The sequence below is a fragment of the Malaclemys terrapin genome, chromosome 1, assembly GCF_027887155.1.
Source record: "Malaclemys terrapin pileata isolate rMalTer1 chromosome 1, rMalTer1.hap1, whole genome shotgun sequence".
Classification (NCBI taxonomy): Eukaryota; Metazoa; Chordata; order Testudines; family Emydidae; genus Malaclemys; species Malaclemys terrapin.
In genome coordinates this window covers 218,562,542-218,847,482 of record NC_071505.1, presented here as the reverse complement: position 1 = coordinate 218,847,482, position 284,941 = coordinate 218,562,542, and the positions used below count along the sequence as shown (strand labels likewise).

Below are 284,941 nucleotides of genomic sequence, written 5' to 3'. Positions count from 1 at the left end.
AACAATTGATATGAGGGAATCATTGGGCAAGGTTATGAAATGTTTGTCCTGCTTTTGTAAACATGATCTTAATTTTTTCAATGATTTCCTGTGAAGTATTATGGGACTGTGAGCAGGGCAAGCCTCCCTGCCTAGCAGTGAGAGTCTGTGATGGCAGCCCCACTGAGTGGTATGGGGATGGGGGGAACCCGAGTCCTCCCACTCCACGGGCTTCTGACTTGTGAGCAGCAGCATATTATCGCCTAGGCCTAGGGCGGCAAATTTGCAGGAGCAGCAAATTTATAATAGCAGCATTTTTGTAATCATGGCATCAGTGACAACGTGATTCTACCAATCATAGCGCGTATTGAAACCACCAATGACGGCACGACACCATTTAGTAAACATACTCGCGAGAATCCTAAATGTTAATAATATGATCGGAAGGAAGAAATTAAGCGGTTTTCAGTTTTGGATCCATGCGTGGTCCCACGCTATAAGTGAAATCGCGCTATACAAACGCGCATTCAAGCGAGGGTCTGCTGTACTTGTAATTTTATTTATAATAAATCTTGTAAATGTTCAACTATTTTAATGATATTTAGATTCATTTTAGTTCATACAAATTTGTAAAAAAAACTAAAGTTCATATGGGGCTGTGGCAGCAATTATTTCAGGTGCTACGAGAGGCAAAATCATTAATCCACCGCTGCTTGTGAGCACCACAAGGCAGGTGTCCACTACCTGCAGTGTGGGTAATCCTGTCCCCTGGGTCTCTTCCTACCGCTCTGTCCCCCCTTGGAGCATGTCATGGCTTGTGTTGTCCCTGACAATCTGGTCCATGGGTCTCAATAGGCTAGGGAGTTCCAGCTCCATGCAGCAGACATCCCCTCCCCTTCCATGAATGCCCTCCCACTGTAGAACCTCTGTAACAATGAGCATAGATCTTCCTCTCTCCACCCACCACGCTGCTGTGCTAAAGAGGCCACCTTTTAATTCCCTCCTCCAACTGGAGCATGCCCAGCAGACCTGTCAGGATGGGTCTTCCCAGGGCAAGTTGTTCCTGTGCCCTTATCTCCAGTGTGGGTTTATCCATCCCATCCCACCCTTTTTAGCATCAACCAACTGAAATCAAACACTGTTTTAAAAGGGCTTATTGGAGTTATTTTGTGTATCCGGATACACACACTGCTGGTTCATTTTCTCTTCCCAAAGTTAACAAGCTTTAAGAACACTCAGCTTACTCAATGGTGCATTTTCCCTTGTCCTCAAGTCAATGTTCTGTGGATACCTAATAATGGACATAAATATAGGAGGAAAACATAAGATCTAGCAAAGTGGAGAGATTAGTCATTCTAGAAGCTTTTAAAATGTTGATGACATTTAAATAAACCTACGAATGAGTTTGTCTATGCAGCAATATAGGGGATCCACTGACAGCAAGGGAAAGGTTAGTGTTAGAACCTCGACGGCTTCCAAAAATGGATTGCAATTTTCCATCCACTGAAGAATCATGAGTTCCAATGTACAGTATCTGATAAACATATACTTCTGAAGTTGCCCCTGAATCGCTGATCCCATGATTCCATTCAGGAGCAAGAACAGGAATAGAAGATGATGCCGATATTCCATAGAAATATTTCTTCTGTGAATAAAACCATTTGGAATGTCCAAAGCTGCGTGAGTCATTGCTGAGTGCATATAACTGCTCTAGAATCTGCTGACGCTGTTGCTACCCTAACCATTTCCAACAGATTTGTAGAGCACTTTCTGGTGCCCTGTGTATGGGGAAGATGTTGTGCTGTGAAAGAGGCTGTGGAAAACCAAATTCTATTCTAATCTATAACGAGATGCCTCAAAATTAAAAGTAGCTGTGAAGGCTCACACAAATCAAATAGCTGCTGAGCCGTTCTTTTTATTTCCTTTCTCTTGATTGTGAAGTAAGAACACACACAGCCAACACCTTAGCACTGTTGCAGCAAGCTCAAGGCTCTGCTTTCCACACTTGTGATACATAATTTGTAGGTTTCTCTTACCTAGGGCTTTACTGATCAGATTGCCAGTGCAGAGTTTTCAATTCTGTGAAATTAATAACCTTGGTTGGAATTCTTTTAACCAGGCATCTGATATACTCAACCTCATAGATCCTGAACTATTAAAGAAAGGATTAGAGCTACTTTTAACATTAGATACATTTTAATATTTTCTTGTATAGGTAGTTGATTTGTCTGTCATGTTCTGGGTTTCCCAGTTATTTGCCATTCCCGTTATTTGCCATTTGTAGCTAAAGCAGGAAGGTGTGTGTGTGAGAGAGAGAGAGACCAACCAGGAGACTCTGTGCAAGTAGTAACAGTTCAATATCCCTATTTAAGTGGATATAGTACTTATGAAAGGTCACTTTTTAACAGCCTTGGAGACTGAAATTATTAATCTAGTCACAGAACAGATACAAAATGTGCAGGCAGTGGACGGGCAGTTCAGCATCGTAGTTAAATTGGTTTCAAAAGCAGTGTTGGGATCTAAATTTAATATGTCTCACTAGCCACAGAAAGTCAGAGACTGAGAGTAAAAGCACATTAATCCAGGTAATTAATGACTACATTGTTACCATATGATTTATTTAGACTGTAAGCTCTTTGGGGCAAAGACTGTCTTTTTTGTTTTGTGCTAGGTGCTATGCAAACACACTGGAGGCCCTGGTCCATGATTAGGGATCCTACATGCTATGGTAATATAATTCAGTGAACTCTGTGGAATGAGTCTGGGGATTTTAGTTTCATCATTTGTCTGCATCACAAAAACCACCATTATAACTGACATTAATTGGTAAGTTTGTTACCAATATCAGGGGAGAGACCATCAACTGAATGAGCATGGAGAATAAACGACCTCCTGAAAGAACCACTTCTAGCTCGGAGAACAGGATAGAAGCAAAATGGCAGAGCACTGTCATGCTCTAGAAGCAAAACTGAGTAGGTGTAACTACCTTTTTAATTGTTATTTATCATAAATGCCCTCCCTAAAGATGTGCTAGGCCCCCTGCCAAACAAAGATGTGATCTTTGACTTGAGCTGCTTACAAATTAATTTTTTACATGACACAACGAGCAGGAGCACTGCCAGCTTTTTTGCCGCCCTAGGCGGCAGAAGGTACCGCCCCCGAAATGCCACCCCTGACAGAGGCAGCGGAAGGTCCCACCCCCGAAATGCTGCCCCTGACCGGGGAGGCTGAAGATCTGGCCGCCGCAGTCACCACCTCCAAATGTTAGTGCTCTAGGCGACCGCCTAGGTCGCCTAATGGGTTATGCCGGCTCTGACAAGGGTGAATAAGAAGACAGCAAGGGAAAGAGGACAGGAGCAACATCAGTATGATTGTGTGGTTGCTCAGCAGCATCTAGAGCACAGAAAGATAGAGCAAGGAATTTGTAAGATAAACATAAAGAATAAGTAGAAAACTTATTCCTAACCTATGTATTACAGATCCAGAAACAAAGCCCAAATCCATTTAAAAAATCCTATTTATCTATCACGCTATAGGAAGTCTTCTCCAAATGAGCTAAAGCCCTTAGCCCAAATTTCCAGAGTACTGTAAATCTAGGGTAAGTCTATTGAAATCAACTAAAATTAGGCTGACTCTACATATCAATCAGTTACATCCAGACTTTTGGAGGAGTTCTGTTTTCTTGTGGTCCAAAAAGTTTTGGGTTTTTTTGTAAAATAGAATAAATGAGATGAGAGAAAATACATAGATGAGAAAGGAAAACTGTTACTGGTATATGTGTTACATAAATGTATACAGCTGAAATGTTGTGCTATATGCAACAACTATGCTGTGGTCACTTAGTCATTTCAATTAATTGTTCTCTGACCGACAGATGCTAAGAAAATATTCCAATTTGTAAATTACTGATACTACATTGAATTTTAACCTAGATTTGAAATACACAGTTGAAATTCCATTTTAATAACTTTTTAGCTGCCATTGAGGCTCTCCTTAACTTTACTTACAGAAATGGGTCCAAACCATGAAATTACAACCAAAGCAAAGGTTCACGTCCTGTATTTTGGTTCAGACCCATTTATTTATTTTATACCCCTGTTTTATCAGCTGTTCTTCATATATCCATGGGGCACTCGCAGAGTTTAAAGTGATAATAGGATCAGTAACTAGTGCCCTATCAAATTCACAGTCCATTTTTGGTAAATTTCACGGTCATAGGATTTTAAAAATCATAAATTTCATTATTTCAGCTATTTAAATCTGAAATTTCATGCTGTTGTAATTGTAGGGGTCCTGACGAAAAAGGAGTTAGGAGGGTCACAAGGTTATTGTAGGGGGGGTTGCGATACTGCTAACGTTACTTCTGCTCTGCTGCTGGTGGTGGCAGCGCTGCCTTCAGAACTGGGAAGCTGGAGAGTGGCGGCTGCTGGCCAGGAGCCCAGCTCTGAAGGCAGAGCCGCCGCCAACACTAGTGCAGAAGGAAGGATGGTACGGTATAGTTGTGACAGGTTGGACCCTTTAGGATGCCACCTGGTGTGCTGAGAGATCACTGAGCCCATCTGTTATGTCAGCCTGGGACTCTTTCTACCTGCCTTGCTGAGCCAGGCTACTAAGCCTCCTCCAGCAAACACGCAGGCAGGACCCCACCCAACTGCAACATGAAACAGACACTGAGATCAATCCTGGGAAGGTTCAGCTTAAGGGACTTGCCCCAGCACTCAGGTGTCCACCTCTCTTGGAGTGCAGACCCAAAGTATATTACGAAATCCGCCTCCTCCCTCAATATGGAGAAAGGTATGCACAACTGCTCGTCCCCCCCCCCCCCAGTTAGAAATTGCATAAACTGGGTTTTATTATAAACAAGAAATAAGTTTATTAGCTACCAAAGGTGGATTTTAAGTGAATATAAGAGACAGAACAAAGCAGATTACTAAGCAAATGAAACCAAACACACAAACTAAGCTAGTTTCACTAAAGAAATTGGTTACAAATAGTATTTCTCACCCTAGATATTGTTACAGGCAGATTACAGAAAGTCTTGAAAGGCAGCTGCACTGATCTCCCTCTTGAGACCTCAGGTATTATAACTTACAAGCTAGACACCCTTCCAGCTTGGGTTCAACCCTTCTCCCCTCAGTTCAGTTTTTTATTAGTGTCTCTTAGGGTTGGGAGGCAGAGGAGAGCACCATGATGATGTCACTCCCCTGCCTTATATAGCTCTTGTGTAAGGCTCTTTGACAAAAGCTCTTTGTCTTCTAGTGGAAAACCACTGGCATTCCAAAAGGAGAGGAGGGGTATCCAGTCCCAGGTGACTTGGACCCATGTCTCTGCAGGGCTGTAGCAGCCATTGCTCCTAGGCTGTCTCCATGGTCCACAGGAAGACTAAGCCTTTTCACAGTCCATTGTCTCTGCTAATGGGCCATTAGCCCTGTCTGGCTTTTCCATTGTTGTACCTGAAGGGCTGGTTGGGGTTGACACCCAAAGTAACACATTTGAAATACAGGCACATAGTTAATATTCCTAACTTCAGATACAGAAATGATACAGGCATGCAAATTGGATAATCACATTCAGGAAATCATAACCTTTCCAATATCTCACATGAGCCATCTTGCATAAAAGTATATCTCAGTTAGGTCATTTATATCATAAGGATATTTTCATAAGGAATATGGAGAGAAACGTCACAATGGTATTGCACCCATACTTCTGCGCTGTTGCCTGCAGAGCTGGGCCTTCAGTCAGCAGCCACCACACTCTGGCCACCCAGCTCTGAAGGTAGCAGAGCAGAAGTAAGGGTGGCATGGTATGGTATTGCCACCCTTACTTCTGTACTGCTGCTGACTGAGCTCTGCCTTCAGACCTGGGCACCTAGCTAACAGCCGCCACTTTGGCCTTGGCTACACTTGCAGATGTACAGCGCTGTGAGTTAAACCTGACTTCGTGCAGCTGAGTAGGGAAAGTGCTGCAGTCTGTCCACACTGACAGCTGCCCAGCGCACTGTCGTGGCCACATTTGCAGCAATTGCAGCGCTATTGGGAGCAGTGCATTATGGGCAGCTATCCCACAGAGCACCTTTTCCCATTCTGGCACCATGGGTTGTGGGAAGGGGGTGTGGGTGCGGGGGATTCTGGGTCCTGTCCCAATGCCCCGTGATGCATCGCTTCGCATCCCAGAAATCCCTTTGTTTCCGTCCACCTTTGGCGCCATCTTTCAATGGTTTCTGTGCAGCACGATCTGTCTGCGGGAAATGGAGTCCGAACTACTGAGGCGTATGCTGACGACTCTCGCCAGCACGTCACATTTGGCTGTCGAACTATTCCTTAAGATCCAAAGTGAGTGTGAGGGTGAGGAGTCTGACGATGCTATCGAGCTGCGTAATGCGTAAAACACGAAATTGCGTGTGTCATTCACGGACATGCTCAGCACCGTGGAACGCTGCTTTTGGGCTCGGGAAACAAGCACCGAGTGGTGGGATCACATCATCATGGAAGTCTGGGATGACGAGCAGTGGCTGCAGAACTTTCGGATGAGAAAAGCCACTTTCATGGGACTGTGTGAGGAGCTCGCCCCCACCCTGCGGCGCAAGGACATAAGATTGAGAGCTGCCCTGCTAGTGGAGAAGCGGGTGGCTATTGCAATCTGGAAGCTGGCAACTCCAGACAGCTACCGGTCAGTCGCAAACCAGTTTGGAGTGGGAAAGTCGACCATTGGAATCGTGTTGATGCAAATTTGCAAGGCCATTAATCGCATCCTCCTCAGAAGAACCATGACTCTGGGTAACATGCAGGAAATAGTGGACGGCTTTGCACAAATGGGGTTCCCTAACTGTGGAGGGGCGATAGATGGGACGCACATTCCTATTCTGGCACCACCCCACCTAGGATCCGAGTACGTTAATCGGAAGGGGTATTTCTCTATGGTTCTCCAGGCGCTTGTGGATCACCGTGGGCGTTTCATTGACATTAACACAGGCTGGCCCAGAAAGGTGCATGACGCACGCATCTTTCGGAACACTTGGCTGTTCAGGAAGATGCAGGCCAGGACTTTTTTCCCAGAGAAAAGGAAAAGGCTGTTCGGAAGATCACGGTAGGGGAAGTTGAAATGCCCATTGTGATCCTTGGAGATCCCGCTTACCCGTTAATGCTATGGCTCATGAAACCCTACATAGGGAGCCTTGACAGCGGCAAGGAACGGTTCAACTACAGGCTGAGCCGGTGCCGAATGACTGTGGCGTGTGCCTTTGGCCATTTAAAGGGCCGCTAGCGATCTCTGTATGGGAAGCTGGACTTGGCCGAAAACAGCATCCCCGTGGTTATATCCGCGTGCTGTGCCCTCCATAATATTTGTGAAGGGAAGGGTGAAAGCTTCACTCAGGCATGGACCTCCGAGGTTCAACACCTGGAGGATGAATTTGCACAGCCAGAGAGCAGGGCTATTACAGGGGCCCAGCACGGGGCTGCAAGGATTAGGGATGCCTTGAGGGAGCAATTTGAGGCTGAAAACCAGCAGTGATATCTCGTGCCCTGCACGGGAGTGAAGTGCAGTAGTTCCAATCTTTAGGAATCAGTGTCTGCTAAGCAGACAAGCAGACTTGCAGTGCCTGTTTATTTCCTGGGCTAAGGAGTCTTTTATTTTATGCAATAATAAAGAATGTTTTGAAAGCCAAAGAATCCATTTATTGAAAAGAAAAAAAAAGTATTTATTGAAAAGAAACAAGGGAGTGGAGTGGGGAACAAGTGGGGAACAGTACAATCACAGATTCAATGCACTATTCCGCATCTAGGCATGCATGCCTAACCCTCCTCTCCCAAAGAGCCCGCACCGAAAAAATTTCTTCCTGAAAAAAAAAACCGCTTACCAGGAACCTGTTCTTCTGTTTGTCCTCCACCAAGTACCGGCCGCTGCAACTGGCTACCTTCCTCCTGGCTTGAGAAGAGCTCCTGGCTGCATGGCTCCAGGGATTCCGGGGTGTCTCCATCCGGCCCACCACCATCACTCCTGTTTTCTTCCTCCTCCTCCTCCACACTGGCTCTGAAGTGTCCATGGTGATGCTCGGAGTGGAGATGGGGTTAACCCCAGTATCGCATCCATCTCTTTGTAGAATCGGCAGGTCGCGGGGGGAGCACCCGAGCGGCCGTTTGCGTCGCGGGCTTTGCGGTAGGCACTCCGCAGCTCCTTCACTTTAATCCTGCACTGCAGGGCGTCCCAGTCATGGCCCCTTTCCATCATGTCCTTTGATACCTTCCCGAAGGTATCGTAATTCCTACGGCTGGAGCGCAGCTGGGACTGTACAGCTTCCTCCCCGCAAACACTGATGAGGTCCAGCAATTCGCCATTGCTCCATGCTGGGGCTCGCTTGGCACATGGAGGCATGGTCACCTGGAAAGATTCACTGATAGCACTCCACGCCACGCTGGGCTGAGTAAACAGGAAGTGGATTTTTAAAATTCCCGGGGAATGTAAAGGGTGGGTCACATGGTTGGTTACCTGAGGCCAGGGCAGTAGAGTTTGAACTCATGACCAGAGTGGCTAGAACAGGCATTGTGGGATACTGCCGAATAATTCTGGAGGCCATTCACAGCGCATTGGGCGGCCACACTGGCGCCGCAGCGCTGCAGCGGCAGTGCAATACTCGCTATTCCTCTCGGAGAGGTGGAGTACATGCAGCGCTGCAACCACGGAGATACAGCGCTGCAAATGCCTTGCCAGTGTGGATGGGGAGTGAGTTACAGCACTGGGGGAGCCTTTACAGCGCTGTAACTCGCAAGTGTAGCCAAGGCCATACTCTAGCTGCCCAGCTCTGAAGGCAGCGCAGAAGTAAGGGGGGCAACCCCCCAAAAAAACCTTGCAGCCGCCCCTACAACTCCCTTTTGGGTCAGGACCCCCAATTTGAGAAACGCTGGTCTCCTCCATGAAATCTGTATTGTATAGGGTAAAAGAACACAAAAGACCAGATTTTCATGGCCATGAATTTAGTAGATCCCTACTTATAATCCTTAAAATTGTATTCATGTTAATCCTATCTCAGGCCCTTGTTCAACCTTCTAGTAACTATAGACTGGAGATTTTTCTCTCGCAAAGTACCAAATATGCCAATCAAGAAAATTATTTTTAAAAATAACCAGTCTGAACAAGACTAAAAGCGTAATTACTTTCATATGGAGGCACACTAATCAAATCTGAGCCTTACTCATATCTGCCACAGGGGAAAGTGGTAAATAAGTTCACACCTGGGTCAGACAGTTTAGAAGAGGTTCCTTTGTTCTCCTACAGCAAGGGATAACGAACTGGATTTCTAAAGCTAAAATTGAGTCTGGCTACAGCACTACCTCAAACAGATGATACATATAGCAGTAAATAGTCTAAATGTGTAGGAATGTCAGTGATCAGGTCATATTGCATGTTAAAAGTTTTTTATTTGATCACACATATAGTTGTAATTCACAGTGACACTAGGGAAAGTCAGAGCTTTATCCAACTCCCAAAGTAGTTGTATCGAATTCAATGAATGCTCAATCAGGACCTAAAGCATAAAACTTATTCTTGAAGGGAACAGCTGTTCAGTAACCATTTGTCTAAAATAACATGCCTTCAATGGAAGTGCTTTTGCCAGGCAAAATCCTTATGAGTATGAAGGGGTGGCCTAATCCTTGGATTGTCACAGTCTATGAAAATGATGTTTGTGTCTGATGCTGTTACACATATCATTAAGGGAGAATGATTAAGCAGAGAGAAGTCTCTGATACACTTTGGTCCTCTTTTAATGTCATCATAAATCACTGGTGCTAGGAATATGTCACTTTCTCCTAATTTGCTAGCAGTAATATAGTGAGTCTTCTAATGAACATCTGGATCATGGGCAGATTTTGTTTCTGCAGGGAACCATACAAGCAATATGAATTTAAGACCATTTTGACAGAACAGAAACCCCAAATTGTAAGTACAATACCAGACACCACTTCAGAAAGAATTGAATAAGATATTGGGCTAGAAATCAAATGTCACCATATGGATACCTTTTCCTCTGGCCATTTTTCATTTCTTTTCATAGCTTGCTAGTTCCTCTCTTAAGAGTCTCCACTCACCTAGTTTAAAATAAATCTACTGCCCATGAATCTGACTTCTTCTATGCAGTTAACAAACATGAAAAACAGGAGTAGCCCTTTGTACTATTTTATTCTTTTGAAACCAAGGTTTGAGATCAGCTAATTAGGAAAAAACCTGTGGGAAAATATATATAAAGTGGAGAGACTGACAAGTAACAATACTAGCAAAGAGGAAGCAGCACTGTGATAACACTGGTCTACAATTTTTGTTTACGTCCCATGACTTGTCCATGACTTTCACTAAAAATATCCATGACTAAAATGTAGTGTTGTCTGTTTCATGTTGCAGTTACTTACATTGGCATATCCTCTTACTGCTGGATTTGGTGAATTAATAAATAAGAATCAAAAGATAATCAACCTATATTTAAAGCATCATCCTATATTTTTGCATCTTCTGGTTTCTCAGCTGTCTCCCTGGAGAAGATGGATGTGAATTTGAGATTTGTTGGGTTTGTGCTTGTATGTGTAGCATTGTGCACTTGCATTCAAGCTTGTAAGCAGAGCTGAAGTGTTAGTAAGGAATCACTGTACCTTCTTATTATTGATTTACACTCTTCCTAACTGTCAGGAGAACAGATGTCTCATCTGGCTAGTGTCTGATGGATTTGGGAAACAGATACAATTGTAAAGTAAGAAATTACCTCCTCTGCATCTCCTGCCAATGATGGCTTAAGGCACAAACGTACTGGCCAATCGAGACCTCATGTTTCAAAGAGGAATTCAAACATTTGGAAAGGGGTCTTCAAAATCACTTAAAAAAATGTCCCTAGCAGCCTCTCTCACCTCCAACCTCCAGAGATTTCTAGCAGTACCTGCTTCATGTTGATTTTACTCCAGCAGTATATCTTCCCTATTAGTGAATGGTTTGGAGGCCCTGTTTTTTTAATCAATCTCTACTATTGTTTAGTTTTAACCACTCTAACCTCTTGAGATTTTTCAAGTGTTCCTTCTCCAAGTGGCATAGAAGCCACAAGGAATGAGTAAAAATCCTGCATATAAGTTGGTACTATTTACAGAAACCAACCATGATTCTGAAATGCTATTTTTTTCCAGTCAGGATAATGCAGTATTCCTGGACTATTGTTGCCTATTATTTCATCTGTATAAATGATGTTATTTAATTAAATAGGTCCTAGTCCAAATTCAGTGCTGACTTCCACCCTGTACAAACTCATTCAGAGTGGTTGCATGGGGTGTACATCCACAGAGAATTTGCTCCGTAACTCAGATCCACAGCATTTTTAAGAATGACATTTTATAGTTCAGATTCTGCTCTCAGTTATATTGGTGTAAACCTGAAGTAACTCCATTGGGTTCATTGGAGATAGCCCAGATTTAGACTTGTATTCAGAGCAGAACTTGACTTTCTGTCACCTGATCTACGGTGTTCTAGGAAGTGATCATCAGTCAACACCTCTTAGTGTGTTCAGGAAGGATGCAATTTCTCTGATCTCATTCCATGGAAAACAGCTGCTATCATTACTTGTGCAGTAGAGCACAGGATTTTGAAAAGTTCAGAGTCATACATCTCGTCTATGTGTCTAAGGAATTTGTAGGAAATGACTGTCAATAGGCCCTTCCCAACAGAATGAAATGTTCTTGAGCTGTTGCGCAGAGGTAGCTCTAATAGGATTTCAAAAGTTGGGAGTTGGAAGGATAGACAAAGGCTACTTCCAATCCTCTCCTAAAGCAACCATTATGAAAGAGAGCTTGCGGGGGAATTTCCCACAGATTTTGTTTTACATAATTTAATGTTTAAAATGTTTTGCAAATAGCAGCAAACTATCTGTGCTACTTCAGGGCTTACTCAAAATCCAAGATGCAACATCTCAAAACTGGTTAGTGGCTCAGCTCTAGTACAACTCTGCCTCTCACTTCATTAGCACAAAATACAACCAACCTGTCAATGGCACCTTCCAGCTTCAGTGATGGCTTTCGTTTTCTATTACAAAAACAGAAGTAAAAAAAGGTGACTCTCTCCTCCCTTATTGCCATTTTACATTTGAATTACAACTGAATCCATTGATCAGAATGACACCTTCTGGCAGCTGTGACACTCTGAATGTGCACTCTGAATATGTTTCCCAGACCTGAAGAAGAGCTCTGTGTAAACTCAAAAGCTTGTCTCTCTCACCAACAGAAGTTGGTCCAATAAAAGATATGACCTCACCCACCGTGTCTCTCTAATTTCCTGGGACCAACATGGCTACAACAACACTGCATACAAGCTTTTCTCTCCTCCTTCTGCCATTACACTGCTAGTACATGCCTTTTCACTTCTGCCATAGATCATTTATGATTCTTGATTGCTTGACTTTATTTAGATGTTGAATTTTTTTTCAGTCAAAATATCTAAATCAAAATGCTACAGCCCAATCAAAATGCATGACCATATAGTTAATATCCTTCAATTAGGTATTTTTAATCCACCATACAAGATCCTTCACTAACTAACTAATTATAATCCATTATATCTAGACCAGTGGTCTCCAAAGTGGGGTGCGCGCAAGAGGATCCTTGGGGGTGCAGGGCAGAAGGAGCGCTTTTTCCCCCCCCTTCATCTGTGTGTTTTTTGGGGGGGGGGTTGGTTTTTTTTTGCTTTGGCAAAAATGGTAGAGTCGGCGTTGCAGGAAGTGCATGCTCAAAAAATTTTTAGGATAGGGGTGTGCGATCAAAAAAGTTTGGAGATCACTGAGCTAGAGGATCTCTTCCTCCAATTACCATATATGAGTCAGATTTAGAAACTCATACACAGAAACATTGGCCAGCACGTCTCTGTGTACCTTGTTTGCATGCACAACTCAGAATTTGCACAAATATATATCTATATTCATGTACAAATCCCAATTTGCACATACAGATTTGAAAATCCAGGTCTATACTTCTAGGGTGCAGAACTGTCCCACTCCAAAAAACAAACTGAAGATGGCAAGTAAATGTCAGAGACCTTGTTGACTTTGCAATAGATTTGCCTATGACATTACAACAACCATGTGCCCTCTGCCTCTATGTTTCCATACAAGCTAAAGTCTGGACTATTTATCCCAAACATTTTAATTGACATAAATGAGCTCTATAATTAATTTATTTTACTTCTTGCACAGTGATTAAAACATCATTTGAAGCACTCTGTAAATGCAATCTGAATATGTACAGCACCTTAAATAAATTTTCAGTAAATGGACAGGAAAACACAAGAGGAAAACCAAGTATTCAGCTGTTAACAGGGCATCAGGAAAATATGCACTTCACTACTTGCCACGAATTACATCTGTTGACATTAAACTTTTATTTTAAAAGATAAAAGCAAAATTTTGTAACACATCCTGCACTTGATGGAATGCCAGACCTGCTCACATGTGTGTGTGACTGTGTTACCTTCTTGTAGATGGTACACAGATGATATAAAACTTAGTACTACAAAAGCTGGTGGTGTTTCTCCTTTAGCTCAAGGAGTAGAAGCCTGCTTTGTTTATTTATTTATTTATTTTGGTCAGAGATGATACCCTACTGTATAGGCAATAGCTCAAGTCTTGTGTAGTCAAGGAATTGTTAGAGCAGGGGTCGGCAACCTTTCAGAAGTGGTGTGCCGAGTCTTCATTTATTCACTCTGATTTAAGGTTTCGCATGCCAGTAATACATGTTAACGTTTTTAGAAGGTCTTTTTCTATAAGTCTATAATATATAATTAAACTATTGTTGTATGTAAAGTAAATAAGGTTTTTAAAATGTTTAAGAAGCTTAATTTAAAATTAAATTAAAATGCATAGCCCCCGGACCGGTGGCTAGGACCCGGGCAGTGTGAGTGCCACTGAAAATCAGCTCACGTGCCACCTTCGGCACACGTGCCATAGGTTGCCTACCCCTGTGTTAGAGCAACACTGATCCAATTCTGAAGAACTATACATATATGAATGCAAACAGGCATAAAACTTGTTAGCTTTGTTTTTAGTTTTGTTTTGTTTTGTTGTGTGACTTGTGTTTATAGGGAACAATGTTAAAAATCATATGAAATGTAATAAGAACATGAAACAAATGAACAAGAACAAGTCCTGTAACAGGCAGGAGAATGGCAGAGAGCTCCCTAAAAAATGGCAGAGAGCTCCAAACAGAGGGAGTGTGATAGGGGAGGAGTCCCAGACAGGCAGGCACCATGCGAGAAGGTGACTCTTATTTTATATATTTATGTAGCACCAATGTATTATATATTCATAAGTGCTGGAACTAGGGGTGTAGGGGTGCTGCAGCCCCCTAACTTGAAGTGGTTTCCATCATATACAGGGTTTAGAGTTTGGTTCAATAACTCTCAGCACCCCCACTATAAAAATTGTTCCAGCACTCCTTATATATTTAGGCCAGGGGTCTCAAACTCAAATGACCACAAGGGCCACATGAGGACTAGTACATTGGCCCGAGGGCCACATTTACTGACCACCACCCCCCGGCCGCCCTCGGCCCCGCCCCCACTCCACCCCTTCCATGAAGCCCCACCCCTGCCCCGCCTCTTCCCACCCCTTCCCTGCCCCCATTCCAACCCCTTCCCTGAAATCTCCACCCCAACTCTGCCCCCTCCCTGCCCCCAGGGGTGTGGCGGGGGCTCAGGGAAGGGAGTTGGGGTGTGGGGTGCAGGAGGGGTGAGGGGTGCATCAGGGGGTCAGGGTGCAGGGTGCAGCAGGGGGCTCAGGGCAGGGGGTTGGGGTGCAGAAGGGGTGCAGGGTGCAGCGGGGGGTTCAGGGCAGGGGGTCAGGGTGCAGGGTGCGGCAGGGGGCTCAGGGCAGTGGGTTTGGGTGCAGGAGGGGTTCGGGGTGGAGCGGGGGTCGGGGTGCAGGGTGCAGCAGGGGCCTCAGGGCAGGGAGTCGGGGTGCAGCAAGGGGATCAGGGCAGGGGGTCAAGGTGCAGGAGGGGTGCAGCAGGGGGCTCAGGGCAGTGGGTTGGGGTGCAGGAGGGGTACAGGGTGCAGCAGGGGATCGGGGTGCAGGAGGGGTGTGGCAGGGGGCTCAGGGCAGGGGCTTTGGCTGCAGGAGGGGCTCGGGGGGTGGGCTCCGGCCCAACGCGCACCGGGGGCAGGGCAGGTTCCCTGCCTGCCTACCCTGCCCCCGAGCTGCTCCGGGAAGCCGACGGAACCTGGGGAAGGAGGTGCGCAGGGGTGTGTGTGGCTGTTGCTTCAGGCACCGCCCCCAGCAGCTCCCATTGGCCACGAATGGGGAAGTCAGGGGGCTGCAGCACCCCTACACCCCTAGTTCCAGCACCTATGAATATATAATACATTGGTGCTACATAAATCTATAAAATAAGAGTCCCCTTCTCGCATGGTGCCTTCCTGTCTGGGACTCCACCCCTACCACACTCCCTCTGTTTGGGGCTCTCTGCCCCTTGTCCACACCTGCCATTCCCCTAACCATGCCCCACCTCCCCTGTCTGTGATCCCACCTCCCCTATGCATGTTCCCCACTTTCTCTATTGGTGATCCCCCACCCCAAGCATGCTCCCCCTTCCTACTCTGTGATCCTCATCCCCAATAATGCCCTCCATTCTGAGACACCCTCCCCTAGCCAAGCCCCACCTCTCCCCAATGTGATCCCCTACCCCTATGCATGCTCCCCCTATTTGTGATTCCCCACTCCCATATGTATCCGCCCCCTTTCCCTGTCTGTGATTCCCCACCCTTATGCACACTCCTCCTCCTCACTCTCCCCATATGCTCCCTCCTCCACGTTTGTTGTTATTTCTATGCCCCCAACCCTTCCCTCATACTCAATACGCCACCCTTATTTCTTTGCTGCTGCTGCTGCTGCTGGCAGTGGTGCTCTGTTCAGAGCTGGGAGCCCAACCAGCAGCCGCCACTCTCTCTGCTCTGTCTTCAGAGCTGGGCACCTGGAGAGCATCAGCTGCTGGACAGACACCCAGCTCTGAAGTCAGTGCCGCAACCAGAAGCAGCAGAGAAGTAAGTGTGACAATGTCATACCATGCCACCCTTACAGTACTTCAGTGTAACAGTTGACCTTTGCGCAGGGAGGGGTAGCTCCGGGGGGAGGGGCTAATGCACATTTTGGGGTGGCTATAGCCCTGCAAGCCCCCACTAGCACTGTTCCTGATTGGGCAAGTCAATTCACATCTGTTGCACATCCTTTGTCTCTCTTGCCTAATTCAACTGCAAGCTCTTTGAGGGGGCAGGGACTCTTTTATTTGGTGTTTGTACAACGCCAGGCACAACTGGGCTTTAACCTTATTTGGGGTTTCCAGGTGCTACTGTAATACATATTAAAATAGAACAATGCTAGCCAACACACTGCAGGTTCAATCAGTGTTGTATATGTTAGTTTAGAAAGAATAGTGTTCTAAAAATAAAATATTGCGTTAAAAGCTATGGGCAGCTAAGATTTCACAATTCACAGCACTTACCGTGGCAGCACAGCCACTTGGAATGTCATAGCAATATGATTAATCTCCAAACTCCAAAAACACAGCCCCCTAGCACTTGAGTTAAAGTGACAGTTGAGCTGTCCTGATTCCATCTAGTAAAGGACACTGGTTTGTTACAATGTCTTGATAAACCATTTATTCTTATGTCAGCTTTTCAGTGCACCAGAAACGGTGCAAAAGGTCTTTTTTTACATTGCCTTTAATCTAAAAAAAAAAGTGATGTTTAATTTTGCAAAGAAATAAAGACATTTCATACCATGGTGCATCAGCCATAGTGTAACATTTGAAAAGGAAAGCTCAGCAATAATTAAAAAAAAAAAGAATCAGAATTCAGGCACCTGTAGTGTTACAAAGGAGTAACATTCACATTACTGTAAACATAGCAAGAAAAACAAAAGTGCTGTTAAGAATTAAATGGATTTGTCACTGAAAACTTAAAAGGGAGAGAAACTCCTTCACACACTATTGTATGTGTGTTACAAATCAGTATTGATCTTTTACACAATCAGCTCTGATACCCTATGTAAAATAGTCAGAAAAACATGAAAGAATAGCAAAAATATCAAGTTTACATATTTTTGTGCTTATTTATTGATTTACAAGAAACAGATCAATTTTAAATCATCACCATTGATTAAATAAAAACCTATACTCAGTATGTTGACTATACCCAGAATTCCTCTCATGCTGTCAGGTATATTTTTATAATAAATGTTTTAAAAATACTGATTAGTGTCATTTATACTAAGTTAGATTTGTCATCTGCCTGATTAGTTGCAGGGTCACAGAAGCAGAGTTTTTTCAAAAAAACCCTTCTGATTATTGTAAACTGCCCTGAAAGAGAGTTTCTCTTCATTGCTCTGTGCTTTGGATTCAATCATATTTATTTTTAAGCAATTTGACAGGAATAGTATAAGTGATGTAGCACAAAGCTGAATGCTGGAATGTTTCTGATATTCTTGTCCTTCTCCACTAGCTTTATACCTGCCATTCATTTTAAATTATTATTGCTTTCTAACCCTACTCTACACTTGACATCTATTGCCTCCAGTCTCACTTATTTGGTAGGGATGGGAGAAGAGACACTCCATCACTGGAAATAAATTTTAAACTTGAGTTTGTATGTCAAATCCTCTCCTTCTGGAGATATGCGCAAGGGTGCAAAGGGGGAAGGTTCAAAGGGGGAGCAGGGCTCTCCCACCTCTCCTAAATACACAGTGAGGGGTACCCCCTCCTGTTTCAGTATACCAGTGAACAGGGGAGCATGATGGGTGAAGCTTCTGATGTTTGTGTCAGCCTCTGTCTGCAACACATTACAGTACAGTTATAAATATGCTAAGAGATCCATTTACAACAGTCACTCCTGACCCACGAACACCAAGACTTTAGGTGGGTTAATGAAGCACAGCAGAAGCCAAAATGGAATTACTATTGTACTTGAGTCAGGAGACAACTGTGTTGGAAACAGTTTTATTCGTATTGTAGATGTGACCTTAAAACACAGGTCCAGTCATGGGGTGAAGGTGATATTGACAAACCCCCCCTCCACTGTTTATTCTTTTTATGATCTCAAACAGCATGCTTGTAGGACTGAAACCTTTCCATCAATCTCACCGCAGCTTAAGGTGTCTGCACACTGCCTCGGTCTCTCTCCTTCGGGGGGAATTTGGGACTCGGGAAGGGTGATTTTGCTTATATTTGACAGCTCCCCTGTGGAGGCGGGGTGGAGGGAGAGATTTTCGCACGTGTTGGAGATAGTCACAGGTGAATGGTGTGTTTGTAGTGGAGGCGATTTTGCTGCCTGACAGTGTTTCCCCTTCTCTGCAGATTTGAAGGGAGGGACGTTGGTTCATCAGGAAGCTGCGATCTAATCACCTATAGAGCTGGTCCCGAGAAATACCAGCACAGAAACCATTGGGGCCATTTTAGCCCTGCAGCTGGCTCCCCCCAGCTTTCCGTTATTGAAACTGCTTATACATGTCTGGCCACCAAGTAGGAATGGCATTTCACTCAGCTCTCCCGCAACAGCGTCTCCCCGCTCTAGGGGCGGGAAACTGCTGCGGGCCCGGGAACAGCGGGGACGGGATTGTGTGGTACAGTCACTCTCGCCCCTGGCGAGGGGGGCGGGCAGGCAAGAGACAGCGCGGCTCGGTGACCCGCTCTCTCGCTGCCGTTCCCACCGGCCCAGCAAACGCCGCCCAGCCTGGCGCGCCGCGGCCACACACGCGCCCCCGAGCCGACCGCAGCAGCACCGGCGGCAGATTAGGAGGAGCAGTAAGGGCACAGCGAAGGTTACTGGGCAGGCTCAGTTCGGGTGAGCATGCGCAGTGCACCCAAAGAAGAGCATTGGGCGAGGCCGTTGTTTGTGTCGTCACACCGGTCCCGCCTCCGCCTCCGCCTCCCCCGGCGCTGCGCTGCGCTGCAGGCGGGGCCCGCCCTGCACGTCACCGGCAAGATGGCGGCGCCCGGCGAGGCGGACGGGCCCTCTGCCCCAACTCGGAGGTAACAGTCGCTGCCCCGCTCCAGTGATACCGGGGAGAGACCCCCTGCCCAAGTGATAATGGGGGTGGGGACTGGGAGTCTGACGTCACGTCTCCCCACCCCCGCCGCTAATGGCTGGGGGGGACCCCTGCGTCCCCCCAGTGATAACGGGAGCTAGATTTAGGGGCACCCTGCACCAAGGGGCGGGAGGCGCCGTCTTCCCTAAACCCCGTGCCTGCGCTCTAGAGCTGGGGCTCCCCGCGCCGGGCATTTCCCTGGGGGAAACAGCAAAATTTCAATTCATCTGGGTTCTACACGGTTTGCTTTGTGTTAACCTGAACTATGGAGGTGAAATTCAGCCAAACCCCTCTTCTTGTAACAAGGAGGGAGGGGTTACAGTGTCTCCCACCCCCAGGAGGGGGGTAAGCAGTTTGGGCCCCACTTCATTCCAAAGTTTTGCAAACTGAATCCACTTTGTATGAAAACTTAGACCCAGGCAGGTTTCACCTCCCTTTGGATTTTGTTGCTAATGATCAACACACTCTAGTCTTTAGAGTGGTAGCCGTATTTTTCTGTATCAGCAAAAACAATGAGGAGTCCTTGTGGCACCTTATAGACTAACAAATTTATTTGGGCATAAGCTTTTGTGGGCTAGAACCCACTTCATCAGATGTATGCATGGATACCTGCCACTGTATTTTCCACTCCATGCATCTGATGAAGTGGGTTCTAGCTCATGAAAGCTTATGCCCAAATAAATTTGTTTGTCTCTAAGGTGCTACAAGGACTCCTTGTTGTTTTTACACCCCAGTCTTGGTGCTGTAATAAGCCATGAGGTGGAATGAAGTGTAGAGGATCTCTTGACTTCTGTAGTCAGCTGTTTACACTATTAACTCCTTCTCATTCTAAGGTAATAGTCACAGACATACACAGTACACGTTTTTATTTATGATAGACCCAGTTCACAGATAGTTTGCAGTCCTTTTGCACCAGCTATGCTTGAACAATGGCATACAGATCATATTTATATTACCATGTCACCTAGGCACCCAAGTCATGGAGCAGAACCCTGTTGTGCTAGGCTCTGGTACAAACACAGAACAGAAAGACAGTCCCTGCTCCAAAGAGCTTACAATCTAAGGGCACGTCTTCACTGGCAATGTTAAAGCGCTGCCACGGCAGAGTCTTAATGTGGCTTGTGTAGTCACGCACAGCGCTGGGAGAGAACTCTTAAAAAACCCACCTCCACGAGGGGCGCGGCTCCCAGCACTGGTGCACTGTCTATACTGGCACGTTACAGCGCTGAAACTTTCAGTGTACGGGGTGTGTTTTTTCACACCCCAGGGCAAGAAAGTTGCAGCACTGTAAAGTGTCAGTGTAGACAAGCGCTAAGCAACAGTATGGTTCCACCAGCAAAAGGGGCCTTCTAGGATGCGCTTGCTTCGCATCTATTTCCTGGCATCTACAGGGGCCTTGGGAAACGATGTGCAAGCTAGTAGGCTGAGCTATCCTCCTTCCAAGAGCCCAAGAATTGAGAAAGCATAAGTTGTCCCAACCTTTCTCCCTGGGCCAGGTTGTGCAAGAGCACGGGTTAATTTAGCTTATGGTGCCTATAATAAGATAGGTGCTTTACGAGTCAAGGTTCCTGTTTCCAGGAGTTTAGAATATAAACATCAGTAGAAAAGATAAAAATGGCATTCAGCAAAAACAAGTGACTGAGCAAGTAACTATATTCAGCATTTGTCTTGTAGCTCTATGTTAAACTTTGTCTTCTCTCTTTCCATCGTGTTAAAGGGATGATAAGGAGTTTGGGAAGAGAGAACAAGATGTACTCAGATAATACAGTGATGAGAAGCAGTATATAACCTCAGATGGAAGGATAATAGCCTTGTGGGAGAAATGAGTTTTAAAGAAAGATTTGAAAGGCACATTTTAGACCATAGTGAAAATATGCCGCTTTCTACAGTAACAATCTACTATGGGATTGATTGCCTAAGTAATTTTCATGGTGAGTTTCCTATCTAGGTTCTTATCTTGGTATCTGACACCTTGTCTGCACTGGAGTTTGCCTTTGTTACAGCCATTGATGGCCAGTCATTGGTGTAGCTACACTAGTGCAAAAGTTATGTCTACACTACAGAAGAAGTTTTGCTGCCAATGTATGTCAGGGCCAGGGAATAGTTAGCCTGGCCTAGCATCAGGCACAGGCCAAGGGAGCCAGATACCAGGAATCAGGTTGGGCTGGAACACCCAGAGATCAGAATCAAAGAAAAACCAGAGGGCAGAAACCAGGAGATACTTACCAACAGTCAGGCCAAATCAGGATACCAGGTCAGGATCAGAAGGCTGGAACAGGTAAACACTAAACTAGCAGTCCTGAATAGGGTAAAGCTCCCTTGGTCAAACAACTTCCTGTTTCCTTCCCTGACTTACATAGGGACTGTGGCCCAGTCAGGAGCTTTGGAGATCTCCAAATCAGAGTGTAGGAGCAGGGCTTGTGCTTCACTTGGGCTTTATGGACCCTGGTCCCAGGTGCTGTCTCTAAGCTGCTAGGTGGAGGATTGGAGTAGGATGAGTCCCAAGATACTGAGAGACCCAGGTTTGAGATCCATGGGGCCTGACGTAGGAACACCATGTCCCTGAACTACATTACCTGTGTTGACAGAAGCACTCTTCTGTTGACGTAGCTGCATCTCCACTGAGGATTTTGTCAGCATAGCTATGTTGGTCAGGGGTGTTTTTTCATACCCCTGACCAATGGAGCTAAGCTAATAGTACTTTTAAGTATAGGCGAAGCCCTGGTGTAGATAGACAAAGGTGGTATAAAGCAACTGTTTCCCCCAGCTTAAAGGAGAGGTAAGCTGCACTGGTACAAATAGGTATCAGTGCAACTGGTAGTTTTGCTAGTCTACAGCAGCATTTCTCAAATGCAGCCACTGTGGCCACATGCAACCTCCAAGGGCTTTTTTTACGGCCACAGCTTCCTGGCAGGGGCAAAAGCAGGGGCCTTCCCCCAGGGCTGCCAGCAGGGGTTCGGCCCTATCTCCCTCTGGAGCCACAAATGAAGACCAGTGGTGGGGCTTGGGCTTCAGACCTGGGGTGGCGGGTAGCAGGCTCCAGCTGTGTGGCAGCGGGCTCCATCCCCTGGGCTTTGAGCCCTGACCCCGGCCCTGGCCCCAGGCTCACCCCCCATCTGCTGTGTCCTCTGGCCCCAGGCTCTGGCGGTGCGGGAGTGGGCTCTGATTTCCAGCCGCAGGGTTTCGGACTCCAGCCATCATACCACGTGATCCAGCCCTGCCCCCCAGCCGTGCGGCAGTGATTGCCAGCCCCAAGCTCACCCCCCCCATATCACTCCTGGCCCCCACTGCATCCTCCGGCCCCAGTCCCCGGCTGCACAGCTGCATGGCTCCAGTCCCTGGACTCATCCCCCCATCACCCCTGGCCCCCAGCTGCCTCCCTACTCACCTCCCCATCCAGGGCTTAATTTGTCCCCCAGATTGCCAGGGCTGAGTAAGTCTGTTGAGAAAACTGTTATTGATAGGTTTGTTAATATCACTTTTCACTGTCTCCCTGCTTGCTAGCAAGTCTGCTCCTGTGAAAAGTGATATTAACAAATACAAATATTACTTTTCACAGAAACAGACTAAGTAGCAGGTCTTAAAAAAATAAGCAACCAAAAAAGCAAAAGAAACAACAACAAAAAGGGACAAGAGCATGCAAAACACATTATTTGTTTCTATTTTGTTTAGGTCCAGTAAAGAAAAGAGAAAATAGTACATAATTTTTATTGAGTCTGCAAAAAAACCCTACACACATAAATTGCAATGATTTGGACATGTATATATGCATATTTATTTGTTTTGGCTAATGTAATTGAGTATTTTAGGAAAAATTGTCAGAGCGGCCACCTCTCAAAATCTCACAAATCTCACAAAAATGTCTTGTGAGAACCCCTGGTCTACAGTAAGAGTTTTTATCAGTACAGTTACACCAGTGACTGACCACCACTGTCTGAAATTCCCACTATAGACAAGGCTTGACTACCTGGAAATCAAAACAGTTACGGGGGACACAGTCTGGTGGTAGCATTGTGGGAACTTCCATGATTTACAAAATTAATTGTTTTTTACATTGTGTTAGTCTCTATGATGGTGATTTCTTGAGAGATTCAGCTGCTTCTGGCATTGATTCAGACCTGATTTATGGAATTATTCAAAGAATGTGTCACTCTTCTATTTGCATTACATTGTTGTTTTTATTTATGTAAAAATACCACTTTGTTTTATTTCAGCTGCGTCTCAAGTCTTCTTATTTTAAATTAGTCAACTAAATACTGGCCAAGTGACTTTCCTAATTCCCATATGGAATATGTTTGTAATTTTTATGCGTTTTAAATTTTTACTTTTCGTATTTGATATAGCTGTTTTAATATTAATAATTTCTTTACTATAGTACAGTATTTCATATATCTCTAATATAGCTTGACTGTAAAAGTATGAGGAAAATGAGAATGGTCTTCTGTGAATTGTAACTGTCTCTTTTAAAAGGCAAAATACACAAATTTTCAGTGAAAGATTTATAATAAGTAGGGGTATAGGAAATATCTAATCTTAGTATTTGACAATAACCCAAGGACTAGAACTGGTATTCTGCTGAAGCTGAACTAGAAGCTAATATAAGAGCAGTAAATACATCTCCTATATGTTGTTTATTGCAGCTGGATTTTAGTAGCAAAAAAAGTCACCTTCATAAGATCACAAAACAGACTATAATACTTACACATTCCTTTTTCTATTACATCTTATTAATTGCTGTTTTCACAACAATTTACTGTGAAGAACACACTGCAGATAGAACATCTACTTTTGATTAAACTGGTGTACTGGAATTCAAGCCCATTCTTAATCATAATGAAAGGTTATTTCCAAATTCTGTAAAGATATATTGGCCAGGCAATCTTTTCTGAAGTAAGAATGACTTGTTCTGAATGTTTGTTTCTGAAATATTTAGTGAACCTAATGTGCTTTGGAAAGGTTACCGCTTATTTTGAATGCACTTTTGCTTATTGACCCAGTTCCTGCAAGCTGTTCCATGTGGGGAGACTCCTGCACCCATGTGGAAGCCCACTGATTTCTGAGACTCCATGTGGATAGGGTCTGTGAAGGAAGCTTCATTCAGGATTGGGGCCTTACTGGGTTAAAATAAGTAAACCTACATTATGATATAAACAAAATTTGTGGGAAGTTGCAAAATAACTGGAAAATGCAAAATCTAAGAATGTGGGATGAGACTCTAGAAGCTATAGGCCAACTTTAAACCTGCAGCATACACCAGGGTGACAAAGGCAGGAAAAAATCTGATAGTAGGTAGTGGGGAGGATGGAAGAGAAGTAACAGCGAGAGAAAGTCGGAGGAGAGTGGAGAATTGCTTTGCTGCTGGGGAGGAAACACTTGTGGTGAACAGGTGCATTTTGCCAACTCTTGCAATTTTATTGTGAGTCTGACAAAATTTTATGATTTTTCTTAAAACTCCAGCTCCTCGAGTCAGGTGATTGAAAGTGGAGATTTGGATGTATTTTTTTTAAAAGTAAGTTTCTAGACCAGGGGTCGGCAACCTATGGCACGCGTGCCAAAGATGGCACGCGAGCTGATTTTTAATGGCACCCCATGCCAGAGTCCAAGCAGGCAGCAGCGTGCCATTAAAAATCCTGCCTGGCCCGGCCCGCTCTTCTCCGCCCTCCGCTCACCCCGTCTCCTCCCGCGGGGGCAGAGGGCAGAAGCTTGGTCCTGCCGGCTCCCCTGCCTCTTCCTGCAGTGTGCTGGATTCCTGCCCGTCCCTCCCTCCCTGCCAGCCGATCAGCTGATGGCCTTTGGGAGGGAGGGGGTCCGGGAGGAGTGGAGTCAGCGTGCTCGCTGCTCCCGGCGGAGGCAGAGAAGAAGAGGGGGCAGGGCCTTGGGGTGGAGGGGTGTGAAATAGGGGCATATCCCTCCAGCCCCCTGCCATGAGCACCCCATGAACCCAGCCCACACCCCCAGCCCTCTGCCCTGATCCCCCTCACACACACCCAGCCCTCTGCCCTGAGCCCTGCAGCCCCGCACACCCCCCAGGCCCCTGTCCTGAGCCCTGATCCCCCTCACACACACCCAGCCCTCTGCCCTGAGCCCTGCAGCCCTGCACACACCCCAGGCCCGTGCCCTGAGCCCCGCAACCTCTCAAGCCCCTGCCCTGAGCCCTGTACCCTCCTCTCACGTACCCAGCCCTCTGCTTGACTCCTTCACCCCCCCATGACCCCAGCCCTGACTCTGGAACCCCCACACATACCCAGGCCCCCCACACCCCATGCCCTGACACCTGCACCCCCTCACATGCCCACAGCCCTCTGCCCTGACTCTTGCACCCCCCACATACTCAGCCTCCCCACACCCCATGCACCCCCCACATCCTGACTCTTGCACCCCTCACATCTCCATCCCCACCCTGAGCACTAAATGGGAGCTCCTGCACACACACCCCCACATTCCCACCTGCACCCCTTGCACCAAATGGGAACTGCCCAGGTAAGGGTTCCACACCCAAACTTCCTGCCCCAACCCTGAACCCCCTCCCCCATTCTAGCTCCTGGCCAGACCCTACACCCTAACCCCCAGCCTGCTCCTTCACCCCCAGCCCTCTGCTCAGTGCACTCCCACCCTCAGCTCAGTGCAGAGAGAGAGGAAGAGAATGGGCCAGAACCAGGGAGAAGGTAGGTACCCACTGTATGTGGGCAGGACCAGGACCCCAGACCAGCAACATGCTGAGCGGGTCCGACAGCCGCGATCCCGGCTGGTAGGAGCCGGCGGATGGAACCCCTGAGCAGCAGCGGGCTGAGCTGCTCAGCCCACTGCCGGTCTGGGGTCCTGGCCGCCAGCCCCGCACAGCCTGCTGCCGGTCTGGGGTCCTGGCTGCCGGCCCCTTGCCAGCCAGGGTCCCGGCCGCAGGCCCCGCTCAGCCCGCTGCTGGCCTAGTTGAACAGAACCGCAGACCGGCAGCGGGCTGAGCGGGCTGGCAGCATAAGATCAACATTTTAATTTAATTTTAAATGAAGCTTCTTAAACATTTTGAAAACCTTGTTTATTTTACAATACAACAATAGTTTAGTTATATAATATATAGACTTACAGAGAGAGACCTTCTAAAAAACATTAAAATGTATTACTGGCATGCGAAACCTTAAATTAAAGTGAATAAATGAAGACTCGGCACACCGCTTCTGAAAGGTTGCCGACCCCTGTTCTAGACCATATGGTGATGGAGAAAAGCTTGAAGATGTGAGCATTGAAGGATTAAAACCCAGAAGGCAAATATAAAAATTAATTATTAAAAAAATAGTGATTTTTAAATGAGCCTGACTCATGTTTTTTGAAAGGTTGGGTTTGACAATGCTGTGGATTTTAACGCTGTGGATTCTATTGCACATAGAAAGTGAATCCAGGGAAGTACTAGTCTAAAAACATGCTATGAATACTCAATGGGTTTGGGAGACATCATTTTGAATTGAAATTGTGCACAGTCCCTATTATTGAGTAACACAGTTACATATTGTGAAGAATCTGATTTCTTCTTGGAAGATTCCTGTAGTGTTAAGCAGTTTTACTATATTGGCTATCTGTGCTAAGTGACTGTCGGTATGAATGTAATGGTTTTCCTCCATCTAGCATGAATCCATCTATCTGAGCAATTTAGAAAACTTAACTGGATTTAATTAAATTAGTTTATTTATAAACTGCAGCAGTTCCTGTAATTGTATTAGAGTCTCCTGGCATGTTCTTAGAATGAGAGAATTGGATATACATCCTCTGGCTATAAGGGAACAGTGAAGCATTGCCAATTCAATATTGTCTTTTTCAGATTTTACAATAATAAATTGTAGGTCTTTTAAAATTCACTCCCTCTGCAAAATGTGAGATGGCGTTTACTTTTCATATCATGGGTGGGAACTAATAAAATAAAAGATTTTCTCACATACCCAAAAATTTTTGTTTGGGTAAATGGTTTTGATTGGATAAATGTATTGTGAGAACTTAAATGGTATAGTGTCAATGGCATCAGCACTTACTATTTGACTATTATAGAGTTCAGTATTCCAGGTAAGCCCTGCCCTCTGTTATGCAAGGTTTGGGGGGAAGGTTCTGGAAGACTCTTCCATAACCCTACCTCTGGTGCAAGCAGTAGGGTATCCCTTCTCCATAGTTCTCAAGAGACATTCCCAATGTAAATTAAAATTATGGTAATTTGCAGATCTCTTTTGTCAAAAGTTGCTTAACGCATAGCAAAAATACTACTGTCTTATTCTGACTGGTCTGTTTTTTTAAATATTGTAAATCAAACATAACTCGCCACCTGTTACTAATTTACAATACTTGAATCTTCCATTAAGATCTTGAATTTTATTAACCTGCTTTCCCCCAAGGACTAGTCATTTTTGTGTCCTAAAATAATAGGATGCATGTTTTGAAAACAAATCCCTTGTGACAAAAGCTTGACCTGTTTTGAGCTCCCAGAAGGAAAGAGATTCAACATTCTTATCCAGTGGTCACAGATATTACCTGTTACTGACAAGTATTGAAAGTAGCTGAATGAGAGAAGGGATATTTTCCTGCCAGTTCTTGTTCAGTTTTGTCATAAAGATATGTAGAAGGTGAAGGGTTGGGGGGAGAAGAAATATGTATGAAGGAATATATCTTCTTACTCTCAAGTAATGCAGCGTTGCATCAAAACTTGAAAACGCAAGGCTAAATAATTCTTAAGACTGACAGAAATATGATTTGGCCATAGAGCAGAGATATCATGGAAGTATTTTTCTACCTAAAACAGCTGCAGATTTCAAGAAACCATAATAAAGTCTATTACTAATGTGTAAATATAATTTCTTAAGCTCATTAATGAAATTCCATCTAAACAATAGGAAAGTAATGAAATTAATGCAATTATGGTGGGATAAAATATAAGCAGAATTGCATACCATCATTTTGCCACCAAAGAAATTGAAAATAAAAAAGAAGTGGAAATTCTGTCTGTATTTGTTAAAAGCTCGTTTTAAAAAAATTAAAAATATGATATAGAGTTATCACAAACTGACATGAAGCTAAACAAAGGGAAAAATGCTGTTATGGAAATTGTAATATTTACAGCCCATGAAAATATCAAGCTATAAGTTAGTCCTTAATAAAAGGCAAAATCTTTTTTGCCTCACTCAGGTTAATAATCCCATTAAATTCAACAGAACAACTCATATGAGTAAGGCAAGTGAGATTTGGGATACAATATGTAAACTAATAACCATTCTTCAAAGAAACCATCATCACACATCATGTTGGGAGGGACTCATGCCTCCACCATCAGATCAAGTGGAACTCCTAAGTTAATGATAAAATTCATGCAGTGTAAGTGGTTCAGCTCACAAATTCTCCAGTGCTGAAGGCTTGATGCCCAAGAATAAGACCCTGTGAAACTGTATCTTTGAAGTAGCAGAATTACAAGCTAAATAACTGTTCCTTACAAGTGATCAGTTTAATGATAAGAATGTTTGTGTGTGTCTATTAGTATTATCATTTGCATACACCAGGGGTAGGCAACCTATGGCATGCGTGCCGAAGGCGGCACGCGAGCTGATTTTCAGTGGCACTCACACTGCCCGGGTCCTGGTCACCGATCTGGGGGGGGCTCTGCAATTTAATTTAATTTTAAATGAAGCTTCTTAAACATTTTAAAAACCTTATTTACTTTACATACAACAATAGTTTAGTTATATATTATAGACTTATAGAAAGAGACCTTCTAAAAACGTTAAAATGTATTACTGGCATGTGAAACCTTAAATCAGAGTGAATAAATGAAGACTCGGCACACCACTGCTGAAAGGTTGCCGACCCCTGGCATACACTCTTAAATATTTCAATAACCAATGTTGCTGTTCTAGTTCTAAAAATAAAAAAAAACAAGGTAGACATAATAATCCTCCAATATAAACATTTCAAATTGTGTAACAAGAGAGATAATCAGTAAAAAGTTTTCAAAGAAAGAAATATTCTTATCCCTTGTGACATAATATTTTTTCAAATAGAAATAAATGTGACATTTCAATTGTCTAATGACTAATTTTGGATGCTCTGTCAGATTTCTGTAGAAAAGTAATTTCATGTGTGACCATCAATAATACCATATGAACCCATTTCTATGTAATCATATAAAACCTTAGCATATTTACATGTGCAAAATATAAAAACTTAGTGTCAGCTTATAATGAAAAGGAGGCAGTATTACCACTGGAATAACTATTGTAATGGTATTTACTATATCCCATCAAATTTTGTTTCCAAAATAGAAAGGATCACAATCTATTTTAAGGTTTTAGACTGCTGCCTATCACCATAGTATCTTAACACCTTCCATGTAAGATCAATAGGGATTGTGAAGTCATAATGGACTTCTTGGAGTCTCTGGCACTTCTCCCTTTTCAGGGTGAAAACTCCGCTTGGGGTAGGGTTTTTGGTTTTGGTTTCTTTTAGATTTTGTTGGTAGCACTGTAGGTGTGGAAGTCACTTTTGTCAGTGTCATTTTGAAGGTAGAAAGGGCTGCATAATGATTCTGCAGCGTTTCCTAATGACTTTGGATTCACTTGATGATCTCTGGTAGTTTGCTCCATAGCTGATCTTTAATGTAGCTGAGTCATAAATAAGGCTACGATTTTGTCACAGAGGCCGTAGAAGTCATGGAATCTGTGACTTCCAAAGACCTCAGCTCCTGTGGCTGGGAGCTTCCGGGTCCTGCCACCTTCCGCAGCGGCAGGGAACTGAGAGGTACCACCGCCGCCTGAGGCAGCGGGCCCCCAAGCTTCCAGCCGCCATGGGCAGCAGGGGTACCCTGCAGCTCCTGGCTGCTGCTGGGGCATGGGGATCCCTGCAGCTCCCCAGCTACCACGGCAGGGCAGGGGGACCCCCATAGATCCCCACCATGGCAGCAGCAGGGGGACTCCCATAGCCTCTGGCTGCCGCAGTGGGGACCCCCGCAGGGGGACCCCCGCAGCCTCAGGCCACTGCGGGAGGTCAGGGGGACCCCCGCAGCTCCTTGCTGCCACTGCGGGGCTGGGGGACACCAGAAGCTCCCTAGCCTCCAGGAAGCTCCCCGCCACCACCGCGGGGCAGGGGGACCCCCAAAGCTCCCATTCCTGCTGCGGTGGGGCAAGGGCAGCTCCACGTTGCTGCGGCAGGGCTGGGAGACCCCGGTAGCTCCCTGGCCTCCGTGGGGGGCCAGCTGGACCCCGGCAGCTCCCTGCCGCCACCACAGGGCAGGGGGACCCCCGCAGTGCCCCATCTCTGCTGTATGTATCTCTTCACCCTTGCAACCAATACCTGTAATCCCTCATAAATCAAGCCTGACCCCCAGATGCACAGTACCTTCCCTCTTAACTTGTGTATATTTAATTTTAAACATTAACTTTAATAAAATTTATTTATTTAAAAACATTTTTGCTATTAACAAGCATGTTATCTCTGGAGACACAAATCCACAGTTTGAGAACTACAAAACTAAGCATCTCTGATGGTATCTTCTAGACTAAGCACTGAGTCCCATTGAGTAGATAGAAAGATTAACCTAAATAATCTATACAGAAGTCCCTGGAACTCCATAAATTTGGGTCCCTGATCCATGAACTATGGGAATTCATTTACAAAACTTTTCTTAAACATTACATGAATATATTGTCTTATACTATAGACTTAGAATTTATAATCCCTATTCCATGATGAGATATCTTTGAGCTATAATGTATCTTAATTAAAACTATCTTCAGAAAGGTTTTTTCCTCAAAAAGCATTTTATAAAAAAAATCCGATTTAAATAAAAATCCGATTTTTTTTTTAAATCATTGATTTTTATCCACCCTGCCCAGGAGCCACAAGTGGCTCTTTAATGTGTCTCCTGCAGCTCTTTGAAGCACATGATATTAAAACACCGTGGTTAATAATTAAATCACAATCAGGGTGCTTTTACTATGTTATTAACCAATTGTAGAATACTTGGTCAGTCATTTTGCTGTGAAAATTCTCTATATATAGTAAAAGAAACAATGAATTCACACACTGTGGTTCTTCTGGGTATGGGTGTAGTTTGGGGAAGGTCGGGGGTGGGGGGGGCATTGCCTCCCGAGCAGGTGCGGAATTTGCCCCCACACACGTTGGCTCCATTGGCTTGACTGGAACTGTCCACCCCAAATGTAAATGTCAAATTATGCCTATGCTTTTGGGTAATGTCGGTCTCTAATTTGGCTCCTGAACCACTGAGGTCTGAGTATCACTGATCTAGAGCCTGTGTATTGACTTCACATTCATCTTTTGATATAGTGAATTACAGTAATCTAACCTGGGGATAACAAATGCCTGGATCATTGTGGTCAGGTCTTGGTCCAAGAAGAATGGACAAACTTTCCTAGCAAAATGGAAGTGAAAGAAGGTATTTTAGATACTTTTAACTACCTGGTTAGCCACGCTTAGTGAGGAGTTAAACAAGACTCTTATACTTCCTACCACTTAACTGAATGGAGGCTGTATGGCTTCAATGGAAGGTAGAGACCGCATCTTAGCTGGTTCTTCAAAATATTTCCACTTTCTGAACAACATCACATCATTCTTGCCTAGGTTCAGCTTGATCCAGCTGCTTTTCATCCAAGAACTGATTTCTTGTAGGCATTCTGACATGTTAGAAGTGATGGTGGGGGTTGTATCTGTTGAGAATGAGATATATAGTTCAGTGTCATCAGCTGAAGTGGTTGGCAGCTGAATCCATGGCATCTCACTATCTTTCCCAGTGGTCTCATTTAGGTATTGAAGAGGGGATGGCAGATGAGAGCCTTTGGAGAGGAGGAATAGCTATCCATCACCACTCTCTGAGTTCTTGTTGGAGAGGAACAACTGGAGCCACTGTAGTGCTGGGCCATCTACTCCTCCAGTATCTTGTATGTGGTTTAGCAGACTCATGTGGTCTATTGTTCCATTGTAGCTGAATCATGTGGTCCATTGTTTCCAAGTGTGCAGAGAGGACCAGCAGTATGAGCATAGAGATTTTACCAGTGTTCATGGCTGTAAATAGGATAGTTTACTAGAGCTGCCTCTGCTGTGCCCTGGTCTGAATCCTGACTGTGAGGCCTCAGGGGTGTTGTCCCATGTCACATGTTGCTGGAGCTTGTTATTACTACTTTCTCAGTCACTTTGCCCAGGAATGGGAGGTTGGAGACGGAATGATAGTTGGAGAGGTCTTCAGGGTCAAGTGATGGCTTTTTGAGGATTGGGTGTTGTGTTTTTCAAGGAGTTTGGCAGGTGTGCTTCTCTGGAGGAGGCATTGACCATTTCCATTAGTAGTAGCCATACTTGTTCTGCTGGCTTTTACCAGCCAGGAGGGGCATGGATCTGGTTCACATGTTGTGGCTGTAATATTTTTCAGGCCTTCTTGAGCTTCAGCTTGTGTGATAGGGCCAAATTCAGTCGGGGTGGAATTTTCTTTCCCAATTAGTTCCATGCATATTTGGTTGTTCTTACCAGAAAAGTATGCTGACAGTTCTTTACAGTGGTTGATCCTTGGGTCTGATGCCTATTCTATGCAGTCTGGGTTGATTAGGCAGTTCACTATGCAAACTAGCTCTGCTGGCCACAGTTCTTCTGCACTGATTGTGAAGGAGTAGAAGAGTCATTTTCCGTCCTTTACTGTAGTGGCATAGTCCCATAAGACTTGTTTGTGATGCTGGTGGGTGGATTCATCATGTTTTTTGTGTTACTGGCATTCTGACTTTGCATTTTTTCCCTGTAGTTTGTCTGTGAAGCCTGGGTGTAATCTCGGTTGGTGTGGGGGGAATGGGCAGCTTGTGGCCAGGTGTCAGTGCTGGTGCACATCAGGTGGTTGTACTGTTGTACTAATTTATCAGTGCCTTGGTCTTGTATTTGTGTGATTTGTGTGAGATGAAACCCTACGAAGCTCAGGAGTTTTCAGGGGTGGATCAGCTTTGATTGTTCACTGTCCTAGTGGGAAGAAGGAAAGGCTCTATTCTTTGCCTACATGAGGTGGTGGTTAGACCAGAAGAGTGGCATGTTAGTGCCTCTGAGGATAGGACAAGAAGCAATGGGCTTAAATTGCAGCAAGGGCAGTTTAGGTGAACATTAGGAAAAGCTTCCTAACTGCGGGGGTGGGATGGAGGGGGTGATTAAGTACTGGTATAAATTGCCTGTGGAGGTTGTAGAAGTTCTGTCATTGGAGATTTTTAAGAGCAGGTTAAAAAAACACCTGCCAAGCTCTGAAGGCAGCACAGAAGTAAGGATGTCAATACTCCTAAAATAACCTTGCAACTCCCCCGCAACTCCCTTTTGAATCAGGACCCCCAATTTGAGAAATGCTGGTCTCCCCCATAAAAGCTGTATAGTATAGGGTAAAAGCACACAAAAGACCAGATTTCATGGGGGGGAGACGAGATTTCACAGTCCATGGTGCATTTTTCATGGCTGTTAATTTGGTAGGGCCCTAGCCATGAGATCGGGTACTATATTTGCAATGTCTACGTGGTGATTGGTGTCACAGAGGACAAGAAATTTGGGGGATTCCAGTATTATACAGGGCAGCATTTCTGTAAATTCATAAAGGAAGTCAACTGGGTTTTCATCTGAAAGTGTGCACTCTCCTATGAGGAATCCTAGGTTTCTCTTGTCCAGTGTCCCACAGATCATATAGATGCATTCAAATGTTTTAGTTTCTGGGGTGGAACATCTTCTACAATAGAAGTAGGAGGGGAACAGGACTATAACTCTGCCTCTTCTCTTCTTGTTTCTGGTGCATTCTGGGGTTTATCTGTTTATCTGTTATATGAGAATCGGAGAAGGAGCGCTAATAACATATGACATCAAGAAGGTTGATATGTTTAATAGCTATTTTGCTTCAGTCTTCATTAAAAAGACTAATTGTGATCAGATACTTACCAAATTAATATTAACAAGGGAGAAAGAATACAAACCAAAATAGGGAAAGAACAGATTAAAGAATAGTTAGATAAGTTAGATATATTAAAGTTGGAAGGGCGAAAGCCATCCTAGGGTATACTTAAGGAATTAGCAGATTCAATCTAAGAACTATTAATGATTGTCTTTGAGAACTCGTGGAGGATAGGTGAGGCCCCAGATGACTGGAAAAGGGCAAACATAGTTCCTATCTTTAAAAACAGGATCAAAGAGTACCCAGAGAATTATAGACCAGTCAGCCTAGCTTTGATACCTCAGAAGATACTGGAACAAATTATAAAGCAATCAGTTTGTAAGCACATAGAGGATAATAGGGTTATAAGTAAGAACCAACAAGAACTTGTCAAGAACAGATCATACTAAACCAACCTAATTTCCTTTTTTGACAGGCTTACTGGCCTCATGGACTGGGGGGGGAGGGAAGCAGTAGACATGATATATGTTGATTTTAGTAAGGGTTTTGACATGGTCCCACATGGCATTCTCATAAGCAAAATAGGGAAATACTGTCTAGATGAAATTACTATAAGGTGGGTGCACAACTGGTTGAAAAATTGTACTCCGAGAGTGCTTGTCAATGGTTCGCTGTCAACTGGGAGGACATATCTAGTGGGGTCCCCCACCAGGGTCGGTCCTTGGTCTGATACTATTCAGTATTTCATTAATGATTTGAATAATGGACAGCATGCTTAAGGGCTGTTATAAAGAAGCCACAATCAATTGTTCTCCATGTCCACTGAAGGTAGGACAAGAAGTAATCGACTTAATCTGCAGCAAGGGAGATTTAGGTTAGATATTAAGAAAAACTTTCTAACTATAAGGGTATTAAGCACTGGAATAGGTTTAAAGGGAGTGTGTGAAATTCCCATCACTGGAGGTTTTAAAGAACAGGTTAGACCAGGGATCGGCAACCTTTGGCACGCGGCCTGCCAGGGTAAGAACCCTGGCGGGCCAGCCCGGTTTGTTTACCTGCCGCGTCCGCAGGTTTGGCCGATCATGGCTCCCACTGGCCGCGGTTCACCGCTCCAGGCCAATGGGGGCAGCGGGAAGCGCCAGCCAGCACATCCCTCGGCCTGCGCCGCTTCCCACAGCCCCCATTGGCCTGGAGCAGCAAACCACGGCCAGTGGGAGCCATGATCGGCCGAACCTGCGGACGCGGCAGGTAAACAGATTGGCCCGGCCTGCCAGGGTACTTACCTGGGTACTTACCACGTGCCAAAGGTTGCCGATCCCTGGGTTAGACAAACATATGTGAGGGATGGTATAGGTCAGGGGTCGGCAACCTATGGCACGTGTGCCGAAGGCGGCATGCGACCTGATTTTCAGTGGCACTCACACTGCCTGGGTCCTGGCCACTGGTCCAGAGGGCTGTGAATTTTATTTTAATTTTAAATGAAGCTTCTTAAACATTTTAAAAACCTTATTTACTTTACATACAACAATAGTTTAATTATATATTATAGACTTTTAGAAAGAGACCTTCTAAAAACGTTAACATGTATTACTGGTGCTTGAAACCTTAAATCAGAGTGAATAAATGAAGATCGGCACACCACTTGTGAAAGGTTGCCGACCCCTGGTATAGGTATACTTGATCCTACTTCAGCACAGGGGGCTAGATTAGATCTCGAGATCCCTTGCAGCCCTGCATTTCTATTATTCTGTGATTTTACTGATCAAGCAATTGGCTCAGTTTATATTGTTACACAGTGAGTGTCATCATTTTACATCGGTGACAACCTGCCCCCTTTTTTATAGGTGGATTGATTTATAGTTTTTGTTTGTTTGTTTAATTTCAGATATTGTGGGTCTGATTCTCATTTACACCATTGCTCTGGCAATGTAAAAAGGCCATGGAGTGAGTTTGTTTATTTATTTCATGAGGGCAGTGGAAAGGGACCTTAATGTATGTGAGAATCAAGCCCTGTGTTTTAACATAATTGGTAAATGTACTTGGAGATTGATATAGTCACTATATAAATTAAAATAAATGTGGATGTGGTCAATGTCAGCTTTTTGAAATGGCTCATGACTGTGACTGCCAACCTCAAAGTAGACTGTTAAGAAACAGGATACAAACCCCAAACTGGTTCTGAGTTCTTTACTTAGATTTCACCAATCAAGTATCAGATGTGAACTCCTCAAGCACTACAACAGCTTTAACATTGAGTCACAGACAGTCCCCTCTGATACTCCAGTCTGTCTTGCCACCTAGGGAAGTTTTCCTCTGTGATAGAGATCCCTTACACCAAACATCACAGTAATATTCAGATTATTCCTAGTCCCAAAGGACCAGTCACTTACCCCAGATCAATTGTACATCAGATCTCAAACCAAAGACAATGCTTGTAGCCAATCCTATAATACTAACTAAAGATTTATTAACTAAGAAAAAGAAATGAGAGTTAGTTACAAGGCTAAAGAAGGTAAACACACACACACAAATGATCCAAAAACTGATAGCTGCTGTATATGCAATCTCTATATGTCCTTTAGGGCTAACCCAAACTAAGCAGCTTGGGGATCCCTTGCTTATGCTTAGAAATATTGCCCTCTGTGAATTCCAAGCAGCATAGAGATACAGTTGTTTATTGTCAGGCATTTTTATTCCCTTTCCCCAGAGCTCAAGTTTATGGGATGAGTTCAGTCACAGGTCCCCTCTTATGGGAGTTGGGGGTGGGTGGGACTCAACAAAGTCTTTGTCCTTTGTTTCACAATGGCTCGTTTGGTTTCAGTGGGGTTTTTGTGTGCATAACTAGCACTTTACACCAATTCATGTTTCTTTCCTGTTTTGTGAGTGCATTGTAAACCTCTGTAATTGTGTAAAATAGTATAACCTTATACTGTAGGCTACAGATATTATAAGTGAGATCAATATATAAAGCATCCTGCAAGCATTTCATTAACTCTAAACATTACACACATTTTTATTAACTTAACATCTGTTTTAACAGTGCTAACATCACAGGGGAGCCAGTCTGGTTTCCAGCTATGAATTTGTCAGTGTTCAGTGAGGCCTCAGGGCCTTGGTATGAGCTGGCACCTGGTCAGTCAGTGTCACAGTCAGGGCTTGAGAAATTTACTTGATGCCTACTCATACCATGGCACTCCTAGAATTCCTGTGAGCATATCATTTTTCTTATCAGCTTTGGGCAAGTACGCCTCTACCCTGATATAATGCTGTCCTCGGGAGCCAAAAAATCTTACCGCGTTATAGGTGAAACTGCGTTATATCGAATTTGCTTTGATCCGCCGGAGCATGCAGCCCCTCCCTCCCCCCCCGGAGCACTGCTTTATCGCATTATATCCGAATTTGTGTTATATCGGGTCTCATTATATCGGGGTAGAGGTGTAGGTGTCTGATTAAATTGGAAGTACCATTGTCCCTCTATGGCTGTTGGAAAGGAGGAACATTTTCTCTCTCTGTCTCAGGATCTGGACTGCCTTGAGAATGTTTCTTTAGGTCCTTTTCCCCGAACCTTCTGACTATTGCACGCACATTCATCTGATCTCCACTACTCTCCCCCTCGCTCGATGTTGTGAAGGGTTGTTTTTGCTGTTCTTCCTCCCACCCAGCCTCTGTTTTTATTGGTGGTCCTACCAGTAAATAGTTTCAGTGCTTTCCTTGACAAAGTTCATAGTTTTTCCAAATAGTAGAGTGAAGTTGTCCTTATTTTTGTCAGTTTTTTGCTTCCCAGAAAATTCTGAATAGTAGCAGTGAAGACTGACATGACACTGACTACTGCACACGTTGCTGCAGCAGAGGCATTGGAGCTGTTTGCCTGCAGACCTAAGAAGGCAGTATTATATCAGTGTACACTCTGTTCAGGATTGGAAGTGCTAGAAGCTACCCTCTCACCACTTAAGGTGTGGCTCATTCAGGTTAGAGTGTACTCCTCCAGGCCTAAATGTTCTCAGTCCATTAGATCATGCTGCCTCTTGTCTAACAAAAGTTGACATTAAAATGCTGTGCATACAGCCTGACTTTCTTTGCTCCAAATTTACTATTTGTTTCCCTGACCTGAAAATAGAATTATAAGTACTTGAATAAATGGATTGAAATGTTGTCTAGTTTCACTGTAGCTTCTGTAATGATTACTACATTTTTTTCCTGAAAGACTGTTTGTTTGTTGGTGTTTTTAACTATACTTAAAATTTCAAAACAGACGATCAACAGCAAACAGTGGATTCTGCTACTTTTCTTTTTACTTGCAGCAGAATAATGTCAGTATTACAAAATTATGCTGAATTAAGCCATGCATCCTCTGCACACTTTAGGGACTATGATTTTGCTTGGCTCATCTGTTGCTTGGGCTTTTAAAAAACTGACCCTTTAAGGTAGAGACCCACCAAAGGAAAAAAGCAGTAATATTGTGTGCTGGTACAGTTATAATAATCCAGAGGGAGTACACTCTGTGTCATGGAATGCACCCATAGTAAATATAGGGTGACCAGATGTCCCGATTTTATAGGGACAGTCCCGATATTTGGGGCTTTTTCTTATATAGGTGCCAATTACCCCCCACCCCTTGTCCCGATTTTTCACACTTGCTATCTGGTCACCCTAAGTAAATACAGTGTACACTTAAGCGGGAAAAAAAAATCAAGATGTCTTGGGTTAGTTGTACTACAGCCCCCTCTGGTGGTAAAAAAAATTAAATCCTGCATTTTAAAATTGCTGATCGCATTCTGTAAAGCAGTGGTTCTCAACCAGAGGTATGCGTACCACAGGGGGCATGCAGAGGTCTTTCAGGAAGTACATCAACTCATCTAAATATTTGCCTAGTTTTACAACAGGCTATGTAAAAAGCACTAGCAATGTCAGTACAAACTAAAATTTCATAGAGACAATGACTTGTTTGTATGGCTCTTTATACTATACACTGAAATGTAAGTACAATATTTATATTCCAATTGATTTATTTTATAATTATATGGTAAAAATGAGAAAGTAAGCAGTTTTTCAGTAATAGTCTGCTGTGACACTTTTATATTTTTATGTCTGATTTTGTAAGCAAGTAGTTTGTAAGTGAGGTGAAACATGGGGTACTCAAGACAAATCAGACTCTTGGTCGACGGCGCAGCGTGGCTGCCAATAAAGCAGGCTCCCTGCCTACCTCGGCCCCATGCCACTCCTGGAAAGCACCAACGCGCCCCTGCAGTCCCTGGGCAGGGAGCGGGCGATGTATGGCTCTGCATGCTGCCCCTCTCTGCAAGCACCACCCCCGCAGGTCCCATTGGCCACAGCTTCCCATTCCTGGTCAATGGGAGCTGTGGGGGTGGTGCTTACAGGCAGGAGCAGCATGTGGAGGAAGACCCCTGCCCCCCCACCCACCGGGCTGTGCTGGCCACTTCCAGGAGCAGCGTAGGGCCAGGACAGGCAGGGAGCCTGTCTTAGCAGTAGCCCCGCTGCACAGCTGGAGATTGCGATTGACTGGGAGATCCTCCAGGATCGACCAGTTGATCATGATCGACCAGTTGGTGACCACTGCCTTAGACTCTGGGTATCCCAAGATTGGAAGGTTCGGGGCAGAATCCCCTGACTGTTCTTTTGAAGAACAACTCTACCTCCCACCCCTCCAAATACACAAAAATAACCTTTTTGGACAAAACCTCCAGTAGTAACTTTGAGTTTTATAGCTACCATGAGTGTGTCTTACATTGGTTAGCACACAGCTCTCTGTTTGCTATTGTGTGAGCTGGGACAAAGGATTTGATGTTATAACTCTCTTCTATCCACCCCAGAGTTTGAACTCCAGAGTCTTGGCTTGGTTTATAGAGCAGTAATTGTGCTAATGCCTCTCATGTTCTTTTCACGTTGCCTTTTATTTTAATAAAACACTGACTCAAAAATTAGAGTAAGATTTTTGTGTTTTATATATGTATATTACTTTTAATCCTGAAGGATCTTAAAGCCCTTCACAAACTAAATACATACATACAGCACTGCTGAAATGCTTCCAACTCTGGGACAGAGAGCAGCAGACATGCACATCTCTGCATGCTAATGGCTGGGAAGTGAATTTGGTCAAAATACTACAGTAAACCCCAACTGTTTTTAAAAGTGCTGTGGACCCCTAATGACTTTGAACGACAATACACCCATTTTTAAGTTTTTATATGAAAAAAATACACAATTCTTCTGGAATAGCTCGAGGTGTCATGGTCTTCATCACGCTTGATCTTTTGTTTATGCTGGGATGGAAGATAGGGCATTTAGAAATATACCTACATCATAGACCACTCATTACCTCCTATGATCCAAGGTGGGGGTGCACTTCTTTTGAGTGGGAGATTGGTTTAGACATTCACTCTTGGAGGCCAGCATAACCACTGTTTCCAGAGGGCTCTGAGGGAGTATAGTGCTGCTTCATCAGCTAACTCTGTTAATGTGAGGATAGGACTTTATCCTGTCTTCTGTCCTCATTATTGATAACATAGTCCCTAGGCTTTCTCTTCCCCATCTTTGTTTTCACAGGTCACCATGGTTTACAGATGACCTGTAACAGCCAAAGTGAAAGCGAACTTTGGAATTCATTCCACCTTGTTGGCCTGAAACACCCAGTTTTGTTGACCTTCAGGACATGCTGTAGGGCCCCTCTCTTTTTTTGAGTGGAAGGGACACAATAAGGCTGGTATTGTGCATGGTCGAGCATTTTGGGGTTATTGTTTTGATATCTCCCATTGATTTTCTGATATTTGGGGAGCTTTTGGTCTTTTAAAAATATTTTGTCATAAATGCCTATAGTGGTAGGATATTACTGTTTACTTGCAGATGTAATTTAAAACATTGTTTAATTCTGAGTGATGAACATTTTAAAATTTACCAAAACTCAGTGTACAGCATGTTAAACCAAAAACAGTTGGCCTTTAACAACATTAGTTTAATTGGCAAACCAGACATAGTGATATAAGAAATTAACAATCAAAATGACTAAAGGTGTGTGTGTGTGTGTGTGTGTGTGTGTGTGAGAGAGAGAGAGAGAGAGAGAGATATACACTGATTGTCCTTTGTCATTTACACAAAGTGGCTGTTTTCATTTTAGGGATTTTTTGCTGGAATATATCTAGGGCCCTACCAAATTCACGACCATGAAAAACGCATCACGGACCGTGAAATCTGGTCTTTTGTGTGCTTTTACTCTATACTATACAGATTTTATGGGGGAGACCAGCATTTCTCAAGTTGGGGGTCCTGACCCAAAAGGGGGTTGCGGCGGGGAGGGGGAGGGTTGCAAGATTATTTTAGGAAGGTTGCAGTATTGCCACCCTTACTTCTGCGCCGCCTTCAGAGTTGGGCAGCCAGAGAGTGGCGACTGTTGGCCAGGTGCACAGCTTTGAAGGTGGTGCCCCGCCAGCAGCAGGACAGAAGTAAGGGTGGCAATACCATACCATGCCATCCTTTCTTCTGTGCTGCTGCTGGTGGCAGCTCTGCCTTCAGAGCTGGGCTCCCGGCCAGCAGCCACCAATCTCCGGCTGCGCAGTTCTGAAGTCAGCACCAGCAGCAGTGCAGAAGTAAGGGTAGCGGTACCACAACCCCCCTACAATAACCTTGCGACCCCCCCCCACACACACACACACACCTCCTTTTTGGTTTAGGAGCCCTACAATTACAACACCATGAAATTTCAGATTTAAATAGCTGAAATCATGAAATTTACAATTTTTAAAATTCTATGACCGTGAAATTGACAAAAAAGGACCATGAATTTGGTAGGGCCCTAAATATATCTTAATTAGGGTGACCAGATGTCCTGATTTTATAGGGACAGTCCTGATTTTGGGGTCTTTTTATATAGGCTCCTATTACCCCCACCCCCACCCAAGGTCCCGATTTTTCACATTTACTGTCTGGTCACCCTAATCTTAATAACTTGATTAAGAGCCCAGATAAATTGTTTGCTGATGATGACTGAGCAACTTTAGACATTAATTCTTCTGGGGCCATGATAGAGTCTATTAACATCTTTGTGCACATATTTTGATAACTGCTGTAACTGTTGTGGTTTTTCTTATCTAGCTTTGGTGCATAGATCCTGTGTGAACTGCTCAGTTTGGAGTCTTTACTATTCATTGAATGCATACATCAACCTCTGAGGAAAGAATTCCTGTAAACACATCTATTTTGCTTTAAGTGTAAGTAGCCTATCTCTTGAGCTGTACATTTTCTAAGATTATAATAAATGCTCATTTAGTTGTTCAACACACTTATTTTACTTGTAGGTCATATTATATTTAATCTTTTGCTATGGCATATTCATTCATACATAGGCTGTATCTGTTGTTTAAATCGTGTGTGGTTTTAGTCATTTAGAGCGAAATCCTGAAAAAGTTAATGCATGCCTGGGAGATTCAGAAAACTCATAAGTAACTTAACCACTGCATGTGTGTGTAAAAGGTATGGATATAGAATTTATATGTGGCATGGAACAGTGCACACACATTTTGTAACCATTGTAAAAGGGCTGGAAAAGATTTCGTTTGGAGGTGAGGGTATTAGCCAAACCAGTGCCTTATCCCGAAGTGCAGTATAATGCATACTGGATGAGCACATGACACCATAGGCGTGCGCAGCCCATTTCATTAGGGTGTGCACCCAGGGAGCCCCGCCCTAGCCCTGCCCCTGCCCTAGTCCCACCCCCATCCACTCCCTCCTACTTCCCGCCCCCTGACTTCCCCCCTCAGAACCCCCAGCCCCCCCTGCTTCTTGTCCCCTGAGTTGACTACCTCCTCCTGGGACCCCTGTCCCTAACTGCCCCCCAGGACTCCACCCCCTATCTAAGCCTCCCTGCTCCTTGTCCCCTGACTGCCCCCCTAGGACCCTACCCCCTACCTGTCCCCGGACTGCCCCTACCCTTATCCACACTCCCACCCCCAGACAGACCCCTGGGACTCCCACGCCTATCCAACTGCTCCCCACCCACTGACAGGACCCCCAGAACTCCCAACCCATACAATCCCCCCCGCTCCCTGCCTCCCCCAACCCCTCTCCACACCCCTGCCTCCTGACAGCCCCCCCCAGAACTCCTGACTCATCCAACCCACCCCCAGCTCCTTGTCCCCTGATCACCCCCACCAGAGGACCCCCCCACTAACTGCCCCCCCAGGACCCTCCTTGCTCCCTGTCCCCTGACTGCCCCCACCCCCACCCCTTATCCTGGCCCCGGACCCCTTACCATGAGATGAGGCTCCTAGCCTCCCCTTGGAGCCAAACACTGCCCTGCGGGAGTGCGCAGCCCCAGCCCCCAAAGCGCTGTGCGCACGGCGGCATGGTTCATGGGGAGGGGGGGAGCGTGTCTGACTCCCCGCTGAGCCCCAGGTCCCCAGAGCGCTGCGCATGGCAGCAAGGCTCCAGGGGAGGGGGTAGCATGTCTGCCTCACCGCGGAGCCAAACGCTGCCCGCGGGAGCGCGCAGCCCTGGCCCCCAGAGCGCTGCGCGTGGTGGCAGGGCTCCGGGGGAAGGCAGGGGAGGGACCGGCGGCTTGCTGCGTTCGGCCGGGCGCTCCGGCCTGGGAGTGCGGACCCCGCGGCTTGCCGCGCTGGGAGAGTGGAACCATTTGCCCACCCCTGCATTAGGGTGTGCCTGGGCACACCCGGCACACCCTGTGTGCACGCCTATGCATGACCCTGTAGCTAATTTCACCCTGTGTCTCATGACCAACCATAACAACCAGCAGATTTTCTTCCTATTTCAACACCAAATATTGATCTTTGGAAGACAGGAAGCTAATCAAGGGTAGGTTTATACATCTGCTTTCTCATTGTGTAACTTTTAGTTAGGCAATCTAGTACTTGCTGGATTGGATCTGTATTTGTCGTTATTCAGGATGTAGGATATTTTTGGAAATGAATACTGTTATTTTTTCCATCCCTTTAGTTTTTCAGAATTAAACAAACCTTCTCGTTGTACTAGACCAGGGGTCTGAAGCTCAGTTTACCTTAGGGCCAGTGCCAGTCCTCAAATCCTCCCTGCGGGCCAATAATGTCACTGAAGATGGTGTTCATACCACCTCCCAGCCTGTTTTCCACCCTTTTCCCTTGCTCTCTTGGCCTCATGCCCTGGCTGACTCTGCCCAGCGACTAGTGATACTGCCTCCATGGCTGACTCTGCCTGGCAACTAATGATGCTGCCTCCATGGCTGACTCTGCCCAGCAACTAGTTATGGTACCTCTATCCCTCTCCCCCAGCCAAGGGGAGCTGGAGGGGGGCGGTACCTGCAGCAGACAGCCGGCAGCTTGGCTGCATAGGTCTCAGCTCCGCCTGCAACAGCAGGGATAGGGAACCGCTTGCCGTGAGCTGAGCTCCCCGAGGTGGATGACACGTTGCCGAGTGCAACCCCTGGGAGGGTCCCAGGAGCAGCAGGATGGAGCAACGTTGGGGGAAGGGGCATGTGAATCTCTTCTGCACGCTCCTCTCCCGCCTCCCCCACCACCCTCAGCCAGCAGCCATGAGGGCCGGATGACGGAACTTTTTAAAAAGTTTCCATGGGCTGCAGTGGGGAGGTTCTTGGGCCACAGATGGCCTGCAGGCTGGGACTTTGAGACCCCTGTACTAGACTGTGTGTATTTCTAAACTAAACAATGAGACTGAGGATGTTGTTATGCATACAATTCAACAGATGTAACTGAAAAATGTATCCTGTCAATCTCGCTTCTTTCTAAATATTTTAAAACTTTACTTAAGTAGCATTTTTCATTTTTAATACCAATCATCCAAGATTTACAAAGCTCTTTAAACCCATTCATGCTTGACATTTTGGAGGCAGGTTAGGATGCCAGTAGAGTGTGTCAATCAGCTTGGAAGAAGGTCAGGCTGGGCTGTGGTTCACACTTAGGGAAACATGGCAGACCCCGTAATAAATAATTGATATTAATTTCACTGTAGGCATTGATGTCTGCAAATTCAAAAAGATAACATTGCATTGTTTTCCATTCAGTTCACATTTGGAAGATTTACATCAAGTTCACATGCAGAAAGTGTATCTTTGCATCCATAATGTATCAAAACATTTAGTTTAGTGAAATCTTAAATTCTGCAAAAATAGATAGCTTAAATAGCCCCCTTTCTTTCTTACATCGAGTTCCCTGTGGGTGATTGTCTGGACTTTTAAAACTGTATATTCAATACAGTAAACATCCCCCTTGTGCTGTCTTCTCTCTAATTTCTGTCTGTAACCACTCTTCTGTGTATGTATATTCTGGATGTGTACCAACAGTTTTCCCTGACTTTGAAAATTGTCATGAGTTAAGATCACAAGAGCCTTCAAAGTGGATTCAGCCTGTTATGCTGAGCAGATTTTCAAAGTGAAAACATGGGACTGGCAGTCTGGGAATGTTTATGGATTGTTTTTGGAGGCAGTCAGGGAGGTGTGAAGCAAGGGTTTTGGCAGCTGGGGGATAAAGGACAAAAAGGGCTGCCCACTCCACCTCTTCCTCATATTTTCTATGCTTTTGTTTTCTATTTTTCTCTTTCCTCATTTTTCCTGTGGTCATTTCGCCTCTTTTTCAGCATCCTTCAGTTTTCTCCCCTTTTAACCTTCCCTCACTCTCTCTACCATAATTATTCATTTTAGTAGTAGTATTTGAAATACTGTAGCACCTAGGAGCCTTGGTCATGGACTGGGACCACATTGTGTTAGATGCTGTGCAAAGACAGAACAAAAAATGGTCCCTGCCCCAAAGAGCTTACAATCTAAGTACAAGACAAGAGACAACAAATAGATACAGACAAACAGGGGAGGACAAGGAAGCAATGAGACAGTATTGGTTAGCATGTAGGCAGGTGTCTCAGCGCACCAGCAGCCCTATCTCCCTTTTATTCTTAGTCCTTTATTCTACCCCAGTTCCAGAGGCCCTACCTTAATCCTCTGCTCACCTGTGGTGCAAGGAAGCTGGTCAGACGCATGAATCATACTAGGCAAGCTTAGTAATTACCTGCATATGGCTGCGCAGATCATGTGATCTGCCTGTCAGCTCATCATTCACTGCACTGCCCAGACTTCTGCTCGGAACCTTCATGACTAAGGCAAAGCTGGGTGACATGTGACAGGCCTGGTGATGCTGTATTCCTTAATATGTGAGCACTTAGCCAACCCGTTATCAGTCTCACCTTCTCAGCTGGCCGATGACTTCTTTAGCTGGTCAGAGTCAGAAGGGATATACAAAAACTGTGACAAAACACTATTACTGGTTTAAAAAAAAAATTGACTGGGACAAGCCCTGAAAACAGTGACACAATCACACTAGTTTACAAGGCCAAGTATTCACTTCAGTGAACACTTCATCCAGTCTTAATTTATGCTTATCAAAGTGGAATAATGGAGAAAAGTATTAGGACTGCTGATCTTTTGTACAAATTTGTATATTGTTTCTGTCCCGAGGGCTTTGATTTTTGTCATGGGCATAATGAGAAGGGCATAAGGAAAATCTAAAAACAGTCAAATCACAACAATCTACATCCTGAATGCCCTTTACGTTTTCATTAGGCCATATAACGGCATATGCTGTGAAAACATTATTTGTATAGCACAGTCAGTGTGCCAGGTACTTTATGAAAAATACACAAAAAGGCCTTTGCCCTAAAGAGCTTGTAAAAAGAACAGATAACAGTTTCTAACATAAGAGTTGCTATTCTGAAACCTACTTTACCTTTGTAAAATAAATAAAATATTTACTTGCTATGGGATGTAGAATGTTGGAACTAGTAGGGGAAAGGGCAGAGGAGATGACCTCAGTGGGAGTTTACTGGTCTGGTCCCATTTCTCTCTATTAGCCTCCCAGGATTTAACGTAGCAGCTCCCAATTAAATTTGTTCATCTGTTTACTATTAACAGCTACCCAAAAAAAAACCCAAATGTCAAAAATTATAATCATATATATATATAAAAAATTGTTGGATCCACAACAGCTGCCTGAAAAATCCATTCTGAATTATATACTGGATTAATTCATTTTCCCAGGGCAAATGTGATTTGGTCACACACTCCACACATGTTAGCCACGTGATTTTATCTTTCTGCATAGTCAAGGCCTAAGAGAAGCTTAATATGAAGAAGCAATCAATGCGTATTTCAGTTTTCTGCTGCAAAACACTTTTAATATAAACACTGCAAGCTAGTTTCATACGGGGAGAATGTGAATGCACAGGTTTCCTAAAGCCTTTGTACATTTTATGGTTTTCTCTTGGATGTGCATATGTAATCCCCATTTATGTCAATAACATTTAGACATCCACTGACAGAAAAATGGGCTCCTGGGGTTTTTGTTTTGTTTGCGGGGGGGTGGGGGGGGGCAGGGAGAGGGAAGTGAGATGCAGAACCTGATTTGTTATAATGTAATGGCAAACAGAAATGGGGAAATCATGGCTTTGTCATGGTAAACAAATGCAATAAACAAAAAGGCAACATTCTGGCACTGTTTAATTAAGTGATTTGTTATGATAAATTATATGAAAGATGATATATTTTATAATAAAAATTATTAAAGCTAGTTAAAAGATTTTATATTAGATATTAAGACACCCAAACATTTGGGAATTTATTAAGCCAAATTTGTAAACATTCATGGAAGACTCGTGCTAAGAAAAGGACTGGCTGGGATGACAAAGATTGATTTTAACAAATAAAAATAAGCCACAAATCAAAATCTTCTAAGATGGTCATTGACTTTTGGGTGCCCACCTTCCACTTGTTTGTCTAGATATGCTGACCATCTGCAGCTTCCATTGAGTTCAGTTGGAACTGAGTGCTCAGCAGTTATGAAAAACAGGTCCAAGAGGTCTCAAATGAGGAACCCAAAAGTTGAGGCGTACAAAATCAGTGACGAAACATATAAACTGGATAATAATACACCAGTTCTCTGAAGACTGCATTGACTTCCTATTTGCTTCTTGGTGAAATTCAAGTGGTTGACTTTGATATATAAAGCCCTCAACAGTGTGTGTCCTGGCTGCATGAGAAAAAAGAGTTTTCAATTTGTGTCATTGTAACAATTTTCTCAGCCCGAGCCCTCTTTCTAACAGTATCTAGATTTTAAACACCGGAGGACTCGTGGCTGGGCATTCTCCATAGTGAACACTGAGCTTTGGACCTTGTTTTTCCCAATTGACTAATAGAACCAGAGTCTATTAACATTTAGGATACAGTGCAAAGCCCCTCTGTTGTCTCAAAACTTTGACTGAGCATGTAACTGGCTACATATTCAGCTTATTTTAGTGTCTACTTCTATAATGTATATGCAAATAAGGACATCGGTGGCGCAAGTGAGGTTTTTTGCTCATTTAAGAATAAATTAAATTGTACAATAACAAAGCTTATGAAAGTTTGCAGAACATTAATAAAAATATATGATATAATCATCGTGACCATAGAGAAAGCTATCATTATTACTTTTCTTTCAGGTTTAAAAATGTCTGATAAGAAAATAATTATGAACAGAGCCCATTATATTGAGAAGCTACTCTCTGAAAACAATTTCCAAGATATTGGAAATCACCTTGCAGAACTTGAAGCTGTTGATATGACTATAGAATATCTTCAGGAGACTGATGTTGCCAAAGCTGTGTACAGAGTCCTCCAGAACTGTCCTGCAATAACATTGAAAAAGAAAGCAAAGCATTTATTATCAAAGTGGAAGACACTTTACAAGAATAACTATCTTTCATCGATACAAGGTAAAAAGTCAGTTTCTGAGAGTGTGAAAGAGCACAATGAATATTTCAGTGTGGCTCCACAAGAACAAACTGAGTTTTCTGATGAATTGAATCAGCATGAAATGTTAGATGCTGCTGGCTCTAACAGTTTGCTAACATCACAAAACGTTCCAAAAGATGAAGTGTATAATAAGCCAAAAAGCAGTGTGAATCAACTGGGTCTTTTAGAAGAACAGTGCACTGATAATGAAGACACTAAACCTGCTGGCAGTGAAACAAGCCCACAGCAAGAACATGTGAAGGCCATGAGGTTGAAATGCACAGAACTTATTTATAAAGCCTTGACTGATTCTGCCACAAGCAAAGAGGAAGCCAATAAGCGGCAAGAATTATCCAAAGAAATTGAAGAGCGTATTTTTGCTCTTCATGCTAGAAATGACAAAAAGTACAAAAATTGTATCAGAAGCAAAGTCTCTAACTTGAAGAATCCTAAAAATTTCCACTTAAAACATAACCTATTTTCAGGGACTATGAGTCCAAAGACTTTTGCTGAGATGACAGTGATGGAAATGGCCAATGATGAACTGAAACAACTCAGGGCTTTGTACACAGAATCATCTGTTCAGGAACATCAGCTTCCCCAAGTTATTGATGGCACACAGACCAACAAAATAAAATGTAGGCGCTGTGAAAAATTTGATTGCAGTGTCACTATGATTGCCAGGGGAACTCTCTTCCTTCCCAGTTGGGTGCGAAATGCAAATCCAGATGAACAAATGATGACTTATGTTATTTGTAACGAATGTGGAGAGCAGTGGTACCACAGCAGATGGGTTTGTTTGTGATTATTAATCCTTTAATGAATATCACTTAAAAGTGAAAAACATAAAATAGATATCAGAAGAAAAATGTGTTGGGATTATTTTTAAATTTGTGTTAGATGTTTATAAATCCGTGCTATTGTGCAGACACAGCAAATAATAATTCGTAGGATAATAGCTAAAAGATAATGGTCATAAAATCATTTTGGAAGTTGTTTTGAAATCATTATTTGGCTTTTAAATTTTTAAATTTTATTTTCTGTAAGTATGTAAAATATGCATTGTGTGGTAACATAATTTAGTGGCAAACATATTTGCGTGTTTGTTACAAAGATTTCTTGGTATTTCAAAACAGTTAAGGACTTATTTTCAAAGGTATTGAACACTGTAGTTCTTATTAAAAAAAAAACAAAGAGGAGTCCTTGTGGCACCTTAGAGACTAACAAATTTATTTGGGCATAAGCTTTCGTGGGATATAACCCACTTCATCAGATGCATGGAGTGGAAAATACAGGAGCAGGTATAAATGCATGAAAAGATGGGAGTTGCCTTACCAAGTGTGAGGTCAGTCTAACGAGACAATTCAATTAACAGTAGGATACCAAGGGAGGAAAAATAACTTTTGTAGCGGTAATGAGAGTGGCCCATTTCAAACAGTTGACAAGAAGGTGTGAGTAACAGGAGGGGGAAATTAGTATGGGAGACATTAGGTTTAGGTTTTGTAATGAGCCAATCACTCCCCATCTTTATTCAGGCCTAATGTGATTGTCTTCAGTGAGATTTGTGGATGCTCAACATTTATGAAAATCAGGCCATTAGTACAGTTTAAGCAAATTAATTGCAATGCTGTAATTAACACGTTTTTTCCAGGATGATCACTGAAGAATGTCCGACACAGACCTGCTCTGTAATTAAATGAGAAATCACTTGCAAAAAGAGTCAGATTATTTCTCTAACCAACTTAATCACGTTTAAGTAGAATGATAAGCTACCAAATATAAAAGATACAGGGGAGAATGGTAGCAAATTAAAGCAAAAATGGTCTTGGATGTAAACTGTTTGATAGCTAAGCAAAAAAATGCTTCTTTAAAAGAGATCCCAGATCAGACATAAGTATGACATAGAGCAGTGGTTCTCAAAGCCGGTCCGCCACTTGTTCAGGGAAAGCCCCTGGTGGGCCGGGCCGGTTTGTTTACCTGCCACGTCCGCAGGTTCGGCTCCCACTGGCCGCGGTTCGCCGCTCCAGGCCAATGGGGGCTGCAGGAAAGGCAGCCAGCACATCCCTCGGCCCGCACCGCTTCCCGGAGCCCCTATTGGCCTGGAGCGGCCAACCGCAGCCAGTGGGAGCTGCGATCGGCCGAACCTGCGGATGCGGCAGGTAAACAAACCGGCCCGGCCCGCCAGGGGCTTTCCCTGAACAAGCGGCGGACCGGCTTTGAGAACCACTGCTATAGAGTATTATATCAATTTGAGGTCCAAACTTGCATTTTAACATGGTACGCATTACACCTGGTAGTAAGCGTTTGCAGAATTAGAACCCCGAGGGCCTGATTCAGGAAATCACTTATGCACATTATTAAATCATCCTTATTCAACAAATTAAGGGATGAAGTTAATGAGACTTAAGCATATGTTTAAGTGCTTTCCTGAATAGACATGTTTTCCTGAATTGGGGCCTTAGTTACTAATTACAATATGTTACATTTTTCCTCATTCAGGTGGTAATTACATGAGGGAAAAAACCTTCCTGTTTTTACTCCAAGAATTGGTGAAATATTGTGCTCTATGGTTGTTGCTTTGTCCAATAGTGAAGCATCTGTCCTATTTCTAAGTTCATATTTCAGGTGTATATCCTGTGTGGCACTAGCACAAGCTAGGATTAATTCCCGTATCCTGCTATCATCCATTTATTTTTCTTCTCTGCCTTCATTTACTTTTATTTATATTTTCTCTTTATGCATTTATACAACATCATGCCAGTTCTCTTCCAGTCACTATGGGCTATGGTTCAAAAAGCCCCAATGTTCCCATTTTTTGTTTGTTTAACAGATAAAATGATTCCACTAGCCCTGGTTAGCTGTGTAGGTAGGTGTTATCTGGAAATGAAATTAGCTTGGGTTTACTATTCTTTGGTAGTCAACATTTCTAGTAACTTGAATGATGCACATAGCAGATGAAGAAGGCATTCTTTTTCTGGATTATATGAGTGGGAGGAGCATCCAATACAACATGGTAGGAAGGAAATGAGACAAACTCACTTGCTCTCCAAATGAATAATTTCATGCCTTACGTTCCTATATACTTCCTCTGTTATTTATAACTCATTATCAGCACTTAAATCCTAGAGGAAATTGCCCTTTTATTCAGTCCCAGTTTTCTCAGCCTAGGATTCCTTCAACTCTGTGTGATGCAGAAAGAATACAGTGAAAAATAATGCTGTCTTGATTGAGAGATGTGGGGCTATGTAACAGCAAAACTGGATTATTGCTAGAAAACATCGAATTCATAATAACTTGGCTGGATGGTGCAGTTTTTGTTAATGCAATAGATGATGATGATTTTTGCAAGCATGCTTTACACACCAGGGGAATTGTTTGTTTCCTATTGTGTAAACACAGTAAAACACTTACACACTTGGCATAACTGCCAGGCTGTACTTGGGACTTATAACATGTGTTTTGCAGACCAAGGCAAAGAAACTTGCGAAGAACCTGCCTGTCTCAGACCTTGTCTGCGCTACAGGGGAAATTTGATCTAAGCTGCGCAATTTGAGTTATGTGAATAGTGTAACTCAAATTGACGTTGCTTAGATCTACTCACCAGGGGCTCCATGCAATGCGATGTTGACGGGAGACATTCCAATTCCCCCTACTCTTCTCGATCCAGTGGAGTACAGGAGTCAGGAGAGCGATCTGCGGTTGATTTAGTTTTAGCAGGTCTTCACTAGACCCGCTAAATCGACCACCGATGCATCGATCGCCACTTTTCTATCCCCCGGTAAGTATAGACAAGCCCTTAGCCAGCTCCAAAGGAGTTTAGAATGGTTGCTCCACTTATATATCCGGCACAAATGAGGCATGGTGCCTTTCTCTGCTAATGCACTATCCTGAGACCACTCCAGACAAATAGAAGCTTTCACAGAGAGCCATTACAGAGATGAGACAAGAAACTGGTCATTGGTGAATTACAAGCTAACTAAAGGGAAACTGTCAACTAAAAAAAATCACATATCTGTCTGGAAATTGTGTATCTACTGTTGTTAAAGTAATATTTTATACTGTGGTAACTGAAAATATGTGAAGAATTCTTTCTTTTTTCTGTTTTCTTAGTGCAATTGATAGTACTTTGTATTCACTCAGTTCCCACTGCTGCCTCTGTATAATTAATCAGTTAAGCCCTGATCCTGCAAACACTTAAACATATGCCTAACGTTGTGTATGAGTAATCCCATTGATTTCAATTGAACTATTCATGCTAAGGGTGGAAGAGTTAGTAATCTTTTAGATTGCAGGAAAAAGGTAAAAATACTTTAATGGTGCTCATTATACATAAAATTCTGCATGCTATAATTTTGGAGGTCATCCTGCTATTGAAGACAGCAGTACACAAATACAACATATTAAAACATTGTGTAGCAGGCAGTGTTTATTTTGAGCTATGAACAATCAACACTTATAAATAATTTATTCTGCCTGCATAAAGATTTTGAAGCAGCTCCAGTGATGCAGTGCAGCCAAGTTCTAAGGGGAAAGGGAAACACACACAAAATTTGAACACTTCAATAGTAGAATTTGTAGCCATAATGCTGAGCAGGTTGTGAAATGTTTTGAGACAGCATAAGATGGAGTACTTTCCTAAGATTGTTAACCAAATACCTGGTTATTGACAACTATAGTGGTGGATTGTTATGATAACTGCCATTAATTGCATGGTAAAAAAATTAGATTACTTCAAGTGATTGTACATGTTCATTCCACTGAAGGTGTGTGTGTGCATCTCGTGCACAGTTGTTGGAGATTGTTCCTTCAGCAGTGCCCATTGGAGCAGCAGGAGTGCCCTCTGCTTTCTCGCACCACTGTATGTAGGTATAAAGGGCAGAGCTGTCCCCGACTCCCCTCAGTTCCTTCCTACTGCCATTCACTGTTGTTGAAGCTGCTGTCCTTGCATTTACAAGTTCTGTCCTCTTTAGTGTAAATGGTACTTGTTCTGTAGTTTTAGGCTAGTTTAGCCTTTTTTACATTGTTTTAGATATAAGAATATGTTTAGGTTAGTACTTAGTAGCTTGGATTTGCCAGTTCCTGTTTTGGTACCGGTACTGGACTTATGCCTTGTTCCCCAGGCTTCATGTCCTGTCACTCATATAACAAGTCCATGCCAGTGAGTGACCCACACCCAGCAGCCTTAAATGTCTAGGGGAGGCGCCATGTGAGTGACAAATGTCACATTTGTGAAGGGATCAAACCCCTGTCAGAGAAAGAGAGGGCGGCCATACTAAAGTATTTATTGATGGAGTCTGCACTCCCCCCACCATCGGTGCCTTCCTGTATGGAGTAGATAACAAGCACATCCACATCCACATCTGTTAGGAGTGCTCCTCCTGATCTGAGTTGAGAGGCAGATCTTGTTGCTGGTACTGAAGAAGAGACAACATAAATCTCCTAAGGACTGGAGTCTTCAAAATCTTCAGTGCTGGCACCGAGTGGAGGCAAGGACACAGAGGTGCACTCAAAGAAGCAGCATTCAGGGACAGTCCTCAAGCCAAGGGGGTTTGTGGACTGTGGAGCCTAGGATGGGCCTATTGAGACCAATCCCTGAAGTACCAAGTTAAACACTTCATGAGCTGCATCATATGCGTCAGGTGTAGATTAAACCAGAAAAAGCTCTTGGCTATGTGGTACTGAGAGCTGCACTAATGGCAACGTGGCCGGTGGTTAGAATTGAAAAGCAGCAGGTCAGTATGATTTTAGTCTGTGGGATAATATCTTAAAATTTAATGACAGGCTTCCGGACAAGGTAAAACAGGAGTTCACAGCTGTGGTGGAGGAGGGCAAGTTAGTTGCCAGAACAACCTTGAAGGCAAAAATAGATGCAGGGGACTCTTTGGCTCAAGCTATGGTTCCACCATCACTATGCTATGCTCTTCAGGGCTGTGGTCATCAGGTCTTCCCCTGAAGGTTCAACAAACCATCCAGGACCTCCCATTCAAAGGCCCCTTGCTTTTTTCCAAAAAGACTGACAAGAGGCTACAAGCCTTAAGGATTCAGGGGCATCCCTTAAGTCTCTGGGAATTTATACAGCAGCAACAAAAATAAAGCCGTTCCAGCTGCAGCAGTCCCAACAGTTTCCACGTTTCATGCCTCATACTCAGGACCAGTCCAGAAAGAGGAGGAGGAGGAGAAGTTACAAGAGGCGTACTCCACCTCCCTTCTCTTCTGCAGCTGCTGGTTCATCTCAGCAAGCTGGGCCCTCTAAACAAACATTTTGACCGTGTAATAGTGGTAACAATAATGATATAAATGGTCACCTTTCTTATACACACCATCACACCTGCTAGTTCCGTCATAGTCCCCCTAGTAGCTATCTCAGTTTCCACCCTTCCATGGATAACTGCTTGCTTTTTTTCAATTCTATGTCTATCAGGTTTCTGAAGGGTATGGACAGGTTATATTTACAGGCACACAGCCCTGTCCCTGGTGGAACTTGCATTTATTTCTAGCGAAGTTCCTGGGTCCCTGCTTTGAACTATTGGTGATCTGTTCTCTGTTACACCTTTCCGTGAAGGTGGCTTTTTTGGTTGCTATTACCTTGACCAGGAGAGTGGGGGAATTGCAAGCCTCAATATCAGAACCTCCCTATACAATTTTCTTTAGAGGCAAAGTATACCTTTGACTTCACCTGAAGTTCCTGACTTAAGTGGCTTCCAATTTTCACATTAACCAAGCAATTTATTTACTGACTTTCTGTCCAAAGCCTCATTCGAATAAAAGAGCTTTGACTTTTTACCTGGGTTGGATTAGGCCATTTAGGTCTCTATCACAATTGTTCCTTGTGTTTACAGACAGAGAGAAGGGCCATCCTGTGTCATTCTGAAGGATTTCTGCTTGGATTTCCAGTTGTATTCATTTATGTTACCAACTGGTGACCTTGCACTCCAGAGTAGAGTGCTGGCCTATTCAACCAGGTTGCAGGCAGCTTCTGCAGCCTATGTGACTTGTGTGCCCATCTTGGACATTTGTAAGTTGGCAACCTGGTCATCAGTCCATACATTTGTCTCTCACTACACCAGCTCTCATCAATCCAGAGATGATGCCAGTTTTGGATAGGCAGTCCTGCAATCCTTGTTCAAGTCGATTCCAAAACCACTTCCAGTTCACACTGCTTGTTAGTCACTTATGGTGGAATGGACATGTCCCATCATTGGAAGAAGAAGAAACAGTTACTAACCTTTTTCTGTAACTGTTGTTCCACAGCCTTTCCCCTCTCTGTTTGAGTCTATCCAGTAGGAAAGAGGGGTTGGGGGCAGCTCTGACCTTTATACCTGTGCACAGTGGTGCAGTGCAGCAGAGCGTGCTTCCACCAACCCCGTGGGTACTGCTGAGGGAAGAATCTCCAACAGCTGTGCACGAGGTGCGCACACACCTATAGTGGAATGGATATGTGCAACACATCTCGAAGAACTACAGTTACAGCAAAAGATTAGTAACTTTCTTTTCTGGTGAATGAGGGAAAAGAATTAAATATAACACCATCTCCTTCACAGACCCTTTTTGTACTTTCTTTCATTGTCCAATTATATATATAAATTTAGAGTTCATGGGAAAAGTAGTCATATAGTAGATCTTCAATGGCCTTGCAGCTGTAGACTCACATTTTTCTAGGTTCAATTTCATTTTTTCCTCCCCATATCATCTACAAATGTTTACTCTGCCTTTCAGATGACTAGTTAAATTGTTATTTAAAACTAGCAATTATTACATTACCTATTGGTCACCTCCCTACAACTCTGTTCACAATCCTTCAGACATCTTCCATTCCACATATTCATATCCAGTCCTGTTTGAATTAAGAAATAAGATTTTGTGAGAAATTGTAACAAACACTTCACTCACTTGTGAACATGGAGATGCTGCTGCTTATGGTTCATTTAACTTTTCCTTTGGTTTTTAATTTGACAGGAGCTTTAGCAAAAAAAGGAAAGCGATACAGGTGTGCATATCCCAAATGTGTGTGGTACAGAAAAGGCGTGGTCTTAGTTTCACTAGGCAATATTTTTCTCTAAGTGCAGTCTCTCAATAAGGGGCAAGGCCAGAGCACATTGTTCATGCATAAGTGATGTAACAGAGCCAGTTATAATCTTAGACTGGATAAGACTGTATGCTTTGTCTCTAAAATGAGCACCTGGATATGAGCAGCTTTCAATCTGCAGCTATGGGTTGGGTGCTGTTTTGTTCCTTTCACTAGCTTATGGTACAGAAAGCCTATGTACCTTTCATATGGTGAATAAAAATATAGAAGCAAATTTCTTAAGGTCCAGAATCTACTTTCAGATGTATGTGCAGAACACGGAATGATTTCAGTGCATACATTTAAGGACACAAGCCGTAAATCTTCATCTGCTCCTAAGTGTGTTCTAATTATATTTCCCATGAGCAGTCATTATCCTCCTGTTTATAACACCATAACTATTTCTACTGCAACTATTTGTGTTGTTATAAACATGAATAACTATGGGTGTGGAATTGCTGAGCAAATGAGCTCTATGGCTGTGATCCTTATTCATATGCTTTACTTTAAGTATATATGTATGTAGTTCCAGTCACACAACTATTTGCAAGATCATGGCTATTAGAGGCCATGATCATGATTTATGTATTTGTTAGTTTATTTATTGCCAATATCCTTTGCTATACAGGTCAAGAGAACAAAATACAGAAGATATATAGTATAAGACACAGTTTATAAAAGGAATTTTATTTTTAAATACAATATTTAATATTTCCCAGCAGGTTTCCAAATCTCTTTCAGGCACAATAACTATTATTTAAATTAATGTCTCAAAAAGAAAAAAGTGGCAGTTTCCAAACATACAAATGTTGTTGTTATGTTATATAACTTACAATTCAAGTTTCATTCTGAAAGATCCCAAACAAATCACAGGAATCATTTCCTTCATCATTGAAACGCAGCCTTTGCAAATAGTGGTCAAGACCTACGTTTTACATTTTATCCAATATGGCAATTCCGCAGCACACATCTTCATATTGTGCTGTAGTATTGGGTAAGCACTGACTCCAAGGGAAGAGTGGCAATTCAAAATCATTAAGACCTTATTTTTCCAGCTACTGGAGTTCACAAATTTTAAAATCCACTTCAGCAAGTGGTTGTGAACATCTTAGGGTTTTAAATGGCAACTACAATACTATTAAATTCCTAATTCAACAAATTATTACGTTATTTATTTTTGTATTACTGTAGGGCCTATGAGCTCTGGTCATGGACCATGATCTCATTTGTGCTAATTTTTGTTTGTGGGCTTAAGACCATCCTTGTTTAGCAAAGGACTTAAGCATGTGCTTAACTTCCAGTGAATTCAATGGGGCTTACGTATCTGCTCAAAGTTAAGCATGTGCTAAATAGAGATGGGCCTAGGCTCATCACATTCACCTGTACTTTCTATCTGGACTATGTTAATGATCTTGCAACATTTACTTCTGCCACTAGCAGACGTCTATTCCTTTAGATAATTATAAAACCTGGAATGGTTCTTTTGTTAGGCCTTGACATAAATTGGATCCAAAATATTTTTGGAGATGGCTGTAAAAGTGGAAAATCCAGTCACTAAAGTAAGTGAAGTTTGTTTTATATAGCATGTGTTTCAAACACACTGTCTTTCAACCTGTAATCATGGCCCTCAGTTGATGACTTTGGGGACCTCTGTAAATATGTTCAAAAATTTTCAGGTTTCTGTTCTTGATTTAATTATTCACATTAGACCTGATTCTGTATTCCCATAAAAGGCCCACTGAGGCATTGCAGGAGAAGGCCCATTATGAAAAGATTATTCTATAACTAATATGCTCAGATTTTTTCTGGCTATATAATTTATTACTTAAAGAGACACTGTCAACTGTGTTTAAAATGACGAAATTAAAAAAAAATCCAGTTTATGAAAGAGCACTCTTTAAATAGAATGTATTGAAATTTGTTTGTGCCCTTCATTGGCATTTTCTGTAAAGCCAAAATGCCCTGCAGCCATGCACCTGCTTATAAAGGCCTAAGATGGAGAGAAAAATACAACTAATAATTAAAAGAAAAAAACCTCTAAAAATGCCCCCAGATAGCTCTTCTGTATATTAAAGTTTTATGATTTCGAAGTTTGATAGCTGAGGGCAATCCAGGGCTAGAAGCAAACACTGTGTATCCTTTTGGAAAGGGGAGATTTTAATCTTTCCAGTGCTATAAAACATCCCTTTACAGCTCGGAAGAGTTGACATATATCGAGAATTCTTCCACCTGTTTGATAACCGTACCCCACTTTGCTTTTCCCTTGCCCTGGGGGACACTCACTGTGATCTACTTATCCTAAAACTGGGACTCCTATGCTGAATACCTTTCATGAAGAAGAGCCATCACCACTTTACAGGGTCTGTTCTCAAGAAATGTTATAAAATGTGTAGTTAGATAATAAAATTAATCAAAAACCCTCACCATGTTTCTTCATCTCATGAAATACTGTTTTGTTGTACTTGATGTATCTGTCCTATCCTGGCCTCCCACATTCCTAATCAATTCTTTCCTGAGTATGATTAGAGAGAATAGCATATATATACACCAATAATTCTGCCAGCACCTCCTGCCCTCATCTTTGAGGCTCCTTATAGATGAATATTTGATGGTTTTAAAGTGAAAACAGACACCCCTCTTCCCCGCTAAAGGCATTTCTATAAGTATTTCCCTGGTAGTTTTAGCATTTTCAGCTCTCTAATGCAGTGACAGCAAAAAAATTAAAATCCCATCTATAGCTGGGCAACCCAACAATAATTCCGGAGCACTGGATAGATAAGTTGTGATGATAGAGACACACAGTTGTCACTCAGTCATCCTACTCTTCCTGCCAATTCAGTTCTTATAAACATGCAAGGATACTAAAATTTACAATATGCCTACTCTCTGAGCTCATATTCCTGTCTGTCTGAATATACTGCCTGCTTACAGGACTGTTACTGGCAGGAAGAGCAGAAAGGTAAAGATGTGCACACAGATGTCTTTAATTACTACAAACCTACTGAATCAAACAGTGTCACTTTTTCTGCCTTCTGAGGTGTTATTTGAGATTCCCCCACTTCCTACACCTCCTTTTTAGTTCCCTCCACCATCCCCCAAATCCCAATGGTGTAGCCACCTCTTTCTGACCAAGAAGGGTGAATGTGTCTCCTTTTTGTGTCCACGATTGCTGCTCCAGCTAGTGGCCATGGGATTTCTCAACAGAGACAAAAGGTTCTCTTACCTTCCATAGGCTGAGCAGGTTGCCTCTGGATTGCTTTCTAATTCTGTCAACCTCACAAACCAGGGGCCAAGCTTTTGATTCAAACTGTGATGACTGCAGCAGTTCAGTGTACTACCATCGGATTATTAAATGAGTTAGTCCAGGGGTCGGCAACCTAAGGCATGCGTGCCAAAGACGGCACGCAAGCCGATTTTGAGTGGCACGCTGCTGCCTTCCGTGGTCCTGGCCCTGAGCCCCACCGCTCTCCCCTGCGGGGACTGGAGGCAGAAGCTTGGTCCTGCGGCAGCCAAGTTTCCCCTCCCCCCCCCGCTTCTTCCCCCAGCGTGGTGCTTCCCTCCCCCTCCTCCTCTCCTTCCCTGTGTTGATCAGCTGATGGCCCTTGCGAAGGGGAAGGGGAGAAGTGGCAGCGTGCTCGCTACTCTGTAGAGGAGGCAGAGAAGAGGTAGGGATGGGGTCTTGGGGAAGGGGGTGGAACAGGGCATATCCATTCCAGCCCCCTCCCATGAGCTGCTCAGGGCAGGGGTCTGGAAGCACTCCCATGAGCCAAGTACCCCAGCCCTCTGCCCTGACTCCTGAACCCCCGACCCAGCCTTCTGCCCTGCACACCCCCAAGCCCTCTGCCCTGACCCCTGAACTCCCCCCCCACCCAGCCTTCTGCCCTGCACCCCCACACACCCCCAGCCCTCTGCCCTGAACCCCCCACACCCCAAGCCCTCTGCCCTGAGCCCCCACACACACCCAGCCTTCTGTCCTACACCCCCCAGACACCTCAGCCCTCTGCCCTGACCCCTGAACCCCCCCCACAGCCCTCTGCCCTGACCCCTGAACCACCCCCAGCCTTCTGCCCTGCACCCCCACACACCCCCAGCCCTCTGCCCTGAACCCTCCCACACACCCAGCCTTCTGCCCTGCACCCCCAGCCCTCTGCCCTGACCTCTGAACCCCCCCCACACCCAGCCTTCTGCCCTACACACCCCACACACCCCCAGCCCTCTGCGCTGACCCCTGAATCCCCACACACACCCAGCCTTCTGCCCTATACCACCCACACACCTTGGCCCTCTGCCCTGACCCCTGAACCCCCGCAGACTCCCAGCCCTCTGCCCTGACCCCTGAACTGCCCCCCCCCCCAGGTCTAGGGTCCCGGCTGCCAGCCCCTTGCCAGCCGGTGTTCCAGGCCCCGCTCAGTCCACTGCTGGCCTAGGTGAACAGAATCTGAGGCTGGCAGCAGGCTGAGCAGGCTGGCGGCGTAAGTTCAGCATTTTAATTTAATTTTAAATGAAGCTTCTTAAACATTTTGAAAACCTTGTTTACTTTACATACAACAATAGTTTAGTAATATAATATCGACTTATAGAGAGAGACCTTCTAAAAAACATTAAAATGTATTACTGGCATGTGAAACCTTAAATTAAAGTGAATAAATGAAGACTCGGCACACCACTTCTGAAAGGTTGCCTACCCCTGAGTTAGTCCATGATCTTTAGTTTTTACACTCTGCGGGAGTTGATTGGTAACTTGTGGGCAGGTCTGTCAGAGTATCTTATTTTTTGAAAAAGTTAGTAAGGAAATGTTAAGCAGGGATATGGTTTGTGAGATACAAGTGCTTAAAACAAGAATATGGTATTCAGCCTTTGTGGCAACTCAGAATGTTTAGCAACCCGATTTACTGTAGCCCAAAAAAATTCTGAATTGCCTTTATAAAATTCCTGACCAGCCCTCTAACAATGGCCCTGTTCACCTTTGAGTACAAAATCATGCTGGCTACAACTGTTTGCATGGGAGTTGTGCATGACAACTATATTGCATGGTAAACCCAGTTGTTATATCTTGCCTAAAATTAGACTACAGGATCTTTGGGACAGGAGTCTCCCCCCCCCCCCTTTTTTTTTTTTCTCCAGCACAATGCAGCCCTAATGGTCTAACGTTTTTGAAGGTAGATGTGTAACATATTAAAAGTCTGACCTCTCATTAGCATCATGGGGGGGGGGGGGGAGGAGGGTGTCATGCTATGGAAAGTGCTGCTGTTAGAGGCCAAACAGGTCAATACCTTTTGTGTGATACAAATAACAGTCCCTGTCCTAAAGCGATTACAGTCTAAAACAAGACACTGGGTGGATGAGACAAGCTGAGCACAGTGGGGTGTGAGGAAGACAGGATAACAAAATAAGAAGCTGGGGAAAGACCTGTGGCCTGAAACCCTGATGATACAATTCTGGGGTGCCCACACAGCCAGACTTCAAGACTAGAGTGAAGGTGAGCCCATTTCATCCTGAATTAGCAATTGAGCACAGGGGAAATAAGAATTTTAATCTGAGTGCCAGGCTGCTGCGTTTGGGTTGCTGATGACTCAATGTTTTTTTCCTCAACAAAGATAAAAGTCTGCAAACCTTTTTTTATTTTAGAAAAAACATTTATTGAAGTGATTCAAGTATAGCAAATGATCTGACAACAGACACAGAGCAAAAGACATAGCATAAAAGCGCTGTATCATCCTCACAAAAAGATCAGGGCTATTGGGAGAACAAGAGTCTGCACAAAGGCAAACAGTTATAAAAGTAAAGCAATCGGGACAGTGTGACTGGGATGCCTCCCCATTACTCGTGACCCATGTGGTCCAGTAGTCAGGATAGGATCTTCCCCTCCTTCAGTGGCCTGCATGACTGCTTCTCATGGACTGATCTGGAGGCTCCATGCAGCTGCTGCGCTCTGCTATAGCCTTAGCCTTGCTTAGGGTGACCAGACAGCAAGTGTGAAAAATCGGGATGGGGTGGGCGCTAATAGGAGCCTATATAAGAAAAAGACCCCAAAATCGGGACATCTGGTCCCCCTAGTCTTGCTGGTGCTGCAGCCTCCAAAAGCAGGGAACAAGACCTTGGAAAATGGAGCAGTTCTGGCATCCTCCAAGGACAGCCTGAATTGCAGTGAGAGTGCAGAGGCTGCTGTGCGAGTGTGGGGGGGTAGGAGTGTGTGCATGGGGGTGAAGGGACACAGTGCCCATCAGGGGAGGGGGCAGCTCGGGCTGGTGTGGGGAAGAGGAGCTAGTAGCGAGCGGTGTGCAGGGGGGGAACAAGCGCTTCCTTTCCCGGGGGCATCACACGGGACATGGCTGGGAACCTGCCGGGCCCGGCGGACTGAGGCTGCGGTGGATCTGGGGCAGTGGGGCGCCGTTAGGAGGGCACCAATTACCGCAGTTTGGGGGCGGGGCCTCCTGCCAGAGTGGCGCGCGGGCCCCTCCCACAGCAGCGCCCCAGCCCCGGCGGGCGGGGAGTGAGCGGGGGGGCGGGGTCTGCGGCCGGCCCGGGTCACATGACCTAGAGGCACCGCCTCCCCCGCCGCCATGTTGTTTCTATCTCCCCTACCAGCTGGTGGCTGCAGCGGCGGGACGGGAGCTGCGCAGCCCCGGCTCCGACAGCAGCGGCGCCTCCCCCGGCAGGTAGCAGCGCGCGGAGCCTCGTCTCGAGCCGGGGCCGGGAGGTGACCGCGCGGGGCGGCCCGGCAGGCGCAGGCAGCCGCCCCCCCCCCCCCCCGTGGGGTTCGCTCGTGGCCCCGGGCGCTGAGGGCCGGGGGTGCCTGCGCCAGTCGCTGCCTCCCTGCGCCGCGGGGCTGGCGGGCGGCGGGGCGGTGTCTGCGCTCGCGGCCTGCCTGGGGGGCTGGGCTGGGAGGAGGGAGTCGCCCCCCCCCCCCATATCTCACTTGCTCTCCCCGGGTTTCCGGGTCTGGCTTGTGGCCGCGGCCCCGCGCGCGGTTTCGCCGGGCCCGGGCTGAAGGGCCCTGCGGGGGGTCCGGGGGGCGCTGGCTGTGCGCACAGGTCGTGGAAACAAATTCAAGATGGGGACCGAGAGTCAAGCTGCTGCTCAAACTACTTCTGAGCTGTAATGAAATGTGGCGTGATCAGAGATCGCGTGACTGTGGGACAGATCCCTTTATCTCCAGGGCGCTTGGTTGAAATCATCAGCCTGTCACAGGCTCGCTCGGTTTCTGCGGGGTGTGTTCCTTGACTCTTAGCACCTTTCGAAGGGATATTCCTGTCGTCTGGCTGAGAAAGAAGACAGGCTTTGGTCCCTAAGCAGTATGGTTTGAAAAGCTACTTTCCCCCAAGTAACTGTAAGGGCAAGTCTAATAAGGCTGATCTTAAAGTAGGTAATTACTGAGATAGGAAATTCCAGTAGCTTACCTGCTACAGGCAAGCGTGATGCTCCCTAGCTAGACTGGGACATACAGCTTCAATTTTTGGTGAATTATAAGCTTTCATTTAAAAAATCCCTTTCCAAATGTAAGAATGTAGTGTCATCTTTCTGACTCTGCATACACTTAAAACCCCAATAACAATTTCACTGCTGTTCAAAATCCAGTGTCAAGTACTAAATCTGCCAGCATCCACTTTGGTTTCATATTTAAATGATGTCACTTTCATACTATTGCTGATTCAGAAACCTCTGAGCAGCTGTAGAGGCAAGCACTGGAGAGGGAGTTGCTCACAATTCATATAGCACCCATCACTGTAGCATCTAACTGTATAATAGGTAAAGTAGATTTACATTTAATTATCTATGTTGGCTTCACAGATAAATTGGTCTTCACCTTTCCCAGTTCCTATGGAGTTCTGTTTGCTTCTTAAAATACTTTTTTTTTTTTTTTTTTGTATAAAAGGAAAGCTTTAGCTAATAGGTAGGTCTTGCAATAAGTACTAAAAGTGGTTAGGATATGTGTATGGTTGAGCAAATAACTTTCACTTTGACCTGTGAACCCTCATCTTCACAGTTGATGTGCAGAATGTAGTCATGACCAGTGCAAACTCTGCATTTATTGTAATTTAGGTCCATCAGGTGATCCCATAAATGCTGTTTGTTGCCACTAGAGAGAGACAGGATGTTTAGTATACCAAAAGTTGCTATATGCATCAGTTTCTACTGAAGTTCAGTTTGCTCTAGAGTTTCATTAACTAAACACTGTAGTAAGCTACCATTGGCTTGTTATTGGGTAAACCGTTCACTCAACTATGATCAGGATTGGTCTACAGGTCATAACTGCTCTGCATCCTTGCTCCTCCCACTATCTAGTGCAGCGGTTCTCAAACTGTAGATCCCGACTCCAAAGTGGGTCATGAGTTTGTCTTAATGCGGTTGCCAGGGCCGATGTTAGACGCACTGTGTTCCGGGGCTGAAGCAGAAGCCTGAGAAACTTAGTGTCGTGAGGCCCTGGGTAATTGCCCTGCTTGCCACCTCTTAACACCAGCCCTGATTCTAGAGCAACACAGTGCATGGGGGTGTGTAGTAATTTTGTTGTCAGAAGGGGGTCACAGTGCAATTAAATTTGAGAAATGCCAATCTAGCTGACAGAGAGCACTGTGTTAGCCAGAGTTACTAGGAAAAGGAAATGACATCCCAGGGCAAGAAATTATCAGGCACAGAGAGAATCAGGTGGTGTGTGGGTGGCAGCAACGGCAGGGTGGAGGCAGCTGCTGAGAAGTGGACTGCAAAGGGACCACTAGGTAGCAGGTCTCATTGATGGCTGTAGATAGAGCTTGGGAGATCTGGGGTCAGATGAAGCTGTCCTAGAAAAAACTGTTGTATGGTAGGGCTGAAGAAGGTAAAACATCCCAGTCAGGAGGTTATGCACATCCACATGGAATGGGAGATGCCCAGGTGAGCCCTGAAAAGTAATTGTAACCAACAGAGCTAGTGCTGTAGGAACGAGTGGGCTGGGTAGCTGGGTCATAATCATCTAAGAGCAGGGAACAATACAGAGAAAAAAATCACAGTAGAGTTGCCATAGGAGAGGCTCAGGTAGCGTGTCACATGTGATAAACTGTCCAGCAGATGTGAACTATCAGTACAGCAAAGCAACAGGGAAACAATGCAGAAGGGCAACCTGACTAGTGAATTGCACCCAGGGATGCAGCTAGATTAAATTTGAGACCAAGGGCCTATATCATTGTCTGCAAACTATCTTGCACTGCTTTAATTAAATCAAGTTAGTTAAAAAATCTACGTGAATGCTGTTGTTTGTTACCTTAAACCTGTTCCTAATTGATATAAGAAACTGCATTAAGCCTGATTTAAACTGAAATAAGGGCTTACCTACACATGGAGTTATTTGGGAATAGTTATTCCTGAACAATTCTGTGAGGACGCTCTTAATCTGGAATGTGTACCCACACAAGGAGTCATTCTAGTAGGGTGTGGATTTAAATAGCTTTTAAGTGTAGACAAGCCCTAAGTGTCCACAAAGTCTTTTGTACAAGTTTTAACTAAATCGGTTTAAAGTAATACCTTTAGTTAAACTTGTGCAACTTTGTAGACTAGTCCTAAAACTGTATCTTCTTTAAAGAGAGGAGTGGACATACAGGGGACTGGGAGTCCTGAAGGATAAGCTTTGTATCAACTTTTTGCAGTATTCATAAGGGAGCATTTGGAAATTTTCTTTTGTAACTAACCTCTCAGGGTATGTGTACACAATGGGGACTGTACAGGCATAACTACGGCACTGCAGCTATGCCGGCATAACCCCGTAGCATAGATGCAGTTCACACCAACTGAAGTAATTTTTTGTAGGAACACAGTCTACCTGATTGACAGTAAACTAGACTGCTGGAAGCACTCTTTTGTCAACATAGTGCATCTATATTAAGGCCTTGGCTACACTCAGGAATTCCCAGCGTGGCCACGGCAGCGCTGTGAAGCGCAAGTGTAGTCACGCTGCCAGCGCTGCGAGAGCTCTTTTGCAGCGCTGTAAGTACTCCACCTCTCCGAGGGGAATAGCTTGCAGCGCTGCAGGCTCTGATCACACTGGCGCTCTACAGCGCTGCACTCGCTGCGCTGGGGGGGGGCGTTTTCACACTCCTGAGCGCAGCAAGTTGCAGCGCTGTACAGCGCCAGTGTAGCCAAGGCCTGAGTGTTAGGATGGCATAGCCATGTTGGTCGGGGTTTCGATTTTTCACACTTCTGACCGACATAGCTAGGTTGACCTAAATTTTAAGTGTAGACCAGCCTAAGGCTTGAGCCTAGTATATTTGCAGAACTTACTTGCTACCTGCGTGTTAGGAATACTCCTTTACTTACTGGAATTGTGTGTGTTTATTTGGAATCTACTGGTATCTAGAGTCCATAGAACCTAGTGGTTGAAGAGCCTTCAGGCTTGTGGTATGCAGAGGACTGCTAAATTCCGAAAGGGATTTGATGTACCACAACTCTCAGAGATAAACGGCAGAAGAATCTATTATATTATGCCATGCTACAGTTCTTCAGTGAGGATCATTTATTGAGGGAAAGGACAGTCTTGAGGTTAAAACGAAAAACAGGAGTACTTGTGGCACCTTAGAGACTAACAAATTTATTTGAGCATAAGCTTTCGTGGGCTACAGCCCACTTCTTCGGATGCATAGAATGGAATATATATTGAGGAGATATATATACACATACAGAGAGCATGAAAAGGTGGGAGTTGTCTTACCAACTCTGAGAGGTCAATTAAGTAAGAGAAAAAAACTTTTGAAGTGATAATCAAGATAGCCCAGTACAGACAGTTTGATAAGAAGTGTGAGAATACTTACATGGGGAGATAGATTCAATGTTTGTAATGGCTCAGCCATTCCCAGGCTTTATTCAAGCCTAAGTTGATTGTATCTAGTTTGCATATCAATTCCAGCTCAACAGTTTCTCATTGGAGTCTGTTTTTGAAGCTTAAACACTGCACCAAGGCTACTATAGACCTTACAGAGGCACAGCTGTAAAATCTCCCGTGTAGCCGCTCTATGCCAGTGAGAGAGAGCTTTCCTGCCAGCATATTAAACCACCCCCAACAAGTGGCAGTAGCCATGTCTGCAGGAGAGTCTCTCCTGCTGACATAATGCTGTCTGCACCAGCACTTTTGTGGGTGAAACTTACGTTGGTCGGGGGAGGGAGGTTCACACTCCTGACCAACAAAAGTTTTACGAACAAAAGTGCTATTGTAGACATAGCCTAAGAGTGAAGATAGCTAGTTTCTATTGGCATTTGTGATGTGGACTTCCTATTGAACCTCAAACAAGTTGCTAAACCTTTCTGTGCTTCAGTTTCCTTTAAACATACTTGAAAATTGTGAGACGAAATGGCTCTTAGCTCAGCCACTTTAAATGCATGTAAAGTTAACTATTTAACATTTCAACTTTTCCTTGCAGATTTTTCTTGGTGTGCCTCTTTACCTCTGAGCTTCTTGCAATCTTTTGCTTTGAAATGCAAACTGACTTTTAGAGTAGCCATTTAAACAGTGCAGTACTTACTTTGCTTAAAATTATAAGCACGTAATTGGCTGAAGTGTAAGACAGTTACTTCTAAAAGCATAAAACTTGGATTGAGCTCAGTAAGATAATGGGTTAAATCATTCCTTCACCTCTCCTCCATCTGATGGGAACATACAGATCTGCCACATTAAGGACATATAAGTGCAGTAATACTTCAAGAGCTATGCAAATAAACTAAATGCTAAGTGTTCAGTGCTAAAGGATCATTAATTTAATACAGAGAAAGGCAAGGTGGGTGAGTAATATCTTTTGTTGGACCAACTTCTGTTAGTGAGAGAAACAAGCTTTTGCGCTTACTCAAAAACAAAACAAAAACCTGAAAGGAGTTCCAGATACCTACTGATCGGGGAGGGGGGGGGGGCGGCGGCTTAGGCAATTTTTGTGGTTTCAGAGTTACTTTTGTATTTTTTTTTTTTTAATGTCTTTTCTCTCTTCTGTTGCTGTCTGAATGTAACCCTGTCTCCCAAATACAGGAAATATACTTTGATTTAACATGGAAATAGACTAGACAAAGTGTTGTCAAAGGCATTTCCCATCCTCAAATTTAAGTTTTATGTGGTATAACAGTAGTAGGTAATTTTTTTCAGACAAAATTATTTTAAGTTGTCAGTGTCTCTTTAAACTATTGACTATCTTACCATGTATGAAGCTTTACACAATAGATCATGAATAACATGTTTCAAACTAATATTGTAATAACATGTACGGATATATTAAAAATTTACATATGCATGAATTCTGAAGTTCCATTTAAATGAGATTTGGCAGAAAAACATGAACGCTTCAGGAAGAATGCTCTTTGAGTGTTTGCCATTTGGAAAGGTTTTATAATTTTGAAAATAAACTAAATTTTTTTTAAAATGTTTAATGGGACTTGGTAAAGACAATCGTCGGATGCAGTCTTGAATATGATAGCTCTAAATAACTGTTTGACTTAACCTGGATACTATACCATTACCTGTAATTAGAACATATTTGCTGTCCAGCTTGTTATAAATGAAAAGCAAAACCAAACACTTCTCTAAAAAGCTGTTTTAGCCACCCAAATCTTTTAATTCTTCAACACCTGCATACCATCTTTATTTTTCTGTAGTATAACTTCCATGCATATTTTAAGGAGAACTTGTGGCTTTAATTTTTCCTGTTCATGTTTTTGTATAGCTGACTTGCTAAAAGGGGCAGACAGAGGTTTTATTTAATCAAATGTAATTATGTTCTAGTTCTGTATATAGATTTCTTGCCTATTTCTACAGGAAGATCATGATTGCTTAAAAAAAAATCTTACTGTAGTACTGCTTCATTTGTAAAGCCCTTTAAAAAGCATTCTAGTTTGTGCCATAGTTGCTTGGGAAATATAGAGGGACTTGTGGACTGAGAACATTTGGAATTGTATTGATGCTCTTTCACTGACATTATTAAAACCTGTCTTACTGGAATTTTGAATTGCTTCAGGTCCACTATATTAGCTTTATGGAGTTACTCAGACATATTAAATCATTGTTTTTCCGTTCATTTGAAAATTCTATTCTTCATATAACATTGTCATTGCAGTGTATTAGTAGACTATAGGTGCATGTCTCTAATGTATTCTGCAGCAAGGCTTGAAAAATGTACCTGGTACCTACTATCTATATCATGATATGAAAGATGGAGTTTGGGGAAATTGTGTCCGTTTTCCAACTTCATTCATCACTAATATGCAGGAGGATATTTTAAAGTCTTGGTTGAGAGGCATGAAGCTGAAAGTACTCTTAGTATACCAATAGCCAAGAATCTATTCCTGGGATAGCTTATTGCTGTTGGGCTGTGCCTATAAGCATCATGGCTTATGGTTATAAGTATCATTTATTTAAAATAAAAATAAAGGGGGCTGGGGAGGCTAATAAGGTATTTCCAATTAGAAAAATAGTTCATAGTAGAAGGGTTAGAGAACATAATAGGAGAAAGGGTTATAATAATTAGAGCTGCCCAAAATTTGGAATTCCAGGTTCCTGGGAAATGTCAACATTTTGAAGTTTCTTGTGACCTGGAGATTCTGGGGGAAAAAAAAAAAATCATTGAGAAGATTAAAACTGTTGCCATATGGGCTGCCCCAGGACCTAGGGGGCCTGGGATTCCAGAGCTTCTAAACTCCCAGGCTAGCTGGCTCCCAGCGCTGTCTGACTCCTGCAGCCTGGGGAGCCTGCTGGCATGGGAGTCCAGCTCAGTGGCAGGGAGTCTGGAAGCCCTGAGAGCAGCAGCGTGGGTTGGGGCTTTCGGGCCTTCTTGATCTATGCTGCAGTGCTGGGAGCCTAGACCCTGAGAGCCATGGCTTGACCCAGTCTCCCAGTTCTGGCAGGAGGGAGCCTAGAAGCCCCAGGAGCCACAGTGGAGCTGTTGCTTAGGAATCCCAGCTGCAAGATGGGGAGCCTGGAAAGCCTGAGACACCTGCTCACGTTGCCATTTTCAGGGCTTCCAGGCACCCTTGTGCCGAGCTGAGAGCCAAGCCCCAATTCAAGCCAGGGCTTCCAGGCTCTGCTGCAGGGACTCTAGAAGCCTGACCATGGAGCAGATTGCATGGTGGGGCTGCTCCGGACTGCAAACTCTTGATACCCACATGAGCCAGCTGGGAATCAGGCATGGTTCCATCAAAACCCTGCCTGCGATTCAAAGAAAACTTATTGAATCTCAAATGTTTTTCCATTAAATATGTCAGGTTCCATGAATCAGCATTTTGCAGTGAAACTTTCACCTGAAAATTTCAGACCTGCTCTAGTTACAGACACGTTTTCTAGTCTATTCTTGTATTCTGAATATGTTTAAAAATGTAACTAAAGGGGCCCCATCACCCTCCTTTCAGTAATAGTGGGTTCCAATTATAACTCTCACCCTAGTTCAGGGCCCTGAACTAGTCTGTTGCAAATAAATACATAAATTGGGGGCCACAAGCTGCCATGTTTTTTCCCTAGAGCCCCACCTCCTGCTACCCCTTTTATTTGGAAAGTCCAAATTTAAATTGGTCCAGACACCTGTGAAGCTTGGTGGTTTCCTTGGCTCTACTCACATTACAACTTTTAACTGAAATTGTAATCCGTTAATGGCATAGTAGACTATAAACACAGTTGCCTTTACATACCACATTATTATTATTATTATTATTATTATAGTTAGTGTTTTGCTCCAGCTAAAGGCTCAGCAAGGCACACAGTTGTCTTCCTGCAGGATAAAAATTGATGATTTAAACAAATTATAAAATTTAAAAAAAGTATTTACTTTTTAAAAAATAAACCTATTTAAAATGACAAGCTGTGTAAGGGCTAAATTTACAACAATCTATTAAAATAATTAAATATGAGGCACAGATATGTACTGCTCAGTTTTAAAGATCTCAGACCATTGAAGTGGTGGAAGTCACTGACTAAGCACCTGGAACCAAGGCTTGTTGATGTGCTAAATCAGCTTTTGAAGTAGTAGTCTCCCCTGTGACTGCGGAGAGAATTTTTTTCTTCACTTCAGTTTATTCAACTAGTTCAGTTAATTGGTTAGTTCATTCAGAATTAAGAAATTGAGTGAGAATTGAAAAAGCAGGAAATTTTTCTTCCAAAATCTATGAATAAAAACGAGGTGTGAGGATAAGAACTACTAATTTAATAGCTGAAGGACATGATGACCAGAAACAGTCAGTTCAATTCGCTACCTACAGATAATGCTTCCTTTGTTTAATAAATCAATTAGTTTTAAAGGCAAAGCATGTTTTCATAATTTTTTCTTATGTATCCAGTACATTTAAGGTAGTTTAATTTAATACAAAAAATAAAATCCTTTTTTGCACACTTTTTTAATTGTACTCCAATTTCCATCCAAATAGAACTTGACTCAAATATTAGCAAAAAATTAATCTAGTAAATAAGAAATGCATCATTCAGCATTTTCTAATATAAAAATGTAAACATTAAGAATCTAACTGACAGGTTTCAGAGTAGCAGCCGTGTTAGTCTGTATCCACAAAAAGAACAGGAGTACTTGTGGCACCTTAGAGACTAACAAATTTATTTGGGCATAAGCTTTTGTGGGCTAAAACCCAGTTCATCGGATGCATGAAGTGGAAAATACAGTAGGAAGATATATACACACAGAGAACATGAAAAAATGGGTGTTTGCATACCAACTACAATGAGACTAATCAATTAAGGCTATTAGCAGCAGGAGGGAAAAAAAAAACTTTTGTAGCGATAATCAGGATGGCCCATTTCCAACAGTTGACCAGAAGGTGTGAGTAACAGTAGGGGGAAAAATTAGCATGGGGAAATAGTCTCTGATGGTGTGGCTGATCTGATTAGGTCCTATGATGGTATCCCTTGAATAGATATGTGGACAGAGTTGGCAATGGGCTTTGTTGCAAGGATAGGTTCCTGAAGGACGATCCCTCACTCTCTCAGATCTTGACAGGCCAGTCCTCGCTTACAGACAGCCCACCAACCTGAAGCAAATACTCACCAGCAACCACACAACAAAAACACTAATCCAGGAACCCACAAGTACTCCTCGGTTTTTTTTTTTTTTTTGCTGATACAGACTAACATGGCTACCACTCTGAAACCAACAATTACTTAAATGTGTACAGATAGTGTATTGTCCTGGTTATCAAAAAGTACCTGTTTTAGTGTAAAGGATATATTTAGCTGCAAATCAACATGTTTTAATGGTTACCAGCTAATGAGAATCAACCTTTTCTTTAGGAAAGAAAACCCTAAAAAGTACAATTGAAAACAAGATTAAAATCTGTTTAAATTGTTTTCCTGCTTGCCAATTTAAATAATGATTAAAATCAGTGATTTAAATTGATCCACCCTGTCTTCCTGCAGCCTTATTTTCTGGCCACATGATTAGAGGACCTATGTAATCAGCTGTGTGGTTGGACATCTCATAGTGCATTGTTTCATGTGCTGATGGTGCTCTATATACACACCCTCCCTGAATTCTATTCTCTGCAGGGACGGTATGGGATAGCTGCTCTCTTTTTCAGTTAGAATGCACTGATATGAACATGATTAGGCAGCATGGTAGGTGTGGAGACAAATATTATTTATCTGTATTGTAGCCATATCTGTAGTCCCCAAACAAAATTTGATGAACTATTATGCTAGATGCTGTACAAAAATGCATACTTATCAGCCATAATTTGATGAAAAGTGGGCACCAGCTCTCATGTGTACCAAGAGAAGAAGTAGAGAAAGGTCATAAACTGGCCACAAAGACACTTTTACTTTTGTGTGGATTAGGTTTCATATATTCAACTACTAGAACAGGGGTGGCCAACCTATGACTCCAGAGCCACATGCAGCTCTTCAGAAGTTAATATGCGGCTCCTTGTATAGGCACCGACTCCGGGGCTGGAGCTACAGGCGCCAACTATCCAGTGTGCTGGGGGTTGCTCACTGCTGAACCCCTGGCTCTGCCACAGGCCCCTACTCCACCCCTGAGCCTGCTATGCCTTCTCCCCCAGAGCCTCCTGCACCCTCAAAACAGCTGAGGGGGAGGCAGAGGCGCTGATTTAGGGTGACCAGCCAGCAAGTGTGAAAAATCGGGACGGGGCTGGGAGGTAATAGGAACCTATATAAGAAAAATTGGGACTGTCCCTATAAAATCGGGACATCTGGTCACCCTAAGCTGATTGGTGGGGCTGCTGGTGGGCAGGAGGCACTGGGGGCGGGGGGAGCTGATGGAGGGCTGTTGACATATTACTGTGGCTCTTTGGCAATGTACATTGGTAAATTTTGGCTCATTCTCAGGCTCAGGTTGGCCACCCCTGTACTAGAATTTCTCAAGCAGTGAATTTTATTAGATATCTTTCATCCTGGCTTCAGTATCTATAAAGCAGCTGGGCTGCTTCTCAAGTTCATTTGCACTTAAAAAGGAAAGCTAATTGGTGGTTTTCCTGGCTCCCTATTTTTTTTGTTTGTTTATTAATAAACTTTAGAAAAGCCCAGCTACCTTCAATGGTGCAGTAGCCAGACTAAAGAAGGGCCTGGGAACTACAGGATTTGGCATATACTGTGTATTTTCTATAGTGCTTTTGCTATGATGTTGCATTCTCCAGTCTGCCAGCAAATGAAAATGTTTGACTAATTTGTAAATAAATAACTAAATGTAAAACCCGTAATTCAGTATCAAGACTGTGAATTTAAATGTTCAAGCCAAGACACTTTAAATGAAGAGCTCCTGAGGTACTGTACATATGTATATATTAAAGCATCCACTTAACAACATAAAGATGAAATTTATCACAATCTAAAGATTCAGTTGTTGCACAGATGTTACATTTTTATTAAAAATACAGACAAGGTTTCCCCCAAGATTTTAAGTATCAGAGGGGTAGCTGTGTTAGTCTGGATCTGTAAAAAGCAACAGAGTCCTGTGGCACGTTATAGATGTATTGGATGCACAAGCTTTTGTGGGTGAATACGCACTTCGTCAGATGCATCACCAACGAAAGCTCATGCTCCAATACATCTGTTAGTCTATAAGGTGTCACAGGACTTCGTCGCTTTTCCCAAGATTTTAGTGATGGTTGAGGACAAACCTAGAAAAACGGTTTGAGAGTCACAAAACTGTGTGTTTGGGGTGGGGGACATTTTAAATGACTTTTTTTGGTTTTGTAGTCCAAATCAAATGTGGTATAAATTCAGTATTTGATGACGTTTTTCTGGGGACTATTCTGCAGGGGTTTGGAATTCAATGATCTAATCTTTTCCCACGTCATTCCTGTTATTTACTCTAGATTAATTTTAAAGGTGGAGAAGAGGCTTGAGAAAAGAGTCTTGAGATAGATTATGAAAGCGTAGTAGTGGGGTTGCTGTTTCTTGTGTGTATGGCTTTTCATGGTAGGTTTTCTTGTTTGGGGGCTGCCTTTTTGAGAGGGGAATGACAATGAATCTTGTATTATATATTTACAAAACTGTTATAGAAAAACTGATTTGTATATCTTTCTCTATCTATCCATCCTTAAACCAATTGGTATGCTGTGTGTTGGTGATGGTATATGAACCATCAGAGTAAATGTGCATTTACAATCTCTTGATATATTACGAGTTACTGTTATATGCTTAGCTACTCTTAAAGCAAAATTGGCTAAAACAAATTGATTACACATGTTGCAAATTAATGTCTCCTCATTTGCAGATGCTGAATGATGATTTAAACTGAACAATCAAGGTAAATGCTTTTAGATGTAATACTGCAGTGTTGTTGTTGTTGCTGTATTGGTCCCAGGATATTAGAGACACAAGATGGGTTAAAGAGACCAGCTTTCAAGCTACACAGACCTAGTTAGTTGATAAAGTGACTTGTAATTAACAAAGGGGGAAGAGAGAGATGGAACTATGGTACAAGCTGTAGCTAAGGTGGTTTATAACTAGAAAACATAGACATGATCCTACAAAGACTTTTCATGAAGTCACGTGCAGGGCCGGATTAACACTCCTGTGGGCCCGGAGCTGTTAGATTTTGTGGGAGCCCTGCATACAAGTCTTTTTCCTAATTTAAAACAAAATGATCACAATTATGGCATCAAGGCTATTAATGCTATACTAAACTTGCCTTTTAATTAACATAAAGCTGTTTTGTGGTTACATTTCAGCCTTAAAACATGTAGAATATAGTTAATTCAAAATAGTCTACTTCTTACTTAGAACAGCTGTTATATTAGTTTCTTTGTGGGAGGGAGTTTGGGTGCAGGAGGGGGTGCGAGGTGCAGTCTCCGGCAGGCCAGGGCGGATTTGATTTAAATCACTAGTCAGGAAGACTCGATTTAATCATGGATTTCTACATGAGTGCATTTTTGTTGGTTGTTATAACCTTAATACATATTTTTCACAACTCAGAGATAGATGTAGGTTTCATTTTTAGAAGGTACACACTATACATTTAAGTGATTTATTCTGAAAACGTTTCAGATTAGTTTTACAGCTGTATCAGAAAATGAATGATTGTTTGGTTATTTCATTTACCAAAGGTAACTGAAGCAGATATTTATGAAGTCATTGGCTGGGGAACTATCTCCAATTCAACAGGTTAATTATTATTTGGAGGATTTTCTTGCCATGCTGTATTAGGAGGAGAATATCACCAGACAAACAGTTCAATTCTTTTATTTAACTAATACAACAATGTTATGTATTCTGGATTTTTTCTTCAACAGCAAACATAAAATATTTTAACAAAACAAGCATACGAATTTTTAAATTTAGTTAAACATTCAAGTTTTTTAAAATCAGTTTTGTTTTTGTTAATGGTTTTAAACTAAAATAGTTAAATGAAATATTTAAAAAAAAAATTAAATTGACTGTCAGCCAGGTCAACATGAGAAACTTAAAATATTGGCTTCTGCAGCTAACTCAGTTGTCTTCACCTTCATTTTCCTGTTTGTTCATAATCTGGAAAAGAAAAACAAGCTTTCCTGCTTTTTCAGGTCCCAAACAATTTCTCAATTTGGAATGAATTAGAATATTTTCTCTCTTTGGACTTTCTACACCCGCAGAAGAAGCTACTGCTGTTAAAAGTGAGATTATCACTTCAGCAGTCCAAGTGCTTAAGTGACTTCCACCAGTCCACTGGTGTGACTTTTTTTAAAACCTCATCAACAAACATATATTTCTTGAATGGTTCTTATTCCCAAACTTGGGTCTCTTTTACAGGCTGCTGCCATTATAGGTTTTCCCTTCTAGTGAAAGAATGGTATGGTAGATCTCAAATCAATGAAGGCTACACTCAAAAAGACCTCAAGACTTCTGGAATATGCTGCTCAAAAAGTTTCACTTTTGTTTCTACTGCCTCTCCCTCCCTTCTCACATTTATCTCCAGACTTGTAGATCTCCTTGTCCAGATCTATTCCACCCCCAACAATCTTCTATTCATTGAATTTTTTGAAACTTTGCACTTTTAGAGAGGGGTAAGGGATTGACTCTCTGTACACAAATTTGCAGAGGGACAATAGGGTTGAGGTCTGTTATTTCTCACTTCTAAATATATATTTACTTAAACATTTTTTGCTGTTAACAAGATTATCTCTGAAGACACAAATCCACAGTTTGAGAACTGCAAAACTAAGCATCTCTGATGGTATCTTCTAGACTGAGCACTGAGTCCCATTGAGTAGATAGAAAGATTAACCTAAATAATCTATACAGAAGACCCTGGAACCCCATAAAATTGGGTCCCTAATCCATGAACTATTGGAATTCATTTACAAAACTTTTCTTAAACATTACATGAATATATTCTCATACTATAGACTTAGAATTTATAATCCCTATTCCATGATGAGATCTTTGAGCTATAATGTATCTTAATTAAAACTATCTTTAGATAGGTTTTATCCTCAAAAAGCAAATTATTAAAAAAAATCCAAATTTTTTTTTTTTAAATCATTGATTTTTATCCCCCCTGCCACAAGCGGCTCCTGGCCAGCAGCGCAGCAGGGCTCAGGCAGGCTGACTGGCTGGTTGCCTGCCAGAGCCCCACGCCACTCCTGGAAGCGGCCTTCTGCTGGCATGTCTCTGCGTGTCTCTGGCGGGAGGGGGTCAGCATGTCCCCGTGCGCTGCCCGCAAGCGCTGCCCCTGTCCAGAAGCGCCACCACGGCAGCTCCCATTGGCCAGTTCCCAGCCAATGGGAGCTGCGGGGACGGTGCTGGGGGCAGGGGCAGCGCACAGAGCTGCCGCGCCCACCATCTCCCAGGGGCCGCAGAGATGTGCCAGCAGACGGCTGCTTCCGGGAGCAGCGTGGGGTCACGGTAAGAAGGCAGCCTGCTTGAGCGCTGCTGCGCTGCTGGACTTTTAGCAGCCCGGAGATTGCGATCAACTCACAGAGGCGCCAGGATCGACCAGTCCATCACGATTGATGGGTTGGTGACCACTGAATTGTATATAATTATGGATTTATTTTTGTGGGACCCTCCTTAGCTCGAAGCCCTGGGCTGCAGCCCCTAAAGCCTCTGCATTAATCCAGTCCCGGTCACATGTGAGTAGTTTCATAAACTTCAATAGACTTCTTGTGTAGTTATGCATTGCTTAACATCTTTGCAGCTCCCCGCCCAAGCTCCCCTCTGCTCTGCCTCCTCCCCAAGCACGCCGTTGCTGCTCCACTTCTCCCGCCTCCCAGGCTTGCGGCGCCAATCAGCTGTTTGGTGCTGCAAGCCTGGGAGCGAGAGAAGCAGAGTGGGGCAGTGTGCTCAGGGGAGGAGGTGGAGCAGAGCTGAGCTGAGGCGGGGAGTTCCCCTGCATGCCGCCCCCCCACTTACTTGCTGCAGGCGGCCCTCCCTGTGCCCCCCTGCCCCAGCTCCCTCCGTCTAAATGCCAATGATGACTGGGGCGGCTGAAGATCCGGTCACCGTCCAAATGCTAGCGCCCTAGGCGACTGCCTAGGTCACCTAATATGTTGCACCGGCCCTGCCGACATGGCTACAACTACACTGCATACTTCATGTCCTTAGTAATTTTTAGGGAGGAAGAAAGAAAGGCCAAGTGGGCCGTATAAAGGGAAAAACCTCCAGCGATTGAGTGGAGAATATCCTAATGCCTTTCCAACTCTGACCTTGTAGACAGGTGTTTATTTTGCTGAACTAGTTTGACCTTTCCTAATTGTCATACATTTATGGGGATAGTGGGTAGGCTGGTATAGGAACCTTAGGCCATGTCTACACTATGGGGACTAAAATGGCATAGCCATGGTGGGGTAGGTATGCTGGCATAACCCCATATTGTAGATAGTCTACAGCAATGGAAGTGGCTTTTCTGTTGCTGTAGGATCCCAGCCTTCCCAAGCACTACATCTTTGCTGGTATCTAGGTTGATGGAAGCATTCTTCCATTAATTTAGCTGAATCTATGCTGGATTAAGTCCGCATGGCTATTGTGCTCAGAGGTGGGAATTTTTCACGCTTGAGTTCTGTAGCTATGTCGAATTAAAACTCAAGTGTGGAGTGGGCTTTTAGAAATATTTCTATGACTTCTTTTGTGTTTAAATTGATAATTATAACACTTCTGGAAGCTTTTTTACAAGTCTGGATGACACTGAGGAAAACATCCTGGCAGCCAATCTATACCAGCACTCCGATTCTTGTTAGCACCAGTGCTGAGCCAGCAGCGCAGGATCTCGCTAAAATTCTGAATGTAGACGTGGCCTCAATACTTTGAATCCAGTTAAATATGTTGAGTACAAGAAGTGTAAGACAAACATTGTAAATGGTTCCAGCAAGGTTTTGTAGTGGGCAGAATAAGGTCTGGTAGAGCTCACACATTTGCAGCTGTTGTGGCTAAAGATGTTTCTGCAGCAGGGTGAATTGGCTCAGATAGAAAAAGGTAGACCCATAACTGTTTTTAATGAACTTCTACTCCTGAGAGCATTCTGTGCCAAAAATTAAAAATTCTGTGCACAGTATTTTAATATTCTGCAAAATCTGCAAATTTTATTTGTCAAATAAATTTGGAGGCTCCAGCTGGACATTGGGGAGCACAGGCCACTGGCTGGACATAGATGGGGGACCACTCTGCAGCTCCGTCCCAGGACACGGACTCAGCAGTGAGGCTGCACCCAACCCTGACACAGTGCAAGAACCGGGCCTGCCCCAGAAACACCCCAGGGCCCTGTCCCTCCCTGTGGGTAGGCAGGCTCAACAAGGCAGGATCTGAGTGTGCAGAGGCTTAGTGTGGGGGGATTCAGGTGTGGTTTGAGAGGGTTCTATGTGGGGCAATCTGGGCATGAGTGGCTCAGTGAGGGATCCGGGAATGGAGGGGATCTGGATGCACAGAGGATTGTTGTGGGGGTTCTGAGTGCAATGGTAATGGGACTCTGCGGGGGTCCAGGAGAAGATGGTTGGGGCTCAGTGGGAGGGGTCCAGATGCTGGGGGAGTGGGCCTGGGATCCAGGTGCTGCTGTTTGGGGATTGGTGGGATGGGGATCTGGGTGTGAGTGGCTTGTTGGGGTGGTGCAGGGGGAGTGGGGCTCAGGGGGGTTCTGAGTGCAGGGGGGTTTGGCTTGGCAGGAGGGTCTGGGTATGAGTGGGTCTGGATGCATGGGGGTTGGGCAGATGGGGGAGCAGCTCCCTGTAAAGAGATCCCTCCCCCTGCAGCTAAGGATTGATGAGGGCAGGAAGGCGAGTGGGGAGAGGAGTTTGCAGAGCTTCCTGCAGCTGGGGGAGAAATCTGGGGGTAGGTCTGACCAAGCCCCAGATGCCATGCAGGGGAAGAGGAAGTCCTGTCTTGCCAAGCCAGGACTAGCAGCTGAGTTCAGCACACGGTAGGAGCTACCAGCCAGGTCTTCTCCAGACCTGCCTCCTGCCCCACAGTGATTTACCTCTCTGCCAGCTGCCCTGGGCACCCGAAACATACTGCTGTGGAGGGTTGCATGACCACTCGCCTTTGCTTCCTTGTCAGAAAATAATTTTTTGTGCACATAAATTCAGTCATAAATTCTGCACATGTGCAGTGGTGCAGATTTCCCTGAGGAGTAAACTTCAGTCTCTACACAAAGTGCAAACACTGAGGGTAAAGTATTGAATGAGAATGATCTAAGAAAACTGTTCTGGTGGTTCACATTTTGCTGCAGTTTAAAATAATAAAATAGATATGTTTGGTATTTATATTCCTTGTTTCTACAAGGAAGCTTCCACTGTTCTTGCCAAATTAATGTAAGATAAATGAATTTTGGTGCTAACTGGAATGAGGGACTAAAAGTGGCTAGATAATAATTAAGGCAGGAACTCTCCAAATGCCTGGCTTTACCTCTATCTTGCCCCTCAGGGTTTTCAATGAATGTAAATTGACTTATTGTGTATTATGGTCTTTATCTAGACCAACTTGACACCTGTCTTGCAGACTAAGTGTGGTGGTTTTGTAAAGTGGACAGGCTTCCACTATTTCCTGGGAAAAGATGTTCAAAAATATCCAGTAAGTGAAACAAGGCGTTCAAACCCAGTCTCTAGAAGTGACTAATCAGTGTGTTAATTCATACAACTACACAGACTATAGTTTGAAGAAGAAACACTTTATAACCTTGTCAAAGTTCAGAGTAATGGCACCTATATTCTCTCTCTATGGTCCAGTGAGGGCACCCACTCTTAGACTTCTGGCTCCCTAGCCATCATCTTTCTTGAGTGTAGACATGCATCTCTCTCTCCCTCCTTACAAGGGTATTTCCAGGCTGCACAGTTCCCTATCTAAACTGTGAATTCCTCAGCAAAGGCAGAATGTGTAAGTAGGCCTGCCTTTTTTTCCTCCTCAGAGATGGTAAACCGTGCAGTTGTCACAGTTAAGTTACCTGTGGCAAGCCCATGCCCACTTATTCTGAAAGTAAAAGCATTACAGAGAAAACATATCAAAACAATAAAAGAACCTAAACGTGCTAATAACCTTACTGGAGATCACCCCAACTCCAACAAGGGCTCAGCCAGGTGAACAGTCCTTCAAGCCCCACATGTGTTCAAGTTCATAACTCCTTTTGCTCAGAACAAGAACACCATGAATCTGAGTTACTTCTTTATGCTGTTTGGCCCTTTTGATCCTGGCAATAGGTAATTTGCAGACAACGGTCCTCTCCCTAGGGCAAGCCTCCTATAAAGATCCGGTCCAAAGGTGGGTGGGTGGGCATTTGCATTTCCCTTCTCCCAAATATTTCCTAGGGAAGCTACTCAACAGTTTATTCTTACCTTGTTGTTTACAAGAGTCAGTTGAAATTCATAACACTTCCCAAGGTTTACATTAGTCATGTCTCCTAGACAAGTTACATACAGTCCCACAATAACACACATTTGCATTTCTAATATAATGAGCTCCTAAAATATTTTAATTTAATTCAGTAAGGTTTAACTTTATTGAACTAAGTTTGTCCAGGAAATTGCCCCATCTGTCACAAACCCCATTTGAGATTTAAAAAAAAGAACTAGATACGTTCATGGAGGATAAATCCATCAATAGCTATTAGCCAGTATGATCAGGGATGGTATCCCTAACCTGTGTTTGCTAGAAGCTGTGAATGGGTGAAAGGGTGGATCATTTGATTATCTGTTCCGTTCATTCCCTCTGGGGCACCTAGCATTGGGCACTGTCGGAAGACAGGATACGGGGCTTGATGGACCTTTGGTCTGACCCAGATTGGCCATTCTTATGTTCTTATCCAGTGGGAAGTGTGCTTTTAGATACTTTTAAAAATTACAAACATATTTAGTCAATTCCTTTTTTTTTTTTTTTTGCATGTAAGGTTTAGTGAGCAGTGACTTGGGCTTAATACTTTATGGGTAGTGCATGAGTATGTAAACAATTCAATATTTAACAAAATAATAAGTTGTCTTTATCACAAGGGGAAAATGTTTGTTCTTAACAGGGTCTCTCTTATGTTACAGGACTCAGAAATCAGGAGGATCTATTTCCATAACAATGGCAACAAAATCATCTCTACTTAAAGTAATACTCTTAGGTGATGGTGGAGTCGGGAAGAGTTCACTTATGAACAGATATGTCACTAACAAGTTTGATACACAATTGTTCCACACAATAGGCGTGGAGTTCTTAAATAAAGATTTGGAAGTGGATGGACACTTTGTTACAATGCAGATATGGGACACGGCAGGTCAAGAACGGTTCAGGAGCTTACGGACTCCTTTCTATAGAGGTTCTGACTGTTGCCTTCTAACTTTCAGTGTAGATGACTCTCAAAGCTTCCAAAACTTGGGTAACTGGAAAAAAGAATTCATTTACTATGCAGATGTGAAAGAGCCTGAAAGTTTTCCTTTTGTGATATTGGGTAACAAAATTGACATAAATGAAAGGCAAGTGTCTACAGAAGAAGCCCAGGCCTGGTGCAGGAACAACGGCAACCATCCCTATTTCGAGACTAGTGCAAAAGATGCCACTAATGTTGCAGCAGCCTTTGAGGAAGCCGTTCGAAGAGTTCTTGCTACTGAAGATAGATCAGATCACTTGATTCAGACAGATACAATAAATCTTCACCGGAAGCCCAAACCCAGTTCATCTTGCTGTTGACTGTTAGATTTTTTTTTTTTTGCCAATAAAGTTCTGACAAACTTACTCTAAAAATAAGAAAAGGAGTAATAGCTCAAATATAAGTGGGTTCCACTCTAATATTATTAAAATGTAACATTCTGCTGCTTTACTGGGGAGTGGGGGAGGCTTCCATTCAGTGAGTGACTTGTTTCTGAATTAGTGGCATCTTCTGTTTAGAAAGATGTCAGCTAAAAATGTTCATTTAATATAAATGTGTAATTTGCAAAGTTAACAAATCAAATGATAAATACTTTAAATGTAATTCAGAGAAACTTGAAAGTTCTAGAAGCACTACTTCTGGGTTTTTTTCTGTAATTCAAATGCAAGGAACAAATTTTATATGTATGTGTATATTTTTATGAAATTAGCATTCCATTTTTGGTTCACTAAAACCCATTTCATAACATAATTCTAACTATTAAAGAACTTCAGTCTCCTTACATTCCTTTTGATCTGAGTGGTACTTCATCTGATTTTTTTTTTTTAATTCTATATAAACCTTTAGATTTTCTGCTATTAAGTACCTAATGTCACTAGAACTACTGTAGATTTTAAGGTAGGAAATAAACCTCCTGCATACTTAATGTCTGTGTGTTTTCCCTTCATCTGCTCTTCTAAAGCCTTGCTGAATTTTGCCAACAGGTTACTTAAAGCAGCATTTGCGCCATAGAGCTAATGAGACACATGTCGTTGCTAGGAACTTGATGTATGGCTGAAAACTGACTTGTATGCAACTGAAGCATCCCCTCAGTTCACAGAGCTGCTCCTTGTGCAGAAGCAGGGCTTCATCTGCTTAAATAAGCAACAAATAAGTTTTTACTCCTGTTATCCTTGTAGAGCTAATGAATCCTGCTTTCTCTTTTAGGTCGACATGGGCAATAACAGAACTTCTTACTTAAATTTCAGTCAGTTACATCCCCAAACACAGGGACATCTGTTCCTGAGAGCATAGCTTGCAGTGTAGAACCTTTTATTAACGGTGACCCTGCTTGACTGCCAAATCCCAGGATAAACTTCCAGTGCTGGTAGTTACAAAATCATCTATAGTAAAAAACGGAACCCGCTTGTTATAGATGTTAGTTCAATACAGTAGAATAGAACCTCATGCTGTCAGTAAGTCACTTTCTAAAAAGAATTGTACCTTTACATTCCTTACTATTAAATATACGCCTTTTCTTAACTTCCTGGGGCAGTGATGTAGAAGAAATGTTACCATGTAAGTGGCTCTACTTAGGCTGGAAAGTATCTCAGTGAGAGAGTTGGAGTGACTTATGGGACTTTTCCTGGATCACAGGTTGATGTCCTAGGATTAAAAGGTCTTGGAATGTTCTTTAACAGTCTTATGACAGTGTTGGGGTTCCTATTGCTGCCTCATCTGGCAAAGATGACTCTCTCAGTGGGGAAAGGGATTGCCAGGTTCCTCTGGTGCCACTTTGGCCTGTTCTGAGACTGCTACCTGCTTCTAGGTCTGATTAAAACTGCAAACAGTGAGTGAGATTTAGGCTGAAAAAGTCAGAAGGTTGCTAATCAGAAGAGGAGTGAGGTTTTGGAACAGCCATTCAATAGAAGTAGCAGGGCAAAAAAACCTTAAAACTAGTGAGGTTAATCTTAATAAATTTATAAATGGGATTATATGATAGGGCTGCCTGTAACAGCAGGGGACTGGACTCTGTCCCAGGATGTCCCTTCAAGCCCTATGTTATTACCTCTTTTGTGATGGGTGAGGGGAAACTGCTTTGAGAAACATGAAGGTATAGTGCTGGCAATGGTAAAGGCCACATGTATGGGCACTGATTGTGTTGAGGTTAACTAATCTGCTTCCACTCATGTTTTGCTTGTGATGGATCTTTGAAAAAGGATCCTCTCCCAATGGCAGGGGAAATGGGTCCCTGGACCCTGATCAATCCTGGCAAGAACAACTCAGTGAAGGTGAGTAGGAGTATTTTGTCAAATGCTGATGTCGTAGCACAGTGTGACCTCCGTGCAAAGGGAACTGGTGCTGACAGTGGTCTTGATGTGGATGAGGTATTAGGTGGGACATCAGTATGTAGCTCAGGACAGTGATGGGTTCAATCCTCTGCACTGCTGCTTGTAAGGCAGATGGCATTGTTGGCACTGCCCAGTCCTTCCTTATGCAAGCTTGATCACTAGCATAGCATGCCCTTGAAGCAATAGGCTTGTAGGTTTTTTTGTGGAGGATTTATTTTGGACCCTCCTTGTGAGAAGCCCAAGTGATTTTTAGAGCTGCACTTCTGCTCCATCTGGTCTAGCCTCAATATGATGAATTTCAGAGTTGGGGGCAGGAGCTCCAGGTCTGTCAGTACCAGGGTCAATGAAAAGGTTACTGCTATTTTTGTTTTCACTATCCTTTTTTATGCCTTTCCTCTTGCCAGAGTGGTGTGGATTGTCTGCTTGAGAGGCTCTAGCAAAGGATGACCTTTTTTTGGCTCCTGTTCGGCAGTTACTGCTTCCTCAAGAACAGAGCAATCCTCAGACTGTGCTAATTGATGCAGTTTGAGATAAGTGTCCCTGGAATTCTGTATTCTAGAGGAAAAGGAATGACCAATCATCTGTTTGGGAAGGGGCTTTCCCTCAGTCAGATCAGGCAGTGACCATGGCCATTTGTGAGCAGGATGGACAGGGTCTGAATCTGGACATGGTGTTTGGTGCAAGATATGTGATCCTGAAGTACAAGGGAGTTGTTGAACTAGTTTAGTTTCTGACAGTCTAATTTGACTGTCGGTTTTAATGACAATCTTCAAACAGATCATTGAAAAACAAAGGTTAGCAAACACTAGCAGGTCCGACGCCTCTGGGTTCCACTTCACTGCCATGGATGGTCAGAGAAAAGTGGAGGAGGAAGGCAGGCACTCTATCTTTCATGCCTTTGTGTGGAAGCATGAAGTGGTACAGGACACGTGACCACACCTGACACTACTATTCAATGGATTCCATCCAGTTTTAAGCCCATGAGCACCTCGTGTGATACATGCTGACCGATTTGAACTATGCACTTTTGTTAACATTCAAAGATGTACTCAGTAAGTATGTTAATGCACTAAAACAGTGGTTCTCAAACTTTTGTACTGGTGACCCCTTTCACATAGCAAGCCTATGAGTGCGACCCTCCCTTATAAATTAAAAACACCTTTTTATATATTTAACACCATTGTAAATGCTGGAGGAAAAGCAGGGTGTGGGGTGGAGGCTGACAGCTTGTGCCCCCCCCATGTAATAACCTTGTGACCCTCTGAGGGGTCCCAACCCCTAGTTTGAGAACCCCTGCACTAAAAGGAAGGGTTTGTGTGTTTGACAAGGTAACAAATATTTAACTACGGTGGAACCTCAGGTGTTACAGACACTGTGGGAATGGAGGTTGTCTGTAACTCTGGAATGTTCATAATGCTGATCCAGCAGCTGACACTCCAGGCCAAGTTTCGGCAGCAGCTGAGCTCCCTACTCAGCCTAGTATAAGTTTGCAAGCTTGTCCTCTTGCTGGCGGGTGGGGGAGGAGAGAAAACAGCTTATCCACTGGGGGAAGAGAGAGGAGGATCTAGGGGTAAAATAGTGTGTCCCCTTCCTGGCAGGGGCAGCAGTGAAAGCAATGCAGACCCCACTGCTACACCACTGCCTCAGGCTGGTAGCCTAGTTGTGCCTATCTTGAAGATGCAATACAGACACAGAGTATTTACTTTTTTTTTTTTTTTTGCTCTGCTGCTTCCTGATTGGTTACTTCTGGTTTCACATGGTGTCCAGTAGCCTGGTGAGTCTGTAAATCTGGTGTTTGTATCTTTGAGGTTCTACTGTATACCACAAGAAAAACCCTATAGCCCCATACATGCATTCTCAGCAAACAAAGGAATGCTTTGGGCCGAGAAGGCCTCATTCAAACAATGTCGGGGTATTTTATTTTTTAACAAAGCACTGGGAAATTTTAAATCTGAAACAATACATATACAAACTAGCCGTACTGTAGCTGTACACTAAAATACTATGACAAATTGAATTTGTCAGCTCATACAGTTGATCACTTCCCCATCTGCTATGTACAGAAGTTAAAGTAAAATAATAGTGAAAAGAATAGGTTCAACAAACCAACAGCTTATCTTAGTTATAAAGTCATGTTAAACAATGTGCTAAGAAGTTTGATTTCTCATTTGAAATATATTTGAAAAACTGTCTCCTACTATCAAAACAAGACCAGTTTTCCACTTATACTGATTTTTTTCAAAAGTTTAAGATTAAATTGTCTTCAGAATCTTTACCTGTTGGTTTCAGATTTTACCTTTTACATCTACTGTGATACAGCAGCCTGTCAAAACCACAGAGCTTTATTATACAAATCTATAAGCACCAATGGAGCAAGGATGTCCTCATCGGGGGGGGGGGGGGGGGGGGGGGGGGGGGGGGAACATCTTTTATCACATCATAAAATGATCTCCTTTCAACTCATTTGTAGTATATGTGCAGTTGGAGTGTTCACACCATGCCATGTCAAATAAAATTATTTGAAAGAAATAGCACGACCTCTTGATATCATCTTCCATTTTTCCTGGGACATTTTAGAAATAAGCAGCTCTTAAAATGAGGCTTGGATAAATATACAGCTAAAACAATTTAAATGGACAATGCAAAATGTTTCTGAAACAACCAGGTCTTCAGTCACTTATGAGGTCTTTCACATATTTAATAAGCCAATGCTAAGAGAAATCAGTTTATATAATGTGCAAAATAATGGACATGTACTGTAAACTGAACCAAAGTATCTTAGCATTATTTAGCTGTGTATCTGCTTTCTGTATTATGCTATTCATTTTAAAATTATACAATATTTTGGAATGACAGTATAAAAACATACCTGCTTGCAAAAGTTACTATATTTTGTAGTGCTGAATAGTAAACAGAATGGTCCAAACTCTGCCTTGCACCCTAGACAACCTCAAAAAATAGTTCAAGTTCCCTATTCAGGAGGGCGCTTCAACACTCAACTTCTATTTACTTCAATAGAACTTAGATATATGATTAAGCACTGTCCTGAAAAGAAACAGCTTAAGTTAGGGAAGAATGTCTGTAAATCTTTTGATATATTTTCTTTATTCCTTCATTGGCCCAATGTGCAGGTATAGGTTCCTTGCATCAACCATGCAGTACATTGTTCAGCAGTTTTGATCTTATTAAAAAAAAAGCAGATTGAGAGTTGCTGACTTACTGGAAAATAGTATTGCAAGGTCTTAAGTACTAGCCCCAGATGTTTCTTTAACCACAGCATTCTGGGATGCAGCTCTGTGGCTCACATGACAGGGGGAGGGGGGAATTAGTCTGGTATTGTGCTTTGCAAGAGTTTCCTATTTAAGGACTGTGACAAACATAGCAAGCTTTAATCTTCCTAAATTAACCAATATTTCTCCCTTTAGATCTAACAATTAAGAACTTCCCTCTTCTTTGTGCTAAGTCATATAATTGTGAAATATACCCCCCACCCCCACAAGCTTTTTTGCATTTAGATCGGATTTCTTTCCAACAGGCTACATAAACAGAAGAGATCTGCTTTTCATCTCTGAAGTGATAAGGCAACCATGATATACTGATGCCTCTAACTTTGGAATACAGCAATTGATTTACTACCACTGTTTATACTGACTTGTTTGTTTAAACACTTTAACACATGGCACCTGGAAGGATTTTTATAGTATTTCTCATAACCCCAAAAGCTCAACTGGTTTTTAGTTGTCACTGGAAAAAAATTATGGGGCATCTGATTTGTCTTAAGTCTCCAAAAAGATGTCAAACATGCTGAAAACTTACCAGGTTATTTAAGTTAATTACAGTTCAGATATTCATGAAGGTACAATAAAGTCTATTTAAAAGTATTCAGCTTAAAAGATGTTTTTTCCCAAGAAATTGCACTTTTCTGTCAAATGCACTCGATCGAACAGGAGAATTGGGTTCATAGAATGGATTCATTGCAAACTGAGGAAAAAGGAGAGAGACTCATCAATAAACAGAATGTTTTGAACTACAAAGAAACAAATAATTAGTATTTTTCAGCTCTTGGAAAACAAATTACTAAAAGCTCTGCATTGAACCTTAGCACCCGTTTTTAAGCAGAAATCCCTAGTGATATTACGGGAGATTTCTGTTTAAACTGGCGTTGCTCTGAGGCTCAGGTGACTTTCTTCCCCTCGGTGTACCATGGCAGCTGCTGGAACCATTTTAATAAGATATGGTATTATTTGTTTAAATAAAGACAGTTATCAGACCACAAATATTAGTTCTTTCTCCATACCTTAATACTAATTTAACCAAGCTGAGAGGCAAAAATCTAAGATGCTGTAATTTACATCTGATGCCTCCCACCCCTATGTGTATATTATAAGAGTTTAGACAAACTGGGGTGCAATCCAGCCCAGTGAGGGGCTGTGAACACCTGCCCCACAACTGTGGGTGCCTCACAATGCCTTCTATGGTAGCTCCCAAGCTGGGCCGCTCACAAACAACATGCAGGTCACACCCTGAGTGTCTGTGTATAGCTACAGCCTTAGTCCAGCAACTCTGACCCCAGCAGCCTGCCAAGAACACTCCAGTAACACACTGGCTGCCAGCAGCCTCAGTTACTACCTGCAGGGTGACTGACCCCCAACACACACCCAGTCCTGAATTTTCCCCCAAAATGTGTGTTCTGAACTGTCCAGCCCTCTTCAGGGCAGTTCAGATATTAGAGGCCTCTTGCCCTTGTAAGGGGGTCAATATGCAACTGTTTGCTACTTTAACTGGAGTTACCTAAACAGTTCAGTTTAAACACTGGATTAGTTTTGATTAAAAATAAAAAGTTAAAATGTATCTCTTTAAGTGAGTAGAAATATAAGATGTTGAAGTCACAAATGGTTACAAGAAAAATAAAGATAAAATGATTCCTAGTACCTAAATTTAACAGAGTAGACTTGGCTCAAGGTAAAATCCTTACCGCATGCTCCCAGTAATATCGCTCACTAAAATCCCACGCCAGGATCCTCCCCCTGCCTAGGATAACCAGGTGTCTGGTTATCGACTGGAAAGTCCGGTCAAAAAGGGGATCTGGCAGTGTGTGGTCAGATGTACTGATGAGACACAAAGTCCAGTTACTGCAGGTAGGAGGGAAGCGGCAGCAACACACATGCACCTTGGGCAGCCCCACTGAGGAGCATGGTTTGCAGGGCTGCAGCAGAGGACAGAGTGTGGGGGCCCATGGTGAGGGGGGTAAGGCTGCCAGGAGGTACAGAATGAATGTGAGCTGCCCCGCCACCAGTGCTTCCCCCGGCTACGTTCTCAGGCAGCTCTGGGGCAGGGAGGACTTGAATGGGCAGGGAAGAGCACTACTGGGCAGGCAACACAGAGGGAGGCAGAGGCTGCCCTACCAGAGGGCGATGTCCTAGCTCGCCAGTGGGGCTGCCTGGCTGCAGAGCTCTTCTGATCTGCACTTCCAAGTTGCCTGTTGAAGCTGGGGTTTGCAAGTCCCTTGGGGCTGTTCATACTGGAGTTGAGGGCAACGAGCGAAGGGCGGAGAGGGGGAGCAGGATTGGAGCCTCAGGGAGATCCAGTTTTCAGCCCTTAGAAAGTTGGCCACCCTACCCCCACCCAAAGTTAAAGTGCCACTTCCTTTCTCATCTTAAGTGAAAAAGTATGTGCGAAAGAGAGAGAGATCAGGGGGATGTTTTTCCCCCCCACATTTTTGTAGTCTAGTCCCCCTTTGTTAAAAGAGTCTCTACAGTTTGCTTGCTAACATGCAGATTGATCTGTTCCTGCCCCTCTTCATTGCCAATGAATGGCCACCTGACAAGTGGCTTCTCATCAACTTTGATGAAACCTGGGTAGAGGGTGTCAGCTTTTCCTTTGAGGAACAAATTTACTCTCTCCCCAGACTTGTCTGGTAAACACACAGAGCCATAATTTCATCTTATGTTCATAACTCTTAATACACATTGTATACATACATTTTATTATATTATTGACCAATGAGTTATTAGTTTTAAAATGATACCTCACAAGGCATATTTTGTACAAAGATTATTACAACAGCATGTAAGGGGTGAATACAGGATGTATTCAGTCACACAAACTCCCTTAGACTTTCAACCTCTAATGTATCATCACTAAATTTACCCACAGGAGTTGAGAAGATGCAATTTACACCATTTTAGGCTCACCCCTAAATTTGGCTCTTAGTGATAATACCTTCACTCAGAAATGAAGGCCTCCCCATGGCCAGAACTGCTTATAATGCTGTGTGAATTAAACCTGCTAAGATCAAATCTAATAGACACAGTGTTAACTGCTTTGGCTACAGGGCTTGGTCTAGATAGGGCTTCCAATGTGATTAACTCTAGTACAGCTGCACCTGTGGCAATGGTGGGAAATTTTGGAAAGTTTCCCTAATGTAGACATTGCTTAAGTGTGTATGGTAGAACACACTGTAAAATTTTACACAAAATTATAAGAAGATAATTCTTACCTTTATATACAAGTCATAGACATCACTAAAGAAGTTTTTAATTCCATCTTCTTGTCTTACATCATGAAGCATAATAAATCTCATATGTGGAACAATTAAGGAAGCAATTTTCCTTCCAAAAATTTAAGATTAACTATTAGTGACTCTCTGCTCTTCCTTCCCTCTAAGTAGTTTTATAACCAACACTAAATTTGCAAAACTAATGAAAAATCTGACATGGTATTTGATTGAGGCAAGCACTCACAGCTCAATGCAGCAAATGCTTACACCTGAATTTTATATATGCAAGACAGTGTTCTTTGGAAGCTAGAATTTAAAGAGGGATCTCCAGGCACATTAACTGTAGGAAGCATTAAATTTCAATCTATTAATTAAACTTCCCATGCTTTTGGGAGCAAAAAGTGTTACTCCCTCATTCAAGTCTTTATTTTGTAAAGAATATCCAGATTTTGAAGAGAATTTAAAAATAAATAAATACAAAGTAATGTTTCCATGTACCTGAAATTAGAACAGATTGTCAAACAAATACAATCACTATATTTACAACATACGTGGCAATTAACATCTGGTTTCTAATATTCAAATCAAGTCTGTACATCTAAATGACCTGAAAAAAATATCCATTTTTACTGGATGTGTAGAGACCACCAACAACAGGCATGTATAGTTATATCCAAGCCTCTTATTTGCAGCTTTCAAAAAGGGGTTGGAATTAGAGAAAACTGTATGGGCAGGAACAGACCTCTATATTGTTCCTCTCCTGGTAGTATCTTTATAAAACTTATTTATCTGCTCAGGGCAATCCCCCTTAGGGCATTTCTTCTGCCCTCCCCATCCCCTCACCAGATTAAGATCCATTGCTGTCCCTCCCACTTAGTCCCATCTTTTTAGAAGTGATCTGCCTCTGACAAACTTCATCCAGATGTTGGGTACTATCTCTAACCTACCTTCCAGTAAAAACAGCAGAATTAGTTCTGCTCTAGAATTGTTTCATTTAACTTATCACTTGCTGGCAAAAGTGAATAAATACAGAGAAAGGATATGTCCTGCAGTGACAAAAGCAGAAACAAACCATTCATTAAATTTGTCCACTGTCTTCAGGTACATGTTGTTAGACAGCCACATGTTCTCGTCTACTAGGTCAAGAGCAGCATGAGCTATGAACTGGTTGAGATGACGATGATCATCCTGATATCGTGGAAAACAGAAGGAGCCATTTCATACAAGTAAAACCTAAATAAGAATTATCTACCAGCTGCTGTAATGGCTGTACTTTTTCTTACAGTTTGTATCCTCAACCTTTCTTCTGCAACATATAACATGGTCTTTAATGAAATACAAATAGAATAAGATATATTCCCAATACGTTGGTGTCAGAAGTGAAAGACAACAGGGCATCAGAAAACAGAGAAGAACTAGGGTTTTGTTTTTAATACAGTCCATTTTCCTGAAAGTATTGTGCAATAGATCCTAGGATTAGATATCACAGGTGTAAATAAGTGCGACTCCCTCTATGATAAATAGGAATGGCATTCACTTAATGCCACAGCTGAATTCGTCCCCAACAGTGCAGTGACTATGTAAGTAAATGCAATTATGTGCTTAGCAGTTCTCTCATCCTAGAATATTAAAAAATGGTTTGCTGAAAAGAAGAGCTGGCCAAGACCATTCCCTATGTGTCCAACAGTTTAGAAACTGTGGCTGTCTTTCCAGCATACCCTAGAGTGAGGGAATACTGCTCACATGCTGCTCTCGCACCCACAGGTCTGCTCCATTCTTGGTGGTTTTCTCCATTTTCTGATCTGCTCACATATTAAAGGAAGAATAAAATTTGGAAGGGAAATAGATTCATTGGAAGCAAAGAGTATCATCCTTCCTTCCTTACCAGCCAGTGGGAGGAGGAAAGGGGAAAAAAACAGAAGGGAGAAAGTGCCCTACTTTACAACACAGACTATGGCCAATATATGGGGCTTATCTCTTGTTTTTTGAAAGTGTGCCGTGTCTTTAGCAACCACTAGAGACAGGCAGTAGGGTCCTTGGCTTAATGTCTTATCTGCAGGTCTGCACTTAACAGCAGTCCACCTATCTACAACTATACTTACTTGTCATTACTGAGTAACAGAGAAAATCAAGGAATTTACAAACCCAAATTCTGTGCTGATGTACAATACACTCCATGCAAACCATTTAGCTCAATGAGATTTTACAGGCTGCAAGTCTGTACAGAATTTGTTGGTCTATGCAAAGTGTTGTTATCCAGAAGCAGAGGCTATTTGCCAAGAGGTACCAATATCATTGGCTCTCTCTAATTTAGTGCAATTATATTCTCAAGAAGTTTATAACTTATTATTAAAATGTGACCCGAGATTATGCTTGCCTGCTTCAAACCATTTTAATTTTAGAGTGCAAAAAATGAAGTTTACTCAATTGTTAGATGCATTTCAGCATGACTATACATCTAAAAAGCTCTATTTAAGGATATATTGAAGATACTAATCAATAATGCAAATTAAACTCATTATTAAAACCCCCTTTTCATTTCAGCTCTGTACTCTATGCTTTTTTTTTCCTTTATGCACCCATCATCATGGTACGTGTGTTCTATCCTCATTGGAGCCATTATATTATACATTTTCTAACCTGTATTTATTTATAAAACTACTCAATCAGGTCAATTAACACATACTTTGGAAACCTTAGTCAGACCTTACCCAGTTTAAAAAAAAAATAACAAGGATCATCATTTAAATAGAAACTAAAGCCAGTGGTATTAACTTTGTGCTGCAATATTTAAAAATAAAAAAAATTAGAGTACAACTCTAAACTTAATCCTCTGCACTATCCTCTAGAACAGTGAGTGACATCACATAGCTGCACTATGGAGGTGGTGAAATAAATCAAGAATAGCATGTAACATACATCAAGCAGCAACTATTAGTAGTACATACTCGATTCAAAACAGAATCTCTGAAGAAACAGAAATGTATGCGTTCTGGAGAGACAGAATGGTCTGGTGTTTAATGCATAGAAAGAGTCGGGAGCTATGGGTTCTATCTCCTGCTCTGCCAAAAGTTTTCTGTACAAGCAGTAACAATACTAGTTACCTCAAAGGGTTGTGGTGAGACTATAGTAATTCAAGTTTGTAATGAATGTTCAACAAATAGAAACAGCTATAGATATACAAAGTATTATCAAAATCCACAAACCTTGGACTCCACTTTTCCAGAAGGTAGAAATTCCATTTCAAATACTGGATTATCATGATGACCAACTATTACAAAGTAGAAACTTCCAGACATGGTCTTTAAAATAATGTCCTTTCCAAGAAAGAAAAGACATGCTTTACAAATGCTTCCAGACACATGAAATGTAAATGCATTCAGAAAAGTCCTAAAAAAGAGTCAGCTAATACAAAATTATATTGTATATTAAGAAGAAACCATGTCAAATAGTTTAGGTAAACAAGATTTTGTAAGAATTTTACAAACTTAAGACATTTGTATATATTTAAACATTCCATTGCAATCTAATTCTTAGAAAATTTTGCTAGCATACCACACCCTGAAGGTGTAGTTGGCTAGTAACGACAACCAAAAGTGAAAGTAAATATGGACCTGCTCCTGCAGTGACTAATTATTTGCTTCGTTTTAGTGTAATAGTTCCACTAACTTCTATCCAATAACAGTATATTAAGTTAAGCACTCAGTGAGTTGTTACAAGATTGGGGCCTAATCTATCTTTTGTCCAAAAGTGTGAAATTCTAGTATGGTAATAAACAAGACAATAGAGCAGGGGTGGCCAACCTGAGCCTGAGAAGGAGCCAGAATTTATCAATGAGCCACAGTAATACGTCACAGCCCCCCACGAGCTCCCTCACCCTGCTCCCAGTGCCTCCCACCCACCGGCAGCTCTGCAGATCAGCACCTCCCCATCCCTCCTGATAAGCGGTTTTCTGGCATACAGGAGGCTCTGGGAAGGAGTGAGGGCCTGGCAGGCTGAGGGGAGAGGGTGGGTAGGAATTGGGGGCAGGGCCTGTGCCCGAGCCAGGGGTTGAGCAGTGAGCCCCTCCCGCCAATTGGAAAGTTGGTGCCTGTAGCTCCAGCCCCGGCACTGGTGCCCATACAAGGAGCCGCATATTAACTTCTGAAGCGCTGCATGTGGCTCCGGAGCCATAGGTTGGCCACCCCTGCAATAGCGCAAAGCAAAAGGGGCACTGTGTGCTTGAAATCTTTTCCAGTTTCAGAGGTGGAAGTTGCTTCGTGCTCTACCTTCCCCGCCCATGCCAATTTCCATCCAGCCACGTGTGCCTGTTCCTTTGAAGGCTCTGCTCTCCGCGAAAGCTGCAGGAAAGACTCACACTCCCGGGCCTGGGGGGAGGATTACCGAGCACCTGACACCCACCCGGGGAACGGAGGCAGAGAGGGTGGTTCGCAGGTGGGGCGGAGCGGGGCCGGACGGGACCGGCTGATCGCTCTAACCCTCCACTTTCGCGGCCCCTCCCCTGTCTCGCGGGGGTTAATTCACGGCCGGTGACAGACACGGGCGAGGGAGGCTCGGGGCAGCAGCCAGCCGCTGCCCCCTGCCGCGGGGAAATGGGGGGCAGGGATCGTGGCGTTGGTCACCTGTACCGCGCGCGGGGGTGGGGGCAGATTCGACCCCCGCCCCAGGATTGTGACACTTCCACCGCAGCTCCTGGCAGGGGGAGGGGCACAGAGCAGGTCTCAGTCCGCCCAGACGCTCGAGGGAGCAGGGACCCCCCCGGCCGCTCACCCGCTGGTCCAGACGCCGCTGCACCAAGCTGTCCCCGCGGAGTCCCCAAACATCCGGCGCGGGCTGATGGCGTCACCACTGATCACCGCACTCTGAAGGGCCCAGCCGCTCTCAGGTATCGCGAGAGCGATCGCTCACAGTCGGTTCTCGCGAGGGTTCCGTCAAGGGGGCGGCGGTTGGTAACGGCCAGGCCGGGCTGAGCCGCAAAGCGGCGATTAGCCCAGTTTGGAGGCAGGTGCCGTTGCCGGCGCCGCGGCTCAGCGAGGTGACTTGCGCAGTCGCGCGCACTCCCGGCCGCCAGCCCCTCCCTCACTGGGGCGCCCCCTGCCGGGCCTGGCGGGGCCGAGGCTCCTTAGTTGAAGTATCGGGTGCGGGGCCCCGAAATCACCGGGGGCGGCCCTGCCCGGAGGGGGGGGCTCTTGGCGGCCGCATTTCCGCGGTGTCAGCATGAGCCCGCTCCTCCGGGCATCGCCCCCACTAGGAGCCGGGCCCCGCGTAGCCGTTAGCGGTTCCTAGGCTCAGTCCGGGCCGGGCTCCGCCCCCTGCGCTGGGTCGCCGGCGCTCAGCGTTCCCCTGACTCCGGGAGCTGGGGCTTTAGCGAAACAGCCCGTCTCACGGGACACGCGGTGAAGCCGCGGCGATTGCCCAGGCCCGCGGCTGTGACCTCCTCCCCCAGCTGGTATTTCTGTGAGGAGCCGCATCCTCCTCTGGGCACCGGGGAGGTGTAAATGGTGCAGTGTGACAGGGCCTGTTGGGCCCCACCTGTTCAATAGAGCTGTGCTGGGGGGGGGCTTCTGGGGTGTCTGCTGTGGAGAGGAGTAATGGTGTTTTGTAACATTTTAGCTCAGGATGGCTTCTTCTGAATTTCAAGCGTTGTCCCAAGACGAACTCCGAAAAAGACTTTATCAGACATTTAAGAACCGAGGTGTTTTGGACACACTTAAGGTGTGTGTTTTGTTTTAAGCAAGTGTTACATAGCACTTGCCTCACATATGTTTCTATGTGGCTATCTGGCATTGAAAACAATAGGCTGTGTTTCACAACAGTGAAATCCATGGTAGACAAACCTTTTTTTGTTACATGATCTTTTCTCTTAAGGAAAATGCATATTTTGGCCCCAACTCTGCAAGCTGATCCATGTGTAACTTTGTCTGCATGAAGCCCTGCCAGATGCAAGAGGGTTTCACACAGGTGCAAATGCCCACCTGCATGGATTGGCTTGTGGGACTGTAGCCTTCGTTAAGAGTGTAAATAGTTTATTTCTTGTCTAGAAACATTTACCTGTCACTTATTTACCTTTCAATTAAACCCACCAGCCAAAATGAAAATACTTGTGCTGTCATGGTATTAGCCAGGATGGGCAGGGATGGTGTCCCTCGATTCTGTTTGCCAGAAGGCGGGAATGGGCGACAGGGGATGGATCACTTGAGGATTACCTGTTCTGTTCATTCCCTCTGGCATTGGACACTGTCGGAAGACAGGATACTGGGCTAGATGGACCTTTGGTCTAATTCAATATGGCTGTTCTTATGCCATCTCCCTGCTGCTCTTTTAAGGATAAAATAGTTGTCTACTCTTTATAATATAGAGTATTTAATTATAAAATATTTTAATTTTTAAAATTTAACTTATTTCTCCCTTTTATAATCTTTCTTCCTGATTTCATGCTACTTTTTCTCTTCTTCTGCTTCTTGAACGCATAGTCGAACGGTCGGCCATAACAATCGTTCGCCATTTGGTCCATTTCTGTGCAGCCGCAAGGGCTTGATGGGCTGAGAGTCCAAAATTGGAACAGACATGATGCACCCATATAATATGGGGTCTTTGTCTCGACCTGCTCCATCCCTCGGTTGGTGGAAGTTTATCCCAGCTGTTACAAGCCACCAGGAGAGTGGCATTTGCCAGAACATCTTGTGGCATTCTCACAACCTGTCCATAAAGTGTAAGACGCTGTCTGCGGACAATGGCCCCAGTAGTGTGTAGACCGGAGTGACCGTAAACATCTGCATTACAAATGAAGTCATTCCACGTTATACCCAATATATGATGTTGGAATTTTGTGTGGAAAGCCTCAAGCTTTGCCCAGTTTGGGTGGTATAGTGTCCATGTTTCACAACCATACAGCGGCACAGAGAGGATGGATCCTGAACTTAGTTGTTGTGCTGAGATTATGTTGATTCCATATTTATTGTAAACGACCCATGGCAAAGGCTGCATGCCAATCCAGTGGAGAACCTCTGTGTGAGAGTTGGAGGAACTGGTGAATATAAAACCCAAATAGCAAAAGCTGGAGACTGATTTGACAGTTTCATTATTCAAAGAGATTGGCGTCACTGATGGACTTGATCCTAGATTTTGCAACTTTGTCTTTGACCATGAAACATGGAGGCCATTCTTAGCCAGCTCCTCCATTTGCTGGACAGAGTGCCTTGTGAAACCTGTCGGGGCTCTGTACTAGAACATCATCCACATAAATCAAGATCTGAGCGTGAGAGATTGCCAGTCTTAATTCCTATGGATCTGACAGAATGCTGCTTTATGAAATCCATTGCCTGACAGAAGAGTGCAGGGGCCCAGACACAGACCTACCTGACACCAGATACTGATTTAAAAGGTGCCAACATCAGATTCCCAAGACGTATACGGGCAGTGGTTCCGTTATGCAGCTCACTAATCAAGTTCTGCAGAGTGGTTGGGACATCGATGTCCTTCAAGGCCTTCCATAATTGGACTCGGTCAGCAGAATCAAATGCAGCCTTAAGATTGACATATGCCACGTGCAGAGGCTTCTTGAACTTGCGATGTATCTCCAACAACAAGAGGATGGCCAAAATGGTGCCTAAATTGGACCTGTTCCTCGTAAAGCCTGACTGTTGGGGGCAATGCTTCTGATGTAGCAGGGGTTCCAAACACTCCAGCTACTTTTTCTCCCCTGTAATAAGTCACAATAATAATTGTAGTGCCTAGTGGCCCCAGAGGACATCAGGGTTCCATTGTGCTAAGCACTGTACATACACACAGTAAACAGTACCTGCCCCAGAGGGCATGCACTTTAGATAGATAACCAGATAAGGGATGGGGGAAAAGGAAATATTATTCCCATGTAATGGAGAGACAACTGAAGCATGATGAGTTTAAGTGCTTTGCCCAGTGGTCACAGAGGAAGCAGAGCTGCGAGTTGAACCCAGATCTTTTGAGTCCCATCAGGACTCAAGTGTATTTTTCTCGACATTTTGTGTATGTTGTTTCCTTGTCTCTTTCTTTCCCTTGTGTTTTCACTTTCCCTATATTTTCTGTTTTCTTTTTCCTTTTCTCCACAATTTCTTTCTCTGTCATCTACTTCTCTTTTGTACCTTGTACCATCCATCTTTCCTAGTCTCAAACATTTCTGCATTCATATAATCTTTACTCCATTTACCTGTCTCTGTGAGAAAGAACTAGATAGTCCAGTTGCGTGGCTCCCTAGGTCCCCCCCGCCCCTATCTGCAAAAGGACTAGTAGTGCCTAGACCATTCTGCTCCCTTTTCCCTCTTCTCCTCAGCAACTTCTTGGCCTGTCATTTAGAGGACTAGTGAATTTTTCAAATAAGCTGTAATTGAATATGCTGCAGTTAGGCCTGGTTTACACCTGAAACGTAGGTTGACCTCGCTAACTCTCTCAGGGCTGGGAAAAATTTCATGCCCTGTGCGCTCTAATTAGGTCAACCTAACCCCCACTGTAGACGCAGCTAGGTCAATGGAAGAATTCTTCCATCAACCTAGCTACTGCCTCTTACTACGGTGATGGAAAAACCACATCTGTTGCTGTAGTCATTAGCATAGTTGCAGTACAGCAGTTGTACCACTATAACGCTTGTAGTGTAGACGTACCCCGAGGCAGTAGCAGGGGGAGAATGGGAAAAGCAATTAACATCAATTTTGAAATTTAAATTGCATCCTTGCAGAGCTTTGAGGATGATACAAGTGTATGTCTTTTGGATGAGGATAAATAGGTCATTTTAGCACAATCTCTAATAATTATTGGAGTGGAAGTTAAAGACCCCTAGGCACCTTTAGAAATAGTTGAGGATGATAGACCTGGTGTCCTGAGCAATTTTCTAAATTCTATAAGAGCCAACCTTAAATTAGAATTTTTTTCTTTTTGTTTCTTTACATCAGACTTTTAAATTTAATATGTTGAATCTGTATGGCTTCAGGAAAGCAAAAAATTCCAGAGTTTTCTCTTTCTGTTGTTGAATTTCTGTTTTCACCAGACGCAGCTCCGAAACCAGCTAATCCATGAACTGATGCATCCAATTTTAAGTGGAGAACTTCAGCCACAACCAGTGTCCAGTGAAGGCAGTTCATTGTTAATTGGAGCTTCCAACAGCCTGGTGGCAGATCACCTGCGCAGTTGTGGCTATGAATATTCACTTTCTGTTTTCTATCCAGAAAGTGGATTAGAAAAGGAGAAGGTGAGCTCTATAATTTACTATGCAAGGGATGTGAAAGATGATATTCATATAGGACTTTGCAATTGTTAACTGATCCTTCCAATATAATTTTAAAAATCCTCTGTGCAAAGGAAGAGCCAAAGGTTCACCTAGTAGTTTCAAGGCTTGCGAGATCCATATTCGTTTGAAACTTCTAGTCCAAATTATAGCTGTTAAGTACCCAGATAAAGCGGTTCCACACTCAGAATACTTGGTCTGTAGTGTCATTGACACTACAAGTGTTGTATAGATGGTGAGTGTTCTGCAACTTTGTATTCTAAAAGGTAGCCTTGATTCAAACAGATAATTGGGATATAGTCTTTTACATTGACAAGTCTGATGAGACAGAGTCTTTCTTCCTTCATTGGAATGCTCTTGAGCTGTGGAAGGGCATTCTCTCAAGAGATATCCCTGACTGCCAGTTAGCTCACATATAGGAGCCAGACAGCCTTAGCCCTGTTCCACAACTGGTCTTTGTGTGATAAAGTGGTGGATCAAATCTGTCTCAAGTGTAGCACATCCAAGGTGGATCTCTTTACCACAGCAGAGAAAAACAGGTTAATTACTTGTAATGGTCTTAAAATTTTGATTATTTTTTTTGCCTTTCTTTTTTAAAAAGGTGTTTACTATGCAAGATCTTCTGCAGCTAATTAGGATCCACCCAAAATCCAGTCTTTACAAGTCATTGGTAATGATTTTGATTCGGTAACTCTTACTTCAATTATAATTTATGATTGAATACACAGAATAATAATCTTATCTTTTTCTCCATACAGACTTCAGGAGCTCAAAAAGAGAACAAAAAAGGTATGACATTATATTTACATATTAGGCATATAATGAGTCATCCACTTCCCCTAAAATTTCCCCTTTTCCTTGATAGCTTAGTTTATAATATCATATGAGCAATAGAAGCTCACTTTGTTTTATTGTACGTAGATACTGAATACATTTGATTAAATGTTTGATTCTTAAAAAGTATTTATGATTATTTAGTTTAGTGACTCTTATGCTTCTATTGGGGTTTTCCCAATTTGTGGCATGTATGAAATGTTAAACCTCAACTCCAAGCAAAAAAATTAAAAATTCCAGTATTATAAATAAAAAAATTAAAACCTTAAATCCTGATGAATGTAAAACTTCCAAAGACCATCTTGGGAATTTAGATGTTCTGCATTATTTTCTATTCAATTGCATTCATATACTGTGTACGGGCCAGCACTAGTGTTCCCTCTAATTTTTTACGTCCATGTGCTGAATGAATTTTGTTATGTGCACCAATATGGAGGTGGTGTGTGGCGTGGCTGGGGATGAGGGGTTCGGGGTGCAGGAGGGGGCTCAGAGCTGGGGCAGAGGGTTGGAGTGCGGGAGGGTGAGGGCTCTGAGATGGGGCCGAGGATGAGGGGTTTGGGGTGCAGGCTGCCCCAGGGCTGTGTTGGGGAAAGAAGACTCCCCCGTCCTCTCTTGCCACAGGAGCTCGGGGCTGGGTGAGAGGTGCCTCTCCCCAGCTGCAGCAGCTCCGGCTGGGCTGGGGGAGAGGCGCCTCGCCATAGTCATGGCAGCTCCAGCGGGGCTAGGCTAGGCTGGGCAGCTCCAGTGGGACTAGGCTAGGGAGAGGGTTGCCTCTCCCCTGCTGCGGCAGCTCCAGCGGGGCTGGACCAGGCCCAGGGAGAGGCGCCTCTCCCTGGCTGCAGGAGCTCTGGCGAGGCTGGGCTGGGGGAGGGGCGCCTCTCCCCACCTGCGTCGCCCTTGATCGCTTGCTGCGCAGCCGCACAGCTTGGAGGGAACTTAGGCTTGCACCAAGATAAACTTTCATTTTATTTGCCTGTGGCTTAGATAGGGCACAATTTTCACATCTGGTCCCAACGTTAGGCTTCTAAATCTGTATTTAGACACCTAAAAAAAAAGTGGCTTGATTTTCAGAAACACCAAACACCTGCAGCTCTTGTTGATTTCAGGTATTGGTGATGATTGTAATCTGCTCCCTCAATGAGTTTGATGGTAAAAGTAGCAGAAATGGTCTAGGTATGCTGATTATGGGAGATCGAGCATGCTTGCTATTAATATACTTGTTAGAATTTTTACATTGATTTTATTGAATGATTTCTTGTGTTCTTTGGCAATAATTTCATCCCCTCACTGTTTAGGTTTTTTTTTTGAGTTACCTCTGCCTTCAAATTTCAGTTTGTTGTGGAAGAGAAAAGTAACTAACATACTGTATCTCTAAGGTTTTCTTATACAGATGTTAATGGAGCTGACAGAACATCACCTATGTAAGGAAAGTCGCAACACAGAAACTCAGACAATCTCAATACCTCCTTACAGAGAATCTCTTGGTAAATGGAGCTTTTTCCTCAGCTAGCTCAGTACTGTATCCTTTCAGCACTTGCCCATGCCTGATTGCATCCCTCTCTGGTATTCTAAAATAAGGCAGGGAAAGTGTAAGACAAAAGTTTTGCTGTGATTTGGGTCTTCAGTTCAAATAGTTTCTTATGTATTCAGCTGATACAAAAACAAATCCATACTTCCATCCTAGATGTATTATTTTTAGTATTATACACCTCAAAGAGCAGATGCCTAAATAATTTTTAGTTTAAGGAAATTTATTATTAGAGTTATTTAGGAGTTTTAAATTTTCTGTGTGCGTGTGTGTGTGTGTTTTGTTGTTTTTTGGGGGGGGGGGGAGGCAGGTGGAAAATACCAGTTAATTGAAAATGAAACTCTTTGCAGGAACGTATCATTTTTTTAAGGAAACTTTCCTGAGATCCAGGATGAAACATCTGGTGAAAATGAGAGACCCAACTCCTGCACCTCAGAATAGTCAATAGCTCAGTAATAAGGGCACTCACCCTTGCACCCCAAACCCCTCATCCTCGGCCCCATTTCAAAGCCCTCACCCTCCCGCATTCCAACCCTCTGCCCCAGCTCTGAGCCCCCTCCTGCACCCCGAACCCCTCATCCACAGCCCCGCCACACACCACCTCCATATTGGTGCACATAACAAAATTCATTCAGTCCCTACATCTCCGACAACCCATGTGAGTGCCCTAACCACTGGGCCATTTGCTATTCTGATGTATGTATATCTTTCTCTTGTTTCTTCATGAAAAAAAATCTAAAAATCTCTAAAGTTTTGCCCTGATGCAGAACAAGAACATTTTTTGAGATCTTGAAAATTTTTGTTGGATAAGCAAATTGTTTTTGCCCAGCTCTAATTATAATATAATTTATTAATTGTTTCCAGTGCCAAAAATCATAGCATAAGACAGAAATTGAACATACTGGTAATTGCAGTACTAAAAACCATCTAGTAGATTTATTCATTGGAATGCGTTGTTACTGAAGTTAGTTATACAATATAATTTACAGGCACCTGTTCTTTGAAATCAGAGCTTCGTGTCTGTATTAGTAGCTGATGAGATTCCATCTCCGGGGGTAATATGCAGCAGTTGTGGGGCAGGAAGGTGCCATCTGGTTTCAGGCTCCTTTATCTCCTCTTGCCCAATTCTCCTCAGGCACTCACTTTACTTGGGAGAACAATGAGAGAGGTTGGCTACAATCCTAACCAGTTATCCTGATTGCTTTATTTAAAGATCACCTCCAACTTTTTGCACATAAACAATTACACCTCTACCCCGATATAACGCTGTCCTTGGGAGCCAAAAAATCTTACCGCGTTATAGGTGAAACCGCGTTATATTGAACTTGCTTTGATCCGCTGGAGCGCGCAGCCCCGCCCCCCCGGAGCTCTGATTTACCGCGTTATATCGGGTCGTGTTATATCCGTGTAGAGGTGTAGTTGGACCACGTGCCATATTGTAAAGTACCTAGGTGGCTTGTTTCCAACCATGTTGTTGTATGTCCACACTTTTCAGGTCTTAAGTGACCATTTCTTTTCACTGCTTCCTTGGTAGCTTCTCAGTAGAAGCTAGGCATGGATAGTTAAAACCTACAAGGACCCCTAAAATCTTGGGTAGGAGCAACAGCGTTACTAAATGTAATATTTCTGTGTGATGGTACATTGCATTATTCTTTATATAGTTGAAAAACTTCAACTGATTGATGAACAGTTTGCAGACATTTATTCCCAACATCAGAAATTTGAGTCTTTAGAAGTGAAACTCATTGAATATCGAAAAGAAATAGAGGACCAACTTCAAGCAGAAATGTCTGAAAAGGTATAACCCAGAAATAAATCCTCATGGAAATGAGGGATGGGGAAGTGTTCATTTTATTTTGCAAATTTGTAATGCTTCTAATAATTTTGAATCAGAAATGAGTCATGCCAATCTATTATATGTGCAAAAACTACATGTTCTCTGTAGGAGGTAAAAGTTGGGAAACTGAGTCATAAATCCGCCCAATTTAGGCTTAGTCAATTTTTCCCTTTATTTATACAATTTCAGACAGAATCGTTGTCATATATAGATCCAGACCTACATTTGTGTCAGACAAATAACAGAGAACACAGAATTGGTAAATGGGCCGAAGGGACCACATTCTGGGCCATCTTCTATGATAGTCGTCGCCTCTCTGACCCCTTTTTCTGGTTCTTCAGTCCCATTCTTCAGTTTCTGGTCTGGTGTTTCTCCAGTTAGTGAACATGGGCCCGTAGGTCTTTTATACATTTCTACATTGCAGATTACTTAATCTTCATCCAGTCAGCTTTTAGCACATCAACCTTTTGGATTTTAAGTAACCCATACATTACGCATGCACAAGATTCAGTTACCCAACTTCTGTATTTTTCCCCGCTGGTTTTGCAGTTGCTGGTTTTGCAGTTTCTGTTTTTGTGTCACCCTGCCCTGAGTCTTCCTAGGAAAAGTTTTTTTTTTTTTTAATTTATCATTACATGTTTGTGTCTCGTTTACTTACTACTTCCAACACCACGTGTTACCTTTGTTAGCAATAACATGTTAAAGAGATCAGCAATTTTGTGTAAAAGAAGAATTGGCAAAAGCACACTCATACCACCAAAGCCTTGGCCTAAGTGTTACCTCATCTGCACTCATTCACTATACATAGCTACATTTTGAAAGATTTATAATTATCAAAGCTCTTATTCTTACTATTAACGAGCCTTCTTTTTATATTTCAGTGTTATAAGTCAACATGTTTTTCTGTGCTACCCTTAATCTATTAGAAAAGGAAGTATAAGTTATGGGAAACATGATGATTCTTTAATGTCAGCATTTCTTATATTTTTTAAACATGTATTTTCATTCTAAGTCCAGTTTTGTTTGTGAATGATTACAAAGAAACTTCATTAGAAATTTTTCTATGAATACATTTTTGTGGGGGCAGTCTTAATTTTAGGGCTTTTGTTGTTTAGTTGCTTTTAATTGTATCCTAACATTCTCTTCTCTCAGCATTTTAGATATGGGGGCTGCAAATGAAATAAATTGCATGAGAGACTCAGAAAATATCTCACCAAAATACATAGCAAAAGCCTCCAAAACAGCACTGCCTTTTCTTGGAGAATAGAAAAATCATAAAATGTGAAAAATATTGTGGATCCCATGATTTTAGGATCTCTTGCAGTTTTTGTCTGCAGTCTACAATATTTTGCAAATTTTAAGATTGTATTAAAAATAAACTGAATTGATATAATCTAAACAATAACAGCAATAATAGGCAATTCACCATTCTCTGTTCCTATGAGCCTCACTGAAGTTCAAGCTTCAAAGCATAATTGGGACCTAAATGCAATCTTTATTAAACACTGTCCCCTTTTTCTTAAAAACAAGAAAATTCAACGCAAAAAAGTCACATAAAATAAATATTTCAAGTATTAGGAAAAGTTTTAAGCTTCTTACCACAATATTGATTTGGAAACAATTACCATACTGTAGATATTATGGTACACATTTAATAAGAAAAACAGAAATGGAAAATATTACATGTGTGGAGCATGGTCAAGTTAATGTTGCAACCCTGATGTTGTGTTAAGATAGGGTCCTCTGTGAAATATTACAAAAGGACTGGGACTTCATTAGGTTGTGCTAAAACTATGTGCCCGCTGAACAGGCTCAGATTTTAATCAGAATTTAAACTTCCCCCTTTCCTTTATAAAGTCACTTCTTTTGCTAAACACTATATGCAAAGTATCAACTTTCAAAGTTCAGCCATATCTTAATGTCATGGTGAAATAAAAAGGCAGTCGGAATAAATAATAATTCATTTTTGTTTTTTATGTTATAACCCAAAAACACCTAATTTTATATAATTAGGTAATTAATAATGAGGTAATATAATTACCTCAAGTTTAACAAAAAATCCCTTTGGACAACATGTCTGCAACAGATCCTTGAGAGCTGCTGTTAGACACAGGGATACAATATAAGCAAACTTCTTATATCATCTTTCTTTAGGGAGGTAAATAGATCAAAACTTCCTTGTTTACATCAGCTGAGTTAGTGGTAGCACTAGTGGGGATTTTTTGTGTATAATTCCCCAATATAGACATGATTTTACTGTCATTAAAGGCTTGGGCAAGTTTTTGTGTAGAAACGTTTGCATTGGTTTAGTTAAATTGGTGCAACCCTTTGTGTGGACAATCATAAATCAGTTTAGAAATGGCTTATAGCAATTTAGTTTAAATTGATTCCTTAAAGTGTAAATTAAACCAATATAAGCCATTTATAAACAATTTTAAGTGTCTCCACACTTGGGGTTGCATGTGGTTTAACTAACTCAGTACAAGTTTGTGCATAGGCCCTAATTCCCTGGTCGGAGGTCTCAGGCTATGCTTTCTTCTTATCTAACTTCTGTCTTCCCTCTGTTTTCACATTTTCCCTATTCTCTTTCATTTAGTACTCCCATTCATTCTCTCACACTTGCACTCTCTCATCCATTTTCTCTCTCATTTTCTCTTATGCATCCTTACAATCCCATTTATGTTCTTTCCCTCCCACTCGTATATGTACACTCTCTCACTTTCTCTTCCCTAGGCAGAAATGGTCCCTCTTTCTCATACACACTCAAACAGACTCCTAAGTTTGTATTCACACAGTTTTCCAATAGTGCTCAGAATTCCCTGGCTGAGGACGACTCCTCTTTCTCTGGCCCACATCTGCTCCATGTCCAAAAGACTGACTTCCAGTGGGCATTAGCAGTTCAAGGCAGGCCTGCTTCTGCCTTTGGCCCCACCACCAGGCAAACATGGTTCTTTGGGAATGGGGCGAGAATGGAGACCCAGTCAGAAGAAGAATTAGGGAATGTGGTGTTCTTTATTTGCCAGTCACGGAACGTCAGGTTGGAGAGTGGGATATTTAATTAGCTGCCTTACCTCATCTCTTGCTCTGTTCCCAACTGTTTCCTTCTGCATGTACAGGAGTGAGTAAAAAAATGACACAACTTAAGCACAGAGAGCAGTGGTAACCCCTTTAGTGTAATGCTCTATATCTAGCTTACTTATGCCTAAGGATGCTATTATCTATTTTGTAATCTGCTTTGAGATCCTAGATGGAAGGTGTAAATATGTAAGACATGTCAATCATATATCTTCAAAGGTACTTTTATCACAGAGAAGTTTACATACATAGACTACAAAGATTAACACATTTAATTAGACATTTCTGTATAGTTTCTCAAAGGGAATTCAGTATGCTACAGTGATCAACAGTGTAAACAAGCGATTTGCAAATAAATGCATATGTCTGAACATCAAATTTAACCTGGAAGAGTGGATTTTGTTTCTTTTTTTGTGATCAAGTGAGGAATATTTACTTTGTTCTTCTCTTACATGTAACAGTTACAACATTTCAAAGAGGTTGAAATAGCAAAGATCAGAATAGAAGAGAAAGCACAATGCCAGAAAGAAGTTTCTGATTTGCGTCGAGAGTTTGAAAGGACAAACCAAGCCAAGTCTGAGGCTCTGATTGCTCGTGAAAAGAATGCTATTGAAAGACTTCAAAAACAACAGGAGGTAATGTTTAAAAATAATAATTGGATCCAGTGCTAAGTGGTTCAGTTAGTTAATGAAATTGCCCTTTGATCTTTGAAGGAACTACATTCAGATCCTACTGCATCATAAGTGAAAAAGAGTTCAATAGTTCTTTCTTAGTCCCACATCAGGAAAGCACCACACAGATTGGCATGTTTAGTGATTTCAGGTTCTCAGTGACAATGGTGATGAGTATGGTATAAATATGTAAATAGATTGGAGTAGCAGCAGTGCTGCAGAAGAAGACTGAAATATAATATAGATATTGTTACATGTATGAATCCCTATTCTCCTTTCAGAGTATTCAGGATTTTTTTAATGGCAGTCCTAGATGGCTACTTTATAGGTTTTTCTTTTCTTTTTATTATGGATGTTGTGATTTTTTGTTTTGCTTATTGTAGTTTTCTTTTTAGAAGTTGAAATAGAAAAAAATATAAATAAACTAGAACACAATATTCATGGTGTGGACATACCATTCATGTATATAATTACATTATAATCTATTCGGTATTTGTTATCCTTTTTAATATAACCCAAGGTGCTGTTTGTATTTTTGACCACTGTCATGCAGTGATCAGATGTGTGAATCCATGACTTCTAGGTCTTTTTCCAGAGTGGTAATTTAATCCGCTGTTAATTTAGAATCCAAAAATGTGTATGGGTGGTTCAGATTGTTCTTCCCAATGTTTATTACTTTTCTCTTGATTACAAAGAATTTTGCCTGCCACCGTGCTGTCTTGGATCTGCTCTGTTCTTTACTAAACAAAATAATTGTGGGTGCTATTGTCAGCTTTTGATCTTTGAGACCAAGTACATACTTCATTTACTTGCTGGTTGTCCCAGCAAAAAGACCAGCAGCTCCACTGAGCTAAATGGTTGTGTATTGCAGATAAAAGATCACGTAGATCTTTTTAGTAGAAGAATGTAATTTCAGGAAAAGCGTCGGAAATGAAATTCCTCTAGTTATCCAAAACACAGGAACAGGAGACAGTGGCTGTTCCAACTCTTCCGACACTTGTATAATGCACCTGATTTGCAAATTTGATGGGACCACCTTTGGGATAAAAAGGTCATTCAGTCTTCATGCTCTTAGCCTTTCTGCAGAGGCACATAATTTGTTTCTTTTTAAAGCTAAGAACTACAGAGAGGTTTTTTTATTAGTAAGAATAGGGCTGTAGATGTGACATCTGGTATTGCCATTATGATCATAGGGAAGATTCTTTTAGAAGGTATTGTTTGGTTTGGATAGTCTAGAATGTAGAATTGGAGGTAGCTGCTAATGGAACCAGTATTTTGAAGAAAGTTTAGTTTTAAAGCAAGAATACAGAGTGCATTTTCTCTGTTACTACATTTATCAGGGTTTTTTAAAGTTTCTTATATATATATATATATATATATATATATATATATATATATATATATATATATTTTGTATGCAGTGTTGGTCCCAGCATATGAGCGAGACAAGGTGAATGAGGTAATATCTTTTATTGGACAAATGCTTTGTATAAGCTTGAAAGCTTCTCTTTCTCAAGAACAGAAGTTGGTCTAATAAAAGATATTACCTCACCTACCTTGTCTCTTTAATTCTTTTTTGTTAATCTAGTTAAGATAGGGGCAAAACCACGTTTACCTATACTTGCTTTTTCTCTTGCAGTTTTGGTATATTCTAAAGTTTGTATTTCTGTGTGGTAACTCTGTACGTGTTATAAATAAATCTTTTTGTTTTGTTTTGTGACTTTTGAATCTGTGCAGCATTCTAAAAGATAAGTTACTTGATAGCAAGTAATAACTTTCAAGTGTGTTAACCTTAAATAAAGTAGAATAAAGGAAGCAGCCCCTGGTGACTTAGCCCCTGGTTAGTGCAAATCAGTTGTTACTAGCAGCAAGCTATGCAAATATTTGTCAGGATCAAACCAGTTCCTGGAGTGAGGTCTGTAGCATTTATGTTTCTAATTTTTATACCATTGGTGTCTTGTTATGTCTTGCTGCTGTTGCCATTCTGTATGAATTCACTGGAAATTATTTTAATTTAAATCTCAATTTTTTGTGTAAAAATAAAATGAATAGAAGTAATATTTTCTGTTGTAGATTGAAGCAAAGGAGGTTTATACACAAAGACAAAGTCTGCTGAAAGATATTGAAATGATAAGAACCAGAGAGGCAGAACTGAAGCAAAGAATTGAAGGTTTTGAACTGTGAGTCACTCTAGGTCAGGGATCTCAAACTCAAATCACCACTAGGGGCACATGAGGACTAGTACATTGGCCCGAGGGCCGCATCACTGACACCTTTTCATATAAAGATACAAAAGCCCCCCTCCACCCCTCCCCGCCCCCACTCCACCTCATCCATGAGGCCCTACCTCTTCCCACCTCTTCCCCGCCCCCATTCCAACCCCTTCCCCAAAGTCCTTACCCCAACTCTGCCCACTCACTGCCTCTATTCCAACCCCTTCCCCAAATCCCCGCCCCTTCCTGTCTCTTCTCCGCCTCCTCCCCTGAGCGCACGGCTCCCTGCTCTCTCCCCCCCCCCCCCCCCCGAAAGTGCTAAGCGACGCCAAACAGGGAAGCACCTGGAGGTAGGCAGAGCAGTAGGGGTGTGGCGCGCTGGGGGGGTAGTGGGGGTGGGGGGGGGGGGAGCTTGGCGGCCGCAGGAAATAACTCCGTGAGCCGCGTGTTTGAGACCCCTGCTCTAAGTCATGCATTTACGTGTGGTGTTGCTTTGTTTGTAGAAAGCATGTCTCAAGATGTTGCAATTTTTATGAAATTGAAATTTGTTTTATTTATCTCTAAATATGTTATGCTACATTTGAGTAATATCATGCAGCTGCATCTAGCAGTAGGGGCGTCCTGTGCTAAGAGGCCTATTTTGTTCTTAGCAAAAGAGTCTGGCACTACTTCAGAGAGACTGAGGAACTGGACTTCTGCTTTGAAGTCATTAACTTAAAAAGCAGTATGTAATCCCAGCACCAACAAGGCAACTGTAGTGACAAATTTACATTTGTAATGTTGGTTTTGCCATGATACGTACTGGGAGTGCACATTTAATAAAATGTGTTTTTCTTCTGTAATTAAAAAAACCCAAACTAATTCTTGCCTGCTTTCCAATATTCTCTAATCTGTTAGCATCTTGTGTTTTTGTAGGCAAGAAAAAAGAAAGCTTTTTCCCCCCTAGCAAAAGTTACTTTCTTTTCTAGCCAGCAGAGGGTGCTGATAGAGTGGTGAGCTGAGCACCCTTTCTAAAACTGAGGAACTAAACAACATCCTTCCTGTAACACTTTCAGTTTTCAGCAGTTGGAAATCTGGTTGTTTTATACAGTTGATCAGTCTGTGTCTTTAACAGGTACAGCTTAGTATGTGTCACTTTTCATTTTTCTTAGAGAATGATGATGATAGATCTGATCAGAATTTTAAATTGCCCCAAGCTAACCCATCACACTTTTGACTTTCATAAATGTTGTGTGATTAAAAAAAACTTCCTGAAAACTCTGGCATGTCATAAATATAATTGCTCAGTGTCAGTATATTTCTCATTATATCAGTGCTCAGAAACTTCAAGAAGAAAAAAATAAAGCTGTTGATGATGCACTGCGACGTCGGGAGATAGCTGTGAAGAACATTGAGGAGACTTACGACCAAAAGCTTAAGAATGAACTACTGAAGTAATTTGTTCTTTTGTCTCTAATAAAGAATACATATTTCACATGAAAATAGAATGTTAAAAATGCCATGGGAATTACCAATGAGTACTGTAAAAAAGCAAGAATTGAATATATAACACTTAGCATTTTTATTTTAATCAGTTTGTGACTTACTTATCTTATAAAGTGTGATGAATAGATTTCATAACCAAAAGAGTTAAAACAATTATGCCTTCTAACAGGTAGAAAAAACCCACTATATGTAATGACGTGTCCCCTGAAAGAGAGTAGATTAGGAACAGAGGGCAGTTAGATGTATGTCACTGAGCAACCAACCTTAGGCAAACGTAATCTCCCTGTGCCTTGTTTTACTTATCTAGTAAATTGCTATTTAATACTAAAGTAACTAAATGCTAAACAGAGCACCTACCTCACAAATAGGGGTTAGTGGCTTCATTTGTTAATGTTTGTAGAGCTCTTTCAGATCTTAACAGGGACTATTTTAGTGGAGAGTGTTATTTTGTGTTACAGTAGTGTCCAAAATGTTTTAAGCACTATACAAACACACAGGAAAACTCCATCTCTGTCCTGAAGATATTTGTCTGTATCTACTTACTACAAAATTTATTTAGCTGTCTATCAATAGCTCTAGGATCCTGTCTGACAATTAAAATGTGGCATACAAAAATTAAAGTATGGAAGCTATTATTAGGTATTACAAAACGTAGAGGGAAAGAATAATTATAAATCCAAACATAAGAAAAAATAGACACATACAGCTAATGGAACTCAGATTAACCATTTTCTGTAACAGAAATTCGTTGACTTTGTATATAGAAGTTGGGAGACTTATGAGTAATTCAGTTTGGATTATAAAATCACATTTTTGACAAGTGTATAGTTTCAATTATAATATATAATATGTTGTAAAATATTTGAAAAATAATGAAGACTTAATGTGAATATTGACTGCATTCAGTACCATTAATCTTTGCTGAGTTCTGGGGATAAACTGCTCTTTTTTGTGTGGAAATCATAAAGTGAGCGATCAGAAAAGTGAGGATTTGTTTATTTCTATACTCTAATACTGCAATCACGATTAGGGCCTCAGTGACCTGGGCACTGTACAAACATACAGGAAGATAGGATAACTGCCTCAAAATACTTACAATTTAATTAGGGCCTGCTCCTAAAAAGTGTTGAGCACTCACAGCTTCCATGATTTTAGTGGGACTTGAGGGCACTCAGCATTCGTAGGTCAGGACTTTGATGAAGTTCCACTGTAATTAGCATATAGACAGTTTGATAGTTAGTTACAGCTGAGTCTGGGGACATTCAGAATTCTTTTGCTTTGGTGTTTAGTAATTTTTTTTCACCTTAGATATCAACTCGAGTTGAAGGAAGAATATATAGCCAGAACCACTAGGGTTACTGAAGATGAGAAAAAGAATAAAGGTAACTAATCTCTTTCAGAGATACTCAACAGCCATTGTTTATCTTTTAGCTTGTAATAAGAGGCAACAAAGCAGTATTTTTAAACAAATATAGTATATTAAGTTGGAGAAAGAGAGGATCATCTTTAGACTTCTAAGCTAGAGTGCTTTGGAAAAAATAGTATATAATCATGTAATTAAAGACTGTATCATGCATATGCACAAACGTGCCAAATTAAGGTTGCTCTGGCAACCTTAATTCTGGCTTTTCTTCACTTTTGAGTGTTTGACTTTGCAACCTTAATGTTCTTTTTATGTAGTTTTTGGTGTGAGATACACATTAACCTGCAGAAACTGTTTATGATCCTTACAGAGAAGTCTATACTGTTGCGTGAAGAGACCATTGCTGTTAATTCAAAGAAGGAAGAACTCAAACAAGTTGTATCACATGCAAAAGAACTTGAGGTAATTGTGAGCCTGAATTTAGAGACTACACTGTTTGATTAGTACATTTGAACTGTTTTGTGATACCTTTTCAGGAATAATATGCGGTACAAAGTGAGTTTCTTGAGAAATACCTTAAGAAGTTTGTGACGTGTTTTTTAGCTGGAGCTGGATTCAGTAAAGGCGCAGGTGTTATTGGTAAACAAACAGAATCAGTTGTTGACAGAAAAATTGAAAGAGATTGCGGACTATCCCTTGTTAAAGGAAGAGAAACTGGAGCTTCAAGTGCAAAATAAACTACTTAGACAACAACTGGAGGAGACTCGCAATGAAAACCTGCATTTCCGAGACAGTTAGTGTTAACATATTTTATAACTTTCCTTTCCTCATTTTACAGAAGGTTTAGTAATAGTTTTCCATTAAAATAAACACTTTATTTCATGATTGTTAAAAGGCTACTAAATTTAAGAATATATGAAATTAGCACATTGCTTTCAAAAACTGTTATAATACTTGGTTTTGCTCCTGCTTGTCCCTGTTTGTCTTTTCATTTATCTTTGTTTTTTCCAAAGTTCCTAGCATCACAAGTGTTGGGTGATGTTTTTTATTAGTGTTCCTGGACACTTCATGGAACAATGATTAAAAGCAGGCCAATTCTACTTTCTTTGTCTGTTTCCCCTCAGAGGACCACAAGTAGATTAAAATCTATAGTAGATTTTTATGTTTCACTTCCCAAAAGTTGGTCTTGTGGTTACAGCACTGGACTAGGAATTAGTAAATCTGGGTTTAATTCCCAGATCTCCCACTGACTTTCTGCGTGATCTCTGTCAAGTCACGTAATATCTTTGTCTCCTTTCCCCATCTCTAAAATGGGGACAATGATCATTCCTCTGTCTTGTCAAAGTTACATTGTAAGCACTTTTATGGAAATCTCTCACTGTTTGCACAATGGAACTCTGCATTCAGGTGCTACTAAAATACAAAAATACTAATTGTTAATAATATCCTCTCTCTCCTTTCATCTCCCATTTTTTTCAACCACAGCATTATTTAGTGTGGTTAGTAGAGGACAAAGGCTTCTGCAAATGACTGTTTTACAGCCCTGATCTCTGTAGAATAATAATCTATTGTCTTGTAATGCATCTGCATAACATGTTGTGTTTGAAGAGCACAGATGGGCAATACATTCAGGTTTAGATAAGACAGGAACAAGTTGATTCAGATAAATAACTTGCAGAGTAGAAAACTTTCTGCCCAGCTCATAATTGCCCCAGAGAGAGGGACACAAAGTTCAGTCTCTAGAAGAAACAGATACCCCAAAAAGTGTATACAAATGAAGTTTTACTATTTGAGACCTATTGTAGTCAGGAAAAATATTTCAGTTTTAAGTTTCCAGGGGGTGGTTATAAATAGTGAATGTGCATTTTTAAGTATCTTATAAAATATCTCCTGATATTGTTCTTTTATATGAAAGAGTTAACTCAACCATCAGCTGAACATGTAGCCTGCCAGGCAGAATTGAGGCGAGTTGAACATGCTAAAAAGCTGGAACAGGATGAGTTTGAAACCCATAAACAACTTCTGGAAAAGCAACTGCAAAGTGAGGTAAATTCTTCTATTTTCATCTAAATAGACTTTTTCCTGTCATTTTGTAAACACTTACACCTGTCCATTGCAGACCCTTTTAAAAGTAGGTGTTGGGCTCCTTTTTTCCATTTTTTCTTTAAAAAAAAAAAAAAAAATCAACCAAACAAACCTGTGTTAAACCTAAATTTTTTCAGTACTAATTTACTATAGATCAGTACAGCTGATGAAACTGGGGGAAAAAAATACAAATTTTGCTAGATCTGGAAAGCACTTGATCATTTTCATCAAAAGAAAATTATCTGTGCCAGTAGAAATAGAAAAATGTTGCAGCCAACAAAGTGGAAATCTTTACTAAACCTTGTCCTAAGGGATAAGGAGGAACTGATCACAGAATGAAAAATTAATGTTGGCTTAGGTACAAATGATCATGATTTGATCATATTTATAATGTGCAAGCAGAATAAAGTCCAGACCAGTAGTATGTACGTGTGGTGCTTATAATAGGGCCAATTTCACAAAGCTGAAAACAGTTATGAGCCAAATCAGCCATGAGGAAGATTTTCATCAGAAAAATGTGAATGATAGTTGGGAATCATTTAAGAAAACCTTAATAGATGCCCCAAAACCCACAATGGAGGAAGAAGGCCAGATTAGTTAACAATCTACTGGTTTAGAGGTGAATTGAAGGCAGCTGTAAAAAGTGTGTGTGTGTGTAAAACAAATGGAAGAAAAGGAAAGTTGATAGTAATGAATATAATTCAGAAGTTAAGAATTGTAGAAAATTATTGAGGAAAACCAAGGGACATAAGGAGAAATCTGTGGCCTGCAGAGTTAAGGACAATAAAAAGGAGTTTTTTTTAAATATATTACGAACAAAAATAATCCTGACAGTGGTATTGGTTTTGTTACTAGATGGAAATGGTACAGTTATCAATAATAATCTAAAAAAGGCATAGTGGTCAATAAATATTTCTGTTCTGTTTGGGGTTAAAACTGGGATATAATCTTATACGGTGATGCTAACACTTGTCCATTCCACTAGTATCTGGGGAAGGTGTTAAACAGAAGCTACTAAAGTCAGAAATTTTTACATCAGTAGTTCCAGATAATTTGCATCCCACAGTTTTAAAAGAGCTGGCTGCTTACCTTGCTGGACCATTAATGTTGATTTTCAATATTTCTTAGAGCACTGGGGAAGTCCCAGAAGACTGGAAGAATGCTAATGTAATGGCAATATTTAAAAAGGGTAAACAGGATGATCCGGATATTTATAGGCCTGTCAGTCTAACATTGATGCCAGTTGGTCCAGATAATGCAGTGTCTGATATCAGACTCAATTAATAAAGAATTAAAGTAGCGTAATGTAGTTAATGCAAATCAATGTGGGCTTATGGAAAACAAATCCTGTTAAACTAACTTGATATCTTTTTTTGATGATGTTACAGGTTTGGTAGATAAAGGTAATAGTGTTGACCTTAAACTTCTGTAAGGTGTTTGACTTTGTATCACATGATGTTTTGATTAAAAAACTAGAACTAAATATTTACTCCATTTAACATGGAACTCATTAAATGGATTAAAAACTGGCTAACTAATAGATCTCAAAATGTGATTGTAAATGGGTAATCGTTATCAAGGGTGTGTGTTTCCACTCGGGTCCCAAGAAGATCGGTTCTTGGGTCCTGTGCTATTTAACATTTTTACAATGATCTGGAAGTAAACAAAATCGTCACTGGTAAAGTTTGCAGTGTTGTTTAAGTGTTGAAGGCTGGAACATTGTTGCTGTGGTAACACTGTTCAGGCTGCTAAGCTGTAGCAGTTGCTCAGTGCTTCTGTTCTTGGCGCTACAGTGTTATCAGCACTAGCAGATAGTGCAGCCTGCTAATTCAGCAGACCTCTATGTTACTCATAAATAGTGCCCTACCAAATTCACGGTCCATTTTGGTCAATTTCACGATCATAGGATCTTAATAGTAAATTTCATGATTTCAACTATTTAAATCTGAAATTTCACGGTATTATAATTGTAGGGGTCCTGACCCATAAAGGAGTTGGGGGGGTCGCAAGGTTATTGTAGGCAGGGGTTGCAGTACTTCTACCCTTATTTCTGCACTGCTGATGGCGGTGGCGCTGCCTTCAGAGCTGGGCAGCTGGAGAGCGGCCACCAGCAGCAGCGCAGAAGTGAGGATGGCATGGTATGGTATTGCCACCCTTACTTCTGTGCTGCTGCCTGCAAAGCTGGGCCCTCAGTCAGCAGCCGCCACTCTTCTGCACTGCTGCCTTCAGAGCTGGGCACCTGAAGTAAGGTGGCATGGTATGGTATTGCCACCCTTACTTCTACGCTGTGGCTGGCGGGGCACTGCCTTCAGAGCTGGGTGCCCAGCTAACAGATCTGAAGGCAGCGCAGAAGTAAGGGTGGCAATACTGCGACTCCCCCCCCGCCCCCAAATAACCTTGTTACCCCCCTGCAACTCCCTTTTGGGTCAGGACCCCCAATTTGAGAAATGCTGGTCTCCCCTGTGAAATCTATATAGTATAGGGTAAAAGCACAGAAAAGACCAGATTTCACAGGGGGAAGATCAAATTTCATGATCTGTGATGCGTTTTTCATGGCCGTGAATTTGGTAGGGCCTTACTCCTAAAGACCACAGGCATAGTTTGGTGGCAAAGGCACTCAGCCAGGTTTATTGCCTTCCAGGCTCAGTACTAGTGCCCTGGCTCTGTGATTACAGGTACACTAACACATGAGTGTCAAGTTGCAAGGGGAAGTTCAGTCAGCAGCAGGAATTTTTGCTGTCCCCTCGGCCACACAAAACGTTATGGCGAGTTACACCAACATTTATAGACTAAGAAAAACAATGTACGAATAACCTTACGTTGTTCATGCCATCTGTTTGTTGCCTCCCCTTGTACCTTGCTCCAGATGTCTTGGGCAACACATCCCTATTCATCACTTCTGCCAAACCTTCTTACTTGTGCTAATTAGGATGTACCTATGCTAATCTTTTGGAATGTGTTCATATACATATGCAGTGCCTGATACTACTTAGGAAGTGCCTGTATTTTAGCAACGCTAGACTGTAGCCCACACTTACAAAATGGGAGACTCTATTCTAGGAAACAGTGAGTCTGAAAAAGAATTGGGTATCATGGTGGATAATCAGCTGAACATGAGCTCCCAGTGCAATGCTGTGGCCAAAAGACACAGTGTAATTCTGGGAGGCATAATCAGGAGAATTGAGTAGGAGTAGAGAGGGTATTTGGCACTGGTGTGACCACTGCTGGAATACTGTGTCCAGTTCTGGCGCCCACACTTCAAGAAGGGTGTTGATAAATTGGAGAGGGTTCAGAGAAGAGCTTTGAGAATGATTAAAGGATTAAAAACATGCCTTATAGTAATAGACTCAAAGAGCACAATCTATTTAGCTTAACAAAGAGATAGTTAAGGAGTGACTTGATTATAGTCTATAAGTATCTACCTAGGGAATAAATATTTGATAATGGTCTCTTCAGTCTATTAGAGAAAGGTATAAGATGATCCAGTGGCTAGAAGTTGAAGCTAGACAAGTTCAGACTGGAAATAAGACATGCATTTTTGACAGTGAAGGGTGATTAATCTTTGGAACAATTTACCAAGGGTTGTGGTGGATTCTCCATCATTGAAAAAATTTAAATCAAGTTTGGATGTTATTTTAAAAGATGCTCTAGGAATTTTTTGGAAGAATTTCTATGGCCTCTGATATACAGGAGGCTGGACTTGATGATCACAGTGGTCTCTTCTGGCATTGGAATCTATGAAAAGCATTGAGAGAAAGACACCTTCATGGGTTGAGATACCTTTTCTCATCTTCAGTACTTGTTCACATTTGTATGACAATTTTTTTTCCCAAAATCTGTTTCAGGTTGAACGTTGTGCACAATTAAAGATCCAGCTGTTAGACTATGAAACTACTATCAGAAAGCTAAACGTACAGGTTGAAGATTTGAAATTGCAGCTGAAGCAAACACAGACAGGTTTGTAGTATTTATTAGATGTTTTAAAATTGAGTTTATAAAGGATTTTTAATTTATGCAAACATTTCCAATGGCTTGAAAAGTAGTTCAAATTGTGAGGGCTCAATCTGTAACTGATAATTGCATTCCAAAACTAAAAAAAAAAAAATAAAGTTAAGGTTGCAATGTCACAAATGTAACTACCTAAGACACCATTTACAAAACTCAAGCCTTTAAAAGCAAGGAATCAATATTTATGGATATAATAAATCTTGCACTGTTCAGATAAACATTCTTAATAAATATAAGGAAATGAATATTCATAACAAAACCACCTAATTTCATGAATTGTATTTTAATGTATCATTTTTATCTCTTGTCTTTAGAATATGAATTATTTTCTTTTAAATAATACTTTTATTTTATCAATAAAATCTGGAATTCCTTTTGTGGTGGTGATAATTGTATCTAGTTTAAAATGAAAAGTAGGGCTGTCGATTAATGACAGTTAACTGACGCGATTAACTCAAAAAAATTTAATCGTGATTAAAAATTTTTAATTGCGATTGAAATTTGTTAAATATTTTTTGATGTTTTTCTACATTTTCAAATAAATTGATTTCTTCTTCGAGTGCTGTCCCTGTGGGTGCTCCACTTTAGGGGTTTGTATGCCCCTGCACTTGTAGTCAGAGACTTTTAATAGCAGTGCATGGTTGGGTCGCACACGCGTGGTCCCTGCCTCGCGCTGTTGCAGGCAGTTAACCGTCGCTGTGCGACCAACCCCCACTCAGTTCCTTCTCTGCTGCCAGTGGGAGCAATCAGCAGCGCCTTGTTACTTTGTAGTTAATTAGCTACAGTCAGTTACTTAGTTTCCTTATTAGCAGCTACTTAGCTTGTTTCCTGTTCCTTTTCTCCTTGATTAAAAAAAAAAAACCCTCATGGCCAGGCTCTTCAGAAAAACAGCTGTTTTGAGGGCCAAAGCTCCCCTCCCCCTCCCCCCCCCCCAAACGGGAATGCCCGGTTTCCCGGGCTCTCAGTGCCTTGCCTCCAGGCACGCTCGGTGCGTCAGGGCATGAGGCTTGGGGACCCCCCCCCCACTTCGCCAGCCGCAGCTTCAGACAGAAATGCTTTCTCCAACTCCACATTGGAGTGCCCTGCCGGGTGTCACTCAAGGAAGCACCTGGGTCCCCACCGCAGGAATAAAAAAACAACAACCCCACAGCAGTCCTGCAGATAATAATAGTATCGGCTATGCTGCCAGCGTTGGGAGCTCCGGTGGCTGAGAGCTCTGGCACCGCTGCAGACAGAGACTTCGGAGCCCCGTGCCTCCACGCCACAATCCGCAGCCGCTCCGCAGGCAGGCATCCGGTGTCGGCACCGGCTGTGCTGTTAGTGCCAGGAGCCGAGGTGGTGGAAAGCCCCGGCACCGCTAGAGCCAGAGACTCTACAAGAACTGGCTCCAACACAGGCACTATGGGGAAATCAAAACCCCATGCCTCTGCATCGCGATGTTCGTTCATTCTGCGGGCAGGCATCCAATACCGGCACCAACTGTGCTGTCAGCACCAGGAGCCGAAGTAGTGGAACATCCCGGCACTGCTAGAGCCAGAGACTCTACAAGAGCCGGCTCTGACACAGGCACTAAGCTACAAAAGGCAGCTTCTTCAAAAGCGCACGCAACACACACAGCGGCGGAGCCAGCAGCGCCGCCTTCCCCTCCGCAGCCCTGGCACTGACAAGGAGGCAGCCCCAGGGGCCAATCAAACCAGCACAGCAGCAGTTCCTCAGACAGAGGGTTCTGGTATTCGTCTCTGCCCCCGATCTCCCTATTCGCGGTACCGGTATGAGAATGATACTCTCGGCACCAAGTCTCCCTGCGTCCCCAACATCACTCACTGTCTCGCTCCTTATTTGAAGGAGGAAGAACAGGGAGCTATTCCCCCATTGGCTCTTATCCACCAGGAGTCAGTCAACCCAGGAGTCTCTCCTGGGGCATATTATGCTGTCCCCAGGTACTTACAGTGGTATGGGGATCCCCTATGCGGTCCCATCCCAGTAGGCATACTGGACTCCATGGGTTGTATGCCCCACACAAGGGGAGACTGCTCGCCATAGCCAGACACAGCACACAGTAATTCCTCACAGATTCTGTACCAGCACCCTCAGTGGTACCAAGGGAAGAGGAGGAAGAACCTCTGTCCCTACAGGGGACATCACCTGCCATCATTGTCCACAGAGGACACCTTTATGCCTCCTCCCCCTAATATAGAGGATGATTTCAAACTGTTCCATGGCTTATTTGAGAGGGTGGTCCTCTCTGGACATCTCTCTTGAGGAGGTCCCTGTGATACAACATGGGTTAGTGGATTTTTTTGCATACATCTGCTTTGTTTAAAATTTTTTCAATTCACCTCATACAGGTACTGTAGTGCAATCTCTTTATCATGAAAGTGCAATTATAAATGTAGGGTTTTTTTGATACATAACTGCACTCAAAAACAAAACAATGTAAAACTTTAGAGCCTACAATTCCACTCAGTCCTTCTTCTTGTTCAGCCAATCGTTAAGAGAAACACGTTTGTTTACATTTACGGGAGATAATGCTGCCCACTTCTTAATTACAGTGTCACCTGAAAGTGAGAACAGGCATTCACATGGCACTGTTGTAGCTGGAATCGCAAGATATTTATGTGTCAGATGAACTAAAGATTCATATGCCTCACATGCTTTGGCCATCATTCCAGAGGACATGCTTCCATGCTGAAGAGGCTCGTTAAAAAATAATAATACGTTAATTAAATTTGTGACTGAACTCCTTGGGGGAGAATTGTGTGTGTCTTGCTCTGTTTTACCTGCATTCTGCCATACATTTCATGTTATAGCAGTCTCGGATGATGATCCCGCACATGTTGTTCATTTTAAGAACATTTTCACTGCAAATTTGTGAAAACACAAAGAAGATACCAATGTGAAGTTTCTAAAGAATAGCTACAGCCTTTGACACAAGATTTAAGAATCTGAAGAGCCTTCCAAAATCTGAGAGGGATGAGGAGTTGAGCATATTTTCAGAAGTCTTAAAAGAGCAACATTCTGATGAAACCACAGAACCCAAATCACCAAATAAGAAAATCAACCTTCTGCTGGTGGCATCTGACTCAGATGATGAAAATGAACATGCGTCGGTTCACACTGCTTTGGATTGTTATCGAGCAGAACCCCTCATCAGCATGGATGCATGTCCTCTGGAATGGTGGTTGAAGCATGAAGGGGCCTATGAATCTTTAGTGCGTTTGGCATGTAAATATCTGGACTTCTAGGCTCTAAAGTTTGACATTGTTTTATTGAATGCAGGTTTTTTCGTACATAATTCTACATTTGTAAGTTCAACTTTCGTGATAAAGAGATTGCACTACAGTACTTGTATTAGGTGAATTGAAAAATGCAATTTTTTTTTACCGTGCAAATATTTGTAATCAAATAAATTATAAAGTGAGCACTGTACACTTTGTATTCTATGTTGTAATTGAAATCAGTATATTTGAAAATGTAGAAAACAGCCAAAAATATTTAAATAAATGGTATTGTATAATTGTTTAACAGCATGATTAATCACGATTAATTTTTTTAATTGCATGATAGCCCTAATGAAAAGCATATAATATTTTTTAATGAAATAATTTTTATACTGCATATCAACTGTTGTTTGAAGCTGATCAGTGTGTCATGGTGTACATTTTGTAACTTTCGTTTTTTACTATTTCATGATTATCTCTTTACTTTGCTAGTGGAAGGCAAAGTAATGACTTATTTTGGGTCAGAGATAAGGTTGTTGTGATTAAACAAACATTTCTTTGTATTTGATAAGAATACTTTTATTATGCAATATGTGTTGACGTCTGACAAAGTTACTTCCCTACAGATGGTACTTGCAGATATTTCTGGTATGTTTTGTTAACCTAGAAGTACCAACACAGAGACAGTTAACACAGGCAATATAACTGATTTTGGGTAATAGTTTTCTTTTAGTTTTTAGTGGAAGGGAATCACCTTAAACTTCACCAAGATATTGCTTTCACTGTATTCTGTTGTTTTGATTTTGTTGTTTTAATACCCAATAGATAGACTAATCTAAGAACTATGAGGGCCTGCCCCTGTACCCATTGAAATCAGTGGCACACGATTGGGCTCTAACAGTTTGCAAGTTTTAATTAAATTAATTTTGTTTTACAGCTGTTTTTAATAACGTGTGTTTGGATTTTATATATATTTTATATATATAAAATGTATATCAGTTAACAATTCATATTTTTGTCTCAATTAAAAATAGCAGAAACAATATTTAATTGTTTAGGCTGACAGCCTGCATGCCATGTTTCACTTCGATATAATTTAAAACAGACAAGTTATAAACCATTGAAAAATGGGGTTGAGTGGCTTACTAGAGCTGCTGTCATCAAGTGGCATTGCATTCTATGGAATTGTCTGATAACTGTGTATTATTTAGGTGCAGTGATAACTGAAGTAGTAGCAGAAACTATTAAACTTTTTTCGGATTTTATTTTTTCTCTCAATTGGATCTAAATATTAATTTCTGTAAACATAAATCATTGATAACTTGCAACTGTTACATAGGAACATCAAATGTAGTTGAATACAACTTTTTATTTTTAATGGTTATGATTTACATTTCAAATGAAAAAAACCTATATTTAAAATCAACTGTCATCAATTTCGTATCTGAATCATGACTAAATCAGAATTCAAATAATTTCTTCTGATTTTTCCTGAAATTCATGGGTGCTTTTTCCTTTCTGTCTCTGTGTGTGAAATGTTTACTTATGTAGTTCTAGAGAATGAAGTGTATCGGAATCCCAAGCCTTCTCTTGTTGATCGTTCTGTCATTGACTTCACTGGTGATAGGATTGTACCTCATGACATTTATGTAGATGGTGCTTTCTTGAAGAACCGGGCTGTTACTGATATTGTTGTGGCAGATGATGTTCCAAACGTTGGTTATCGCCAGCATTCACGGACCTGCAACTCTTCTCCAGATTCTGACCTTGAATTTGTCGCCAAAACCAAAGCTAGGATAAAAGAACTAGAAAAAGAGGCAGAGTATTTGGAAGAGGCCTACAGAAATTACCAGCATAGAGTCATTCAAGGTGCAGTTGCAAGCAGGACACCAACAAAGACTAAGTCTCCTCTATATTTGCGAAATGCTGTTACATTCCCTTTGGCTTCTCAACACAGAGTTATGTTTGTAGAAGACAACCTTGGCTCTCAGCATTTCTCTCTTAGCAGTCCAAGAGGCCCAAGATATGTTACACCTGGGCATGATGATGTCTTGAAAAATCATCTAACTACTCCCCGAAGAAGAGTCTCTTCCTCCAGACGTCTTTCTTCTACTCCTCTTTCCAAAGTGGAGAGAAACATCAATAGCCATATACTTCCAGAAGGTAAACGGTTACTGCTCTTTTGTGGTGGTGTTTTTCTGGTAAGATTCCAGTTAGGAAACTTAAAATTGAGAATCTTTTGTACATTTATCATCTGTTTAAGGGCAAGAGAAAGCTATAGGCAAAATATGATAAGTGAATTAGAAACTAAGCCTTTGAAAACAAGTGTTTTAGAAGTATGTGGGGAGCAGGGGTGTCAAACCTACTGCCCTTAATTTAAGCAGTTTTAAATGGGTAATTGGAATACACCCATATGATCCACTGTAGCTGTAGTCCTGTGGTAATCCGTGTTTTATTCAAAAGCAGATCCTAAGTGTAACTCTGCTTGGAAGATTAACTGTGATTTCACAGCTTCTGTAAACTTCCCTGCATAGGACTATTTACATAGTCAGTGGAGTTGCATGGGTAGTAATGAAGGGCAGAATTAGACTCAGCTTATTTGGGCTGCTAAAATGGCCCATTGTCTATTTTGAAAATCTGAATGACTATAGTTTCCCTCTTTGTTGGTTTTCGTAAACAATGTCTAATGTTTGCTCCTGTTACTGTGATATTGCTTCCACACATTGGTGAGCAGATGTGAATTACAGGAAGATGGCTTTTAGATTCTGGGCATGATTGGAACATTGTGGTTTTCTGTTAATACTGCAATACCCTATCATTGTAATTTCAGAAATGTTTTAAAAAAAAAAATCTAATATTTCTTCTTCAAGTAGATGCAGCTGTGTTTTCTACTTAGGTGTGTGCCTGCCCAGCTCACCAGTGCTGGAGAATTTTGCTTAGCAGTACCCACAGATGCCAGCACTTGCACCTCGTGCCTCTAGCCTCTCCCCTGGCTATATAAGGTGGTGCCACCCCGACCTCTCTCAGCTTCTTCTTATAGTCCATGGCTGGAGTCAGAGCTCTGTGTGGTTCCTAATCTCGCAACCTCTCTATTTCTTAGTGACTTTTCTAGTTGTATATAGATAATTACTACCCTTAGTATAGTGTTAATTACCTTTAGTAATTAGTTACCGCACCTCCCAAGGTGGATGCAAGTTTTGGTAGGACGGTCTTGCAGTGCTTTTTAAGGTACACCTCTACCCCGATATAACACGACCTGATATAACACGAATTCAGATACAACGTGGTAAAACAGCGCTCCGGGGGGGCAGAGCAAGTTCAATATAAAGCAGTTTCACCTATAACGCGGTAAGATTTTTTGGCTCCCGAGGACAGCATTATATCGGGGTAGCGGTGTAGTCTCCAAGACCCGTCTCCTGGAGTGGGTGCTGCTTGTGAGTCACCTAATTGGAATACACTGTTGCATCTACTCGAAGAAGAAACAGTTATAATAAGTAACTGTGGTTCCTTGAAATGTGATGCAGATGTAAATTCCACAACCCACTGTCTGTCCCCTCTGCATCAGAGTCTGATCTCTGGATGTTTGGTACGAAGGAACTAGGGGGCAAGGGGTTGAGGCTTTGCCGTCTCCTGTTGCCAGGGGAAGAGCTATGAGCATGAGGAGCGAGCTCCGCCTCCTATGGTACTGGTAGGCAAAGTTCTTCAGCTCCGGAGCATTGGGTGTGCATGCACCGAAGTGAATACACATTTGCATCACATCTCGAAGAACCACAGTTAAAGTAAGTAATTGTTTCTTCCATTCCAGATTCTGGAGGGGAGTATTCTCTAGTGGACATAGTCTAATAACCATTCATCCACCCTAGGTTTGACCCATTCCAACCTGTCCCAGTCCTATCGTTTCCCCAACCCTCATTCCTTGTCCCAGTCCTATTCTCCTTGCCTGCCCAATCCCAGTCTCCACTCTTCAGGTTTGTCATCCAAGTTTCCTTGCCGAGCCAATCCTAGTCTCCCCCTCTGAATTCACTGTCAGAGTCCCAATCTACCTACTCACTCAAGTCTCTCCTCTTTACCACACCCAGTCCTTTTCTCCTTGATCAGCCAGCCAGTCTGTTTTCTCACCCAGACTGTCCCAGTTGTTCCTTTTCCTCCTCAACTAGCTACCAGATCTAGTCTCCCTCCCAGGCTCCTCTTCCAGTCTGTGTCCTCATGCCAGTGCTTTGACCCAGTCTTCCCAGTTCTCCTCTGGCTTTCCAGCTCCTTGTTAGATCTTACTGCCCTCCACCCCAGTTCTGCCCCACAATGATTCTAGTACAGTCTTGTTGCCAGTCAGTCCCAGTCTCCCCTCCTCCCCACACCTCCTCATCTGATCTGTGTTCTCTCCCACCACCAACCTCCACCAGCTGGCTCCCAGTCTCTTACCACCTCCTCATTTCCCTTACTGGCTTCCGGTCCCAGCCTTTCCCATCCCATGGTTCCAGTCTCCTTAACCCATCAGTCCCAGTTTTTCTCCCTCCTTCCGCTGCCACTTCCAGTTTCAGTTTTACCAGACATCTTCTCCCGCTCCCTGGCTTTTGTCACTTCTGCATTCAAATCACATGGCTTCATTGATCATGTTTTCTGGGTGCCATCTGGGTGATCATTAGGAGCATTGAAGAGGAAGGATCCCTACTCTCTTTTTCAGTGCCTGGCAGCACCCTGGCCTGGTGCAGCTGGAAGCAGCCATTGAAAGGAAAGCCTGGCTTTGCCCTTGTAGCCCTGGGCTGGATGGCATAGGCTCAGTTGCTCTGGTGGGAAGGTGCATGTGCCCTCTAGTTGGCATTGAGAGCTGTGAGAGGTTTGAGTATGCTCAGTGAGGACAAAATTTTCAGAGATTTTTAGCAGCTAAAATCAAAGTATCTACTGAGCATGTGCAAACTGATTTTTTTTTCCATTGGCTTTTAATTTGACCAAATTTGGGTAGATTTTAACAAGAATGGTGAAAGACACAAAGGCCATCCTCTTTCAAATTTCAGGGTCACCAGTATTGCTTTAACATGGGCAAAACAACATATTTTCCCCTAACCTCATTCTTGGAAACAGCTGAACTGTTTTGGCTGAAATTTTCCAAAAAAATTCAGTAAGAGGCATGGTATGGTAATAGTCCAAATTATTCAAGTTTGACAAAGCTATAAGCAATTGAAAATAGAGTCTTATAATGGGAACTGTCAGGAAACCCTAACAATAGGGAGTGCTACCAGCACCGCCTATAATTAGGATATGCAGGAACAGTATAAGAAATTGGTTGATATAAATTGTTATTGTCTGCTTTACAGATAGCAGTGAGTCGTACCTAGTCTCTTCCCAACAGAGTGTCGACCAGCCTCTTTCTCCTATTTTGAGGATAGGCCATCTTTCATCTTCTGAGTCTGCTCCTTCCTCTCCAACCAGTCAGGGAGAAAAGTTGAGGTAAGTATTGTAACACTATCTGCAGTTCTGAAAGATCATTTTAACCATTTCTTTTAGAGAAACTTATGCCTTATTGGTTAGGTCACATGATTACAGCCGTCTTTCACTGTGTATGAATTAGAGCTTTTCTAAAGATACCATGTGTTCAGGATTCTCACACTTGTGTCTAATGTCTCCAGTGTAAGCCATATGGAAACTCCCCCTAGTTTTTTAAATTTTTTGACTTCATGTCTATAGGCTGGCCAAAGGGCTCTGCCCTACTGCATCTAATTTCAGGTACTTCATAGGTATTCCAGAACATTCCAGTCAATTCCTCTCTGAGCAATAGTCATTAGTGAAGAAGTTACCCTGGAAACTGTCCAATGTTTCTAATTAAAATAGTTGCAGTTTTTTCTGCAGTAGCCCTTATTCAAGGACTGGATATTCTTGTTTTGTTGTCATCTGAATTTCAGTCAGTCTTGATCCTTATCTTTTTGACTTTTTGTAGCTCTGGGGGCTTAAAGGGAATCAGGTATTTATTTAATGTGGCAGATTATTATATGTCTGGATTAGTCTGCAAATTACATTCTGTTTTGGGAATGTCATTTTAATTGTAAGACTGTACTGTGCCTTTACTTTGGCACTGCAGCCTCCATCTTGAGTTGAAATGCCCAGGAGGTGTCAGGAGAAATCCTTGCATCTAGCAGTGGGCTAACAATGTAAAGCAATCCAGAATCCTTAACCTGGATAGTTTTCTATTCAGATGGAAGCATCCTAGAACAATGATCTGACTAAAGCCCAGGGGAACCAATTTTCCCAGTGTAGACTTCAGGTGGGTTGCAACTAAGCAATGAATCACCTGACGAGAGACTTGAAGATGTTCAGGAGGGGTGGGATTAGAAAGGGAGGCTCTTGCTGGCTTTATAGAAGAGACCTAGAACAAGAAGGCAAAATTGACCTGGAGGAGGAGTGGAGAGTCCTGGGACCTTGAAAGGACTCACCAAAACTGAGTAGTGAGGACATTGGACGGCAGGGTTTTGTGTGCTAGCAAAATTTTGCTAAATTATCTAAGTATGGACAGATCCTAATGTCATTAATGTCAATGGCAAAAATGGCCACTGATTCCAGTGGAACCAGGGTTTGGCACGAAGGCCTCAGTTCAGGAAAGCAACCTTTTTTCAGGAAAGCACTTAAGCATGAGGTAAAGGGGACTTAAACATGTGCTTAAAACTTTTCCTGTGTAGCCTGAACAATTGTTACTTTTCCATAGATCTCTTCTGCTTTGTCTGTGAGTAAAAGTGTATGTTTAGAAATTCCTTTGCAGAGTCTGAGTGTCCTCTGCTTTCACTAATGCATAGTCCCCAAAGAGCGAAACAGTAAATCAGAGGGTCTACAGCTTCATTGGAACTCTGGAGAGTCCGTGGAGCAAGTGGTGGGAGGGCCAGCACTAGTTTCAGGTACAACACAGTTGGACCATGGAGTCTCATCTCTCAGGATGTGGTACTGTCTGTACCCTGAGAGTGTTCCTAGAAGTCTAGAGCTTGAGACAGGGATGACCCAGCCAGCCTAAAAGCATGTGGGATCCAGTAGTTCGATCCAAACACAGCAACCTGGTGAGCATCCACCAGGGGGAGCTCAAGTAGGGTTGTTATATTTAGACACTAGACCAGCAGTTCTCAAACTGTGGGTTGGGACCCCAGAGTGGGTCATAACCCCATTTTAATGGGGTCACCAGGGGTGGCATTAGACTTGCTGGGGTGGAAGCTGAAGCCTGAGCCCTACCCCCCAGGGCGGAAGCCAAAGCCCAAGGGTTTCAGCCCTAGGTGGTGGGGCTCAGGTTTCAGTCTTCTCCACCTGGGCTGAAGCCCTTGGCTTTGGCTTTGTCCCCCTGCCTGGGGCTTGGGCGGGCTCTGGCTTTGGTCCCCCCCTCCTGGGGTCATGTAGTAATTTTTGTTGTCAGAAGGGGATTGCAGAGCAATGAAGTTTGAGAACCCCTGCTCTAGACTTTGTCCCCTACGCACCAAATACTGGGTGATACTCTCCTATCAGTAATCTCTGCTGTCAGGAAAGATAATTTAGTTTTTTCTCTGAAGGCAGGCTCTGGAACTCGATCTTTGCATTCAACAAAGGTAGCTGCTAGTTTTCTTCTTTCAGAGTCAGGAACAGTCCTGGCTGAAAAGGATCTCCTCTCCACCCTCAGACCAGGTTTTTTTTTTTAAAGTCAGAACCTCTTGAGGAACAGGTTCTGTTCAAGCTTAGGCGCAACAACAGTCTAATGAACTTCAGCATCATGCTGACTGACCTGAATATGGCTCCCAAAGCTGCTCTGGACTAGCATTAGACCATGAGTCTGTTCAGAGCTGATCACATAGAGAAACTAGATTATGTGCTTTGTTTTGCCAAGATAAGGTTTGTAGTGTAATGCAAATGTGGGACAATGGAGGAGGACCCCTTTCTAGCCCAGCTTAAATGCCTTTATTACCCTCTTTACATGTCAGAGTCTAATTTAAAGACTAATTCTAAGAAGTTCATTTAGCTTAGCTATTTTCAGTCTATCATAAACTGGCTGAAGGTACATTGTTTTTTTACAGCTCATTGTCATCAGCTTTATGTGGAGCTTGACAGTTTTGAAATTCCATTTAATAAACCCTCTGTTACGAGATATTAATGTGTTCCTGACAAGGCTGACAAAAGTGCCTATTGGCTCACTTAATCACAAGTTTTGTATGGGGGGATCATTTCCTGATGAAGGGAACACCAGCTCATAGAGTGAGTGAGCTTCAGGTTTTAGTAACTAACCCATGTTACACCATGTTTTACAAGGGCCAGGTTGTGTTATAAACTCATCAGTAGTTTCCATCCAAAGTGGTGGTAGAGTTTCTCATCCTTCCCATACCAGAAAGGCCCTTTGCATAAAGCTGAAGTTTAAAGGTCTTTGGGATTCTATTTGGAGCACACAAAAGACCTTAGAAAGACCACACTGATTCCTTGAGCGATGCTATATCTCCATGAAGACTCTGTCTGAAAGGTTATGTTGCTGTTTTTTTCACAGCTGTGACCTGGCTGACCTATCGTTAGGATTGTGCTAGGTGAGGCAGAGCAACTTCCGCTGCCTGCTTCAACGAGGATTTCAGTCAGGATGTTAGGCAGGGCAGGTAGCCTCAGGTCATACTCCCCAAAGTTTCAATGCTAACATTCATTTTCTGAGGATGAGCTTCCCTTTGTTTCCCCATGCCAACAGAACTTGTTTCTGAAGTAGGGGAGCCCAAACTCGCATCACTTATTGGATTTTGGAGTTTGTTGTTTTGTCTTTTCAGGCTGTGTAAATGGGCAAATTTTTGAGTTAAAAAGTAACAAAACATCCCCACTGAATCTCTCATTCTTTCCTCTTTACCCCCCACCCCCCAAAAAAACAAAAAACCAGAACAGCACCAAAGCCTTCCTGACCAGGTCTGACCCTAGACCAAATAGCACCCCAGGCAAGGAGCATCTTTGGTGGCCCTCTCCCCCCACATTTATTAAACTTTTGAATACCTTATTTTTATTGCATTTGTAGCCCATTTTACGACTTGCATGCGTGATTTATCCCTATCATATACGTTGATAAATTTGCACGCTAGGATCTGTAAATCTGTATTTATTCATGCCATGCATAAGCAAATAAAAACATTGGTTTAATCTAAGCTTATAGAAACTTTTTCATTTTAAGAATAACTAACATCAAGAAACTGAACTGTGCACCAACATTGGGCGGACCAGTATTAAATAGTGTTAGAGTAGGTGTCAGCCTTAGAATGTTAACCCTAGTCCTTTAGTTCAAAGGGTCACTTTTCTCGCCTTTGCCCTTGTGAACTGAAGCACACCACCAGAGAGATCCAAAGATTGACCAATGGCATTTTCAAGCGATAAAGCAACGTTAGTTTCTCGCCAGCCATCATCGATAAAAGATATGTTTTAATGAGCCTGAGCTTCAAAAACCTGCGCTCACCACTCGCGACCAGCAGCATGAGCAGAATCCTCAACCTAGCCACATGTTAGGAAAAGTGTTGCTAACAACAAAAACAGCACCTTGAGCCCGGCACCCCCCAAGCCCAGTACCCCAGGCGGTCACCTGCCCCTAAATCAGGCCCTGTTCCTGACTCCATCTTGAGAAATCTCCTGGAGGTCAGTTACATTCAAAGAGTGAGAGTCCTGCATAGATGGTGTCTTGAAAGAAGGGACAATTACTTACCTTGTAATTCTGTTTTTCTGAAAGATCATTCGCAGGATTGTCACTCACCCACCACCTAACCTCCAAGGCTGCTGTTGAAGAATAAGCAGTTGTAGGCTCAGGTTGCCATAGCAAGTGCTCATTTGTCCTTATTTTTTTCTGGAACAATCCACGCCTTTGTACTCATTTTAAATGAGATACAGATAATTTATTTTTTGTATTTTATGCAATTAGAGATTAGGGAGCTTTTGATTCTTGGTCTTGAAAAGAACTGGTTGGAATTTTCTGGGGCCTCTTAGGTAGGTGCATGCTTATCCTGGTGCCACAGTGTCTCACCTTCCACTATTCCATTCCATTCATTCATGCTGTCCCCACTATCTCACATGATAGACCTCACCAGTTGAGGGTTAAGTGCTGTTCATCTCTATGAGAATATTGTAAGAGAAAATGGCTATAGCATGCAACACAATTTTTTTTCTGAAGTACAGCAATAAATGTGTGGGCTTTCTCCAGCTGTTCACTCCAAGCATCAGGTAAATGTCACATAGTTGATAGGATTTAGATAGCTGGGTAAGGTTAGTAAGAGGGAAGGGGAGCTAACAACAAAAAAAAGAAACCATGATACTGCCTCCCAAGTTTGAAAATCTGGTGTATTTTCAGTAGAGTGGTCCATATTCTGTCCAGAACACCAGGGAGACAATCAAAAGAGAACACCTCATCCATCACTGGGAAAAATGTCTGTTCTCAAGACACCCGCACTACAGTTAGTTTCCTGTCCCAACCTGCGAGTGGGTGGGACGGAAGTGAATAAAAGCAACCCCTTCTTTCCCTTAGGAGAAAGGATTGCATTTCTAGTATTCTGGCTCTGTGGGAAGTATTGTTTTCTTTACGGTTATTCCCAAAATACATTGGTATCATCAGAATGACAGGGATGAGCCCTCTATGTGAGTGAGACCTTCCATCTCTCGCTCATCCTAGATATAGGCTTGATTACTGCAGCTTTAATGCTGATTCCTAAAAAATTTAAGGATTCAATACTTTGATTATAGGTTAGGCTGCCAGTTTTACTGTCCATAAAGCACCTTTATATAAGTCTTTGTTTCTCAGAATAATAGTTTTTAAATCCATTTTTCTAATAATTTATTGTTGACTGAGAAACCATTAGCGGTTTTATGGAATGTTGTTGATACTGGATACAGTCCATATTCATCAACATTGCTGTGACAAAATGGTTTGTGAAAACCATTTGAGATTCATGCAGATAATTGCCTTAATGAGACAAACCTCTCTTACTTTTGTTTACTAAATCTGTCCCATTGAATTCCATGCTTTCCTAACACTTCTACAGGATATAACACTAGCAATATTATACAGAGTGGCATGTGTCCTTGTACGCTAGATAAATAATATATACCCAACAGACACAAATTTCTCTAAAGGAGAGATTCAAAACCATTTAATATAGATTATATACTGATTATACATTATCTAGATGATATAGTTCTAGAAATACCACTTATATTTGACTGCAGTAGATGGTGTGTATAATTTACAGGGTTTTTTTGTGAATTGAGCCTTTCTTCTGAAATGGCAGAACCAACACTGCTAGGAGTATTTTTCCCTTAGGCTTCAATTTACATTAATTAAGGCTATCTCTTAGAGCCTGTACATTTTATGTATCCTCCTCTTTATCCTCACCCCATAAAAAACGTATTGCTTAGACTTTTCATAAACATTTTATATGTTTATGCTTATAGTGAAAGACTAATACAGCCAGGTGCTGACAAGCTTCTGTACATAGTGCTACAGGGCATCTCATTTGTGACCTGCAGGTCTCTTTCTACTTTCTGGATAAGAGATTGCTAGCTGTGTTACACTGGCTGTATTGTACTTGATACTGTTATAGACAAATCCCCAGAAGCAGTTAGAAAGAGACCACTAAACTCATTTTCCATAGGGCCAAAGAAGGATTGTAAAGTGTAGTTTCAGGGATGAAAGGCTATCTAATCTAATGGACTATCATGACATCAAAGCACTGGACACAAATTAAACTACAAAACTGAGTGTGGTTAAAAAGGCATAATTCTTAAACTCTCTTCTCATTGTATGTGTGATCCTTTTTGCCTTCTTTCTCGTTTTTTGTTTTCTCTTCCTGTTTTTAACTCATTTTCATAGTATATCCTTCTTTTTATATGTATTTCACTCTTCCCAATTGTGGCTATGTTTTGGGGAGAGACTGAAGGGAAAGGTCTTATCCAAGAGCTAAGTCTTGCATTCATACCTGACAGTGGTCAGGATTAGGTTACTGTATTTAAATTCCATATCCTGTAAATTCTGACTTATATGTTAGTTTGCTTATGTGGTTTTACAGTTTTCTTAGTCCATAGCTACTCTTGGGTACTACAGACTATTGTCATATCTTTAACTGCTGATGTACTTGATGTTTTGGTTATTAAACCTTTTAATTCGTGTTCTCTTTCCTCCCCACTTTCAGTCCTCATGAACAGCAAGCTGATAATCAGGACTTCAATGACTCTTCAAAGCCAGAGAAGCTAGCATATGAGGACCTTGAAGAACATGATTCTTCTCTTAAATGTAAGCTTTAGTGTGTTTTTTTCAGACAGTTACTTAGTAAATTGAAAGAGTAGAAGTTCTTGTTATTTTGAAAATTATTTTCCTTAAGGTTAACCATTCCTTTCAACCTAAAATTAGCAAAGGGTTAGCAGGGGGTGCCTGAGGGATCCATATTAGAAACAAATGTTGTTTAATACATTATGATGGAGAAGTTGCAAGACCACAGTTTAGGTTATGTCAGAGATATCAGTTTAAGCTTTTTAGATATTATTATTATTATTATTATTATTATTAAAATACTATGCAAGTAGAACTGTGCAACCTTAACTACAGTGACACAATGTTTGTGTGTGGAGAAGAAGGTGAATACTGAGGTATCAGAATTTGCAGATAACACAGTTGTTTAGGTTAATAAAGACTGGAGAAAACTGTTATTAAAGCTGCATGATTGGGTAGCAAATTAAACTCACTGTTGACAAATAGAAAGAAATGGAGGGAGAAGGACCACCAGTTAAAGGTAGAATACTTCTCAAACATATGGATGCAGAGATCAGCATTAGCTCCAGGTGTCTCACTGTCTCAATTCATGCGCAAAGGTAACAGTTCCCTACTTGTTTTCCTAGGTATCAACACAGTATTAAACTCTAAATAAAACATCTCTAAGGTTGTTCTGTTTACCATGGCAGACATGCTGGCTATGTTCAGTGATGAGTTGATGAAGTGGGTGACTGTTCTGTGGATTTTCCCCTTAGTATTAGTTATTTTAATCATCAGTTTTAATTCATTCCATTTAGTTTTCGTTTTACAATTTTTAAATACAGTAACTCCTGACTTAGTCATCCCAGTTAATGTTGTTTCATTGTCACACTGCTGATCAATTAGAGAACATGCTCATTTACAGTTGTGCAATGCTCCCTTATAACGTTGTTTGGCAGCTGCCTGCTTTGTCCACTGCTTGCAGAAAGAGCAGCCCATTGGAGCTAGCTGGTGGGGGCTTGGAACCAGGGTGGACCGGCAGCCCTCATCAGCTCCTCTAAGTTACCTGTGCCGCAGCCACCCAGCAAGCTGTCAAAATTGCCGGGCAGTTCAGCTGTCCCTCCCCCCACTGCTATGTGCTGCTCCTGCCCTCTGCCTTGGAACTGCTCCTGGGAGCTTCCTGCTTGCTGTGCAGAGGGGGGGAAAGAGGGGTGCTAATGTCAGGGTGTCCCCCTCCCCCTGCTCCTGCCCCCCGCTCCTGTACCTTATCTCCACAGAGCATGGGGGGAGGGGAGGGACATGATGGGGCTCAGGATGGAGGGAGCTTGCTGGCAGCAGCTGCTGTCTCAACTTGCTGATCTACTTTAAAAGGCAATGTACTTAGAGTAGGGTCAGCATACTTAAAGGGGCAATGCACTTCTCTCTCTCTCATATACACGGTGTGTGTCTCTGTCTCTGTCTGCCATGCTGTTTCCCCTCCCTCCATTCGTGCTGCCTTGTAGAGTGTGAGGCTACATTAACAACAATGTGTTAACCTTGAGGGCTCAGCCGAGTGCTAGTTCAGCATTTAGCAGTAAGGCATTCCCTGGGAAATATCCACCCTCTGATTCCACCACCTCAACCAAGCTTCACAATCATCTTTGCTGTGTACAGTATTCAATTGTTTGTTTAAAACTTATAGTGTGTGTGTGTGTGTGTCTATATATATATATAGACACATATACACATAAAAAAAACGTCTTTTGTCTGGCGAAAAAATTTTCCCTGGAAACTAACCTCTCCCCCCCCCCCCCCCCCCCCCCCCCCATTTACATTAATCCTTACGGGGAAATTGGATTCACTTAACATCATTTTGCTTAAAGTAGCATTTTTCAGGAACATAACTATAACGTTAAGCGAGGAGTTACTGTAGATTATTTTACTGCAGCTTGCATTAGTTGAAATACTTCTACACTAGGTATTTCTGCTCATATAATTAGGATATGACATTTATTCATTTAAATTATTAAATTACTTAATTTTACAGTAGATACTTTTAGGAACTGATTCTAATTCACCTATTTTTTTTCCTTTATTTTACTGGATTTGAGAACAGACTGGGTGCTATGAGTAACTGGGAAAAGCAGGTGTCGCGCCTATATAGAATTAGCTAAATGCCTCATCATCCAATTAGTGATGCACATGAACAGAAGGGATAATTTAAGATATTTGTACCTAGAGCTGGGTTCTAAATTAACTGTACTGAAACTCAGTGCTGTGTTGGGTGTACCAGTGAACACCTCCATTGGCATGTGAGTGGAGGAAAACCAGCGCTATCAGAAAGGAGGAAGAGAGCAGAAAGAGAAGAAACATGAAAAGCATATGCCCTGACCTGCCCTTGCATGGGTACACCCCTCGTTTATTATTGATTTCTCTGTGGCACTAGTACAGTCATTTGACCCCTGTAAACTTCCTCTCAGGACACTTGCCAAAAAATATCAGGCAGTCCTGGCTGCTTTTCCTAACTTTGTTTTGAGGGCCCTGCAGATCTCTCCAAACTGACAACACCTCTGACTTCTGGGTTTGAAAAACCACTAAACTTCTATTTAACCAGATTAAACGTAATAATAGTGTTCAGTAACCCTTGTACTTCTTACTCCATTAGGGCAGTGGTCCCCAAACTTTGGGGTGCATGCCCCTAGGGGAGTGCAGAGGAATGTTCAGGGGGACATGGCAGGTGTTGGTCCAGCCCCCGGGGGGAGGGGGGTGGCGAGAACGCCACCCAGCTCTGCTGCGCCTTAGGCCCGTTCCCAGCCGCACGTCCGTCTGCAGCTCCTGGACCTGGCTCCCGACCCTTGACCCCGACTGTGGCTCCTAACCGCGGTTCTGGTCCTGTGTGTGGACAGATTCAATTACAGTTAAGGGGGATGGGGTGCATATAAAAAGTTTGAGGCCCACTGTACTAGGGAAAGACTAATCTTACAAGAGCCTGGCAGTGTTTCCCTTCCTGATCAAAATCTACCTTTGCATCCCCCCCTGTGATCCTGCTCCCTCTCTCCCAAAAAAACAACCTTTTGAATTAACACCTCCCCGCCTCCCCCCTCCCCCATCCAATTCCAAACAAGCAATCTGAGAGGAGCTTCCACTAGGAGTGCAAACCTCTGTGCACCCAACAGCTTGTGGTCTCTTTGTCCTGTAACATACCTCATCATGCAATTTTGCTTAACACTTATCTGATAACATCTCATATCATACAATTTCAAGTTAACCTCGTACCTTCTCCACAGCATATAAAAAGCAAAAAAGAATAAAAAAGGAAAAGGGGAAATACAGAAAGTGGGGAAGTAAATACTGAAGGAATAAAACAAAAGGAGAAGAGCAAAAATGGAGAGAGAAAAAGGAGGATGTAGCAACTATCAGCACATGGTGCCAGGGGACATCAGGAGACAGGAAACGCCCATCTGGCAGTCCATCCTAAAATGGGTTCCATCATTGATGTAGATAATTACCATGACAGCACAGTTATTCCAAACTCATAGCAATAAAAACCTCTCTAGCACTCTCCACCCACTTGTAAGAATGAAGATACACACAGCGCAAGATAATTTTTTTTTACTTTCTAAATAGTGGTGTTGCGTTTTGGCTGCAAATAAAGATCATTCTTGCTGTACTAGTTAGTGTCTTATTTTGGTGAATACATACTGTTGATGTTCTAGTTCTCTGTTTCTGTGTGGATGACTGATTTTTAGAAGCTGGATCCAAGATATAGTAACCGAAGAACGACATTGATACTTCTTGCAGTGTGTTTTATGATTATACAAATATATGAACTCTGATACATTTATATGCATAGTTTATATGTATATGCACATTTTAGACTTCGATTGTTTAAAGAGCTTTTCATTAATACTGTTTTCTGCTCATAGAATATTAGAAATGGTTTTGCTATTTTGTCATTGCTTTTGCCAGTCTGCACACATGAAATTCTGCTGTTTCAAGCATGGGGTATACAAAACAACATATTGATGATGATTGTTGATAATGACTACAAAATAAGTAATATTTGTGTTTCAGTAGCCATATCTTTAGTATTAATCGAAGTTATCATTTAAAACTAATTTAAAAGAAAACCAAAAAAATAAAACAGTTGCTTTTGAGTATGTTAATCATATGATGGGTTATCTGATCTACATGAACAAGAATGAAATTTGTGCGTCATTGTACACGAGGCTGGTGAATCAAGATTGGAAGTTTTTCTAAAGATATGCTTTAGGAATTATTTTGGGGGAAGTTCTAGGGCCTGTGTTATACAGGAGATTAGACTAGGTGATCTCAATGGTCCACTCTGGCCTCAGAATCTTATGAATACCTATTACTAAGGTTGCCTGAGACTTCCCACTATAAGATCTTGTTTTCAGTTGCTTATAACTTTGCTAAACTGTAACTATTTTGGAAGGAATTTTCCGTACGAGATGTGTGCTTCAGGAGGAAAAGTTTTTGGAAAATTGTCCCCTTGTGTGTATGCATTATGAGACAGTCTTTAATTATGTAATTACATTCTATTTTTTCCACAAGATGCCTGTCTCATTCAGTGCACCAGATAGATCTGCTCTGTGGATAGATCAGGGTTGTGTAGCAAAGAAGACTGTTGTGTGTTGGACCTCTGCCTCATTTGTTGCAGTAGTTGGAAGGTATGTAGTGAATGAGGCAGGGGATTGTAGGAAAAGAAAGGAAGGTCTTGTGATTAAGGCAGTTGAATTCCAGAGTTCCTATGTGATACTAGGCAAGTCACTTAAATGACTCCCTGTCAAAAGTTTGGTTTATGTTCATCTTTTTCTCGCTACCTTGAGACATTTGGATCTGACTTGCAGAAGTGCTGAACACACATTTGCAACTGAAGTCAATGAGAGCTGTGCTTGGAACATATAAAAAGCGATATAATGCTAAGTTCCATGAAAATCTAATGACCTAGGTGTCTCAAATTGGGCACCCAAAATTAGTGGATACTTCTGACTTTAATCTGTCTGTGCCTCAGTTTCCCATCTGTAAAATGGGGATAGCACCCCTTTACCTGACAATGGTCTTGTGAAAATGAATTCATTATTATTTGTGAAACATTCAGATACTATAGGAGTGAGCACCATTGAGAAGCCAATGAGGAAATAAATACGTATGTCTTCAGAGCAGGGTTTGAATAGTGTGTAGTAAATAAGGCCTGGGGCCATACATTGAACAATGAGGAGAAAACAACATATTGAATAGTTGCTCATTAAGTGAACACCATTCATCCTGAATGAGGTGGGTCCTGTGGACAAAATAGTATGTGATCGTGTAATTAAAGACTATCTCATAATGCATTACACACAAGTGTGACTAATTAAGGTTGAACAGGCATTCTGGCATTTCCTAACTTCTGAGTGCTTTTAATGTTGTTTTTTGTGAGTGGGGGGTGTGTGTGTGTGTGTGTGTGTGTGTGTGTGTGTGTGTGTGTGTGTGTGTGTGTGTGTAGAGAGAGAGAGAGAGAATGTGAAGGAAACCTTGTTTTTTACAGTTTGTGGCTATATTTATTTATGGATCAAATAAGATTTTTAAAAATCTTTTATCTCACAAGTATACGTTGATTTCAGTTGTGCCCGTAGCTTTAGTAAACACGTGTTACAACTAGTTTTCAAAGCCAAACAATGTCATGATTATGATTAAAGTAGCAAATGCAGCCTACTTGATAGTTCTTAATTTTCAGTTAAATGGTTGAGTTTGGAGGGGAGAGTGCTTAATTAATGGCTTAAATTTATGTATTCTCACTCCAGCCATTCCCACACTTCGTGTCCATTCCTTTGCCCCACTATTATAATTACAGAATAATGAGGCCATTGTTCAAACTTCTTCTCCAGATCAAGGGGACATTCCAGAGCAGCTCGAAAGTGATGTGTCCCATCCATCTGGGGACAGCGTCAATGGGAGCAATGTCACAAACACAGTGCCAGCAACAGCCACTTCACAGCAGGATTTAAGTGAGTTCTCAGCTCAGAAACAAAAGTGAATACCCTTTTTAGATGGCAAATGCATTAAAACAAAAAGCAAACAAAAATTAGCATTTTGTAGTTTCCTGTATTGAAGTGGTTGAAAATTTTTCTCAAAGCTAGTGTTTAGGTACTAAAGAAGAAGGAATACATCTTTGTTTGTTAATTCTTGACTTACTGTAGGATGATGATTTTCACCAGTACTTCTGTTAACTTTGTTTTAATTTAATCTTTTAAGCTTGCTTTTTGGCTTCTGTAGAGACTTCATTTTTTTTGGCCTCAGTATTAATTTCATGATCTTTGCTTCTTTAGGGAGAAGCTTTCTTCAGGTTTCCCTTAATGTGTGTCTGCATTTGCTGATTGTCTTGCATACCAATTCGCTGAGTATATAATCACTATTGTAAAGGTTGTCAATATAAAACCCTCAGAGATAGATAGACAAAGATGATTTAAATGCAGCATGCTTAATTTCTCCAATGCTTCAGTACAGCTATATATAATGGTCTGGAACAGCTTGTTTGGTATGAGTCTTACCCAAAGGTGTTGCTGTGGGCAGAAGGCTTTCTAGCTTCAAATAGCTTCTGGTATTTTGTGCATGTAACAAATTACTTACTTTATAGAAATAAATGGTCTTAGCATTTAAACTCCACAGATTTAACTAGATTTAGGTGCTGTGATAGTTTTTCCTAAATAACTGTTTTATAATACTTTGTATTTTTGTAACCTCTTGTATCCAAATATCTTAAAACACTTTACAAATACTAAAGAATTAAACCTTTCAGCATCCTTATGAAGAAGACTAGTATCATCTCCATTTTACAGATCAGGAATTTGAGGCCCAGAGAGGCTCAGGTTAACATTTTCCTACTTAGAACCGAAACTAGGGCATCTCTAAATCCATATTGACCACAGTGGGAGCTGTGTGTGTTTACCACTTCTAAGTCAGGCTACTTATTTAGAAGCCTACTGTAACTATGGATTTCATCTACTTTAGGTTAGGCATCCAGATTTGATTGAAAAATTTGGCTTAAATAACTTGCCCAAGGTCACTCTGGAAGTTTGTGGCACAGCTGGGAATTATGCACAGGTCTCCTGACTCCCTCTCCTCTGCTTTTATCATAAAACTGTCCTATCTCTTCAGCTTAAGTCTTAGTTTCACTGTGTAACCAGTAAGATAAGAAGACCTACTAATTGAAAAAAAATTGCCTGCTAAATTAGCTCAAATTAACAATATGGTACGTGTGTAAACTACACATCCAGGTTTTTTAGGTTTATTATAGGTGCCATACAGAAACGGTTACATAATCAATTTGCTGCTTAATTGTTTGTCTGTTTTCCATCTTTCCCAACTGGGACTACCAATTCACTCACTGTATTCCCAAGCTGCATGTCATGCTTTATTTCAATAGCCACCACTTGCAAATCTGAATTACAGCACTGTGTATGTCAAATGGCACAGAAATAATTTTGTCTCAGCAGTGGTTGATCAAAGCCAGTCTGAAGAACAGAAAAGAGAAGAGAATGAGAAAAAATGGGAAGAAGAAAGGAGAGAAAGAGAAGAAAGAAGGCAAAGAGAAAGGCAGGAAGCACTGGAAAGGGAGGAAAGAGAACTAGAAAAACTGAATGAAGAAATGGTGATGTAATATTTTAATTTCTGACAGGAATGCAACTTTGTTATACCATATAATTTGAACTAAATAAGCCACATAGCAATCCTAGATGACTTCCTACATTGTTTTTTCTATGTGAATTTAACATAGAATAGTTTATCTTGGATTTGCTCTCATTTCTGTAGCTACATAATAACTAAACTTTATTGTTTCTAAAATTTTTCCCCAGATTAAAAGCTTGCTGTCCAGTAATTCATGTTAATATGTGATACTGTTGTGTGGCATTGGTTTCAACATGGACAGGGTTTGGTTTATTCTAAGCCAAAGCTAGAGACTGTTTTCTAAATTGGCTCCCAGATTGGAACAAACTGAATGAAAAAAATAACGTGATACCTAATACCCAGTCTCTAAGTCTCTACTTAAGTAAAACGCCCATTGACTACAATGGGACTTTGCCTGAGCAAGGACTGCATGATCTGTCCCATCCCAAAAGTGTGAGTGAATATGGGGTACATGTCACATTAAACACTCCATTCAGACTGGAGCACAGATTACTAGATTAGACTAGCAATGTACAGAACTTCATATATAAACATATTGAGTTAAAACCCGATTGAAATATTTTTGAACTGGCTGGTCAGTTTTAAGTGTATTGCTGTTTTGTTGTGTTTTTTAGAAGTTGACCCAAGATTCGTTGAAAAGTGAAGAAGAAACAAAAAAGACAGACCATGAAGTGGAAGACTCAGAAATCAGTAATCCTGACGCTAAAGACAATTTGTGTGACCCTCGTCCTAATCCACTAGAAAAATACATGAAACTGATACAGCAGAGCAGAGAGCAGGAGCTGACAAACAAGGTGATATACCAAAACCTGTAGGCAGTAGAAGGGTGATTTTAAAGTGTGACTCTAGAGGACAATGTTTTGTCTGAATTACAATGTATCCATAGATCTTGAGGTGGAGAATACTGTCAACTCAATTTGGTCTTCTTCATTTTCAGTGTGAAAGTTAGAGTAACAAATTGTGAGAAGAGGAGCAGGTTTATAATATAGTTGGTCTGTTCACTGTTGGAGATCTGTCTTCCAAGGGGTTTTGCCTAGGTCATGTGGGAATGGCACGATTGCGTTTCTTATATAAGGCACCTGCTATATTGCATCATGTCAAACAGTAACACAAAACAATAGACTGTGTATTTAATGTGGTTAGAAATTAATGGTTTCAAAATATTGAATGTGAACAGAGGATAGTTAAAACTGAGGGCCTAATTTTTAAAGGGACCTCCTCTTGCACGTTCACTAGTCGGTATGTATAATGTACATAACACACACGCTAGAATTTATACCTCCAAAACCCATTTCTGCAGAAATTGGGTTTGCCTCTGTCACTGCTATCATTTATACATGTAAATGAGAGTGCACAAAAATTGCAGGTGTGAAATAGCTTCCAGATGAATGGATGTCAAAAATTAAACATTTAGCCCTGAGAGAACAAGTAACTATGTGATGGAAAAAAAATTCCATTGAAGCATTCCAGTGAGTGGATTGTCATCAAAAATGGAATTTCTTGTGTAATAAAATTATTTTATAAGTTTCTGTTCAGAAGTGGTTCACATTTTGTATCCCCAAATATCATTACTTTTGGGATGTAATACCATATTGCTGGCAATGTGCTTGCTCTTCTATAACACATTATTTAAAAAGTCATGGTGTGCATAAAACTACATAGATAGCATTTGTTGACAACAATAGCTTATCTATGTGCTTAAGCTCTCTGTAAGATCATATGCTACAATAGTACGATGATGTTTGTAAAGTTAGGCCAAATAACCAAATTTAATGCTTTTCTCTTGTCTGCCAGAGCTCCAAAAAAGAGGAAGCGGAAGAAGTATCACTAATAGAGAAACTTCTGTCTAGTGAAAAAGATGACAGGTCAGGCTGGATACAATTATTATTTAAAGCTGAGGTATTATTAATTACTAAGGAGTCACCGAAATGGTATTTCAGTTACTTGAAAATGTGACTCATTTTATTAATGTGATAGTTATGGTTTGATTTATAGCTAACATGTCTGCCTTTTCAAATGAAATTAATACATAACTTTCAGACAAACTTTTCTCCTAAACAAGTAGATCAAAAGCAATACGCTGAAGTTAGGTATCCTTTTAAGTAAAGAAGACTTGTTTTTTCTTTAATTTTCCTTAGAAAAATGCAGCCCTCTTCTCTTGGGTGAAGAAATTATTACAGCATTTGTAAACACCCTCATTTACAGTGATGTTAAGCAACTACATTCAAGGGAGATAGGTCAACAGCCCTGCTGATTAGCCCTTCATTGATGGGACAGCAGCAGCACAACCTCCACATTGCCCAGAGCTTGAGAGAATTCCTGTGGGTTAATGACACTCTTATTGCCTAACATCTCTGCAAGGCCAACAAATGAGAGTGCCAAATTGGCAGAGTAGGTTTGGTTATGTATATATTTGCTCATTCTGGCACTGGATTTTGATTAACAATTTATTTCAGGTAGACCAGGAAAGAGTTGTTGGAGAATAAAAACTCACTTGCTTCAGCTCTGAGCCAATGATGTAAAAGGTTCCTTATCCCATTACACAGGTCCCTAAACCATCCCACAAAGCCCATTTTTTCATTCCGTCTATTAGACCTGTGGTTTTTTTTTTTTTAATTGCAAATAGAAGTGGTGCAATGTTATGCTCGAGTGGATTGGCTTGTCTGAATTTTTCATAAAGAGCTAATTGTTGAAGTAAATCTTGAACTATCCCTGCTTCCCAATGATTGGTTGTTATATGCTTAGCTAAAACAAGAGGGTATTTTAATGCTTTTTCTGCTAATGCTTCACCTATGATGATGGTCTTTCCATTTAACTCATTGGAAGTTAGAGTAACCCTGGTACAGACAAAAAACAACAGATGTAGCTGGAGTGTTTCAGTAGAAGTTTGAATGGTTTAATAAGATACATTTACTCAAGTAGATAAACATTTATTGCATAACTTAAATTTGTAAGTTGTAACTAGAGTGTGTCTTCCTTACTGTGGCTGTTTACACACTACAAGGTAGTGGTGTGACTTCCCCTGCTTGTGCTAGCTCTCTTCGGCAGCGGAGGCACAGCTGAGCCATAGCCCATAGAAACCCACCTGAAACCGGTGGGTAAATACCCTGCCCAACCTCCGGTGCCACTACCCAGGCAATACTCATATTGGTCAATGACAGCTAGCGCAAGCATGTGTAGACTAGCAAAGGAAATTACATCTCTAGCGCATAGTGTAGGCAGTTTCTATTTCTCCCCTCTCACATGCTGAACACTGTGTTACGTAAGGTTGTGCATGAATGGTGACAAGGGATTCCCATCTAATAAAAACAGCGTATTATCTATCTGCATTTGGGTAGTGATCAATGGCTCCGTGACTAGTTGGCAGCCGGTATCAAGTGGAGTGCCCCAAGGGTCAGTCCCGGGGCCAGTTTTATTCTATGTCTTCATTAATGATCTGGAGGATGGCATGGACTGCACCCTTAGCAAGTTTGCAGATGACACTAAACTGGGAGGAGTGATGGATACGTTGGAGGGTAGGGATAGGATACAGAGGGACCTAGACAAATTAGAGGATTGGGCCAAAAGAAATCTGATGAGGTTCAACAAGGACAAGTGCAGAGTCCTGCACTTAGGACGGAAGAATCCCATTCACTGTTACAGACTAGGGACCGAATGGCCAGGAAGCAGTTCTGCAGAAAAGGACCTAGGACGAGAAGCTGGATGTGAGTCAACAGCATGCCCTTGTTGCTAAGAAGGCTAATGGCATTTTGGGCGGTATAAGTAGGGACATTGCCAGCAGATCGAGGGACATGATCATTCCCCTCTATTCGACGTTGGCGAGGCCTCATCTGGAGTATTGTGTCCAGTTTTGGGCCCCACACTACGGATGTGGAAAAATTGGAAAGAGTCCAGCAGAGGGCAACAAAAATGATTAGGAGTCTGGAGCACATGACTTATGAGGAGAGGCTGAAGGAACTGGGATTGTTTAGTCTGCAGAAGAGAAGAATGAGGGGGGATTTGGTAGCTGCTTTCAACTACCTGAAAGGGGGTTCCAAAGAGGATGGATCTAGACTGTTCTCAGTGGTAGCAGATGACAGAACAAGGAGCAATGGTCTCAAGTTGCAGTGGGGGAGGTTTAGGTTGGCTATTAGGAAAAACTTTCATTAGGATGGTGGTGAAGCACTGGAATGGGTTACCTAGGGAGGTGGTGGAATCTCCTTCCTCAGAGGTTTTTAAGGTCACACTTGACAAAGATCTGACTGGGGTGATTTAGTTGGTGATTGGTCCTGCTTTAGGCAGGTGGCTGGACTTCCAACCCTGATATTCTATGATTCACAAATAGATACCCTCTTATTTTTTGATAGGATGATTTCATTGTGTCAGAAGCTTATGCTCAGACACTGGTATTAATTTTCAAGAATCCACTTACTGCCTGGGACTATTGACTATGTCACTGTAATTTGAAAGGCTAATTTGTAAAGCCAGAGGTAGGAGGTTTAGAGTGACCAGACCGTAAGTGTGAAAAATCAGGACGAGGATAGGTGGTTAATAGGAGCCGATAAAAGAAAAAGATCCAAAAATTGGGGACTGTCCCTATAAAATCGGGACATCTGGTCACCCTAAGGAGGTTGTCCCTTCTTAAATCTCAGGCAACTGGAACTTTCTAGTAGAAAGGGAAGATATTTAGAAGTATGAGTAAATTTCAGGTAGAAGACTGCTTCAGAACCAATTTATAATTCCTTTCCCCTTCCATCCCACTTTTAGTGCTGCAGGCGTCTCTCATGGAGAACCGGATGAAGACTTCTGGTGAATAGCAGCTACTATCTCCTAATGACCAGCACAATGGAGGATGGTGTGAAGTTATGTAAACAGTCACTACACCACAAGAACTGAATATTTTCATGCACAATGGTTTCAGCTGGGGATCAGAATTAAAGTTTAATATGTTCATATTAGAAGCCTTTTACAAAGACATTATCCCAAATGAGTAATTTTAGATGAATCTACTATGACTGGTAGTACTAATAGCTGCTAAAATCATAAGCACAGGGCCTAACCTTTGTGTTTTAAGCTTTCCCATATCTTTACAAAATATTCTAGGAGTCACTGCAGCATGTTGATCAGAAAGTGTTTGTTTTCATATTCATGAAAAAGCGCTGGGCTGTGACTGAAAAGCAAAGGTTCCTATTCTATTAGGATGTAAAGCAGTTCAACATTTTTTCAGGTAAATTAGGTGACTTTTTAAAAAATACCATCTTGCCTTAAGAGAAGAGTTTTAAAGATTAAATGATAAAAATGAAAATTCAAAGTAAGTAGATTTGAAAGTGAGTGTCTTTTCCAGCATGCTTATATTGCTGGTTTCACAAATGGCATGTCAAGAAGACTCTCTCTGACCCAAGGTTCAGATATGCTGATTATGATTACAATTTTTAATGCGTTCTGATAGATACCTGATAACTATTTCTTTGAAACCACCTTTAGATTAGTGTAGTTTTTCACTGGAGATAACTTGTTTAAGTACTTTGCTATAGCAGCAGCAAGATGGGGGAAGAAAAATACATGTTTTTAAAAGGTGAGCCTCATGCTGTTTCACTGCTGGTATCGTCAGTATTCCATAAGAGGGTACAAGCACAACTGTCTTCATCTTCTACTTTTTTTAGGTTTGCATTTTATAGACTGTTCTGGTATTTTATAATAAAATGTGTCACCTGTGCTCTGACATGTTCTCATTGAGGTACAGAATTTCTAATTTAGTAATAAATGTAATATGGAAGTACTCTTTGGTTTGTGGGTAAATATTTTAAAGCAGCAATATGTACTACTCCAGAGGTTCTCAAACTGGGGAGCAGGGAATGTATTCTGGGGGAGAAAGAATGAGATTTGGGGTGGGGGACCCCTTTCGTTGCACATTTTACCACCAGCAATAAATAACTAGCAAAGCTGACTTCTCCAGATCAATCAGCTCCTCAGGTAGCGCTGTGCATTTCTGTTCAGATGGCAACAACTTTGTATAAGCTTTACATAAATGCACACACCACATCATAGCAAATGGATTAAATTGTAAGCATGGACCACAATCACAGTTTTGCTTTTGCTCTTATTACAATGGCTTGTTGGCTCACTCCTGCAACAGAAACATAATACTTCAAGTGAAAACAAAGAAGCTGAAACTGATTGAAGTGAAGCACTGCTGCTGCATCGATCTGTATATTTACTTGTGTGGCGGGAGATGTAAACTACTACAGCCACAAAGAAAGGGGGCATAATCTAATAAGTTTGAGAACCACTGTACTATACAGTAGGTATAGTGAAGGTGCAACTAGTAGTGTACTTGATTTGGGTCATGGTTATGTGTAACAAGTCGAAAACCCTAGCTTGACTCTCAGGTGGTTGCAGGGTTAGCAATCTCTTTCTGTAAAACTGAGTGCATGAGATGTGTAATAATTAACATTGACTGATTCTTCATTCAGCCACAGTCACTATTGGGAAGTCAAGTTGGCCACACTTAATAGTTTGTATCCCTTTAAAAAAAGCAAATTGAAGGAAAGAAATGTCATTTCTCTGCTTTAACTTTTTTTAGTAAATTATTATTTAGCTCAAGAGGATATTTACAGGTAACTTCACAGCAGAGCCGAGTGATTTGGGATAGCAGCTGAGCATTGAGAGGTAGGAACATTTCCAATTTTGTAGAATGCTCAAGAACCAAATATGAAGAAAAATAATTACATCATGCACATGGTTTTCTGTCCTATACGTTTACTGCCCAGGATATTAGTTTGATTTTAAGAACTTATGAAAAGCACTTTGGTGCATGATGCGACTTGAATTTGTTCTTTAAAATGCTGTAGCAGTTGTGGGCTGTTATCACACTGGAAACATCTACAGCCTGTGGCATGCCACCGAGAAGCAAAGTCCTGGTAGCATTTCTCCCCAGTCTGGTGATATATTCAATAAATATTGAATTATTTTACTCAGGATGAACTTAAAAATAAATTCAAAAGTTGTAAGATGTAGAATTCATCCAAATAAAGTAACTTTCTCATTGTTTGTACAGCTATAACTGTCTAAAGAGAGTCTTAAAATAAGTATAGACAAATGGTGTGTCTATTATCTACAAATATTTATTGTAACACTTGGATATAGCTACAGGAAGCCCTTGGCACTGATAGAAAATATTGATTCACTGTTAGGTTACAAAAATTTATACATAGCAAAATTTAATGCTCTTTACATAAAAATATTAGACTACTTAAACAAAACTTCAGAAAACTCCCAGTAATAGCTACATCGAACTAGAAAAGAATTAGGCTTTAAGACACTGCCTCCATTACCCTTATGCAAACACTGGGCTAGAACATCACCTGCATTGCTGTAGAAATGTTTCTCTTTCATGCAACAGGTAAAACAAACACTAGGCTACACTGTCATCTGCTCTACAGACACTTTGCCCCTTTTTTAAAAACTGTCAAATTAGACTTTTAGGCATTTAACCAAAAAATTCAACTGTAAGGTAGTACTTGAAAAATGTCTGTCCACATCTTAATATTGACTTAGCTAAAGAAATTTGTGCTTCCTTTTTATTTTAATATTCAGCCAACAGTCAAAACTAATCAAACCACACATTAACTTAACATGGGAATATAACTTGACTTTACCATTTAATTTTTTTTCAAATGACTGATACTTGATTACCCCCCCCATACTTATATATATTTTGTAAAGAACAAACACCAACTATACCCATCACTAATACTCAAGATATCACTGAATGTTTCTGAAAAAACAAAATGAAGGCAGACTGCTGTGGGAAATGACTTTAACACGGCACCAGATTTTTTGCTGAACACCACACTTGCTTTTTGTGATTTTATAAAGAGAAAATGAATAAGCACTGGCTATAAACTTAAGCACCGAAGTAGAGAAAGATGGCTGACCAGTGGTCTGCTTTATGGCTGTATTTTTTTATAGCTTATGTCAAACTCTGCAGATTCACTAGTCTGCTCATTTGGAATAGTCAAATCAGTTTCATTTTAATAAGGTAACACTTTTTGCTTAATAATACAGATAATGGTCTCCTGCTACTATATAAATGCTAAGACATTTATAGAAAATAAATATTAAGGCAAAGCTGACATTTATTTTCAAAGAAGGGGATCATTATCTTGACAGGCATCTACATTCCATCAACATATCCATCAATTAATAAAAATAATTAAAACTTGGAGCAGCTGAGCGATTACTCAGCACCCAGCTTACGCAGATAGTAAGTGCAGTAGAGTGACAGTGGCTCACTATAGCATTATTGAAAAAGATGTGGCTCTGAAAATGGACTTCTGGTCTTCAGCCCATAAAAAAAAAAAAGTGTGTTTAGTTAGACACTTGCCCTTTTATGAATCAGCTGGTTTATTACATGCTGAGATTGTATCAGTAAATAAACGTGAGCTATGAGAAATCTGATGAGCTAGCCACAGTTTCATTTGGTATAGAACTGGGATAATTGTTTTATCACATCTCATAACTGTGCAATTATTTATGGCCATAAATCTCCTGCTACTTGCTGTTTTGGGTGACCCACTACAATTTTGTGGACGAGCTTTAGGCCATAAGAATTAATACCAAGAGTCTCAAAAGGATGACTGACTGGTCTTGTTACAAAGTGTTGCCTTTTAAAATGGCTGGACCTGAAACCTCTTAAATCTGTACTAAAGAAAGGAAGGTTACCCACTGGAAGGTTTCCCTTTGAACATGTTCCAGGAGCTTGAATGTGAAGTTTTTATACTTCTGTATTAGATTGTTTGGTAGACATACATCTGTACTGCAGAGCAGCTGTTTGACGATTTGTCAGAACTACAAAATTCTTCTGTTGAATTACTCTGGCAAACTTTTATGTGTAAGAATTGAGTTGCTCTTTTGACCGAGACTGGATATCTTGAAGCTCCTGCTCTTCTTTTGCTTTGATATCTTGGTAAGCTTGCATTTTGCTTGCATCCTTTAAGTAGGCCCAGTTAGAAGACAGTATCATGAGGAAGTGGATCTGGAAGAGAAGGGTGAGCATGATGGCTAGTGAGCATGTCAAGAGGCAAAGCGAGCTGCTAGTCAGATTAAGACGTTCATTAAACAAAAGTTATTCTACATTAATAAGCATTTTGCTATTAAACAGCACAGTGGCTCATTTCAATTGACTTCTAGAATTTTGCATGCTTATCTTCTAGTTTGCTTATTAAAAACTAGCTAGAGAGTGTTAGTATGCAGAAGTAGTAAAAATGAACTGAAGAGTTTTACTGATCTGTTAAAATGCAACACAGGAAAAAAAAGCAAAAATATAAGCAGCTTTTTGCATTTGGCAAATATATACTCTGAAGCTTAGAGTCGATAACTGATGCTTAAGTTTGTGGTGTTTTTCTTTAAACACATGTAGTGCAAAGATTCTGGTGAGATTTCCCTCCCGTTCCATTCAACCCCCCCAAAGAAGCCTAAAATTGTAAACATTGTTTACTATGAATAATAAAAAGCTACATTTTAACATGGGGAAATTAAATAAGGAAACGTGAGTCTGAAACTATAAGCAAAAGCATGCAGGCTGAGTTAACAAATCTTAGTGGTGGCATTTTTATAACTTTTTTTTTTTAAACTCCCATTTTCTACTTTCAGGTAAAGTTTGAGCATATATAGAAATTGTTTCAGTTTGCACAGTAAAAATCTCTTGCCATCTTCTTTTCACCAAATTTCATGCAAGAAAAATCTACATCTGAAAACACCTTGATTCTTTTGTGCCTTTTCAACAGTGTTGGTCTATGCACAGTTTCACTTCCCATACAGTCAAACTTATATTTTGAGATCTGGCTACTGAGAAATCAGTTACTACTTCATAAACAGTACCAGCACAAAAATGACCTAAATGCTGTTTCTTACAGTCAGTTTGGGGTCCAAAAAGGAAAGTGATTGTTTTACGCAGCGCTATAGAATGGTATTTTCTTTTTCCAGAGAAAGCATGATTTGGCAGTTACTTGAAAATTTAGTATTGAAGTTTCAATTCTTGTAGAGTTTCCTGAAGCCCCACTAATAGGCTGTGCCTTGTGACTTTGTCATCCATACATTGGAAATACTGGCAAATGTATAGGGAGCCTTTTTAAAAAAAAATACATTTGTAAACACATGGTACTGTATGTCAGTCAAACAGCTATGTGCTGGCACTATTCTAATCAACCTGGTCCCTTGTACACCATCTATAATGGATGCTTTATTCTTACTATTGAAACTAGTGCACAGAAGAGAGAAAAATAACTAATCACTGCCATTTAAAAATTTGTTTGAGAGAGAACTGTTAGGATGTCTTTCATTTAATAACTCCTGTCTTCAGAGGAGGATTTGCAACAACTAAAGTAACTGAATCCTCTCAACGTTTAGAAAATAGCCAGATCTCATCCACATCAAAATTCATATACAATAAGTCATTTTATTAATCTGATATGCTAAACGATGCTTACTGAAGCTATTTACAAATTACTGTAACAAAATTGAAAAGCTAGACTCTTAGTCTAGAGTGTCAGTGGTATTTCAGGCTACACATGCAGCTCTTTACTGGGCTTATGCAATTTAGAATTTAGTGCAGCAATCTTCCCGACTCTTAAACTTCAAAACAGCATAGTTATATGTGGTAGCCATCATGTAGATCAGCTGGTGGAAAAGAACAAAATACAGGAGAGTAAGATACAATAAGCTGACGGCTCAAGCCCTCTTCAAGCAATTTTTCGATCAATTCTATGACAGACATAACTGTCTCAGATGATGATTCAAGACTTGTACTAAGCAAATATTTTGCTACTCAGTTTTAGATATAATCTACAGTCTGGCCTGGGCAGCTACAGTGGAAGAATAGTGAATATCACCCCTGAATTTGGCTAATGCGATGTTAAAAGTTGATAGCTCCAATAGTCCCTTACTGTAAGAAAAAAAGTGAAACATGCCATCTTGTTAGTAGCTACGTTTCCACTTGCTGCCTAAGTAGCTTTTGTAGGCCCAGTACCAGTGACCTGACCCCAAGTGTCCTAGGTTCAGACAAGCAGAGTAACAGGTTTACATACTTCCCTTCACTGCGAAACAAAAAAAAGGGAGGAACTGGGGAGAGAAATGGCTCAAGTTTAAAAATCCCAGAAGCAGGATATTTCAGAACAAGAGAGTCAAGAAGTTTGGTTATTTCTAAAGAATAAAAACTTAACTTCTTATGGCCAGAATTTGGGATTTTTCTGGCTTTAAATTACCAGAGTTGGGCCTTGCCCCATCCGGAGTCAAACTGGAATTGCAAACTACAAACAGAGTAATTTATCAAATGCTATTAAAAGAGTTGCAATAAGCGAAGTTCTATTCAAAGTATTATCCCCTCAAAGTTTGCTTGCCTTTATGATGGATGTTCTAATTTAAGAAAGCTACATTGAGGTGCAATGCACCTAAATAATGGTGACTATTCTACAAGCTTAAGTGCAACAGGTCACTCTGTTTTAGTTGAGGTATCACTGTTTTCAAGGTGTTTAATATCTTATTAAAAGCTGAAAGGAGTGTGTTAAGTTTCATTAGAAATATGGAGGATGTTACCCACCAGGGCTATGACAGTGGCACCAGCTCCAGCACAGGCCACAATGAACAGGTGATAGGACATGTAGAACTAGAAAAGAAGAGATTAAAACAAATATTTTAATGATTAGAGGAAAATACAATTGAATCTCTTTGCCATTTCAATGTAGAACTCTAACACGGCAAATTTTTTAATTTTTTTTTCTCTATTGCTCTATTTATATTACTGGTTATTTACAGAACAGGTAGCCCAGAAGACTTTTAAAAAATTTGTTAGAGAACAGTTTTTTTTCTGGCTTTGGATGGCAGGAAGAAAGATGTTAACAATATTGATATTTGCCACTGTTGCATAGATGGTGGTTTTGGCATGTTAGTAGAGGCTTCTGAAAAACCCATTTATCTTCCAATATGACTTTCTTTGGCTTCTGCAATAGCCCTGTAGTTTGTTATTGTACCTCATTTGTGTTGCAGATGTTCTCTAAAATTGGACCACAAGCCCTGCCTGGTACAGCATTCCAAGGGATGATACCTGAAATGACAACACCAAAGCAAAATGTACAGTTAGTTCTAAACAGCCAACGCATAACCTTCCATTCCTCTCAAATCTTATTCCTCCCCACCCACATGCCAGTTGTGTTCCCTTATGATGCACCCACACATTGACCAGTACAGCTTTGAGTTGGCAGGAGAAACTACAAAGAAATCACTCAGATTGTGCATTCTCCATACACCAAGACTAGCTGCTGCTTGCCAAATGTTCTCAGATGTAGGTTTCCCATATGGCAGCCAAATGGTGATTTTACTCACTGTTGGCCTATCATATGTGAGCACGCCCAACTCCCCCGATTACGAGGGGCAATTCGGCTCTCAAAAGGTACGTGGCACCTTTCAGAATTGGGCTCAATACTGAAGTCCTTACTAGGCCAAAACACCACTTGAGTAAGGTTTCATTATTTTGGTGTAGTTGGTGGTAGGGAAGAATTACAAAAATACAGTATTTCCTGTTTCATTTCCAATGGGTAGAAAACATTTTAGGTGAACCCTGGTACGTATAAATCCCTTTCACCCCCATAGTGAACAAGATGCTTATTTACTGACCTGGTTTTTAAAGTAAATGAGATCTGGAAGATTCTAAATGTTTAAACTTTTAGGCCCATAACAGATGTAAATCTTAAATACAGGTCAATATCTTTAATTTAAAATATACTACAAGCATGTTTTTCAATTCATTTTGTAGGCCTGGCCATGTTAGTTTTAATCTGCAGTTGATCACTTTAAAATATATTATTGTCGGTCTTCACAATACAATTTAAAGAAGAGTTTTCAACACTATTAAAGCCGTTCAAACTCTCCTGGTTGGAATTAGTGGTTGTGGCAGGGGCAGACTGTCTGAACATGAATTTATCTTAAATTCATGGTACAGCTGCAGAAAAAGCATCACAGGATTTACTCCATAACCACTTTTAGTTCTGCTTTGCAATTCCAAAATACACAGCACCAAGCCAAGTAAATACTGTGGTGGGGTACTAATGATTCCTTAGTCAAAGACACATGTACTGAATGTGATTGTTCAATTCTGATGTGCATATTTGGAGTCTTGCACATTTACACTGGATAAAATTTTATTCTGGATTTGAGACAAGTTGCATTTGGATGGAGTTGGTAAATGATGCATTTATCAACTAGATGAATTTTTTTTTTACTTGATTTTTGTCAAGTTGCAATTAGATAGAAATTGGAATTCAATTAAATGTACAAAAACAGCATTTTAAATATTTTTTTACTAGTTAAATAAAATTAAACTGCTGGTTACATACAATAAATAAGCTTAAAATGCTTTGCATTTAAAACTGAGTTATTAAATAAAGGTCATTCATTTTAGTTATTGAATTGACAGAATGTTTCTGTTCACCATGGGCCAGACTGTCAAAGGTATTTAGGTGCTTAAAGATGCAGATAGGCACCTAACCTGCCACAGCACTTTTGAAAATCGCACGAGGCACCTCACTCTCATTGAAATAAATGAGTGAGGTACTTAAATTGCTTAGGGGCTCTTGAAAATCCCATGAGGCACCTACCTCCCATCATTTTCAATGCGAGTTAGGTGCCTAATGGAATTTTTGAAAGTGCCATAGCAGGTTAGGTGCCTATCTGCATCTTCAGGTGTCTTAAATACCTTTTGAAAATCTGGCTCCATATCCTTCATGTTTTTAGAGTTAGTAGATCTCATCCTGTACCACCTTGTTTTTATTCATAGATTGGAAGAGGAAAACAAGTTGACCTGCTTTCAACTACCAGTGAGTTTGTCAAGTTTGAATGAACTAGTCCAAATGAAAAAAATATTCTCTCTGAACCTGCTAGCTAAACTGAAACCAAAAAGAAATAAGACAAAAGCTTTTCTGCACAAACAACTGGACTTACAGTCACCCCACGGTAGAGGCTGAAAATAATACAGATGCTTACTTAATGTATTATTTTAATGTAAGATTTACAAAGCTTGAGTTGACCTCGAAAGTTAAATATTTTTTGACTGATTCTGTATATCGTGAAAAAAGCAGCACCCTTCCAATAATTAATTAATTTGAGGATGGTTCATTGTTGCAGCATTTTATTATTTAAATTATTTTAATAGATTATTGTAAGTTTAGGCCTTAAAATAGATTGTCATAATTTCAAATTTTAAAAATCTGTTTAAAAGAAAAAAATTAAAGTTTTTTTGTATTTAAAAAAAATCAATTTATATCCTCTTTGTTCCTAAGCATTTTATTTTGAGATTGTTTTATATTTAAACCTGATATAATAATATGGGTAACAGCTACAAAATCAGTTGAGATACATGACTTGCCTGTTCAGTTAACCTTCTTCCAGATGCATTCAGTTTAGTATAAACTGCATGAATTGGAAAAGTAATGGCATTTTCAGAGATACCATACTCTGCTTTTTGGTTCATCTGATAAGACAGACAAACCAACTGAAGATAGCACAAGGAAAGAGAATAAAGAATTTAATCAGTATTAAAATAAGTACCGTATTGCCTGACATCCACGCAGATCTGCTCCCCTGAAACGGTCATATTTGTCTGGAGTGATTTGATGACTTCACAAGTTGACCATATGTTATAGAACATAAAGACAGGCACAGCAGAAAAGCCAAAGACCCCAAGCCAGGACACTCCAAGCACATACGTGAGGAAAACAAACTGGGCAAAGAAAACACATTTCAAGTTTAATTCTCTGAAGGGAACAGAATGAATATGCTTTCTCCGGGGGGAGGGGTATCTATATTTTAAATAAGCTCCTACAAGTCATTTTCAGGAAGTTAAACATTAAAAGCCAGTTGCCATACAATTTTTCCTTGTAAATAGGATCTTTTGGGCAGTAGGAAAATGACCAGGCCAGCATTTTTCATTTCTTGCTTGCTGTTTTCTTTAAACAAATACTTGGCTCAAAGGCAGTAGTGAACATGTAAGACTCAAATGCTCTATTTTTAATCTGCTCGAGTAAACAGCTTGGTCTTCTGAAAGAGCAGTTTATTAATCATGGTTAGAAGAATTCTAAACTGAAACAGGAATTCTGATTTTAAGTTAAAACCAGTAAATGCCAACAAATCAAATATAACAGATTTAAAAAAATCAATTATATACCAGATATACAAGAAATTCTCTAATTCTTGCCAGCTGTACACTATGCAGGGGGATCAAACCATGCGCATCTCTCTGGAGATATAGTGGGGTCAATTCTGAACATTAAGGAAACCCATTTTTGTCTCCTGAAAAATTAATCTGGGTTCCTAAAATGAGACACCAGAAACCCTAGCAGGGGTATATCAACTAAGACAAGCTGTTTAAAAATGTTTTAAATTAACAAGACAAAAAATCATAGATATGAGATGAAACATCTAGAATCCCTCCTTTGGCAGGATTTAATATCGTTGCAGAGGATGTCTGAGATATTAAACAGATACTACACTTGATTTTGGCTTTGGAACAGCCCCTAATTTTATTTTATGTTCTGAATTGTTTGCTAGACTAAATTTTGCTTTAGAGAGCATGTAGAGAGTATCATTAGAGAGGTGTGGTTTACACACTGGTCTGGGCTTCTGGAGATCTGATTCAGTTCCATGCTCTATCGCAGACTTCCTGCGTAGGGTGACCAGACGTCCCAATACAATCGGGACTGTCCAGATATTTAGGCGTTTGTCCCGCGTCCCGATCGATCTTCGGTCGGGATGCTGCACTCCACCTTTCCCCGCACCCCTCTCCGCTGGCAGCACTCGGCTGTTCTCAGCTCCCCCGCCCGTCCCCAACTGCCTGCAGCACTGGGCCACAGTAGGGAATTGGGAGAGGGAGCTGTTTGTGTCGTTACACAGGAACTGGGTTTTTTGGTTTTGTGTATAGTTTTTTACTTTTGTGTATAGTTAGTGCCTAGCCCAGCGAAGCCCTGGTTCTGGTTGAGACCTCTGTTCACTACCCTGATATGTATAAATAATACATTTAGAAGGCGCTAGTTCTGTATCTCCAGCTTCATTGAAACATATGTACCAATTATATTGTAAAAGTTATATCAAGGTACTGAAAATACATCCTCCTAGTTTGTATTAAGGTGGCACTAGCAGAGGTGAAAAACTGGTTTTGCCAGACAAAGGGACGTATTTTCAGATTTCTCCCTAGATTCCTACGTAGATTAAGCATTGTAAAGCCAACGCAATGGAAACCCCTGTGAAAGTCAACAGGAAAAACAGGTCAAAGCGGGATGTGAAACAAACAGGAGCATGGGAAGACACCTTAGAGCCAGCATCCCTGGAAAGAAACCACAGGGATCATCCTGTCTTCGGGGGAGAAAACAATGAGTTTGGGGAAATATAAGAAGCAAAAAGACATTTTGTCATCCTTCACGGAGGAAGCTAATAGGACCGCACTTTTTGCATTCATGAAAATTGGATCCTGGCCATGTGGGCTAGGGACAGTGAGAGGTTGCTTTATGTGAGAAACTGCTTTAGACAAGGATTTTAGCCTGTTACAGTTAAGTTTAGACTGTAAGATAGAACTTGTTCTCATTATCCTTGCTCACTAACTCTTAAATCTTAATCTTTGTAAATAAACATATTTGTATTTATGGTAAGTAGATTCTAGTGCTGGTTTGTTATAAAGGACCTGATCCTGAATTGTACCACTCAGTGTGTACACTGTCTCTTTGGGGACAGCTTGCCTGGTAATAGGGTGACCAGACACCAAGTGTGAAAAATCGGGGCAGGGGTGGTAGGTAATAGGAGCCTATATAAGAAAAAGACCCAAAAATCGGGACTGTCCCTATAAAATCGGGACATCTGGTCACCCTACCTGGTAATTACCATGAGTGGCTAGTGACGGGGCTGGATGCTGCAAGGAGGACTCGGGGTTTGATGTGTACTTAGCACTAACCTGCGCAGGGAGGGCAAGGTCTGCAGTGAGACCTGGAAGTAAGTGCTTGGTAGACAGAAGCTGTTGGTTTCAGGGAGCTGAACCATAGTAGGCATAAAGAAGATTGCTTCACACTAAGGGTATGTAGTTGCAAGGTATCTCAGGACCCCAGGGGAGCATCTCACGTGGGCACTGTTTTGTACGTAAAATTACCTTTTTCCCCATTTTAGCATGTAGTCAAACTTTGCTTTGGCAGCAATGAGGATAAATAGATGCGAGATTGTGATGCCAGGCCAGACCTTTGTAAACCCAGCCTACCTCAATCTCAGCAGCCTTGGAGGAATTAAAGCTGTTACTGAAATGTAACTGCCTTGGTCTCTCCAGTTGTATTGGCCTCCTGTGCAGTTCAGCGTTTAACTTGGCAGAACTCAGCATCAGTGAAACTGGTTCCAGACTATCTACTATCACAGTCGTCCACTTTAGCAGTAGTATTTCAGTAGTGCCCCAGTCTTCCAGTTGGGACTTGGGACCAGTAGCGTTAGCCACTGTACAAACAGACTAGAAAGCCCATGGCCTGAAGAGCTTACAGTCTAGTGTGAGACAAGGCAATCAAGAGGGTGTGACAAACAAATGGAGGGCCTTGGGAAGGAAGACAAAGCTAAGAGTGATGGTAACCTGTCGGTACACAGACCAGCTATGTGTACCATTCAATGCTTCCTAATCAAAAAGGTGTTTTTTTTAAACCACAAAATATAAATAAACTGGCTATCAGAATCTCCATGGCCCTCTACTAGGCCATTGTCGGGGGCAGTTCTCCATGAGCATTACTGTAGAAATGGATCTGAAGGACCGGAGCGTCTGAGTGGCTGCATGGGTCAGTTTAATGAAGAAAAGAGTGATCCAAAAGAAAGTTAAGAGGAAGGAGGGTTGGGGTTGAGGGGGAGTCACTGAGGGAGAAGAGTATTGCTCAGTCAGGCTGATGGGAGAACTGAAAGACAGAGCAAATTTGTAGTGGAGAAAGTCCACATGGTCATGGGACTTTGCCCAGAGACACTAAGCAGCATGGGAGCAAGGCAAAGAGAGAAGAGTCTGGATAACCCAGGGTTGATTAGTGGGATGGATTTTGCAGTGGAACAAAGACAGAGAAGCCAGGGGGGAGGGGGGCAGGGAGGGAAGGCAGGTGCTTGCGAAGTGCCTAAAGGTCATGGGTGTTTATTTCTATAGGACCAGACTCTTTATTCATACTAAACAGTACTTCACTCCAGAAGTATTCCCATTGACTTCAGTAAGGATATGATGGTTTGGGGGGTGGGGGGGAGGGGGAGAGGGGCTGGCAGGTTTTTTTTTTTTTTTCTTCCCCTAACACAACATGAATATTATGGAATCCTTGACTCCTATGATGGCCAGGAAAAATGCAGTCTTAATGATGATCTGATATGACTCCTCTTTATAGCACTGGCATCCAACAATCATTCTGGAAGCTTGGAAATCTAACATATCTGCTAGAACTGAATCAGCAGCATGGGAAGAGGGAGCTGGCTGCACTGGCAACAATTACATACAAATTGTAATGGCCTAGATCTGTAATGTTACACAGACATTTCCCTTTTTATGTTCATTTAGTAACATCATTTTAATTGTTAATGTATCTTCTTAGAACTCTTATTACTTCTTGGCACTTCTAAATTCCCACATTTTATGACGGTTCAATTAGCATATTTGTTACAATTTCTACCTCTGCTACTACAGTAAAAGTGGTCAGATTTTTCAAAAAGTTAGGAAAAACTACATTTTTGCGCCTCATTTGAACATGCATTTATCACAGTTGCATGTAACATAGGTATATACATAAGGAGATGAATAGTCACTTATGTGATTGCAGTTAACTAACATGCACAGGCAATTATGCACTCAAAGTGAGATGTGCAAATGTATAGGCATTTTTGCAGTCCTGACCTTCGGAAAATAAAGCCTTAGATATAATTCAGTTGTCATCTTTTTAACGTCACACTTGCCAGAAAATAAAATGCTTCTAAAATTAAAAATGACCTGACAATTTAATATTAGCTTTTTGAAAAAAGTGTATTAAATAATGCAGTTGAAAAATTACTCTTTGTTCAATACAAACATGCTATTCCCTTTGTATTTTTCTTGGCTGAAAAACTCTACATTTATCAGCAATAGGTTTTAATTATTAAAATGCGATATAATCACACCAAAAGCCTCTTTTCACCCACACTTCCTCCTGGGTGATCCCAGTCATATTCCTTTGCTTTCTTCATAACTATCAGCTTTGAATTCAAATTTGCAGAGACAGCTTTGAAATCCTGTCTCAAAAACATTTTAGGAACAGAAACACAGAGTACAACCATGAGGGAGCTGTGGGCAAGATTTTGAAGTTTTACTTTTAATTTATTTTTTAAGTGTACTGATGGGAAAACCATTTGGAACTTTTTAAAGGTTTTAAATATTTCATCTGTATTGAAGACTCTTCTTGCAATCTTGAGTCAGTTGCTTTCTCTCTGTGCCTTGGTTTCTCATCTGTAAAAATGGGACAATAATACTTGTCTAGCTTTCAGGGGTTTTGTGAAGCTTGATTCATTGATATTTGAAGGACTTTGTGGCCCTCAGGTGGAATGCACTATAAAAATTTAAAGATTTACTATTTTTTAAAATAATCCTGCATAAACTCTACTCTCAAAGACTTTTGTAGTACTCCTCTAAGAGTCTCTAATGCTGTAGTTCCCAAACTTCTTCTGTCGTGCTCCTCCTTACCTGTAATGGAACCTGTCCAGGCCTGCCCTCATGTGGGGCGGGGAGGGAGCACCAACCCGCCCCACTCTGCTCTCAGCCCGAGCTGCGATTGGGAGCCAAAGCTGCAGCTGGGGCTGAAGGCAGAGTGGGGCGGGGGTAGCGCTCCCTTCCCTCCCCACATGAGGGAAGGCCTGGGCCCCCCTGCATCCACCCGACTGTTCCACCATGCCCCCGCCAGGGAGGCACGCCCCAGTCTGGGGACTACTGCTCTAATGCCAACTCCAAGCATCACAACTGTTTAAGGCCCAAATGTACTTAGCACCTGGGTTGAGCATTACAAAATTTACAATCTACAACCATGAAGCTGAGTTTAGAACATGTAAGTACCTAAATAACTCATTCTGCAAAGCCTGGATCCAGCTGAGCTTCCCCAAAGTGCAAAGACAAGATGGGTCTCAGTGCACAATTCTGAATACCTCTCTCTTGGTGGGTATGAAAAGTTTAAGTGGGAAAAAACGTGTGGTGAAACAGCATATGAGTCAAACTAAGCCAGATCAAAGCTCTTCGCTAATGTGCAGAAAATATTAAAAAGGCAGTTACTATTCTTCCTTTGGGTAGCTGGGTGACCGCTGCAGGACTGTACTCACCATTCCACTGATGCATCGGCCACAGGCTGTTGTTTTGAACTCACCATGCAGTTCCTTCACAGCACTTGTTGTATAAAAACCTTCCGCCAAAAGGATTATTCCATATAAGAAAAAAAATGATGCAATGCCATAGATTACATACTGCATTAGCTGTATGCTAAAATGGAAGAGGAAATAAAAGTTAGTCAGACTTGGAGTCGTGTTAAAACAAAGCAGTCTTACCTGATTGTATTAAGGATGAGCAAATTCATTCTGCCAAATATCTATTCAAATATTGTGGATCTGTTTAAAGAAGAGGGTCAGGGGCGTGTGTCCCAGCCTTATGATGCTCATTTTACAGATGTGGAAACTGATGTGCACCAGAGGGACAATGGTCTAGGGCCTGCCTGGGAATCAAGAGATCTGGGTTTTAAATCTTGCTTCTTACACTGACTGGCTGTATGACTTTAGGATAGTCATGATCTTTGAGTGTCAGTTCCATGCTTGCAAAATGGAGATATTTCTGTACTTCATAAGGTGTTGTGACCCTTAACTTAATGTTTGCGCTATGGTACATATGTAGGAGCAAAATGCTTGAAGTGGCAAAGGCTGGAAGAGAATCTGGATATTCTGGCCACCTAGCTCTGTGCTCACTCCTAAAGGGCCATGTTGCTTGTAAGGAGACAGCATCAACAGCTCCAAAATTCACACCCCTTTTACACCCCCTACCCAAATTCATCTGCATACATATTTTACAGTGCATGAAAATGATGTGATATTTTCCTGAGAATATGCAAATGAGCATCACAGTCAATTTTAACAAATTCTTCAGTGCAGGAGTGAATCCATAATTTCATAGCAAAGGTACAAGAATATCAAGTATGGTTAAAAATATAAGCCAGGAGTGCTAACCTACTAAAAAATATCTGCAGGTACTTTTAAACCCCTCCAACTAGATTTGTCTATTTCCATTAACACTTGGTATTTCTCGTTAGGCTCCCACACAGCCTGTGTCCATAGAAATTCAAGTACCAATTGCTCGTTTCCCTGAAACAGTGCCACTGTAACCATGGTTGCTGATAGATAGTTGGTCACAACAGCTCTCTCCCATGTGTTGCTATCAAGAGTTCTTGCAAAGCTTGCTCCCTATCGGTTGGATTTTCTCCTCAGTTAAACAAATGAACCCCGTTACTTTGCACATTCGGCTTTGTTACACTCAGTTGCTGAAGCTCAGCTGGTGATGCTACATGTCATCACCATCCATGCTATGGTTCTGCTGCCTTTGTAGAGCCCTGCAAATCCATGGATATCCACGGATCATTTCTGTGAAGTGAAGTGCTCAGATGCAGATACAAATTTTGGATCTATGCGGGGCTCTGTACATGTGTATAGCATGCATAATATACTAGCACCTTGTCAAAGGGTTTTTAGATACTATTAGATAAGCTCTTGACCTAGGGTAAATTGTCACCAGACAATCAAGGGCCGGGTGAATAAGATTGGAGGAGAAAAGCTTTATTTCTCGATAAATGGGATCCAGCAGTAGCTCATAAAATGAAGTACAGCGAGAGCCGGCAAGAAGAGGGGGAAGATGACAGGGAAATTCTGAGAGTCCATGTGCCTTAAAGTAAAAAATGACCAGGGGAGCATACCAGGATCCTACCCAACACACCTCTTAATCCTCCGACACCAATGGCCTCGTGCTGGGGGCTAGAAGAAATGGCTTGGCAGAAGAGGGCAGCTAAGCATAGTTACAAGGGCTCTACCTGCCTACTTCCAACAGCTGAGCATGCAGTGCTCCCATCCCTTGCTAGGCCAGGAAACACAGGACGTGATCCCACTGCTAGTAGGATTCTCCAGCCTCAGATCAAAGCTCTTGGGAACTCTGTGCACTTCCCGCCTCACAACCTGCTCCTGTCCTATTATTGATCATGAGTCTGGGGGCATTGGGGGGCATTGCTCATGTAGTTGAAATTCTACAGGGCTCAGTCCTGCACTGTGCCTCTGACTAGTGTAGCTCTGTAGCATGTGCAGAATGAAGGAGAGTGAGCAAGGGTGTCCCAACACAGCTGGCTGACTCACTTCACAGGAGTGAGTGTCACTCTTGTTTGCATATAGTTTGCCTTCCCCAGAATCAGTTACTAGCGATGATGCACCAGTGATGATTTGGTTTCCTACAGTCTGCTCCTTTACATTTTTAGAGCCCTCCCACCAGCTGGAAACAGCTGACATTTTGTATTTGATTCAGATCCAGCTGTTCCAGAGGAGACAAACTGTGTTCTCATTAGGACTTTACACCTGTTCTTCCTGTTTTGTCTAGCATAAGAAGCCATTCAGGCTGAAACTATACGCTGAATCTCCGTGCATGGAAGTGATAACACTAGATACTTTGTGCGGTGTGTATATTATTTAGAGAAAAGAGCCTAAGCCTCGGAGTTTGGATCCATCTCTAATTTCAGTTGTGTTTTGCATGATGGGGTGTTTTGCTAGAATTCTTTCATGAAGTAATGGAAGAGGGGCATACTTACACTTCACTCAGCAAAGCATGGTCACTGGAGTTTGTGGAGAAGTGTTGTTCAAGGATAGATACAGTTCCAGTGAGAGCCACATGACCACAGCCACAAAACAATGCTACCCCAGAAAAGCAGAGAATGGTTGCCACCAGTGAAGCATATGGAACTCCTCCCAGGCACTTAATGCAACATTCAAAGCAACCTAAGCAGAAAAGATGAAACAAAGGAAACATTATTAAGCACAACAGCAAATTATGAGAAGAACATTCACTTTTCATTTAGTACAACCGGTGGGGGCTGGCTCTAAATTAAAAAAAATAATTTGGCAAAGTGATATGTGGAAAGCTAACAGATGATGCAAGAAGACGACAATTCCTGCTCCAGAGCAATGACCTTCAGCTTTGTCTGTGTGAACTCAAAACACAAGTGAAAATGGGTTGAATTCTCGTATCTTTGCAAGATCAAGAAGAGGTCATTGGCTCATCAACCGAAAAAACAAAAATCCATTTGGCTAAGTGAGTCCCTCTGATCTGACTGCTCTCATATAATACGCTGCGTTTAAAAACTATTTGTAATAACAGTATGAAGCGTCAGTTACACTACTGCCATGCTCACTAAGCAAGTCCAGGAAACAAAAACATTTGGGAAAGATAAAATGTATTTTATACTTCTGCTGAATGAAGGAGTTCTATACTCAAAAATCTATACTTCAAAATCCGGCTGCTGCACACTTGGTCTAAGGACTGTGTTTTTATATGTCCTGAAAACAAAATTATATAAAACTAGTTTATAAACTAGTTTAGCTAGATAAAAGCTAATGGGGCTGAGAAGTGGCAAAAAGGAGACTATTTGGAATAAGAGAATCAGTTTTAAAAGGATAAAATTGATATTTAAATAGAAAGAGGAAAAGTTCAAGTGAATATTTGGCAAATAAATTGAGACTGAAGTTTCCTTTTCAAAAGGAATAGTGAGCTCTAAACTGTACTATTCAGAAAGCATAGTGCATAGCTTTGTCTCCAATTTAATAGAAAAATACTGGAAGTACTGTGTCTCTGGATGAAGGCCAGTTATACCACCACAGAATCAGAGACATTGTGATAAGGTAAATTCAGTTGCAACTATCGGATTCCTCCTGATGGCACTGTTTGAAAATCCATTTGCTTGCTGACTGAGTAATGTGAATTGGAAACAAACAGAGCTGTAAGTGTGTTATAATGGTAATGGCAATCTATATCAATTAATTGCTTCAGGGTGATAGCAATACACTGGCTAAGCATTCATCATTAGTGTATGTGGCATACAATTGTGCAAAGTATAAACCATTAGGGTACTGCTCAATAGAACTACCAGTGTTAAACGTAACAGAAACAGCCTGTTTCTTCCAATATATGGTACAAAATGAATCATTAACCATTTAAAATTTATGGAGACAATTGGGTGGTGCATACATCATAACTTCTGTCTCAAATGCCAAGAAAAGATGAGCAGATCTAGGCCTACTAAAGGAAGCAGGATTTTTCTAACATCCTGATCTTCCAAGTAATGAATGAGTTTTGCAACAGGCTCATCCAGGGGGCATTAGGAAGTAATGTGCATACAACAACAGAAAACCCTCTCACCATTCTATCAATGTAAAACTCTTTGTTTTAACGATCTCTTACCAAATGCCCCTGTCATGCTTAAACAGCTATTGCTACTTAGAGGTCTTATGAAATGCCACTTCAGTAAATGCATACAAGATTTAATTATATGGAAGCCAGCTGGGGAAGCTTTTACAGTCAAGTCCACAGCTGGAATCCATTCAGCAAGGAACTCTCTTCGTGCCTTGAATGCCACAAAATGAATACAGACAGCTTGATGTACTGCTCAGCCTGATGGGGTGGCGGGAAGGAAAGGAAGCATAAAGAAAGCTCAATGGGAAGAAATATAATAACCATAGTACATATCATCACCGAGGTCCAAAGCTAAAGCAAACTTCAGAATGACAGATCTTGCAGGGCGATCACCGGTGATATGGCAAATTTGCAAATCAAGTTTAGAAGGAACAATAGAATCACAAGTCCTTTCCATTGTTCAAACAGGATTCTTGGATGTTTAACTGGGCGGAGAACCCAGGCACTACAGCCCCCTCATTTTATCACTCTGGCTCTGCATTAGTCTGATTTCTCCTCTTAACCTGTTGCTATTATAACATCATCTGTCATGCTGGACGGTAGGATGTCTGGCCTCCTTCAGAGTCAACATCAAAGCTGCTCTGTGGGTCAAAAGGCAAATAGTGCTGAAGAATAACTTGGCAGAACCCTTAAATCCACATAGACCTATGGCCAAAGGTTACTCACAAATCTAGGTCATTCCAGTAGACTGGGCACTCCATGCTGTGCAGCCTAGTTTGCCATGCATTAATAAATACACCGGACTTGGGGGGCGATCTCTTTTGATCGCACATTCAGGCAGATCACACCATTTCATCAACAGCCCCTTGTATTCAAACTGCCAGCAGTGGATGCCCCAAAGCTTTCAAATTCTTGTCTATAGTAGACAACAGTGTTTATGGCTCAGGCCTCCTACAGCACGCTATTCCACAAGAGAAAAGGCAGCACCGTCCTTCCGGTGGCCTTCACTGTGTCATGGGCAGATCACTGCCAAGATCCCACTTGATCAAGTCCGTAAAGCTACTATGCTGTTTCGAGCCAGACATTAAACAAAACAGAGCCCCAGCAACCACCAATCCTTTACCTCTAAGTCAGCTGGATAACTGGGATACATACTCTCTGTGGTCCTTGGGCAAACATACACCCCCAGCCCTAGCTTTAAACAAAACAAGGAAATACTGTCAATGGCGTATTTCCATGCTAGACATGGCAGCGTGTACGCCTGTACACGTGTTCAGTCAACAACTTTTATGATGGAGTTTATACACAGCTGTTCCTATCAAAGGGTATCAGCTTTGCAGAATATACACCACCTGTTTGAGGCGTTAGACTGCCAGACCCCCCAAAATCCTTATTTTAATATGACCCAGTTAAAGAATGTTTGCAGCACTGCCGTAACACAGAAAAAATGTACTTTTTGGAGACCCTACATTCACATCAATGAAACCTGTTAGTATGAGTTTTTTTCCTATTTTATTTTATTTTTTACACCCACGATTACCAAAATACAACCAGGAGAAGCTTTTCAAAACCAGATACAGTAAAAGCTGTGTTATCCGTCACTTTATCAGCCAGAAAGCTCTATTAACTGGCATTTCCGATATCTCCCAATACAAATCTTCAATCTAGTAACTGGGACTAGTATACTGCCCAGGAGGTTATGCAATTGCACATTCTGCACTCTGTTTTTATGCAAAAGAGGCAGAAGACAAGTGAGCAAGCTGATATCAGGGATTTATTAAAAAAAGCAGCTTCCAGGGTGTGTCATAGGATCATTACAGATTCAGCCCAATCTCCTACACCTTCTACATCTACAATTGATATTGATAATGATGACCCTAAGGCACTGCAAGATCCTGAAGTGCCTTCTGAATCATCAAAGATTAAATTATGTTCAGTATCTTTTTAGTATCAGAGGGGTAGCCGTGTTAGTGTGGATCTGTAAAAAGCATGACAATATATGCTGTCATCTGACGAAGTGGGTGTTCACCCACGAAAGCTTATGCTCCAATACTTCTGTCAGTCTATGAGGTGCCACAGGACTCTGTCGCTTTTTCTTATCTTTTTAATGTTAAGTGTAAGGGTTAAGGGTGAACGCCATGCACTGCCCATAGTGATATGTAGTGTCTAGGTTGGACATTAGGAAAAAGTTCCTAACTGTCAGGGTGGTTAAACCCTGGAATAAATTGCCTAGGGAGGTTGTGGAATCTCCATCTCTGGAGATATTTAAGAGTAGGTTAGATAAATGTCTATCAGGGATGGTCTAGACAGTATTTGGTCCTGCCATGCGGGCAGGGGACTGGACTCGATGACCTCTCGAGGTCCCTTCCAGTCCTAGAATCTATGAATCTATGAATCTATAAGATAACCCTACTGTATAGAAAATGTTACCTATATACACCTAAGTGCTTCAAGAAACCAACTATTCTGCAGTGCAGTACTGCTGCTGGATTGGTGAGTACCTATATACTATTTTATACTTGATTCATTTTATTGTATTCTAATTCTTTGAAAATTGGTATTCCATTGGTAAGTATAACTCTTAGTTAACTGGAATTTTTGACTAACCAGCACCCCCCCCCCACCCCATTCCCCCAACATGCCGGATAACAAAGCTTTTACTGTACTACTATTAGTTCAGACAAAATTAAGGATTTTTTCTTACCAAACTTTCTAGGCTAGTATTGGAGTATTTCCATTAAACATGGAGGTCCAGAACTTCAGCTGGTCTACTGAGCTATGTCAGGTTACGGCAGCTGAGAATCTAGCCTGGAGAATTTGATCTTTCTAGATGCAGTTTGCCTTGTGCTCGGCTATATTTCTGAATCAGTAGGCAGTGAGTTACCATACAACTGAAAAGCAGTGGCAAATTTGTAAATCAATATGAAATAAGCAGACTAAGTTGATAACACATTCTGCTGCTGAAGCTGCGTATCCTGTAAACAATGTTGCAGTATTTAGTATGATTTAGGAAGTTTATTAAAAACATGTTAATAAAAAATCTGTTTGGCACAAATTCTGCTCTGTCTTTACTTTGCACACAGATAATACCATGCAATTTTTAGCACTCTATGCACCCTAGCACATCAGCAGTGTAAAACAGTTTAAATATAAACCAGGCATTACAAATACACATCAATGCATCTGGCTTTCAATGGCCATTTTGTCTAACACATCACTAGAATCTTTTGTGCAGCTCAGCAGAATAAAAACATTTTTTGTCCTCAGGCTTGTGAGCAGAAGTTGCCATGGAGGCAGGTTAATAACAGCCCAGTGATTTGCCCAGAGCTGCTTGTGATCCTGGCTACAGATTTAACACACTCTCAGAAGGAGGCCAGCTAAAACAAGGACTGAGATTATTCTCTAGGGAATGAATGCTATTAAACACACACATACAACTCACCCTGAATATTTCTTACTAAGGGAAAAAAATAAATAGAGGAGAAAGAACAGGAACTAACTATTCTCTTGTAGTCTCTTGGAAACTATCAGTCATAGGAAACTGGTAAAGGATCAACCTATACATAAAAAGTCAGCGATGATACTGGTTGTTCATATAATTCTTCTTTGAGCTGCGATGAGCAATATACCCATAAATAACTAGGAGAGGAGACTATATACAGACCACGGAATATGTGCAGGACTTTAGTCACACAATTCCCATTAATGCCAATGGCAGTTGCGTGGCCAAATATCTGTCAGCACTGTGAAGGTGTACCCGATTTAAATCCAGAAAAGCAAGGAAATGCAGAATTAATGGGGAGGGACTTGCAGACAGCAATTCTCAGTCTGTAACACACCCTGCTGAGGTAAGGTTGGGGCAAGATTACAACTTCTCTAATAGGAACAATACGGCCTGCCATATAGTGGACACAAAGGGGTGAGTTTACGACACACAGCGCTTACTCTTGTCCTTAGGATCTTGAGCTCTCAAATTTCAGGGGTTTGATGAGTAAGACAGACATTGACTACTCAGAGTCATCAGAGTTATAGACAAAATGAAATTTACTTGACTCCTCTCTCAGCCATAAACATCCAGTGACCATCTGCATTTGATGTGATATCAGCAAAACGTATGTTGGAACATCACCCAAAGCAGGAATCAATGAACTGTGGCAACAAGGGGGATTGCGAGGGAAAATCTTTACCACCACAACAATACGTCAAAAGTGTGTGTTAAATGTTTCTCCTCTGACCTTTTCTATTTGGCACAATCAGCACTTGGCCCTAGAATTGTAATTTTTAAAAATTATTTGCAAGCCTCTGTTAAGGCCTATGCCCCGTTCTTACCTTGTCCCGCTCAATTTCAATTTTGCAAACAAATTATAAAAAACATAACTCGATACACTAAGCCAAAATCCTTGCTTAGGTACTAGAGCAAGGAGTGCGACTGAACTGCAGAAAAATAGGCTGAGCTAAGGGTGAACTCAAATATTGCTATTCATATGATTAATACTTAGCATGTGCATAAATCTTTGCAGGGCTTGGACCTATAATACTGCATGTTATAATAAGAGGAGCTTAGGCCCCTTTGTATTGTGAAAGAACACTGTCTGTGCATACCACTATAAACTATCTAAGGGTCCTGATGCACTAAGGATTAACCTTCTGCTGCAGGTACTATGTATGTCATATCAATATTTTCCTTTACACATATGCTTATAAAAAGCTGCTATTGCAGGCTTTCTAACTGCTACTTTTCAAGCTTAAGAAGGAACCAAGTCACAATAAGAACTAACTACTTTGGAGAACCAACATGGTTTAGTTCAATGGTGTCCAACCTTCTCAGCCAGAGTGTCAGACATATTATTTCAAGAAGGTCAAGGAGTCACAACAATACTTTGGGAAAGATTCTGCCCTGCCAGAGGTGGTGTGTGAAAACCTATGAATCTATAGTGAAGACAGAAATGCACATTATTCCAAATTAAATCAGTTTGATGCAGTTCTAGTTCTGTGAAATGGTCCTTCAGTTTATAAGTGTTCAGAAGATGGCCTCTTTTAAGGCAATATGATCTATAAAATATGAAACATTGATTCCATGTTTGTTACATGCATCAATTCTAGGCTGCTAATGATACATAACACCAAGTATTCAACTACTGGTTTCAGAGTAGCAGCCATGTTAGTCTGTTTCCACAAAAAGAACAGGAGTACTTGTGAACTACTGTGACACATGAGACAATAGGCCAAGAGCAGGTCTCTTGTTCCAGTTTGGTCAGCCTGAGATGAAAGTCCAACAACTTCATTTCTTGTCAACAGAAGAGACAGGAACACTTTCCAGCCCATGAGACAATGCACTTCAAAGCAAGGCACTTCTGCACCATCTCTGAAGAGAAGAAAGTTGGTCAACTTGTGCTTTAAGAGAGGATTTGCTTTGAACAGTCTTAACTGGGTCCATAATGGTGGATATTTTCCCACTCATTTCTCTCACTACACTGGTCTACAATTTTTGAGAAGTCGTCTGCTTCAGAGATAAAATGTACTATTTATTATGTATTTTGATGTGCTGAATTCAAATACGACAACTAAAACAACTAATTGACTACTGTTTCTAAGATATTTAAGTTTTTACATTTTATGTCTATGTATATTGTGTAGATAGAGTTTTAATCATAAATTGTAAACCAGGTCTTTTCATGTGTTTATGGTTGCTTTACATGATAATATTTCACCTGTCCTGTTTATGTAACACTTTAAAAATCAGCAAAAGGGTTATATAAATAAAATTTATTATGAAACAAAAGGCAAAAAACTATTATGTACATGTTTAGTCCTATTCAGTGTCTACTCGGCGCTTCTTGGCTTGTCTCTTGTATTCATTAAATGGAGCATCTCTTGTCACTGTCCAGCAATAGTCTGCAAACATTGATGGGCTCCATTTGCCCTGATAGCGTTTCTCCATTGTTGCAATGTCCTGGTGAGATCGCTCGCCGTGCTCGTCACTCACTGCTCCACAGTGACATGTTGCAACCAAGGCTTTTGTATGCCTTGAGGAGGTTTTCCACCAACAACCTGCAGTTGTCTGCCTTTTGTTTCCGAGAAAATTTATTGCCACTAACTGGAAGGCTTTTCCTGCAGTCTTTTCCTTGCCACGCAGTGCATGGTCAAATGCATCATCTCGAAGAAGTTCACGAATCTGAGGACCAACAAAGACACCTTCCTTTATTTTAGCTTCACTTAAACTTGGAAATTTTCCATAGAGGTACTTGAAAGCTGCTTGTGTTTTGTCAATGGCCTTGACAAAGTTCTTCATCAGACCCAGCTTGATGTGTAAGGGTGTAAAATCTTCCTGGATTCAACAAGTGGTGAATGCTGAACACTTTTCCTCCCAGGCTCCAATGACTATCGGAGTGACCAATCTTTCTTGATGTAGTGGGAATCTCTTGCACGACTATCCCATTCGCAGAGAAAACAGCAGTACTTTGTGTATCCAGTCTGCAGACCAAGCAAGAGAGCAACAACCTTCAAATCGCCACAAAGCTGCCACTGATGTTGGTCATAGTTTATGCACCTCAAAAGTTGTTTCATGTTGTCATAGGTTTCCGTCATATGGACTGCATGACCAACTGGAATTGATGGCAAAACATTGCCATTATGCAGTAAAACAGCTTTAAGACTCGTCTTCGATGAATCAATGAACAGTCTCCACTCATCTGGATCGTGAACGATGCTGAGAGCTGCCATCACACCATCGAAGTTGTTGCAGGCTACAAGATCACCTTCCATGAAGAAGAATGGGACAAGATCCTTTTGACGGTCACGGAACATGGAAACCCTAACATCACCTGCCAGGAGATTCCACTGCTGTAGTCTGGAGCCCAACAGCTCTGCCTTACTCTTGGGTAGTTCCAAATCCCTGACAAGGTCATTCAGTTCACCTTGTGTTATGAGGTGTGGTTCAGAGGAGGAGGATGGGAGAAAATGTGGGTCCTGTGACATTGATGGTACAGGACCAGAAGTTTCATCCTCTTCCTCGTCTGACTCAAGTGAGAATGATTCTGGTGCATCAGGAACCAGCAGTCCTTCTCTGTGGGGTACTGGGCGTAGAGCTGATGGAATGTTTGGATAATGCACAGTCCACTTTTTCTTCTTTGACACACCTTTCCCAACTGGAGGCACCATGCAGAAGTAACAATTGCTGGTATGATCTGTTGGCTCTCTCCAAATCATTGGCACTGCAAAAGGCATAGATTTCCTTTTCCTGTTCAACCACTGGCGAAGATTTGTTGCACAAGTGTTGCAGCATATGTGTGGGGCCCACATCTTGTCCTGATCTCCAATTTTGCAGCCAAAAGAAAGGCGATAGGCTTTCTTAACCATAGTGGTTATACTGCGCTTTTGTGATGCAAAAGTCACTTCACCACAAACATAGCAGAAGTTATCTGCACTGTTCACACAAGTACGAGGCATCTCTGCTCACTTTGGCTAAACCGAAATGCGTCCCTTTGCAAAATCAAACACTGACAAATAAGAGCACGACACTCTGATTTCTAGAGCTGATTAAGGGCAATTTGTTCAGCAGAGTGATGTAAGCTTCGTTATGATCGCATCATCCATGACTTCTAGGAATAACATGATGCAATTCATATCATGTATTACGGAATACCAGCTTCAGATTGCATCATTCATTGTTTTGCCTAAAAAGCAAGTACTGTCCAAACCCAGCCACAGATTTATTCATAGATCCAGTCAAAGATGTATTTTAGTAATTTCTGGTTTAAATTGAGATCCCTTCCCTTTATAACTCACTTATCCTCCGCCATTCCCAAGTCAAGGGTCGTGTATACTGACCCAATAGCATATCTTGAAAACTAGAGCCAATCAACAATTTTAAGCATCATTTTCGTTCTCAGTGACCCAGAATTAGTAAAGTTTGACTACATTTATTTCAGAAGCATTTTGGCTGTAGAGCAGGGCTATCAGTTATTTCTGAAAAATACAACCTCCTATTAATCATTGCATCACTACGGTATTTTAAAAGAACTTCCTTGGTAAAAGTAGTCTGAGCTCTGTTGATATAACTTTGGCAGTAATTCCTCATGCAGATTTGTTCCAGTACTTTGCAGCACACATTTTTTCCAAGGACTCTTGTACGTGGAGGTGTTAATCTATATGCAGAGTTCATTAATCTGAAATCACTCCATTGGCAAAAGTTATCAGTCTCAGTCCAACTCCGCACGAGGCCGCACATGAACAGCATACACAAAACACAGGATTTGCAATCAGTCTGCCATTTCATATTTTTTATTAAAATAGTCCCTCTTTCTATTCTCTCCCCTCACCCTGATCTCCGCCCACCTCATCATGCACACTAGTCATCTCCCAGTTTTAGAACATGCTGGCTTGGCTGACTTATCTAGACAATTCTGAGCCGAAAAGGTGTAACAAATTAGACACCGGACCAGACTTAGAAAGGTATTTAGGCATCTAAAGAGGTAGACAGAAGCCCAGTGGGATTTACAAATGTGATCATGTGAGCTAGCACCTACCTCCCATTGACTGCTTAGGGGCCTTTGTAAACCTCACCCTGCATGAACTAGAGTTTCCTGGGTTTTCTTGTGAAAAAAAGAACAACTATTTTTAACAATATTTGTGTTTTAATCAAAGATTAGTTTCTTACCTGTAAAATTTGAGTTTTGAATATTAGATTCCCTAGTCTGGAAGTGGTAACTCACCTCACAATGCATCAATGCCAGCAGTATCCAATAGCAGAATAAGACTTATCACACTGGATCTCAACCACAGCTACCAACTGCTTCTCCAGTTGACGCTTCCTTAGCTACAAGGAAGTAAACAAAAACACTCTCTCTCCCCAGTAAGATTCCTACTTAAATATATTTTTTTTTAAAAAAGGGGGGGGGGGAGAGATTTTCAGACCAGTGGATCTGAGATTCAGAAGCCAGATGCAGCCTTTCGGTACCAATCTGGAACTAAGGGGTTTTTAGAGAAATAGCTTACCTAAATAAAAGAATAAAAGAGGAAAATGAACCACCACTATAAAGACTTTTGGCCCATCGTAGCACCAACAAAGATGAAGGTGTGTGCATAGGTCGATGCTTTGCAAATTTCCCCCTGCTCATGAGACAGCCTGCATCCTTATGGAATGATCTTAAATCTTGATGGAAGGGGGCACCTTCTCGTGCCTTTATGCCTATCTAAAGTAGGCCCAAAAAAACTTTATTTTTAGGAAGAAATCTAGGAAATGAAAAACCATAAAAACAAACAAAAAACCAATTCATCTGGAAGAATTTCCACAAGAATGTTCATTTTAAAACAAGGGTGCCAATCTTTAAACAAAGAATTTTAAAGAAAGACGGACAATAAAGTAGCATTTAATTGATTAATTAAAGATCCAAGAGGGCTGATAGTTGCTTATGTAGAGATCTAGTGAAAGAAGCAAAATATTAAAGGGAAACAAAGTTTGCTCTCCTAATACCACCTATTACCGACACTGAAAGAGGAGATAAGGAAGGTTGCCCTAGGAAGAAAGTTTACATGTTAGTAGAGTTGGGAGTGTTTTCCAGTGTACTATTCGGTGCAATCCAAAATAAGAGATTCCTGTACCAGCTCTGAAATGAAAAGCATCCATTGTTCTGATTATGTTCCTCTTTCAAGGGAAGAAGTAGCATTTCATTGTGACTAAATAATCATTGGCACAGAGATTGGTATCCTTGTTCAGCGTAGTTGGTCTGTTACTATTCTCAGTTTTCTACTGCATAGCACAGCTGGAGAGATTCAGGTTTCTTTACATCAGAGTAATCAGAAACTGAGTTTCCCACATTAAAATGTCATTTTCAGCCTCTTGTGTGTTCAGGTTACGCCCAGGACCTCTTGTAACTTCAAATCTTTGTTGAAAAGTCTCAGAAATGTCCTACCACTCCCAAGCTAAAAGCTTATGTCTGTATTTTAGCAAGCCTCCTAATTCAACCAGCGTCCATGGACAGACCTCAGCTTCTGGATAGCATTGATCATTGGTTCTTGAAGCGGATTTCCTTTAATGATATAGACTGACAGCTACCAGTGTAATAAGGATTTTGCTCTCAGGTAGTTCAGTAAAGATATACAGAATCTTTTGGCTACTTCTTCTAAAGAACAGAGACAAATGACCAGGTGGTGCATAAGCTTGTAAAAGATGGCTAAGATAAGCATTGAACTTGTGAATCATGATCTTTGCCTCTGATATTCTTCGTTTGATCTGAAAAAATCTCTCTGATGGAAACAAGGCCTTCTTGAAATTTAGCACCAGTATATAAAACAGATTGATCACATTTGTACTGAATGCTGGGCTTGTGACAAAGAAAAGGAGCTTTTAGTAGCCACATTATCTGTAGAACACAGCAGAGATCACCACAGCTCAGAGACTTTGCAATCACAAACAAATGTCTTGAGCCACTTCAGATCTAGCAGTAGACAGAACTTGCCCACTTTCTGGTGCTACAAAGCACTACGGATAAATCTGTTGAAGTCTGGCTAAACCATTAATGGTCCAAAATGGTTTTAAAATTATTCCATACATAGTATTATCACCTTGAGTATAGCTAGAAGATTTCTGTATGTATTTAGCCATTGGCTCCCCTTTGGGACTTTGGACAATAGTCCACATCAGATATTCTTATATATACCTGGCCATTCCGAATCCATTCTCTCCGAATCTGGGTAGCAGGCTCACAACTAAGACTCCAGCAAGAAAAAGGTCAGTCTGATGACTAAGACTCAGGCATTAGTGAAGTGCAGATCTGAAAAGGTACCTCAGAATATTGCCAACCCATTGCATTTTAAATTCTCTTTGGGAGGTTATGCAACAGTACTGTTTCTACTTGTAGGAAATATAATGAAGAGCCATTAACAATGCAAAGTAGTATTACCAGTACCAAGTTCTCCCTCTACCCTCCATAGCTGAGCAGAATAGACCTGATCAACCAAATAATACATCTGACTAATTTAGCAATATTTTTGAATATACAATTTGACAATAAAAATATTCATCCATTTCTAGCATACAGACTAAGCCTACCATGGAAAGAGCATTTTAAGGTCCAAAGAACCAGGTCATCAGGTTATATAAGGGAAGGGGCTAAATGGAATGTAGTGCTCAAATCTCTGAACTGGATTAAATAGATCAGCTTCATCCAGGGAAGAGGCTGGTTGGGCAAAATAACCTTCCATGTTGCTTGAGCTGAGACACTTCAAAGGGAATTTTCAAAAGGTGCTGAGTGCTCACCCTCTGAAAATTGGGCCTCCATTTTAGTGACTTAAGTTGGGCATCCAAAATCTGACACATGCAGAATCACTAATCACTTTGGAAAATCTTGGCCTTACGTCTTTCTTTAAAGCATCACACACACACACACACACACACACAGTTGCTGCTAGAAAATGAGCTATTAGGTGAAATAGTGTTCAAAGAAGCACTTGTTAGGAGACCCACTGCATTGTGTATTGCTGTCTTTGGACATGGAAGCCAACTGATGGATTATAAATTATATCATCATCAGTTTCTGACTGGGTTTGCATACACAGCAATACTATTCTGCCTTGGCAGTGGACAGTTTTGAAATGATTGCTAGCAATACAGTTAACAGAAAGCCATCTATAATTGCAAGCTACTTTTTTTCCAACACTAACAGATTAAAATTAAAGTTTATTTCAAGCAATCATGAGAAAATCAGACTCCTAACTAAGAAACATAGAAAAACATTTTTTAAAAGGTTACAGCTATTGCAAATCATGTTTGTGCTACTGTATTTGAACTCTCCATTTAGATTTCACCCCAACCCTTTATTTACCTTGAATCCCCAAAGGACTAATATTGCCTCTCAATGCTGGCACATGATGGTACTGGTGTGGCCTTGAACTCCTGTACATCCAGTGGTACCTGCCAATTTCCATTTCTGGTCTGGTGATCACTGCCAATTTTAGGTGGTAAAATGTCAGTGTCTCCAGCAAACAAAAATTTGTTCAATACTTTTATTCATTTAATTTTAAAATTAAGTGGAGAGTCCAGAAAAATATGCTGAGATTTAATAACTGAAATATAACCAATTTGTACCAACCAACAGGAGGAAAATCAACAGGATATGCTGTTAAAGTTATGAGCTAAAGACCATTACTGACACAAGAACGTTTAAAACTCCTCTAGGTTCTTGAATGAACATAAATACATATTAAAACGTTCTAGTCTGTTGTGATCTCTGATCATCAAAACTCACTTACCCCACACCAACCCCCTTCTCTTTTCTGGAAAACAGTCCCTTCTCTAAGAGATAGGGCGGAAAGGGAAACAGAATTATGGGAAACCAAATATCTATTTTTAAGGTATCCTAAACCCAGCAGAGTTAGATAATTACCACCAGATGTAGAGAGAGCAACTCAAACACAAATTTGTCCAGTGGCGCAAAGTTAACTTTTTAAAACAAATAGATGAGAAAAGCTGCTCTCACACTGGTGCAAATTTCAACCAGCTCTATTGATTTCAGCAGAGTTACTCCAGTTTTACAATGTACATGCAAGGAGAATTCGACTCATTATTGTTCTCTCCCCCCCAGACTTTTCTCAATTGTTGATCAATTTCAGTAGTGTCATGTCATTTCCAGTCATAGGTAATGGTCTGTAATTCATTGGGAGAGTACTTCAAAGCTTTACTGCTCCTGAGCATCACAGAAAGAGGCTCTTGGCAAAACAGCATCAAACTTCTTTTGGACCGACATTTTTTCACCTTGCCTTGGTTATGAATTGCCAGGCTGTCAATGCAAGATGGATCATTTCTTAAAATACACTGGAAGTTCCACTCTGTATTAGCTACATGAACAAGTAACTGTCGTCTTTGTCCAAAATAAATCTTATTTAGCAGCATTTCAGCAGGTGGATGAGATCTAGTTTAGGACATTACAAACAATTACTTTTCAAGTAGGTCAGAGAAGCAGGTTACTAGAAAGATAAGGTACCACAAATTTCTAGTCTAAAAACAGAAGTGTGTGGTGTGATTCTCCTCTCACACTGTTTTTATACAGGTGTAACTCCACTAACTTCGGTACAGTTACACGAATGTAAATCAGGAGTGAGAGGAAAATCTGTTCCTAGGAGTCCAGTGATCTGTATCTAGGAGGATGGAAACAAGAAATTCTATACATATTGTATTAATGAATAATCTGTTGGTAGTATTACTACCTGCTGCAAAAGAAAGAGTCCTTGGGAGCAATACCAAGTTAACATTGATGGATTCTTTAATGAATGCTTAGTAGTTTATTTCCTCTTGATCATTTCCTTCTCTTTGTAATTTGTGCCAACAGCTTTATATATAGTCCATATTTTTCATGAAAGAAGTTATTCTGCTTCACATATTTTATTCTTCTACTTGGGGAAACCTTCCCCATTCCCCATCCTTAAAAAAAACACCACAAACCAACAGAAGTTCGACAGCCTACATATTCAACTACTTTTCAAATGTTTCCTAGTGCATCTTCCTAAAATGATTACGTATCTAAAGACAATGTCTCCTGTAATGACTTCCTCTTCTCCTGTTGCTCATTCAATAACGATCCTGTTTATGAGATCACAATAGATAGTAATTGAATGCAGTATCAAAAATAGAGAATGATGGCAGAATGCACTTGCTGCTACTGTATAGTACTATTCATTGTTTCTCATATACTTGCCTTCCTCAAACATGCAGTGTTCAGTTATTATTGTTTGCCATTTCTCTAATGTACATAAAACCACTATTTTTTTTTTAAAATAAAAGATTACTAATTACTTTTTGGAGAAGAAAATATTAAATTAGAATGTGCTTTAAGAGGAAGCATTTTTCATCACAAAGGAGAACTTAAATTCAAATACTTACTCAAAGACATTTAAGATGCCAGAATACTAATATAATTCTAATATAAACTAATATAAATAAAAATAAATGGAAAGGCTTTTATCTTGTCAGACGTGAGGTCAGAGTTCTGGAGTTCCCTTACTCTACCACAGATGCCAGCTGGATCACTAGTTCTTGCTGGAGAAACACTGAATCCTAAAATCATGAACTGGCAGGTAAGTATAAGGACTGACTTTTAAACATCCTCTTATTTATTTTTAATAGCAATGGTCAAAACTTTGCCTTTATTTTATTTTTTAATGAAAAGGCATTTTGGAAACTAAAATTTTCATGGAAATTTTGAAACTTTCTGGTTTTATGACAAAGCCTAAGAATTTGTAACTAAAATATTTCTAAATTTCTAGGAGAAATTCCAAAATGTATTTCTTTTCATCGAAAGTATTTTCATAAGAAATCTCACAGACTTTAGTTTGAGCAATGATGGCCTCCGTAAAGTATGGCAGAATTAGGCCTTAACTCTCCGTGTTTTGGTCATGATTTAGTATATTAAATAGCACTGAATATTTATTTCAAAAGTATTTCAGTTCACTTTTAAGGGAGAAAATTATAATTCAGTGGAAGTTGCACTTTTAGGATTACTTTAGGTTACTGTTTAGGTACAATGATCAGCTATAGCTGGATATCCTTTTTAGAATTTGTATGTCATTTCTGAACATTTATTTACATAGTTTATGTACGTCATCACACAAATAATAGCTACAGGTGTTCTAATTTACAATTCACACAATTATATACATCTATGGTAGTTACTGGGTCAAAAATCTACATTTCTTTGTTTATACATCAATGAAAGAACCATCTGTGGTCTTCTAATAAAAATGTGTGTGGGAGATGGGGTGGATGTGGGGGGGGGGGAGGGTTAAAATGGGCCAAGTAGTCTTGATATGGAGTAATTAATCACAGAAAATTTAATCTGATTGTTATTTCCTAAAGGAGATTATGAAGAGACTCCTCAAGGGAAGTGGTGAAAACTCCAACCAACAATTAGCCGGTGACTATAACATTGGGAGCAAGACGAGCCAGGTAACAGGAAGAATTAAGGATTACTGGAGATGACATAGTTGGTCCTTTTCCACCTTTACTTTGCTTCCATGACAATGCTCTATATGGTGTCATATCGTGCCTATTGTGCATGTACAGTGCAATCTGGAAATCTTTCTGGTTTTACCATATTCTGTGTCACATATGTCTAAGTCTTCCTTCACACGATCATTTGGGCAAACTACTGGGGATACACTCTTTTTAAGATATTCACTTTTTAGTTAGAAATCAAATCCTATTAATTAAAACCTAAATCACTAGGTTTGACACATTGTTATCCCTATCATATGTAACGGCCAAGATTTTCTAGGCTAGACTCCAAAATGTTTTACTTCTAGATTTATAGTCAGGCACTTCTATTTAACTGGCATTGTATTCAAGAGGGATGAGCACCAACAAATTCCACTGAAGTCAAAGGGAACTTGGGCACCTTTGAAATATGGATTTAGGAGCCTAACAATTGAGGCCTAGCTTTGAAAACTTTGGCTAATAAGTATAATTTGTATAAGAAGATGGGTTATTGTGTTATTCAAACAATCTAAAAAGAAAGAGCATCTCTTCTCTGATGGGCCTCTGCACATTCCCACTTGTGGTGCCTTGATCCCACACGTGGGTATATGCAGAGGCTCATCTTGAAGAATTTAAATTACAGGTAAGTAACCACTTCTTCGAGTGGCCTCAGCATATTCCCATTTGTGGGATCAAGGTACCTGAGCCACAATCTTCATACCCATCAAATGCCTAATGTTTATACAATCAAGAGCTTCCCTCAAAATGAAATTAACCTCTAACATTAAGAAGTCAATTATACTTATTGTATGCAGTAGTATAGCCGTGTCAGTCCCAGGATATTAGAAGACAAGGGTGGGTTGTCTATTATTGAACCAACTTCTGTTGGTGAGAGACATAAGATTTCAAGCTTACACAGCTCTGTAACAATAGGGACTTGCTTTGTGTTAACACACCATAAATACTGAACAAGAAAAGACCCTAACCATTCATCTCCATTTATTGGATAAACAGAAGTTGGTAGAATAAAATATACTACCGCTCCCACCTTCTCTCTCTAATGATACTTATTTGTTTTGGTTTTAAACTACACACATTTTGCAAATTCACACTTTTTAAAAAAAATTGGTATAAAAATGTTATAAAAATTGACATGTAATTGTATTGTTTTAGGCTAATACATAATCATGCATAACAAAAGTCTTTGTTTGAAATCTCTCACAGCAATTCCGAATTATGAACTTCATTTTCACTGATTAACCTACAATCAAAATGAATTTCCAGCACAACTGCTCAGATTTTTCCATCTATTTTTATACTACAGCATATAAAATTGGAGCTTTTTATGCATTAGTCTAATACAATAAAACTATTTCTCAGTCGTTGCTTTTCTACCAGACCTTCATGCCTAATTTATTATGGTCATTCACAGCAATTTTTTTGTCACTTTTACAACTTAAGAGTAATATTTTTCTTTGTTGCATGAAAAAAGCAAACTTCTTGTCTCTCTCAATATGTATCTGGATGTATTTCCTCCACTGCTGATGCAAAACGGCATTTCATTTTGCCCGTTTATTCCAGCTCAGTGAACCTGCCTACCCAGTCCTCACATTTTGATTTAATTTAATGCCCACAAGATAAACTCTGTCATTTGTAATAATTTGTAAACCCTCATCTTTATGTTCATTCAGTCTGTTCTGTAGGTCTGTAAAATATCTACTCAACCTTTACATGAGCTCTGCTCATGGTGTTTCTCTCTGATAAGAGCTGCTGATATGCAGACTAAGCAATACTTATTTCCTATCTCTGTGAACAAGGGAGTTGTTCAGCTTCCAATTAAAAAATCAGGGCAGCAGTAATTCTTGTCTAGCTTGAGAGAAACAGCTGTGTGAAGGATGTTGCAAATCCAACAGTTGGACTATGCATCATTGCCTGAAGGGGGAATACTTTTATGATTTAATATGAACCCTGAATTAATTTACTTGCCATTTTAGAATGTATTTGTAACGTAAGAAAGATGTGATTTGCACAGTCGTTCCCAACTAACTAAATATTTTTAAACACTTCGGGGCAGATCCTCAGCTGGTGTAAATTATTGTAGCTGCACTAAAGTCAATGGAACTATTGCTGTTTACACCAGCTAAGCATCTGCCCCTTTGTATTTACCATAGTTTGAACTGCACGTAGGCTGGATCAATATTCAGTTGCATACATGTGTAGATACCGTAAGTAAACTACACCTTCACTTGTTGTCCTACGCTGTTATACAATGTTATTGTGCAACGTTTTCTACAGAGGCGGGATGGCTGAAGTATACTATGTGTATACCGTCCTCTCTTACCTCACTGAGGTGCTGATTCTACATAAGTTAAAGTTAATAAATGTTTGTATTGCTATTGTTTTTGTAAATGCACTTTGAGAGCCTTTGATTTAAAAATCCATAGAAATTTAGACCACTAATAGTGAAAATGGACATTTTTCCTATTGTGTTATATATACTTCAAATTAAACAGGTTTGTTTTCTCCACAGTTTGTGTGTACGCACATGATACTGTACATGAACTTGGATATCTAAATGGAGATAAATGGCTAGGATCTTTTCTTGTTCAATATTTATGGTGTGTTAACACAATCACAGTTCCTATTGTTAAAGAGCAATAAGGAATAAAAACAAACCCCATGACCTCTGGCTTATTTTATTTCATTTAAGTTGGTCATTTATTTCTGAAAGTAAGGTTTTGTAAAAAAAAGAAGTTGTGATATTTGAAAAGAAAATATTGAAGGGTATTCACATGCTCGAGATCTCAGAATCTAATACCTCCAGTTTTCGGCACTGGAGTAAATGGCTAGATATTCCAAAAGGCTCACTTCCTATTTAGGCACCTAAATGAAATTGCAGGATTTTCAAGAGTACCCAGATTGTCCTCAGCACAGTTGCCAACTTTCACATAGTAAATAAGCACCCCGACTTTCACCATAAACCAAAAATCAAGGTAATCTCATTTCAAAACAAGCCAATCGCTAAGAACCCCAACACTCTATGTGACTAGATCCCCCCGGCATGCAGTCTGGGACTGCGGTGGGCCCGCTGTGCACCCCTGACACACTCTCCCCTTGCCCCTGCTTGTCACCCCCCCCCCCCCACACACACACACACTTGCCCCTGCTTGCCGGGAGCCGATCAAAAAAAAGAAGCAACAAGCTACAACAAGCAACAAGCTACAAGCCAATCAAGCAACTCTCAAGCCATTTAAGCTTGCAACAAGCTCAATTTTTCTGCATTTTTTTCCCCACGGGTTTGGTATGTCTGGTTCTCAGTGTGAGCTACCGGGTGCTGGGCTCTTATGAAAATCCTGCCTCTTCATTTAGGTGCCTAAATAATAGCTGAGCCCTTTTGACAATCTGGCCCCAAAATCTCAAGACAAAACTTAATGCCCTTCCTCACTGAGTACTTGTTGAAAGGAATAGGCAAGTTGATCTGGATGATTATTTTATTTCATTGTTTAAATTGAGACAAGGCAACCAGTTCTACTCTTCATATTTTATTGCCATGCATAATATACGGTTTACATTTATGAAAGGCAATGTTGGACTGAATGAAGATACAACTTCACAGTGTCTGCAAGGCTGTATGTTACTTTCATAAATGATGAAGTAGGCAAGAACAACAAAGGCATAAAAATACTAAATGCATTTAAATATCATGTTCAATGTGTCAAACTAGCTACAGGAAAGCTAGGAAACAGTGGAAAAATTAAGGCTCCAAGTCCCTTCTGCTTGCCCCTTTATGAAAACAAGACAGTCTGTCATTCGTCATATCAGCCTTAACTGATAATTTGTTTAAAATAATGAGCATTCCCTACATGCTGTGCTTTGGGGATTTAGGCAAGGATAAAAAATATTATCTAATCATTACTGGGTCTGCAAGGTACGTTATTTGTGATGCACAATATATGGAAATAACATTTTTAGAGTTGGTAAATATTATATATGCCGAGACTATTTAAAATATATATATTATTTACCTGGTGGAAAGGAAAACTTTAGACCTTTTAAAAATAATCTAAGTGAATGAAATGGCTATTTTTATCAAAGTATTTAGGATATATAATTTGTACATTAATATGCATTCAAAATCCCCAGCGAAGTTGATTGCTGCCCATGCATGTTAATGGCTTTCAAAGTTTAATCTCTCGGCATTGTAACTCTTTTTTGGAAAATCCCTAGGGGATTATGTTTTTCTATGGTCTAATCACTTGCCAAATTTCATTTTGTTGAAACGGATGCTGGTTTCGAATTAGACGGACTAGAAAAGAAAAACAAAACTTCAAACCAAGGAAACAAACGATTTTTCAATGTATATATGTATATAATTAAATGCTTGTTTATATTAAAACCCACTAAAATCTAGGGATATACATTAGCAGTTGTGATATTATAATAGCTAAGAAATAATACATGCAACAGGTTCCTGAGGAGATCTCATTATCTAGGTACTGTCAAGAGTTCATAACAAACAACTTTAATAAGATAATTTTTGTTAGAGCTCTATCACCCAGCAGAATTTAGTGTGCCTCTTTGTACGATAGCCTGCTATCCTGAACGGCATGAATTATATGGCAGTCTGAGTCCAAAATGTAACAGTCCTTCAGTGGTGGTATTTATCCTGTGAAGTGCTGAACTTTATATCAATAAATCACCTGGAGCACTCAGATTAAATTAAGTCTCTCTCCTACCACACTGCCATTTTCTTATCTCAGAATAATAAATTTGGAACTCTTCTCCCCATCAAGGAGCAATTCTGGATCACACACATACACAGGGACCTCAACATGGCTTAACTCATTGCACTATTCTCCTTTTTCCTACCATAGAGAAACCTCTATAGAAACAAAACTCTATGGAGTAAAATGTAGACGATGAAAAGGAATTAAAATCAGTCTGCTATCTGGCACTAATCTATTGCATCAAGGCAGCTAGGGATGTCATTCTAAATGGGCAGAAAGCTACATGTTCCTGTAACCTAGATCTCCCACACTGCATTGAACAACACTAAAGCCCTGCTACATGGCTAGTCTCAGTGAAATTTTCTGATTATGGCCCTGAGGACCCTACACACATTTTCTCTCTAATTTACCAAATCTGATCAAAGAAGGAGCAATAACAAGGCTTCTTTTGCGGAAACGCACCATTTTTGATGGGATTGGAGAAGGTTCACAGCGAGAACATATTCAGAGGGAAAGATTCCTGCTCTATTAATTTGCTGTCAAGCCTTACAGGAAAAAAAAAAAAACCCTGAAAGCTAGAAAGATGCAATAATGATTGTTTAAGAGCTGTTCTAAAAAGAGTGACAAAAACGGTCTAACCCTCTTTAAGTACCCTCAATGAAAAGATTTAAACAGGCTATTGTTAGACCTCTAGGTACCTTTTTTCTCTTGGCTTTGTTCTGTATTTTCCTCCGCTGCAGTTTCCATGGCTGGCTTCATACCATCCACCAAAAATGCTTTCTCCCCCCTCCTCCCAGCAAAATCTTTTTCTCTTCTTTTTTTCTTACTCCCTTCTGTCTCTTATTTACAGCAGCAGTGATTGAGTGGCTCTGTTCTTCACTACAGTAGATTACAGTCCTTTCCAAAATGCAGAAAGTCTTGTCAGCTTCAATTTCGCTCTGCTTACTGGTCCATAAAGATTTGTGCCAGGAAATGCTCAGCCATACGTCACCAAGGACCCCAGTTACAAATAGCCATTCTGTGTCCGATTGTGTCCCAACTTCTATGTAGCTGGGGTTGGAAGAATCGGCTAACCACTCTTTCTCCTTGCGTGCTCTCTCTTTCCCCCTTCCTCTCTTTCTCCAGAGGCTCCCAATGAATGTTAATCAATTCTCTCAGCAAAGAATGGATTTGTGACATCAGAAGTGGGGATGCATGTGAGAATGAAAGGAGCCCCCTCCTGTCGCATGACTCAGCTATGAAACTAGCCCCCCTATTGCTGTCTCTAAGGAGAGTCATCACACAATCACAAGGCTCTCTTTCCCATGGGACCCTATTATTATGCTTCACATTTTGATTTATTCCATATGCCCTCTGCTCTTGCAGAGAACATAAACACAATGTGCACGCCGCCTCCAGTTTATCTTCTGCTGACTTTAAGAAGCAAGTAAGGTTTGGCTCTCATACAGCACAAACCAAAGGAAAACAAACAATTGTGTATGGATGTATCTGTGTCCACATAACATACCCAGAGAGCTTAAAGCAGAATTTAAAATCCTTTCCTTCTCCTCTGGATAGCAAAGATCACAATACAAATCTGATCACAAACGAACAGAAGTACAATGTAATAGTTTTTAAAATAAAGCTGGGTAAGCAAGCATACAGTCCCTAATTTTCAAATGGGCGCCTAACGTCAGGTCCCGATTCAGGGGAACAACCCTTTTCAGGGAAGAAATTAACACATGCTTCGCGTGAAGCATGTGCTTAAGCACCATCCTGAAAAGGGATGGACCTAAGTGCATTTTAAAGTGCTTCTCTGAAGCAGTGTCTTAGGCAATTAAAGAAGAGAATTAAAGTACATCCACAGGGATCACGGAGGTCGGTGATTTAATCAATTTCAAAATTTTGGCCCTGGGGCTGATCCTAAATGGAAATAGGGTATCAACTGACTTTAGTAGTTGCTGAGGGGATTCAACACCATACTTGATAAGTCCCATATCCTTCATGTTCCTTGTATTTAATTGGAGCAAGATGGTGGGCAGAGGAAAGCACTCTGAAGAATTTGCAGACATGCTGCAATCTCCTTTGATCATGAGGAACACATCCACAATTGGTCAATTCAGTCCACAGTTTGAGAATACTCCTGGATTCCTCACTGACACTAAGCTCTCAATAGCAGCATCTGCAAATAATGCTTTCTACCATCTTCAGTTGATTAAAATACTCTGTCCCTCCTATGAAGGATGACCTCAGTTCACCACCTCTTTATTACCTTCTAACTTGTCTGCAATATACTGGATACGATACCCAAAAGCTCACCTAATACTCTAGGTTTTAGGTGAACTCTGCTGCTCTAGCACAAAGGTACTTTCTACCGCAGAGCTTTTTAGGAGGCTAACCCAAAGCTGTGTAACAAACAATTCTCCTCCTGGGGAGAGGATGACAAAAAGAACAATCCACATTTGACACACGAAAGCATTCAGATGCTATGGTGATGAGGACAGTGATATTATGCTCAGATACTGTGGTGATAAGAACCTATACAGAACAGAATTAAATTTTTGTCTAATGATCCTTGTAAACAAAGAAAACTTTATTTGGGGGGTGTTTTTGCAGGTAGCTATTTGTTACTGCAAGTAAAATCACTGAGGCTCTTGCAATTTATCAATAAACTGGTAGTGTTTCTGATAATTGCGATGCCATAGTTAGTTCAATTTCCTTAATGTATTTGGCTTATACTGTCCTATTTGGAAGACTGCTACTTCATTTCTTCCCCCCGCAAAGCATAGCAATAAATCCAAATTGATGCAATTTTAATGGGTTTATGATGCGTGGCATACTTCCCAAGATACAACGATCATCTTTGGGATTTGTTGTTGTTTTTTAATGTTCTGGCTGACCCACTTATCTTTATTGCCTTCAGAAGAAAACCACTGTAGAACCTCCGGACAATTTAAGTGAGACCTATTTGTTGAAAGTTGAAGGTTTCCTGGTTCGTAAGTAGTTTCTGTTGAATGAGTTCAGGACTTTAGAACAGATGTGTTATTAACAAATCTAGCAGGCGGTGGAGGCCATCCCCCATTTCTTCCAAAGATCCCCCCTCCTACCCCAAAGTAGTGAAGAAATACATAACACTAGAAGAACACATTAACTACTCAAGAACTTGAACTAATGTCTTCAGAAGCCATCAATCTAACTGTTTAAAGCTATCTAAACTAATTAAATTATTAATTCTAGCTACTGAATCATCCTCTAAAGATTTAAGTGATGCAGCGAAGTGTGAAGTTCTCTCCCACTCCCTCCTGCTTTCCAGCTTGCTGAAAGATGTGATGGGTTTTAAGTCACTCTTTATCATCTTACTTCAGTCATTTCCTAATTCTCCTCCACTTCTTTCCCTTCGTTATCAAGCACTGCAGATGGAACAAGCACTGCTTTCTCCTCTGCTGCCATCAGTACTATTACACACATCTATTACACGCATGTTCAAGACCACTCTAACCAAAACCTAAGCCCAAGACCCCATCTCCTCTCAAAATCAGGTAGGTTTTTTTGAGAATGCACTGTCCTCCAGGGAGATTTTATAATATTTTAATACAATATAATAATTATAACCTTATGGTTGTATGCAAACACTAGATATCTCCAGCACTGTGGTAAAGGGCACTGTTTCTCGGACAACCACGAAGAATTTTTAGAATGAAGAATCTACTCCTTTCCTCATCAGAACAGTTTTAAAAAGCCTAACAAAAATGATCTCTGAGACTGAAATCCAGATAACCACAGTCATAAGGATTGATTGAGATAACCAATGCTGGGAGAGTCACACAATTATTCTCCAGGAGTTCAATAGAGTGACATTTTACTTGCAGCTCAAAATGAAATTAAAAATGAGTGGTCGTGGGGGTGGGAGGAAGAGATGAATGGATGATTCTACTGCTGAAACACAGCCCTAAGCCTACAGCAGGACACTGGGAGTTAAAGCAACAGAGTTAAGTACGTGAGAACACTGCAGAATAGGTCCCAGTCGATAATCCGTTAGTACAAAATATAACTGCCTATCTTTTTGAACTAATTTATTTAAAAATATCTGAAATTATTTTTCCTCGTCAAAATAAAGCATTGCAATTACATAAATTAAAAATATGTTAAATATATTTAAATATATCATAAATATAAATAACTATATCTAAAGATATGTACGTATATTAAAAACATAATTCTGTTAGCAGGTGCCTATTCTTTTTGAACACTGGCTGCCTCTATTCATGTCAGTGACAATCTAGTTTGCATTCATAAAGGATAAGGAGATCTGTGATAAGTTATAGAAAATTCATTATAAGCTTTAAGTAGATGGACACACTCCACCATTTTGACAAAGGCTTTCGAGAGCTACAACAAAGAGAATTTTCACACTTTTCCCAAAGAACGTTTGAAGCTGAAATAACCGGTTTGGATTTTTGAAGGCTAAATCCTGAGACTCTGTATCACACAGGATTGCAATATAGATCCAAAGTGGCTGGTTTTAAAGTAAGCAGATAATACAAGCATACATTTTTTTAAAAGAAAGAACAAATATACATGCAGTTTATCCTATGGTTTTATTTGGGGTTTCTCTTGACATATAAACCATAGATGTGAAGTTTCAAAAACCTAAATTTCATCCAAACCCTGTACACGTTTTTAACCCCAAGTTATCTAAAGTTGGGTGTAAACTCTCTGATATAGTGTTTAGTTATAACTGACGACAATTTTCACGTGGTGCAATATGTTCAAAGCACGGTAATTAGTTTTAGCGTCATAGCTATCATATACTGGTGAGATGCTTTAAAAATCTGCCTCCAATTCCTTTGACATGCTGAACTGTCTGAAAAACAAAATTCCAAGTGATATCATTGTCTCATATTTGCTAACTAGTGACATCAGTAATGAATGATTATGAGGAAAAATAATAAAATTGTATTTTAATACTCTACATAACATGCAAAATACTTGAAAATGTGTGGGTGTATATTATACCTATATATAAAATGACTGAGTCTCCAATCCTGGACTTCTGTGAATAGAGCTGTATTGGGACCTAAGTTTGGACAATAGGTATCCTAGGGTAATAAGGGACTAGCTGGTGAATTTAGCTCATCACCATAAAAATTCTCAACTATTTAAAAAAGTCTGAGAAGTAGGCAGATACCCAATGACTGTTCATAAACAAGAGTGATCCTGGTAAATTCTGTTTCTCATAAAATAGTGAGAGAAATCAGTCCTTAAATGTCTTGGGCCAAATCCTACTGCTCTTACTTATCAGAGTAGTTTCAATAAAATTCCCATTACACTTAAATGCCATAATTTTTTAAACCTAGGTGTCTACAGTTCACTCCTATATCCATATTTAGTCTCTTACTTGCAACAGGCCTGATTTTCAAAGGCCACATTTTTGAGATGGCTAAATATATATTTAGGAGCCAAAAGGAGAGGAAAGCCAAAGACTTCATGAAGCCACTAAGGATTAGCTGTTGTTACTGATTTTATACTTGGATGCTAATGTGATGGGTAGCAGTATAAAACCCTAAGATTTAGACACCCAGATTTGAAAATTTTGGCCAATGGGACTACTTTCATGGGGAAAGCCAGCAGGATTTGGCCACTACAGATAAAAGAACCATAACCAATAAGTAGTATGGATTCAGAAAGTTTGGGTGCCACCTAACCTAATTGCTTTCTTAATCAAATTACAAATCTGTGGACAAAGTAAAGCAGTAGATTTAATATATTTGTATTTTACTATGGTTAAGCCTTTGGTACAGAGCCTCACAAAACCCTATTCTCAAAATGGAGTCAAAATGGCTTTGAATATAAACACTGCCAGTTATCATGCCCTTTGTTGTAGCCACTCAGACTGTTTCTTCATGCCAAAGTAACAAGTTGAGGAGAGGTGTGGTACGGGGGGGGGGGGGGGAGGCACTGCAATGGTCTGCATTAGGGACAGTCTTATTTAATAGTATTCATTTAGAAAAAGGAGTAAACAGCACATTAATGAAATTCACAGATTAAACTGAACTGGAAGGCATTAAGAACATTAGCTAGGATAGCAGAATAATCCAAAGACTTTCAGAGATGAGAATTATGGATGGAAACTTTAAAAAAGGTTCATCTTGAAATAAAAACGTAAGATCTATGGAAAAATACAGTAATCCAAACTACAAATATCAACAGGAGGGAGAAATGTGGAAAACAGTAATTCTGAAAAAAATGTGAAAAAGCTGTAAAACAATAAAATGTTGGGGTGCATACATCAACATGGAAGCAACAGGCCTTCTTTATAGCTCTGGCTTGACCACTCCTGAAATATGTTCTGTTTCTTGGCACCTGCTTACCAGAAATATGTTGACAAATTGGAGGAAGCTCATGCAACAGCCACAAAAATTATTATGAGCCTGGAGTGAATATATAATAAGGAAAGATTTTAAAGAGCTAAATATATACAACTTGGCTAAGTGAATGGGGACAGGAAAACAGCCTCCCAATAGCAAGGAGGAAGGAAAATTATTTAGCATAATAAAAGAGGATGTAACTGTTGAAATTTAGAAAGGAAAAATTTGGCTGAATATCAGGCACATTTCCTGACATGGAACAATCTGCCAAAGCAAGCAGTGGAATCCCCATCACAGGGGACTTTTAAAACTGGGGTGGACTAAACTGTAGTAAATGTTCTGTAGGTAACAGTGCGTGATTCCCTGGCAGCAAAATGTATTAGATTACTCTAGTAGGTCTCTAAATTCTATGACATATTTAACAAATATAGCCCTATACCCCACATCTTTCCTTCCCAAGAAAACAAAACACACACTAAGAGCTAGTGAAAACCAAAGCAGTTATATTTCCACACCTATAAATTCACCAGAGCTAAACGCAGAACCTCTTGGAATGACAACTGAACTATGAAATAGATCCTGACAAGCTTAGAACACAACCTCCCTACCAGAAATAGGTTTTATATAACCACGGGCATTTACAGTGCTGTCCTTTTACATCTTTGTAGGTTTCTCCTCCAGTCCTACTCACTGAACATTCAGTGGCCATGTTTGTAGTCCTAGAAGTGGAAGACATGGCTGTTTTTGAAGGTTTTTAAGCCTCATTATATTTAAACATGGGTTCAACTGCCTAGTTATCCAATTAATACTGTCTGCTGGCTACACAACTATAAAATCTTTGCAAATTATGCAAACATACTATAGCCACTGCTCAAGACACATTACATATACTTCCTCTTCCCCCTTTAGGGGGTAAAGATTTGGGCACATTTATCAACCTCAATATCCCCTAGAGCACCTGCAGCAGTTTCCAAGTCATAGCTGAATGAAGGTATCCAAGCTATGTGACCAAATGCCATACTTCAGGTCTGCTCTTTTTCACAAAATGCACTCCCACTTCATATTCAGCTCCATCATCTGGAGTCAATACCACATGATGGGAGCTGACAAACTTTTGTGCCTAAAGCTAAATAAATTGGAATCATCCTTGACTGTGAACACTGTCTTCTAACATCTTTCATGTCTAAATCTGTCTGGCCACCTCAGAAAATTGTCATCCGTATTTAATTATGGATCTGCTGAAGCATCTCCTTAGATGTTTATATCACATTCACTATCATATGTTATGTTGTTTATTGTATGACAGCATATATTATGGATCAGGGGTCTCAAACACATGGCCCGTGGACCGGAGTTATTTCCTGAGGCTGCAAGCTCCCCTCACCCGCCGCCCACCCTCACCCCCAGCGTGCCAAGTCCCCGCTCCTCCGCCTACCTCCAGGCACTTCCCACCACCAAACAACTGTTTGGTGGCGTTTAGCGCTTTCCAGGGGGGAGGAGCGGGGAGCTGCGCGCTCAGGGAAGGAGGCGGAGAAGAGGCGGGGCTGGGCTGGGATTTGGAGAAGGGGTTGGAATGGGGGCAGGGAGGAGGCAGAGTTGGGGTGGGGACTTTGGGGAAGGGGTTGGAAGAGGCGGGGCAGGGTCTCATGGAAGGGGTGGAGTGGAGATGGGGCCTGGGGCAGCAAGGGCCTTATGTACCTTTATATGAGAAGGTGTCAGTGATGCAGCCCTCGGGCCAATGTACTAGTCCTCAAGTGGCCCTCGTGGTGATTCAAGTTTGAGATCCCTGTTATAGATGGGGGGGGGGAACCTATTTATATCAGGATTGTTCCACAACCAGGGATAGAGTTTGTTTCTCTCTCAAACCTCCGGATACCCACAGCTGTTCTGTATTTGAAGTTTGCAAATACCCAAAAGGGAAAGGAATAGTTCCTCACTTGATCTATGAGGGTAAAACTAAGAGAAATGGGATGAAATTGTGTTATAGTATAAAATTATAGATTGAATACCATGGGCAAAACTCCCCAGTCTGCAAGCAGAAAGTGGCAAAAGCCTATCACTGGTCATGGAAAAGAATACTAGACAAAACAGTTGAGAATCTATTAAAAAGAGTGCTTCCAGACTTGGCAGGCAATGACTGAACAGAACCTTACCTACTAGAGATCAAAAAGACCTTTTACCCACCCTTCTGTTCTGTCACCTCTCCACTGACTTGCCTTACCTCCCTTTTCTGCACTCCCATTTACCTATAGTCTCCTGTCTCTTTTTCCAGGCCTCCAGAATTGATTGATCTATTCCCCTATCTGTGACTCTCTGTAGCCTGGGATGTAGGGGCATTGCACTTTAAGCTGTGCTGCTTCATCCATCTGGCACTCTCTCAGTCGGAACCAGTGAAATGAAACCCTGGACTGTTCGAGGCATGCCTCCATCTTTTGGAGTTGAATATGATTATTTGCATTATCCACACTTTAAATTAGGTTGTACCTGGGTGGCCAGAGGTAGATTACACTTTTGTGGAGTTCTGGGCCAGAGCAAGGGGGGGTCCTTCCCACCCCTTCCACCTGCAGTTCCCCCCGACTACCTCCCGGTGCTCCTGCCGGGGAAATGGGAATGGGAAGTGGGGGCTTGCCCCGCCTGGCACTCCTGCCGGGGAGTGGGTCGGGGTACGGGGGCCTGCCCCACTTCCAGTCAGAAGTGCTGGGTGGGTGGAGCAAGAGCACCCATTTTTCCAGAGCCCCCAATTGGCCGGAGCCCCTTGGCATGGGCCCCATTAGCCAAGTGGTTAATCCACCACTGGGTGGACCAGAAAGAAAAAGAATTTGGCTTGGATTTCTAAGAGTTACTGGCCTCAAATTTGTAAAAGCTTTCTTACTTTTCAGTATTTGAGATACTTCGTAAGCAAGAGGTCATCTAAAAGTAAAATTTTATTTTTATATATCAAATATATAGAGAAAAAGCAAAACTACATTCAACTTTACATCCCAATGGCAGGTTTCTAAACCCAGTTAATTCTCAATTTTTGCACATTGCCTTGAAAATGTGAAGTGCAGTACAAAAGTGTTGAACGTTATGTAGGGTTTTTGGGGACAAATCACAAGAACAAAATGTGATTTGTACTATATGCTACTAGAACCCAGAGAAAAACATACTGCCTGAATCTCGTGCTACAATTAAACTCAATTAAAAAACAAACAAATGGCTTGTTTCTTCAGACTGTAGAAATGTATCAGTGTCACGAGAACTGAAAAAAAAGGAAAAATCTGTAATGTAGAGAGCCATTGGAACACACATTAGGTTGAGAGTGAATCTGTGCATGTGTGTGCGCGTACATACATACATACACACACACACACAGCAATGCTATAGCGTCTTCCAGCTCAAGATCTCAAAGCATCTTACAAACTTGAAGGAAAAAACTAAAACAGCCCTGGGAGATAAAGTTATATTTTATCACCATTTTATAGATTGAGAAAATGAGGCATTGTTAAGTGAGTTATCCACTCAAGGTCATATAGGAATCCTGTAGTGGAGCCAAAAATACTACCCAAGTTTGCTGACATCCAGTTCAGTGTTTTAACTGCCCTGCCATCTTTCTGAAAGAGACGTTTAGTTTTACATACTTTTCGTGAGTTTGAGGATGCCACCAAAACAAGAGAGCCACAAGTGTGTTGCAAGAAGCCATTCCTGAACCAGTGCCTATCAACGCCTCATCTAAAACATCTGGGATGATATCCTAGACCCACTGAAGTCAATGGCAGAACTACTATTGACTTCAACAGATCCAGGATTTCAGCCAGGAAATATTGGCAATTTATACAGTAGCCACTTAACCCACATCCCTTCCCCCAATCTCAGTCAAAATGCTGAGATCAGAGAAAGCGTTGAAATAAATGGTTGGGTACAAGTGGTTGAAACCAATGTTTATTTAAACACTGGTTTCAACACCTTGTGAGTCTGCCATTACTTCGATGAGCTTAAACCATAGGTGAGAAAGATCAGGGTTACCCAAGGCAACTGGAGGCCACCTGTTGAGTTATAAATGTATTTTTGATTCGTGTACAAGATATTTAATCATGAAATCCTCAGCTGAGATACTGACTAAAGGGTTCCCAATTAATTACCATATTATCTGAAAGTACAGATTTCCTCATTAAGAGGGCTGCAGGACATGAGCAAGTTCTACTTTGAGGGTTCCCAATTAACTCATCTAAGTATGTGCCAGGCAACTTGAACAAATGCAGCTTTTCCAAGCCCCTCTTCTGAGCTGGAGCACTGCTCCTATTGGAATCCTAGTCACGTATAAAGTAACGGTTCTTTCTGCACTTCACAATGCCCTTGAGAATGCTGTTCATGGGCAACAAACAATCGCTGCTGAAGTGTTTAACCGTTCTTTCACTTACATGCAAGCAGCTGCACACATAAAATGTTAAGTATGCACTTTGGGAACTCAAAATAATTAAATAAGAACCCTATCTTATAATATTGAGTAACTTAACCTGACCAAAGCTAGGAAATTTGGAATTACATCCGGATCATGTCATGTCTAGCTTTTGCTGAATCTCAGAGCAGTGGGTGATCTCACCTACAAAATAAGCTTCAAGACAAAAGCACTACAGGGTGAGTTAAGGACAGGGTAGCAGTCTTCATTCACAATTCCCTGATAGGATGTCTAGAAATTCCCTTGCTAGGGCACTACAGGTCCCTACACTATATATTTCTAGCATTTTGTCTACTTTGAGTGCCCCAAGTCCTGAGGTTTTCAACAATTTGCTTGGGAGACTATTCCACAGCTCTCACCAGCAGGGAGATTTCACTGAAGTTCAACATATGTTTTTCTTTTCCATCTCATTACTCCTAATTATGCCTAACAAAATAGTTTCTTTCCAAACTTGGTGTTTACTCATTTAAAACACTTGCAAGCCACTATGTCTACACTTTGTCATTATTTGAAACATTAAACAAAAAAAATTTCTATTTTATCATAAGTGAATCCCTTCCTACCTTTGGATTACGATTATGATTAGGTTCTCTGAACTCCATCCAGTTTGTAAATGTCTTTCTGGTACTGGAGTTTCCCAGGATTAAAAGCACTATTCCCGGTGCTCTCTTGCCAGTTGCATAGAAAGGGATTGTTACGTACCTGCTCTGTGACTTGATGCCTCTACATATGCAGTTCAAAACTGCACTGGTCATTTTTGCTCTCAGTGGTATTTATTGTAAACTCATGCCCAATTTGGTCTTTATTACCACCCTTAGCTTTCTTTCATTGTCCCTCCTGACTCCCACCCTTTTCTTTTTTTGGGGGGGAGGAAGGGGTGAGAAGGAAAAGGGTATAAAGGGAGAGATGATCTTCAACCGACCGATAAGCTCCCTCCCTTCTCCCTGGCTAAGCTCCATTTTGGACCGTTTGGATCACAGTACTGACTAAATATAGTGGGCAACAGACCAAGTCACTTCACAGTTCTGGGCTGTTCAGAGAGGGTACCCTGGTCAACATGGGACTGAGGCTTTGCTCTTTATGCATACCCCAGTGCCACTATGTGTAGCGTGCCATATGTATTGTTGTTCCTGAGCAAATCATCCAGCCTGATTTAACTGTTCAAAGAGTGATTGGTAGAAATAAATTGAAAAATTTAAATGGGATAACAGTTAAAAGGTGTTTTTTTTTAAAATGCACTGCTGTCACATACACAGGAAATAAAAGACAGCAGCAACGCAGTGAAATATATGAGCAAAAGCACATTTTTGTTTGATTAATTTTCTATTAGAAAGTTGTTTTCTGGCTTCTTCAGGCCCCAAATTACTTGAACTGTAAATTTATTCTTGCTTTAAACACAATTTCAGGCAAGTACCCTAATGTCATTATCAGGAGATCCACTGCTTAGTTAGTAGTAGTTGACATAGTTCCTTCTATTTCCATTGTATGAGTTCACACTTAGTTTTATGTAGCATACAAGATTTATCTATACTTAACACTGATTAAAATATAAAACTAAAAAAGAGATGAGACTTAATTTGATTCTCAGATGCAAACAAGACAACTGTTTGGCCAATCAATATAGGCCAATATAGTCCGAATATCATAAGATTAAATGATGGGACAACATTTAGAGAAAGGCCACTGACTTTTTTCAACCACAAGATACATTTTATAGTTGTTCTAGTAGATCTAAAATACACCCAGCTCTATATGTATTTGGTTGAGTTTATTTATATTTGAATTGGGGTATTTAATGTTTATATTGCTTTAGAAATCTCTATTAAAGAGATTTCATAAAGATTTTAAAATGCAGACTATTTATGAGATTACCATAATCTATGTCTGTAGGATCAGCAGATTCTGCTCTTGAAAACACTATTTTACTTTTGGATCTTCAGTAATGCAATTTGCTTACAACTTTACAACAGATAGGAAAGCACATCTTTATTAGACTAGTTCTGGAACATGGTGCCCAAACAAGGTGGTAGAAAACACTACTGTCACCTTGCTGCTAACATCAGGTATTATGGAAAGTAAGGATGCTAGATTCTTATCACATAGGGAAATAGTTGCGAACGCAGATTAAACTCTGTGTGCTCTAATGAGCTTATTTTATTTAGGAAAAAAAATCAGAAAAGATACAAGAGTTGTAACTATGAGAAGCATGTAGCTGTCAAAATTACATATTGATAAGTGTACATGGGTTCATGTACAGAACATCATCAGATCAGATTTTATGTGCTGAGGGATGGGCAGTATGAATACAGATAAAGAATTCTAAATATTGAATTGAGCATAGTCAAATCTCCCCTGAATCAGGCCAAGAACTGCTCCTTTATTTCTATGACTTCTTGGCTGACAAGCTAGAGGCTTGGGTTAGAGTTCCTCTGATAACTCCCCCCACTACAATCAATATATTAATTGTGCGTATACTGCTCTCCTTGAAGGAGGTACATGGCGGTCCCCTGTTGTATGCCTCTGTATAGAAAAGATTTCAAGAAGAGTCAGTCGGGCAAGGAGACCAGACTGAACCCATGAGAACCCGCTCGTCTCTGTGCAGCCAGCAGACCACAGGTCTTCATGGGTGACTGAACTCTTCAGCTCTATTCATCCCTGTTCTTAATGCATAACAACAAACAGCAGCGCTCTCATAATACAGGCCTCTCCATTCTTCCCTCTTTTATCATCATTCATATTGCAGCTATGACATGACTGAAAGGGATTCTGATGGGAAATGTGCTTCAAATTAGCATATTTCCCCTCCATACAATAGAGGCATTAAGCTGCTGCATTTTGAAAGTCTAAACAAAAGAAGCAAGGCTGTTTTTAGCAGCAGTGTTTGAAGTTTAATTATCTATCTTAAAGCATCTTTAACAAGTTTTCACTTTTTAAAAGAAGAAAACGTGCTAGATAAAAATCTTCACTCCTAAAAAAATATTAGTTTGATGCTTATATCTATATAAATAAATAAATAAATATATACATACATACATGGACTGGTAAAGAGCAATTTTTTTTTAATCAGTAAATTGTTTCTACTGAAACGTCACAGACACTTGTACATCTTTAGGTGTATTTGTTTTGCTTACTCCAGACTTGTAGGCAATCTATCATCAAGGATTTCAGAACTAATGTACATTAACAGTGCCCTATCAAATCAATTGCAGTTCTTCAGGGAGCTGGGTTTCTTCAGCAGTAGCTTGATTTTCTTTCCCTCTGCACAAACTAAAATAAGTAAGACCTACTACAATTCAGTCAGGTGCAGCATTGCTAGATCTAGGGAAAATATACTGATTGTTCGCTGTTTTATATTGAGCATGTATAACCAGAGGTGAAAGCTTTAAAGGGGGGATTGGATTAGAAAGTGATTAGCTAATTAAAAGGAAAGGAGGAAGCTGAACTTGAGGCAGAAAAACAAAGCACTGTCATACCAAAACAGCTTTTAGGAAACCTGTGCTCGGAGGACAACCTACCGCCTGCCAGAATGCCGGTACCAGGCTTTTAATCTAAGCTAGTGTGGCTAGACAAGAGAGCAGCCAACTCCGTGGTTGTCTTGGTAAAATGAATTTCTGCTTTCATCCCTTCCCAAATTAAGCAAGAATATTTCCTAAGAGGAAGGCCTCAGAACATCAAGTAAAAGCTATTTCCCCGAAGCAGTGCTGAATTTCCAAAGCACTGGTGTGATCGACACTCAAGCATGTCTTGTTATAAAGCACAGCTCAGGACTCTCTCTATAATGCACTTGAAGCTCTGGCAGAAAGAGGGGATGTTAGTGAGATCCCACACACGCTGAGTGAGCTGGTCTAGGGTCTGTTCAGAACAAGGCTGCGAAGTCAGCCTCGGGTCTTCAGAGGAAGTACTGCAAGAGTATTTAGATTGGTCAGATCAATCTACTTTGGAATTTCAGGCTTTTGCTGTTATTTACATTGAGATTTCCTGGTGAGACAACTACTGTAATTTACATTCTCTACTTTGTTCCTCCTAGAGGCGAGATTCCTGCAGCTGCGTCCACAGGGCTGGTGTCCCCTGGGAGAGGTGTTGCTTTTCTGTCACCTATTTTCATAACATAAGAATTGCCCTACTGAACCAGAGCCATGTTCCATTTAGGTCAGTATCCTGTTCCTCACAGCAGCCGGTAGCAGGGGCTTGTGAGGAAGGTGCAAGCAGTTGGCAGTCATAGGTTCTTTCCCTCAGGGAAGTTTCCTCCTAACTCCCAGCAGTTAGTGGATAGCTTAAGCCACTGCTAATGTTCTTGTGGCATTTGGGAAGTTGTGGGGAAAAGGACTCCATTAAGGACATGATGATTGATACTGGTCCACGCTGATTCACCTCATATTAAGTTTGCTGATATATTACTCTGGGCAGAGTTTAAGACGTTAGTTTTGACCTACAAAGCCCTGCATGGCCCAAGACTACCCACCTACCTGAGAGACTGCTTTTCTCCTCAAGTCATGTGGCTACAGTTATGATGAGTTAAACTTGAGCTGGTCTGCCCTTCGTATAAAAGGGTGGGAGCTAAGGGCCGCTGCCCTGCAAGTCATTCCCTTGCCTGTGGCCCTAAATAGCTGAACTTGTTGGCCTTCAAAGCACACTGCAAAACCCATCTGTTCTCCCTAACTCATGTGGGGGAGGAGGGGAGTGGGAGAATTATGAGGGTTGTTAGTGGTGGGAGCAGGCAAGGATTGTTTCAGTCTTCATTTGGCCTTTCTGTTGCTGATTCAGGAGTAGGTGGAATTGGTGGAAGTTAAAATTAATGATATTTGAATTTCAAATGAATATGGAGACACTTAGACGGATGGGCATAGACTCTTATTTTCTATATAAATCAAAACAATTTTACGTGTTCCCTAAATTGATACCTTTATTCATTGCACACACACGTGTTATATCTAAACAATTTTATTTTGCCTTTCAGATCAAAAGAAATCTGGCTTGAATAATCGTAAACACGTTTGTGTATTTATTTTAGGGAGCATTTATATAAAGGCAGCCAGACATTACTTCTAGTTGCTATTCCTATGGCCAGCCATGCCTCCAACCTTCAAAGTGCTTGATAATTTGAGGGCAAATATCAAGGGCAAGGCCTGTTCATCTTACAAAGGGAAGGTATAATTCATAATCTCATGATAAAGCTAAAAGAGGAGGAATTTACGTTGGGCGTCAGGAGGGTTTTTATTCAGTCCTTGGTATGATGAGCAAGCTAATAAAATAGCCTGGGCAGTTAACAGGAATGTAAGGACATGATGGGGATCAGTTCTACTTCTATACCTTGATTTCAATACGACTGCTTGCAGATCAAGGTACTATTCATCCTGGGTAAAACTGGGCCCTTAGGCAGAAATATTAAATCAGTAATAAGGATGTGGATGCTGTGAAATGGGGAATAGACTAGACAGCCCTTTGGCTGTATCCACAAATTGCTATATTCCTATGATTCTACATGTCAATAGTTCCATTCCCTCCTCCCCACACAAATCAAAGGCATTAAGAGAAATTTCCACCAAAATAAAAAGCCATTCACTTTCATACAATTAGACTCTGAACCTAGAACTTAGCTCAAGAACACAGAGATGGCTTTGAAGGATATTCTTTTCAGCACAACATTTCAGGGAGGCCCTACTGAACCTCACCCCCTGGAGCATCTTCTTCCTGGTGTATACAGAAAAATGACATCCCATGGAGCAAACCTCTTAAATAGAAGAGGCCAGAGTACTTCACCAGCTTGTTTGAATAGGTCATTATGTGCTAAAAGGTCAAGGAAAGTAAGCCCAAATTCCAGTTCTTCTGTAGAATACAAAAATGCTATGGTATTCCAGCCCAGAACAGCCAGCTGTGGCAGCAGCATTGTTCTTTTCCTAGAAGTGCTGAAGTAGCACTCAATCTGCCTTCTCCGGTGGCTAGAGATGGTCTTTAGAGGATCACTGCAGAAATCTGTTTGACTTGGAATGTGGGACATATTCCCAATAAATGTTCCATTTTAAGATTCCTACAGACAGCAATAAGCTCAGAAGTGTATGTTTTTAGTTAAACCTTATTAAGCCTTATTTATTTTCCATTCTAGATCGCTGCCTGTACACAGCCAAAACTAAGTATCTTATCAAGTAACTTGCACAATGCACAACAGCCACTTGCTTTTCATGTACATCTCTAAAGTAGGTTTTTATAAGAGGACATCCTCCAGGATCTTTGCTAGCTTGGGTCTAATCCTGGTCCTTGGTGAGAAGAGAGAGCCTCCCCCAAACGTTATTTACATGAATTGTAACAGGACAATATTTGAGCTCAGAAAACAATCTGTTACTTTTGTAGGCAAAAATTGTGTGGCCCTCTGCACTCTTCTCATACAAGGTGATTAGCACAGAGGCAAAGATATATTATCCATGAAGTGGAACAAGCCCCCTTCATCTGCCTTTTGGTCCATTCAACTCACTCTAAAAAGTTTGGCTTCCTGGATTGCTTTTGCAAATAATATGAACGCTTTACTGATTTTGCGGTGTTTGGTTCAAGGCATTTAGTCCACGCTAGAAGTGGTTCTTAGTCCGCGCTAGAAGTGGTTCTCAGTCTTTTCAGGCAACTGCACAAGTTTACCACACTCACAGATCGCTGCTATAAAAGCTGGAGACCACCCGCTCCCATTCATCAGCGCATATTCTAAATCATGCTGGACCTTGGGGTAATCCCCAGCTCTATTCTAGCAATTGCAATACTGACTTGGAGCAGAGGTGGTACATTGCAACCCACAACAGAGGGCCATCCTTAAAGTTAGGGAAGGGGAACCTAGAGTACCAGTTATCTGTAAGGCTACGTTTTAGTCATGGGTATTTTTAGTAAAAGTCACGGACAGGTCACGGGCAGTAAACAAAAATTCACAGCCTGTGACCCTTCCATGACTTTTACTATATACCCCTGACTAAAACTTGAGGGGACAGGGAGTGGCTCAGGAGGGCAGCCCGCGGTGCACCGCGGGTGCTGGAGAGGGGAGTACCGGGGGGAGGGGCTGTGTGTGCTGGGGGGAGGGGATTGGTGGGGCTGGGGCAGGCTCCCTACCTGGCTCCATGTGCTGCCTCCACTCCGCCCCAAGCCCTGGTTCTGCAGTTCCTATTGGCTGGGAACCGCAGTCAGTGGGAACTGCGGGGCGGTGCCTGCAGGAGGAGGCAGCACGTGGAGCTAGAAGCTGAGGGAGGGAGTCCATGTTGCCCCTCCAGGGAACCCCCCCCACACCCGGTTAGCACCGCCCCGCACCCCAACCCCCAGCCCCCCACACCCAAACTCCTGCTGCTGGGGGGCAGGGAGAGCCCGAGACTGCTCCAGCAGTGGCTGGTGTGCCTGGCTTGGGGGCTGCCCGAGCTGCTCAGGAAGCCTCTGGGCCAGGTGCACCAGCCACTGCAGAAGTCACGGAATCCATGACTTCCGTGACCTCTGTGACAAACATGGAGCCTTAGTTATCAGTACTGGTTCAGATTCTAGTGCCTGGGAAACACTGAACTACAAGAGAAATTAACCCTTGCTCCTGCACCCGCTTTCCCAGTAGGACACATCATATTCCTGCTTTTAAGCATTGTCTCAGCAGCAACAGCAAAAAACAGAAGCACAGACACAAAGGAATCATCTCAGATTTTCAAAGCGGTGCAAGCAATTTTGTCACACAACTGCTATTAAAATTAATGGAAGATGTATCCCTAATCTCCCGCTGCACTGCTTTGAAAATCTCAATGCATAACCTTATATAGTCTACACATAGCCCTTCAGTGATGCTCTGTCTTCAAGCTCACACTTGTCACACAGGGTATGATAGATTGTATTGTTTGGGTCTATATCAGATTGCAAACTCATGAAGGCAGGCAGTGTCTTAGACCCCATGGACGAGTTTGTGGCCCAACCTTAGAAACCTGATGGTCTGTGAGAGTGGGTGATAGATCTGTGGGGAAGAGGACAGTACAAGCAGCCAGGGCCGGCTCTAGCATTTTTTGCAGCCCCAAGTGCGCACGCGCGCACACACACACACACACACACACACACACACACACACACACACAAAAAGCTCTACCGCCGCTTCATTCTACGGCGGCAGGTCCTTCACTCCGAGAGGGAGTCACGGCCCCGCCACTGAATTGCTGCCGAACAGCTGGACTTGCCGCCCCTCTCTTCATTGTCCGCCCCCAGGCACCTGCTTGCTATGCTGGTGCCGGCCCTACAAGCAGCTTCCTCGCTTTCACACTTTGTACCCTGCACAGGGTTGGGCACAATCAGAATGAATGACTGGATCCAGGACAGCACCTCCTGTGACATTAGCCTTGACACAGGATGGGGTTGTTGTGGCCCCCATCCTGCTGCACCCCACAGTGGAGCTGACCCCATGCTGGGGAGGGGTACACTGTACTCTGTGTACAAAATGCCTCCAGAAGTTCACAGTGGGGAAATACACCTGTGCACTAAAAGGCACACACTTTAGTTCTATCCACCTACATACAGCATCAAGCATCCCATTGATGTCAACAGTTATTTTTTACTTATGAATTTATTTCCAACTATACTGTTATCTTTAAAACTTATACAAATGACGCCAGCTACTCCAGATGTACCAGCTCCTATAGGACTTAATAGAAAATGATAATTTTCATATAGATATTTGAACCATTCTATACAATCTTTACATCTTTCCTCATAGATAAGGTTTTCTAAACCATCTTTGTTGCTCTCCTCTGGACTCTCTCTACTTTGTCCACGTCTTTCCTAATGTGTGGTGCCCAAAACTGGACACAGTACTCCAGCTGAGGCCTCATCAGTGCCAACTAGGGCAGGACAATTACCTCCCGTGTATTAACAGGAGAGTTGGGTGTAAGACACCACAGCATATTAGCAGCCTTTTTCGCAACTGCATCACATCGTTGATTTATATTCAATTTATGATCTACTACAACCCCCAGATCCTTTTCAGCAGTACTACCACCTAGCCAGTAATTCCCCATTTTGTAGTCGTCCATTTGATTTTGCTTTCTTAAATGTAGTACTTTGCACATGTCTTTATTGAATTTCATCCTGTTGATTTCAGACCAATTCTCCAATTTGTCATGGTCATTTTGAATTCTAATCCTGTCCTCCACTATGTTTGCCCTTCTCCAGTTCTCTGGGACCTCACCTGTCCTTCATGAGTTCTCAAAGATAACTGGCATTGGAACATTTTGAAAGCCCTCACTTGCAGACACCCATCCTGTCTCCATCCCGAAATTGCTTTGCCCCCAGGCTCCCTGAATCCTCTGCGTGGCCCTGCTCCACTGCCAAAAAGCTGAACACTTCGCTTTCTTTCAATTTGCCATAGGTGCAACTTCCACCACCACAAGGATGTAACAATGCCTTCAAGAGATCAGCTAGCTTAGACTGAATCTTGGAAAAAACAAAGGTGGAATGATGATGGTTGAAAGGGGAAGAACCTATAAAGCAGTTAGCCAGGATGGTATCTTCACCTTCCATCAAAGGCATCCCTCCTCCATTCATTTAAGTAATGGGATGTGTAAGGGTCCTGTCTGAATCACTGTTAAGCCTAGAAGACACACACACCATGCCCCAAGGATTAAAAAAAAAAAAAAATCTTCCATTTTAGGCTTGCTATAAACTTTGCCCCTTCTTCCAAGATGAGGATCTGATCCAGCTATTTACCCCCTTCCTGGATTTACTGTAACTCATTGTGATTAGGGCTGAAGGTGGAAGTAATAGATAATCCATCTAGATGTCTCCTCACTGGGCCGGGCTATAGTGAACCCATCATTCTTTTGCTTTGGTCCCTCCACTGGCTTTCAGTCCATTATTTGGTCCTGATCTTTAAAAATCATTAACAGTTCAAGTCACAACTATGTCAGTGATGACCTCTCCAGCTATGTAGCACAAAGACAGTGGTGCACCTCTGGAGCAATGCAATTTATGAAGCCCACAATGAAGCATGTGAGAGGAGGGGATGAAGTTTTCTCAGTCAGAGGCTGTGAAACCTTCCTCTACATAGACAGAAATACATTTTAAAAAAACAGAGAGAGAGATAATTTAGTAGTTCCTAATTGGATATGTGTTGTAGAACATTAGGCACCAAATAAAAGAGGCCCTTAAAATAGGTTGGGTATTGGCCCTATTTTGGGGCAAGTAAGTGGGTGGCGAGATGGTAGAGAAGATCCGAGTTTGTTAAACTAACCTCCAAGCAAGGGTTTCTTTGCTTCCAACCGCTGCAAACTGAATTCTGGTCTGAATATGGTCTATGTCTTTGTATATGGTATAAAATGCTTTTTGGTCAAGTTCCTCTTTTTAATCCAACCTATTTTACATTTTATTAACTCTTGTATAAAGAGTGTCATATTTAATCACATTGGTATTGCCCTTTTAATTTTAACCTTTAGTAGGAAAAACTTGATTATGAAGTTTATCCTGTTCCCTATTAAATTTATTTTTTTTTAAATGATCAAAACAAGGAGCCAGCCCTACCAATAACTATGGAAACTTGTAGCTCATCCAGGTACTTAAAAAACAAAACAAAAAAAACCACCTTGCATTTTCAGTAGCTTTGCCACTTGCTATACTGAGATTTTTTGGTCACACATGAGTTCCCCACCTCTGAATTGGAACATATTTGTCTCCATGAGGTCCCCTGGATTTTGGAATCTAGTCCATTGTTTCTTCCAAAATAGTCTGGATCTGGTTATCTTGATGCGATGCTGCAAAACCTATTATTTAGGACAGACATTTGGGAGGATAGAGGTGCTAGGGCATATGTGGGGTGGGAGTTTTGCTCACTGGCTGATTTATTCTGGGAGTCTGGCAACATATGCTGCTGTTTTCTTGCTTTTAAATGCTCTGGATTTAATGGATGGCAGAGGATTTAAAGCCTGTTTCAACTGAAAAATATTTTTATAGAAGCCAAAGGCAATAAGTTAATTCAAAAAACCCCAACCTTTTAAGAAAGAAAAACAGACGAAGAATTCTACGGTGGTTTGTATCTGAATAATTTTGCACTGAATTGAACAAGCAAAATTTTAAGACGTCATTCAGATTTGGCTGACTTTTTCCAGAAAAAAAGAAAAGATTTTAAAAGCATCAGACCCACGGCATTCTATCATATAGTATTAAGCATGTGATAACTACTTTCAGTAAACAGGATTAACTCCACAGACTTGGTGGTATATGTTTTTTCTATGCACAGTATTGTACGCAAAATTCCAAGTCTGTCTCCCGTACTGTACAATGCCTTAATATTTAGTATTTCAGTAATCACCATACCTTCCAGAAATAGATCTATAAACTAGCACTCTCAGAATACTACAAAAAGAGCAATGAGCAGAATGATTTTCGTTTTTGAAAAGGAACCTAAACTATCATTTTATCTCCATCCAATCTAGTCACATGATTAACTGCTTTGGAATTCCTTTGAAGTTGGGTGGAGCAAAAATTCTGTATGTTCCGCCCACCACGCCAAAGGACAAAAGCATGTACTATGACATGCTCAGATCAAAACCTAAAGATTTTGGAACGGACATCTGTAGTGAATTGCTTTGCTTCAGATCAGCAACACAGGAAGGACACTAGTTGGCCAAAAATGAGAGACTCAAATATTCTGGAAAACACAGCTCTCTCTCCAAACCAGCAGAAGTTAATCTATACCATGGAATTTTCTCTCACTGAACGATGATCACCTGGAGATTTCACACAATTTTTTTTTTAAATGAAGATTTCCTGCTACAATATTGTTAGCCAAGAGAATCCTCCTTTGAAAATTTTTTACCTTGAAAAGCTCAGGGTTTATGCAGCATCTGGTTTTAAATTTAGCTGTACCTTCTTGCATAGCTTACATCTCCCTGGCACAAGGTGGTCTTTCTGAGGATCAGAATTGGATACCTTTGGCTAAAAAGTACACTTTGTACAGCTACTTCAGCCTTCTCTCCCATAGAGAAAATCGTCTTAAATATAAAGCTTATTACAGATTTAAAAATTCAGAATGTTGTTAATTACTGATAATAATTACTGATAATTACTGATAACTTGAGACAACATTGTGAAAGTATCGAGAATATTTTCTATTATTGGTTTTACCAACATGAAACATGAACATGAACACTGGGCTTCTCTCTCTCTCGCTCTCTCTCTCTCTCTCTTTTTGGTTTGGTTTCTAGAGGTGGGAGGAAGGTAGGGATGGGAAGTGGGTGCTTCGGTTTGTTAATTTCCCCAGTGGTGGAAGGATCACTGGTATGCAGTAATGGATTCTTCTCATGGTGTCTACTCCTGACAAATATATACATTAGAATAGGTAAGATTATTTAGGGTTTTTACTCATTACTTCATGATGAGTTACATTTTCATTCACATAATTAAAACTATCCCTTGGCATAACATTCTACATTCTCTCACTGTGAATTGCAGGTGTTGCTCTATAATCTGCCTGTAGTAGGTGCCAAACAACAATATACTTGCTTCCTATCACACAGAGTCAGCTCCATGTCTGCAGGAACAAAAGCCCCAAGCTCTGTCTCAGCAACAGATTATTGCACTACAAAAAAATCAACCAGGCCTTCCCACCACTTCTCTTTGTTTGAAACCCATGAGAATTGTATGGGAAATATTGTTCTGCACAATAGGCAATACTCTTATACAGCCCCATGTTCAGTATGAACTTAAGTTTATTATTTCATCATTTTATTTATTTATTTTGCTGTTCTAGAAAGACGGCGCACCACTTTGATTTTTTTTTAAACTCCTAATTCATTTTACCAATTCAGGTCTATATAAAATCACATTATGGACTCACACAGTGCCTAACAAAATACTTTGGAGGACTTGGCTTATTCCACTCAAAAGTACTTTCCAAGATGCTGCAGATATTTTACAGGAAATAAGTCTGCTATTTTTTAAAAAAGTGAACTAAAGTTAAAAAACCCTATTACAGTGCTTCCTCTGCTGTACATTCACAGTCTTAAAAGAAAACTCGTGATTACACAATTCTCCCCCGCACTCCCGCTGCCTCCACACAGACACACAAAAAAAAGAAAGGAACAGGGAGATATTTTCCCTTTGTTAGTGCCAAATCTTCAGCTCTTTAAAAATAAATAAATAAAATCATATCCTCTCATTTGAAAAGCTGCTGCAAGAATCAACACAATTTTTTTTTCCCCAGGAAGAAGAAAGTTAGTTTCCCATCAGGAGATCATGGTTAAAACAATTCATCAGCATTGTGACCAAGTGAAACTAGAAAATGTGCTCAAAAGCTACATTCATTCCTGAAGGGAAGAATGAGCTCCCTCATAATGAACTCAGACTGGCAGCCAGCATGAAGAGGTTTTATAATTGCCAGTTTTGGCTTCAGAATAACTAGTGGTTTATTTTTGCATGTAGAGTAGCAGATTTTGGAGCCTGCTGGGGCATTTTAAACTTGTACTCCAGGAGTCTTCAAATGGGGTTACAAATGTAATCTTTGTATTTAACCTTAATATATAATAGTCATTAACCTTGGCTTGAATTATAATTTAGTATTTTTGGATAAGCACCAGAAATGTTATAATACAAGCAGACCTTAATATAAAATCAAAGTGTCAAGTTTAAGCAAATAAGGAGTGGATGGGAAGCTTTTCTTTCCCAAAGAAGAGGTGACTAAATTATTGAATTTTAGAATACTATAATCACTTCTGCTATAGCAAAGATTCTTTTTAAAGCTGCAATATATTGGTCACTTACTACTCTGGGAAGTCAGGGACTTCGTACATTCTACATTTTGGGAATATTTGCCCCTTGATACATATGTAACTTAATGATAATGATCTAACACCTATAAAGTGCTCTTCATTTAAATGGCTACTTAAGCGCTTTACAAACTTTTGCCAATTACTCCGTATAAGAATCGTTTCACCAATCAGCTGCCACTAAGGTCAACAGCGTACATTAACGCTACACAACAGTTTAGGACAGCAAGTGAAAAATACAGCTATATGCAAATGAAACTGCATGGACAATTTTGATAGGCAGAATGACTATTTATCCAACCTGGAATTTGACCAGGTCACCACCGTGTTAGCAGCCCTAACTCTTGTGAGAACTGCCATATGTTCTTGGATGAGATATGAAACTAGGACCTTGATTTCACATCTCATCCAAAATAATCCACCTTAGCACTATGCCAAACCATTGCCTTAGTACCTACACTGAGGGAAGAGTTCTCTTGCTCCATCACTGACCTTTCCTTCAATACTTAGGCCTTCCCTAGTGCTAACCTCCCAGACTCTGTCTTGATATGAGACAACAGCTTCAGGTGGTTTTCCGGCCATTAAAATTCATGAGAATACTACATCAACTCTGAGGGGAATGTAAGAGCCTTTCAGATAAAGCCAAACTCTCACTAAAATCATGGCTTCACTGAAGTCACTCGAAGAGAAAACGGATATCACTTGCAGAAATCCAAACTGAACATAATTTACAGTATCTGCCAAAAGATATTGGTTGGTATTCTTGAAGTGATGTATAAGAGGCCTCTAGTAGTGTCCCTGCTCACCACCTGATATTTGTTTTAAATCTAATTAAATGAGAACCCTGGAAAGGAAGGAAACGAAGAGGAAAAAACTAACATGGGCAATATTTTTATGACTTTGACCCAAAATACTCTTCCAGATACTTTAAAAAGGGCACTTCAATTTACTTTCTCTCTATTAAATAACAAGAGGACATTCAATGAATTTGAAAGGCACAACTATAAAACCAATAAAGGGTTTTATACACAATGCACAGTTATCCTGCGGAACTCATTATTGCAAGTTATAAATGAGGCCAAGATCCAAGCAGGATTAACAAAAATGCTTGGACCTGGATATGAAAAACAAGAATATCAACATTATATAGGATTATTTTAAAAAAAAAGAGAGAAAGAGAGTTTGGAAGGGATATACCATATACCATCCTGTTTCAAGGCCTAAAATACCCACTAGCAGAGAGGTTAGGAAGACATTTCCCTTATGAGTAGGTTATTCCATGACTAAGGGCTTCGGAGTTTCTTCCCCCTTCCTCTGAAGCATCTGGAATGGGCCAGCGTCAGAGACACTATAATTAACTAGATGGAACTCTGATCCAGTCTGGCAATCCTACGTTTGCGTATGTTCAGTCCCATATTGGTACTAGGAGTATTGCTACTAATAATCTGTATAAAAAAAGTCGTGACTCCAAAGAGCATACTATTGTCTTCATCCCAGAACTAGCATTAAAAAACTCACTTCTCCTTGCTATATAAAATCTATTTCCTTCTCACAGAAACTAAACACCACCAACAAAATGCATTTGTCAAAACCCTACATCTTAAAGATGCTGAACCATAGGATCACTGCCACAGGGCACAATGTTTTCCTTGTTAAGGTTTACTATGAGATCTCTGTAGGGTATGAGGTCCTAGCACAATTTCCTGTTCTCTCTTCTGAGAAAAAGATAACCTTTTGGCCATTGTTTCCACAAGAAGATATTAATGGTTCAAGACATGAAGTTTTAATTAGAGTGCAAAGCAGCCAATGACAGCGTAAGACTGTCTGTATAACACTTGATTTTACAATTGTTTGCATACCAGTAAAACTGAACAACAATGCCATAGGAAACTTTGCAGCAGGACACACAGCATTTAACAAACATAGGATAACTATTGCATAAATGTTTTCCAGCCAGTTGTTGAGACTTGTACAGCAGTATGCACATATTTAACTTTCCTTTGGGTCTGTTGTGGGTTTCTTGATACAAATATGTATAGGTCACAGTTACTTGAATTTCCAATTCGGTGTTGTAATAGTGTCCTTTGCTCCCATGTCATTTGACTTAAAATGTAATTGTATCCATCTTACTCAAAAGAAGAAAATCTATAAGGAATGCTAATCTGAAAGCACTGCAAGGACTACACTATTTACAAACACTGCTTTACACCTCCTTACATTTTTGAGCTTTTAAAATCTTGTGCCAATAAAAAATATAAAACAGTAGTACAAAAAAGCAACATTAAGGCCTGATCTACACTGGCGAGGTGGGGGGCAGAGAATCAATCAAAGTTACGCAACTTCAGTTACGTGAATAATGTAGCTGAAGTTGATGTACTCAGACTTACTCACCGCGGTGTCTTCACTGCGGTGAGTTGACAGCTGCTGCTCCCCCATCAACTCCGCCTGCGCCTCTTGCGGCGGCGGAGTACAGGAGTTGACAGGAGAGTGCTCGGGGATCAATTTATCATGTCTAGACTAGACACGATAAATCAACCCCCACTGGATCGATCACTGACCACCGATCCGGCGGGTAGTGTAGACGTACCCTATGATATATCAAATGAGGTAAGAAAGAGAATCCTAACAATTGCCATTTGCTAATTTCATCCCTTAATAAAAAACAGAACAAACATTAAAACATGGCGGGAAGGGAGAAATGGAATCACAAGGAATGCAGATTTATAGACTAGATTTTTAAAAAATATTAATTAGTGATTTGGAGTGCCCCAACTGAAATGTATTTAAAATGGCCTGATTTTCAGAAGATGAGAGCTGGGGACTTTCTGAAAATCAGGCCCCTTTAAAAAAAGATGTCAAATTGGGCACCCAAAATTTTGGGCACACTCAATCACTAGTCACTTTGGAAAATCTTGGCCAAAAAGAAGAGATCTTGCCAGACAAGCTTGCCTGCTTTTTAAAAATAGAATCACAGAATGAATGGATGAAAGAAACACAGTAGCTTTAACATGATGTAAATATTTAATATTAAACAGAAGTACTCAGAAAATAAAAACTGGCTGAATAATTGTTAACCAGGGATGTCATTTCAGAAACATACTGGGGGTTGGGCACAAAGCTGTGTCAGCATATAGAACATTGTCTGTCCCAAGTAGCATCACAAATGAGAAAAACTAGGCAATTATAGTCTTCCTAATGACTGCATCCAAAGTCAGGGGACAACTGACTCCTTACCCCATAATAAATGATGCTCCTGACATAAACCAATTGGGGAAAGGGGAAGTTGTTTAATGGGGTAGTGCAGAGATTAATGAGACAATAAGTCCAGTCTGATGTAACATCTCTATTTTCTAGAAGATTGGCAAGTAGTAGGTTAATGAAATCTGTAGGCCAGTGTATAAAAGAATGGCCAGTGAAGATACAAACATATTTTGAAGATACAAACATATTTCTACAAGGTACAAAAACCGAAGTGAGATAGAGCTTTTAAAAAGGGGGAGGGGCAGAAACATCCAGAGAAGAGAATTTGCAACACAAATGTTCAGTGGGTGAGAGAAACCTAGAAAGCAGTATTCCTAAAAGAAACTAAGGCAATGGTGAGACTTATTCCAGTATTAGCTCCTCCATCTTGTTTCCAGCTATTTCTACAAGTGTCCAGGCTCTTCATTGCACAGAAGAACTACAGCAGCAAGAAACTTAAGACACTCCAGCCTCACTGACTTTACCAACAGTTGCTGCTACATAGGAGTAGAAGGAGATAAGAGGGAAAAAGATGCATCCTAGAGAGCTACCAGGAATAAAGGAAGAAGAACGAGCATCCAGTGGAAAAGAGAGCAAGGTAGTTTGACAGCAGATCCAAAATAGAAGAGGAAGAAAAGGAATAGGTTGCTGGGTAGCTCGTCCAGGGGAACAGAGAATCATGCTCATGTAGACAGAAGTCTGGAACAGAGAACCAGAGTCAAGGTGAATGGGACCAGACCACGGAGAAGCACCAAACACTGAGGAGATCCAAGTCAAATTTGCAGCACAGAGCCATCTTTACTTTATTCTCTGATCCAGCAAGTACTGAAGCACATGTCTAACTTTAGGCTCATGAGCCACTGACTTCATTAAGACTACACATATGTTTAACGTCTGGCATATACTTAGGTCCTGATTGAGCAGTGTAATTTACTCAACTCACTAAGGCATCACATAGTCATTAATGAAATTAATGAGGTTTTACTCATTCCTTTAAAGACAGAGGTTTGTGTCCTTGTTAAAACAAACAGATGATTCTAAACTTAAATTGCATTTATCTTGGAATGCTTCAAGACATTTACCTCTCTTTCCTCCCTCCGTCCCCCCAGTTGCTACCTACTAGAGATATCTGGGTTTAAAACAACAGCATGCTACCCTCAAAACCTGTCTTTTTCTTCTTCTTTGATCCTGAAGAGAAATCACAATAATTTGTAAATGAGCAGAGAAGTCAAACATAGGTTTCTTTCCTCACTGCTGGATCAAGCAGGAGGGGAATTGGGACTAAAGAGGAGAACCCCTGTTTACACACAATGCTCTACTAGGTCTTAAATCTTGAACTAGTGATGGCTTTACAATCCCTGATCTCTGTGATCGGCCCAGTCCTGGCGGAAGTCAGTAGACCCCCTGCTGCTCTAACTTTTGCTGCTAGCTTAAGCTAACAGAGCTTATACCAGTGGGAGATCAGGTGTAGGAAAGCTCAGCTCTGCCATGCTCTCATGCCTTCTCCCGAGTTAGGCCAGCAGAGAGTCTCCCTAAGAGGGGAATTCTCCAGTCCAAAGCTCTGAATGGCTTAGGTTCACTCTGTGCCACTTACGTGATGCAAAGTAAACCCAGTGGATCTGAAAATCCAGCCCAAAGATGTTTAGTCACAACAAAGGGAACACAGAGAAAGCAGAAAATGCACTAGATCGGCATATGTAGACATCGGCCTGGAAGGATTAAATGTCAGTAGACACAGATTAAACCATACGCACACAAACTGATGAAAAAAACCATTTCCAACGATAATCTAAATGTACAAATACGCAAAGTAAGAAAAATGAGTTCTGATTCAAGGATATTTTGTATATTTTGACACGTGATGTTGAAAATTTGTGTTTCAACAGTTACAAAGTTTTAATTTTTTGAATCTCGGTGTCTCCTGTAATTAAGTAATTACTATCTGACCCCCTTAATATTTCCTGCAACTAGGAACATTTATATTGATAAAAAATGAAAAACCACCTAAAACCAAACATCAACATTATCCAGCCATTATCAAAAATCAAACTTGAATTCCGCCAAGCCTGTGTGTATTTATAGGTTTTTTCCAAATTTGCTCATGCGAAAGGGCTGATTCAAAATAGATGAGTTTGCCCTTTACCTGACTTGGTTTTGGGGCTAAATCCTGCTCTCCTACCTCATGCAAAACTCCCATTAGTATCAATCAGAGATTTGATCCTTTGGTTTGCTTTCTCCTCTTCTCCACATTGCTGTCCTGGGCTGTTTACAGTCACATATTTTATATCCACATTTTACTAAGATTGTGAGGACAAAAAACATGTAAACAAAAAAATGAAAAAAATCAGCACCCCACCTATGGGTTTCTGTGGACAGAAACGTGGTCAGTAGGACCTAGAGAAGACAAACTAACAAATGTTTTCTAACTGTGGAAATAGTACATTTAAAAGACGAAGTCTTACCGAAGTTAACACAAGTTGTTTTTTTTTGTCGAAGACTTCAAATTTGTCCCTCCCTAGTCCATAAAAAATAAAACAACCCCAAAACCCTCACAAAACACCACGACAGAAAACTAAACTTGTGGGAGCCTGACCCATAACAAAGCAGAAAAGACCAACTTCATACACTTTTAAATGTATATTAAGAAGATTCTTCCGTGCAGTTTATTGCCATAATTGGCTGAAAAAGAAAAAAAACACCTCAAGGATAATGGAATACTTCAGCATTCATGTATGCTTAGAAGGAAAGCAAATCAATAGTAATATTTAACTAAATACAAATCGTATTCGTGGGAAACCGGCCAGCAAGAAACAAGCCATAGATAAGCAGAACCATTATAACCACAGTAACAAAATAATTTTGAAGTATAGGATAAACATTTCAAGGCCACCCTGTGGGGAGGGGGGGGGAGAGAATCATAAAGAAACTCTGTTGACATTACTTTTTTTTAGCTTCACTAATTCCCCAACTCTACAGTGAAAAAAACAAAACATATCGTAAAATTATTATTATTTGGATGATCACTTTCCCAACATTCCCCCACCCCAAATGAAACACTACAAATATTTGCAATAGATGTTTTTGATACAAGTCCCCTATTCAAGAAACAATCCCTATTGTGCAGGGCACACATAAGCACATACACCTCTACCCCGATACAACACTGTCCTTGGGAGCCAAAAAAATCTTACCGTGTTATAGGCGAAACTGCGTTATATTGAACTTGCTTTGATCCGCTAGAGCGCAGAGTCCCGCCCCCCCGGAGCACTGCTTTACCGTGTTATATCCAAAGTCGTGTTATATCAGGTCGTGTTACATCGGAGTAGAGGTGTACTTAAAGTCTCACTGACTTAAACATGCTTAAGAATTTTCCTGAACCGGAGCCATATGAAGTCTCAAACAAAACATGTAAGGTATCAACATCTTACTTCTGTACAGTATTTAGCAACTATGTCAAACCACATGAGGCCCAAACCTACAAACACTTAAATGCAAGTTTCAGTGGGGCATTGATTTCACGAGTAAAGTTGCTCATGTGAACCCAAGTGTTTGCAAGAATACACATCTGTTGAAACAAATTAAAGGTTTAGCATGCAGTAAGTTATGCACAGACAATTTTATATAGCTTTGCATAGCTATTTACAAACAAAAATTACTTATCTTGGCAAATGACATCTCATCAGACTAGTTACAGAGCATGTACACAGAAAATAGAAGAAAGTCTATCATATTAATTTTATGCTATTTACAATACTTCTGGAGAAAATGCATCAATGCTCATCAGGAGTCCTTTTTTCTGATGTAAATGAGACTAGCTTTTTTAAAAAATAGAAAAAAGGGAAAAGATTACATTCAAAGTAGGACCCAGGTGAAATGCAACTGAGTCAGCTCAAAAATGTATTTTTTCAAGTAAGTAATGGGGTAATTGTTTTCTATGCCAGAATTTCAGCTGCCACTTTTATAAAGGCATCTGTCTATTTGAAACCTTAAAATAAAACTCTGCTGAGGCAAACCGACATTAAATAGCTTCTAAGTCACTTAGGAGTACAAATCCCATTGACTCTTGTGTGTTCCTAAATCACTTAGGCACTTCTGAACATCTCACCCAATTGTTCTTAGTGAATATTTTAGACAATCATTCTTCACCCAACTAGAGCATACAGTTCTTTTTTCAAACTGATAAACTCTTCACCCAGTGTGTAAAAGCCTTTCCCCAGCTCCAAACTAAGGCTCTTGTAAAACAGCATATTTAATTCATAGTTTCTGACAAAAATGTCAAGCGGTTTCATTAAAAGCAATTCTCAACAGGTTCCTTCACTCTTTAAAGCAGTGGGTGTGTATACTCATCATCATCTAGGCTTTTTTCAGATGCCTGAATGTCACCAACTCCCTAGATTTGAGCAGTTGCTCTTAGCCTGCTGATCCTTTAATGGGCAAAATGATTTACCCTACTGTATGCCAGTCATGACTCTCTAATAAGTGCATAGGCATCATTATTTATATTTTTTTTTCTCTTGCTTACATGCTATGGATCTAGGCAGAGTGAATAAGTGCTGTGGTGTAAAGGTACATAGATATAGGACTTTGGGATAGCTGTATTGAGCGTGAAGAGCCAAATTCTCAGCTAGTGTAAGTCAAAGTCAGTGGAGCTACCCCCATTTGCACTAGCAGACAACTTAGCCCTCTACCTCTAAATGTGACCTACAGTAAATTTCTATTCATAACACAGTGATTTTAAAATTGTATTCCATACTATCCAGAAGAACAAACACCATTAGAACTCCCAGCTCCCTTCCAATAACACCGAACACCCGCTGCAGTCTTGATGGTTAGAGAGAGACTGAAAATTTAACCCATAACTTGTTAATCCTCTACTCTAAACCAAGTCACAAGATATACTCCCAGATTTACCACCTACCACCATGATAAATATTCTTGGTACAGTCCTCATGTTATGTGTTTTCTGCAGTGGCTAGCACAATGGGATCTCCCTGGCTTCTACGTGATTGGAACAAAGATTAGGGCTGTTCAGCTTAGACAAGAGACAACCAAGGGCGATATGACTTAGGTCCATAAAATCATGAATAGTGGGGCAAAAAGTGAATAGAAAAGTGTTATCACCCTTTCTTGCCTAATGAAATTAATAGACAGCAGGTGTATGCCAACAAGAGGAAATACTTTTTCACACAGCTCACAACTAACCGATGGAACTGATTAGGCCATCACAACATCCCATGGCAAAGTATAACTGGGTTCAAAAGAGAACTGGATAAGTTCATGGATGATAGGTCCACCAATGGCTATTAGTCAAGATGATGAGGATGCAAACCCATGCTCAGGGCAACCCTAAACCTCTGACTGCCAGAAGCTAGGAGTGGACCACTGCATAACTGCCCATTTCTGTACATTCCCCTTGAACCTCTGGTACAGGCCACTGTCAGTGACAAGATATTGGGCAAGACAGACCATGGTCTGACCCAGTATGGCAGCTCTTATGTTCTTGTGAGTTAGTACGACATAAATAATAAAATCAATAATAGTATACAATCAGTGTTCTAAAAGTAAAATTTAAGACTAGATGTTTTCTGAATTCACCAAAAGAAATATGTCACATTCTTTAACATACCAAAAAAAAATGAATAGACCTGTTTAAAGACTATATTATTTCCCCTGTTTAAGACTAAGTTTTAAGTATTTGCATTATAGCACACTTTGTCTCCATGGTGTATATGAAACAAATGACAGTCCCGGTTGCTATTTTAACTCACTTTATGGCTTTGCAAAAGAAAAATATGCCATCATTTTTGAGAAGATAATGCATAGTAATTTTGTCACGAAGAGGACTTAGTAATGCTAGGCACGCATTTCTGCAGTTCCAGAGAGGGTGTTAGAGCTCTTCAAAGCAGATGAACAGTCCAATGCGTATAAGCTGCATTTCATCTTTAAGTCAACAAAACACACTCTTCAGCAGACCACCATATGGCTTAACCATCACCCACTCTTTTATTCCAAAGATTTTTTGCTACAATATTAAAATTCATGCAAAACAAAACATTTTACTCATGTTCAAAACCTATTTTTTTAAAATTCAACTGCCTTGATCTGTTAAAATATCTATTGTTGTAGTTTCATTCTACTAAACTGGCTATTAAATGATTCCTAAAGCACAACAGTTTGATCTATTTCTCTGGGGAGAGTTATGGATGAAAGGCTGCATGGAGTTTTCTTAAGGAGGGACCCCTATGCAATACATGATGCTTACAGTTTGCATCAACAGATACACTAAGAAAACTGCACCACTGCAATGTGCAACATCAGTGTGACTGTGATAGTGCTGATGAAATGCTCTAACTTGTTTAAGTGCACAAAGTTTATTGCAACCGCAATAACCACAGTGTTGCCGGGCCTGTTTGGCCACATTCCACGTTCCCACAATCTCGGACACAGCTCCCTGGAGCACATACAGAATGTCCGTGATATACAGCATACTGTTAAACTGCTCACATTCTTGATTGTTGCAATGGATGCTTTGAATGCTACTGTCCTGCCCGAGGGTCCACATATATCCTTCTACACCTTTACATTTGCAGGTGCCATGAGGGAAAGCAAGTTGCTCCTTCTGGAACCACTGCCAGACTGACTGTGGGCCTGATATGACATTAGGATGAATACCATCAACTTTGGGTGCACTGCTTCAATATGCAAGAAGTGAGACTTGATTCTTTTCTGTCTTTAATTTACTTGTTGTTTCCTTTTTTGTGTTTTGTAGCTGGAATAATGATCTCGTCTTCTTCCAGGATCCATAGACAGGAGTGATCCAGACCCCTCCATGCAGCTGATCAAGCTCCCACTATTTCCTCTTTGCCTTCTCTACTACAATGGAATAGGGTATCACTTCTCATGTGGGTGGGTGGGTTATAAATGGGTGCTGGGGCACTGTTCAGAGGTTAATGATTTTACTTGGGGATATGGGCATAGCCCTCTGGGGAATCCGTTAACTGAAGTCCTTGTTCTGTTCTCTTTTTTCCAAATCTCAGCAGTGTGGGAGATGCTGCTCAAACAGCTGATGGCCACCTGATGCTAGCCCCATTAAAAAGTACAGACATTTGGGGAAGTGATTGTGCCTGTGTCTAACTGGTAACCAACAACAAATTTGGTCCTTTTTGTTTTCAGGAGATGAATTTCTGAGGGGCCAATACAAATGAATAAAAACTTATCAAAATAGTTCAGTTACAAAAGCTGTATTTTGTGTTTTTCATTATGCATGTGTGCCCTTGTTTGATTTGGGGGGTGGGATTACTGTGCAGTGCTGGCAGAAGAGAGGTAGTTTGGGGGGCCAGGAAGAGTTGAGAATAGACAAGTACCATCTCAGCTGCTCTCAGGCTGAGTGGGAGTTTAGAGGACAGAAGAGAGCAAAAAGCAGATAAGACCTGCATGCAGCCAGCTTGCCAGTCCTCTGAGCTGTCTAAACAAAAGCTGTCATGGCAAGGTGGGAAAGAGCACTGTGGGATTGCCCTGGGAGGACCAATAAACCTGGGTTATTTGCTGTTCCAGTTCTTATTGCTTACCCTGGCTCTGCGTTGATGCAGACTGACACATTAGTGGATGACAGAAGTTATCCCTGCTCAGAGCCAAATGATGGTGCAACAGTCCTGTGCATTATCATGAGCAATTTTGTGTGTCTCTCCAAACAATGGTTAGCACACCGAAACTCTAGGAAAGACAAGGCATTATGTAGTCATTGATTATCACAGGTCACAAATGATGGACAGCAAGTGATCTTCACTTTTGACATTAACTTTTCACTTTTACAATATGGCATTTCTGAATATGCCATATAGCACATCAGCACATGTAAATCTGGCTCACAGCACTGAGTAATGCAGTTATTTTAAACCCTGCTGCTAAGCAACACTGATGAAATTAACATGGCTTAGAATATATTTTTAAAGTACTGAATACTCCAAGGTGTTTTTTTAAAGCTGTATATGTATATTGTATTCTACACAGTCAGAAATCACATTCAGAACTCAGTTTTTGTAGAGCTGGTTTTTAACTAGATGAGCTGTTTCTGTTACAGTGATGTGGGTCAGTATACAAGCAGTAATGTTTCCTGCAAGTTACATTTCAATCCAGGACTTTTAGGCCCTAATTTTCAAAAATAGGTGCACAAATGAGGCTCTTTATTTTATATTTAAACATAAGTGGCCTGATTCCTCTACGTGTTGAACCTTCAGTCACTCACATTGACTTCCAAAGGCACTTCTGGGTGCTTAGGATTTCCAAAAGCCAGGCCACTTATTTATGAGCCCCCCCCCCCCCAAAAAAAAAAAAAAAAAAGAAAAAGTCCAGAACCCTAGAGCATCTCTCTACATCTGCTTGACTGATCCATGTCTTTTCTGATAGCCCTTTTTTGGGGGAGGTGGTGGGGGCATCAACAGTGATCAGATTTGTGAACAATACTGTAACTGGGGGGTTAGGAAACACACAGGAGGACAAACTACAAAGCGCTTCACACCCAGCTGCTTTACACAACAGCAGCTGAAGAGACTGTGTGAAATCAGGACTGGGGGACTCTGGCAGGAGGAAGCCCACAGAAGGATCACTCTTACAAAGTGACTGACTACCCGAGAGACTTTGGGAACTACTGGTATCAAATGCCCCCCTCTAATTCCTGCTGATCATATCCACTTATCCAGACTGATGGACTTCCAAACCTGGCTCTGCCTGTCAACTGGTAGCATGAAGTGTATTTATTGCCTCTAATCAATCCAGCATTATCTGCTAGCACATTGTACAACACCTGTCTGTCTTGCTTCAGATGCATACACCTCTCAGCTATGCCTGATTAAGAAATGTCACCCATTGTAGACAAACATACCATCACTTCCCCTAAACTTGCTGCTCTCTCAGTTATTTTAAAATATTCATCTAAGAATGCTGAATGTTGACACTGAAATCAAAGAAAGCCTTTCAAAAATTAATCTCACTTTTCAAGCTTCTGCTTTATTTTGATATCATTCACTTAGGATTTGGAGCATAGACTTGGCTTTTGCTACCTTATTTGAATTAATTCACTCATTGTGGAATCTTTCTGCTAATATCCTTTAGGCCTTTGCTTATTGATTGATTGATTTTTAAAAGACTAGAGAAGGGAGCAAGTGATGAAATTCCTTCACTACAGCATAGGTCTTTTGTCATTTTGTAAACATGATTTTTCTGGTCTCCTGGCCCAGACCTATTTTCCACCACTTTGGGCACAACTGGATGCAAGTTTTAGTCTGGCTCAGGCTGACAGATCTCTCATGCTCATGAAGCATAACTAACATAAAGTTGCTTATGGGCCCAGAGATTTTATATCACACCTGGAAAGACAAGCACCATTAGGTTTTTCTTCAAACAACATTCCATCCTGACTTAGGCAGACCAGTGATCTATTTACTGTCACAAGAAGAGAACAGCAGCTGGTTTCCCGGCACTCCTAAAAGCTGTCTCTACCTCCACAAGTTTTATATAAAATTACTATTTTCCTCATCAGTCTGACCCTTTGACTTGGATCACATTTTGTAACAGCCTCCACCCTGTCCATAAGTTCACAGTAAAAAAAATAAATAAATAAAACATTGGCCCCACATGTTAGCTATCTTCCTTGGCAACAGCAGATCTGGTTTTTTTAAGCTACCAGAAGGAAACACCACACAACCTTTCAATGTAGGGCGCACACATTTAAAAACTGCTGTTTAATTCTCCCTCCTTCCATCCTGATGTACCAAAAACTAGTGAAAGCAGCATGACTAACGAATGTCTGAATTCCCAGCTGCTGAGACAAGTCAGGAGGTGTCTCAGCCACTCACCTCCAAACCCTTACTGTTCCAGAATGTCTGTCAAGTACTATTCTTAATTTGCCTCAAACTGGAATTTCTGAGAACTGTGACAGAAGTTATGGAACAAGAATTTCCTGGCATCAGTTGTAATAAAAACTAAGAATTTGGACTGCCTTATTGCTCATTTATCACAAATGATAACACTTTACAGAAGAACAGAACATTTTCTAATACTTCGTTGTTGCTGAGTAATCCAAGTTCAATGGCTTTAAATCATGTGAAGAAAACAATCCAAAAAGAGTTCATTCTGTTTTTTCACTCCTGCCCCATTCCTGCAGTTCCTTCCAAGGCATATGCTTTTTTATTCTCCCTGACAGTAGTCAAACGCACATGCTAATAATCATGTGAGGTAGAATTTGAGACCTAGCATAATCCTCTTCTGTCAAACAGATATTTCATCCTGACCTCAGACTCCGTTCTTTCCATTAAAACTTTAGTGCTACAGAGCAGCAGCATCTCCTTTATGAAAAAAAAAAAAAAAAACGAGAAACTTTTTGTTAACTTCTGATCTGACCCAGGAAGTGAATACAGAAGCAGTGCAGGTCAGCTTCCCTAAATTACTGTGGGAACATGCAATTCATACAGACCTTTCCCCTAAAGGGTTTTTAAAACCATGTGCATTGTAGCCTACTAAGAACTCTTGAATTTTACTGAGAAAAAATTGGGATGAACTGGTAGTGTTTATGTTGTATACCACACTGGCCCTTCCTTGGCAGTCTTATTGGTTTCTGCAGGAGAGAGAGAGAGGAGAGAGAGAAGGGAAAGAAAAGTAGTTTCTAGCCCTTTTAGTTTTGAAGGTCACCTTCTAAGTACGATCCAAAGAAGTGCTGTTTGCCCAAGATGCCAACCAATCTGAAACAGCAGCATTAGCAGGAGGTATAGTTTTGTTCATCTCAATGGGGTGTTAAGTCTATACATTAATGATAATATAAAATAGCAACATTGTTAACTATTTCATTGCTAATAGTTTCATATATTATTTTACCTTCTTTACAATCTGCGTGCATATAGTTTAGCCATCTTTTTACTGAAGGGAAATACTCCAGCTCATTTTGAAAGTGTTAGCTCATTGAGATTTTCTGAAAGCACATCAATGTAAGTGTACAGCCTTCCATGTTCCATGTACCTCAAGCATTATTTTGAAAAAAATCAGTTTTTAAAACAGTTTTAATGGAAAGTAAATATTTTTTAAGGACAAAATTAAACTTCATTCAAAAAAATTTAAGTGGTGAATAAAATGGTTGGGGAGGGGGGTGTCTTTTTAGAAGATTCCTGGATTGTTTGTTTTCAAAAGCCATGCGAGAATTTAACATTCCTTGGAAGTTTGGTTGTTTCACCTTATCCACTGATTTAATTTTTAATTCCAATTTTTATTGTTCTGTCCCTTTTGACTCACTGTAAGTCATTAAGTTCAGTCTGGCTTTTAACATCTTTCCAAAATAACTTTTGGAACCTTTTATGCCCAGAAAAGAACTGAACAATTTTGTGCTTGGTGCAGCACTCCAATGCATAAACTAAAACCCCCAATCCTGCAATGTCGTCTGCATCCCAGCCAATTATACTGCAAGATTCAGGCTTTATTTTGTATTTAATGGCAAGACCTAATAATTTATTACTGAATCTGGCATATCCTCAAATGATTTATTAAGTCGTTAAAATAAAGAAATTCCTCTACTACTACTATAAGAAAATATGAAAAAAAATCAATGTTTCCTGTCCTTTGCTAAAATCTGTTAAAGTTAAATTGCATAACGATTTCTTTATGCAGAAACCATTACAACAAAAAAAAACAAATACACTGAGAACATGCAACAAATATCTCCTATCCACCTCCAATGCAATGACTGTAGTTATATGTACATCTCAGTCCACATCAATGGACAAATGGATGCTCCCCTGCATCTTTCTTTAAATTATTAAAACTTTAGAGACTGAAAGCATAAGCATTATTTCAAGGAGAAGTACAGTGCACATTAGCATTGTGGTCTTCTCCTCTTTAGAAATTTTGGTGACTACACTGATTGCAGAACAGGTTTTCCAAGCAACACACTTTGAGAGATTATGTTTATGGATACAATAATATTCATACTGCACCGAATTTTGGTAGATGTAAAATCAACACAACCATCCCAACTGCACACCTACTCCTTTTTGCTGTGTAGTGAAAACACAACATCTGAAAGTAGCTTTTGTGATAGCACCGCAGCATCAGGCATGGCAATCATTTTGAGTAGGTCTAGATTCCAACTACTGGATGTGATTCCAGCTCGAGCTAACATACAAAAAATAGCTTTAATCTAGCTAGCTTGGGTCCCAGAACAGTGAAGCCATGATAGCATGAGCTTCACAGATCTTCTGGGCACCCAGAGTAATTACTAACAGGACTAGTCAAGATCAGACAGTGCCTTCAGGTGCATGCGTTATGTACTGAATCCTAAGCATTAGACTCACAGCAAAGTTCTCCTGCCAAATTAGGTATGCTGGAATGGTTAACTAAAACCTCTGTGTCCCTTTGGATTACATTTAAAAAGCAGATTTATTTTAAATGCATGGGCAGGAGGAGACTTGCTTGCATGTGTGTGGAGGGGGGGCGGGGAGATTTATTTATTTTTGAACAACCCACTTGTTCTTTGAGTGGTGCCAGGTTTAGGGGAAGGGGTTGGTGGTGATGATGGTAGTAGGAGCGAGCAGGAAAAGCTCCTGGGAAAAACATTGCATCTGGTAGCACAGAAACTTTGGCTATCCTGCCTCTTCAGCATACCTAATATGACAGGGCAAAGAGAGGCCATGATTCTAGAGTGGGTATCACAGAAAACATGCACAAAGGAATAGGTGGATGGTGTTGCCGGACCACAGTGGAGAATCATGGCATGCTAAATAATGTTTATTAGCTCCTAGAATGCTGAACATATACACAAAAGTTTGCTACAAACATTCCAGAGGCACATTTCATACCATCTGTGTTAGTGCCACTGGAAAAGGCAAAAACTAATCATATTTGTTCTTAGCACATGCTTCCTTGTAACGTTATAGTGCTAATGTAGATGAGAAGCACTGGAGATTACTTCACATTAGTTAGTTCTCCCACCAGCATCCTACTGGGTTCTGGTCTCTCCAGATACCGTTCGGAAATCTTCTACAAGCCACTGCACCTAGCAGTTGCTCCTGCATCAGGTGGCAATGAGCCTAGACTGCTTTGCTATGGTGCTGTGAATGGATACAAGGATTAAAAAAGTAAAATAAGATTGATAGTGGGCACATTCAGTAACTTGCCAGTTACACATGGGCCACTACTAATATATTAATTACACACAGTGTTATTCTCCAGGGTTGATGAGTCCTACGATACCAACATTCACTACTTTCATGGCTATGCCGCTGACAGCTGAAGTGCATGTGCATTAGCATTGATTCTTAGAAGCGCAGAGATCACGGTCCTATTAAGAATACAGACACCGTCATATCAGAGCCACAGCTATTTGCATTCTAAAATAAACAAGAAGGCAAGGGTTAGTATTATATCTATAAAGCATAAAATAAACACTAGCAGGAATGGAACTAATTGCCAAACATTGCATTAAGGAACTAAGCATATATCATTAGTACATCCTGACAAAATAATTTAGTACATTAGTAACAAGAGCAGTACTTGACTTTGCTAAAATACAAATGCTTAAAAGGAAACAAAGTTCCAAGTATAAAATACACTTCTTAATACACTATATGGTAAATTAATACTATTTTGCTATTGTGCCATCTTTACCAAATTAGCATCATATTACTTGTGATTAATGCTAAGTTACTTAGATTCATAGCTAGTAAATTAGGAAAAAGTGATTTTTTAAAAAAAAAGGTTTCACAATAATAAATCTTCAATTAAACCCCAATGCCCTCAGGGATGTAATTGAAATTACTGCAGAAGGACTTTGGTTCACAATGAAGTCACAAGCTTACTGACAGACTGCTTGACATGATAAAATAAGCACGAATGGGGGAGGAATCTCCATGGAGACAACCAAAAGATCCCACCTCCAGTTTTTAGATATTATGAACGAATTATTTTAGGCATGCTTTAAAAAAAAAAAAAAAGTTTCCAGGTGTAAGCCATGGCGGGGAAGGGGGAGAAATCATTCTTCAAGTCAGATTCTTTCCCTTCTACCCATGTGTCCACACTCAATGACAGATCTGCAAACTTGTCCATATACAGTCTCAATATTCTAAGGCGAGATCTGAAGAAGGAAAAGGTAGTGGGTGACTTTAAAGATTTTACAAATGGGAAGAACTCCATTATACATGGCAGCACAGAATATGAAAGTGTTTGTGGAAAAAGTGGGAAAAAGGCTGACCAAAGCTGGCATAATTGAAAGAGCAAAAGCTGAGGTTGACGATAATTTGTAGCAGGATCTACCTCTGTTTGTTAATGGGAAAGCTCTTTTGCCATATTTAGAAACAGATTCAGCAATATACTGGTAATGACTCATCACCATGGTAACCTCAGAGCAGGGGAAAAATTCACATCAGCATCATATTGCCATGTTTTATTCCTGGATCCCATTTTGGTTGGTATTAGTATCGGACATTGTTTCCCAAAATGTGTGTTGTGACCCAAATGGGGTCACACCATCAGCAGGAGGATCGTAGCGATCCCTAGTGTGTGGAGGATGTTATTTTGCTCTGCACAGTGTGACCTCGTATGTACTGCGTGGAGGATGCCATTTAGTAGAGCAAAATGGCATACTCCATATGGCATGACCTCCCATATATGGTGCATGCAAGGAAATACTGTGCGGAAGATGCCATTTTGCTCTACATTTTGCTCTACAAAATGGCATCCTCCATGCTGACTGGGGTCCTGGCAGGAAATATTTCATTAAAATGAAAAACTTGTTCCCAGCAAAAACTTTGGGAACATCTGGTATAGGTCCTTTTGGGTTGTTGTTTTTTTTTTTTGCGCATTTCATGAAGATCAACATGCACTAACAAATCGATAGCTCAGGGTCAGAAAGGGATAGGAAACTTTTTGTCACTAAACTCTAGATGTCTTCAGCTCTAATCTGGCCTAAATCAGTACTGACCATATGGTGTTACCATCATAGATACAATCACATGGGAGAGATACAGACTACCCATACCCCAAGGTGGGGCAAAGAAACAAAACAGCTATACCAGGTTACTCGTGCCCCAGTTCATTTTTTAAGCGAATGAACATCCAACTCTGACTCCTCTGGGAACTGTTTTCCTTCACGGAAGACATCAGATTTGACTTCTTTCTCCCCCTACCCCCCACCCCACTGACACACTTCCTTTATGGCACGGATACTGTAAACTCAAGACAAGTACAAGTATAAACACCACTGATGCTGTTGGAAGCGGCCTCAATGGATGCCTCATAGCTGGAACCAGAGTCAACGGTACCAGCTCTTAAACTCAATGTGGTATTGGGGAGTGGTTAGATGGACCTAATCCCTCCCACGTTCCAGAAGTAGTACAGGGGTGGTCAGCGCTCCTCTTGGAAGAGGTGGAAGAGTCTCCTCAAGCTCTGGAATAATCCCAGTTGGGTTTATGGAACCTCTTCTTTCGCATATCCGAGGAGGGTGAAGTTCTTCTTCTCTGCCTGTGTGAACCCAAACGTGGAGTGGCCTCACTTGCCAGATCCCAGTCGACTGCTGATATGACACAGGTCTTGGTGCCACAGCGGGCCTCATGGCCTGCTCCAGAAGGTGCTGCTTCAACTATAAGTCCCTCAGCACCCGAGTCCTCTTTGTAAACGATTTACAGATGGGGCACAACTCATTGATGTGTCCCTCCCTGAAACACAATAAGCCTCTTGTGCGGGGATCACTGTTGGCGATGCCCCCCTACACGATGGACAATGCTTGAACGCTGGTGAGGGCATCAAACAAGGCAGCCAATTAGTTAGATTTACTTAGAGTAACACTAAACCAAACCTCAGGTACTACTATAACTATGTACTAGAAAAAAGTAACAGGTAACTAAGCATGAAGAGAAAGAACCACACAGCTACTCCAACCACAGGCATCGAGAAGGAACTGACAGGAGTCAAGGCAATGCTGTTATCTTTAAACAGCCATGGGAGGGGCTAAGGCCACAAGACACGAGTGCCACCCTTCCTGTTACTGCACGGCAAAGTTCTCTGACTCTGATGTGCTGGGCACACACTCACCTACATGGAATACACGTCTGCATCTACTCTAAGAACGGACTTTTCATGTTGTTAACAAGAGTACATGAGCACTGAGTAGGATGATTTATGTGCAGTATGAATGGTGGAGGAGATGGTGCAGGCAACAGATATTCAAATAATGGTACCAAAGTTACAAGATTAATTACTGGTCTTGGAAGCTTGTCTTCTATACTCACTGAAGCGTACTGACAATAAATGTATGGCAGGGGAATATATGGTATTAGCATATGAATAAAAGGCACTGGGGCAGATGTGATGGCATACTGAATTGCAATCCTTTAAGCCCAAAGTGCACTTGTAGCAACTAACTACATCAATATTGGAATAGTAGTAATTTTAGAAACTTTCAAAAGGAGGTAAACAAAGCCTATACTTAAACAATATATAGTTAGCAAGGATGCGTTGAAAATGCATACAAAATATCGTCTAAAATAAGCAAAGTATTCTGTAATGCATATTCATACAATTTGTACTTTACAGCACCTCTACCCAAAAATTTGAAATGTTTTTTTTCCAGATTGATGAATTCAGACTTACCTCACACCAATGAGGTAGATAACCATAAAGCTCCACTTTCTTCCCATCTTAGGCTATTTTAACACCCTAAGTTAATAGATAAACCCCTTTTAAAAAAGTCATTCTCTCTCTGCTTTTTATACCATTAAAGTTGAACTGACATTCACTATAGACCCAATTCTGGAGATACAATAACCCTTCCATTTAAAATCAAGTTGGGTATACAAATTGTCATGCCAGATGTAAGAGTTTCTAAAACTAGAGTTTGTTACACATCATGGAATGCAGAGCAGCAAAGACTAAAACCCTTCCTGTTTGTGTGTGTCATCAACTAACTAAAAATTATTTTATTGTGCTTTTTTTAAAAAATTAACTCCCTGCAAAGTTTTCCTGTGTGGATTTGACTCCCCCCTTTTTTTTTAAAACTACAGAAGCTGAAAATTGCTACCAATCACACACAGCAATAACTTTTGAGAACATTTTTTGAAACATCACTAGCTCGCTTTGGCCTTGAATGAATGTTATCATCATCACTGCTATGTCAATGTCATTTGATGGAAACAATTTATTTTACATAGTTAAAATGAAACCACGGACTAGGCATTTATGAAGATGAGGTAATATCTTCAGGAGCTTACAGCTGAAATGTATTGATGTAAGAAATGTCAAGAGGTTTTCAGGTTTCAGAGTAGCAGCCGTGTTAGTCTGTATCAGCAAAAAAAGAGGGTTTCAGTGAGCTCCTATCCAACTTCAGGATAATTTGCTGCAAAATACTGCAGTTTTAAACAGTTTCCAGGGCCAAATCTAGTGGTCTGCAATTAATTGCTCTGAAGGCATCTCTAACCTCATATCACACAACAGCAATTGATAGAGTGGCACCAAAAGGAGTCCAATCCAATCTCTTTCCATTAGAGGATGACTGTACGCGGTCCCTCAAGGGTGGGTGGGAGGGAAAAATAAGGGCATTACTAAAGGATTCCTTAGCTACAGTGAAAACACCTCATCCATTTTCCAGAGAAATGATTATTCTACTGTGATGCATAAAACACTTAGATACCTGTAGCATGATCTTATTGGGACGATAAGGGCTGGGATTCCATATGCTTAACACACAAGTTTTTAATGATACCATCAGACTCTTCAGTCAAACTGAAGCTCCACATTATTCCACATTCCTTTTCCTATGTACATTTCATATATCTCTAATGTAAATTCATATCTACCCGTCCAGGTGCTGAGTATCTTAGCCAAGAACCGGATAAGGATTGCTGGATGGGCGCAAGAGAGCCTCAAAGCAAGCATGCATGCATATATATATGCACCTGGATGGGTAGACATATATATGCTTGCTTTGAGGCTCTTTTGCGCCCATCCCGCAATCCTTATTTGGTTCTTGGCTAAGATACTCAGCACCTGGACGGGCAGATATGAATTTACATCAGAGATAAAATTAAAAAGATAATAAAAGGTATATCTCCAGAACTCTACAATGATTATTATACACGGATTTTTGCTTTTATTATCTTTTGAATTTTAACAAACTCAAACAATCCTAAAAGGAAACCAAAGTCAGTTCAATTATTATTTTCCCCATACTGGGGCATGTAAACTTAAAAAACCCCAAACAACCTACAACAGTAAAACTGTACAGATGTCAAAGTGCAGAATTGTGTGTCCTTTTCAAATAACCAATATAAGGCCTAGATCCTTTCAACACTTATACATGTGCTTAACTTTCCACACAGAGTAGTTCCACTGAAGTCAACATGGACTCACGACATGGACATTTAAGCAGGTGTGTAATTCTTTAAAGGATCAGGGGCCTATAGGTATGCACATTATGGCTTGCAAAAATCAAAACTAGTAAAGTACTGTACTAGTCTGTTGCATGCCCCTCTTAACCTTGATTATTTTGGACATTCAGCAAAAACAATAGTTTCAATTTTTTTCCTATGCATGTAAACAGTAAAATATTTTCAGAGATAGAAGTATATTTTTCTTGGCACAATCATGGTGTCATTAAATTAAGACATTATTTTCCTATACACAAACAACTTAAGACAATGGACTAAAATTTAAGCTAAAAACACACAAAATAATCACATTCCAATGACGCATCTACTCCATATTGAATACACAGTGCAGACCAGTGTGGTAAGCTGTATCAAGTTTCAGCAGGGCTTATCAGCAGGTATGAAGCTATAATCAGAGAGTGTATTTTTGAAAGAATACATGTATTATTTTTCAACTATGTATTATTATATTACAACTATGACCATTGCATCTATGCTCTCCTCCCACTGTTAGAAAAGCAGTCCTTAGATACACTTGGAAGCACTTAAAATACAACTCAGTAATTAAACTGGTCACATGGTTTCTCACTGAGCTAATATCTGGCAATTAAAACACTGTTCTCTTAAGCCACTTCTACATTCTTATCTCTAAAACTTGCAGACACTGAAGTATTATGTGAGGTGTAGCCTCTCAGAGGGCTGAGACAGAAAGCATAAATGTCCTTCACTGTGGCCAAAATAGCTATGAAACTCAAGCTTTCTTGTAGTATAAAGGGTTAATATAAGTCTAACCTCTTTTTTGGTACTGCAGTAACTACGTTCACACATTGCTTTTTAGAATAATAAGTGATAGCTAGACTTCTTATCTGTGGCCATTATAAGAAGGAGAACCAAAAGAAAATTCTATTGTTGCCCTATACAGAAGATTGAGACTCCTTTTATAGCAAAGAGGCACCTGAAATCAGAACATGGGTGCCCCCTCCCTTTCCCAGCTATGAACTAATGTGTTTACATCACAGGGAACAAGAGCGTTTTCACTCCACTCACAATATTATTTTGGCCCAGCATATTTATTACCATTCCTTCTGAACTCAGGTTCTCTTCCCACATTACACAGCCTTTGTAGTGGAACATACACATACAAAAAGAAGCACAAACAGTGAAACACAAAGACTATTCTTAATTATCTTACTTTAGTGATCATTTTTAGCCCCAAGCTTCTCCAAGCAACAGGAATCTAGGCATCACTTGAACTCACTAGATAAAACATGATTTACCGCTAGATCCATGGTAAAATTGTGATACTTGGCAACAGGGTTCAATCAGGGTGGATTGATTTAAATCAAAGTGACTTAAATCACTGATTTTAATCATGATTTAAATCAGCAAGCAGGAAAACTTGATTTAAAAATCAATTTTAATCATGTTTTACATTTGTACTTTTTAGTTATTTTCCTTAAGGAAGGTTGATTCTCATTATTTGGTATCCATTAAAACATGTTGATTTGCAACTAAATATAGCCTTTAAATTTGGTGATGGTTTTTGCTAACCAGGACAATACGTTATATCTGGTCACATTATTTAAGCTTAACTTAATAAAAAATTATGCATCTGAATAAATGTTATGTTAGAAAATTGTGAATGATGCATTTTGTATTTACTAGATGATGATTAATCTTTTACTTGTAATTTGTGTCAAGTTCCATTTGGATGGAAATTCAAATTCAATTAAAAATACTCAAAAACACTATTTCAATTTTTTTATTAAATAAAAACTACTGGTACCTTAAAACATACTTGCTACATTAAAAAGAAGTTTAGCAAAACATGTTTTGCATTTAAAACTAATTGATTTCTCAAACAGAGACAGTGTAGTTAATGAACTGAACTGATAATTTCTGGTCAACACATCACCCTAGATCTCACCCTTTCACACTTAGTATTTCCGGATTTATTTTGCTCTTCCAATCGGTTTTCCTACTTTTCCAACTCCCAACCAGTTTCTTGACTTTTAATGAATTAATCATTGAACAGAACGAGTTGAATAAACTGGAATAAAGAAAATATTCTTTCTATATCTTCAGAAGAGGCTACTGCTGTTAAAAGCTTTTTTAGCATTTCAACATTCTCAGGTTCCAGGTGATTAAGCAGTGACTTCAGTGATCTGAGTCACTTTAAAACTTGGCAGCAAACAAGTACTATAAATTATTTTAATAGATCACAGTAAGTTTAGGCCTTAACATAGGCTATCAATTTAAAATCCAATTTTAAATTGGATTTTTTGTTTTTTTAAATAAACCCAATTTAAATTAAAAAAAAATTATCAATTTTTACCCCACCCTGGTCATATCTTGCTACTGAACAAGTCATATAACCAACTAAATATGCAGAAGTAAGCTTAAAAACTATGGTTACCACATCTAAATCTGCACATAACTGTGAAAACAAAAAACACACGTATTTTATGATTTAAGGAATTACATTTGGTGATCTAAAAGTAAGTACTATGTAACTGATGCAGTGGTTTAGATGGTAGAAACCACCATGCACTTAATCTTCAACTTAGTATACACAACCTGTCAGCACATTGCTCTTAGCATGCAAGTAAAGAGCACTTACACAGAAATCTGTGCCCTATCTTGGAAACACAGAAATGTAGGGTGTAAGGGACCTTGAGAAGTCATTTAGTCCATCCTCCTGTGCTGAGGCAGGATCAAGTATATCAAGACCATCCCTGACAGGTATTTGTCTAACCCATGCTTAAAAACCTCTCCCTTGATAACTTATTTCAGTACTTACTATCCTTACACTTAGAAGGCTTTTCCTGCTATCTGACCAAAGTCTCCTTTGCTGCAGATTAAGCCTACCTTCAGTGGACATGGAGAACAATTTACCACCATCTTCTTTATAATAATCCTTAACATATTTTAAGACTTATCAGGTCATCACTCAGTCTTCTTTTCTCAAGACTAAACATGCCCAGTTTTAACCTTTCCTCATAGGTCAGGTTTTCTAAACCTTTTATCTCCTCTTGACTCTCTCCACTTTGTCCATGACTTTCCTAAAGTGTTGTGTTCAAAACTGGACACAGTACTTCAGCTGAGGATTCACCAGTGCCATGTAGAGTGGGACAATTACCTGCTGAGTCTCACATACAACACTCCTGTTAGTAAACCCCAGAATGATATTAGCCTGTATTACACTGACAATTAATATTCAACTTCTGATCCACTATAACCCTCAGATTCTTTTCAGCAGTACTGCTGCCCAGCCAGTTTTCCCATTTTTATTTGTGCATTTGATTTTTAATTCCTTAGTGTAGTACTTTGAACTTGTCTTTATTGAATTTCATCTTATTGATGTCAGGCCATGCTTAAGTCCTCCCCCACAAAAGCCTAAAATAAAACAAAATCCTATTTTTGGGTCTCAAAACAATTTTTTTCAGCTGCATACTGGTTGAATATAACAAACAGGATGGAAATTACTAACTGGCTAGTGCTGCTTCTTAGTGTCCCGCACCTGTAGTGCCAGGAGATCACAAGCAGCAATTCACGAGGAAGAGAGAGGAGAGCCATAAATAGTATGGAAAATTAATGCCTGCACCATTTTAAAAGTTCCATTCCAACTTGGGGCCCCAAAAGGCAGTCCCACATGTAACTCTCAGCTGCAAAAATGAGGTTAACAGCTGCAGAGGTCTATCAACTTTGTGTAACAGTCACAAGGTTGTTCAACTAATTTTTTTTTTATATTTTTTTTCAGGGACTGCAGTAAGAGGTTAAAAAAGAGACTGTAGATACCAGATAAAGCATCTCTGTACTCATGAGAGGAAACAAACAACAGGGAAAAAAAAGCACACCAATCACAACACACAATGAATTAGCATCCCACGGCCAAACTAAAAGTGTAGAACAATAGACAATTTGAGCTGCTTCTGGTTTTACAATGGAGCCTTGTGAACTTCCAGAAGCAGCATATTTCACTTATAACGTACTGTACATCCCCATACAAGCTTTCAATCACATGTGGTATGCAACTGGAGAAAACCACATTTAATTTTAAGGCTACAAAACATTTTACGGTCCCACCCCTACCCCCTGCCAAGTAGAACCGTGTTAAACAAAAGAACAGTGTGTTTGTTTGGAAAAAAACATACCCTTTACTTTTAATTAGAAATCCTGATCTGAACTACTTATTCGGGGGGAAGGAGAGAGAATGGAGATTTGGGGGACTAAATATTAACAACAAACTCTGTGGTTTTTTTTGTTTTTTTAAAAAGATAAAATAATGTTCTAGATCGTTAGTTTTCTGAAAGGGCAGCCTCAACTCATGGATCCTGTGATTATTTCTTTCTTTGCACAGGTGCACCAGTAGGGGCCACCAGAAACCTAATTAAACAAGCAGTCAGGTATATATTTCAACTGTTAAACTGAAAAGAGAAGTTGAAGGTGGAATTAGGCCTCCAGCAAGTGCAGGCCTACACTTGCCCAAAAGAGTCAAAATGAGGAACAGTGCTGAAGTCTGCGGAAGCTCTTTTATACATTAGCCACCGTTTCTCATGTGATTTCTCATTCAGTTTGAAACTCATCACTAAACTCATAGGTCACAAGGCAAGGACAAGAGATGGGTACCATGTATGATTAATATTTCCTATGCACTGGGAGAGGCCACCTCAACATTAAGCTAGCATAATTCCTAGTTAATGTTTCCCAAGTAGGGACCTACCAAATTCATGGCCGTGAAAAACGTCATGAACTGTGAATTCTGGTCTTTTGTGTGCTTTTACCTTATTCTATGAGATCAGAGTTTCTCAAATCCTGACCCAAAAGGGAGTTGTGGGGGGGGGGTCACAAGGTTATTTTAGGGGGGTTGTGGTATTGCCACCCTTACTTCTGCACTGCCTTCAGACCTCAGCAGCTGGAGAGCAGTGGCTGTTGGGCAGGCACCCAGCTCTGAAGGCAGCGCCCCGCCAGCAGCAGCGCAGAAGTAAGAGTGGTAATATTATACCATGCTACTCTTACTTCTGCACTGCTGCCTTCAGAGCTGGGCAGCCAGAGAGTGGCGGCTGCTGGCCGAGGGCCCAGCTCTGCAGGTAGCAGCGCAGAAGTAGGGGTGGCCATACCATACTATGCCATCCTTCTTTCTGTGCTGCCGCTGGCGGCAGTTCTGCCTTCAGAGCTGGGCTCCCGGCCACAAGTCGCCGCTCTCCAGCTGCCCAGCTCTGAAGGCAGTGCTGCCACCACCTGAAGCAGCGCAGAAGTAAGGGTGGCAGTACTGCAACCCCGTGCCCCTACAATAACCTTGCAACCCTCCCACACCTCCTTTTTGGATCAATTACAACACCATGAAATTTAAGATTTAAATAGCTGAAATCATGAAATTTATGATTTTTAAAATCTTATGACTGCGAAATTGACCAAAATGCACCATGAATTTGGTAGGGTCTTATTCCCATGGGAAGACAGGAGTTAGATGAGAGCCTCATTACCCCTCAGTATTCCTTTACAAATGCTCTGGCAGCTGATCTAAAGGTCCATCTCTGCCAGAACAAACCAGCAGAAGCTATTCAATTTTACAAACAATTCCTTACATCCTTCTCCCTGCTTTAAGCTACCAGGGTCCTCAAACAACTGCACAGAGGATCACAATAACCCCCCCTCCCCCACCAAGCTATATGCCAACTTTAATGAAGGGCAAGCTTTTTTTCTTAAAACCGCAATTAGCCACATGGGACAGATTTCAAGATACAAGGTTCTGTTGGCCATACATATTGATCATAAAAGATATTACTGGGGTTTAACTGCTATAAAATGCCACTTACATTTCATTTACAGGATGATTTTGTTCCGCTTCAAGTAAAAAAAATTCACAAGGAGCAGCCCTGCCAGTTCAAGCCAACAGACTAGTTTCAGAATTAATGTTGTATTACCTCACTGGAATAATTTTGAAGAGACGGAGCACAAATCAGATATAATTTGTGATTGCCTGTAGTTGTGCTCCAACTTTATCAACATACGTGTGTAACCCACTCATTTTTCCTACATTTTTAAAGGTGAAGAGGACATTAAAGGGACAGAAAAGAGTGGTTAATTTGATCCAGTTTTAGCAGATCCTCCCAGATACATTCTAGAAAGTAGAACTAAAAGCAAAGCAGAATCATTAAAAAAAAAAAGACATTTATATCAAGCCAGGTATGGCAGTAAAATGGTAGCTCCTTACTGCCAACAGTACATTCTAGCAGTACTGCAAGATATGAAATCTGCAATAATCTTCTAATTTTCCCCGCAATTATTCTAGTTTACCTTGAGACGCACTTTGTTATGTTATGCCAGCACTAAACACTAACAGAGGAACATCTTGCATGTGGAGCATTCTACACTGTAACAGTTACACTCCGATTATTTCTTTTACAACTACTCCTAATGGTCAACAGGATGTTGAATATTTGTCTCTTGTAACTGTCTTTTCAAAATACATACTTTCCCTACAAGACCCTTCTTCCTTATTTATTACTTCTAATGCAGTAGGAACTAGAGGCCCCAAATTAGATCAGGCCCCATTGCACTAGGCACCGCACATTCACAGCAAGATACAGTTCCTTCCCGAAAAGAGCTTACAGTCTAAATCAGTGGTGGGCAACCTGCGGCCACAAGCAGCACATCAGGGTAATCCGCTGGTGGGCTGCGAGACAGTTTGTTTACATTGACCACAGGCACGGCCGCCCGCAGCTCCCATTGGCTGGGAAACAGCAAACTGTGGCCACTGGGAGCTGCGGACGGTCAATGTAAACAAACTGTCTCGCAGCCCGCCAGCCAGGGCCGGTGTAACCACTAGGCGAACTAGGTCCTAGGGCACCAAGATTTGGGGGCACCAAAAAGCGGTGTCCGGCATCACGGAAGTCAGCTGAGAGGGGCAGGGAGCAAGGCCTCCATAACAAACCTGCCCCTGCAGTGAGGGGCACCGTGCAGGACGGGTCAGTGGGAGCCTGCGGTGGAGCAAGAAGGAGACAGCTGGCTGGACGCGGCGACCAGCACGGCCGAGGGATGGAGCCGTTGGGGGAAGCAGGACGCAGTCCTGAGCTCAGGTGAGCTTTGCCCTCCAATGCGCCGTGTCTGGGGCCAGGTGCAGCCACCTCCTGGGGCGAGGGAAAGGGAAACTAAACCTCACAGCGCAACGGAGGGGAAAAGGCTGGCGCAGGTTCCACTTCCAAAACCGACCCCCTCCCCCCCCGGTGGCACTGTGCCAATGCAGGGAGCCGGCCCTGATCCCCAGGGAGATCCTCACCTGCTCCCGGGGAGAGCCCGGCTCTGCCCTCCTTACCCCTGGGTCCGCCCCAGATGGCGAAGTACTCAGAGCCTGGGAATGTTTAGAGACCCTGCAAGCTTGGGCATTCTCAACTTCCTCCTTGCTCATAGGTTCCCCCAGGCCAGAAGGGAGCGTTGTGATCATCTCCTCTGACCCCCCCCCCCCTTGTATTAATTCTAATGAACAATGCCACATTATGCAGTATTCATTTTTGAAAATTTATAATAAGCGATGCTCCACGGGGAGGGTGCAAGGTGGAAGTTTCGCCTACGGCGCAAAATATCCTTGCACCGGCCATACCACCAGCGGATTACCCTGACGGGCTGCGTGCGGCCTGTGGGCCGCAGGTTGCCCGCCACCGGTCTAAAGAGACAACACTGATAAAGAGTGAGAAAGTATTGCTGTCCATCCACATTTTACACATGGGGAATGGAGGCACACAAAGTTTAAATGACTTGGCCAACACCCCACATGAAATCTGTGGCAGAGCTAGGAACAGAACCCAGAAATCCTGAATCCCAATGCAGTGCCTTAAACTTTAGAGATGATGGTGTTTTAGTTATCTTATAATGAGCACACATAGGATTCTTCATGTACAAATCTCAAAAACATTTTAAAAGTAGTACCATTTATCTACATTTTACAGCTAAGAAATAGAAACAGAGACAAGCAACTTGCCCAATGTCACATGCAGCAAATCAATAACAAAAAATACTGACATTAATCTTGATGTGTTGCTACACTGGACCAGGAAACATGGACCTCCCACAAGCAACAACTCCTCCTGTATTCAGAGAATAACATGAACTGACTCTCTCCCAAAATATTTACTTATTTAAAAGGGTGTTATAAAAAAAAAAAAAAAGCAAGCAAAGTAAGTGCAAGAGTATAAAGCATTGTTTAAACATCAGACACCCCATTTTGGACAGTGAAGTGGTAAGTTCGTTGTAGACAGTTTGTATGGAAGTATATTAGCTCAAATTTGGGGTGCAAGCTATGTGTGTATATTAAGTGTGTTCTAATCTTCTGTCAAATCCAAAAGTTCCCATTAAAATGTCTTATTACTTTTCGTTCTGAAGGGCTTTACTGATTCTTGCTAAACTTTGTTTGTTTAGGAAAGTCACAAAGGATTCATAACTAGCATGTTTAACTGTCTTTGAACATTGGGTAAGTATTACTGCTTTGGGGTCTCAGCTGGAAATTGAAGCTTTTTAGAAGCTGGAGATCCTGAGGAAGCAAGTACTGCCTCTCCATTTACTTTTGTAAAAAGAGAGCAACATATCTTTGATCGGCAAATAACAATTTTCTTCTGAGGTTCAGTAAGTTATGCAAAGAGTATCTTTCAAATTAGGCCAGATTGGTGCATCTCGTACTGTCCTGGCCAGAGAGCTGGTCCATTCTGGTTTACATATTTGTTGTTTAAGGATCACCACAGTCCAAGTCTTAGTTATGGTAACTCTGAAGATGTGCACACCCACAGCAAGCCCAGGCACCAATTAGTGTAAACTAAACTAATAGGATCAATTAATCTCAGCATTTCGTAGACCCCGTAAGTTAATACAACAAGTAGTCCATTGTGGTTGATTACCTAATAGATTATTTTTCACTCATTATCCATAAGTCCCTTTGCATCATGCAACTGGACATGACTGGTTAAGGAAATGTAAGTCAAGTCTAGCACGGGAGGGAAAAATGAGTTCTGTGCTTTTTAAATTGCTTTTGTTGTATGAATTTGTTGCTCAGTGTGTCCAAAGGTATTCAAAGGACAACAGTCTTTGAAGTATAATGTATCTCCAGCAGGTTTCATCTGATATTAAAAGACAAATTTATTTTCATTTGGTCTTTCAGAGTGCTTTCACTAGCAGACATGTCAACAAGCACATAGCAAATGGTTACAATAGCTCATTGTTTTAAGGAATGTTCCAGAAGCCGGACATGAGATGGTAAAACTAAAGAGTGGTCTGAGTGACAAACAGCAATTATTATTCTAATAAGTCAGCATTACTGGCTTGGCTATTTTATTTTCAGTGCTTGATACAGAAATAAAGATTTGAAGGTTGATGCGTTAGTCTTTGATCATTGGGGCCACTGAAATTCACTGCTAACTCCAAAGACTGAAGGGGAACAAGAAATGAAGCTTACCTTGCTGATTAGTTTTTAATCTCAGTCTCCAATTACATTCTGTATATGTACATCCAAGATAAGAGAGATGAGTTATGATTCAGACTATTATCCTTACAATCTTAATGATCAATAGTTTAAAATTATGTGAAATTATTTAAAATAACCTTTGCCATCTTTAGGCTCGTTGTATAAGATCATGCTATTTGACTGCAATGGGAAGTTTCTCGTTCATGCTGGTTTAATTCTGCGTTGGTCTCCAAAGTGCACTCAAATATAAAGTTCCTCATAGAAGTCGTTTTTTCCACACTACAATGTGTTAAATCACTTAAAAATGGCTCTCACAAAAATAACTTTGCATTTAAATAAATGATTCCCTAGTCCTTTAGGGTAGTACACAACAGCTTCAATCCACAGATTTCTGGCATCCACAAATCCCCAAAGCTGTCACACACAGGAATAGATAGTTTAAAATACACTAGACCTCTCCTACAGGCATTTACAGTTAATTAGCTGACCAGATCTTTCCACCATCCCCTAGTTTTTCCATCCAGTGAAAGTCCATACATGGACATGCAGCACTGTGATCCTAACCGCTCAGCTCTCCTATCAATCCCTTAATCCCACAACTCCTTAAACTCAGAATTTCAAACAGAGTTTGCTTGGAAAATGTGTGTTTATGTGCACTCTATTGCACAAAAAGTCAAAAAGGGTGGAGACATACAAAGGTTTTTAAAAATGGGTTCCTAAAAGTTTAGCTCCTACATCCATATTTGGGTGCTTAAACTGATTTTCAAGAGTGTTAAACACCCAGTGTCAAGGTAGTGCTTAAATATCAGCATAGGCTCCTATTTTTAGGCACCCATTAAAAAAAAAAAAAAAAAAACTCTTGACCACAGATTTTAATACAGTTGTGTGGCATATGTAAAATATTTGTGCATATCTATCAAACCATAAGGTGTTTGAATTGTATGTTGTATACTTACACACCAGAGAGTAGAATGCAGAGTGTGGTGTCCTTATGAATAATCTTGGTGCCTATCACTGGATATTACGCATCTGTCTATATACCTATCAATATTGTTTACCCTCTTACTGGCTTCCCCTGTAACTCCTCAGAAAGAGAGGATGGTGGTGTCTGGAACTAAAGGTCTGGAAGTCTATTTCCCATGTTGTACGTATGGTGATGACCATGGTGTTAAAATGTACAGCCCTGGATCACCACAGCTTCTTTTGTACAATAAGAATATAACAAAGAACAGTGTGGTGAGGAGTGGGGTTGCGTTCATAGCTCCCAGGCACCTGGTCCCAGACATTATACATTTTTAAAAATCCAAGGTATTTTTCTTCATTTATATTTTGTTATTTTACTTTGTGAATTTTTTTTAGCATGGGCAATAAGGAGAGGTTAGTTAGTTTCACACTCGTACATAGTCAAATTCTTCTACATGTGAAGATCTCAGCCATGACCAGGAAAAAGATACATTTCAAGATAGTGAGAGATGAACCAAGTAATCTGATTGGCTAATGTACAGTGAACTGATTCCTGCACATAATTAAAACTGCATCAACTGTTTAAAATAAAATCCCGATGCCTCTGATTTTTCATTTTATGATAAAACAGTATCAATCTCAATACAAGGGATTTTCTCCGGATTAATGTTCAGCTGAGGTTACTGACACGCAGCTGTGCCTCTGGCATGAACCTTGCAGAGCCAATTATGAATCCCCCAGAAATGCTCTATGCCTCATTAGTTACTGCTTAAATATTATACTCACTTATTAAATGCAAAAACTGTATCAATGCAGTATTCAGCAGGAGTTAAGGATATTCAATATTTTGGGGTGGATGCTCCAAAGCTACCAGTACTAGACCTTGTATGAGTACATGGAAAAACCAAAGGAAAAGTTCTTTAATAAATCATTACTGAGTCATCCATCTTATTAGAGACCATGACGAACCTACATGTAAATCCCAAAGGAAAAACTGACAAATGGATGACTCATCACATCCATACTCTTGTAACTCAGCATCTATTATGCGTGTAAAAATGTTCCAGATGACACCAGATAGCAATTTAAAACTTTATTTGTACTTCTTGGACAGATCATAGCATGTAAAATTTCCCTTTAACAATGTTCAATAATTAATGCCATCAAGTGAAAAGGCTGAAGTAAACTTTCAGATGTCGAAAATGTCGAACAAAACTTTCTCAAGTAACCCAGGAGTTGACTTGCTAGGTTAGATAGGCAGTGTTAGACAACTGCTATTATTTTTTCCTTAAAAAGGGATTTTATTTTTCCTTCCAAGTTATATACTGCATGTCAGACTTGAAAAGAAGAACACACTCCAGCCACGAGTACCATGCATTGCACAAAGAGAAGTTTGCTTCAACACGTGTGGAAATTCAGTGTTTTAGTTTAGGAGAAAGTGATTGCTAAGGTAGATGCTTTTCTGCTTACATATACACATACACACAAATGGGAAGCAATATAATTAAGATTATGCCCCTTAAATGTTTCAATATTAATTTTATTTGCACTGTGGTGGCACCCAAAACACCCAATCATGACTGGAATCCCATGGCTTGTGCAGCACTCAGCACAATCACCATATTAACATACTCCACAAATATCTGCCATACTAACCCCTCTGCAATTAGTGTGGCAATTCTCAACCAACAGGCAAAGAGACGTAGGTTAAAAACCTTAAACTTAGTTGCCATGAAAGCCATTTCCCATTGTGAAAAGCAACATCTTAACCCAACATCAAACTTTGTAATGTACGAACCTATATTATAATTTAGATACACACAGACACCATCTGGATAAAAGTTAGTTAACAGTGATAGTTTCATTCTTCTGTTAACTAGAGGCTTGAACAACACACCTGGCACACTTAGTGGGAATTAAAAACAAATTAAACACAGGTATCTTTTTAGGATCCGAGGGGGAGAATACAGTACAATATGCACACTTTGATCGGGTAGTAAAAATTAGGTTGTATAACTACTTCTAATTAAGTTTGTGTGATGGAAACAATCTGTATTCTAATCCAGGGCACAGCTGTACATGAATCTAGGTATCTGAAGACAAAAAACAAAATTTAACATCTTAAATCATAATTGGAGCAGGACAAAATATTCGCAGTGCAATTTCCATCCTCCCCACCCACTCAAAATATATTTGGTTTAGAGTGCAAGTACCTGCCACAAATTTGGACCAATTTCTCTTAAAATTTGAACATAATTTGAAATTACTTCCTGCGAAGTATTACTCAATATCTGGATGTTTGTGATTCTTTTTTTAAAAAGTCACTTTTTGCAATAAATAAATAACATTTATGAAATTTGAAAAAAACGTGGGGGATATGTGATATATCGGATTAAAGAACAGAACCAGGAATTCTTGAATTCTATTCACACTGAATACTTCCCTGTCAGTACCTGCCCACCCTCAACACACACATTCCTGTAGAGAATGGAGTATGCTGCACCACCTGAAGGGATGTCTTCCCTGTACTCTCTGGAACATATGGTGGTACTTGAGAACATCTTCTGCTCAAACTCACCATAAGGAGGTGCGTCTTTGCGCTGCCCCCATCACAGTCCTGTGGGTGTCACAATTTAGCACAGCCATTTTCTTTTATGTAAGACGAAAGTGTTCATTCATTTTTCATTTTAATAGCTGAAATTTTTCTAAAATGTACAGTATAAAGTAATGTGTTACACCCAATTATAACACACACTGTAGAAAATGTTGCAGAATGTGTGTTAATGCTTCACTGGGAAAAAGAAGACTAAGAAATGTTATAAAGAAATCCTAGTATGCAGCATTGCAATTGTACATCTTCCAAGTGCTACAATCAGATGCTGTTGCCTCTGCTTTACGAGGACTGAATTTGCAGGTTTTCCCACGTGGATTCATGTCCTAGAGAGAAGATGGAAAAATGGGAAGCATCTATAGCTAAAAAGATTGCATGCAGGAGGCAGCAAATTCTGCTTTCCCAGGCAAACAATGTTATACAAGATGGAATTACTCCCTTGTCCTCCTCCATACCTCTCAGTGCCTTTGCATACAATACTTTGGCATCAGTTTTGCCTGGCTGCTGGAAACATCACATTTTTTGGTTTTGCTAGACAAGTCAAAAATGTTCTCTGGGGAATCAAACTGTGTAGGTAAATAGCTTATGCCAGCTGGTCAAGAGCAGAAGAAGGAAATGCACGTAAATTTTAGAAAAATTTACTGAAGAGGCCAATTAAAGATAACAGGAGAAAGAGGAAGGAAAGTCCAACAATGCACTTTTTATTAGTGTAAAATATGTCAGTGTCCTTTCCATTTTTGCAGCACAGAAAGCTATTTTTATCATGTTGATTCTTCATTTGTGTTTCTTGCAGATGAGTGATAATCCCATCTAGGATTTGTTTCTTCAAAAAGATGATCTTGATGTGTGTAAGGTCATTAGGTCAGAAAGGTAAATGTAGAAGATAGTAGTAATATCTGGTCCTTTACATTTATAATTGCAAATATTAAATAAACAAAACCTGAACCTCTTGGTATGTATTGATGTGAAATGCAAAATTCCGCTGAAGTCACTGGAGTGATATCAATATGGAGAGGAAGGGGGAAAAATCCAAGTCTACTGCCAGATTTCCTTGCGTTGGACCTAGAATTTTCTTCAAGAATCTAGCTCAGTAAAAGGAATTGTATTTATTACTTTTCAAATTATTAACTGTGCCGTATGATAGATTTTGCAGAAATTAGATTTAGCACAAGGAAGATTTCTAGAAGAGACTCAGATGTACCAAAAATATCAGTACAAGTTTTTCTACTATTGTGGCAATCAGGCTACTACTTAAAAAAAATGTTGACTGGTCAAGGACAACCAAAATGTCTGCCTGACAAGAACATGTGATGGTTCTAATTTTTTAATAGCCAAATAAGTTTTAAACCATACAGTTATGGTACATGTCTGCTGTATGTCCCTTCCCCAAAGGACAAACTATTGATCTCATCTGCAATTAGAAATCTGGGGTACATCAAGTGACCAGCACATCTCTTTGAAGAAAGAAAATGAACATTTGACTCTTGGTTTATTAGCCTTCTAGTCACCCCAAACACTAGTTACATACTATTCTGTGTTTCCGAGGTAGCATACCGATTGGAAGAGCAATATGCTCTCCTCTCAAAGTACAGTGTGGGCACATCTGGATGAGCAGAGTCAGAGAAGGAATTTGGACAGTAGCAGGCTAAAATGCCGTCCATTTCTTCCGAGACCCAAGTTGGGTGAGGTAATAACTTTTATTGGACCAACTTCTGTTTGTAAAAAGGACAAGCTTTCAAGCTTCACAGAGCTCTTCTACAGGTCAAGAAGGTAAAGAAGAGCTCTGTGAAGCTTGAAAGCTTGTCCTTTCCACCAACAGAAGTTGATCCAATAAAACAGTGTTCCCCAAACTTGGGATGCTGCTTGTTTAGGGAAAGCCCCTGGTGGGCCAAGCCGGTTTGTTTACCTGCCGCATCCACAGGTCCGGCCAATCGCAGCTCCCACTGGCCGCGGATCGCAGCTCCAAGCCAATGGGAGCTGCGGAAAGTGGCGCGGACTGAGGGACGTACTGGCCGCCGCCTCCAGCAGCTCCCATTGGCCTGGAGCAGTGAACCGCGGCCAGCGGGAGCCGCGGTCGGCCGGACCTGCGGACGCGACAGGTACACAAACCAGCCCGGCCCACCAGGGGCTTTCCCTAAACAAACGGCATCCCAAGTTTGGGAAACACTGCAGTAAAAGATATTACAATTTAAAATAAAATTCAAGAAAGCCTTTTTAGTAATTATCTTTGACCTACCTCAAGATATTCTTGATGAATAAATTTCTGGCATTCATGTACTGCAGCTGAATTCTTAATTTAAAAGTCTCTCTGAAAGCACTTAACTTTGTAGCCTGAGCATCTCTTTTAGGAGATGAGTTTAGTGCTAGTACCTTGTATTAGGTCTATGTAACAATACATGGGAATAGATATGGTTGATTAGCATCCTTAAACCTGAAAATTAGCCTGCGTGTCTGGTTGATTAGAAATTAATCTCTTGGGAAAAACAGGCTATAGAGAATTCCTTGCAGATCAATTTCCCAAAGAAACTATCTTAAAGTCAGGAATTCAGTGTAGCACTGGCCTGCTGTCCGGCTGCAAATTACACTCAAGCATCAAATGGAATGTACTAAGCCAGTTCCAGAAATGGCCAGATGTGCTCACTCAGAGCCAAACTATGACAAAGGGAGCACAACAAATTAACATTATGGACAGATAATGGAGGTTAAAATATAAACAATTGTATGCCATTTTATTAAAAAATATCTTGAAAATGTCACAAAATCAATCATTCAGAAGTCAGGAAATGCCAACATTAAGATTGCACATGAAACCTTAAGCCTGCCCCTTTATTCAAATGCATTCTGATTAGGCTTGGCAGAATTTGATTTTTATTGTTTGTAATTTAGATGGATAATATTTTTTAAGCATTTACTGATTTTTTAATAATTTAAATTTTCACAGTTGTGCAAAATTATGGGTGTTAGGCTTTTTATTTTTATTGATTTAAAGTTTCACAGTTGTGTGAAATTATGGAGGGGTCAGACAATTATTTAATAGCAGTAGATGTTGAGATTCAAACTGTTAAAGCATTAACACAAATTATCAACATATACAAAACATATACAAAGTAAACAGCCTTAAATCAAACTCCTAATAAGTTCCAAAGCAGCATTTTTCTTACTTTGCCTATCTGTAAATTTCTATTGTAATCAATGGAAATCTTTTTTCATCAGACTTTACAATAAAAATTTAATCCTTCCTAATGATGATAGAACAATCACACATTGCTGTTTCCACAGGACCTCACTGAAGCCCTAATCCTGCACCAGTGAAGTCAATAGGAGTTTTGCCTTTCACTTCAATGCACAGGATCAGGCCCTCACAGTATGCAGTGAATGGGCCTAGATTGCACTTATTGAATAGCGAGGATTAAGCAACAATATTTTATTTAAATAATTTAAATATTTCATTTATTTAATATTACATGCATTTAACTTACAGAGGTAAAAGAGCCTTTTTTTTAAATTTTGGCAGAGATAAGTTGTACTGTCAACAGTCTTCATCAATTTCCATTTCAGTAGGCTTAAGTTGTATAAAGGTATTGCACTCCTTCCTTATTCACTGCACCACTGTCTAATGCACATTGAATGAGGCAGGTGTAGTGCAGAAATAAGAGGAAGTGATTGTGTAAATAAAGACTATCAAAAAGTATATGCACAAGTCGGTAGAGTTAATGTAGCTGTTACCACCCAAGAAAGAGAGCTTGGAGTCATTGTGGATAGTTCTCAGAAAACATCCACAAAATGTGCAGCAGCAGTCAAAAAAAGTGAACAGAACGTTGGGAATCATTAAGAAAGGGATAGATAATAGGACAGAAAATATCATATTGCCTCTATATAAATCCATGGTACGCCCACGTCTTGAATACTGTAGGCAGATGTGGTCGCCCCATCTCAAAAAAGATATATTGGAATTGGAAAAGGTTCAGAAAAAGGGCAACAAAAATGATTAGGGGTATGGAACAGCTGCCATATGAGGAGAGATTAATAAGACTGGGACTTTTCTGCATAGAAAAGAGATGGCTAAGGGGTGGATATGATTGAGGTCTATAAAATTGTGACTGGTGTGGGGAAAGTAAATAAGGAAGTGTTATTTACTCCTTCTCGTAATACAAGAACTAGGGGGTCACCAAATGAAATTAATAGGAAGCAGGTTTAAAACAAACAAAAGGAAGTATTTCTTCATACAACACACAGTCAACCTATAGAACTCTTTTCCAGAGAATGTTGTGAAGGGCAAAACTATAACAGGGTTCAAAAAAGAACTCAATAAGTTCATGGAGGATAGGTCCATTGATGGCTATTAGCCAGGATGGGCAGGTGTCCCTAGCCTTTGTTTGCCAGAAGCTGGGAATGGGCGACAGAGGATGGATCACTTGATGATTACCTGTTCTGTTCATTCCCTCTGGGGCACCTGGCATTGGCAGCTGTCAGAAGATAGGATACTGGGCTAGATGGACCTTTGGTCTGACCCAGTATGGCTGTTCTTGTGTTATGTTCTTATGTTCCTGCAGCCTTTTCTATTTTCTGACTTTCAAGGTGCTTTGCTTTGCAACCTTATTGCTCCCTTAGCATATATTTTGCTGTGAAATAAGTAGTTCGGCCATATCCCTACTTCTCAATACTGTAGATTTTTTTAAAAGAATTGTTGTTTATAAACAAATTGGAAGGTCACTTTTAAAGGAAAAGGTTAACATTGTACTTAACTATTTTGAAGCTTACAGCCTAGTTCAGACAAATTTTCATTCTGAAGTGGATTAGCTTTGACTATAAACTGGAAACAGCCCCTCCCCCCTTTTTAAGGTACCAACATTTAAAATATTGTACGATAGTTCAATATATAATGAGTCCATAGCTCTACATTTTCAATTTGGACTACTGAAGCAAGTTCTCTCCACTGCTTTACTCACACTGCAAAGGAGGTGGGGGAAAGCCTCTCTTTTTTCCCTTTTGTTTCTCTATTTTAAAGATTGTGTTTTAATTTATTTCCACTTTGTCATCTTCCCTTTTGACTAAACAAAACCTCATTTAGTTAAGATAGCATCCAACCCTGTGCAGTTCGAGGTGCTCAGCACCTCATAGGGACCAAGCCCATACTGATGGTGGTTGCATTTTAATTTTGCAGTGTGTGTTGAAAGTTATCTACATAAAATATTAAGAATGGAATTCCTGGCTGCTCTACCCCATTCTCAGGAAGTTATTTTTAGCATAAAAACTAAAATGGAGCCTGCTAATTTTTTCCCCTATAATAAAGTTTCCCCAAAATCTGTGCATACCTGTGAAATTATATTTATATAAAGCCAAAGTTAGTTATTCCCATTTATCCTCCCCTCATGAACTAGATCCAGATACACAGTATCAACCAAAAGGATCTGTTTTACTTGCACATAACTTATACCTTGAAAAGATCACACTTGGTAGGATGTTCTCAGTGGTATATATAGAAGAGATCATAGCTTTGCAACTTTCCTACATATCAGTTACAAGGAAGACTGAATTTTATATATATAAAAACCTTCACTGTGCCATTCTACCACTAATGGGCAATATAAACCTACAGCCTAATGGGCAACCATTTCAAGACAATTAATTTTAGTATTTTATGAACACTTAATCAGGATGACTCACAGATATTCTGTTCAAGGGATGGATTTAAATCAGCATCTTTTGGGCAAACAGCCAAGCATTTTTCAGTGATGCTATCCAGCCTCAGTACCGGTTTGTTAGCCATCATTTCATCTGTGCATTTTTTTTTTAAGTACAATTTATCTTCTTCTATTGGTTTATCAAGAACATACTGACTATACATAGCTTACCAATGGCATAGCATTGCTCTCCTTCACATGTTATTGCTTTCAGCTACTTTGATATTCTATGAACATATATTCTGGCAAAAATAATCACTGTCAATTGCCCAAGGAAAAGCGCCAGGGATTAAATGCTCTGAATCTGAAACTCAAATGAAAAACACATTCAAGCTACATGCTATGACTATTTTTTCTGTCCAAGGCCTTTGTCAAGCTAGGATTTTTTCATCCAAATCAATAATAAGCTTTTGTTCCTCAATGCGAGACACCTCCACCCACAAAATAGAGTAAAAAAGTTACTTTGGAATTCATACTTATGAATTTTAAAAAGAGGTTCCTAAATCTGAATTTGTTTCAACTGTTGTTTTAGCACAGGCTCTGCTCCCTGGTAAACAAAGGTTCAAAGATTTCACTGGAAATGGAGCTGTACACCTTAAAAATTACTAGTATATTTTAATTTACCAATATAACCAAAGACATTCAAGAGCCTTCTCAATATTAAATAAGAGTGATCTGATTTAAAACGATGCCTTCCTCTTCTAATAACTTTAACAGCTGATGTGGAAGAATTATTTTCTTCTTCCCCAATCTTTTCATTCTCTCTATCCCCATTTTCTTTCTAACAGCTGCTTTTGTTGTTGTTGTTGTTGTTGTGTTTCCCTCCCTCTGTTCCTCCCTCCAGTTACAAAGTTGGGGGTGGGAGCACAGGGTGCTAAAGCACAAAGCAGTACTTGTTAAAAACAGAATATATCCAGGCAAGTCGCCAAATTTAATTCCAAACAGCCCGGTTAGTGAGTGGCTCTATGCTAAAATGGAATACAGTATTGGTCTATCTGTTTCTAGGACAGAATGTCTCCTATGACTCAAGGGTAAAAAATGAATTTCATTCGGGAAAGCACCATATCTGCAGGTCTTCAGGCTCAGTAAAAAACAAAGTGAAAGCTAACACAAGTTAATTGTTCCACAGATATTGCAGATAAAGTGGCACTGTACTTTGGAAAGAATATTACTGAAATTTAAGTTACTCTCTAGAATAGAGTTCTTAACAGCCACAATATGAGCCAAGTTCTGCCACTCTCACTGAATAGTACCCTACTACCATTGACTTGAATGGCCTTTGCATTTAGTTCTTAAAGCAATCATGCTACTCACCAAGTAAGGTATTACTCAATAGCATAAGAATGGCACTCTGTGGCCCAATACATACAGTGGTACTTTACCCTGGGAAATAAAACATCAAAAACTTTGAGGCTGGAACATTAAACTATTACTAAGACTTGTAGTGAAAATGAAGTGTCCCAAGTTTAGGACCAGTCTGTGAATCCCTTACACTGGTAAGCCGTTATTCACCAGAGATTGGAGTCAATGGGGGAAAACCCAAATGAGGAACGGCTCACAAATGTGAGTAAATGGCTCAAATGGTCCTTAGATTTTCAGATTAGCTTGGAAAAGAGTGAGGGGGAGAAAATAATTATTCATACTTCAGATTTTGGTGTTTAATAGTCACACATGCTTTCACTTTTATAATTTGCTATACAGTCTTATTTGGGGTAGCAGATGTAAGAGTAAATATAAACATATATTTAGCACTTTGGATGAGTTACTGACTTGTGAAACAGGCATGAGGGAGGCTACCTCCCACAAGGTTTACAACTTTTTTCTTCCAAAATAATATCTTCCTTATTACTGTTAAGTTTGAAAAGCAAAAGCAAATGGGAATACTCCTCATTTCCACAGAAACAGATATTTATGCTTACATTTATTTAATGTATAAGTTATAATTAATAAATAATACTCAGCATATATGGAGCATTCTTCATCAGTAGATCTCAAAATGCTATCTAAACCAGGTCCAAAGCACTCCATAGACCCATCCCCAAGCACAAATTTGAGAAAACTCCCTTCTTACTTCCCATGACAAAATTTAGTTATCCCCTTCCCATGCCATGCCATTTTCCCCCCCACACATTTTCCTTTGACACAGCCTTTCCCATTTCTTCTGCAAACCCCCTACCCTATGAGGTTTCCCCATTCCTCTCCCCCCCACCCCAGCCCAATTCATTCACTCACCCAGCTACTCTGACTCCCCTCCTGATGCAGAACGATTAGCACCAACTCCATGTAGCAGATGATGTTCTTCCCCACCTCAGCTGCTGTACTCCCATTTCCTTCAAACTGAGATTCACGGGGGCATGAAGTCACTTTGCTAGCCAGAGTCACTTTGCTAGCCTGAGCCACTAACTGCTGGCTCCCCTCCAGAATCTAAATTATTAGATTAAAGGGTCAGAAGGCCACCATCCCAACTGATCAGGCAATCATTGGGGGTGGGGTGGGGTCAGTGCTAGTCACTGTTCCAAGCACCTAGTCAAAGGGCTGGTGGGAATGGGGGGAGGAAATCAATCTAAGATAAACAACTTCAGCTACTGCATTGGACGTGCTCTGCATTGGTCCCCAGTTCATTGAATCCCCAACACTGCCAGCTTCTCCACTATTTCTTGGTACACATGATCATTTCTGGAATTCTTACTGAAGCTGAACGTCTTGCTTGCCTCACACCAGAAATTTACCACAATCTGACTGTCATCTTGTGACGCAGCAACAGCACATTTGGCAAAGGACTTCTTGTCACTGGCCATAATCAACGCAGTAGTCGGTTCAATCTACTTCCAGTTCAGCAGTCAGAATAAAATGGAAGGGTTAAACCCCGAGCATCTGTACTTGAACCAGGAGGGTTCCTTGTTTCCTTGACATCAACTGGCTAGTTTGGGTTAGAAAGGCCAACAAACAGTGTCCCATGGGATTGTGGGATAGTATTGGCAGACTCTCTGGACAGGAGTCTGGTGACCTGACCGCAAACTGCATCCACACTACAAAAGGGATCCAAGTCCCAGTGAGACTTAGGCTTAGACCCCTCCCTCTGGCCAGGTCCTACGGCCTGGGTACTGAGCATTTACTGGGGGAGAAGAGGTACAACTACTAGAGCACAATTGACTTACTTTTACAAATTTAAAATTTTGTTAGAACCACTATACTTTCAGTCTTTTATTAATAAAATTGTCAGAATACCATTGTTGTCCAGTACTACTGAAAAATATAATATTTTTGGCTACAACAGAATATTAATTTTATTAAAGAATCCCTAACAGAGTGACTAGAATATTTACACACTAAACACCATGTTAGGAGAATGTGCTGTGAACAATCAAATTCTGTGTTGTCAATGGAAAATTTAGCATGTCTCTGAAGCCACCAAGATGCCCCAATAAAGCTTTGTCTACATTAAGAAATACAACAAAAATAAAAATAAAAAAACCTAAACCATTCCCACTGATAAGGCTCCACGAGTCTCCAGCAATTTTGCCACAAAAATTACATTTAACTAACTACAGAACAGGTGATAACACTGGTGGGAATTTTCTGATAAAATTCCCTAGAGCAACTTAGTTTTTGTAGTTTCCAAAACACATATACTAACACAAAAAACAAAAACAAAAAAAAAAAAACAGTGTGCTCATTTCACAGTACTGTATGATTAGTTCCACTTCTTTCAATTTCATGTACAGAATGTCAAAGGAACTTTGCAATTTTGTTTCCAAATTCTGCACATAAATACTACTTCTAATTTTTTTCTATTATATTAGTGCCTAATATGTGGTCTGCGTGGTCAGACCCCGGGGCCTGCATGGAGCCTCCCCCACTCTAAGCCATAATGTCAGGATCCGGACCATAGATTCGTAACGAAGTAATTTTTGCACTGTAGTAATCCCTTTAATGTCTTAGCAAAGGACAAATGTTATGGCATAACGCAACAGAATACCCATTTTTATTTTGTTTACAGCTTTGGGGAAGGAGGAGGAGAGAGGCTTGTACACAATAGTCAGAGTTGATTAAATGCACTGATGTTTGGCTGAAAAAGACCCAGTTTAGCCCCCTGGGCCTGTCTGACCCACTAAACCAACCCACTCCTAACTTTTTCTGTTAGTACAAAGTTTGTAATCTGAAAAAAGCAGAGTTAAGACAACAGTGAATGTGGTATTTACATCACTTTGGGAGCAGAAATTTTCTTACCTGAATTACTAGAAAAGTTTTCCCAAAGTTTATTTCTCTTTAAAAATTAGACACATGCTAATAAGTGAAATACACAGAAAACAGCATTTAACCAATATAACTTTTAGTTTTAATGATTCTTGGGTAGTGAATGTATGCCTTTATTAACTAAAGATATTATACATATTTGGGTGTGCAATGAACTTATAGTAAACGGTCTTGTTTTTTCCAGAGGGAATGAGTGTGAGAAAATATTTGGGGAATTGCAACTATAGCTTCACTACAGTGTCAAAAATGGAAGAGGAAAAAAAAGTTTCCGGCTGGCTGTCTAAATGACACACTTCTAGGTATTTTTACCCACTGGAAAACAAACTAAAATCTGTTTTTTTCCCCAACTCTGCCTTCACCAATACACCTTCTGAATGCTATTGAAGGATTTTATCAGGCTGTCTATGTTTAGTTTCACTGCCCTGACAGAAAGATAAAGATGCGCTGCCTTAAAATAAATGTTTTGGAAGAAAATATCAAACTTCACCTGGAATTTCACCCATACATCTGGCTAGATTCACCAGAGTTTGTGCTGTCTTATGCATTTGCTGATGTAAACCCTGGTGGAGATTGCCAATGGCGTAAAGTTCACAAGGGAGCCAAGGAGTATGGTGTGAAGCTGCCCCAACCTAGTCCCTGCCAAACTGCAATAAGGGACTAGCACCATCCAGGAAGTCAGAAGCATGGGCTGCAGCGTTGCCAACTCTTGCAATTTTATCACTAGTCTCAGTCATCGTGTCTCTGAAACTTTAAGATATGAAGTTGGTGTATTTCTGAAAGCTCCAGCCTCTGGAGTCAAGTAAATACGTGAGAACCTCAGTTTCCATTTAAAAAAAAAAAAAAAGTACCTTTCCATCCATTCCAACAGAGGAGAAAAGCTTGAAAAATGTAAAATGAGTGCACCCTCTGAAAGAGTCACAACCCAGAAGGTATGTAAAAAGAGCCCAAAATGTATTTTATAAAAAAGTTTAACCCAATCATGATTTTTGGGACCTAACTTGTGATTTTTGAGTTTGACAATTCTATGGCTGGGAAGGCAATGTAGTCAGGGCAGGCACGGAACGTGCCCATTCAGTGCTTCCTGACAGAGGTTCTATCAGGCTCCATCAGGACTTATTTTCTACTAAGGAGACAGATTTATGAGAGAAAATGAAGGGAATATTAATACTTGCTCCCTTAGGGTATATCCACCCAGGAGGCCAAGGGGACTCACTGGCAATAGATGTTAGTTACACCATCCTGCAGCAACTTTTGCGAATAGGTACCCTGTTTTCTTCTGTTTGTACAGCTCCTACCGCAATGTGGTCCTGGTCCATACTTAGGGCTCATAGGTGCTACAGTAATATAAATAAATAACTATCAAAAATGAAAATACCACCACATTTTAGTCTATCAACCTTGAAACATACATTAATTCTATGTTTGCAGTAGAGACCTCTGATTTTTATTGGAACAGGAAATATCAGTTGCATGTAGTCAAAATCCAGTGCCCTTTTTATAAAATGTATTTTATCTTTGAAAGGCAGAAGGGAATCGAACTGCAGAGGAGCCTTATCTTTAAAAATGTGATGTTATTGTACAACCCACGCGTTGTCCCCCCCTTTGGAAAACCATTAAGTGAGGGGAATGTATTCTGTCTGATTTCTCCAACATCTGAGAGAGAACACATCTGCAAATTTGTAAGGCAGTTATTGATACTATCTTAATATATAGAACTGGTTTCATTTTACTGCTGGAATATTTAAGTCAGAGGAAATAAAAAATAAATAAGAGAAAATGTACATGGCAACAATGTACATCTCCACTCCCCTCCAACCCAAATCTGGTTTCCAGTTTCTTATTATTGAAGATTTTAAAATATATAAAAGTTATAATAGAAAATAACTGCCTAAAAATGGTTTCATCTGCTTGTCTGAAAAAATATCTTCTACTGTTTGTTCTTCTGCCAACATCAACTTCTTAACTGCTGTAAAAACAAACAATACTGATAAAAACAAAGCATTTGTTCCACCAGAGAACACAGATTAAGGCCTTAATATGCTACTGCACAGTAATCAGGACAAGTCAACTACAGATATCGCAATACAGTGTTGGGAAGAGAGCTTAGAAAGCCATTCCTTTAAGGCTATATCTATATGTACAGCACTACAGAGGTACAGCTGTACCGATACATGATACAGATAACGAGGCATAATAAAACCACCTCTCCCCCCGACATAGCGCTATGCTCATGAGTGCTTAAGTCGGTGTAATTTACCTTGCTCAGAGGGTGGAATATTCACATCCGAGTGACATAAATTTTGCTGACATAAGCTAGGTTTACACTACAGCCTAAGTGTTTAGATGATGCATTTTAAACACAATCTGAGTAGCAGCCAAGGCGCTCTAGACATGTTCAAGTTGTAAAAGTACATTTGTTTTACGTCTTAAACAATGTAAAGTTTAGGTCATACTTTTGACACTGTAAAGTAACGACATGTATTAGTAAAGCTAAACACTGCCATGCAATTTCCAAATGGAACTATTTGCACAGAATGAACAGGGAGAAGGCAAGATATGAATATTCAGTGGCTACTACTCCAGTAATTAAATTAAAAAATCAGTTGCAATTTTGTAAATTTTTAACAGCTTCAATCTAAAACGAACACACACTTCCTTTGTATTATACATATGAAAACATGCAGTGTAAGGATATAGCCATCCAGGAATTCTCATGATATCATTAGTCAGTATTGGACATTCAGTAGTTTGACATTAGAACTCCAATACATAACATCCTTGTGCTACACTATGGCACAGTAGCTATTTTATTAAATCTTCCACTGCTGCTTTTTATGAAGCTTCTAAGCAGCAGTGTAAAGGGTCGGTGTTCTTGAAAGAGCGTACTTTCCATAACACTTGCAAACAGGTAGTTAATGTATTAATATGTCAAGCTAAAGCCTCAAATAATCAGCGTCAGAGGAGCACTCAGTACATTTATGGTGCAACTTACCTTTTCATCTCTCATTTTCTGGCTCCCATACTCCAGGCTTTCCGCAGATCACCAGCTTTTTCACACCATGCTATATGTCAACTAGAGTTGCTACCTGCCCGATTTTTACCCGGACAGTCCGGTTTTTGGCTTCTGTGTTCATTTAGGGTTGCCAGGTACCCAGTTTTCAGGGACCTGGCAACCCTAAGTAGTGTCTAGAGGCACTCCATTGTGCTATCTAAACAAAAAGAGTCCCTGCCCTGAAGAGTTTAGTTTATTACACGTCTACCCCGATATAACGCTGTCCTCTGGAGCCAAAAAATCTTACCGCGTTATGTGTGAAACCGCGTTATATCGAACTTGCTTTGATCCGTTGGAGCGTGCAGCCCTGCCCCCCGGAGCATTGCTTTATCGCGTTATATCGGGTCACATTATATCAGGATAGAGGTGTACTATTATATTTCAGCCTACCAGTCTCTGACATATTACCTGGAATATTTCAAGGCAACTGTTTGGAGAAATGCATATTTAGGTTATTTGCAGACTAGTGAAAAGTAAGAGAAAAGACAAAAATTTTAATTTGATTTCATGTATTTGCCCTTTCAGTTTTTTATATATATAAAAAAAAAATCTACGTGTCACTTTATGGAAAGTTTCTGCAGTTTGTGTTTTCCCCTAGATGGACTGAAACAAATTTAATTGTGTAGTCATGAGTGAATAACTACCAAGCAGCTGAATTTGCCAAAATACTGTTTTTTTACTGCATTAAATCAGACTTCTTGTTTCTGTGCTACTTTTTCTCATTTTTTTTTTTTAAACTGAGGCATAATTACGTCAACTTCTTCACGGGGGGGGGGGGGGGGGGGGGCAGAATGGTCCAGTAGTTTAAAAGGGGAGCCTAGGCTGTGGAAGACCTGGGTTCAGTTCCTGCCCCACACCACAAACATCATGTGTAACCCTGGGCAAGTCAGTCTCTCTGTGCCTTCATTCCCCATCTGTAAAATGGGGATAATAGCACTGCCCTACCTGACAGGAGTATTGGGGTGAGGGGATTGTGAGGTGCTCAGATACTGCAGTGATATGGGGCCATATAAATACCTTAAATAGATAAAAGTCTTACAGCTGTCAAATGAGACATTTAGTAAATGTGAATGTTAAATGTTTTGTTTCCAAGATAGCATTGTCACTACTCTTTTTCTCCCAGATTTTGGATTAAGGTTATGAACTACATAACTTCCACCCCTCCTTTCCCCCCTTCTGATATTGAGAGGAGGAGGGAAACATAGAAGGGTTAAGAATACAAAGAACATAATGATTTTCAGCTGCTTTGTACATAAGATTATGTTGCTCTCCTGCAGATAGGTGTATGTTCATATAAATACAAACATACAGTTTCCTTTGCATGGAAGCTATTGTCTGTCTATGCAGTAAATCACTGAGGTCACACTTTTTTTTACTATCTTAGCCACTCAATTGTATTATCTCACCGTCTCCTAAAACCTTAGCCTGTACAGTTTCTTGTAGTCACAGCCATATTTGCCATTGAGAGTGGTGATTTACCATCAAAAGATATTGATCTTCAGTTTTGGACTTGCAGCGGATGGAGAAGGGAGAATTCCCATACCTGTATGAATTTTTAGTAACTACTCTTCATTGCCAGGCCGAGATGCTGGCATCACAATCATCGCTAAAACTGAATTCATAGTGAAATGTGGTGTGCAGTCTTTGGTACTTTTAGGATTCCGCTCCTGGGCATTTAAATGGCATCAGTAGCCAGAAATGCATTTTATCATGTTTTAGCTGACCAGGAGGTTGCACTTCTTCCTTTCTGACGTAAACGTGGCCTCTGCAAAAGTCAAGCCTCAAGACTACAAATGCAATGTGTTTTGCTTCGTATTGACAAGCGATACCATGAAGACTCTCCAGATGATAAAATGTGAGACCACCTTTATTCTAAACAACCCAGGGTGTGGAGAACAGATGACCCTAGTGCACTCTGCCTGATAGTGAATCTAATTTAAATTTCTTATCTTGATCATCAAGGTCTTTAAGGAGCTTTAGCCTGGCTTATCTCAGAAACCATCTTTCTCTCCTTGACCATGACCTACCAAGAAAGCTGTGCTCCATGCAGAAACTGTTGTTAATGATACCTTCGATGAAGCTTGTAAGCTGGTAAGAGTTCAGTCCTTCTTTGTAGCTGACTCTCTGCTACTATCCACTCCATAAAAGATTAAAGTGGCCAAGGCATTTTGCACTTTCAGAACAAAAGACCTATCTGTTCATATTAGCTTCCCAACAATAACTTCTTGGGGATGGTATGTGTGTCACTTTCTGGCCTTCAGGGATCAGCTAAAGCTGTATTTTCTCCCCAGAAACATGTGCGTCACACATTCTCACTTTGTGCCATTCTAAGTGGTGACCATTGTTAAATCAAGATTGGATATTTTTCTAAAAGGATATGATCTAGGAATTATTTTGGGGAAGACTCTATGGCCTGCTATACAGCGGGTCAGACTACATGATCACAGTAGCCCCTTCTGGCCTTGCAATCTATTAACCTGTGAAGCAAGGCAAGAAGATTAGTCTTCAAACTCATTCTTATAATTTTGGATGTCCTTAATGATAGCTGTGCTATAAACAACCAGGCATATAATATTTTAATGGAAATACTTTCTCAAACACAGCTACACCATTGCATAAAAACACAATTTTTGTGCTGGTATAAGTTATTGACTAGGGTTTCTTCTAAAAACAAAGTTTGCACACCATGGTGGCATCCATCTTTATAGGTAATCAAAGTACTTTTTAAACCAATGGACCAACATACATGACAGAGTGGAAACATCTGGAAATTTTACACTGGTTCAGACCAGTTCCTCTTTCCCAGTCCCATTATGCTTTGTAGTTTTACCCCACAGAGTCACTTCTCCTCAAACTCCCATAAACCAACTGGTAATTTAATCCCTAAAATATCATCGTTGATGTTTTAAATTTCAGCTATTCCCTCTGCAGCGCACATATCAAAACTAACTCAGTGGCTTACAATCAAGTTTTCATGAGATCGTGCCTCGGGCTTACCTTTTGCACATATGGTGTGAGTTTGCACTAGGAAACTTGGGCATTTCTCAAATGTTATAATGGCAATTGTTCCCTCATGGAAAAACTGCAGCAGTGCCAACAAGCTTTGTTTTTCCCTATTAGCTATGGTGACCGTTCATGTAAAACCAGGAATGTACTAACTGGAAATAATTTAAGGAAATGTGTAACTATCAGTACCATATACCAATTAATTTGAGGTCACATTACTGTTAGGATAAGAACTGTCCTACTGTGTCCTGAATGACTGCCGTGCCTCTGATCTAAATCCTCTCTTCACAACCAATCTCTTAGCTCAAGCCAAGAGAGAACTGCAGAGTAATTAAAATTAACCTGTATTCCTTCAGAAGAGCCTGCTTTGAGTTAGGGCATTACTAGTCACTTTGTCAGGGTTTTGGTCAGGTAACTATCTTTTTTCTAAAACCCAGTTGCTTTGAAACGTTTTGTTTGTGTAACACCCTATGGAATAGTACCTATTTAGAAGCTATATGAAGCTACACATTTCTGTGGAGAAAGTACAGCTTTAGCTGACCCCAGAAGACCAGCAAGTCTCCAACAGGGTTCTGTAAGGGGTATGGCATCAGTAAAGCTTGTTGGCGACGCCATTATGACACCCGAACCCAAAGTCAGGTTACCGTGAAGAGGTGCCGGGTGATTAATCCGCACCAGCCCCTGCTCATCCAGGGCCACCTTCCGTCTTCAGACAGGCTCCTTGAGATGATCCAGTAAGAAATGGGAGAGGTGGGAAAAGGAATGAGCAACAGGGGCCAGGCCTTGGGGGGCGGGAGGGAGATGGGAAGAGGTAGAGAAGGGAGCACGGCCTTGAGGGTGCGGTTACCAGCAGTTAGAAAGGTGGCAACCCTAATACTACTATAGTATAAAAATGTACACTTTAGTAGCTTTAGAGATGGAAGAACCTGGAAACTGTATCTCAGAATACCCTGAGTTTTAAAGTTTCAAGAATTTAAAAGTCAGTTCAAGGACAGAAAAGAGAAATAAAATGTTTTTCCTCCTTTAATTTCTTTTTTAAAGTTTCAAAATGTTTTGCAACATCTGAAATTGGTTGGAGGGTTATTTTGTAATTTACTACGCACCCATCATTAAGAGTATCTGGGCACATTATATAGTTATCACAATTTAAATCATACTAAAATCAGAGTTGTTGAGCATCAGCAGCTCACAGTAGGGGAAAAAAAACCAAGACACTTTTATTTAGGTGCCTAAACGTAGGCATCCAAATTGGAAAATTTCAGCCCATGGCCCTGATACAGGAACTTGCTAATGTATGAAGATTCCAGGACCTGCATAGCATCCCACTGAAGTCAATAGTATGTCCATCTGTGCACATCATGTTGCTGGATCAAGGTCTTTTAGTTTTAAAACCAACCTAAGAATGATCATCCATTAAATCAAATAACATAGTTCTCTTCACTTGTTTTTCTTCAATTTCCTGGACCAATAGAGAGCTGGCAGAAATCTAATCAAGAACTTCGGCAAAAAATACAGAATTCTGTTTCACACTAATATCTCAGTGTGTCATCCAATGACTATTAAAATCTTCCGATAACAGAAAATAGATGTAATTACACAACACAAAATGAATGCAAAACACAAAGGTTAAAAGCAAAAAAGAGTATGCAGTGAAAAGATATTTTCTGGTCAAGATATCAATCACAGACCCATTAAATATGAGCTGCTTATTTTATTTATTCTAGTAAGTGACTGAACGTAAGTAATGAAAATAAGTGAAATTTCCTACTGCTCAGTAGCTAGAAATGATTGGGGTTTCACAGACATAAGTGAAGACACAGAAGGAAGACCTACAGTCTACAAAGGATCATCTTCTTAAAAGTTAACTTCTGATAAGTGCAATTACCACAGGACTTTTTGCACAAATATACAGTAACATGAGAAGTTTGTAAACATATTCAGAACACCTCTCACCCTTTAAAAACTTCTTTCCAGTTGGCTGAAAACAGGTGAACATCATTATATATGCAGCTGATAAACTTTAGTCACACTGCTATACCTGAATACTTGGAATTAATCCTTTCTAGATAAATGGAATAGCCTTAACTTGAACCGCAGCCCACACTCTGCTCAATTAGCAGCAATAAGGAATTCAGCCCACCTTTATGATAATGATCTTATATTTACATTTCCTCAAACAGATCCCAGAGAACATTTGACACTTTACTAACAGGCTGGGGTAGGGGATTTCTTCAATCATCCAGCAATGATACAGAGCCATCTCTGGGGTTAACCGCTTGCAACTTTTCACAACAGTATCACACAGGAAGCGAAGAATACCATGTCACAATGTAGTACTTGTCCACTAGGTCAACATTCTACACATCTGTATTCTTCATTCATGAAACAGGCATAAATTGGATAGTCTATCTGCTACTGTAGTTTGGGATGAGGCACCCAAGTAAGACAAAGCTACAATCTTCCACCTGAGAACACCAATTGATTTTTCTTGTTAATGAGCACAATAGTTTAAAAATTTGAATGAATCAGTAACTGTACCCTTACAGTTTGAGACAAATGCTTCTTCACGACTTGCAGTTGACTTCAAACTCTCAGTACCCTTTTTGTTACCCCTGACATGGCCACAGTGATGTGAAGGACCACATTAGTCACATTTCATCAATATTTTCAGACAACATATCACACAATATGATCATGTATCCCAGAAATCTTCCAAAAATGTACTTCCAGATATGGAGATACAAACACACAATTTGGTGAAGATCTGGTTTTTCCCTCTTTCCTAGATCCCAAAAGGAAAGTTGATTCTACACACTTCTTTGATTTAATCATCTGCTTCTAATAGAATACCCTGCCAGCTTTACCTTCTTTCTTGCTCATGTTCACTGGGGAATGCTTCAGTGAATCATTGAGGCTTGGTCTACACTACCCCCCCCAATTCGAACTAAGGCACGCAACTTCAGCTACGTGAATAACGTAGCTGAAGTCGAAGTACCTTAGTTCGAACTTACCTTGGTCCACACTCGGCAGGCAGGCTCCCCCGTCGACTCCGCGGTACTCCTCTCGCTGAGCTGGAGTACCGCAGTCGACGGCGAGCACTTCCGGGTTCGACTTATCGCGTCCAGACTAGACGCGATAAGTCGAACCCAGAACTTCGATTTCCAGCCATCGAACTAGCTGGTAAGTGTAGCCAAGGCCTGAGTCTTGTAGCAAGGGTCCCTATGTTCTTTTGGAGAGAACTCTGGAGCTTGGGGACTCCTGCTTTCTTGGTACCTGGTCTCTGTTAGTCACAGTGTACTGGACGAGTATAAAGGCCTTGGTGTTCTTCAAAGAGAGTCAGCCCTTGAGAAAGTATGGACCTGTCCCATTAACGTATCTGTAATAGAACCAGGTAATGATTCCATTAGAGAACGGAGAGCCATTGCAAGTGATAGAGGCCCAGCTCTTCAGATCACCCCACTTAAAAGGCTGTGTGCTGCACTAAGCACTAGCTGCAGCTCCCTTGTGAACTTCTAGGTGAACCAAGTACAGAGCATTGCAATAATCCAGCCTAGAGGAAAGGAAAATGTGGACCACACTGTAGCCAGTTCCTTGTCTGACAGGCAGCCAGGATAGAAGGCGGCACTTCTGGTGATTGTCACTGAGCACCCAAGGTCAGCAACCGAGACTAGCAGGACCTCAAGGCTGCAAACTATCTTTACTACTACTGGGTAAATGCATTCTTTTGATAGGGAGGTTCCAAAAAGCCTTCAGTTGAAGCCATTCCTTCACAGTTTCTATCTACCATCAAAGACCAAGTATCACTTTGGTCTTTCCTGGGCTCAGCTTCAACCAGCTCTTCTTCAATCTCCTCCCTGCACAGAGGTGGCTGGGAGACAACAGTGTCAACACTGTATGAAAGGGACACACAGAGCTTTGTGCCACCAAGATATGGCTGGTACAGGAGATATCCTGAAATGATCTGGGCTATCACTTGTACATCAATGTTAAATAAGAGCAATGCAAGGATTAAACCCTGGGACTCCACAATGTTGAGAGGAGAAGCAGCTGTCCATTGTGACTCTGTCAGACCCTTTAATTCCCCAAATACAAGTAAGGAGATTCTACATTTGGATAAGTAGTCTATTTTACACAAGCTCACTTTGTTTGTCACATCAAGTCATTCTAGATTAAAAATTATGGGGGAAGAGAGGCCACAGAATGAACAAACATGAACTTGCGCAATATCTGCCTTGCAAGTAATAAGAGTCACTGTCATAATACATATAGATCAAACCACCTAACTTTAAAAAGTTTTAAAAGCTTATGCTAGCCTAGCAAGTGTCTTTTTTTTATATCAATGATTCTAGGCCAAATTCAATTAACCTATGCTACGACACTTAACAGCGTATGTTTTAGTCAGACTAGTCTGTGATTCAGAGCATGTATGCAGCTTGTCACTCCAACAAGCACACAGAAGTAAATAAATGGCACATTTCCCCCCTATTCTCAACCTCCCATGTACACTTATCTGTATAAAAATGAAGGATTAAGCATCAATAGATATCTTTAAAAAGTATGATAGCTGAAGAGAAATTAAGCTGGCATGATGACATTTTTGAACCCCTAAGCTCTGCATGATGTTGGACAGACAGGGTTGAACACTCCAGGTCCGGAAAAATGGACTCTTGTTGTGAACAAATAAACGAATAAAAAAAAAATATTCTTCTCCCTCCTTGTCTTCCTACAAAAATATGATTTTCAAAAAGACAGCAAACTCTATAATCAATAGTTCTGTAATGGAACCATTTAGAGCTCTAGCGATATAAACTGAATAGATGTATTACTAATACCTTTCTAGACTTCTTTCCAACAGGATAGATGAACTTCAAAATGCAGTTTGTCATCTTAGATCTGTCATAAAAATCAGCCTATGTACCTACAGACATCAACAATAAATAGCCACAATACTTACCAAAGAGCTAAACTATGCATGAAACAAGGCAGTTTCCATCCACAGTGGAAACATTTCAGAAAATGAATAAGTAGACATACTTCTAGTCTACATTACTACTGTCTTGCCTGAATTTTCCTGATATATAATTATAAAACCAAAAAATGTTACCATACAATACATACATTTTCAGAAGTCAGTTTACAACATCAGATGTGATCTTCATAATAACATTTTATACTCCTCATGTGCTGTGCTTCCCAACTGCCACAGAAACCGATAAAGCCAAGTCTTTAACTTACCTCCAAGAATTCTTCTCAGTTTCAGACAACTCTCTTTACCACTTCTTTTTTAAACTTATTTCTCATATTAAATTTCCTTTATCTAAAAAGGAAAGAATCCTCTCACGAAATATATAAGAGGTGATAATACATCTCAATAGCCTTTAAAGCGGCTACACTTATAATCATGCATAGACATATATTTGCAACTTTCAGCATGCACATATCAGCCAAATGGCATCAGACCTGAAGTTTTGTCTGCTCTCAGCTGCTACAAGCGAGTATGATGAGCAGCAATGAGGTGTACAGAAACAGCAGTGGCTCTTGGCCCATAGCACAGTGAGAAGAAAATCTGATGAAAAACTAAATGGGAGCAAAGTCTATAGAAGACAAAAGTTAAAAAACCCCACACTAAGTGATGGAAGCAAGAAAAAAAATGGGAATTTTAAAGGGGTAAATACACTAAACATCCTGGAAGGGAAGAGGAATGAAAGAAAAGAGCAATGTTTCCTGGGTTTATTGCAGCACAAGCAGGTGCCATTAAAATCTAAGTCTGAAGTGAAGAGATGGCCAATATTGAAGTAAGAAAATCATTACTAATGTTGGTTTCAGAGTACCAGCCGTGTTAGTTTGTATCCGCAAAAAGAACAGGAGTACTTGTGGCACTTTAGAGACTAACATTTGTTAGTCTCTAAGGTGCCACAAGTACTCCTGTTCTTATTACTAATGTTGGTTACTTTCATTTATGCAAGATGTTAGATTACAATAAAGATTAACAAGAAGCCATTTCTCCACTATATTCACAGTGTTTGCTTATATAAATATCTTGTTTAAATTGAACAGGTATCAGTTTTAGTACCTGCTAGCTGTTTGGCTATAGATTTAGCTGTTCCTATCGAAGTTAGTTTCCAGGAGGCTGACAGTGTAAATCAAATGAATTCCCATGCATTGGCCTTGGCAATAACACTATTGCAACAGTCTGAATGTGTAGAGTGCTAAATATTACTTAGGTCATTGTCACAGGCCCTAGCCTGCAAGAAGATGCGCTAGTGCAGACCCCTCTGCTTGCACCAAATCAATGACTACAAGTATCAGAGGGGTAGCCATGTTAGTCTGAATCTGTAAAAAGCAACAGAGGGTCCTGTGGCACCTTTAAGACTAACAGCAGTATTGGGAGCATAAGCTTTCATGGGTAAGAACCTCACTTCTTCAGATGCAAGTGCAGATTAATGAACTTCACTTCTTCAGTCTTGCATCTGAAGAAGTGAGGTTCATTAATCTGCACTTGCATCTGAAGAAGTGAGGTTCTTACCCACGAAAGCTTATGCTCCCAATACTTCAATGACTACAGGCACTCTAACTAGTCTTTTCTCTTTACTCTTTATTTTTGTAATATGCACTAAGTAGATCAAGAAGAATATCTAATTCTCCACAGGTTATATCCACCCTCCATTTAGCAAACTAATATTTGTTATTGTATTTCTGATAAATGTGGCATCTTATTTTACTTTTTCATTCAGGCACAAGCATCATAATTACATCAATACAACCCTGATAACAGAGCATTTTTAAAGTACAGTGGCAAACGCAGAAGGCTTATTCTACATGTACAATATTACATAAAAAGGTCCAACAGTGTTATCCCACAAAAACAAAACTGGATTTTTAAATTTCTCTCACCTACACAGGTGAATTAAAACACAAAGAGTATTCAGTATAGAGGGAACATTAATCTGCACTGCTTCAAAGTCACAGTGACTTCAATGGGATGCCATATTAGTGCAGGGCTCCACTTTAGCACATCCTGTTAAAGGATCAGGACCTAGATTACATCAACATTTCACCTTCTTTAAAATGCTAATGTTCCTTTGAGTAATTAAAAAAACCCTTTTATATTTGTAGTTCAACAGTGAAGTAAAAAAAAAAAATCAATTTTATCTTCAAAGATACTGAATTCCAAGAGCATCTTCTCTAACTAACATAATACATTAATCCTGAGAGCTTCCAAGCAACTGAAATTCATATTTTTGAGTAAGCAGAAATTGCGCATCTCAGGCCCAGGCCCTAAGTATTTGTAAAACATTTATGTAGTCCTCATGAAAGTAATTCCAAATATAAAATGTCAAACAAATGATTAAGACAAATATATACAAAAAGCTGTGTAAGGGACCATATTGCTTTAAAAATCCGTTTCTTTCCTAGTTACCTATCAATTCACAAGGTCTGCCTTCCAGCAAGTGCCAAGAGCATCTCAAACACCTAACTGGTTGAAGGAATATAGTTCCCAGCTCTATTTAAAGTGAAGTCCTTCTCTAAAATGTTACTGTAAGAGTGACATGCAGCTCCATATTTATTGTCTGTCTGTGATTCCGGGTCAAATTTACTTTACAAGATGTTTTTCTAGCAGTCAGTCCTCAACACAGGATCTGGGTGTCAAGTTGGGCTCTTTGCTACGCATGAATCACCACCAGTAATTAAGAGTCTGTAAGTCAAATTCGGTATTGTTATTCACAGTGGTATCTCACGGTCACAACCCATGTATCTAGACCTTGGAGATGCAGGAGCATATGTGAGAGCAGAATTCCAGTTCTACTGGACCTCTTTGCATTTTTAAAAACAAACTTGTTAAAAAAAATGATTTGTGATTATGGGTGTCCAAATTAAGATCTTAAAGAAGTTGGATTTTTAGAAAGTGCTGAGCTCCCACAAGCTAAAAGAGGATGTCTCAAGGAGAGCACAACACCCCGCCCCCCAATAAAAAAAAAATCACAGCCCCTTCTGAAAAATCTTGTGCTAAAATATTACAACTAAAGTCAATATAAAACAAAGATATATTAAACAATCATAATACCATGAACAAAGTAAAAAATGAGAGAGATGAAAAAGTGATGAATGATGAAGCATTTCATGTGATATAAAGAATAGCAACACACCATTTGACAGCCTCTGAATAACCATTATGTTTGGAACTATTTTGTAGAACACCTATTAGTCATGTAATTCAAGAAATGAAGCCCAAACATCCTCATATTCATGTAGCTCTTTGCATCATTTGTAAACATTACTGAGGCTGCCATTTTACCTGTATGCATCTATGCCCAAAGCCCCATGTGAAACTGAAATGGAGTAATGCGAAGGAGATAGCTGCAGAAGCCAAAATGGGTGAACACAGGAGAGACAGAGAGAGAGAGAGAAAGTGAAGAAGGGGTCAGAGGAGAAAGTAGTCATCATAAAACAATATTGACTTATAACCACTCCTTCTGACCCAAGCATACATTTTTTGGTTAGGATCTATAATTACAAGTCCTACTTGTACACCACAGTGCTTTAGAAAGTCCCTCTTAACTATCCCATATATACATATTAAGGAGTATCATCGACCTGACACACCAGAGATCACAGGGCCACATATAATCACATAGAAAGAGGCAACATAGGGCGTAGGGCACAAGATTGATACGCAGGAGACCTGGGTTCAGTTTCCGGTTCTGCCATTGACCTGCTGTGTGATTTTAGACACTTCACCTCTCCATATGTCTGTTTCCCCTCCCACTTTTTGTCTGTTTTGTGTATTTAATCTGTAAACTTCCCAGGGCAGAGACTGTGTCTTCCTGGGTATCTGTACAGTGCCTATAGTTCGGTTGAGACCGCTGGGTGCTAGTTCAATTGAAATAATAATAATAATAGCAACATTCTTTGAAGATGTCCCTTGCTGAGTCAGTAGCTCTTTATAAATCTTAAATGATTCTCACCATTTGATTTTTTAGTGAGCTTCAGACCCAGACCTATTCCTTTAAACTCCCATTTCCCCCCACCCTAATCACTTTATAATGAAGAGACACTAGAGAGCAAGAAGCAGAAGGGAGGGTATTTTGATTCTTATTCTTTGGGCTCAACCCTGAATGGTTCTGAGCATCCTGGCAATGATCCAAGAAAGCACTTACAATTCTGCAAGATGCTACACACTCTGGCAGGATCAAGCCCCGTGTCGGTACCTTGAAGCAAACTGCTCTACACATCATCATTGCATTTTGCGTGGATTCCTTTATTTTTTCCCAACTGTTTATGATATTACTATTCTGAGCTACTCTTCTGTACCTTATAAATGGGATTTTACTTATAAATTGGCATTTGTTTTTCTCTTTCATTTCTCTCATCGGGGAAAAGCAGGGGAATAGGTGGCAAAATTATTCTTTTCCCTCTTCTTCATCTCCAAATGAAACTATGATAGAATTAATTTAAGCAGCATATATATTACTTGCAATGCTTACAGCTCTGACTCCACAACAAGTCTGAAGATTCTGGAGACAGGCCCAAGTGATTCACCAAAAACCTAAGTCTTCTGAAGTTAAGCAAGAACATTACTACTCCAAAAGGTGAAGCAACTGTGAGATACTAAGGGAAGAGGGAATGCCACAGACCCTCACCCACAGGAATGAATAAATTATTCTGGGCTGAGGGGTAGACTGAATGGGGAGAAGTTGTTGATGTGTGGGAGAGGATCACGAGGTGGGGGCATTAAGGCATACACATGTAAGCAGAGTCAGGATGAGCTCTACCCTGACATCTGGTGGTGAATTATGGCGAGTGTGGAAAAGAACCCCAGGGGCTGATCTTGTTTGCATAGGCACACCCACTCGCCTGGCAGGAAACAACAGCAACTCAAAGTGGTTACTTTGGCTGGTGTGGGATCCCCAGTTTCTCTGTTATTGGGGCAGGAAGAATAAAGTTTTGTTACCCTGATTCTGTGAATCAAGGCCAGTGGAACTGGTGTATGACAGAAGGACTGAGTGAGTCATTCACCATTACCTAAGTAGCATTTGCTTGTCAAGGGGCATGGGTTACAAAACCCAGTGAATTGAGAGAGGTTGGGGGCAGGTATTGGTACCTGGTGGTGTGGGTCCCTTTTGTGGGCCTGAAACACTAATTGCACCTCCTCCTCTCTCCACTGTTGAATGTCAGAGCTAACTTTGATTCCCTTAGGAGTCTAGTTACAGACTGCTGAGCTGAATTCACTCTGGGCCAATAGTGCACCAGCACTGGGGCTCCCCTACTACTAGCTGAAATCACTAAGAGCTGAAATCACAAAAGAGCTAAAGCTATTTAAGAGCTGAGATCACTGAGGCTGTGTTAACTAGTGGGGGAGCCTGAAGCTATATTGCTAAGCTAACTTAGCTTAGCGGGGGCGAGCGGAGCGGCTCACAGGTCGGTGAGCGGAGCGGCTGGAGGAGCAGCTAGCAGAGCAGAGCCTTGTGGGAGTGGCCCAAGGGACGGCTGGAGCGGAGCGGAGCAGTGCGGCTCACAGGTCGGTGAGCGGAGCGGCGCGGCTCACAGGTCGGTGAGCGGAGCGGCTGCCAGAGCAGTTCGTGGGACGGCAGGAGTGGGACTGCGGGTGGAGTGGAGCAGTTCGTGGTAAGGCTGCGGTGGAACCCCACGGAGAAGCAGCCGGGTTGGCCTTGGATCACGTAAGGTGCCCCTTAACACCCTGCTCACCCCCCCCTTTTTGAACTCTGGGGCTGCACTGATCAGGGACAGAGACTTTGGGGGCTCGTCGGACTTTTGGGACTTTTGTGATTCTTGGGTTGCTGGACCCAAGAGACTTTGGGATCGGTGGACTTTTGGGACTTTGGTGATTCTTGGGTCGCTGGTTTCAAGGACCAACGGGAGAGGACACGGCCCAATTTGCTGGGGTGGGTCTTCGCTCATGGTTTGGTCTATGAACTCTAGTTGTGGTGTTTTCCCAATTTAATGCTATGTCGTTTACCTCATGTTATTAAACATTTTCTGCTACACCGAGGCTCTGTGCTTGCGAGAGGGGAAATATTGCCTCTTCGAGGCACCTAGGGGTTTGTGTAAGATTTTCCCAGGTCACTGGGTGGGGGCTCGAGCTGGTTCTGTGTCACGCTGTTGGGAAGGGACCCCTATGTACTGAACCCGGCCCTTGCTGCTATCAACTTGGCCTGGCAGAAGGGTTACACACAATTACTGGGGGGAGGGGAGCAAGATTAATAAATTATACTAAAAAAATGTAACAGGTTACCTGCTGGCATAAGCAGATGCAACTTCACAGAAGACAATCAGCTTACACATACGCTAATGTGGCCTAATAGGTTTACATTTAATACCACTGACAAAGGCGAAATGCGCACCAATGCATACAGACCACATAGGGCTCTATCCACCACAGACGCCCCATCTAGACGGTGAATACTGAGGACCTGGTCTCTGAGCCTCGCTACTGTAGGTTTTAAAACACAGTGTAGATGTGCACTAAGTGAACATATGAAAGTGTGTATGAACATGGTGATGTCACCATGCTGATGTATGTGAACTAAATAGACCAGAACCAACAGGTCAACATGCCTGGATCCTGTTTCAAATTGGCTTTAAAAAAAAAAAGTCATAATGACTGTTTTAAGATAACTGTTAATACTGAAGCAAAGAGAAACTTTTTTTTTTTTTTTTTTTTTTTTTAGGAGGAGATGATTTGTGCGCCCCTTTTTAACTTTCTACAAAATTTCATCTCAGATTCCTTTGGAAGACTTATGACTTTCGATAATTTACAAACAAGAGAAAAACTCTAATGTTTGGAGTTATCCTGTTACATTTGTGCTAGTAACATCCAAACATACTTGGTAGAAACATTAAAAACATCTGACTAGAGAAAAGCAAGTTTAACTGCTGAAGCACTTTCTCTTAAATGCATTAAAAATGACATCCAGACTTTAACCAAGTTTAAATGTCTGAGTAAATTCCTGTGCCTAATTAGAACCATCTTAGGAAACAGATGATCAAAGCTACCATAGCTTGTCTCTTCAGATGACATAGTCCAACATGGTTCTGTCCTTTTAATGAAGATTGGTAAATACCAGACTGCAAAACTCAGAGGTATCATCATTCACATATGGAATAGCAGATTTCCTAAATTACTCAATCTCACCCTTAATGACAGAGAGACAGTCTGAACACTTGGTAAAACCATCATAGCAATATAGGATGATGAGAAATGTGAAGAGGACATCCTCTTGTCCACCCCCTTCTCATGCACACAGAGGAAAGATTATAATAAGAAATAAAGTACGTTTTATGATCAAATGAGGTCCAGTGGATTTAGAGCAGAGAAGGTGGTACAAAGTTTTAGGATTAATGGACCTTCCCTGAGATGAGATTACCGGTAAATTAAACATCAATTTCTTAATTTTAGCATCTATATTAAAATATTGAGAAAGATTTAGAATGGAATGGACCATGGGACTCTGCAATAGAACTCTAACAGCCTTAATGACCAATACTAATCAGATTTTACAATTACTGTGCCACACAAAAGGTTTTAAATCCTGCCTGGACAAAATGTACAGTTGAATAGGAAGAAAGAGGGCTGCTTTTCTTTCTGGATTTGCCTCCAGCTGTTTAGAAGAAGAAAGTATAGTTTAAAACAGTATTCGAGCCAACCACAGAAATAACAAAATCAAACACATGTGTCTACCCTTTTCCACTTCAGATCAACTCTAAAGACTCATTACACCTAAACCAAATTCAAGTATTCTTTAATAGCTGTATACTGAGTTCTCTAACACAACCATCTCCCGCTTGAGATTGAATGTTGAAATTATTGTCTACTGGAGAATGTTGTTCTTATCCCCTTTGAATAGTGTATTTCTCTTATTGGGAAAGAAGACCATGACGACATTCTTCATTTCTGTACTCTACAGTCTTCTCCTCTTTAACAAGCCTGCCCTACCTCCTTTTCTCATTTGAATTCCAAGGCTGTTTTTGAGAGAGAGAGAGAGAGAGAGAGAGACTTGGCAGAATTTGAATTTTTTTTTTTTAATTTCAGATAATGTTAGTTTACTTGTAAGCATTTTTTATTTGTATTGATTTAAATGTTCACAGTTATGGAAAACTGTATGTGGGAGGGTCAGGAAATTATTTAATGACAACAGATTGATATTCAAAAAGTTAAAGCTTTATAACTATTAAAACACAATTTGTCAACATCACATATCAAAATATACAAAATATATATCCTTAAAATCAAACTCCTATAAGTTCTCAGGCAGCATTTTTCTTACTTTGACTAACTGTAAATTTCAATTATGATCAACAGATATTTTTCATCAGTGTGTGTATAAAGTGAAACCAAAGTTCACAGACATTTATTGATAAACATCTAATTCTTCTAAGCCTACATATATACACAACTTTTAGTACTGGGAGAGGGGAGGAGGTGAAAAGAGCAATATAAACATACTGTCCTCAGGAAGTACGATACTGTCCATTCCCAGCTTAGTATATCATTTATGCAGGACTTTTGGACTGTTTTTGTTAAAATTCTGTATTTTTTCTTTTTGTTTTCAATTTTCATTTATCAAATGACAAAACTAGATCAGAAAAAGTTTATACCCAATGTTCAGAAATGTGTGTTCTTCCCATAAGATGCACAAAACACTAGCTGTGCATTTCAGAGAGCCAAAAGCCTATAGTGAAAATGTAAATTTTGATAAACACAATGGGTCTGATTTTCAGAAGTGCCGAGTACTCTAGAAGCCCAGCAAAGTCAGTAGGAGTTGTGGATTCTTGGCAACTCTGAAAATCAGATTTAGGAGGCCCCAAATTCTAGTCTTCCATGAGAGTTTTGCCTGAATAAGGACTATTTTAATGGGCCTAATTAGAAACAATCGATCTCGGGACTTTTTGGACTATCCAAACTTTTTTTGCAGTTTGATCATTGAGTATACTGTATTAGTTTTAAAATTACAGTGATGAAGCTCAAACCAATCCTGGTTAATCCTAGACATGATCTGAGAGGCAGTCAAATTAGCCCTAGACCACATAATGTTGAGGCAACTGTTATGCAACAGCATGAACAAAATGTTTTATTCACAAAGTAGCGTAGCAGCAGCTGACAAGGATATGGTCTTCACAACTCCTCCTTGAAGTATTTCTTGTAAAACTATGTTTAAGTCCCCTTTCCTGTCCTAAATTTACCAAATTAGTTAAATGTTGTGTGTAATTATGTAATCTGAGAATAAAGCTTAAAAAATAAAAATATTGAAAATGGAGCATTTATAGTTGTAATTGTTAGAAAGAGGGTCAGGAAATTTTTCATTTTTGTCAGTGCACTTCCTTTTCCTAATTGTCTGCCTTATGGGTCCTTCTCTCTACATTTTAATTAATATATGTCATATTATTGCAGTCTAGATATTTATTTTAAACTTTTATTGACAAAATTAAGTCTGAAAGTTTTAGAGGATTAATACCAAACATGGATTAAATGACATTTTTGCAAAATGAATTATACATCAAGATCTATGAAAATTAAGGAATTATTAATCTCTGTAGCTCTAGTTAATGAAGAAACCAATTATTCTACAATACAAATTACCAAATCTCAAATATATGCCAAGTATACTGATAACTGATACTTTTGGATTGGAAATAGGTTCCCCACGTTAGTTTCAGTATAGCTTACAATAATTTCAGGCTTACAGATGACAAAAGAAACTATTTTATGTATATGTATGTATTTCTATTTAATAAATTGAACCCACCAGAAATGTAATCTGATGGGTAAACTTCTCTATTTTCTAATTTAAAAGAGAAATGTTTTCCCCTTCCTTTCCGATTTTTGCTCCCTCAGCTAGCTCTACAGCAGCAAACTACCAGACACTATTCAAATATATGCTGACATCAATCCATGATGCTGAAGCAAAAAAATGTTTCAGTATGAGGGCCTTTACAAATTGAATCTATTAAACAACAGCTTCCATTTAAAACAGAACAAAAAAAGTATGCCAAATGGAAATGGACAGATATGAAGGAAAGACATTTAAGTGGCTATTAGAGTATTACACAATAAAAACCAGAAGTGGGGTTTGTCTGTTACAACTTTTAAAGTTGGGAATATGAAGAGAATCAATGTTAGAGGATCTTCAGGGATAACTAAAACTAATTAAAAACATCAGTAAAAACACCATAACGTTTCAGGAGGCTGATCGTCATTAGCCAAGTGTAAACAAATTAAAACACCTAGAAATTGAAAAGTTGTTGATGTCATTTAATTTAAAAATATAAAGCCACAGGAATTTCAGTTGTTTTCCTTTTTGGCTTTGGCTAAGTAATTCTGTTCCATTTTTTAATTAAAATCAGAGATGCTGCCAGCATCAGTATGTGCACATTAACACACACACATGAAATGACAGTTTGGTTCCAGCAGGGATAACCTCCATGCAATAATATAATGCTAGTGTTAAACTGGACCAGTCAGTCATCTATTTGGACAAATATGGCTGTGTTTTTGGTTTATATCAGTTACTTCAAACTTCATAACGTTCATTGTTGTTTAATTCACTTTGTTTCATTGTTGATTGAAATGGAGATTTAAACCTTGTACACTAAAAAAATCTATTGTAAGGAATGTGAATGCAAAATGTGTGTGGTGACTACTGAGTGACCCATCTGTATAATGGATCTCTTATATGGGCCCCACTCTTGCTCACATTAGCTGAGAAACACACACACACACACACACACACATATATAATGTTTTTCTCAGCTAATGTGAGCAAGAGTGGGGCCCATATAAGAGAGTCATTATACAGATGGCAGAATTTGAATTTTGAATTCTGCCATATATGAATGAAACTGGAAGCCAGTCTTTAACCTACTTCCTTTCCTAACCAAGACTTAATTTATGATCAGATGATTAGACAACAAAACAGAACCCAGCTTATAAGATTTTAAATTGTTTCAACACATTGCCTCAAAAACCTAAAAGGTTTTTCCTAGTGGTTAAATATAATTATTGTTTATAGCACCACAGGTACACTTTGTACTTCATAAGCACGAAGATCCAACTCCTTACCCATCCTCAGATGCCTTCCTCTTTCTGCCTACACAAACTTTACATTTGTGTCTGGATTAATGTTTTAGATACTTGTAACAGAAAGGAAATTCATAACTAAAACTTTAGGCATTGAAACACACAAAAAATATAATACACTAAATCCCACTGGGATTCCAATAGAGACTTGCACACAATTAGTAGTTCATTACTAAAGGAAAGAGCTACAGAAAAATTATGAGCACCATGAATTTCAAAGTTAAGGCCAGATATAAAACTGCTTCCTTTGCTATCACTCCTCATTGTAGAGATATGTGTAATCTGCAGTTTCTGTGCAGATGGCCATTACATTACCAGTCTGTAGCAAAGGAAAATATATTCTCTCTAGAAGCACATTAGTTACATTAATAGTCATACAAATACCGTAAATCTAGATACTTGTAATTGATGCCTATATACTTTAGACAGTCTGCCTGATAACCACCTTAAGAGATTTTGCTGACTGCAGTGTTTCAAATGGTTAGGCATGACAGGAAGAACTTACACCAGACCTAATTCATACACTCTCATCCAAGAAGCTTTAGGTTCAAACGTTAAAAAAAAAAAAAAACACTCCAGCTGGAGTTGATTAGCTTCTCAATTTTCTGTTAACTATATCAGCTACACTCAGAACACAGTAACATAAATACCTAAAATACTTGTATTTCTATCAGCACACTAAAATGCTTTCCAAGTGTGAAAAAAAGAAAGAAAAAAGAGAGTTTGTGTACATTCAATATTTGTTCCACTATGTACTAAGTTCAATTTTTCTTCATGGACTCCCAGCAGATCCATTACTTTCAAAGTAGCAGACCAACTGACTGTTTAATGAAGCGAGCTTTAAGTCAAACAAATCAAAATGAATAGCAAGATGGGACAGATGACTTATAGCCAAGCATGAATACTTAATTCTGCTTAGTGGGGAAATCATTCTGAAAAGAAAGATCACTGTCCTTGGCTAGCATTGTCTTGGTTCATCACGGAATTCAACAGGCTGAAGTGATTTCCGAATTCTCTCCCTGTGCCTCCCTTTACGCCCCCCCCCCCAAATCCTTGCCATAACAAGTTGCCAAATTGAGAGATGTAGAGAAATATTAGACCGGATAAGAGAATCCAGACACACACACAAGGGGGGGGGGGGGTTTACTGTTAAAGTGTCCCAATAACAGTGGAGAAACTATGGACTCAAAGCCGGGGAATAAAACTTAAAGGTAATTTAAGATGCATATGGGTTTCCAGTGCCCTCTCTGGGTGCCCAGACCCTCCCACCCTCAGTCTATCCAAACTGTGGATCCCCTTCCCTTGCTATGTGTCTCCCCCTTCCCTCCTAGAACATTATGGGCATCCACATTAACCCAAGCAAGGCTCACACTGAAGAGTCCACTGCAGGAAAGTCTCCTAGGACAGGCAGCAACCTGGTCCCTACCTAACCGAAGCGTAGGGCGAGCACCTGCTCCTGCCCTTCGTAGGGAAGGGGGCTGGTGTCCCTTACAAACTCCCCGAGGCACAGATGGGGCTCACCCCCTTGCCCCTCCTGACTGCCCCCTTACCTCCTGCTATTTACACACACACCCATCCCCATGCCCAACCCTTGCACCTGCGCCCCCCGGCATCTCCTCCCTGAGCATCCCGAGCAGCCCATGCAAAGTTGGCTGCAAACTTCAAGGCTTCCCCCGGTTGGTGGGAGCGGGGACCCCCAGCTCGCTTACCCATGGCTCGCTCTCCTCCCTCGGTGCCTGCGCTGCCTCCGGTGCGGGTCGCAGGCTGCTCAGCGGCGGCCTTCTCGTGCCCTCTGCCCGGCTTCCCCGGGCGGCGCGGCGCGGCGGGGCTGGAGGCGGCGAGCTCGGGGGCAGCGGCTGCAGCGGCTCACACACACTGGCCGGCTCCGCTCGCCTGCGGCTGTGCCGGGGAGGAGGGGGCGGGGACAGCAGCCGCCTGCCGGGGCTGGGGAGCCAGAGGGAGGCAGGAGCGGGCGGGAAGCAGCTCCCACCCCCGCTCACACAGACACGGGGGGTGCGAGAGGGGCTGCAGCGCCCCCCGGAGCGGGGGGAGCCCGCGGGCTGGCTGCCCTGTGGCAGGGATTTTTTGGGGGGGGGGGGGCAGTTATGTGTAAGGCAGATAAATATCCTCTTCCGATTTGCCCCTCTGGGGCAAGCCCCTCTTGTCCTGCTCTACCTCCGTGCAGTTATAACAGTGCCCCCCACTCTGTTTTCTCCCCATCAGAGATTTCAAATAATGGCAGGTGTGAAAGACATCTGCCCACCCCCAGCCCCCCTGTGCTTTACATGTAATCTACCTAGCTTCTCATACCTCCCTCAGCACTTTGAGCTCCTGGCCCTAAATGTCTAATAATCTCACCAGCCCCACATTGTGTTTCCTCTCCTCGATTTGTCCTTCGGTTTGCCTTGCTACATACTGTCTATTACACAGACAAGCTATTTCCCTCAGTCTGCACTGTGCAGAGCTTAGAGGCTGCCAAACTGGCCTAGTTTAAGGTCCCCATCCTGTTCCCATTGCAGATTCCCCATTGATTTTAACAAGAGTAAGACTCAGGTCTTTTATGAATGAGACTTCCAAGAAGGATAAGTGAGAGAGAATTAAAAGTTTTACTGAAGAACACACAGCAAAACCCAACATAGTAAGCGTGAGAGCCTTTTCTAAAGAAAAAAAAAACCTGCTTTAAAATAGTCCAGTTTAAAGCAGTCGCCCTAAAAGACCATATTTATATAAAAGTTTCCTCCATATTCTGGGAAGAATACTATTCTAGTTCAGCCCCTGAACTGGAACTGACGTGGTTGGATTCAATTCCTGGCTCGACCACAGACTGCCTGTGAGACCTTGGGCCATAATTTTTTTAATTGATTTGGGGTGTCTCAGTTTGTGAGTCCCCAAATTTGAGACACCCTGGGCCTAATTTTCAGAGATGCTGAGTACCCATAGCTTCCATTGTCTTCATTTGGAGTTGTAGGTGCTCTGAGAATCAGGCCCAATATCTCTCAAATTACGTACCAAAAAATGAAGGCCCCTAAAATGAGTGGACATTTAAAAAAATATTGGCCTTACTCTCTCAGGCCAAGATTTAAAAAAAAGTTAGGCACCTAAATCAGTGGCCTGATTCCAAATAAATGGGAGCTGATGGGCACTCAGCATTTTTGAAATATCACCCTATTTCTGTTTCAGTTCCCCAGCTGTAAAATGGGGAAAACAATCCTTATCTGCCTCACAGTAATTCTGAGATGCTAAATTTATTAATGTTGTGCTCAGATACTACAGCGTTGGGGGGCCATTGAAGTACCTATATACATATTTATTAAATGGCTTTGAAACTCAGGTTTAACAAATGATAAATGCAAACATATTTATTCTGCCTGATGTGGACAGAGGCTAGCTTTGTTTAAAACATTTTAAATAAATAATATATGCTGACCTCTGTTCTAACAAAATTATGCTCCATCCACACTCACTTGCATGCTTTTGCTTGCAATAACTCATTTTTTAAAAATCCATGTTTAAGTACAGTTTCCTAACACTTGGGAGACGATAATGAAGAAGGGGCCCACAGAAGTGAGACTTGGTAGGTCTGAGACCTTCAAACGGCTTTCCCCTCTCTGGGAACCGCACAAATAAAACCCTTTTGTACCTAGATATTATCAGAGCCTCAAACAGCGCAGGCAATACACAAAGTACCATAGTGCTGCAGTACCTACACACCACTGGGTAAGATAAGGACAAACTGGAAGCTTTAACTTTCAGTTTACTTGCTTTTATGGATTGCATCTTAAGATAATTTGGTGGGATCCACAAAGATACTTAAGTACCTGTTTATAGGCAACAATGTGATCCACAAAACTCCCACTCAGCTGCCACCTATCCCTATAGGCACCTACATTCACTTGGTATCCAGATCCTTGTCTATACTGGCAATTAACAGAGCTGCAACTTTCTCTCTCAGGGGTGTGAAAAAACACCCCCCTGAGCGCAGCAAGTTTCAGCGCTGTAAAGCGCCAATGCTCCCAGCGCTGGGAGCTACACCCCTCATTGAGGTGGGTTCTTTAGCGTTGCCAGTGTAGACTAGCCCTACGTTTTTGCTCTGGGAATGCACCCTGCAGCCTCACTCTAGGTGCCGGGTGCTTGTCTCCTGCCTGAGTATGTGCACCACTGCCTCGGCCCCTGAGCAATTCACAAACTGAGAAAGATAGGCATTTGGTCACCAAAGTCATGTGCGGGTCCCAACGCAGTGGCTGGCCGCTGAGCACATGATTAAAATGGAAGTCTGAAAGATTCTTCTAGGAAGATTAATTCACCTTTTACAATTTTAGACCTCCCAATGCTGCAGACATTTATGTATGTGCTTATATTTATGCATCTGAGTAATCCCACTGAGTTGCAGCACTGGGGCCATATTTTGTTTTCAATTAAAAAAAATATTGCCAATTCCTTGGACCAAAATAAGTTGATGTTTTTGCTTTCTCAAAATGGATGTGTAGTTTCCAATAACAATTTTGGACTCAATACTGTGCAAGTATTTGCAGGATCCGGGACTAAATAGTTCTAGCACGCATTGCTATTTCTGCTCTAAAATGTAATAAATGGACTGATTGGTTGATAAGCTATTTTATAAATATGGGAAAAAATTCACACCGAGCTAGCTGATCACCAGCAACTTATTTCCAGTCCCTACTGGAATTAAAGTACTGTAGATGAGCCATACAATTCTGAAAAATGGGATTAATTATGGAAATAGCACATGACCCTTAACTAGAGTGGCACTGCATAGCACTCTACTAAGGAAGGAGCTGGAAGGCAAAAGGGAAGAATATCCTGCTGTGTTTCCATTATGTGTTGGAGAGATAATGAATTAATTTTACATTTTCTTTTTGGAAGGAAGCTCTTTGGTTAAATTTTATACCCTGGGAAGCTCATGGGATATGCTGGTTGATAAATGATAAGAACAGCTGTGAAATAAGGCCTGATCCTGCCGACACTTGTACACATGAATAACTCTATACCCAAGAGTAATTCCATTGAAATCAGTGGGACTACTCACACAAGCAAAGTTATTTACTAGCGTTAAGTGCTTGCAGGATCAGGGCCTACACATTTGCACACCAAACAAGAACACATGTTTGGGCTGTATACTCTCATGGTGATGCATTCGGAGTTACACATCTAAATCTTCATGCAGTGGGATGAGAGAATCACAACCCTTTATTAACTTTGTCATCCTAAGAAATGCTGGATTTCTTTTTTGTCTTCAAGAAGAAAGTAAAGAACAGCTGTCCAAATATTGGTTATAACTCAACATACAATTGGCATTTCCATTTGTGGATATATTGAGTCTCTGAAAAGTAAAAAGAGACGTTAGCAGGGCCGATGTCAGATCTTTTGGTTCCTCAGCCAAGACTACATTACAATGCTCAAGCATGAGGTCAGAGAGGGGGAGAGTTTTGAATGGGGATTTTCACTCTGAATAGAAGCTTCAGGATTTCATTTCAAAGTTAAGGTGCTCACAGAAACACATTCTCTCCTTGTTGCATTGGCAGGTAAAAACACAGGCCAGATCCTGGGCCATACACGCTGACCCATTTATGTGTGCTGATAGCATGTTGGGAGGAGGGACGCGAGACTAGAGCATGCTGCATTCCAACAATCCTGCTTGGTGCTACTGCAGTTGGGTGTAATTTAGAACAGTGCTAAAGGCTGCTCTATGTGACATTGGGTCCACACTGGTCCCCAGAAGAACCAGGGGATCCGGGGAATGCAAAGGTGGCTTTGTGCAGTAAAGGTCCGGGCCATAACAGGAAAGCTGAAGATTCAGAATACCGTAGTGTTGATTGGTATAAGCATTTACAACGGTGGCACTTAAAATCCTTTCAGTTGCCTGAATAACTACCTCAATGTTATGTTACTTCGATATTTGCAGTATTCCCTCATAATGAAAACTGCAAATAGTGAGGTAATAATATTAAATTACCTAAAGTAAAAATAGAAATTTTTTAAATGGAATCTGCTCAGTGTGTCTCCCAACATCCTAGCATGGAGAAAGAAGTTCTTGCCTGTAGGAATTTTAAAGGGGCCACCCAGCCTGAGCTACATGACTGAGCTGACTCAGGGAGAAGAGATGGGCCACAAATGGCTGCTGAGGAAGGAAAGGGAACACCTCACCAACAGTGACTGATTGAGGGCAAGAGCCCAATGTAAATCCCCACAAATGACCAGCTCCAATGGTCAGTGATGGCTCTG

General features: G+C 40.9%; 5 protein-coding genes across 17 annotated transcripts; 3 read left to right on the top strand and 2 right to left on the bottom strand.

The window, feature by feature from the left end:
• Positions 1–42,081: 42,081 nt before the first annotated feature.
• On the top strand, positions 42,082–50,619 carry TCEANC (transcription elongation factor A N-terminal and central domain containing). Its single transcript, XM_054007512.1, has 2 exons — positions 42,082–42,169; positions 48,432–50,619. The coding sequence occupies exon 2, from the start codon at positions 48,440–48,442 to the stop codon at positions 49,526–49,528; it is 1,089 nt and encodes a 362-aa protein (XP_053863487.1). The 5' UTR covers positions 42,082–42,169; positions 48,432–48,439; the 3' UTR covers positions 49,529–50,619.
• On the top strand, positions 42,082–83,914 carry RAB9A (RAB9A, member RAS oncogene family). 4 transcript variants are annotated; one of them, XM_054007604.1, is made up of 3 exons: positions 42,082–42,169; positions 75,457–75,489; positions 82,670–83,914. In XM_054007604.1, the coding sequence occupies exon 3, from the start codon at positions 82,704–82,706 to the stop codon at positions 83,307–83,309; it is 606 nt and encodes a 201-aa protein (XP_053863579.1). In that variant the 5' UTR covers positions 42,082–42,169; positions 75,457–75,489; positions 82,670–82,703; the 3' UTR covers positions 83,310–83,914. The 4 variants fall into 4 exon arrangements, with proteins under 4 accessions (XP_053863579.1, XP_053863588.1, XP_053863570.1 ...); XM_054007595.1 differs by lacking the exon at positions 42,082–42,169 and adding an exon at positions 63,357–63,447; XM_054007613.1 differs by lacking the exons at positions 42,082–42,169; positions 75,457–75,489 and adding an exon at positions 63,340–63,447.
• Positions 83,915–88,189: 4,275 nt separating this feature from the next.
• On the bottom strand, positions 88,190–96,682 carry TRAPPC2 (trafficking protein particle complex subunit 2). Of its 2 annotated transcripts, none has more exons than XM_054007626.1 (5): positions 96,589–96,682; positions 95,025–95,135; positions 92,864–93,006; positions 91,819–91,906; positions 88,190–89,300 (listed from the first exon to the last, which is right to left on the bottom strand). In XM_054007626.1, exons 2-5 carry the CDS (start codon positions 95,115–95,117, stop codon positions 89,202–89,204), a joined length of 423 nt encoding a protein of 140 aa, XP_053863601.1. In that variant the 5' UTR covers positions 95,118–95,135; positions 96,589–96,682; the 3' UTR covers positions 88,190–89,201. The 2 variants fall into 2 exon arrangements, with proteins under 2 accessions (XP_053863601.1, XP_053863610.1); XM_054007635.1 differs by lacking the exon at positions 96,589–96,682 and adding an exon at positions 96,441–96,539.
• Positions 96,683–96,779: 97 nt separating this feature from the next.
• Positions 96,780–148,959, top strand: OFD1 (OFD1 centriole and centriolar satellite protein). Of its 4 annotated transcripts, none has more exons than XM_054007487.1 (23): positions 96,780–96,853; positions 97,432–97,533; positions 100,841–101,041; positions 101,679–101,747; positions 101,836–101,866; positions 103,288–103,395; positions 105,101–105,237; positions 108,813–108,986; positions 111,096–111,202; positions 112,549–112,668; positions 114,029–114,102; positions 114,454–114,545; positions 114,687–114,876; positions 115,999–116,129; positions 120,014–120,125; positions 125,051–125,560; positions 128,710–128,842; positions 135,526–135,626; positions 141,452–141,571; positions 143,057–143,214; positions 143,867–144,046; positions 145,047–145,117; positions 147,999–148,959. In XM_054007487.1, exons 2-23 carry the CDS (start codon positions 97,438–97,440, stop codon positions 148,042–148,044), a joined length of 2,961 nt encoding a protein of 986 aa, XP_053863462.1. In that variant the 5' UTR covers positions 96,780–96,853; positions 97,432–97,437; the 3' UTR covers positions 148,045–148,959. The 4 variants fall into 4 exon arrangements, with proteins under 4 accessions (XP_053863462.1, XP_053863452.1, XP_053863442.1 ...); XM_054007477.1 differs by having other exon boundaries at positions 124,949–125,560; positions 143,060–143,214; XM_054007467.1 differs by having other exon boundaries at positions 124,949–125,560.
• A 1,378-nt stretch (positions 148,960–150,337) lies between these two features.
• On the bottom strand, positions 150,338–280,584 carry GPM6B (glycoprotein M6B). 6 transcript variants are annotated; one of them, XM_054007534.1, is made up of 8 exons: positions 280,408–280,584; positions 179,535–179,654; positions 166,112–166,298; positions 163,605–163,761; positions 157,833–158,004; positions 155,261–155,334; positions 154,831–154,896; positions 150,338–152,268 (listed from the first exon to the last, which is right to left on the bottom strand). In XM_054007534.1, exons 1-8 carry the CDS (start codon positions 280,409–280,411, stop codon positions 152,119–152,121), a joined length of 930 nt encoding a protein of 309 aa, XP_053863509.1. In that variant the 5' UTR covers positions 280,412–280,584; the 3' UTR covers positions 150,338–152,118. The 6 variants fall into 6 exon arrangements, with proteins under 6 accessions (XP_053863509.1, XP_053863499.1, XP_053863537.1 ...); XM_054007524.1 differs by lacking the exon at positions 280,408–280,584 and adding an exon at positions 188,103–188,610; XM_054007543.1 differs by lacking the exon at positions 280,408–280,584 and adding an exon at positions 188,103–188,617 and having other exon boundaries at positions 152,174–153,911.
• Between the last annotated feature and the right edge of the window lie 4,357 nt (positions 280,585–284,941).

What these genes read in the sequence shown, in the direction of transcription:
- OFD1 (XM_054007467.1), top strand. Translation starts at nt 97,438, where the DNA reads ATGGCTTCTTCTGAATTTCAAGCGTTGTCCCAAGACGAACTCCGAAAA. An exon ending in CTTAAGAATGAACTACTGAA is followed by an intron (nt 112,669 to 114,028) that starts GTAATTTGTTCT and finishes TTTTCACCTTAG; the next exon opens with ATATCAACTCGAGTTGAAGG. An exon ending in AGCAGGAGCTGACAAACAAG is followed by an intron (nt 144,047 to 145,046) that starts GTGATATACCAA and finishes CTTGTCTGCCAG; the next exon opens with AGCTCCAAAAAAGAGGAAGC.
- TCEANC (XM_054007512.1), top strand. Translation starts at nt 48,440, where the DNA reads ATGTCTGATAAGAAAATAATTATGAACAGAGCCCATTATATTGAGAAG.
- TRAPPC2 (XM_054007626.1), bottom strand. Translation starts at nt 95,117, where the DNA reads ATGTCTGGAAGTTTCTACTTTGTAATAGTTGGTCATCATGATAATCCA. An exon ending in CTGGAAAAGTGGAGTCCAAG is followed by an intron (nt 93,007 to 95,024) that starts GTTTGTGGATTT and finishes CCACGATATCAG; the next exon opens with GATGATCATCGTCATCTCAA. An exon ending in TCTGCTTTTGTCACTGCAGG is followed by an intron (nt 91,907 to 92,863) that starts ACATATCCTTTC and finishes CTTAATTGTTCC; the next exon opens with ACATATGAGATTTATTATGC.
- GPM6B (XM_054007524.1), bottom strand. Translation starts at nt 188,163, where the DNA reads ATGAAGCCAGCCATGGAAACTGCAGCGGAGGAAAATACAGAACAAAGC. An exon ending in ACATCTGCAACACAAATGAG is followed by an intron (nt 154,897 to 155,260) that starts GTACAATAACAA and finishes CTTCTTTTCTAG; the next exon opens with TTCTACATGTCCTATCACCT. An exon ending in GTGCCACTGTCATAGCCCTG is followed by an intron (nt 152,269 to 154,830) that starts GTGGGTAACATC and finishes CTTCTCTTCCAG; the next exon opens with ATCCACTTCCTCATGATACT.